The sequence below is a fragment of the Macaca fascicularis genome, chromosome 17 (genome assembly GCF_037993035.2).
Source record: "Macaca fascicularis isolate 582-1 chromosome 17, T2T-MFA8v1.1".
In the NCBI taxonomy this organism is placed as follows: domain Eukaryota; kingdom Metazoa; phylum Chordata; class Mammalia; order Primates; family Cercopithecidae; genus Macaca; species Macaca fascicularis.
The window spans coordinates 95,353,514-95,641,871 of record NC_088391.1 but is presented as its reverse complement, the minus strand read 5'-3'; the positions used below and the strand labels follow the sequence as shown (position 1 = coordinate 95,641,871).

At 36.8% G+C, this 288,358-nt stretch overlaps 2 long non-coding RNA genes across 2 annotated transcripts; both read right to left on the bottom strand.

The window, feature by feature from the left end:
* Positions 1–5,356: 5,356 nt before the first annotated feature.
* Positions 5,357–9,134, bottom strand: LOC102146744 (uncharacterized). The gene is made up of 3 exons (XR_010582661.2): positions 8,897–9,134; positions 8,137–8,262; positions 5,357–7,283 (listed from the first exon to the last, which is right to left on the bottom strand). It is a non-coding gene; the product is annotated as an uncharacterized lncRNA (long non-coding RNA).
* A 78,307-nt stretch (positions 9,135–87,441) lies between these two features.
* On the bottom strand, positions 87,442–222,915 carry LOC141408947 (uncharacterized). The gene is made up of 2 exons (XR_012426752.1): positions 222,863–222,915; positions 87,442–88,754 (listed from the first exon to the last, which is right to left on the bottom strand). It is a non-coding gene; the product is annotated as an uncharacterized lncRNA (long non-coding RNA).
* Between the last annotated feature and the right edge of the window lie 65,443 nt (positions 222,916–288,358).

Here is a 288,358-nt window from a genome sequence, read left to right as displayed (position 1 = left end):
CTGAAATTAAAAACACAAAACCACTTATAATTACTAAAAACAAGAAAATATTTATGTGTAAGTTAAACAAAACGTGTGGGATTTGTATGTTAAAAACAACACTACACAGATGAAACTAAACAAAAGCCTAAATAAATGGAAAAGCACAACATATTTATGGATTAAAAAACTCCACACAGTGACTATAATGTTAATTCTTCCCAAATTGATTTACAAGCTTAATTCAATTTCTGCCAGCAACTCCAGAAATATTTTTCATAGAAATTATCAAGGTTATCCTAAAACTTATCAGAAAAGGCAAAACACTTAAAATAATATTATTTTTAAAAAGAAGAAGAAAGTGGGAGGAAACAGTTTACTCAATTTCAAGACCTGATATAGCAGTAGCAATCAAGGGTGGTGGAGGGATAGACACAAAAATCAATAGGACAGAATAGAAAATACAGAATTAGACCCACAAAAACTTGCCCAACTAATTTTTGGCCAAAGCAATCTGAGAAGGAAAGGTAGTCTTTTTAATAAATAGTGCTTAAGCAATGAGAAATCCATGGAGAATGGGGAATGTTAGTCTAAGCCTTACACCTTTCACAAAAAGTAACTCAACATGGGTCATGGATTTAAAACTAGAACGTAAAACTATAAAACTTTAAGCAAAGAATACAGAAAAAAATTCTTTGGGATGTAGGGCTAGCTCAAAGCATATAGAATTAACACCACAAGCACGATCCAAAACAGCAAAAATTATTAAGTTTAACTTTACTGAAATTTTCAAAAAATTGTTCAAGAAAGACCCGATCAGGAGAATAAAAACAAGACAAGCTACATAAGAAAAAGATATGAGAGTACATTTCACTGAAGACGCTACACAGATGGCTAACAAACATATGAAATTATGCTAAGCATCATAAGCCATTTGAGAAATGCAAATTACAATCCACAATGAATTACCTCTAAACACCTATCAGAATGGTTAAAATACATTTTACTGACAACACCAGGTGCTGGCGAGTATGCAGAGAAATTTTACTATTCAATGCACATTGTTGGTAGGTAAGGCAGTGAAACAACTGTGGAAAAGGGTTTTACAGTAGAACACAAACAGAAGTAACTAAACATGCAAATCACATACAACCCAGAAATTGTACTACAGGGCATTTATCTCAGATAAAGGCATTTGTACTAGCCAGGGTTCCCTAGAGGTACAGAACTCTCTCTATCTCTCAATCTCTCTTTCTTTCTTTCTCTCTCTATAGATAGATAGATAGATAAATAGACAGACATATGTGTATATATATATACATATATCTATATACATAGATACATATATGTGTATATCTCTATATATACACATATATGTGTATATATCTACGTATAAATATAAATATAAATATAAATATATATATATATATATAACGAGACAAGGAAGACAAAGCTTAAAAATGCTTCATGCTAGAAAATTAACTTTTCTAGTTACAGCAACATGAAAATGTTTCAAAATATATATATATATGAATGGATTAAGTATTAACTTCCATGATCACAAGGCCCCACAGTAGGCTGTCTGCAAGTCTGAGGAACAAGGAGAACCAGTCCAAGTCTCAAAACTGAAGAACTTGGAGTCTGATGTTCCAGGGCAGGAAGCATCAGCACGGGAGAAAGATGTAGTCTGGGAGGCTAGGCCAGTCTCACCTTTTCACGTTTTCTTGCCTGCTTTAAATTCGCTGGCGGCGGATTAGATTATGCCCACCAGATTAAGGGTGGATCTGCCTTCCCCTGCTCACTGACTCAAATGTTAATCTCCCTTGGCAACACCCTCACAGACACACCCAGGAACAATACTTTGCATCCTTCAACCCAATCTCCTAGGATTGAATCAAACACTAATCTAGGTACTTCTGTGAAGGGGCTTTGCTAATCAGATGACCTTAAAATAAAGAGTTTATCCTGGATTATCCACGTGATCCCAATATATTTGCATGAAAATCCAGCAATATGTAGCCTTTGAAAATCAAAGACATTTCTCTAGCTGGAGTCAGAGAAATGTGGAAAACAGAAAGTCAGAGCATAGATGAAACAAAAGAACTCGCAGAAATCTGATGTGTGCTCAGGCTTCAGGAAATTGTTGCTGGCTTACACATAGAAAAATTATAAGGCTTTTGAAACATTTTCATGTTGCTGTAACTAGAAAAGTTAATTTTCTAGCATGAAGCATTTTTAAGCTTTGTCTTCCTTGTCTCGTTATCAATAAAGGTTAAGTTGTTAAGTCAAATAGCAATATCAACATCATTTGTATAAATTTAGACCGAGTATAAGGTAATATGGTGGTCAGTGTCTATTTCCTTTGCTGTATTTACCCTTTCAATTTTACCATGTGCTTTTCTAACTGTGAAGGGAAAAGTAAATTTCTTTCTTAGAGTCTAGAAATTAATTGAGATTTGGAAAGTTAAAGTTGCTGTGATTTTATATATATATATATATATATATATATATATATATATATATATATGCCTAAATATATATCAGCGTATATCTACATATTATAAAGAAATACATTTATAAGTGAATTATTTCCTTTACATTAAGATTTATGTTACAAGTTAGACAAAGGTGTCAAAAATGATGTGATAAATATAAATTAGTTTTTCTTATACTGAAAGATCTTTATAAATGAATCCGTGTTTAGTGTGATTATCACTGAAAAACAAAAAAGTCTAATGAAGCAGAAAGTCATATAAATGAATAATTTCACAAATACAATGATAGAGCATATTTAGATACTCTTTAATAAGATACATATTTCCTTTATGTTTGGCTTCTTTAAGCAGTAAATTTTGCTTTTACTCTAAAGAGTATCCAAGGACACTCTATGAAGAAATGCATGAAACATTTAAAAGTACAATTTTTCAAAAGTCAGCATGACGACTCTCATACGAACATGAGAGTCGTGTTAAAGATCTGAATGTGTGTTAAAGATCTGTTTAACTTATTGAAGAAAGTATCAGCAGCATCACAAAGCTGGTTGAAAAGACAAATGTGAATGGCTGAACAAACATCACATGAAAGAAGGAATACAAGAATAAGATTATGAGGTTAGATAGAAAATTTGTTGATATGTTACAACAAAACCATACTATTCATTGTTATTAATCTTCCCAGGTAGACTTACAGGTTAACAAACAAACAAACAAACAAAAAACATAAAACAAAACTACAAGTTAGTGTTCAACTTTACATGATATTGGACTTAATCTATAATAAATACTAAGACAAACAAAAAATCATTCTATAGGGGAAATAAATAAACCCAAGGTGTGCCTGTTAGGCATTGCTCTAGTGTTACACTGAAATGACATGTTATTTCATTTTCGCATAATTTTTTCTTAACATTAGGATACTAATTTTATTCTTTTTTGGTTGCTTTGATCTGGAACCAATTTTATTCTTTTTTGTTTCCTTTAACCAGGAAATGGTACTTCTGAGCTACAAGGATAATATAGTGTTAAGCTTAGTGTATTCCAACTGCAGGTTTGTTGATTATGAAGTTCATTTCACATGTCAAGAACAATATCTAGTTTAAAGAAGTTGACTAGAAATTAATAGAAAATATCACATGACTTCCTACATTGCTAGACTATTGCTGAATGATATGTTGTCTCAGTTTTCTGAATGCCTGTGTCTGTTTATATGGATATACCACATCACAGCCCAAAATGTATTTCTTGTGATTTCAGTCAAAGGTTTTGAAAACCAATACTCTAGATTTCTCAATCTGATTTTCTATTGGTATTAGATCATTTTTTTCTCTGACAATAAAAAAAGGTCTGAGAGGAATTTTAATACAAAAGAAGAAAGGACATTGAAACTTACATCGAGGAACCTTGATCTTCTTATCAAAGTGAAAAGCAATCTGAGATTTTTAAAAATATGTAGACTATAAATTTCCTTCTGAAGTCTATTTCCACTGCATCCCAAAGTTGTGGTAGGGTGTATTTTTGTTTTCTTTCACCTCTAAGTATTTGATAATTTCCCTTGTGATTTTTTTTCCTTAACAAAATGATTGTTTAAAAATGTGTTGTTTAATAGTCACATATTTGTGAACTTATTTGTGGTAGGCTGTATTTTTGTTTTCTTTCATCTCTAAGTATTTGATTATTTCCCTTGTGATTTTTTTTTTCTTAGCCAAATGATTGTTTAAGAATGTGTCGTTTAATAGTCACATACATGCAAACTTTATAGCTTTCTTTTTATGTCCCTTTTTAGTTTTATTCCATTGTAGTTGAATAACACACCTTGATTTAAAAATTTCCGTGTTTATCAAAACATGTTTTGTGGCCTAACATGTATTCTACCCTGAAGAATATTTCATGTGCACTTAAGAAGAATGTGCATTTTGCTGTTGGGTAGAGCAGGGGTGTCCAATCCTTTGGCTTCCTTATGCCACATTGGAAGAAGAATAAGAATTGTCTTGGGCCGTACATAACATACACTACCACCAACGATAACTGATAAGCTAAAGAAAAAAAAATTGCAAGAAATCTCAAAATGTTGCAAGAAAGTTTACAAGTTTGTGTTGGTTCACAGTCAAAGCCATACTGGGCCTCATGCAGCCTGTGGACTGTGAGTTGAACAAGCTTTGGGTAGATAGAGTGCTATGTACTCAACACTATTCACTGCCCTTCCCACATATTTCTATCTGACTCTTCACTGCCCTTCCCACGTATAAATACATATCATATAAATATGTGGTATATATATGGTATACATGTGGTATGTACGTGTGCGTATGTAACACATACCATACAAATACGTGGTTGGGGCAGTGAAGAGTCAGGTTTAGTTGGCTTATTATATTGTTCAAGTCCTCTATTTTCTTGGTGATATTTTTGTCTATATGTTCTATCCATTATTGAAATTGGGGTATTGATATCTTCAAATATTACTGTAGAATTTTTTTTATTCTGTCAATAAACATACTTTGCTTAACATACTTTGGGGCTCTGTTGCTTAGTGTATATATGCTTGCAATTGTTTTATCATCTTGAAAAATTGACTAATCAGCATATATCTCCTTTTGTCACATGTAAGCCTTTTGACTTAAGCTATATCTTCTCTGATATTAGTATAAAGCTCTTTTTATTGTCAGTATTCAGCTCTTTTTATTGTTACTATCTGCGTGAAATATCTTTTTCTGCTCTTATACTGTCAACTTATTTGTATCTAAAATGACCCTCCTTTAGACAGCATATTGTTAGATCATTTTATTTTTTAGTTCATTCTGCCAATCTCTGCCTTTTGATTGGAGGCATTAATCCATTAAAATTTAAAAGTACTAATAAGGAAACAGTTACTTTGGCCATTTTATTTGTTTTATGTATGTCTTGAAGACTTTTTGCCTTTTATTCTTTCTATTTCAGCCTTTTGTGTGTAATTGATTTTCCATAGTGATTGTTTTTTTGAATCCATTGCTATTTCCTTCTGCATATATTTTTACATTTTAAAGAATAAAAAATGATTGTAGTTTATGTCGCAATTACTAGCTTCACAATATTTGAGCAGTTACTTAAATTTACTGAGCTTCAGTTTATCAATTGGAAAACATTTTAATTGTTATGAGGAATGCATAAGAAAATATTTAAGTGCCTTTCATAGAGCCTAGGATAGAGTAGGAACTCAATTAATGTTTGTAATGGCTGATTTTGGTTGCCAACTAGACTGAATTAAGAGATACCCAGATACCGGGAGAAGCATTATTTATTCTCGGTCATGTGCATTAATTATCCTTAATGCTTCAGTAGGCATTGAATCCATTTTTCTTTTATAAAAAAGGGAAACCTTCATGGTTTGACATTTGATTGGAATGATTAAGCTTCCCCGGCTATTTATGTAAGGGTGGTTCCAATGAAGATTGACATTTGAGTCAGTAGAATGATGAGGAGATCCACCCTCAATGTAGGTGGGCACCAGCCAATTAGTTGGGGGCCCAGTTGAAACTAAAAAGCAGAGAAAGGGTCAATTTTTGCTCATCTCTTCTGGAGCCAAGCCACTTTTTCCGCCCTTGTACATCAATATTTCAGGTTCTCCTTGTTTTGGACTCTGGGACTTGCAGCAACATCTCCCACTCTCAGGCGTGCACCCTCAGAATTACACCATCATCTTCCTTGGTTCTGAGGCCTTTGGACTGAGCCATGCTACCAACTAGTTCTCCAACTTGCAAATGACCTGTTGTGGGCCTCCTCAGCCTCTATAATTGAGACAGCCAGTTCCCCTCATAAGTCTGTTCTCATGTATATCTCTCTTAATGTATATCCTCTTGGTTCTGTTTCTCTGGGGACCCCTGACTAATAAGATGTTCCCCTTTCCCTTGCCCAACTATATATATAAGTACAAGTTTATGATATTAACCTATGACATATATGAAAAACGATGTACATATTCTATAATTTTGAGGCTTCTCAAATTAGGTTGTTTTTCTAAAGATTTGACAACTTTCCTAATTTCTGAATGTAGTCACCATCAGCAAAATACATAAATAAGTGATGAAAAGAAGACAGAATGAGAGAAAGACAGAAAGAGAAAGATAAAAACAAAAGAAAAGTATTAAAAAGTTATTTGTACCATATATTTCCAGTGTCGTAAGCGTTGAGGTCACAGGCTATGACATAGTCTTCATATTTCCATTTCCATTTAACATGGCAATATGTACTCCACAAATATCTACTCAATGAATTTTTAAAAATCAACAATTAATCTAACAATAATACTTTAACTGACTTTTTAAATGATTCAAATTAAAGTAAGCATATTTAATATTTGATCACCTGGAACTTCCTAGCCTATATTTATTAACATGCTAATCCTGATGACCCTTAACAATAAAAAAATTCTTATGAAATTCATTTTTAAGTGTAATATTATAGAGACATATTCTCCATGTGGTTACAAGCCCTAGCAATACACATTGTAAATCCCAGAGAGAATGGTTAAAGAGATTCTCTTACCTAGCATGTTAATCACTGAGCACGGATGATCCACAGAGCTTAGTAAGTGTCTTTTAATTATTATTTGTTGGTAATGAATAATAAATAAAAGTGTCAGGTGGTATCATAAAGGAGATGTTGGCTTTTCTACTGCTTCTGGGCAACTCTGTCTCTTCTAAGGCTTACATAGGCCAGCAATACCTTTATTTATAAAATTACTCAGCCTACTTACCCATCAATTTAGTAGCTCTTAATAGTCAGTCATGTGGTCAGTCGTGTGTACCAAGACTGGGTTCCCCCAGGTAACTGGAAAATGGAACACAAAGTAAAATTATGCAAATTCATCTGCTGCTGTGTGTCTGCCTCTCAAGAAAGACACAAATTATTCCATCGTTGTAGGATTATTTGGAATTCATGTGAAGAAAATAAAAGAAATAGTAAATGTAAGTGTATTAGTCTGTTCTCATGCTGTCACGCTGCTAATAAAGACATACCCGAGACTGAGTAATTTATAAAGAAAAAGAGGTTTAATGGACTCATATTTCCACATGGTCATGGAGGCCTCACAATCATGGCAGAAGGCAAAGGAGGAGCAAAATGTCATGTCTCCAAGGCGATAGGTAAGAGAGTTTGTGCAGGGGAACTCCCATTCATAAAACCATCAGACGTCATGAGACTTATTCACTACCGTGAGAACAATATCGGGGAAACCACCCCCGTAATTCAATGATCTCCACCTAGTCCCAACCTAGATATATGGGGATTATTACAACTCAAGGTAAGATTTGGTTGGGGATGCAGCCAAACCATGTCAATAAGGAACAAAGGAAAATATACAGGTCAGATAATATGATAAACTTCTTGACTAAAAATAAAGAGTATTCTTAATGACAGGAATAAAAGCCATTATGTCAGGCACATTAGGTTTGAACTACAGCTCCAAGCGTTTTGGCCAGTTATTTAACCTCTTATGCCTCAATTTCACCATCTGCCAAATGGAGGAAATAAAAGTATATAATTATAAGTGTATAATTTATAAGGATATTTTGTACACTTAACTGATAACAGTAATTGGCAGGAATTATTTACTCAGTGGCACGGTGACTGCCACAGAGTCATATATGATATACATATACACAAAGTCCTAGCCCCTACTCACCAGTTTGTAACTCCCATCAGAGACGCTCTGTAGTGGCCCACTTTGATGCTTGCCCTCCATTTACAGCTTACCGAGGGGTGCCCCCAGCTTCTCTTCCTCTCTTATCACATCCCTGTGAGCAGCTCTCTTGGAAAATAATACATAAATATACATAAAATTCTTAAGTAAGAAACTTACATCTTTCTATATGTTTAGTCAGAGAGATTTGTCTTCCCATAAGAAAAGTCACACAGTTTGGAATTTTAAAAAATCACATTTTTAAAAAATCACATTTCTCTATGTATCAACATGCTAGACTTGGAAACACCACATGTACATAAATGCAGACTTCACTGAAAATCAAAAAATATGATATGTGTGACAGAGGGGAAAGATTAATGGGCTGTATGTAGGAGGAAAGGAGGCTAGCGGCTCCAAACTGGGAGGTTCAGGAGAATGAAAGTGTTGCCAGTCGTGGCTTCAATGAGACAATAGGCAGAAACCCGTTTTTCTTAAACAGGTTTATTAATAAACCAGGACTCTCCCAAACATCCAGAATACGTGATCATCCTGCATATAAAATAAAGAGACATGGGTTTTAGGCCAGGTTTGCATTTCCTGGCTGCATAACTTGATTGAGTCATGACAGATTTCTAGGACTCTTGCCTCATCAATAACAGAAAGAAGAAATGACTTGTATTAGTCAGGCTTCTCCAAAGGGACAGAGCTAATAGAATAGATGTATATATGAAGGGGGGTTTATTAAGGAGTATTGACTCACATGATCATAAGGTGAAGTCCCACAATAGGTTGTCTGTGAGCTGAGGAGCAAGTAAGCCAGTCTGAGTCCCAAAACCTCAAATGTAGGGAAACAGGCAGTGCCGCTTTCTGTCTGTGGCCAAAGACCCAAGACAAACCACTAGTGTAAGTCCAAAAGTCCAAAATCTGAAGAACTTGGAGTCCAGCGTTCGAGCACAGGAGGCATCCAGTATAGAAGACAGATGAAGACCAGAAAACTCAGCGAGTCTGCTCATTCCACCTTCGTCTTCCTGCAATTTTTTCTAGCCATGCTGGCAGCTGATTAGATTATGCCAACCCAGACTGAGGGTGGGTCTGTCTCTCCAAATCCACTGACTCAAATGTTAATCTCCTTTGGCAACACCCTCACAAACACACCCAGAAACAATGCTTTGCATCCTTCAATCCAATCAAGTTGACACTCAGTATTAACCATCACACTTGCTGATGCATAAGAATCTTTCTAGCTGTGCTTCTGAAATAGAAAAATGTATGTGCCTGTTGACTGAAGAAGACTCGCAACCCTAGATTGCTGGTAATAGGTGCCACACAGAAGATTCATCCTTCTTAACTTCCTAAAAGCATAAATAAGAAACAAGACAGAAATTTGAATGAAAAGTAAAGGAATGGCGCTGCGGGTGAGAATGAGAATGAGAGCAAGGAGCCGTAAGCAAGCTGCTGTTGGAACAGCGGGTAGGAAGGACACTCTTGTGAGGGCAGTTGGAAGAGTTCCCACTCCTGCAGGAGGTGGTATCAGGAATCAGGTGAGAGGACCACAGAGGGAAATGGCTGCCGAACAATACTCTTCTGTCTTTTCATTTCTTGCTCTCCAATTAATTACCAAGAACCCTCCTTCTGTCGCATTGGAGGAGGTATGTGTGAGCAGATGGAGAGGCCACTGGGTCCTTTGTATCTATATTCTTATCTACAGTCATAGTTTTCATTTTCCAGTTGAGAGTTACCAGTTGAAACCTGGTTTCTGAAGCAGAGGAAGTTAGATGGAGCTGTAAGTCTGTGTCAATTGTTTGGTGTGTCCCTATGTTGTATGCATGTTATTTAACTTTATTCTTCAGGTTTCAAATTAAACATTTTCTTAGAAATTTTGTGAAGAGTTGTTCTAATGATGGCTCCCTGATTTAAATTCTGCCCTTTATCTTCAAAGAATCTATCAAAATCATTTTTAAGTATGTGTTTAGTGCTTGCCTGCCCACAACTGACTGCAAGCTTCATGAAGCCAAGAACTCCATCTGCCGTATGCTCAAAGCACACGGTAGGAGCTCCATAAACATTGATTGAATAAATAAATAAAATTAATAACTATTAGTCAAATAAATAAACTCCTGGGGAGAAATGAGTGACGGTGTCATAAAATAAATGGAATTCTAATAACATTTGAATTATGGGCTGCAAACACTAGATGAAGGAGAGGCTTTGTATGCAAAAAAAAATTCTGGCTAAATTTTTGTATGCTGCTAATTAAGGAAAAGACATCGGTAGAAAAAAAGTGAGATGTGTAAAATTTGCTTTTGTTTGATTATGAAAAATTCCAAGAAGTAGTTTACCATTATTAGATGATAAATAGAGCCAGAGATGTCGGGAAATAGGCCCCATGACACCAGTGCAAACATCTTACCTTTAAAAGCTGTGAGTTTGGCTGGGCGCAGTGGATCAAGCCTGTCATCCCAGCACTTTGGGAGGCCGAGACGGGCGGATCATGAGGTCAGATCATCGAGACCATCCTGGCTAACACGGTGAAACCTCGTCTCTACTAAAAAATACAAAAAAAAATTAGCCAGGCGTGGTGGCAGGCGCCTGTGGTCCCAGCTACTCAGAAGGCTGAGGTAGGAGAATGGCACGAACCCGGGAGGCGGAGCTTGCAGTGAGCCGAGCCACTGCACTCCAGCCTGGGCAACACAGCGAGACTCCGTCTCAAACAAACAAACAAACAAACAAAAACTGTGAATTTGACTTTTTGGCAGGTTATCTTACTGTGATGGCCAGGACAGAGTTACAATTCTATTATTAAAACATGCAAAAATGAGGGAAAACTGAACGCAAAAATCAGTATTGGTAATGGGTTAAATAATTAAAGTACAAAAAGGACAGAAGGCAGAAGGTACGCACCATGGGAGATTCCTTTATTTGGAGATTAGGATGGAATCAGTGTTGCTTGTGAGAAATACAGAAAGGGCTGAATGTGGATGTATTGCATGAACTAATTATTAGTATTATTATTTTTATTGGAAGTCAACAGTTAACAATGTAAAATATTAGATATTGTTTCATGAAAAGTAAGGAAGTCAAACAAAAATATAGGAGTCATTAAGGACCTTTGAGAGTTTTAGTAATCAAGAATAGAAAGTCATATTACAGGAGATTGTTACGGAAAACAGGTAATTAAAAAAAGGCAATAGAATCTGATTTCTTTTTGGTGTTGATTGGAAAGGAGATGCCTCAGCAGTTTAAGTAGGGTCAATGGAAACACATTCTAAGTACCTATTTGAATTAAATTTGTGAAGACACAGAAGTGTGAGCTGGTAAGGGGGAAGATGAGATGGTGCTAGCCGCACTGTTGTACTGTGAGTCTTTGTTTCAAACATGTCTAATGAACAGCCACATGAGAACCACAATTTATAGCATCAAAGTGACTTGTGGGACTACTAAATGAATGTTTTATTTTTATTTTATTTTAATTTATTTATTTTCTTTTATTTTTAATTATACTTTACGTTCTAGGGTATATGTGCACAATGTGCAGGTTTGTTACATATGTATACATGTGCCATGTTGGTGTGCTGCACCCATTAACTCGTCATTTACATTAGGTATATCTCCTAATGCTATCCCTCCCTGCCTCCCTCTCCCCACAATAGGCCCCAATGAGTGATGTTCCCCTTCCTGTGTCTAAGTGATCTCATTGTTCAGTTCCCACCTATGAGTGAGAACATGCGGTGTTTGGTTTTCTGTTCTTGCGATGGTTGGTTGAGAATGATGGTTTCCAGCTGCATCCATGTCCCTACAAAGGACACAAACTCATCCTTTTTCATGGCTGCACAGTATTCCATGGTGTATATGTGCCACATTTTCTTAATCCAATCTGTCACTGATGGACATTTGGATTGATTCCAAGTCTTTGCTATTGTAAATAGTGCTGCAATAAACATACATGTGCATGTGTCTTTATGGCAGCATGATTTATAATCCTTTGGGTATATACCCAGTAATGGGATGGCTGGGTCAAATGGTATTTCTAGTTCTAGATCCTTGAGGAATCGCCACACTGTTTTCCACAATGGTTGAACTAGTTTACAGTCCCACCAACAGTGTAGAAGTGTTCCTGTTTCTCCACATCCTCTCCAGCACCTGTTGTTTCCTGATTTTTTAATGATTGCCATTCTAACTGGTGTGAGATGGTATCTCACTGTGGTTTTGATTTGCATTTATCCGATGGAAAGTGATGATGAGCATTTTTTCATGTGTCTGTTGGCTATAAAAATGTCTTCTTTGGAGAAGTATCTGTTCATATCCTTTGCCCACTTTTTGATGGGGTTGTTTCTTTTTTCTTGTAAATTTGTTTGAGTTCTTTGTAGGTTCTGGATATTAGCCCTTTGTTTGATGAGTAGATTGCAAAAATTTTCTCTCATTCTGTAGGTTGCCTGTTCACTCTGATGGTAGTTTCTTTTGCTGTGCAGAAGCTCTTCAGTTTATCAGATCCCATTTGTCAATTTTTGCTTTGGTTGCCGTTGCTTTTGGTGTTTTAGACATGAAGTCTTTGCCCATGCCTATGTCCTGAATGGTATTACCTAGGTTTTCTTCTAGGTTTTTTATGGTTTTAGGTCTAACATCTAAGTCTCTAATCCATCTTGAATTAATTTTCATATATGGAGTAAGGAAAGGATCCAGTTTCAGCTTTCTACTTAGGGCTAGCCAATTTTTCCAGCACCATTTATTAAATAGGGAATTCTTTCCTCATTTATTGTTTCTGTCAGGTTTGTCAAAGATCAGATGGCTGTAGATGTGTGGTATTATTTCTGAGGGCTCTGTTCTGTTCCATTGGTCTATATTTCTGTTTTGGTAGCAGTACCATGCTGTTTTGGTTACTGTAGCCTTGTAGTATAGTTTGAAGTCAGGTAGCATGATGCCTCCAGCTTTGTTCTTTTGGCTTAGGATTGTCTTGGCAATGTGGGCTCTTTTTTGGTTCCATATGAACTTTAAAGCAGTATTTTCCAATTCTGTGAAGAAAGTCACTGGTAGCTTAATGGGGATGGCATTGAATCTATATATTACCTTGGGCAGTATGGCCATTTTCACGATATTGATTCTTCCTATCTATAAGCGGTATGTTATTCCATTTGTTTGTGTCCTCTTTTGTTTCACTGAGCAGTGATTTGTAGTTCTCCTTGAAGAGGTCCTTCACATCCCTTGTAAGTTGGATTCCTAGGTATTTGATTCTCTTTGAAGCAATTGTGAATGGGAGTTCACTCATGATTTGGCTCTCTGTTTGTCTGTTACTGGTGTATAAGAATGCTTGTGATTTTTGCACATTGATTTTGTATCCTGAGACTTTGCTGAAGTTGCTTATCAGCTTAAGGAGATTTTGGGCTGAGACAATGGGGTTTTCTAAATATACAATCATGTCATCTGCAAAGAGGGACAATTTGACTTCTTCTTTTCCTAACTGAATACCCTTGATTTCTTTCTCTTGCCTGATTGCCCTAGCCAGAACTTCCAACACTCTGTTGAATAGGAGTGGTGAGAGAGGGCATCCCTGTCTTGTGCCAGTTTTCAAAGGGAATTTTTCCAGTTTTTGCCCATTCAGTATGATATTGGCTGTGGGTTTGTCACAAATAGCTCTTATTATTTTGAGATACATTCCATCAATACCGAGTTTATTGAGAGTTTTTAGCCTGAAAGGCTGTTGAATTTTGTCAAAGGCCTAAATGAATGTTTTCTCTGGACACATCCAAATTGCATTCTAATTGTCTGTATTTTGAGGTTGCCTTCTTTCATACTAGGTAGTTTACAGCTGGAAAACGCATCTATTTTATATATATATATATTTAGAGGCGGAGTCTCATTCTGTCACCCAGGCTGGAGTGCAGTGAGGCATGATCATGGCTCACTGCAGCCTCCAAGTGCTGGACTCAGGCGATCCTCACACTTCTGCTTCCCGAGTAGTTGGAACCACAGGCCACCATGCTCAGCGAATTTTTTAGTTTTTTGTAGAGATGGATTCTTGCTTTGTTGCCCAGGCAGTTCTTGAACTGCTGGCTTCAAGAGATCCTCCCACTTTGGCCTCCCAAAATGCTGGAATTACAGGTGTGAACTAGCACACCCTGCCAAAAGATATATCTATTTAGGATATCTGAAAATAAATACAAGGTGAGGGAAGCCCTGGTGATATGTTTGAGTCTTTCAGAAAATGGCTTTTATGATGGTTTTAAATATTCAATTCATTTATTTGAGGGGAGAAGATAATTTATGAAAGATAAATGAAAGAGAGAGAGAGAAAGAGAGAGAGAGAAGGTATAGGTGCAGAGGCCCCAGACTCTGCTGCAGCTCTAACACCTGCAAAGAGAGAAAGGGAAGGACTTAGGACTGGGCTGGCAGAGCCTCAGCCTGTGGTGCAACTAGGAGAGCAGTGAAAGACAAGAAAGATAAGAAAGGTTCTAGGAAAGATAGGAGGGGGCAGGAATGACAGGACACTCGTAGGCCTGCCAGGCCCGTCATGAGCCAAGAGAGACCTGGGCAAAGCCTGGCTTCAGCATAAAGGCTGTGGTCATTCCTGTCTTCGTTTGTTTTGGTGGCTATAACAAAAAGGTATAAACAAAGTGGCTTATAAACAACAGAAAAGTATTGCTCATAGTGCTGGAGGTTGGGATGTCCAAAATGAAGGCACCAGCAGATTCTGTTTTCTGGTGAGGGCCCACTTTCTAGGTCAAAGATAGTGGCTTCTAGCTGTGCCCCCACAGGATAGAAAGGGTCTCTTTCATAAGAGCACAACTTCCACCGAAAGCCAGCTTGACTCTATCGCTTCCCCAGGGTTCCCATCTCTTAATACGATCACAGTGTGGATTGGGTTTCCAGGTATGCATTTGCAGGGGACACTAAGATGAAGGCCAGAGCAATTCGATAAGGTACTGCAGTGAAAGGCCTTCAGCAAAACATGCTCCTCACATGACAGTCTCCGGGGTGGAGGGAGGAGCAACTTTCTCCCATGACTACCACCAGCTAGGTCAATAGGATCTGTGCTTCTTAAGGGATAACCTGGTCATCTTAGGGTCTTTTGTGAAATACCAAATTCTCCAATGCCAAGCAGGCTACGTGGTTCAGATGGCAAGCCTTGTGGATAAGTGAGAGTGGTGCTTATCTACACATTCAAAACTTCGTTTTCGAATTGAAAGGAATTTCACAGACCTGTTGGGATGTCCTCCATCTAAGTATCCCCATAGAATTTTATCTTCAGAGTTTATTTTAAATATTATAATTCCTGTGACATTTTCACCAATTGTTTCACTGCCCTGGTTTGAAATCCCTTGAGTAGATGTATGTGATATAAACATTTCATTTTGGAAAAAAGAACTACAATGGTAAAGCTTTACGGATACTTAAATTCAGGTTGTAGATTTCCCTGAAGATAGAAAAGAAAAAAGAAATGCGAAGTTCAATTGTTTTGAAATACGTGTGGAGTGGCTGCTGTAAGCCTTGGTGGTAGTAATTGTGGACTTTTGTGCTTCTTCAGTTTAACTGTTATGTTGCTTGAGTGAAAAATGATAGACGTTTTGAATTCCAAGCTCCATTTTTGCCCCTTATTCTATACTGTGTAAGAAAACTTCTTTTTCCCCATGATATGTTTTCTATTCAAAGTGAGTGATTCCATTCAAATGACCAACCAAATTTTCTTCTTAGGGAAATAAAATCAGGGGAGGGCACCTCATTTTGCATGACAGTTCCCAGGTGCTGCCTTTAGGGCTGGCACACACACGACGCGTGCAGGAAGCCGGTTCTGGTTAGCACCCACTTGCAGTGGGGATAATTGGCACGTTTGCTCGGCACACACCTCTGCTCCCCACTCTAAACAGAATCCTGCTCACCACTGCTGGGTTCCTGCACATTTTTGGATTGCTCTGACCCTGATGAAAGGAAAAGTTGCTAACAGATATGAGTGAACAGGTTTGTATGAAAGAATGCCTGTGAGCCAGCTGGCCCTGTGTTTGTTCACTGTAACAGGGTCAGCAACCTTGCATGGTCTTAATAAATAGCATCAACTGACTTCATATGTGTTTTGGCACTAATCTAGGGCCTATGGCATCATTTCCTGGGGTTTAGTACCATATTAATAAAAAGAACTATTCCAGATTAGGCACCCATCAATGCTGTATTATAAAACTGTTTTAATTTATTGCTAAAAAAGCAAATGAAATGGGGTTACTACTGTTTATCACATTGCCTTGAATATCTGTATAACAAGTTTGAGATTTGCTTTATATTTAAAGTCCTTACTGGTTTATGCTTATCACTTAAAAGAACTATTTTTTTTTCTAGGTGTATGAAGTAAAACATGTACATGCCCACAGGTTTAGCATTTGGCTTTGAAGCACACTGAATTTATTATATTTGTTTGTGCAGTTTCTCTTAATCTATTGTGACAACAAATTAGACTCTGATTTAAATTGAAGCAAATTGCAAAATAATTAGAAGCATTTTTCTTTATTTTTCATCTTCCCTTTCCAACCTAACTGCCATCAGACAATCTGGAAATAAGACACATTAGGGGATTTTCTTTTCATTAAGGATTATCTTTGGGAAAATAGAATAAAACTATTTTTCTTTAAGGTCTCTAAGTTTATTCTTCATAGTATAATAAAATACTTGCTAAAATAGATAAAAATAACATTTTCTCTCTACCAGCATTTTGCAATTTGTTTCTCCATTTGTGATCTTTACTCTGTTTTCCTGTGTTGTGAGATGGATTTGGAGTAAGATGCAGTGAGTGAAACAACTTTGTATTATATGGTAGGAGAACAGCAACAACAAAAACAGTGAGTTACGTGTTTTTCCCTTATTCAAAAATATCAATTTATCTTGTTTTTCTGGCTTCAACATTTAGACTGTCACCTTATTTAACATGCTTACGATTTATTATTAAATGTTCAATCCAATTTAGGCTTAAAAATGAAACAAGTGCTAGAGGCCAAACTTGAGAAGCAGGTGCCTGGTGCCTGGTCAGCCACATTGCTTCCCACCCCCCACTTCCCCATCGCTCCCTGGCCTCCAGCCCCAGCCTGCCTCCCCTGCCCTCCAGCTCCTACACAGGGATGTAGCCTTTTAGGCTGCTGTAGAAGAACACTTAATCAATGAGGAGTACAAATTTGGAGAAAGTATCTTTTGTTTATGATCCCTGCGCTAGAATAGCCCATTCTGAACACATAGTTCCACATAAGTGGGTAACAGTTCAGTAGCTGTTGTCCTGGGAACACACACACCAGATGTATACATCCACCTTATGGTAGTCGGTGTGCAACACCCAAAGGCCATCCTCATATTGCTTTAATCTATGGAAATAAGAAAAGATAAATTCAAGATGTGGGCTTAGATAGTGGGAAAATCATTTTGGAATCAAGATCAACCGTGAATGAGAACCAATCAGGACTCCTTGATTGCATTAAAGAGTAGGATTTAGTGTCAGACCCAATTCTCCTTTAATTTGCCCTGGGGTTTAAGTGATAGAAAACTTCTTAGCTCAGGACATGGACAATGAATATTAACAATCATTATTCCAAGCCGACTAAGGCTTTGGAGGAGTATACACACAGGTGTGCACATATGTACTGCATGCACACACGCACACACACACACAATTTCCAGATATAATAAGGAGTAGAACACAAATTTATTATTATATTTTTCACAACAAAATGTGAATGCACATTTATTGAACTTTCATGTTAAACAAAAATAATTCCCTCAGGATGAAATGCAATTGTGCTTCAAACACCTATAAATGACACATAATGGCTGGTGGTAATGAGTGATAGATGACAAATGAATCCATTTCCCTACATACGAGGGAGATTATGTGGCATAGCCTGACAAAGGAAAGAAAACAACTCTGCATCCCTCCTGGATATTCTACACTAGAGCTCAGTTCACCATAATCATCTAACAAAACAATGATCTAACAGAGGGAAATCGATGATATAACTGAATGGGTCACTATTACTAGAAACAGTGTGATCATGTAAAAAGCCACTCACTCCACACTAGGCATTCCGTATTAAGCTGTCAACAATTATTTAATTATTATACAGCATAAGTCTGCAAACTGAGAAAATAATAGCCTATAAATTATATGGAAAATGGACCGCCATTTTCATGGTGTTGATAGGTCTAACTCAAAATATATCATTTTCCCTAAAAGAGTGGCATAATCTTGAATACGTGAGCACAAGAAAAAGACAAGAGAACAATAAATAAGGGTTTGTGAACAAAATTAAGAAGGTTCAGATAGTGGCAGAGCAAAGCTTAGAACAACACACTGAAACACATTTTGGAAACTCCTTAAAAGCAAATTAGAGATGATGATAGCAGAACGCTATGTTCCTAGAGTTCCTCTGTTTAATTAACTTGTCTTAATTTAGAATGTATATGCACACCATCAGGTGAAATGCATTCCTGAAACATAAACACATTCAAAGTTCATTGGATTTCATTCTTGGCTTCCTGAACCAAAAGATAAATGTAATTTTGCCTGTGATAATAGGCTTAGTGGAAAAAAAAAAAAAAAAGAAAGAAAGAAAAACAGTTATCATGTCTTTATTCAAAGCCTGTCCCATCCTCAGCTATCTTTCATGACTTACACATTTAAGTACTCAAGAATAACAGGGATATGAATATTTACATAAAAATGAAGTCATTTTGAAAAGAAGTGGAGGAATACATTTCTACTTTAATTTTCACTATTCTCATTTTTATTTGTACTCTTCTAAAAAGATTATTTCTCTTTTAAAATAAATTATTTCAGAAATTTTGCCATCGTATTTTAGAGTTTTGGATAGTCTATTATCACTACTTTTTCTGTGATAGTTATTGTGACAAAAACACCATTCACAGAGAATAGTCAACATGTTAATATCAACTACAATATGTGGAATATTATTTTTCTTATGGGTAATTCAACATCACCAAGGATGATTAAGACAAAAATTAATCTTTTTGTCCCACGTAAACATAAATTGAAATATAGTAGAATATGAGGTTATGACATGATTTTTCCCATTTCTGTGTTTTTTAAATTATTATCTTCCTCCTTTCATAAATTGAAATTGTCAAGAAGGAATAGCTTAAATTATTACATCTGTATTTGGGAAACATTATCGTATGATGTTGCCTGAGTTGATTCAGTTTTATCATAAATGTAATAAAAGGTATTGTTCAGTGGTTTCTATGTTAAAATTATTTTAGGAATAGGCCATGCATGGTGGCTCACGCCTGTACTCTCAGCACTTTGGGAGGCCAAGGTGGGCGGATGACCTGAGGTCAGGAGTTCAGCCTGGCCAACATAATGAAACCCTGTTTGTACTAAAAATACAAAAATTAGCTGGGTGTGGTGGCACACACCTGTAATCCCAGCTACTCAGGAGGCTGAGACAAAAGAATCTCTTGAACTCGGGAGGCGGAGGTTGCAGTGAGCTGAAATCGTGCTATTGCACTCCAGCCTGGGCAACAGAGTGAGACTCCATCTCAAAACAAAATTATTTTAGAAATAAAACATATGAAAGTAATAAACTCCTGAGGATTTAAGATATAAAAGTATTCATATCTGGAGTTAAAGTTAAGCTTTGGACTCTAAATAAGCACATTCGTAATTAGGTACTGTTAGTCACTGTCTCTAACAGGGTAATACAGATTAAGAGGAGGAACCCATCTACACACAGAGGTCTTCCACAGCCGTCCACAGTAGCAGTGTCTTCATAGGAGAGTGGTATTTCTAGCAGCCTATTCCACCTCCCAGTCCCTGAACGCAATTGCATAATTAGTTTGCTTGGAACAGACCTCAGCCTCAATGTTCAGATTCCTTCAATGCTTGTCTATGGCCATATCAGCCTGAATGTGCCCAATCTCATCAGATTCCTTCAGTGCTGAGAATGTCCCTCTAGAGAGAAATCTCTGATTTAGTTTCCTAATCTGGCATTGGTCAAAAAGTGGCCATTCTTGGGGCAGATGGCTACAGTGGCCCAGTGGACTCCATCGGCTTTGAGTTTCACGGGTCCATCCATGAACCGAGCCATACATCAGCTGGAATATCTTTGAACTACGAACCCACTTAGCTAAAGGAAAGAAGGGGTCACCCTCTGTGGACCATTCAGTTACCTCCACAAGAGAGCTACGGGTTCATGGAGTCATCTGATACCTTGGGGCCCCAGTTCTACTCACTATAGAACATACCATTTCCATTTAATGATGGAGCTTTGCCCAACCAGTTCTATTATTAGTGAGGTTAGTGAGTATCCACTTGAGGGTCAACAGCTCATGAGGTAAGGGTAGATACTGCACTACAGTGGACAGGTGCTTCATTTCCACTAGGGCTCCATAACTGAGTAGGTGATGGTATTGGAAAGGAGTGCATCTCGCAGCTACCCCAGGTAACTGATGTATTCAAAACATGAGGGGCTTATGCACCCAGTAGTGTTCTCTTGTTGCCACAGGTTTCAATAATATAAGTAGGTGTCATCAAGACCTGTAGTGCCATTGGGCTGGTGGGATCCATTGGCCCAATGACAAGACCCATATCAGTGTATGTTGCACAGCCTCAAGACCCTACTCTTGTGGGGTTCCCATTCAAAAGTGGCCAACTTTCAAATAACCTTGATTAAAGGGTCCAAAAGAATACCCAAATGTGGTATTTGTTGTTTCAAATAGCTAAGCCAGTCTTTGAGCTGTTTAGCCTCTTTCTTGTAGGTGGGGGCTGTCAAGGACAGCAACTTCTGTTTAACTTCATGAAGAGAATTCATTTAAGTACCAGTCTATATGGGTTCCAAGACTGTAGTTTTTGACCAAGTTCCTGAACCTTATCTGGGTTAACAGCCCAGCCTGTGCATGCCATAGTATCTATGACTTTATATAGGGCCTGGTCAACATTTTCTCAAAACTGCAATGAGGATGCTATCAATATAGCGGAGGAAAAGTACTTCAGAAAATAGTTGGGCTTGTTGCAGATCTAGCCCTACCCACTGATGGCACATTGCAGGGAATCTGAGGTATTCCCATGGAGGCAGAGTGAAAGTGTACTGCAGGCCTTCCACGTGAACACAAATTATTACTCACCTTCATCCTGCAAAGGTACTAAGAAAAAAGTGTGAGCCAGAGAATAGCAGAGCACCAGGCTCCTGTGGGGCTGCCACCACCCAGTAATGGCAAGGACGACAGGTTCCACAGGGGCCAAGTATGGCACCGAGCATTCAGTCTGTTTTGGTTCACCTTCATCTCCTAAGCCCCTGAAGCCTTCATATGGCCCAGACTGGGCTAACAAATTGTGACAGAGAGGTGCATAGTACTCCTGCCTGAAGCATGTATTGTATTAAGAGAGGCAATGCCCTCTTATCCCTATTCTCTGCCTGGCCTGCAGTTCTGCTTTTGTAGAATAAGCTGTCAGGACTTGGGTAACTTAGTTGGGGGTAGGGGTGAACTTGACCCCTGGTTATGGCTGGAATCCTTGTTGTGTAGGGCATCACCCCAAGCCTGTGGTGATGTTTCATGCTGCAAGCAAAGTATCAGTGCCTCGAATACATTCAGCAATGGGAATCATGTTCAGTCTCACCCAGAGTGACCCAAAGGCCCCTACCACAAACACATGCGAACTTATCTGCCATAAATCACCACATTTTCTCCAAAACCCTTTGTATTAGTTCATTCTCACACTGCTATAAAGAACTGCCAGAGATTGGGTAATTTATAAAGAAAATAATTTTAATTGACTCACAGTTCAGAATGTCTGGGGAGGCCTCAAGAAACTTATTATAATGGCAGAAGGGGAAGGAAACACGTCCTTCTCCATATAATGGCAGGAAGGGGAAGTGCTGAGTAAAGGAAGAAAGAGCCCTTAAAACACCATCAGATCTCATGAGAACTCACTCGCTATCATGAGAACAGCATGGAGGTAACTGTCTACTTGATCAAATTACCTCTTCCCAGGTCCCTCCCATGACACAAGGAGATTATGGAAACACAAGGAGATTATGGAAACTACCATTCAAGACGAAATCTGGGTAGGGACAAAGCCAAATCATATTATTCCCCTGGCCTGTCCCAAATCTCATGGCATCACATATCAAAACGCAATCATGCCTTTCCATGGTACCCCAAAGTCTTAGCTTATTCCAGCATTAACCCAAAAGTCCAAGTCCAGAGTTTCATCTGAGACAGGCAAGTCACTTCTGCCTATGAGCCTGTAAAATTGAAAACAAGTTAGTCACTTCCTGGATACAATGGGGGCACAAACATTGGGTAAATATACCCATTCCAAGTGGGATCAATTGGCCAAAATAAGGGGGCTACAAGCCCTAAGTAAGTTGGAAATCCAAAAGGGCAGTCATTAAGTCTTAAAGTTCCAAAATGGTCTCCTTTGAACTCCATGTCTCACATCTGGGACATGCTGATGTAGGAGGTGGGCTCCCACAGCCTTGAGCAGCTCTGCCCCTGGGGCTTTGTAGGGTACCAATCCCTTCCCAGGTGCTTTCACAGGCTGGCTTTGAGTGTCTGCAGCTTTTCCAAGCATATGGTGCAAGTTGTTGGTGAATCTACAGTTCTTGTTTCTGGAGGATGGTGGCTGTCTTCTCACAGCTCCACTAGGAAGTGCCCCAGTAGGGACTCTGTGTGGGGGCCTCAACCCCACACTTCCCTTTCACACTGCCCTAGTAGAGTTTCTCCATAACAGTTGTTCTGCCCCTGCAGCAGACTTCTGCCTGGACATCCAGGCATTTCCATACATCCTCTGGAATCTAGGTGGAGGTTCTGAAACCTCATTCTTGGCTTCTGTGCCCCCACAGGCCCAACACCACAAGGAAACTGCCAAGGCTTGGGGCTTGCATCCTCTGAAGCAATGGCTCAAACTGTACCTTTGCCCCTTTTAGCCACAACTGGAGCTGGAGTAGTTGGGATGCAGGACACAATGTCTCAAGGCTGCATAGGGTAGGTGGACCCTGGGTCCAACACATAAAACCATTTTTCCCTCCTAGGCCTCTGAGCCTGTGATGGGAGGGAGTGCCATGAATGTCTCTGGCCTGCCCTGGAAAAATTTTCCCCATTGTCTTGGTGATTAACATTCGACTCCTTATTAGTTACAAAAATTTCTAGCAGTCTTAGCAGGCTTAATTTTTTCCCAGAAAGTGGGTTTTTCTTTTTTATTGAATCACCAGCCTGCAAATTTTTCAAACGTTTATGCTCTGCTTCCTCTTGAATGCTTTGCTGCTTCAAAATTTCTCCCACTAGATACTCTAAATCACCTCACTCAAGTTCATAGTTCCACACATCTCTAGGACAGGGACAAAACGCTGCCAGTCTCTTTGCTAAAGCATAGCAAGAGTGACCTTTACTCCAGTTCCCAACAAATTCCTCATCTTCATCTGAGACCACCTAGGCCAGGACTTCATTGTCCATATCACTATCAACATTTTGGTTAAAGCCATTCAACAACTCTCTAGGAAGTTCCAAACTTTCCCACATTTTTCTGGCTTCTTCTGAGCCCTCCAAACTGTTCCAACCTCTGACTGTTACCCATTTCCAAAGTCGCTTCTACATTTTCATGTATCTTTACAGCAGTGCCCTACTCTCTGTGGTATCAATTTACTGTATTAGTCCATTCTCACACTGCTGTGAAGAAATACCTGAGACTCAGTAATTTATAGAGAAGAGAGATTTAATTGACTCACAGTTCAGCATGGCTGGAGATGTCTCAGGAAACTGACAATCATGGTGGAAAGGGAAGCAAACATGTTTTTCTCCACATGGCGACAGGAAGAAGTGCCAAACAAAGGGGAAAAAGTCCCTTATAAAACCATCAGATCTCATGAGAACTCACTCATTATGATGAGAAGAACAGTAGGGAGGTAACCACCCACGTTGTCTCTCCCATGACACATGGTGATTATGGGAACTGCAATCCAAGATGAGATTTGGGTGGGGACACATTAAACCATATCAACCCCAACATCATCAGTTTATTCCTACCCTTGCAGGGGCCTGGGATTATTAACTTTCAGGCACTAGTATCCAAAAGTTCTGTAAAAGTCAGAATTCCCGAGTTCTACCCTGCTGTCTTCACAGGATTGCAGGGATGCTGTTCCTGGCAGAGACCTGAGGACATTGGCCCCACCCCTTTTATTGTTTTTGAAGGAGGTAAGGTCGGACTACTTTTGAGTTGGCCATCCTCCTTAGTTTACTTATCATTCTCACAGTCATAATGGTCCTCTTCACAGCACTGGTCTGGGTTAAGGGAAGACCTGCTTACTAGTACAGTCCCCCTTCCTCAGACTCTGCTTAGGGACTTGGAGGCCTGCTGTGCTGGACTCAATCAAGATCATTCCAGTCCTGCAAGTCCTTCTCCCCTTGTTCCACTTTAGCTTTGTTTTGTCTATTTCCTATTTCAACAGCAGGAGGCACATTCCTGTGTGGCTTGGACCTGGCCTTTCCTTCCTCTTTTCTCAATTGTCCTTTGAATTCCATTTTTGGTCCCCTGGGCATGGCTTCTCATTACTGGACTTCTCCATTCCTTTCCCCACAATCATTCTAGGGGAAAGGATTAGACAGATGGTATCTTCTTTGGGGGAGACTTCTGATGCTTGAAGTCCTCTGGTGCACTTGGGGACAAGAGTGTGTCACCTATGTCCCCAGGGACCGGATCATATAGTCAAATATCTATCACGTATACCTGAAGAGCCGTTATGGTCTCATGAATGGCTTCCCAGGGGTCTTTGTTTTAGGAAAATCCTTTTTGTTTGGAAATACCACTCTCATGCATCCCACAAATGTGGATCAAAAAAGGCATGGGTTTATCCTTGTCTCTGTCTTGTTGGCTGTCCTGTTCAACAAGGTCAAAAATGTGGAACAGTAGGAAGTCAATAGTTACCTTTCCCAGACTGTGTCACTTGGTCTGAGATATTTGGGTCTGCAAAAACCCCTCACTGAACAGGCCCATCAGTCTACTGGTGTGGGGCTCCCCTGGCTTCTGCCCATACCTTTCCTTCAGTTTTGGTACTTCACTGTGAAATAAAGACCTCATTTCAACTGTTTTGCTCCCAGCAATGCTATGAGTGGATCAGCAACACCATGGGTGGTTTTGTTTGGAATTAAAACAGGTCTTGAGGCCAAGGAGCAACCAGGATCTGGTGGAACTCCTTGCATAGGGCCCTTGACTTCTCTCAAGCATGGTCTGTAACCCCTGGGGCATCTTGGAGCTGGCAGGTGACATGGGAGTGCAAAGGCAGCCAAGATGCAGAAAATAGTTTCCCTAGTCTTTTCCAGACCCAACTATCACATCTTGGTAGTGTTTTTGAGCAAAGAGATCTTAATTTGTTGAAGTCCAGTTTCTCTCTTCTTTTGTTGTTGTGCTTTTGGTGTCTTACTAAATAAACTACTTCCTAATCCAATGTCACAAATATGTACATGTTTCATGCTATGAATTTCATTAATTTAGCTCCCAATTTAGGTTTTTCATCCATTTTGAGTTAATTTTTTCTGTGTATGGTGTGATATGGGGTTCCAAATTGATTATTTGCATGTGACAGACAGTTATCCGTGCATAATTTTATGTAAAGTTATTCTTACCTAATTGAATAGTCTTGGAATCCTTGCTGAAAATCAATTGACCATAAATGCGAGAGCTAATTTCTGTAGTCTCAATTCTAATCCATTGATCTCTATGCCTATTCTTATGCCAATACCACATAGCTTTATAGTTTCAGCTTTATAGTAGGTTTTGAAATTAGGAAGCATGATTCCTCCAACTTCACTCTCCTTTTGAGAGAGAGAGATATATATATATCACATATATGTACACATGTATACATATATATCACATCACATATATATATCACATGTATATATCATATATATACACACACACATATATATATATTTCAGTGAATTATATATAGTTCAGTGATTCATTGCCCCTTGTATTTTCCTATAGATTTTAGGAATGACTTGTCGATTTCTGCAAACAAGGCAATTGAAATTTTGATAAGGTTTACAGTGAATCTGTGGAAAACTTGGGGGATTATTTTCATCAAAACAGTAATAAGGCTTCTAACTCATGAACACAGAGTTTATTTAGGTATTTAATATTTTTTTAAAAAGTTTTTTTTTTCTTCTCAAACTCATTCCTAGTTATTTTGAATGATAATATTAGAGTCCTCAAGAGTTTCTATATCATCTTCCAATGGGGATACTTTTACTTTTTTCTTTCCAGTCTGAATTATTTATTTCTTTCTCTCAACTAATAGCTAAAACCTCAATACAATATTCAATAGACGTGTTGAGAAAAAACATCCTTGTCTTGTTTATAATCCTCATGTTATACCATTAAGTATGATGTTTGCTGTGGGGTTTTCATAGATGCCTTTCTTAACCATAGTTTGTTTTGTGTTTTCATCATAAAATGGTGTTAGATTTTTCAAATAATTTTTCTGCATCAATTGAGGTGATCAGGTGTCTTTTTTATTTATTCTGTTATATGACATGTTATATTAAGTGATTTTTATGTGCCCAAACTTTCATTCCTAGGATAAATTCCACTTGGTCCCTGTAGATAATCCTTTTTGTATGCTTCTGAACTTGTTTATGCGTCTAGATTTGTTTTACTAGTATTTTGTTGAAGATGTTTACATGTGTATTTATAATGGGTATTGGTTTTTAGTTTTCTTGTGATATATTTATATGGCTTTATTATCATGGTAGTGACTGCTCATGGAATAATTTAAAAAGTGCTTCCCCTTTGTTTTGGAAGACCTTGAGAAAGACAAGTGTTACTTACTTCTTTAGACATTTGATTGAATTCACCAGTGAAACTATCTGGCTCACCCTTTTGTTGTTACTGTTGGAAGTTTTTGATTACTGATATAATATCTTTATACATTGTAGATCAAATTCAAACCTTCTATTTCCTCTTGAATCAATTTTGGAAGTTTGTGTCTTTCTAGGAATGTGTTTATTTCATTTAAGTTATATAATGTCTTGACAACAAATCCTTGTAGTAGTCATGTTTATTTATAGAAATAAGGTATTAATGTTGGTATTAATGATAGGTATTAAAGATAGGTATTAATGTTGCTGCTTGCATTCCCGATTTCAGTAATTTGAATCTTCTCTCTTTTTTCCTGTCAGTCTAGCTAAAAGTTTGTCAATTTTGTTTGCCTTTTCAAAGAATCCACTTTTGGTTTATTGGATGTTCTCCTCTATTGTTTTTCTATTTCCTGTTTCACCTATCTCCACTCTAATATTGAGTATTACCTTCGATCTATGGCTTTCGGTTGGTTTGGTCTTCTTTTTCCAGTTTCTTAAGATAAAATATTAGATTGTTGATTTATGATCCTTATATTAGATTGTTGATTTGTGATCCTTCTTTTTTACAGGTATAAATTTCCCTCTGATCACTTCATTTGCTGTGTTCTATGAATATGTTGCTTTGCAGTTTTGGTTTTGTTCACTTTATTTTCTAATTTCCCTTACATTGTTTTTCTTTGATCCATTGCTGACTTAGATATGTGTTGTTTAACATAATTGTGAATTTTCCAAATTTTCTTTTACTATTGACTTTTTATTTCATTTAATTCCATTGTTGTGGAAAAATTATTTTCTATGTTTAAATCTTTTTGTATTTATTGAGTCTGTTTTGTGGAGAATATTTCATGTGCACCTAAACAGAATGTATATTTTTTTGTTATTTAGTTGAGTGTTCTGAAGCTCTCAGTCAGGGGAGGTTGTTTTATACTGTTGTTCAAGACTTTTAGGTTCTTTTTACACTTTTTTCTTTATTTTTGTTTATTTTATTCTGACTGGATAATCTCAATTGACCTCTGTTCGTGGTTGCTGCTTCTTTCTTCTGGGTGCTCAAATCTGCTCTTATATATCCCTAGTAAAAAATTGATTTCAGTTATTATACTTTTCATTCCAGAAATTCTATTTGGTTCTTTTATACATTTTTAAATCTCTTGATTGATATTCTCTATTCTCATGCTTTTTTTTTTTTTTTCAGTTTTTCAGACTAGGTTTTCTTTAGTTTTTTAATGCATTTAAATTATTTGCACACTGGGCCTCAGATAATATTCATTATCATTTGCTTTTTCCCCAATTGGATTTTAGTATCTTGTTTTTTATATGTCTGATATTTTTTGTTGAGAGCCAAGTATTTTATTTATTATAATGTGGCAACTCTGAAAATCAGATCCTGCTTTTCCCCTAGAGCTTACTAGACATATTCTTCCTTTTAATGCTTAATACCAAAAATGTTTCCCCATCATCGCTGCAGAGGGGCTCGGTATGGTGCACCTCTTCCACACTGAGCCAGGCAGTATACAGATCTGCCTTCGCCTCTCTACTTACTGGTACAGAGCTATGTTATCAAACAGAGATGTGCACAGAGGGTCTCCTCGAGTCTTTCCTGAGTATGTGTACAGCATGCATAACCCTAACCCTTTCTGGATTTCAAGGGACACGAAAGCCCTTATTCTCCAAAGCTTCTCCTTTCCAGGTTTTCCCCACAAGCTGCTTAAGGCTATTATTTGCTCTACTATTAACCATCGCTTCAAGTAGCCGTGAGTCAATCATTTCCTTGTATAAGTTTTAGAAAAATGCCTACAGGTAACAGCTTTAGCACTGGGTAAGTTCTGTATTAGGTGAGATAAAGACGTTTGTGCTAGTCTTCTAGATAACCACCTGCGGGTCCAAGCAAATAACTATAATTATTTGCAGATGAGGTCAGTTCTGCTCCCTCCAGTATCTGTACTGAAATCTGGGCTGTCATTTTCAAGGATAGGATGGGACTGGGACTGGGACATGGGGCTAGGAAGTGAAAATGCCACAAAGTTCTCTGCTCTTGCAGAGCTTCAGCCACTTTTATTGAATGAATACTCCGTGGTGGCTGCAAGCCTTTGGATAGTTTCCAGAGCTCTAAAAAAGCTGATTCTTACAGTTCTTGCCAGTTTTTTTCAGTGATTTTGTGACGAGAAGCCCTTTACAGTTCCTTATTTCCCCATTTTGGCTGCCTCATAGGAATTTCACCATCCCCTTCTTAATTAACCTTACTGCTAATCTCAATTGGAGACAGAGAAACCAACCAACATAATATGTGCAAACTTGAAAACATGGAACGCATATATGTACAGATGTTATGATTATGAATCCTTCTCTCATCAATTTCTTTTAATAAACCCACTGATATTATAAATGAAAGTAATTTGCTATATTGAGTCTTTTTCATTTGTTTTTCTTTGATTAGACTCTATAGGGTGTTCTCCAAATGATAACACAACAATACATTATGTTGGTGCAAAAATAATTGCATTACTTTTAATGGCAAAAACTGCAATTACTTTGGCACTAACCTAATAAATATTAGAGCTATATATTTTTTTAAAACTCTACTTTTTTTCACATTAATTCAGAGAAAATGAAGGAGTGTCTCTTTGTGATTTTAGGACTCATGCATCAAAGTGACAGAGTGGAAAGTTAGAAAATGATGCTCTACTCCCTAGAGCCTACCTCCAGGTCAGGGCCAGAAGGCCCTTGTTCTCTCCTCTGTAAGCAATTGGAGCACTTCTGACCACAGCTGTGCTATGGAGGGAAACGTTCAGTGAGTGGATGTGTGAAATGAAAACCTAAAGAAAGCTTCCTTCAGCAAGTTTAGACAGGTCCTATCTCTGATCTGTGAGCTAAGAAAAGAAAAGAAAAAGAACATGGTCTCTGAGTCCTCAGGTAATAGCATGTATGCAAGCTTGTTTACCATTGTTAATACCAAAACTCAGTGACATACACACAATCAAACCCATACTACAAACTCTTGAAATGACTGTACTGTCAAATAAAGAAAGAATCCATGTTGCTAAGTACTAACAATGAGTGTGTTAAACATTCTTATGGCATTTTTAAGGAAATAAAGTAAAATTTTATCTGTTGCCTTTCATATCATTGAATACACATTGAATAGCTGGTGTGCAACAGGCCTGTTTCAAGATGTTGAAGGTTAGAGCTGTCAAATAAAATATAGGATGTCTAATTATATTTGAATTTCAAATAAAAAATAAAGTTTCAGTTTAGCTTAGTTGCATGGGACATATATACTTATATTAATTGTTTAACTGAAATTCAAATTTAAATGCACGCCATTTATTTTCATTTGCTAACTTTTCCAAGTTTACTGGGGCTTACAACTGTGATTAAGACGTGAATACTGGCTGCTCTTTTGAATATTACCATGTAGGAAGAGGAGTAATTAGATACGGAGCTAGAATATAGAAATTTTCAATCAATGAATTGCTTCAGAGGCTATAAAACCCCTTTTTAGGGTGGTCAGAAAAGCTTTTTGAAAATAGAGATGCAATGCCTACATTAAACATTGAATTATCAATTAGAGGAAAAGTGTAAGGGAAAGAATGCTTCAGAAAGAATAACTTGCATAAGCTCTGAAAAGCATAAAAGAACCTCACTGGAAAATTATAATTCATTCATAGTTACAGAGCTTTGGGCAGCAGGTGGAAATTTGATATACAAGTTCTAAAATCTTATCTAGATGAGATAAGCAAAGTCAGAAAGACAGAGATGAATGCCAAATTCAATGAATTATATATAAAGAAGGATATTGGTGACCACATGTCCATAGTTCACTAGCTTCCTTCAGTAAGTTTTCTTTCAGCTTTCAGAAGAAAAGTGTATTTGATTTTGATTTTTTAAATTAATTTATCACCATGATTGTTTTTGTTTTGCCTAATTTCCCCTCATGAGGAGACTGTTTTCAACAAATACATCCTAACATTCTATACACAATGCATAAGTCATGGGGGCAACATCTCAGTCGACACTTTATCTGGCAAATTTTTGCAGTGTTTACCAATTTTTTTTATTATCCAGGAAATCACTTTTTACTGCTTTGGAAAAATAAAAGTTTATTTTGTAGGTAAAGCATCAATTCCTATTTTAAGATTAGAGAAAAAGTGCTTATTTTCTTCCTCAAATACTTTAGGCATCCTTTCTCTCTACCTGCTCAGATAGCCAATGTGCTCATGGGCAGCGCTACACCAAGCAGCTGAAGTGCTTCTACCAAATAAGAGTTGCTTCTGCCACAGGCTGGAGGAGGCAGTATTTCTGGTGTAACACATTTGCTGAGAGCACCAGTGAAACAAAAATCATGGAATCATTGAGCATTCGATCTGCAAGCACCCTTGAGACACCTCATGCCTTGTTTTCCACTGAGAAAATGGTGGCTTTGAGCAGTTTATTGATTTCTCCAAAGCCACACAGCTAGTTGCTGTCAAATTCAGAACTAGTACCTAGTTCTTCTGTCCTCTGCATAGTGCTTTGTGTGTTACCTTTCTTACCCCCAAACTGCCCAGATCTCAGTATTACCAGGGCTGGAATGGCAGATTTTGAAAGATAGTGTAATGACAGTAGCAACAGAGAAAGGGGGGGAAAGATAGTATCAGGGAAGAGCAGACAGAGAAGCTCAGTATTACAGAACTTAGGGTGCACTAGAACCACACATACAGAAGACACAGACAGCAGCTGGGGAAGAGTCCCTAGCAAGATCCAGCACGTAGTCAGTCTCTAAAGGCTCAGCATCTCATGCCAACTGGGCAGGGTACCAAGAAAAGCAACTGCTTGCAAGTCGCAGTCCAGAGACACACAGAAGAAATTTGGAAGCTTGAAATGAGTGGCCAGTGAGGGGCAATACCAACAAACCAGGACCATAGTGAATACATACGCTCATTCATGCTGTGACTGGCTGAAAACCTAAGGCTCTGGCTGGCTGAAAGTTTCCTCTGAAGCCTCCTGGATCTGCTCTTTCTGTCTTAAGAGAAACTTGTTTCATCTGAGCAGAGTGAGAAAGAGGCAACTATTATTAAATCTGTTTATATATGTCACCTTTATGGAGCATCTCTGAGCATGCTTTTCACTTTACATTATTTCTAACCAAAATTTATTATGCTTGCTATTATTATCTTCATTTTACAGAGGAGGAAATGGAGCCTTAAAGATTTTCAATATTTTATCCCAGGTCACATAATTGTAAGTAAGAGAGGCAACTCAAATCTAATTCTGCTTAAGGCCAAATCTCAGTTATTGTTCACTTTGCGTGGTGAATGGATCCTGACAGGAGAATGGAAGTGAGGTGAGCGTGGTGCCTGGTAGAGGCAGCCCATTGAATTATAGGGGAGGTGGAGCCACAGCTTGGTCTACATTAATAGGGGTGGAGCTGAGGAAGTGAGGATGAGGATGGAACTGGAGCACTGAATGAGTCCTACATATTAATGGAGGACCTCCACTTTTGAGGCTGGAATATATTTCAGGGCTTATCAAGAAATGTGCATCTTGGCTGGGCACGGTGGCTCACGCCTGTAATCCCAAGACTTTGGGAGGCCGAGGTGGGCGGATCACTTGAGGTTAGGAGTTCCAGAGAAGCCTGGCCAACATGGAGAAACCCCGTCTCTAGTAAAAGTACAACTATTAGTCGGGCGTGGTGGCGTGCGCCTATAATCCCAGCTACTCGGGAGGCTGAGGCAGGAGAATCTCTTGAACCCAGGAGGCGCTGGTTGCAGTGAATGGAGATCGTGCTACTGCACTCCAGCCTGGGTGACATAGCGAGACTCTGTCTCAAAAAAATAAATAAATAAAGTAAATATGCATCTTAGAGAATCATGAGGCCCTCTTGCGCTGCAGCCGACTAGTGAGCTTGTGAGAGGTGATGTTACATTTATAGGGGTTTTTCCAGCTGGTTCTTAAATTCGGCCATTATTAAAGATTAAATTATATAAACAAAGCTACAGTTAAATTGATTGTACCAAAACCAAGGTAAATGTTCAAAGCTCATTATTTTCTAGTGATTTTTACTCGTTTGCTCTTCCGGGTGTGCTAGAGTTATTTATGTCTCTTATCTCTGCAGTGAAAAGGGCGTGCTGCTTACTGCGCCCCTCTTCCCAGCTCTCTGCTCCATGGCCTCACATCAGTAGCAGAAACTTCGCCATGATGGGAGTATTTAAACAACAGAAATTAACAAATGCTATACACTGGGGCTTGACTGTTGTTTTGTGTGCTGCCCGGTTTCAGAGAATTGCTTTCGAAAGAAGTAAGGCAGATTAAGTAAAAGGGTATTATATCTTCCATTACCTTGTAAATAGCACAAAGTATTGTCAAATCATAGTTGATTTACAACTATTACATGGCTATGAATATAAGATACAAGAGTTTGGCAAAACTAAATAAAAATCTTTCTGTGAAAACCAGTGGGCTATATACAATTTACAGTAAAGACGATGTATATAGATTATATGGCATACATTTCTTACATCAATAAAATAGTTTAAAATTGATCTACATATACCTACATACACATTTTATTTTTTTCTGGAGGGCCAATTGTTAGATATTTAGCAGTCCACGACAGAATGAGGGTGGTGATCAAATTACTGAGGTAAGTGCTACAGGATGGCACCAGTCAACACACAAAAGTCAGAAGTGGAATGGAGTCAGTAGACAAACAGAAGCTGACCACAGTGTTTAAAAACCCTTGTATTATTTCTTGCAAAGGAGCTGCATCAAACTGATAGTCGTATCAATGTGGCCTTTTAGTTTAAATCTCTCTTGGTATCATAAATAGGTACTTTCAGAAAACAGAACAGAATATTTGAAGTTGGGGAGATTCAGTAATGCATATGGACGTTCACCAAAACCGTAGGATCAAGGCGAAGGGGAATTGGAGGACAGATTATGAAAATCCACGTCTCTATTACTGCGTTCACATGGAGTTGGACATATTTACATAGATAAAGTCACCTGCCTTCCAATTATTCAAATGCAGAACTCTGGTAAATATATGCATTCCCCTTATTTTTATCTTGATTTATTAATCTTAGCCAATATAAGTCATGAGGAAGTTGATTTTCTAGATATGATGCATCTCAGATAAATTATAATTCCACATGCATTTTTCATTAAACCCTTCCTGTTCATAGAAACACTTTTGTTTACGTATAGAATTTTTCATGCAGTTTTATTAAAAACTGAGCTTCTCTCTTCATTTATCTATGGAGTGATAGTGCAGAAAACTGTCATTTAAAAATAATTCTATTGCTGTGTAAACTCCAGCAACTTTTCATACTGCACTCTGCACACTTTCTTTCTCAGTAGTCCCGGAAACCTTTCCTCATTAGATTCCAAGTCACTCTATCTTCTGTGATGTGAGTTGCTTTACTGGAAGATTTATTTTTTTCCCCAAGACTTAAGAATTTTCTTGACCAAGTTAGGAGACTTTTTGATCATGCGTTTACCTTAACGATTAGCTGCTTTAAAGCAATTGGTTTTATTCAAAATCAGTTTTCTCAAGTAGAGAACTTTTCTGTTTCACATATAATAATTAAAAGAAAAACACTCATTTTTCTGAAAGCTTTGGGGGGAAAACAAAAGTAAGGAGAGATCTAAAGTGTTTTGTTGAATAAAGTCAATCATACATAGAGAATTATAGCCATGAGAATGAATGCATTTTCTCTGGCAAATAAGCAATGATAAAGCCATTCAATTAATATAATTTTATTCTTTCCCCAAATAATTGAGCTGTACTATCACAGGCATATGCCCTTACCTCCATCCACGACTAGCTATGTAGCAAACACCACAGATTGTGAGGAACTCATAAATTAGATACGGAGGGGTGATATATTCTCTGTCATGAAGATATTAAATACAATACAAAATTGGGTTATATGACAACAGACTTATTTATCAAAAGCATTGAATTAGGCTTCAGATTCCTGTTATAGGAAAGGCATTTTCATAAATTCAACTGCTTGAAAGTACATACTAGTGAAATATTTAGTGGATTTATGACTACTGGAGTGTTGATTCCAACAGTACCATGTGTCATTTATTACATATAGCTTTATTTTGGAAAGAGGGTTCATCTTTCCTTTTTAAAAATATTTTTTGTTCTTTTTTTTTTTTTTTTTTTTGAGACAGGGCTTTACTCTGTCCCCAAGGTTGGAGTACAGTGGCAGTGGCATGATCATGGCTCACTGCAACCTTTACCTCCTGGGCTCAAGATATCCTCACACCTCAGCCTCCTAAGTAGCTGGGACCACAGGTGCACACAACCATGCATGGCTAATTTTTGTATTTTTTTTTTTTTTTTTTTTTTGTAGAGATGGGGTTTAGCCGTATTTCCCAGGCTGGTCTCAAACTCCTGAGCTCACGCGATTCTCCCGTCTCAGTCTCCCAAAGTGCAGAAATTACAGGCATGAACCACTGGGCCCATGGCTCATCTTTTCAATAAGATTGCAAGGCTCACTAGGTCAGGGCTTTGTCATAAATGTCTCTATATCTTCTGCATATTGTACATTGCCCAGTTGATACATATTACCTGGAAAAGAAGGAAATTTACTAGGTAGGATTAGTGCCATACCAGTCTGTTAATAAGGTAGTGTGAAGAGATACAAGTAACATAAAATGTAAAATATCCCTTTTATCTTTCTTGGAAAAAAATCAAACTCTAATAGCAGAGTACTGAATTCATTTCTAGGCTAAGAAGGGGCCTGAGCCATTGCACAAATATCAGACAAGCGTCACAAAGTAATTTGAGGGCAACATACAGTTGAAATTATATATAAAAAAAACCAAAGCACTTATTGGTATGCAATTATACAGTATGAAGAGGGCTTCTTTTTTGTTCTGAAAAGCAGATTAAGCAGTTGGCCATTTTGAATTGTATAAGAAAGTAATATAATATCCTTTGTTTCTAACCTAATCAAATGATTTCATCGCTTGAGATCAGAGTGCTGTTTCTGCATGGACGGTGTCGGCATACACCTGTGGCAGATTTCAGAGCTGTAAGAAAAGGCTTGTTGAAAATCCAACCCTGTCTTCATTGAGGCTGGAAATTACACTCTTAATAATGTTTCCTCTGTAATAAATGTTAGCTGCTGCCTACCGCACTTCTTTACAATTCAAGGGATCTTATGTGATGTAATTTAGTTCTTGAAATCCATAGGTGCTAGTGTTGCTTGTTTATCAGATTGTCTCTACTCTGAGGGGAAAATCAAGTGTTGCAGGATACATGTAGTATTGATTAATCAGCAGAGAAAGTTACAAAGAAGAGAGAGTAAAAGACCCTCAAGGAATAGTGGAAGTATTCTAATAATTAAGAAACATCTAATATTAATATTTTTCCTTTACTTGTAGAAGTAATATGCAATGTATGCACTTTCTTTTATTATTCTAGAATTTGATAAAGTCTAGAGATAGAAATTAAAGATAGTATTTAGTTCTTTCAGAATGTGTTATTATATAAGGGAAAGTAAGCCTTCTTGTTATGCAAAAAATAATTTAATGAAAAATAGGCTGTTAAATCTTCTTAATTGTTTAGTATTGATTAATAAGCTGTAAATAATTATGGTGGTGATATTAACTGATGCAATCACAGGACAATAAATTTATGCAGGATTTTGCAAAAAAACAACTTCAAGTGTGCTTTAGAAATAAAACAATGGCCTCTACGTTATTTACTTTCATAGAAAACAAAATACACTCTAAACAAGTTTAATTATAAGATCAAAAAGATCACTTTAATGGATTTTTTTCCTCATTAAATTATTTTAAGGATTTGTCTTAGTTTATTGAATTACTTTATTTTGGATCTAAATTGTAACCTATCATTTAGAGGCATTAATATCATTTATCAGCCTAAAAGCAAAGGTATTCTCTAGCATAATGTTATACACCTCACATTTAAATCATTTCTATACTTTTAATAAATTGTTCTCATTTGAAAAGTAATACTCTATGGTGTAGTTCAAAATATTTTCCCAGAAAAAAATTATTTATTGAATCATTTCTCCATTTATTCCAATATTTATTTCATGCTTGTTGTACTACTCGTGTTAATAATATTAGGAAATCATAGTGAACGAAACAGTAGCCTAGGGAGGAAACAGACAAATGAAACAATAGAAAAGCACAATGATAATAATATGAGTCAGATATGGTGAGACAAAAATGGGAGCATAGCTTTTTAGGCTGAAAAAGGATTTGAAAAGTCTTACCAAAGACAGTGTTTGAACTGAATACTGAAAGATAAAAAATAGCCAAGAAGAGTCACAGGGAGGGTGGAGGGAAGAGTCTGGGCAAAGCCTCCTTCCCATTCACTATCCGCCGAATCCCCAGGGCCGGAGCATGTGACGTCATGACCCATCAGCTATGGGGTAAGGCAGAAGTGAGAATCAATGACTTCATTCCGGGGCAGCGGTGTCCTCTGTAAGAAATACCTCTTAGAGCGAGATGAAATGTTTTGGTTTGTAGATTTTAATTTCATATTATTTGTAAAGCATTTTTATGCAGATGTTTGTTGAATAAACAAATTGAAACTCAGGAAATCTGGCTGAACTGGATATCTAAACCTTGGGATTATCAACATATTCCTGGCTGTAAAACCTCAGGGAGAGTTGAAATCAGTGAGGCACGTACCCAGCCCCATGGAGACACCAAAAAAGGTTGTATGGAGGCAGAAATCACAGAAAAGGAAAGAGATGTGGTAATGGAGAAGGCATGAATCCATCCACAATGATTTTAGGAGGTTTGGTGATTAAAAGGAGTTGAGAATTTAAGGATAGTGTGAACTGTGAACTACCTACAATCTCTAATTTTATTGAATTTGGTTTATGATGGAAGAAATAAATCATAGGAAGGCTGAGGGGAATTATCCTGTAAAATAAAATGTTTTAATATGTAAGAGATTCCATCAAAGAAACAAGGGTGCACTTTCTCAATTTCATATTAAGGAATTACCTTTGATCACATAATGTTTGTAACTTTTTCTTTTTCCATGGAAATAGGAAGGAAGAAGGAGATGAAGGGTTGAGATCCAGGAAGAAAGGGCATAGGTCAATGAGGGCATTTCCATAGGAGATATTATATATATATTTTATATATATAAAAAATAAAGGCAAAGACATCAAACTTTTTAAGAGTAAGTAGTGGTAGTGCTGACAGATTTAACAAATGCAAATACAGGATGACTAGTTAGATCTGAATTTCAGAAAACAATAAATAATATTTTAGTATACTTAAGTCCCATGCAATATTTGGAAGAATAGGTATTACTGAATGAGGGAAGTATGGGGAGTGAGCAAACATCTGAAGTAGCATTGTAATGATTAGATGATTTAACTTCCTTAAAAATATATAGTAGGAGTGGCAGGTGGTGTGTGTGCCCAGAGCAGGTAACTGGCAATGAATTTATGTTGCTTCCTTTTGCATGGTTCTGTACTTTTCTTCAGGAACGTTCAACTGCATATATAAGGAGGATTCACAAACATAAGTGGTAGCTGGTAGGATTTGTGCAGAGGTGTGGCCTTGCTGGACCAAGTGTGATGGCAGAAGGTGGGTGCGAGGGAGTTGGGCATTTTCAAGAGGAGTTTTCATGATCAAGGTAGCTTAGAAAGGCAGCAGTCTCAGGAACACTACATTTCTGGTGATGAAAGTGTCCATGCTGTCACCTCAAGAATGGGTAGCCAAGTGAGATTCAGTAAAATGAAACTGAACACGAGGTGATCACAGAGGTGAGAAAACAAGTGGCTGGAAAACTTAGCTACATAGATTAGAAGTCAGTGACAGTAAAGAGAAATCTGTGAACTCATACTAAAACCATGAGTGAATGACATTATGGAGTTATTCAACATGTAGGTAGAAGTCCGCAAATCTATAGGGATGATTTTTTTAGTTTTTCTTTTGCATCAACCACAGATTCTTTATTTCTTCTTTGGGTGGTAACGGGAAGAGATAGAAGTTGTGCTGCTACAGGAGTTCAAGACTAGCCTGGCCAACATGGTGAAACCCCGTCTCTACTGAAAATATAAAAAATTAGCCAAGCGTGGTGGTGCGCGCCTGTAATCCCAGCTACTCGGGAAGTTGAAGGAGAATCGCTTGAACCCCCGGGAGGCAGAGGTTGCAGTGAGCTGATATCCTGCCACAGCACTCCAACCTGGCTGACAGAGCGAGACTCCATCTCAAAAACTAAACAAAACAAAACAAAATGAGAAGTTGTGCTGTTAATGAGAACAAGCTTCTCTTTTCAATTTCTTGATGAGCATGGGATCTTAAGAAGGCATATCGGTATTTCTATGTTAACTCAAAATTACATTCTATAAATTGATGGCTAACATCAACATTGTTTAATGTGTTTCATTAAGGATTTTTTTTTCCTGTAATGGTTAGGAATCTATTTTAGTGCTTATCATAATCACACATTTCATTTTTCCAAGTGTGTTTATTCGTTTTGAGTTCCATTCTATATTTTTACTACATATTAAAAAAACTGAAATGTAGTATCAGCACATACAAATGTGTTCTCAACGTAAATAGGATTTTAAGAACTCATGTCTACACCACCAACATTAGTTGTACATCAATCTTGTGTCTTTATTTTTGCTTTTCTATCACGCTATTTGGATTTTATTTGGAGCCCCATTTTGTCTGCTAGCAGAAAATTTTTCCTGAAAATTCTGTAAAACTCAGTCAAGGCATTGCCTTTCCATCTTTATTGTCCAAACTCTGCCGATTTAAAAGTCCTGCCGTTCCACTCCAGCTGTGATCTGCACTTATGTTCCTGGGAAATCAAGTTGTCATCTCTGTTTTGCAAGCCAAGATAGTGAAGAATACTCTTTGACACCTGTTTCCTCACAGGGCCAAAGGTAGGTAAGATACCTTCAATATGTGAGTCCTCCAAATAAACTGGGTTCTGATCCTTCAGTTTCAGAATTAACTCTCCAAGATAGCAGGATGCAAGGCCTCCTCTCGTCAATACTGCCTCTTACTTACCCTACCATTTTTTCTTAACTTGTTATCCCCTTGCGAGGAAGATCTTTATCCAATCTCATGAGGATAGTGGCTTTCTCTGAACACATATTCTGGCAAGTCTTCCTGTCTTTAATTTGAGCCCTGTTTTTTTTTTTTTTTTTAAGCTAATCAGTCCTTTCCTAATATGACCAAAATTGTATCAAAGATAAGAAAAACAGCAATATATAGAAATATTACAACGATTTAACATAACCACAAATGTATATGCATACAGATAAGGACACAAACACACACATTCTCTCTCTCTCTCTGTCTCTCTTATGTGTGTGTGTGTGTGTGTGTGTGTGTGTGTGTGTGTGTGTGTGTGTGTGTGATGTCAGGTGATACTGATAGCAATGGAGAAAACATAGGCAGGGTTAAAAGGGTCTCGAGTGAGGGAGTTGGAAAATTAGGGGAGGCCTCCTGATAAGTTGTACTTTTAGTGGTGACCTCGATAAAAAGGAAAAGCACTGACCAGGAAAAGCATTCAAGGAAATTCCAGGAAAGGCATTCAAGCAGAGAAAACAGCAAGCAAACCTCTGAGTGACCAAATCAGGATGAGGGAGAAGACAGAGAGTGACAGGAGAGAGGAGAGAGAGAATGAATGAGGAAAAAGATTGAAGTTGTTGGAGAGGTGGGCAAATAAGGATCAGATCTTTCAAGTTCTATAAGTCATTGTAAGACAGTAGTTTGATGTGAATGAAATTTCAAACCAATCATCAGAAGATTTTGAGTAGAGGACAGACATGATCTGAGTTCCATTTTTAAATAATCACTCTGGCAGTTTGGTGGAGAATTAATTGGCTCTTAATAGAGGAGCAAGCCTGGCAACGGGAGACCAATTAGCAGTTTACTGCAACAATTAAGCAGAGAAATGATTGTGGTTTCACCAAGGAGTAGCTGGTTTTAGAAATATTAGATTCACAACATACTTTGAAGGCAGAGCTAACAGTGTTTGTCGATTGATTAGTTGTAGTTTATAGAGAACTTGTGCCAAGTTTTTGACAATGATTTTAAATCATTGTCAAATGATTTAAATTTGACATTTACTTATTATATAACTGAAAGTTTGGACCCATTGTTGAATGTCCCCCATTCCACTTCCCACCATAATCCTCAGTCCCTGGCAAACACCATTTTACCCTCTGATTCTATTTATTGGACAGTATTAGATTCCACTTATAAGTACGATTGTACAATATTTGTCTTAAAAATTATGCTTCTTTTATAACTTGCATTTCTGTTGTAGCTTATATGAATTGATTTCATATGTTACCTTGATTTATTATCATAGCTACTGTAAAGAGGTAGATCATTATAATTATTAATATGTTATAATGGGGAAACTGAAATTTGAAGTGATTAATTGATTTACTCAGTCATTTAGGTAGTAAGAGTTTTATCCAAGATGTGAATCACAATATTATGACTTCAAGTTCTCCAAAGAAACACTGCCCAATAATTTTCAAGTGGAGAATATCCTGGGGACAAGGCGTCTTCATTAGAGCAATCTAAAAGTGGCAGGTCTCGTGACTGATGGGCTGAGGAGGTCAAGAACATATTTAGATGTGACCACAATGAGGGGGCTTTCTGGAGAGAAGAGGCATCTTGCATGGTGTAAATGTTTTGTCAGATGCTGAAACTGACACTAGAGTCATATAATAAATTTCAAATAAATAACAGGACCAGGATCCAAACTAATTTTCTCCGATTGCAAAGTCTACAGCATTTCTATCAGACTCTCTTCTACGAACATTAAATTAAATATGTATAGATTACATTTAAGTAGTTCATAGAGACTTCAAATTGAACATGCACACAAATACGCACAAATTTCTATGCACACGTGTAACAGAAGAGTACCAAATATTCCTGAAGAAGCACATGATAACTATGTAGAGTCATAAAAATGCTGTCCAGTGAAATATGAAGATCTGGAAAAGCTGGGAAATTACACTTTTACTTCATTGTCATTGTTGCTATTAGAGTGCTGTGTTCTATCCTATGTCTCACAATGTAAGAGGGTTGTGAAAGTACACAGCACAGCAGCAAAAATCATTAAAAGACAGGAAAACAGAATCTACGAGGTTACCCTAAGGAAAGTAGCCCTGACGAAGATGCAGAAGATGGAAGTTCAAATTTTAAAAGTACCCTCATTCATCTCAAGAAAAATGTGATGATATTGATACCGACAGGAGGCAGGGAAATTCTGGATAGAGAAGGGTGGGGACCCTGGTGAAGTCCCACGCTCAAGCCTGGACCCACTGCCCAAAGTGAGAACACGTATTCCTGTTTTCCCACCTGAATGTTGCCTTTTCCAAAACCACCCTGGCCCACCCCGCCTCCCATCCTGTACCCGTAAAAACCCCAGGCCCCACCGGCAGAGTGGCAGAGTGGCAGAGAAGGAGAGAAGTGAAGGGGCAGCTGGACATTAGAGAGAAGCAACTTGATTTCAGAGGAATGGCTTGTCGGTGGGACTTCGGGGAAGAGTTCTGTCAGGGACGGTCAGACTCCAGGGGGAAGATCACCTTCCCACTCCACCCCCTTTCCAGCTCTCCATCCCTCTGAGAGTCACTTTCATTGGCAATAAAATGTCCCTCATTTACTATCTTCAATTCATTCATGTGACCTGATTCTGCCTGGACACTGAACAAGAGCTCAGGATATAGAGGGCTGTCACACTGAGCCATTAAACACCTAACTGTCTGTGGACAGCAAAGCTGAAAGAGCACACTGGAATGTCAGGGGTTCTGGGCACCACCCTAGGTGCTGCTGCAGGACTGGTACAGAGTTCGTTCCTGCTGGTGCCCAAAGGCACTCTCTCGGCTCCTGTACCAGCTCACCCGCGTGCTCCCTCTCCTGTGAGGGGCGGAGAGCTGCAAGCTGAGTAGAGGAGACATCCCCTTCGTGAGTCCCATGAAGGGGCCAAGGGAATTATCCTGTTTCAGTATTTTCTCCCCTTATGTTAAAATGAGAAAAACATGTTTAAATTAGCAACATATATGTTTCCTGTAGGTAAAACATTTCACGTACTGAGGAAATCATAAAGCCTTTTTGTTTGTGGCATCATTTCATGGTGTAAATAACAACAACAAAAAAGATAACCAAATGGAGGTTGGATAAAATGTTCTGATAATGTTATTTTTGAATTTGATACCAATAAGGTGGTGAGACACAAGCAATCGGTTTTAGCTATCACACATTCTCACATATTATAAAATCTTATGTGTCATTCTTTACCGTGGTATCATTTTTTAGCACAGCTATTTTAAAATGACTTTTTAGGCGCTGTTTCTTTCATTTATTTTTCTTTTACTTAATGGACTATTTTTTAGAGCAGTTTTAGATTCACAGCAAAACTTTAGTGAAAAATAGCAAGATTTCCCATATAGCCCCTGCCCCCTCATACATTTGTGACAATTGATGAACCTACATTGACACATCATTATCACCTGAAGTCCACCGTTTAAATTAGGGTGCACTCTGGGTGTTTTAAATTCTGTGGGATTTGTAATCGTAAAACTCCTGCATGTGCAACAGGTGAAATAAAAGCGTATTTTCCTGAGACCAAGGGTCAAGGGTCAAGTCACCTCTACTATTCCTGATCCCAGAAGTAGTGACTCCCGGTGTTCTAGGAAACCTTCCAACTATGGTGCCAGTTTTAAAAAACACTCTTGTAGGGCAAAGTACTCTATCTGGAGCCAGGCACATCTGGATATGGCATTTTTCTAGCTCTGTGACTTTGAGTAATTTCAAATTTTCTTGTTTCATTTCTGTATTTCCAAAACAGAAATTATACTCAAACCTCACAGGCATCTGGGAAGGATGTAAATGAGGGACCATATATGCAATATTTACCATAACACCTGGCACAAGTAGTAATTCAGTAAGTCCTAGATTTCCCTACACTTTCCAAACCTTACATTAATTGAGACTAACTTCATTAATGCTAACTCCATTTTCTCTACAGAACAATGGTGAAAGTATAGGACAAAACTGCATTAACAAGTTTTATAAAACAGAAATTAGCAAGATTTATTATTACTATTACTATTATCAATAGAAGTCATGAAATACCCCACAAGGCCAACCTCAAAACAGGTTAATTTTGATATGAGGCAGATATGCTAATCAATCTCAGATAATTTTTTGAAAATGACTAGAAAGCTGAAATTTGCACTATTCTTTACAAAACTATCTGTGGGTCTTTAATTTTATCATCCTGTCTCCTGCCTAAGTTCTTTCCATGTGAGGTTATTTCTGCATGGGAAAAATAGAGAACACAAAAAAGTTTCTATTTGTCTCATCAGCATACGTGATAGCCCCAGTAAGTTAAGGAGATACATTTCGCCATTATCTTATGGCACATAGCACTTTGCTGAAACTGCATGCCTATAAACACGAGATCCATAAGTTTATGCCTGTATATGGCTTGTTATTCTGTTATTTGACTGAATAAATTTGAATGCTATCCCACATTTTATTTATCTTATTTCTCTAATTATTAAAATAATATATTTTCTTCTTTACTATCCAATTTGTGTGAACATAGCAAGAACAAAGATTTAGTGATTATAAAAAGCATTCAAATTCATGTTTGTGATGGAGTACGTATCTTCTCATTATCCTTTGTGTAGATTTGCAGGATTATACAATAAATTATGTTATTTTACTTGGTCTTCTGTTAATTCTATTAGAAGCCAAGATTATAGTTTACAATGCAGTGATTAATGTTGGAGTGTTTTGTTGTGATTTTTAGCTTACCATAAATAATAATCTCTATATTATCTTACGTTGACTTCTCATAAAAGATTAACGTAGAATTAGTGACAGCAGGATTCTCATCGAATGCAAATCCCATAAAAATTTATGCTTCTCAAGGTGTAAATTGCAACTCCAAAAGGCACTTCTGATTTACATCTGTTATCTCTCATTATAAAACTTCTAGTTCTGCTTCAAACACATACAAGAAGGGCACAGAAACATTTGGTGTAAAATGCAAGAAGTGTGAAAAAATGTCTTCAGTGTAATATACTGTTTAGGATAATGCGTTCATGCTTTTTTGTTAACATGTATCATGGGAATATTGAAGCTACCATGAATCCACGTACATTGATAATAGTGAAACACCCTTACATCTCAGTGTCTTCTAAAAGACACCCACTATGTAACTTTGCATGGCATGTACTGATTTGATAAATAAAATAAAAATAACATGCTATATTGTTAGATATTTTAGCTTAGAAATGATTAATCAATTGGTCTGCATTAATGCATTTTTGCCACAAAAGTTATCTTGCTTTTACCATCTATCGCTTGCTAAATAAAAAGCTGAAGGTTTTCTATCTGACAAATTTGACTTTGCTGCTGTTTTATATGCTAGCATAAATTTATTGTTAAAAACATTTCAATTGTATCAATTCTCATTTTTTTGTCAAGTAAGGAAATATCGACTTGTTCACATAATTTGCATATTTTACCATCAACAAAAGCCTTGTCTTGTACTCTATATTGTAACAAAGTTCTGTGCCAAAATATGTCTGTCCTCAAAGTATATTATGTAAATAGAGTGAAAAATGTCATTTGTTTTGCACTTACTCTTGGTTTTCTACATCTTTAACTCCATAAAGTAGAGTTCTACAAAACCATCTTTTCTACAGAATGCTGTAGGAAATGATTTACCACTTTACTAGAAGTTTGTCTGGCTGGAAGATAAAAGAAAGGAATTAATACCCTGCTTCCCATACCACACCATTATAATCTACTTGTTAAGAATGCTCCAGGGCGGGTGCCACCACCTTATGTTGTGGTGCTTTTAGACTGAGGACCATATGTGGTGCTATCCGAGGAAACAGCAGGGTTCAGTTACAGAGCTCTGTGCGTGTGTGTGTGAGTGTGTGTGTGTGCATGCACATATCTGTTTCTCTGCTCTAACAGCCCCTACATTTATACATCATTGCCATCAGTGCTATATATTTAGTATTATTAATGTGTTTTTTGTGCACTTGTTAAGTATGCTGCATACAGAATTATTTATACGCATCTCAGTATTCACAGCATTATAATGTAAAATGCAGCCTTTTGTATTATATATCAGTATCACCCACAAATACGTTTGAACATCAACCGAATTTATTTTGGAAAAGATGAAAAAGATTTGACTCCACAGATTGTTTTCCAGCTAAAGAGGTGCCCTTGAGGGTGCACACTTTATCTTCTCTGATAGACAGAAGAATATGAATTGAAGGCAGGAGTGTAGACCCCACTGGGTCTACTATGAAAATGTCCATGGTACAGTGGCCAGTAACCTATGAGGTTACACTAAACATCTCTGGTACGTTACTGGTATATGAATTTAAATTTATTTGAACTTACAGTATGCATTCTAAAGCTATTACTCTCTGATCTCTAGGCTAATACAAATATAAGGGGGAAGCTTACAGCAAAAGACTGAGAATTTCTGCTCCCTCAGAATCAAAATCTTGAAAACCTATGAAGAATATTTTGGAGATGTATTCACTTTGGATTTGGAAATATCAGTATGAAATCATGACTACTGTCATAGGCTGAAAATGGCTTAAAAATACATAGTCACTTCCTAAGGAATCTGTATTATGTTAAATGGCCTTCTAAAAATATATATAGAATATATATAACATATATCAATAATATATAATATATTAATTCATATATAATATATGATAGATTATATATTATATATATAAATACATATTATATATATAACATATAGTCATTTCCTAAGGAATGTGTAAGTATTACATTATGTGGCAAACCAGTGACTATTATCTTATACGGTAGAGAGGATTATGCTGAGGATCATGAAAGCAGGCATTTATCCCAGATCACCCACAGGGACCATCATGCTTGGATTCTTGTAAGCCCTTGCTGACCAGATGCAGAACAATTTGGGCATCAAAATAAAGGTGCAATGGATTGTAAAACTATTGAAATATACATACGTTTAAGTCCATACTGATTACAGATGAAAAGAAAGACAAAGACAGACATGAGAGATAACCAGGGGAAATTCTGACATTCAGCCACACAGGGAGGAACAGACCATGTGAACGTGGAGGCCCCAATTGGAGTGATGCTGCCACAAGCCGAGGAATGCTGGCAGCCATCAAGAGCAGAAAGAGGCAAGACGGGTAGCCACCTATCAGCTCTGGAAGAAGTGGGACCCTGCTGACACTTGGACTTGTGACTTCTGGCTTCTAGAACTATGAGAAAATACATTTTGTTTGTTTTAAGACAGTTTGTCATAATGTATTACAGTAGCATCCTTCAGTGTGGCATCCAGTTGGATGGAATATAGAATAATAGATATCTATGGAATACAGGTCATAGATATCTATATTTCTATGTAACGTGTGTGTATATATGTGTGTATGTATGTGTACATATGTGTGTGTTTGTGATTGTGTTAGTTTCCTGTGGCTACTGTATTTTCTTCTCGTACAGAGATGATATCTTTCACACAGGAGTTTGTATCTCTTGTTTTGGGGAGATGAGATTGCTCTTCTATCTATCTATCTATCTATCTATCTATCTATCTATCTATCTATCTTCTTATGCTGTGTGTGTGTGTATATATATATACCTATCTTATGTGTATATATATGTATGTATATCTATATATCATATTGTATCTATCTTCTTATGCTGTGTGTGTATATATAGATATATATTACTATCTTATGTGTGTATGTATATCTATATATCATCTCTATCTTCTTATGCTGTGTGTATATGCATATATATAGATAGATAGATATTCCTTCTTGTGTGTGTGTATACATGTATGTATACCTATGTATCCTATGTACTCTATCTATCTATCTCTCTATCTGGATGTATGTATATGAACTCCTTGCTCAGGTCAGGAAAAGGACCTGGAAGAAAAACTGTCCCTGTAGCAAGGCACATAACAACCAGTTATGCAAAGCTTAATTTCTTTATTATTATTTTTTTATTATTATACTTTAAGTTCTAGGGTACATGTGCACAAAGTGGAGGTTTATTACATATGTATACTTGTGCCATGTTGGTGTGCTGCACCCATCAACTCGTCAGCACCCATCAACTCATCATTTACATCAGGTATAACTCCCAATGCAATCCCTCCCCCACCTCCCCATAATAGGCCCTGGTGTGTGATGTTCCCCTTCCTGAATCCAAGTGATCTCATTGTTCAGTTCCCACCTATGAGTGAGAACATGCAGTGTTTAGTTTTCTGTTCTTGCAATAGTTTGCTGAGAATGATGGTTTCCAGCTGCATCCATGTCCCTACAAAGGACATGAACTCATCCTTTTTTATGGCTGCATAGTATTCCATGGTGTATATGTGCCACATTTTCTTAATCCAGTCTGTCACTGATGGACATTTGGGTTGATTCCAAGTCTTTGCTATTGTGAATAGTGCCACAATGAACATACATGTGCATGTGTCTTTATAGCAGCATGATTTATAATCCTTAGGGTATATACCCAGTAATGGGATGGCTGGGTCATATGGTACTTCTAGTTCTACATCCTTGAGGAATCGCCATACTGTTTTCCATAATGGTTGAACTAGTTTACAATCCCACCAACAGTATAAAAGTGTTCCTATTTCTCCACATCCTCTCCAGCACCTGTTGTTTCCTGACTTTTTAATGATTGCCATTCCAACTGGTGTGAGATGATATCTCATTGTGGTTTTGATTTGCATTTCTCTGATGGCCAGTGATGATGAGCATTTTTTCATGTGTCTGTTGGCTGTATGCATGTCTTCTTTCGAGAAATGTCTGTTCATATCCTTTGCCCACTTTTTGATGGGGTTGTTTGTTTTTTCCTTGTAAATTTTTTTGAGTATTTTTGTAGATTCTGGATATTAGCCCTTTGTCAGATGAGTAGATTGCAAAAATTTTCTCCCATTCTGTAGGTTGCCTGTTCACTGTGATGGTAGTTTCTTTTGCTGTGCAGAAGCTCTTTAGTTTAATGAGATCCCATTTGTCAATTTTGGCTTTTGTTGCCATTGCTTTTGGTGTTTTAGACATGAAGTCCTTACCCATGCCTATGTCCTGAATGGTATTGCCTAGGTTTTCTTCTAGGGCTTTTATGGTTTTAGGTCTAACGTTTAAGTCTCTAATTCATCTTGAATTAATTTTCGTATAAGGAGTAAGGAAAGGATCCGGTTTCAGCTTTCTACTTATCGCTAGCCAATTTTCCCAACACCATTTATTAAACAAGGAATCCTTTCCCCATTTCTTGTTTTTCTCAGGTTTGTCAAAGATCAGATGGCTGTAGATGTGTGGTATTATTTCTGAGAACTCTGTTCTGTTCCATTGGTCTATATCTCTGTTTTGGTACCAGTACCATGCTGTTTTGGTTACTGTAGCTTTGTAGTACAGTTTGAAGTCAGGTAGTGTGATGCCTCCAGCTTTGTTCTTTTGACATAGGATCGTCTTGGCAATGCGGGGTCTTTTTTAGTTCCATATGAACTTTAAAGCAGTTTTTTCCAATTCGGTGAAGAAACTCATTGGTAGCTTGATGGGGATGGCATTGAATCTATAAATTACCTTGGACAGTATGGCCATTTTCACGATATGGATTCTTCCTATCCATGAGTATGGTATGTTTTTCCATTTGTTTGTGTCCTCTTTTATTTCACTGAGCAGTGGTTTGTAGTTCTCCTTGAAGAGGTCCTTTACATCCCTTGTAAGTTGGATTCCTAGGTATTTGATTCTCTTTGAAGCAATTGTGAATGGAAATTCATTCATGATTTGGCTCTCTGTTTTTCTGTTACTGGTGTATAAGAATGCTTGTGATTTTTGCACATTGATTTTGTATCCTGAGACTTTGCTGAAGTTACTTATCAGCTTAAGGAGATTTTGGGCTAAGATGATGGGGTTTTCTAAATATACAATCATGTCATCTGTAAACAGGGACAGTTTGACTTCTTCTTTTCCTAACTGAATACCCTTTCTTTCTCTTGCCTGATTGCCCTAGCCAGAATTTCCAACACTATGTTGAATAGGAGTGGTGAGAGAGGGCATCCTTGTCTTGTGCCAGTTTTCAAAGGGAATGCTTCCAGTTTTTGCCCATTCAGTATGATATTGGCTGTGGGTTTGTCATAAATAGCTTTTATTATTTTGAGATACGTTCCATCAATACCTAGTTTATTGAGAGTTTTTAGCATGAAGGGCTGTTGAATTTTGTCAAAGGCCTTTTCTGCATCTATTGCAATAATCATGTGGTTCTTGTCTTTGGTTCTGTTTATATGCTGGATTACGTTTATTGATTTGCGTATGTTGAACCAGACTTGCATCCCAGGGATGAAGCCCACTTGATCATGGTGGATAAGTTTTTTCATGTGCTGCTGGATTCAGTTTGCCAGTATTTTATTGAGGATTTTTGCATCAATGTTCATCAGGGATATTGGTCTAAAATTCTCTTTTTTTGTTGTGTCTCTGCCAGACTTTGGCATCAGGATGATGTTGGTCTCATAAAATGAGTTAGGGAGGATTCCCTCTTATTCTATTGATTGGAATAGTTTCAGAAGGAATGGTACCAGCTCCTCCTTGTACCTCTGGTAGAATTCAGCTGTGAATCCATCTGGTCCTGGACTTTTTTTGATTGGTAGGCTATTAATTATTGCCTCAATTTCAGAGCATGCTATTGTTCTTTACAGGGATTCAACTTCTTCCTGGTTTAGTCTTGAAGAGTGTAGGTGTCCAGGAAATTATCCATTTCTTCTAGATTTTCTAGTTTATTTGCGTAGAGGTGTTTATAGTATTCTCTGATGGTAGTTTGTATTTCTGTGGGGTCGGTGGTGATATCCCCTTTATCATTTTTTATTGCGTCAATTTGATTCTTCTCTCTTTTCTTCTTTATTAGTCTTGCTAGCGGTCTATCAATTTTGTTGATCTTTTCAAAAAACCAACTCCTGGATTCATTGATTTTTTGGAGGGTTTTTTGTGTCTCTATCTCCTTCAGTTCTGCTCTGATCTTAGTTATTTCTTGCCTTCTGCTAGCTTTTGAATGTGTTTGCTCTTGCTTCTCTAGTTCTTTTAATTGTGATGTTAGAGTGTCAATTTTAGATCTTTCCAGCTTTCTCTTGTGGGCATTTAGTGCTATAAATTTCCCTCTACACACTGCTTTAAAATGTGTCCCAGAGGTTCTGGTATGTTGTATCTTTGTTCTCATTGGTTTCAAAGAACATCTTTATTTCTGCCTTCATTTCATTATGTACTCAGTAGTCATTCAGGAGCAGGTTGTTCAGTTTCCATGTGGTTGAGCGGTTTTGATTGAGTTTCTTAGTCCTGAGTTCTAGTTTGATTGCACTGTGGTCTGAGAGACAGTGTTATAATTTCTGTTCTTGTACATTTGCTGAGGAGTGCTTTACTTCCAATTATGTGGTCAATTTTGGAATAAGTGTGATGTGGTACTGAGAAGAATGTATATTCTGTTGATTTGGGGTGGAGAGTTCTATAGATGTCTATTAGGTCTGCTTGCTGCAGAGATGAGTTCAATTCCTGGATATCCTTGTTAACTTTCTGTCTCGTTGATCTGTCTAATGTTGACAGTGGAGTGTTGAAGTCTCCCATTATTATTGTATGGGAGTCTAAGTCTCTTTGTAAGTCTCTAAGGACTTGCTTTATGAATCTGGGTGCTCCTGTATTGGGTGCATATATATTTAGGATAGTTAGCTCTTCCTGTTGAATTGATCCCTTTACCATTATGTAATGGCCTTCTTTGTCTCTTTTGATCTTTGATGGCTTAAAGTCTGTTTTATCAGAGACTAGTATTGCAACCCCTGCTTTTTTTGTTCTCCATTTGCTTGGTAGATCTTCCTCCATCCCTTTATTTTGAGCCTATGTGTGTCTCTGCATGTGAGATGGGTCTCCTGCATACAGCAAACTGATGGGTCTTGACTCTTTATCCAATTTGGCAGTCTGTGTCTTTTAATTGGACCATTTAGCCCATTTACATTTAAGGTTAAGATTGTTATGTGTGAACTTGATCCTGTCATTATGATATTAGCTGGTTATTTTGCTCATTAGTTGATGCAGTTTCTTCCTAGCCTCGATGGTCTTTACATTTTGGCGTGTTTTTGCAATGGCTGGTACTGGTTGTTCCTTTCCATGTTTAGTGCTTCCTTCAGGATCTCTTGTAGGGCAGGCCTGGTGGTGACAAAATCTCTACGCATTTGCTTGTCTCTAAAGGATTTTATTTCTCCCTCACTTATGAAACTTAGTTTGGCTGGATATGAAATTCTGGGTTAAAAATTCTTCTCTTTAAGAATGTTGAATATTGGCCCCCACTGTCTTCTGGCTTGGAGAGTTGATGCCGAGAGATCTGCTGTTATTCTGATGGGCTTCCCTTTGTCAGTAACCTGACCTTTCTCTCTGGCTGCCCTTAACAGTTTTTCCTTCATTTCAACTTTGGTGAATCTGACAATTATGTGTCTTGGAGTTGCTCTTCTCGAGGAGTATCTTTGTGGCATTCTCTGTATTTCCTGAATTTGAATGTTGGCCTGCCTTATTAGGTTGGGGTAGTTCTCCTGGATGATATCCTGAAGAGTGTTTTCCAACTTGGCTCCATTTTCCCCCTCACTTTCAGGCACCCCAATCAGATGTAGATTTGGTCTTTTCACATAATCACATACTTCTTGAAGGCTTTGTTCATTTCTTTTTACTCTTTTTCCTTTCAACTTCTCTTCTCGCTTCATTTCATTCATTTGATCCTCAGTCGCTGATACTCTTTCTTCCAATTGATTGAGTCGGTTACTGAAGCTTGTGCATTTGTCACGTATTTCTCATGGTTTTTATCTCTGTCAGTTCGTTTACGGCCTTCTCTGCATTGATTATTCTAGTTATCTGTTCTTCCATTCTTTTTTCAAGATTTTTAGTTTCTTTGAGCTGGGTACGCAATTCCTCCTTTAGCGCTGAGAAGTTTGATGAACTGAAGCCTTCATCTCTCAACTTGTCAAAGTTATTCTCCGTCCAGCTTTGATCCATTGCTGGCGATGAGCTGCATTCCTTTGGAGGGGGAGATGCACTCTTATTTTTTGAATTTCCAGCTTTTCTGCCCTGCTTTTTCCCCATCTTTGTGGCTTTATCTCCCTTTGGTCTTTGATGATGGTGACGTACTAATGGGGTTTTGGTGTGGGTGTCCTTCCTGTTTGTTAGGTTTCCTTCTAACAGTCAGGACCCTCAGCTGTAGGTCTGTTGGAGATTGCTTGAGGTCCACTCCAGACCCTGTTTGCCTGGGTATCAGCAGCAGAGACTGCAGAAGATAGAATATTGCCGAACAGTGAGTGTACCTGTCTGATTCTTGCTTTGGAAGCTTCGTCTCAGGGGTGTACCCCACCGTGTGAGGTGTGGGGTGTCGGTCTGCACCTAGTGGGGGATGTCTCTCCATTAGGCTACTCAGGGGTCAGGGACCCACTTGAGCAGGCAGTCTGTCTGTTCTCAGATCTCAACCTCCATGCTGGGAGTTCCACTGCTCTCTTCAAAGCTGTCAGACAGGGTCGTTTGCATCTGCAGAGGTTTCTGCTGCTTTTTGTTTAGCTGTGTCCTGTCCCCAGAGCTGGAGTCTACAGAGACAGGCAGGCCTCCTTGAGCTGCTGTGGGCTACACCCAGTTCAAGCTTCCCAGTGGCTTTGTTTACCTACTTAAGCCTCAGCAATGGCAGGCGCCCCTTACCCAGCCTCGCTGCTGCCTTGCAGTTAGATCACAGACTGCTGTGCTAGCAATGAAGGAGGCTCCATGGGCGTGGGACCCTCCCGGCCAGGTGTGGGATATAATATCCTAGTGTGCCGTTTGCTAAGACCCTTGGTAAAGCGCAGTATTGGGGTGGGAGTTACCCGATTTTCCAGGTGTTGTGTGTCTCAGTTCCCCTGGCTAGAAAAAGGGATTCCCTTTCCCCTTGCACTTCCCAAGTGAGGTGATGCCTCACCCTGCTTCAGCTCTCGCTGGTCCAGCTGTAGCAGCTGACCAGCACCGATTATCTGGCACTCCCTAGTGAGATGAACCCGGAACCTCAGTTGAAAATGCAGAAATCACCCGTCTTCTGTGTCGCTCGTGCTGGGAGCTGGAGACTGGAGCTGTTCCTATGCAAAGCTTGATTTCTAACATGATTCCTACTGTGGAGAATCTGGTCTCTTTGAAGGAACATCCAATTCCAAGACTAAAACTGGGATGACACAGAAAAAACTTGCAATATCAGGATATCCTCCTGTGGAAGGAAATAAGGAAGTGCCAAAACAAACAAACAAACAAACAAAAATAGACAGGTAAAGGTCAAAAATAAAGCAAGAGCCAGTTTTAAGGAGCCCTTGCTGACCAGATGTAGAACAATTTGGGCATCAAAATAAAGGTTCAATGGATTGTAAAACTATACTGATAATAGATAGAAAGAAAGACAGAAAGACAGACATGAGACAGAGAGAAGGTTCCCCCTGAGTAGTGTGTGGAGGGCCACCTGTGCAGAGAGCTGCAGAGGTGGCAGGTCATGGGTTTGTGGTAAGAATAGTGAAGATGGACAGGAGTGTGAAACAGGCATCACTGGAGGCACAATACAGGAGAAAACATTGATTGGGGGCAGAATATTTACATATTCTCAATGTGTTTCTTTACAGATTGCTGTTTAATTGCAGCATTTCTCCATTTACTGAGAAACAATCAATTCCTTGACTGGCTGTCAAAATGAACATCACCAACATACCATATTTTTCCAGTATTTCCATTTGGAATGACAGGAGAGAAATAAAATCTCTCCACATGAAATTCATACAAGAAGTATATAGCCTGAATGTATACATAAGGCAGCATCTGACAAAACTAAATTGAGGAACACTCTGTGGACTAACTGGCCCAATTCCTTGAAAATGCCAGTGTCATGAAAGAAAAAAGGCTGAAAAATAGTTTTTAAGGAAAGCCTGCGTTCTAAGTAGACATGACAAAAATACAGTATGTGATCCACACCTGAATGCTGCATTGAAGGAGAAAAATGCTTCATGAAATAGTGTTAACTTTGATACAATCAGGATGTGAATGACTGAGGAGGTGGAAACACTACGCAGGGTGGCAGAATAGGACACCTGAAAATACGCTGGTTTGGCATAGGGGTTATTTTGCGCTAAAGGCGCCAAGAAAACACCAGATGCAAGAAAAGCAATTTAATCTCCCCTTTTCCTTCCACAACACAAGGGATACAAACTCCTGTGTGAAAGATGTCATCTCTGTAGCAGGAGAAAATAAATGTTCTTCAATGAGAAGTCATAGCTAAGAGAGAATTCTTTACAAACAGATCTTGTTAAAATAATTCTTTTTTTTATTTTAGCCTTCCCACATAGTTTATAGTTCCACAATTGCTTATCTTTGCTCAACTTAGTTTAAAACCATTTATGTTTTACTAATTCTTTGGGTCTTCATTTTCTTATGAAGAATCCCTTGTTAAATCCGGAGCTAACTTTATAACCCAGCTGTTATGAAACAGAATATCCCTGCTCTTATGAAATACACCCTGAAGTTTTGTGGGGCTTTTTTGTTTGTTTTTTATTATATTTTAAGTTCTAGGGTACATGTGCACAACGTGCAGGGTTGTTACATATGTATACATGTGCCATGTTGGTGTGCTGCCACCCATAAACTCGTCATTTACGTTAGGTATGTCTCCTAATGCTATCCCTCCCCTCTCCCCTCTCCCCTCACCCCACAATAGGCCCTGGTGTGTGATGTTCCCCTTCCTGTGTCCAAGCGTTCTCTTTGTTCAATTCCCACCTATGAGTGAGAACATGCGGTGTTTGGTGTTTTGTCCTTGCGATAGTTTGCTGAGAATGATGGTTTCCAGCTGCATCCATGTCCCTACAAAGGACATGAACTCATCCTTTTTTATGACTGCATAGTATTCCATGGTGTATATGTGCCACATTTTCTTAATCCAGTCTATCATTCATGGACATTTGGGTTGGTTCCAAGTCTTTGCTATTGTGAATAGTGCCGCAATAAACATATGTGTTCATGTGTCTTTATAGCAGCATGATTTATAATCCTTTGGATATATACCCAGTAATGGGATGGCTGGGTCAAATGGTATTTCTAGTTCTAGATCCTTGAGGAATTGCCACACTGTCTTCCACAATGGTTGAACTAGTTTACAATCCCACCAACAGTGTAAAAGTGTTCCTATTTCTCCATATCCTCTCCAGCACCTGTTGTTTCCTGACTTTTTAATGATCGCCATTCTAACTGGTGTGAGATGATATCTCATTGTGGTTTTGATTTGCATTTCTCTGATGGCCAGTGATGATGAGCATTTTTTTCATGTGTCTGTTGGCTGCATAAATATCTTCTTTCGAGAAATGTCTGTTCATATCCTTCACCCACTTTTTGAAGGGTTTTTTTTTTTTTTCCTTGTAAATTTGTTTGAGTTCTTTGTAGATTCTGGATATTAGCCCTTTGTCAGATGAGTAGATTGCAAAAATTTTCTCCCATTCTGTAGGTTGTCTGTTCACTCTGATGGTAGTTTCTTTTGCTGTGCAGAAGCTCTTTAGTTTAATTACATCCTGTTTGTCAATTTTGGCTTTTGTTGCCATTGCTTTTGGTGTTTTAGACATGAAATCCTTGCCCATGCCTATGTCCTGAATGGTATTGCCTAGGTTTTCTTCTAGGGTTTTTATGGTTTTAGGTCTAACATTTAAGTCTTTAATCCATCTTGAATTAGTTTTGCTTCAAAGAGAATATAATAACTAGGAATCCAACTTACAAGGGATGTGAAGGACCTCTTCAAGGAGAACTACAAACCACTGCTCAATGAAATAAAAGAGGACACAAGCAAATGGAAGAACATTCCATGCTCATGGATAGGAAGAATCAATATCATGAAAATGGCCATACTGCCCAAGGTAATTTACAGATTCAATGTCATCCCCATCAAGCTACCAATGACTTTCTTGACAGAATTGGAAAAAACTACTTTAAAGTTCATATGGAACCAAAAAAGAGCCTGCATTGCCAAGTCAATCCTAAGCCAAAAGAACAAAACTGGAGACATCATGCTACCTGACTTTAACTATACTACAAGGCTACAGTAACCAAAACAGCATGGTACTGGTATAAAAAAGAGAGACTCCTCCCACCCCCCATCTGCTTCCTGCATCTGTTACAAAGGCCTAGAAAAGAACAGACACATGGAAGGGAGAGCACAGCTGACCCTTAAACAACACGGGTTTGAAGTGCCCAGGTCCTCTTATAAGCAGATTTTTTTTTTTCCCAACGAAAAATTGACCAAAAATACAATAGTCTCAGATACTGACTTTTCCTCCATGAGCATTCTGCAGGTCCTGCTGTAGGACTTGAGTATTTGTGGATTTTGGTATAATTGTGTCCTGGAACCAATCTCCTGCTTCTACCGAGGGATGACTGAATTTGGGTGAAATTAAAAGGAAAAATAAACACTTCTATTAAAAGGCTCTAAAAAATAGGTAATAAATGTAATGTGTTGGAGAAAGCGGTTATATTTCTTTCATGCAAATATTTTTCAAACAACGTCTCTACACGACATAGCCTCTCACTCTACCACAGCCATCAACTCCCTTCAAACCTGTTTTCCAAGTGTTCCCATAGGGAATGCGGAAGACTGGACCCTGTTTTCTACTTGAAAGGAAAAGCGACAACCCCACAGTGGAAATCTGGCCGGGTCACCGTCACGTCACAGGGTCAGCATCAGTTTAGCTGCTATTACTCCTGTGGGAACCCAGGTACCCCCTCGTGGGAAATAGCAGGAGACCTCCGTTATGTACTGAAATGCACAAGCACATCAGGAGCAGTGAGAAATCCCCTTAACAGCGCTTTTCTGAATTGCCCCTGGTTCCTAAAAAGAAGAAATAATATATATTACCTTTATAATTAGAAAAAAAAAAAAAAGTTAGTTTAAATGTGTGCCAGTGAAATTTCTATTTGCCCATCAATGTTCAGATTTCCTGTTACCACTTCCAGAATGCCTTCATTATTTTCTTCAGCGCACAACTCTATGTGAAACTTCATGTCCCAAGAATGAGCCTTTTTATTTATATTATTATTTACATATGTCCCATGTCCCTCTTAAAACATCAAGTTCTTGAAGCTGCTCAATCATGTCTAAACATCTTCACGCTTCCCAGAGGATTGGGAAAAGTGCCACCCTTTATAAATGTTCATTCAACTGAAAGAAATAAGAGCATTACTTTGGATTGTTTATATATATATTTTATATTGAGGTCGTAGGGACCCTGGGTTAGGTCCTGGTCCGATTCATTTGCATTGAAAATACACAAATGAGGGGACCATTTGTATTTAGTCTCCTTTCCAAATCTCTGAGTGCTACTTCACACCATAACCTGACACTAAGAACCAGATGTTGTAAAGTAATGTCCCAGTGCTTTTTGAATTTATGGGAGATTTGAGAGAAGGTGGATTGCTGAAATAAAAATACAACACTCTGAGAATCTCATATGCAGGTGTGCTTGCAGACTCACCAGAGGGCTCCATATTATTTTGATGTCCATGTTTCTTAACTGAGGCACAGTGCCATGTTGAGTAATATCAATACAGAAACCTCTACTTCAAAACGTGCATGTCTTTGTAAAACTGAAAAGTAAAACACTATTCTGCAACAGTTTGAAAATTGTGAAGTGTTGACTCTTGAAATATTGCTGAGATCAGCAAAATCTATAATTGAAAAAGTATAGGTCCAGCTTTTGTGGCCTAACAAGAGGCTCAACCTAATACTGAAAAATTAAAAATATCTTCTAATTTTTTTTTAAGGTGTGCTCTAGGATTTCCCCCCAACATTTTTTTTTTTAATTTTAACATATCATTAAGGTAAAATATTTCAAAAATTAAAGAAAAAAGATTTTTAAAAATATACGAATACTCATATTCTCACTTCTTCTTCAACAATTATAATTTAGCCATATTTGCATGAGGATATTTTCGATGACATAAAAAATAGCAGAGGCTGGGTGCGGTGGCTCACGCCTGTAATCCCAGCACTTTGGGAGGCTGAGGCCGGAGGATCACGAGGTCAGGAGATTGAGATCATCCTGGCTAACAGGATGAAACCCTGTCTCTACTAAAAATACAAAACAATTAGCTAGGCGTGGGGGCAGGCGCCTCCCAGCTGCTCAGGAGGCTGAGGTAGGAGAATGGCGTGAACCTGGGAGGCGGAGCTTGCAGTGAGCCAAGATCACTCCACACCACTGCACTCCAGCCTGGGCGACAGAATGAGACTTTGTCTCAAAAAAAAAAAAAAAAAAAAAATCAGATATAGTTGAACCTTCCATTTTGTTTCCTCTCCCAATCTCTTTCCTATTTCTTTTCTCCCCAAACATGATCACTATTTTTAATTTTTTATCTTTTAACTGCGTTGTTAAAGTGGCATTTCTAAAAATTAAAGAGTTCACATTTGATGTAAATGTATACTACATATCATGGTGCATCTTGCTCTTTTCATGAGATATTTTTAAATGTGCACCCATTAAAACGGGTGCACCCATCCCTAAGCTCATCCTGTCACTGATGCATGTCTATTTGTCTTTGTCTTCCAATCCATTGGTTTACCTCTTTTAATTGTGATGGAAATTTATGTGGCTTGGAAAGTCCCTCCCCCAACATCCTCACCTAATCTGGGTGTTGCCAGAACGCTACCTTTTTCTCAATCTCATTTGTCTGGAATACTATCTTATTTTAATTTTAATTCTCATTTGACTTAATATGTTTCAGTTTTGTCATTTTTGAAATATTTGTTTTGCCATACCATTCCCTCATCTCTGAATTACCTGTGCATATATACCCTGACGATTTCTCTATGGGGTTGCTTGATTATTTGTATATTTGCCTTACTTTACTGACTTTCAATTAAAATTTTGAATACAAATTACTTGTTGGTTCAATGTAATGCAAATATCACTTTGGGGGTATTCTCTTTTGAACATATATATGACGTATTTTATTAAATAAAGTTTTAAGTTTTAATGTCACATGTATTGATCGTATGTTTAATCATTTCTGCTGTAGCATATTTTACTTTACTTTGAAGTCATTAGAATATTTTTGTATTGTTTTCTAGAAGTTTTATCAATTACCTACCTAGAATTAATATGTTTTTAATGGTCAGATAAGAAGAAACAATTTTTCTTCACTAGATCTTAAATAGTACTGCCTTTCCACACTAATTTGCAGTGCCATCGGGGTTATTTATCAGGTCTTTATATGTAAGAATCTGTTTGAGTTCTCTTTCCTGTTCCATTGGTCCATTTTATTCTCTCTGTTGGTACCACACTTTCTTGACGTACACATTATTATTCGTTTTCAAGTATATCCAGGTTATTTTCAGTTCATTAGCCTTTCATAAAATTGTAGGTCAATTTCCCAAATTTAATTTTAAAAAATTACATGGGGTTTCAAAACACTGAATATATGGGTTAGTTTCAGAAATAGTGACATTTTACAATAACCCTAAGCATATTATATTTCCAATTTTTATATCTTCTGTATTTGGTGATATTTTATATTAATTCCATAAATGGTCTCACATATTGGTAATATAATATCTTACAGGTTTGATTACTGAGAACATGGATACTTTACTTTCTTATTACATTTTCTATTAGTGTGTGTGTGTGCACATGCACATGTCTGTGTGTTGATGAAAAAGCGAAATCAATCTTGTTTTAGACAATCTTCAAATGCATTGTCTAATACCTAAGTTAATGTAATGATATTTTCTGTTAACAAGGCATGTTTTCTTTTCTCTAGTATTTTTAAGTTTTGTTGCTATCATTGGTTGTGTGCTTCTTTCCTGGCATTTTGCACTTTTGGTTAAAATTTCTAGGTAGATGTTGAATAAAAATGATGACAAAGAGAAAACTCATTTCAACAACACCAAAATACTTCAATTAAAAGGCTTCTAAACTTTAACCACTAAGTCTGCAATATGCTTAGTTTCAATACAGGTTCTTTTATCACATTAAAATTTTGACTATTCCCCCATATTTTTAAAAGAAATATACGTGATATGTTATATATTAATTTATTTGCAGTGTTAGTTTTGATTCAACCCAGTTTTTAACATTAATATGATTTTTTCCCTGTTTAAGTATATAGTTTCTTAAATAATCCATTTAATACAGATTTTTGGAGCTCAACTGCTATTGCTAGATGATTTTATTTTTTATTACTTTTGATTTATTTAGCTGAGTATAATATTACCAGTTCACAATTAGTTTCTCCGATTACTTTGAAGTTGTTAATCATTGCCTTTAAGTTTTTTAAAAATTTTGGTTAAAAAACACACATAATGAAATTTACAATGTAACCCTTTTAGGTTATATTAAACATATATTAAATATATATATTTAGTAGTGTTAAATATATCTATTTAAGTTATATTCACACCACTACAATTCAGTAGCATTAAATATATATTTATATATTAAATTAATTTGTTAAATTATTAGTATTTATTACATTAAATTTATTATAAAAACCATTTAATACAGATTTTTGGAGCTCAACTGCTAATGAAAAATAATTTAATTTATTAAATTAAATATATATACATATACACATTGATAAACAGATCTTCAGAACTTTTTCATCTCACAAATCTGAAATTCTATAGCCACTAAGACCCTCCCCTTTGCTTCCTCCCCACATCTCTTGGTAACCACCTATCTATGTTTTGTTTCTGTTCATTTGACTACTTTAGATATCTCATATATATGCAAGCAGTTTTTTGATTTTTTGTAACTGCTTTATTTTACTTAGCATAATGTCCTCAAGGTTCATCACATTGTAGCATATAACATAATTCTTTTCTGTGTATTTAGTTTACTTCCATCTCCTGGCTATTGCCAATAACGTTGCTATTGACTTTATGCTATTTATTGTTTCTGTTTATCTACTTTTCTTCATATATATATATGTTTCTTGTACAAATAATTTTTTAAAATTTATATTAGTACTAAATATTTAATAGTCCTACAACCTACCTAATTTTTTTTTCACCTTTTGTGGTATTCACTGTCACTTGTGGTGAAAAAAACTCTACTCTTTTTTATATTCTGTGAAATTATCATGTGTATCTTTTATAGTTTCTCTGCAACATATTTATTTTCATTTTTTACTTCTTTTGCAATTACTATTAGATATATTTTGAGAATTTAATTTTTATTCTACTAAATAACTGGGATGTAAAAGTAGGTTCCATGACTTCAGACCCAGTGCTCTTTTTATTATATCTCAGGGGCCAGGATAAAAATATAAACTTGTTTTTTCATCTTTGGTAACTTTCTACCAATCTTTGGAGTCTCTCTTTTACCCACGATTCTTTGTCACAATCTCCTCAGGGGTCTGCTAAATCTGCAGAAAGTTAATGAAGATGATTCCTGCTATAAGAAAACACAAAGATTGTAAACACAAAGATTCTAAAGGTGTTTCTTTCTTAGAAACCTGAAAAGAGTTACTACTAAGGTATTATCAAAGAGATTGCTAAAGTTGGATTTTTATTCTACTAAATAAAAATTAAATTCTCTTACTATTCTAATGTTTCTTAATATTTATATTTTTGACTCCGTATGCTACATTTTGTACAAGTCATTTATTTCTATTTTGTAATTCACTATTTTTTGACTGTGGTAATCACATTTAGTCTAAAATCTATCCCAATTATTTGCTATATTAAATTTAAAGGGCATACTTCCAATATATGTAATTGATCTTCTGAAAAATCTATCTCTTCTTATGTTAATACATCTGATTTTTATTCAAACTTTTACACTACAATGATTTCCCTAAGTTATTTTTTGAAGCCAAGTAGCTTGTTGTAAATTATAGAGATATCTCAATTTCTCAACCCCACACTATTTTATATAATTATTTCTAATAAAAATCCAGTGGTAACTGGAAGTAAATTGTTCTATAATGAATAAAAAGACTTCAGGAAAGAAAAATTATTATGTAGAGCCTAGTTATCAACATCTCAATTAGGTATGAAAATCTTATACAAGAAGCAGAATGAACTTCGTTTTCTTCCAATACTGAGATCCTGAAATTCAGTGACGTGATAACAAATGGCCGCTTCCTTAGGAAGTATTTTTTTGGGGAGGGTCTTCATTTCCAATGACCATATATGCCTGATGAACTTCTACTACTATTTGTTTTCCCAGAATACCCTTTAGTCTAAAGGACTTTGGAAAGGGAAGCATAATGAGTAGATAGAATGAATCCCAAGTTGGAGTTTGCATAAATTATAGAATATAATTTTTAGGTGCATATCAAAGACAGCATTAGATAAATTAAAAGTGAACTTAATCCTCAGAGAAATACTCAAGAATGTCTAAATTAATATATGCATTCACATGCAGTTAATTTTTATGAATGCTTCCTGAATGGTTAGCATTGGCTGGTTAAGTGTTTCTATGTGCCCTATTATTTATCATGTACATTCTGAGGAAAAGAGGTTATCTTCATTCTACTTTATTGTAGAAGAAAAACTGAGGCTCATAAAACCCAGTTCACTGCCCCAGGTCATATAATAACTGGCAAAGCTGGGATGTAAAAGTAGGCTCCATGACTTCAGAGCCAGTGCTCTTTTTATTGTATCTCAGGGGCCAGGATAAAAATATCAACCTGGTCATTCATCTTTGGTAATTTTCTACCTGTCCTTGGAGTCTCTCTTCTACCCATGATTCTTTGTCAAAATCCCCTGAGGGGTCTGCTAAATCCATAGAAAACTAATGAAGGTGATTCCTGCTATAAGAAAACACAAAGATTCTACAGGTGTTTCTTTCTTAGAAACCTGAAAAGAATTACTACTAAGGAATTACCAGAGATTGCTATAGTTGTATTTTTCTTAGAAGGTAAACAATTTTAAGTCTAAAGGCAATGGAAATATTAAAGGCAAACTGAGGTAACTTCATGTTTCATCTCCTTCCAAGATTTAGCTGCAAATGTCCAGGAAAAATAAAAATAGTCCAAGAGGCAATTTGGCTCCTGTCAAAGGATACAATTTTAACAAATTAAGTTGTAAAAATCAAATAGACTCGTCTTAGCAATTCATGAATCAGTCATCATTTCCTCTAAAAATGAATACGCTCACATGAGCTGAACAGAGGGGGTGGGCTTAGTACTCAGAAAAGGCTGAAGAAATTGGAAACCAGGAGCAAAAAGAGGACTGGTCTGTTATTGCTGAGTAGTATTCCATTATCTGAATGTGTGCTCCCATTCTTTTTATTTATTTTTGTTTTTATTTTTTTTAACTTTTATTTTAGGTTTATGGGCACATGAACAGGTTTGCTAGATAGGTAAATTGCATGTCAATGGTTGCTGTGAAAATTATTTTGTCAGCGAGGTCATAAGTATAGTACTGAACAGGTAGTTTTTCCAGGCTCACCCTCCTCCCACACTTCACCCTCAAGTAGGCACCGGTACCTGTTGTTCCCTTCTTTGTGTTCACATGTATTCAATGTTTAGCTTCCACTTATAAGTGAGAACATGTGGTATTTGGTTTCTTGTGTCTGCATTAGTTTTCTTAGGATAATGGCCTCCAGCTCCATCCATGTTGCTTCAAAGAACATGATATTCCTTTTAATAGCTGCATAGTATTCCATGGTATACATGTACCACATTTTCTTTATTCAGTCTACCATTGATGGACATTTAGATTGATTCCATGTATTTGCTATTGTGAATAGTGCTGTGATGAACATACACATTCCTGTGTCTTTATGGTAGAATTATTTATATTCCTTTGGGTATATATCCAATAATGGGAGTGCTGAATCAAATGGAAATTCTGCTTTAAGTTCTTTGAGAAATCACCAAACTGCTTCCACAATGGCTGAACTAGTCATAGTTTATATTCCCACCAGCAGTGCATAAGCATTCCCTTTTCTCCACAACCCTGCCAACATCTGTTATTTTTTGACTTTTTAATAATAGCCATTCTGGCTAGTGTGAGATGGTATCTCATTGCGGTTTTGATTTGCATTTCTCTAATGATTAGTGATGTTAAGCATTTTTCCACTGATACACTCAACAAAATGGACCAATCTCGAAGGCATGCTGAGTGACATAAGCCAGGAGAAGTAAAATTACAGGCACTAACACAGATCAGTGGTTGCTTGATGAAGGAACGGCCTGGCTGAAAGGAGCGGCACATGGGAGTTTGGGGGTTACATGGAGGTTCTATATTTTAGTTGCGGTGGTCATTCTGTGAATGTATACCATTGTCAAAACTCAAGAACTATAAACCAAAAAGGGTGGATGTTATGGTATATAAGTTATGCTTCAATTTTTAAAAAATTAACAGACAAATAATGTCTCGAAATTTTAAATAAATAGGCTCAAGCAGGAAAAAAAAAAAAAAAAAAAGGAGGACCGATCATTTCAAAGTTACTTTTCTTTTAGAGACTCTTGTTTGCTTGAAGGATCTGGGTTCCATCTCTCTCCTGATTTCTTGGAAAGGAAATGTCTTAGGTTTTGGTGGCATCTTTGTATGAGTGACCATTCAGGTGAGCTGTCTGTTAACGCCCCTATCCTAGTGCCCACTGATGCTGGCCACTGTGTTCCTCAGAAGAGCAGTGCCAAGTTACTTCGGAAGTTTAATGAAGTTGCATACTCCCCATTACTGCAGGCTCCCAACACTGAAGAGTACTCACAAAAGCATAAAGAATGTCTTCCCCTGAAACTTCCCCCCAGTGAACCCAATGTGTACTTTATTTCTTGTTTGATTTTGCTCCTGAGAGGTGCTTTTCCTGAGGTTTCTTAGCAAATTCTATCTTCCTGTTTCCATTGCTCACTTGGTTGTAAAAGCTCAGTTAGATATAAAATTTAAAATCAGCATAATGTAGAACTATATATATGACAAAACTACCATAGACATAACTGCCTTTTAGTTTATGGAAGCACAAGGTGAATATAATGAACTTAAAAGCAGTGTATACTCATGCTTCCACTAAAAAACAAATATAATTTTTATATTATATATAAAATATGAAAATTGAGACCAGTTCTCCTTATGAATTATATCCAATAACATTTATAGTTGAAATATTGTGAGTAATCGAATCATGCAAACATTTATACACTTCAGTTCCAGTTTCCCAATGGATCTGGAAATTAAGTTTTAAGTTAGTTTAACTAAAACTGCCAGGAGTTGCAAAGCCACGGGGGTAGTTAAGCACGGAGAAATCATGCGTTGAAATTGATGCCATCTGACCGAATAGGAGTGGGTGGCCAGATCCCAAATGTAAGATGTAAGTTTGTAGTTTCCTTTCAGCTGACCGGACTTCCCAAAATATTCCTCCTGATCTTTGTGCTCGAGCCCCCTATGATTTCGGGTTTGTGGTCAGAAATCTGGAGCCCACGTTGAACTTGTCTCTGCTGACAGATTTCTCTTTACTTCTTTCCAGAATAGCCTTTGAATAATTTATTTAAACTACATTTAAAAATTATTAAAACTAAAATACATTATTTTCTATCACAAAGGATGAAGTTTAGGGACTCTATTGATTCATTTGTTGACTAATGATTTCAATTTATGGTAATGAGAGTCCTGGTAAGTTAGGTGACTTCCTCAAGTTAAAAAAATAAAGTAAAAACAACAACAAACACAAACAAACAAAAAAGTCACACACATACACAGAGTAAAAAACAGAGCTTGTAGAGACTAAACTTATCATCTGTTATTATTACTATTTTATTATCAGTCTCTATTCAATCGAGTCAAGCATCTAGTCTTCACGAACACCAGGAGAGCATCAGAAATGTTTAATCTTAATTTAGATTTAGTCCTAAAAGATGCCAGTATTCATATAGCATAAAGATAATTGATTTTCCCACTCAATAAATACAAAGTTTAATTTGGTTGATAAAATTAATGGATGGGTGTGTAAAAAGTAATTATCTAAAAATGTTAATATACCAAACATTATGAAAATGGTCCTTATGAGAATGCACAATTTACCTTACAAAACTGCACGATAAAGTGTAGGAGAATATCACCTCATCTCTGCAAATCTTAGTTGTATCTGTAACATGAAACGAGTGAGATGGGTGACCTTGGAAGTATTTTCTAGCTCTCACAGTCTGCAAAAGGGTGACTTAAGTATGAGGAATACATTTCCCCAAACCTTCACATGATTCTCTGTTCTAGAATATCAAGGGTAAGAAAGAATAAGAAAAACATGCACAGCCAGAAATAGTAAAGGTGGAGGTAGCTTTTATGCCCTTGGTACATAACTTGCCTGCTTTGGTATATCTCTCATTCTTGGAATAATTTGCAAATTTGTGCTAGGAATAGAAGTAGAAACTTCTAGGATATCTTCTCCCTCCCTGTCATAGAATGATCTCAGGACTTGACTTTCTTTAACTTATATTCCTTTTAATTCCTTCTCTGAGTGAATCTTATCTCAGTTATCTTTGGTCAATCACTCAATGACACCAAGCTGTAATCTAGCTAGCAAATACGTTCCGAAGCATTTTATAAATAGCACAAATCAATCAATAAATGTGATATTAATCCATTTGCCATAAATCATTTCCGCACTCAATGAATGGCTATTTTCAACCTCATTTTGTACACAGACCTTTAGTGTTGGCAAATGAGAGCACAGATACCGTGGAACAAAGGGAAGAATCAATTCTCAGGCAGAGGCAGAGCAGTTGGGAGGAGCTGCCTTTTCTTCGCAAGGGTGGAGTGCCTTCCCTGTTCTCACTACATCTGGCAGCACAGATGGCAGGAAAATTAATAGGAGGGAGACAGTATTGACCTCATGTGGATATAAACAAGTCCTGAGACTACACAGGAGGGCCAATCTGATAATATCCTTAGAAGAGACCTTGAAAGTTCATTAAGTTCAGCTCCCTGCTGCTGAAAAAGCCATGCTTGACAAAATCCCATGTCCTGAGCTAACATCCTTTAGGTCGCATCCACAGAGACGCTAGGATAGGTCACTGAGAAAAACCATGCCATCCATCTCCCTAGGTAAATAAGAACGTCCGTTTTATATTAGCAAATTTTCTTGGCGATAGGGGTTTGGGAAAATGACTGCTTAAGTTCTTTCTATCACATGCATTAAACCTATTACTGGAATCATCGAAAGCAGAAAGCCTATAGAAAGATGTTCATTCTCAAACACTTTAGTAGAGTTAATTCAACTGGCTTGTTTCCAGGAGATGTTGGTAATTGACATGAATCACTAAATACATGTCATCTATTGATTATAAAAGCATTGATCCAAAAGTGATCTGGGTTTTGTAAACATTGTTTGTGGCAGCTCTAGACAGATGTTTTTAGTGGGCTGACCTCAAATTGATTCCCACTCCCATCTCTATCACCACCTCTCATTACAATTGCCTTTGTGTGACAGTAGACCCTAATTCAAGGCCTGTTGTAGGGTTTTAAAAATGGATTTGCCTTTCTGATTAAAGAGACACCTACATCTCATGTGGTATCTTTCCTTTTTTAGTTTTCCTGAACATGGAGTTGATGATACAATCACTATCCCTTATCCATGGTTTCACTATCCATGGTTTTAATGTTCCATAGTCACTCATGGTCTGAAAATATTAAATGAGAAATTCCAGAAATAAACTCTTGAGTTTTTAATTGTGAGCCATTCTATGTAGTGTGATGAACTCTTCCACACTTCCGCTCCAACCTCCCTGGAGGAAGAATTATGCATTAGCCCAGTGGTTCTATGCTGTCTAGGCTTCCCATAGGTGAGGCACTTAGCTGCCTCGGTTATCAGATCAACTGTTGTTGTATCACAGAACCTGTGTTCAAGTAACACTTATTTTATTTAAGAATGGCCCCAAAGCACAAGAGTAGTGATGCTGGCATATTGTAATAATTGTCCTATTTTAGCATGTTATTGTTGTTAATCTCTTATTGTGCCTAATTTTTAAGTTAAACTTTATAATAGCTATGCATATATAGAAAAAACATAGTCCTGTATATTGAGAGTTTGCTATTATGTGTGGTTTCAGGCATTCACTGGAGGCCTTAGAATGTATAACGGGGGACTACTTATATTGCAACCATGGAAGTAAAGCAAGAGAACTGCAAATTACTAACATTGCTAGTATTTATTTTCAGCAACTTTCCTGGCAATACATTTTTATTATGTGAAATTAATAAACTTTAATTCGAAGCCACAATTAATTCATTAACTTTATTTGAAAACACACCTAAGTGATGCACTTATTATTGTGTAAATAATTCTTTGGAATATCTTAATAACAAAAAGTCTATGCCATGGTAGTCAGAGTAATATTAATCTATCTCTTTAAGAATGACTTCCTCTGCTATATTTAGGTTTATAATCTGGAAAGCACTTTCAAACACTATATCCCCATGAAACCTTTTCCTTAGCCTCAAAAACTTTTTCACTCCAAGCAATTTTACTCTATCTCAACTAAAGTGGCTATTCCTCCTGCATATTATCACCTCCATTTAAAATCAAATTTGGAAAAGGTGCTAGATAGTCATGCATGTCTGAAAAAATGTACAAAATAAAACAGAAGAATAACTTTTTTATGAGGAAGGTTTAATGGTGCTCTCATTTAGTTTGTGTACAAATCTTCGAAAAAACTTGATAAAACACTGATATTTGGCCCCACTTCCAAAAATGGATCCACTAGGTCTAATTGCAGAGTCCAGGAATTTACATTCCTAACCAGTCCCCAGGCAATCTTGATGTTGCTGGTTTCAGGACCACATTTTTTGTAGCACAGATACAAATAATTTCAAACAGTGCTCATTAACAACACCTGTTATACTTGCACTTCCTTCAACATGGGGAGGCCCACTGTCTTTGGGAAAAGTGTTGCCACATGGTATCTTAAAGCTGTTTCTATCTAATATGACCAGTGCATTAATTTGGCAAAGTGCCAGTTGAAATTTAGTCCAATAGTCTGATTTTCAAGACATATAACTCTCAAACTTACTGAAAACATGTATGCAAATAACAAATAAATGTTGTCTTACTCCAGGTCTGACAGCTCTTGTTTTAATGGTTTCCCACAATTTCCATCTCTGAAAATCATTGTGATCCCTGCCTGCTCTTATGACGTATGAATAATCCTTACAAGCATGTTAATGTTGTAATAAAAGAAAATGCAGAGTTTAAAATTCACAGAAAAATACACGACCATGTTATGATACAAGGACATTTTCAATTTTTAGAAACATTTCCATTTAAATAAGGAAGAATGTGTGTTCACCACTAATCAGTATTCTTTTCTTCTATTTCCAGTTTTAATCACTCACACACACACTTGTGCTCACAATGACAATTTTGTGTGCTGGTGGAGGCAGGGAAGATATCACTTTATGCTTGATGGAGAGGCAGGCTGCTCTGATGAATTTCGTGCAGCAGGTGTCTGTTAGACTATTATTTAATCTCTGCTTTGGGAAAGAGCAATCAAATGATAGCTGTTGGTATTTGTTTAATAAAAACTCCAGATGTTGACAGTTTCCCCATGGCCATTGATATATAATAATTTGCACACAGCTGCAAAAAAAAAAAAAAAAAGAAAGAAAGAGAAAGAAAAGAAAAAGAAACCAACCATCAAGCCCAACAACTTCATGATTATCACTGGGAATAATTCTTTTTTCTTTGTGTGTTTTATGCACAGCCCTCATGGCATGACTCACATATTTTTCAAGTGTTAATTTGAGCCAGTTAAGTGAGATTTAGTTGCATTTATTCTCTCATACTTTTGTAAAGAGCTGTGACACACACGAATAGGGGGGTTTTAATATTTTCATGGGACAATAGAATGTCATCATTTCAGGTCTCTAGTTAACCTGAAAATACATGGTTATGTGGGGCAGAGTTTGGAAAACTTTCTGTTGTACAAGTATGTTTATTCAAATTTTGAACACAGACAAAGATAATAAAGCACATGCTGCTGATTGGTTAAACAGTAATTCAAATTTGGATTCTCCAAGATTTATATTTTTCCCAGGGTATTTAAAAAAAATCTTTCTTCATTTTTATTATGTACTATCAGCTAAATGCCAGAAACGTAAACATCCTAAATTTGTTCCACATCCATAGAGAGATTTTTGGATCTATTTCTGAATTGCTTCAGAATTGATAGATGGTTTACACTGGAGAGAAAAGATGAGTATGCTCTGGATTTTGTAAGACACATGAAGCTGGCATGCATGTTATAGGAATGAAAATATTGACAGAAACACATATCACGTACATCTCTTGATTAGTCCTTTCAGTTACTTCATGGGTATACTCTGTTAGGAGGGTGCAGGTGATTCTCATCAGTTGTTTAGGGAATGAGAGCCCAGCCTGAGACGCCAGTGGCCAGGCTGCTCTGCGGCAATGCACATCGTCCTCCAACTCAGTCAGAAGGTGAAATTTCTAAGGTATTCAGTCACCAGGGAGGCAGGGATTTAGTTCTGCCTGCTCTCCTGACCTTCGGAGTCCTTGCAAGTGATCTCACATTTATAGCAGGGTTGCCTGGCTTGTCTTTCTCTCCTACAGCCCCATGCTTGTCACTGAATATGAATGGCCACAGCCACATAAAGCCATACTGAAATCACTAACAAGGTATGGTTGAAAATTTGCATTATAAACACTAGGTAATCATAAAATACTGTATTAGATGCCTATTGCTGCTAAAACAAATCACCATATACATATTGGCTGAACACAAATTCATTATATTTTAGTTCTAGAGGTCAGAAGTATGAAATGGGTTTAATCGGGTTGAAACAAATCTGTCCTGAGGGCTGTGACCTTTCTGCAGCCTCTGGGAGAGATTCCGTTTCATTGTCTTTCCCAGCATCTGAAAAGGCATTTTTGGCTCCTGGCTCCTGCCCCTTCAAGACAAGCAGAGGACCATTTATACATTGCTCTCCAACTCTGACCTTCACTTCCTTTGCTGTGTTTATTTTCTCTCTCCTTGCCTCCTTCCCTCTTGTGAGAATCCTTGTGATTACATTTAGTTCACCTGTCTAAGCCAGCATAACCTTCTCATCACAAGAGCCTTATCTTAATCACACCTGTAAAGCTCTGTTGCTACGTAAGGTAATAAATGACCCACAGGTTAGGACGTAGACATCTTGAGGTGGCAAATATTACTGTGCCACAAGTACTGTAGAAATTACATACTCTCCTTGCAAAATTCAAATGAGAGAATTTACTTCAGACATGCTCTACAGAGTTAATTATAGGGCATGTCCATTAAAAAATAGTTCTGTGATTTATATAAAGTTTCAAACTATTCTTCCAAAAATAGTACATCATACATATATATCATATGTGCATATACGCATAAACACACAGCCTAACATTCTGTAAGTTGTCTGTTTACTCTGTTGATAGTTTCTCTCTCCATATATATACACATACATATATGTGTGTGTGTGTGTGTGTATACACCAAAAAATGATTAAATATAGCCAAGCCCTAAGTAAGATAACTTAAGAGGATGCAGGTAATTCTTATGAGTTTTTTATGAGTAACATCACTATGAGCATATAAAATTATTACAATATAAAATAAGAATATTAATGTATATAACTTAATATAAACTGATTTGCAAATAAAAATATGTAATAGAACACATGTAATTGACTCTTGTTCTTTAGGGTCTGTATTTTATTTACTAATGCCATTTTGATTTGATGGTAAAGGATAATTCGGAAAAGAAAGCAGGGAAGAACAGAATGTGGTGACTGTAAAATAGGGGACATAAAACTCTTGGTTATTCTATTGTGGGAGGGACAAGAGCACCATTAAGAGCTAAGGTAAACACATGTGCATGTGATGAGTTTCCTACTATTTACTGTATAAATTTAAGTTCTGTAATACGTATGGCACAGAGATTGGGTAAAGTGGTAACATAAATAGAGAAGAGGTGACCAAGGTCAAATATAGTGAAACATTTTAATGGAGATTAATTATGAAATTGAGTTACATCTTGGCTGCTGTGTAGAAACCTGCTGTCATTTACTTGGAAGCTGTTAGGTCCTCATAACACTGATAGGTGTGTGTCTGGGTGCTCAGTGAACCCATCCACTTGACATGCCCTTAATGTATTAGGTTGGTGAAAAAGTAATTGCAGTTTTGCCATGACTTTTAATGACAAAAATCACAATTACTTTCGTATCATCCTAAGAGTTTCTACAGTTCCCAGTGTGACATTCAGAACATTATTTCATATGTGGAATGCGAGGTATTTTTTTCTGTGGTTTTCCAAAATGCCAATGATTACGTATATGGAAAAATACGGATATTAAAATATGCAACTGCTTATTTAAAAAGAATGGCCACAAAGAAACAACATTTCAGTACTTTTCCTGTGGTCCCAAAATAACTGGAATATGCAAACTAGGTACCCATCTACAAAGAAATTATCTTGGGATTCCACATTCCTCTTCCAGATTCTACCTCTGTTTTTTTTTTTCCTTCTTATCTGACTTCACATTCATTCATCAACTCAAAGCTAATAGCATTGAAACCATCGTCAAAAGTCAGAAATGTCTTTGCTGCTTAAACATTAGTCATTAATTTTGCTGAGTTTCTCAGCAGCTGCCAACACGCTTGATGAGTCTTCTGACTTTCAAATATTTTATTTTGGCATTGGTGAAAATCCACACTTTCATGGATTTTCGACTATCATTTGGCTGGTGCTTATCAGTTCCCTTCACCGGTCGCTGCTCTTCCATTCATCCTGTGCCACCTGTTGCATAATCTTTGTTCCCAACTTTCATAGCTTCCAATACCAACAATACACTGTTGATAGCAACATTTATATCTCTATTTACAAACTCTTTTCTCATCTCATAGATACGCAATGGTATAATAAAAATCTGACATGTGTCACACATTTAATCATTTTTTTTTTCTTTCTAATATTTATTTTCAGTTCAGGGGTACATGTGCAGGTTTGTTATATGGGTAAATGGGTAAATTGTGTGTCATGGGGGTTTAGTGTACAGATTATTGTGTCTCCCAGGTAATAAGCCCTGTACCCAATAGGTAGTTTTTCAATCCTCACCCTCCTCCCACCCTCCATCATCAAATAGACCCTGGTGTCTATTGTTTTCTTCTTTGTGGCCATATATAGTCAATGTTTAGCTCCAGCTTCTAAATGAGAACATACGGTATTTGCTTTTCTGTGCCAGCATTAATTCACTTAGAATCGTGGCCTCCAACTCCTCCCATGTTTCTGCAAAGGACATGATCTCATTCTTTTTATGGTTATGTAGTATTCCAGGGTATATATGTACCACATTTTCTTTATCTAGCCTACCATTGATGTGCATTTATACTGATTCCATTTTTTGTGCTATTGTGAATAGTGCTGCAAAAAAACATATGTGTGCATCTGGCTTTTCTGTAGAATAATTTCTACTCCTTTGGGTTTATACCCAGTAATAGGATTATTGGGTCCAGTAGTAGTTCTAAGTTATTTGAGATGTCTCCAAAAACTCCTGCTTTCCACAGTAGCTGAGGAATTATACATTCCCACCAGCAGTGTATAAGTGTTCCTTTTCTCCACAACCTCACTACGTATAGAAATGCTGCTCATTTTTGTACATCATTGATTTTGTATCTTGAAACTTTGCTGAAGTTGTTTATCAGATCCAGGAGCTTTATGGGATTTTCTAGGCATAAAATCATATTTTCTGTGAAGAGAGGTAGTTGACTTATTTTCTTCCTATTTGGATGTCTTTTATTTCTTTCTCTTCCTTGAGTTCTCTGGCTAAGACTTCCAGTGCTATGTTGAATAGGAGTAGTGAGAATGCGCATACTCACCTTGTTGTTCCAGTTCTCAAGAGGAATACTTCCAGCTTTTCCCAGTTAAGTATGGTACTGTCTGTGGGTTTGTAATAAATGGCCCTCATTATTTTGAGGTATGTTCCTTCCATGCCCAGTTTTAACATGAAGGGACATTGAATTTTATCAAAACCCTTTCTGTATCTCTTGAGATGATCATGTGGCTTTTGTTTTTAGTTCTATTTATGAGGTGAATCATATTAATTGATTTGCATATGCTGAACCACCCTTGCATCCCAGGGATAAAGCCTACTTGATCATGGTGGATTCACTTTATAATGTGATATCTGATTGATTTTGTCGAGGATTTTTGCATCTATGTTCATCAGGGATATTGGTCTAAAGTTTTCATTTTTGTTGTGTCTCTGCCAGTTTTGATATCAGAAGAATTCTGGCTTCATAGAATGAGTTAGAATGGATTCCCTCCTCCTGAATTTTTTGGAATAGTTTCAGTAGGATTGGTAACAGTTATTCTTCATATGTCTTGTAGAATTTTACTGTGAATTCATCTGGTCCAGGGCTTTTTCTGGTTGGCAGGCTTTTTATTACTGATTCAGTTTTGGAGCTCGCTTTTGGTCTGTTCTGGGTTCATTTTCTTCTTGTTTCAATCTTAAGAGGTTGTATGTTTCCAGGAATTTATTCATTTCTTCTAAGCTTTCAAGTTTGTATGCACAGAGGTGTTCCTAATATTCTCTGAGAGTTTTTTGTATTTCTGTGGGGTTGGTGGTAATTTCAGCTTTGTCATTTCTGATTGTATTTATTTGGACCTTCTCTCCCTTTTCTTTCTTTATTAATCTAGTGATCTATCAATCTTATTTATTCTTCCAAGAACCAACTTTTGGTTTCTTGGTATTTTTAATTTTTTTCTCTCTCAATTTTATTCAGTTTAGCTCTGATTTGGGTTATTTATTTTCTTCTGCTAGATTTGGGGGTTGGATTGCTCTTGTTTTTCTAGTTCCTCTAGGTGTGATGTTAAGTTGTTAATTTGATCTCTTTCTTGCTTTTCTTTCTTTCTTCCTTTCCTTTCCTTTCCTTTCTTTCAGACAGGGTCTCACTCTGTCACTCAGACTGGCATGCAGTGGCATGATCACAGCTCACTTCAGCCTCAACTGAGACCAAGCATCTTTCCAACTTTTTTAGGTGGGTGGTCAGTGTCACACTTATTTTAAACTAAACATATTCCAAACTGATAGAAGACATTTTGCCTCAAGCTTGCTTCTCCTCCAATGTTCCCTATCTAACCAAGAAGCTAATCTCCACTCCCACCAGAAACCACTTGCTAAATCCTCCTGATTTTACTTCCTACACATTTTTCAAGTCCTCCTGCTTATTGCTACTACTACTGCGAGTCTCCTGGTGCAAGCCATGCTCATCTCTTCACCAGATAACTTTATAATTACTCGGTGCTCCACTCGGGAACAAGAATGGCTTTTTTAAAGAATTAAATATGATCTACAAGCAACTTCAACCTTTCAGCTCTGTTTAAAACTCCAGAGTTAGGATCAACTTTATCTCTACCCTCCATACACTACTCTTACCCTAGTTCTAGGCATTACCCTCTATTTGCACTGATCTTTCTACTTTTCCAATGCCACAAGACTTGTCCCTATCTCAGGACATTTGTATTTGCTATTCTGCTTACATATCACTTTTTCGTATACCCCTATCTGGTCTCGTAGACTACGTTAGGCATACCTTTACAATAATATGGCATGTTTTATGCGTGTGTATATCTCTATTTACATTGCATGATTATTTCATGGACCAAAATCCAGTCCATTGTTCCACTGCCATAGCTAAGACCTACACTTCCCTAACACACAGTGATTTCATAAAAAGTTTAACATATGAATATATCAATTCATAGATGATATGAATTACTTTTTTATTACAGAAGCTGGGAAGGGTCAGTTGTAGATACAGCTAAATAAAAAATGTAAAACTATGCTGTCAGTAATATGAGATTTTCTTGTATAAAACTGCAAAGTTATGCCTCCTGATGAAATTATAAAATAAATCACTGAAAAATAATACATGCAATTTAAAGAAATACATTCAACATCTTTGAAAGAGTGCATGGATTAGACCAAAATTAAAATGCTGAAGTGTAAATTCTGGTACAAAAAGTTAAAAGAAAATTAAAATACTCAAAAATAAAAATATTTAAAAAGAAAATATGATTGATAATTTAAATATTAAACTACAAAATTAATAAGCAAAACTATAAAGAGAAAATTTGAAACCATAAAAATATAGTCAAGGTAATAAAAGAATCAATCAAATTATGCAGAGAAAATATTAATACTAAAGTATATTAAAACATGTTTGAACTGGAAGCATTAAAAATAAATAGGCTGAAAGAATTACAATGATGTTTGTAAATTTACAGGAGCATAAAATGAATACAGATACAGGTAAATAAAATAAAAGTGTGGAAATGTTGTTATATAAATTAAAATTCAAAAGAAAGAGTTATAAATTGCTATAAAATATACTATAACAATAAACAGCCAGTACATTTTTTATAATAAAGAAAATAAATTCTTAATACTGAAGAAAAGGCATAGCCAAAAGCAAACAAAAACAAAAACAAAAAAAATACCAGAATCTTCTGAGATGAAACATTTTCCAGAGCACAGAGAGCAGGATGAGGCCCTTAGAGGTAGAGAGTGAAGGGTGAGGGAAGGAGAGCAGTTCATCAATGTCTGGGACAACTCACATCAGGCAGTTCAAACTCTCACCACCAGCTGTCCTTTCCAGGTTCACCCGGAAACACCGCTGTAGTAGTCTATTAAAATTTTAGTTACATTTTGCATAGAGTATGTTTTTAAAGAGTATTGAAGAAACTGAAGATTGAGTCTACACTTGGATCTAAGTATTTCAATAAGTCTTATCTGTTCACAGTTTTCACCCATCACTCATTGACTTTAAAATAAATGACATAGGACTATATACATATGAATATATAGAGTATGATACATATTTATATATAAATATAGGTCTATATATACACAATATATTTATATGAGTATATATAGTATATATTTATATAAGACTCTCTATCTTATATGTAAATACATATTTGTCCTAATCACAAAGCACATTTGCATATAACATAGATGAAATCAGAAAATAGTATCTGCAGTTCGGACTTCCTTGATATTCTCTCAGAAAAATAAAAACACCTTGAAAATAAGATGAGAAGTACTAGGGAGTACTAATTTCAACCTCTATAAGCAAAATATTATTTAAATCATGCATTAATTCATTTTATTCACTTAAAAATGTTTTCCAATTATATAACTTCTGGGCATATCACAAGCATTGAATATATATGGCCAAGAAGCAACTGAAATCCTCTACTTTCAGAAGCCTGCATTTCTTATAGAAGGTATATATTAAGAAGTATCTGATTTCATCCTACATGGTAACTACAATTATGAAGGAAGCACAACACACCTCAGGTGAATATCACAGGTAGACTCAACCTCATGTAAGGGACTATTTTGCCACGCCAAAAAGTGACTTTTGATCTGAAGCCCACAGCATGAAACAGATTGCCTAGGCAAGCATGCCAAGGGCACAGAAGTAGGAGTGTCTTAAACAGAAGAAACAGCATATGGAAGTCGTTTTCCAAATTTAATATGTATCAGAAACACCTGGAGGGCTTGTGAAAGTGTGGATTGCTCGGATCTGCCCACAGGGTGTCTGATTCAGAAGTCTAGGATGAGACTCCAAAGTTTGCTTTTCTAATAAATGCCCAGATGATGTTGATGCTGCTGTTCTAGGGCCCTACTTTGAAAAACATTACCATATAGTATAGTTTTGACATGAGAGAGCACCGATCAAGTGAGGGATGAAAACAAGCCAGCATTCTTAAAAGATGAAAGAAAATGCGAAGCAATCTCAAGATGCAGTTTCTAGGTAGATCAAGACCACGCCATCAAGCATCTCTTAAGCTTTCATTAAAGATCTTTATCTATAGGCATTGGAGAGACATCAAAGGTTTTAAGCAGGAAGGAACAATTTGATGTGTTAAAAAAATTTTCATTCTAGCTATGAATGTGGGTAGAGAAGGGTTGGATAAGCATACAGGGCTGAAAATACCAGAAAGAGCATGGTAGTTGTGATGGTCTATGGTGCTTAAGGGAATAAAAAAGGCACACACAAAAAATAGGAGTTTGACAGGTTACTTGGCATTAAAAACAGACAAAACAACTAACAAACAAGGTGGATCATTTATTTTAATGAGACCAAATATAGTGTACTGATTTAAAAAGAAATAATTCTGTATTTTAAGGGTCTCTTGGATAAGGAATAACAGAGGAAGGGGAGACTTCTGATTCCATAAAACAAAGAAGTAGGTTACCATGAAAATCTTCCTACAAATAGCTAAATGCTCTGGATTAAATCCAGCTTTTTAAAATAATCCTAGCACTAAAATTGGCAGCAAAATCTGCAGGGGCTATGAGTGAAGAGGAAGCTAACAATCAGGAAATGGAGAGGTTGGCAATTGCTCAACTGAGCCCTAAGGTGATGAGAGGCTTGGGAAATATCAGACATCTCTGCCCCATAGATTGGGAGGAAATGAAACTCATGAATGGGATGAAAGCCCTGATCTTTGGCAATGCTAAAATCTCAGTGACAAGATGACTTAGGCTGGCCAAAACATGAAGTTGAGAGGTAGTATGACTATGAGCCTACTTATGTCGATACTTGGGGGTTGACGGTAAGGGTATTTTTCCAAAAAAGTTGAGTTCTCACGCTGGCACCTTGCTTTCTATTAAGTTGATTTTATATTACTGAAGAGCTGTTTAATGATCAGGCCCATATGAATATGCATCAGCCCCTAGATAATGACAGTCTAGTATAAGCAACGATACAAACTCAAAGCCAATTTGGAGAATACTTCAAATACTGAATAGAAATAAGTAAAGGAAAAAGGAAATCATATCTACTAAAAAGAAATAATCCACCATACTGAAAAGGAGCAGGCATAACAATAAGCAGGTTAATCTCCACAAAACTTGAGACAAGAGAAAAACTAAAAAAGTCTAACGAAATCAGTATTCTTAAAAAGATGACATGATAGGAAGAGAAGTATTAGAAAAGAAAAAAATAGGCATTAAAGAGAGTGACACATACCCGAAAAGGGATCAAATATATCTTTTGAAATAACAAAGAGTTATTAAAATTGAATTCTTAATGAATTACTTAAACAGCAGATTAGATATTGTTAAAAAGAGGGACAGGGAATTAAATGATATATGCGATGATATTACCTAGTGTTACCATCAAAGATGTATTGCAAATAATAAAGAAAAAAATGTTGTCATAGCAATATTAATATCATAAAAATATACTTTAAGAAGTAAATAAATGCAACTTCTCTTTAGGAATAGGGAAAGTTAATGAATAATAATATTAAAAAGAAGTATAACAAGTATATGTAAGATGTAATATCCTAAACCTGTGGCACATACTGTTATAAGACCAAAGTATACGAAATAAAATTCACAAATGTATCCCCCAAAACCAACTAATGCACAACATAATTAGGAATTTTAACATCTTCTATTTATAATAACCCTTTTTCAAAATGTTTTAAAACAAGTGATCCATACGGATATGGAAAGAATTATAGAATATAAAAATATAATTAGCAAGGTGAAAGAGAGATTGTTACATCACATATAAAAACATGAATATAATTTTGAAGTGTAGATAGGTAATTTCAATCACGAACATAGGACAAAAAAAAGTCTCAACAAATCCAAAGACAGATGATAAATCATGCACACACCATAAAATTCTGAATTCATATTTTGAAAAATCACCAAAAGTATCATACTTTGGAAAATATAAAATATATATTTAAATAATTCATGTGTTATAAAACAAATAACAGAACATACAAAAGACATAATACCGATTAAGGAAAATACTAACAAATGGTATCTCAAAACGTGGAGGCTGCAACTGTGGCAGTACTTTGGAGGACATTTTCCATTTTAAAATTCATTTTCACAAAAAGGCTGAGAAATGCATGATAAATATTTAGTTCAGAGAGTTAGATAAATAACAAAAGAGTAAGCACAAAAAATATTTGAGGAGGAACATAATCAATATATGTCTACAGAAAATATTTTTTAAACCTGATTCTTTAACAAACAAGTACTGTTGATAAAACTCTGCCACGGTGAATCAAGAAAATATAAAGAATATAAACCTGCAAACACTAGAAATTAAAATAATGTAAAACAATAAATTCAATGGCTTAAAAATCAAAATTATCTAAATAGCTTTACAATCTACACAGAATAGACATTTTCAAAAAGTAAAAATTATTAAAACTGATTCAGAATGAAATGTCAGCCTTAATAAACTACTTGCAAAAATTAAAGCTGTAGCTTAATTTCTCTAGTTTAAAATCTGTTTTAAAAAGTTCTATAAAACCCTCAAAAGAGTTATCTCGAAATTATACAAATTTCCCCAAAAGACTTAACAGAGGCCAGAGGACAGAGAGAGAGCTTCCAAACTCATTTTATAAGGCTGCCATAGCTGTGATAGCAAAAACAGGCAAAGATAGCCTGAAAAAGGAAAATTATAGATAAATCAAAGTTAAGATTAGAAATGCAAAAATGTGAAGTATAATATTGGTATCACAGCACTCTCACCAAAATTATGAATGTGAATAAAACACCCATGAACAAACTAGGTTTAACCTATAATGGCCATAATGGTATCATTAGCATTAGATAAACTATATGTTAAATTCTTACCATACTAACAGATTAGAGAAGAAAAGGTGATGTGACCATTTCAATAGATGCAAAAAAAACCCCAAAAATTAACAACCAATAAATCTAACTGAACCAAAGCAACCAGAAATTAAGGAGAGAAGATAATTCCTTTCATTTGATAGAAAATAACTATCAAACAAATTATCCAAAATAATATATAATGGTACAATTTTAGAAGCAGTTCAATTAAATTATGAAACAGGCAAAAGTTATCACTCTTACTATGGGTGCACAGCATTTTATTGGAGGTCTTGCACCATGGAACAACATATAAGAAAAAAGAAATAAATAATTAGAAGGAAAAACTCAAACAGCAAAACTCATTTAAAAAACATGAAAAATGTGATTCTATAATAGAATATTTGAGAGAGCATGAGATGATACAAAAATTAATGGCATTATTATCACTGAGTAAACATGTCAATATATAATAAAAATGAAGATACTGTCAAATTCTGCTGCATACCAGGAAAGGGGAAAATAATCTAACGAGTATATTTTTGTTGTTATTGGTTTGTTTTTCATTTTGAGGCAGAGTCTCACTCTGTCACCCAGGCTGGAATGCAGTGATGTGATTGTGGCTCACTGCAACATCAGCCTCCTGGGTTCTGGTGATCCTCCCACCTCAATCTCCCAAGTCACTAGGTCTACCGGTGCCACCACCCAGCTATTATTTATTTATTTATTTATTGTATTTTTTGTAGAGATGAGGTTTCTCCATGTTGCCCAGGTTGGTCTCAGACTCCTGGGCTCCAGGGATCTGCCTGCCTTGGCCTCCCAAAGTGCTGGGATTTCAGGTATAAGCCACAGCACCTAGCCTATGCTAGTTTTAAATAAAGTCAATTACAATAATTTGTCAAAGAACTTAAAAGTAGGACATATACTTTTAAAAACATATGTTTCTCACAAATAGAAGTATATTATTCAACATATACGTTTCTCAAATCATAATAACTCCATGCAATTCCAATAACATTTCCACCAGTTTCTAATGAAACTGAAGAAAAAATGCTATAAGCTTCATATGGAGGAAGAAAAGCCCAAGAATGGTCAAAACAAATAGGAAGAACTAAATTTGTTATTTACTATTTAGGTAAATTCATTACGGAGCTACAGTAATGGGATGCAGAGGCTGCAGTGAGCCAAGAGTGCTCCACTACACTCCAGCCTGGCGACAGAGCGAGACTCCGTTTAAAAAAAAAAACAAAAAACTGTTATTGGTGTCATGATGGACAGTGTATGTGTCCTGAAGGAATTAACCATGAAGCATATGTACATGTAAAATTTTCTAAATGTATTGTAACTTTTTACGACAGATGAAATTGCAAAGCAGCATGAAAAAATATGTTCTTACTGTGCAGCCTACACAAATATCATCTAGAAGGCCTCAAAAGGAAAAACCAAACTAAAAGCTAGATAATTTTTTTATATTGAAATAAACATGTCCTAAATTGAAAGATATCCACGTCTGGGAGATGATATTTTCAAAATACATAACTGAAGAAATGATTAGCATACTGAGTATATAAATAATTAAAATCCTAATTATGTTCAAGTTGAAAAAATAAAAATTATCAAATCATATAAACAAGTTATTCATAGATTTCAAGACAAATGAATCAAAAAGAAGAAAATATGAAAGATAATTGCTTGTACAAATAAACAGAATATATCAGATTAGTGAAATATGCACAAATTGGATAACTCCAAGTATTAACAACAGGGAAGAAACATCATACTCTGTTATTACTTATATGCACAAGGATGTATGTCCTCAGATGCTTATAGCTGCATTATTTGCCATCAAAATAGAGTAGAAAGTTCTCTAATATTAGGAGGATAAATAAAGATGTTCTACTGAACAATGGAATGATAATCAGTAGTTTAAGTGCATTCGCTAGATATACATTTTACAGCCTTTATTTTGAATGAACAAGTCAAATGATCCATATAATAAGATATAGTTTACACAAAATCAAAAAAAGTAGCAAAGAAATGATACTATTATTTTTGTATATCTCTATCGTCTACCTATGTATCTACCTATTTGTGAACCATCTGTAGAAATTTCTATATCTAGACATAGCTATAGATATGTTAAAAAGTCTAAAGTAATCTTGGATTATGATATAAAATAAGAGATACCATTGGGCCAGGGAGAAAGATCCTGTTTTAGGCAGTATTAAGAGCTGTATTTAAGGGAAAGAAAGAGAAAGTAAAAATCACAAAATATTAACACGTACTTGCTATTTTTTTTTTTTTTTTTTTTTTTTTGAGACGGAGTCTCGCTCTGTCGCCCAGGCTGGAGTGCAGTGGCCGCATCTCAGCTCACTGCAAGCTCCGCCTCCCGGGTCTACGCCATTCTCCTGCCTCAACCTCCGGAGTAGCTGGGACTACAGGCGCCCGCCACCTCACCCGGCTAGTGTTTTGTATTTTTTAGTAGAGACGGGGTTTCACCGTATTTAGCCAGGCTGGTCTTGATCTCCTGACCTTGTGATCCACCCGTCTCGGCCTCCCAAAGTGCTGGGATTACAGGCTTGAGCCACCGCGCCCGGCCGGCTTGCTATTATTTTTACACTTTTTACTGTGTTTGAAATATTTTATAGTTAAAATGTTCTTCAATCTACCTTTAAAAAACAGGAAAATGTGTATTTTGGGAAATACTGAAGTACTGGCACCTTCTCAAAAAGCAGGGACACTTTTCTTACTCAGAATTCTACATAAATCCCCACTAAAAGTACATGTTTAATAAAAGCCGTATTTATGACACCACACAGAAGAAAGGAGAGCTTCTGGAAACAAAGTGATGTATTACTGCTACAAAGTCTTAGCCACATTGCCATAGTAGAATTTAGATGCCACTATAAAACGTCTTTTAGGGTGCGGGCAGTGGTTCTCACCTGTAATCCCAGAACTTTGGGAGGCCGAGGCAGGTGGATCACTTGTGGATCACTGGTGGTCTGGAGTTTGAGACCAGCCTGACCAACATGGTGAAACCACATATCTACTAAAAATACAAAAATTAGCCAGCCATGGTGGCGGGTGCCTATAATCTCAGCTACTCGGGAGGTTGAAGTCAGAGAATTGCTGGAACCCAGGAGGCAGAGGTTGCAGTGAGCTGAGATCGTGCCATTGCCTGGGTCAACAACAGCGAGACTCTGTCTCAGAGGAAAATACACATACACACACACACACACACACACACACACACACACACACACACACGTCTTGTAGTCCTTTGGGTATATATGGGATTGCTGGGTCAAATGGTGTTTCCGGTTCTAAATCTGTGAAGAATCACCACACTGTCTTCTGCAGTGGTTGGACTAATTTACATCTCCACCAACAGTGTAAAAGCATTCTTATGTATCCACAACCACGTCAGCATCTGTTGTTTCTTTACTTTTTAATCATCGCCATTCTGACTGGATAAAGAAAATGTGGTACACATACCCGATGGAATACTATGCAGGCATAAAAAGGAACGAGATCATGTCTTTGCAGGGACATGGATGAAGCTGGAAGCCATTATCCTCAGCAGACTAACGCAGGAACAGAAAACCAAACACCCCATGTTCTCACTTTTAAGTGGCAGCTGAACAATGAGGACACAGGGACACAGGGAGGAGGACAACACACACCGGGGCCTGTCAGCGCTACAAGGGGAGCATTAGGGAAAAGAGCTAATGCATGCTGGGCTTAATACCTAGGTTGATAGGTGCAGCAAACCACCATGGCGCACATTTTCCTATGTAACAAACCTGCACATCCTGCACATGTACCCTGGAACTTAAAATAGGAAACAAAAAAACATCTGAAAGTACTTAAATGTCCATGGTTAGGTAACATACAAACAGGGTTGAAACCCAATTATTTAATTACAAGTTAATTTCTGAAAATGTGCCCAATTGGTTAGGAGAAGTAAGGCACAAGGCTTGTCTTGTTGCATTAAGTCTATTCAGGAGAAAAATCCTTGTTATGAGTGTGGTCCATGGATAAAAAGCATCAGCACCAACTGGGAGCTTGTTAAAAATACAGAGTCGGAGTCACTTTCCTAAACCTATGCAATCAAAGTCTGCCTTTTAATAGACAGATGTATGTGCATTTGCGTCTCAAAGGCATTGCTATAAAAGTAGTTATTGAAATAAGTCTGAATGCTTCCTTGAGAAAACACTTAAGAAGCACTTACTCATTAAAACATATCAATTGTTTTGCCCATTTTCTAAGGAGACAAGTGAAAAAAACAACATACCTTCAATAAAAACCACTTTCAAAAAGGCAACTTGTATCTGATTTATCTGAACACAGAAAATTAAAGTGAGCTTGAATGATTTGTTTATTTTATATCCCATTTTCAATCAGGAAATAAAGTCAATCACCCAATGCCATACTCTAAGTCAAAAACCCCAAGGTTTTCTAACAAATCAATAGAAAGCAACAAATTTCTTTTTTTTTAAGAGATAGATAACAGGAATACTGGATTCTATTGTGGCCTGTGTCCAGATCCCAGTTTGATGCTGAGTCTAATACAAAGTATCTTTATGACCAGAGGAAAATACAACAAAACAGAATAAACAAACTATTAAATTTCACTGTGCCTTAGTTTGCTATGTAAAAAAGAAAATACTATAAAAACACCTTTGTGTTTTGTTATACAAATAAGTACATGCAAGAGATGTTTTTCTCAGTTAAATATTAATTTGCATACAGAATAGAATTTTTCAAATCTCACCCTCGTTCCAAAGGTAAATTTCCTCCCAGCAATGGTTGACAGTGACTGTGGTTTTTTTTTTTTTTTTTTTTTTTAACTTCAAATTTCTGCAGAAAAATGTGATGCTGGAGCCTGTTTTATACTTTGCTTTTCATTTTTGGTGAGGTTTCAATTCTACATATCTTTCCCTTGATCTCTACAATGAAAGTTTTGTTACAAACTAAAGAACACCAGAAATTTGTCTGCAAAACAAGACATTCTATTTGGAGAGCATAAAATGTTTCATCTTTACTTTTGATGAAAAGTTAGAAAACTAGAATTGATTCAGTGAAGCTGCACTTCACTGCTGAACTTCACTGTTTTAAAAGTTTCAATTTAAAGAGGAGAACATAAGTTGAATAAGGCATGTGAATTAAATGTTTTAAATGAATCAATGTTATGTTTAGACAATTTCAGAAAACTTAATGCATAATCATTGGTATTTCTATTTTTTAATAATAATAATCATCCTAAAGAGAACAAATATATTTAAAATTAGGAAATCACAATTACAATGTCTAGCTCAAAACACTACATTGGATCCCTTCTGTTATTTTAGCAATCTTTAGCTAAAGAAATTTACATTATGTGTTAAACTATTTCACATTCTCTGAATAACTCAAAGATGAAAATATCGTATCTAATTTATTTTGTTAAATTCTTCCACTTACATCTTTGTATTATACGATTGTTGCTCTTTCGGATGCAAGTACCAGGAAGACAGCTATTTAATTCTTATCTCCCTTAGAAAGGTATCTGTGAATTAGCACTGACTTTAGCAGGAAAATTAAAAAGAAAAAGAAAATACAACTGTGTTAAAACTATAGCTCTGATTTCTATCAATAAAAAATAAAATTCAAATATGATTGTTTTTTCATGAGCATTGTTGATAATGTCATGTGAATACATACAGGGGGCAAATGTTTAAAACTCCTACCTAACATCCAGGTTCAATTCCAACAGGTAAGGTGGTTGGAAATGGTCACTGTCACCCTTGCAACAAGAAAAACACTTGACAAAACTTAAAACCAATGACTTTACTTAGACTCATCAGAAACTGAAGTTGCAGGGCAAACTGCCGGCCCCAAATCTGGAGAGACAAGAGAATACAGAGAACTATAGCCAAGATCAATCAATCAGTTTACCTACAGCAGAACCCCCGGAGCCCCACACTGGTAGGAACGCCTAAGTGGTAACTGATGAATTGCTGGAGACACAGTGTGGACCAGCATGAGAGTGGTCAAATACTTAGGAGAGGACCCACACTTCATAGAATTTTCTTCTAAGAAGCCAACCAGGTTTTTCATTCTGAAGAGGCAAGCAAAAACGAACAAACAAACAAACCCCAAACCAATAAACAAAGAAACAAAACTTAAAAAAAAAAAAAAAAAAAAAAGAAACAAAACTTAGTGTTTCTAGTGGGGAGGGGCAGAAAAGGAAAAAAAAAAATTGGAAACAAGCCCAGAGAATTCTCCAAAACAAAGACCTACGTATTAGCAAGGCTGAGACTCTACAAGATATTTTTTCTACTTAGGAGAAGAGAATTATCCAATGAGGACATACTCCAACCTTCCTGTTGTGTCCGGAATTGGTGGGTTCTTGGTCTCGCTGACTTCAAGAATGAAGCTGTGGACCCTCACAGTGAGTGTTACAGTTCTTAAAGATGGTGTGTCGGAATTTGTCCCTTCAGATGTTCAGATGTGTCCGCAGTTTCTGCCTTCTGGTGGGTTTGTGGTCTTGCTGATTTCAGGAGTGAAGCTGCAGACCTTCGCAGTGAGTGTTACAGCTCTGTCGACCCTCGGTTCAGCCCAGAAGTGCAGAAAAAGTGGAAGCTGGTTCCAGACAAACCAATGCTTCCAACTCTGAAGAGTCAGGGGTTGTTAGAGAGCGCTTTCCCAGGAAGTCTGACACCTGTGTCTTTAGTCTGGTGGCCACGCTAATTGCTTTTAACTGGCCGACGGGTGCCTGGTATGTAGCCCCCAAATTCTAAGGAAAAATAGGACAGAGTGGCAAGCGAAAGGGATCTGTTGGTGCTCGCCGCTTGGCGATAGTCGATGTCCCACTGCTGGGTGATAGGTGAAAGTCTCACTGCATGTTGAAAGGTGAAGGTCCCATCTGGGTCGCTAAAATGTGTCCTGAATTGGTGGGTTCTTGGTCTCACTGACTTCAAGAATGAAGCCGCGGACCCTTGTGGTGAGCGTTACAGTTCTTAAAGATGGTGTGTCTGGAGTTTGTTCCTTCTGATGTTTGGATGTGTTCAGAGTTTCTTCCTTCTGGTGGGTTCATGGTCTCACTGACTTCAGGAGTGAAGCTGCAGACCTTTGCAGTGAGTGTTATACTGTATTAAGAAGAAAGAGGAAGAGGTGGTGAGAAGCAGTAGTGAAGTTCACATCCAAGGGTCAGAGAACCACCAAAACACTGAGTTTAATCCTAAAATTACATGTTCTCTTCTCTCCACAATTCATCACATCAGCCCAGCTCTAGAATAATAAGGGGTTATAGGTAAAACAACAAGGCAGAGATGCTAATTAAGAAAGAGATTTTAGGGTAACCTAAAGACAAAAGGGGATACAAGAATAAGTGTACAAGAGAAAACAGGCACTTCTAGCCCCAAGAAGGTGTAAATTCTTCATTACTAGTCACCTAACTGTAATGTGTCAACATATGCAAGGCAAAATTAATAAATTAAATACTGAAAAGAGAAATAGAGACAAATCCGCAATTACAGTTAGACTTCAACATCCATCTTTCAGTAGTGTTACAATAAAAATTTGATAGACAAATTAAATTTAACAGTGTTGAATTGAGGAAAGAATGATTTGCAAATTGGGGAGAATCGTGTCCAAATAGGTTCAGAATGACTCCCATGCTGCCATGAGGTCAGGAAGGATTTATGAACAGTGAAAGGACACTGCAGAAAACAGAAGTGAGATACAGAAATGACTGGATTGGTTATAGCTTGGTGTTTGTCTTACTTGAGCATGGCTTGGAGAGTTGGTCATGTGAAGGAAAAACATCTTGGGCCTCCAAAATCACTAAGCTATAGGGAAAAGTCAAGCTGGGAACTGCTTAGGGCAAAGCTGCCTTCCATTATGTTCAAAGTCATCCCTCTGCTCACTGAGATAAATGCATATCTGATTGCCTCCTTTGGAAAGGCTAATCAGAAACTCAAGAAATGCAACCATTAGTTTCTCACCTACATGTGACCTGGAAGCCCACCACCAGCACCCTCTCCCGCACTTAGAGTTGTCCTGCTTTTGCTTCAAGTTGTCTTGACTTTCAGGAACTGAACCAATGTTCATTTTGAGAGGAGACAATGTGCTAGCAGCTCTCACTCTCAGTGCCTCCTTGGCCTCAGTGTCCACTCCAGTGGCTCTTGAGGAGCCCTTCAGCCTGCCACTGCACTGTGGGAGCCCCTCTCTGGGATGGCCAAGGCCACAGCCGGCTCCCTCTGCTTGCGGGGAGGTATGAAGGGGGAGGTGCAGGTGGGAACTGGGGCTGTGCGTGGCGCTCACAGGCCAGCGCGAGTTCCGGGAGGGTGCAGGCTCGCGGGCCCCACACTCAGAGCAGCCGGCCAGTGCTGCCAGCCCCAGGCAGTGAGGGGCTTAGCACCTGGGCCAGCAGCTACGGGGGTTGGGCCAGGTCACCCAGCACTGCCGGCCTGCCCACACTACACTCCAATTCTCGCCGGGCCTCAGCCACCTCCCCATGGGGCAGAGCTCAGGACCTGCAGCCTGCCATGCCTGAGCCCCGCCTCCCACTGTAGGCTCCCATGCTGCCTGAGCCACCCTGATGGGCACTGCCCCCTGCTCTGGTGGTGCCTGGTCGTCCCATCGACTGGCCAAGGGCTGAGGAGTGCGGGCAGGCGGCAGGGGACTGAGGGGCAGCTCTGCCTGCGGCCCCTGGGCAGCATCCACTAGGCGAAGCCAACTGGGTTCCTGAGTCAGGTGGGGACTTGGAGAACTTTTATGTCTAGCTGGAGGATTGTATATGCACCAATCAGTACTCTGTGTCTAGCTCAGGGTTTGTGGATGCACCAATCAGCACTCTGTATCTAGCTAATCTGGTGGGGACTCAGAGAACTTTTATGTCTAGCTGGAGGATTGTAAATACAGCAATCCACACTCTGTGTCTAGCTCAAGGTTTGTAAACCAGACAGCACTCCGCATCTAGCTCAAGGTTTGTAAATGCACCAATCAGTACTCTGTATCTAGCTAATCTAGTGGGGACTTGGAGAACTTTTCTGTCTAGCACTCTGTGTCTAGCCACAGGATTGTAAATGCACCAATCAGCACTCTGTATCTAGCTAAAGGTTTGTGAACGCACCAATCAGCACCATTGAAACAGACCAATCAACTCTCTGTAAAATGGGCCAATCAGCTCTCTGTAAAATGGACCAATCAGCTCTCTGAAAAATGGACCAATCAGCAGGATGTGGGTGGGGTCAGATAAGGGAATAAAAGCAGGCTGCCCCAGTCAGCAGTGGCAACCCCCTCGGTTCTCCTTTCACACTATGGACGCTTTGTTCTTTCGGTCTTTGCAGTAAATCTTGCTGCTGCTCACTCTTTGGGTCCACGCTGCCTTTATGAACTGTAACACTCACTGCAATGGTCTGCAGCTTCACTCCTGAGGCCAGCGAGACCATGAACCCACTAGAAGGAAGAAACTCCGAACACGTCCAAACATCAGAAGGAACAAACTCCAGACACACCATCTTTAAGAACTGTAACACTCACTGCGAGGGTCCGCAGCTTCATCCTTGAAGTCAGCGAAACCAAGAACCCACCAATTCTGGACACAATTTTACATATGTTGATGGATGTCTCATATCTCCCTAAAATGTACAAAACCAGACTGTGCTCTGACCACCTTGGGCACCTGTGGTCAGGACTTCCTGAGGCTGTTTCATGGGTGTACATCCTCAACCTTGGAAAAATAAACTTTCTAAATTGAGACCTGTCTCAAATCGGGGGGGTAAAGTATAGCTACTGCGATTGGCTCAAACTTGACTACTTGTTTCAAGAATAAGTTACAGTCTGTTTGCACATCTAGTTAAGTTACAGATCACTACATACAGAGAAACCTTTAGACCGAACTAAAATACATAAGGAGGCAGCTTTAGGCTAACCTTAACTTCATAGTTCATAGATTAAACAGGTAGAAAATCAGTACAAATATAGGAGACCCAAATAGCACCATCTAATTGAACTTACACACATTCATTCCACCACCTATTCATGATAGAAACTCTCAGCAAACTAGGAATAGAGATAAACTTCCCAAGTCAATAAAGAACATTAACAAAAACCCTATAGTTAGTGTAACTGTCCAGTGGGTTCTTCCTGCCCACTACCCAAATAAAGACCACAACACTGAAGTAAAGAAAAGTTTAATTGATGTTAGGATGGCCACACCAAGGATCAGAAAGAGTTATTACTTAAATCAATCTTATTGAAAGCTCCTAGGTTAGGAGTTTTTCAAAGGCAGGTTAGGGGAAGTGGGGGGAGTAGCTATGCAATGGGTGCTTGTTGCTGATTGGTTAGGGTGGAGTCGAATCATCATAGGGAGTCAAAACTGTCCTGTTGAGCTGAATTGCTTTGGGGTGGGATCACAAGAGCGGGGTTGGTGGGTCCAGGTGGAGCCATGGGTATTAGACATATGAAAAACCTGAAAACATATCTCAAAAGGCTGATCTACAAAAGTTAAGTTGCATATCTTGTGGTCAGTCTACACCTTAGCAGAATTCAGGTTTGTCTTCTCTTGCTAGCCTGATGGCCTTTCATTAGCTTTACAAAGCTGACTGAGTTTTGTAGGAGGGCTATTATCACTTAAATTGTAAACTAAATATCTCCCAAAGTTGGCTTAGCCTATGCCCAGGAACAATTAAGGGAAAGGCAAGATGTGGCAGTGGGAGGCATCTGCCTGCATCAGCCATTTGTCCTGATACTCTTCCTCTCCTTGCCTCCCTCAGTCCCCAAAAGGCCCCTCCCTGTGTCCATGTGTTCTCATTATTCAGTCCCTACTTATGAATGAGAACATGCGGTGTTTGGCTTTCTGTTCCTATGCTAGTCTGCTGAGGATAATGGCTTCCAGTTTCATTTACATACCTGCAAAGGACATGATCTCATTCCTTTTTATGGTTGCATAGTATTCCACGGTGTATATATGCCACATTTTCTTTATCCAGTCTATCATTGATAGGCATTTGGGCTGGTTCCATGTCTTTGCTATTGTGAACAGTGCTGCTTCTATCTACTGTTTCTTTATGGCAACCGTGACTTTCTCTAGCATGAGCCTTAAAACACTTCCAACCTCTGCCCATCACTTAGTTCTGAAGCCACTTTCACATTTTTAAGTATAGCCACACCCCACCTTTCAGTACCAAAACTTATGTTAATCTGTTGGGCTGTCCTAATAAAATAGTGGTACTAAATCTCCTACAGTTCAAAGGAAAGGATCACAAAAGCAAAATTTATTGCTCAAAATTTTATGAGCTCACTAAAGAGAAAAACAACCATAGACAAGATATATCTTACATTGAAACAAAACACAGTGGTTCTACTATGTCTTCATAGAGAAACTAAGCACAGAACAAAATATCCCTTTTTTAGCTCCTAAAGAAAGCTAATGGCACCACTGTCCACATGTTGATCCTGTTGTACACTCACTAATTCTCACTCAGAAAATACCTTTTTAATTAGCAAGACATTTTCTGAATTCTTGGCTTCAGTTAACCACCTCACTCATGTGTCATTGACCTTAAGTAAGGTCAATGAGAGTTGAGAGCTGAGTGTTCTATTATAGCTTTTACCAGGAAACAATCACAAGACATGCTGTATTGCCTGAGGTCAATGGAATAGTCTTTGATAAAGAAGATTGACACGAATAATTCCATAAAATATCTCCTTTCCTAAGCACACGACTTCAACATTTTAAACATTTGATTAAAATAGTCCTAAAAAATCATTGTCTTAAATATTAGTGAAATAACTGAAGGCTTCTCTAAAACAGCATCTGAGTTCATCAAAGAGTGTTTATTAAACATGTTCTTAACATGAGCTTCTTTAGAAAGGGAGCTATCAAATCATCTCAAGCAGAGTGTCTGAATCTATCATCTATAGACTGGTAAGGTGCTCTCATCCCCCTATGACAATGTAAGAAGTACACACAAAAACTATAGGGACATACGTATGGAAATTATTCACAGTTGTTTTATAAATATATCTAATCTGGTGAAAATTCCCTAGCATCACTTTTTGAAAAAATTTTTTCCTTCTCTTTCAGATTATGAACCTTCCAATTTTCAAAGATATACGTATTTTAAAACTTTGTGTAATGAAATTACGGAGATCATTAAAATTTTAATTTGTTTTAATAACTTCACTTACCAAATGTTATTCTGCAATTATACATCTAATTTTTAAGTAAACATTACTTTGTAATCAAAGTCATGAGAATTACTTCCTAAAGATACAATACCAAAGATTTAAGTATAGATTTTATTGATAAGTTCACAAAGAATTAAGATGTGCTGTAAAATTCTGAAAGGGTAATGATCTGAAGGGCAAAAGTTATATAGCAGATACATTAGCATATAGCGAAATCTCTCCTGTGTTTATATTTTCAAACTTTATCCCTTCTCTCCAATGATACATTCATCTCATCTGGACCTTGTAGGCTATACTCAAATATCTCTATCACACTTGAGATGTTAGGATTCAATAAGCTCACAAAATTTTTCATTTATATTTTTAATTTTACAACCTGGGATCTCAAAGCTCACTGTATACACTCTTGGGTTTAGTTAGAGGCACCGATGATTTGAGCTCACTTTGCAAAACGCTCCACTTATCCGGTGTTGCTTCTCAGATGATAGCTTAAATTCTCAGATGATAGCTTAAATATGCTATGTGTTTAACTAGACACTTTCGCATTGTTTTTAGCATCACTAAAGTAGTATAAATATTATAATGCATTTCCCATTGTATTCTAACCTAATTTCAGACCTCATGTGCAAAGCTAGTCTATAACAGTGCTTATGTCAAAGTTGTTGGGTGTGTGCATTCATTTTTATAGCTATTTGCTTTGCACTTTCATCATTTGAAACACAACACAATATGTCTGTGAAACACAGGCAACTTTTGCATGCATAACCCTCTGCAATATGCAAAATCATTAAACTTTGAAGCTCATAGGGTTAGTGTTGGTAACTTAGAAGAAATGTGTTTGGAACTTTACCAAACCAATAATGTTCAAAATGTAGTTTAAAACATTTGTTAAAGTCATAATGTGGGCATATAAGCACATCCTTAAAACATAGTCATGTTTTGTATTTACTGGACATGCAGAGAGATCAAAGCTTTTGTCATAAATGCTTCCAGTAATGTTTGAAGCCCTTCTTTGAGGTAGAGGTCTGGCTTTTTTATTTTTTTCTTTTTAAGAGCATAAAATCACATGCAAAAAAAAAAGACCAATATATGAATAGCATATTTAGAATCTTAACCAGTGCTTCCTAACATTAAATTGTACATTTAAGGCTTTGATATAAACCATGTTTAAAATAATGAAATGATTGTCTTACTTTATGAATGCAGCCTGCCAACATTTATTGCACACCTACCCAGTACGGAATACTGCAGCAGGTATAAGCCTGCCAAAATATGAAATCTGCAACTTTAATATTCTTTAGCAAAATCTTCACTTTTTCATGCATGGAAATTAGTAAAACTCTTTACACTTTTATTATGCATCTCAAAACATATCAAACTTGACTGAGCTAAAAGTTAAAACTCAGTATCTATAGATTCTTGTCTGACTACTGAATGTTGCAAAGAACAAAATCTTAGGTCATTTTATAGGTTCAATTGTTGATTAAAAGCCCCACTGCCAAATGTTTAACACATAGGATATGAATAAACACATATGAGTCCCTTATACAACAGGGATGCTTTGAAATCCTTGATAAAATTCTTGATACTTTAAAGTCCTTGATACAGTCCTTGATTAAAATAGGATTCAGCATCCTATTTTATATATTATTATTTGGATATATTCCAAATTTTTCTTCCCAAAAAACTGTCAGGAAGGAAACAATGTTTCACATTTACAAATCCAAAGGGAACCCATTTGCAGAAACTCTTTACCTTTATGAATAATTATAAAGATAAAACGCTACTCATGATCTATGCTTCCAAACAATAGTTGGACAATCAGAAAGTTATGGTAAATATGAAGAGCTTGTATTACAGATCTGTGTAAATATTAAATGTACATAGTCATAAGACATTCTCTGGAAATGGGGTTATAAGAGTGTCTTATATTTTTCATCAATTCATTCTGATTCATCATCTTCTCTATGGACTAGGGAAAGACTGAAAATGAAAGTCCATAAATAAAGGAAGTTACATTCCTCCATCCCACTCTACTACTAAATCCCAGAAGGCGATTTAAGTGCAAAGTACAAGGAGAGGTTCTGTGCTTATCAAGAGCAGTACAGTCGGAAATTAGCAGGCAGCCAGCAAGTAGGATTTTTCCAATTTGGGGGCTTATACAAAATGATTTTGTTTTCCTTTGTTTAACTCACACTTAAGCAGAAATATCTCGTTTTCAAATTGCAAAGATGAGACAGAGGAGGTTAGGAGACTGAGATGAGATGTTTTGGCAAAGAGGTTTCAACCTTGAACATAGAAATTCAGACGATGCAAAAGCAATGGCGATTTTGCCCAAGAAGGAAAAACATCGCTCCACTGTGAATAGTTAGGAAGGGTTCATTTTGAATTGTCACAAATATTTATACAGAATATAGAACAGCCTTCTTGTATTTAATTGCATTTTAGGAGAAAAAGGAAAATCTAACAGAAGTCATAAGCAGTTGTTGAAATGTTCCACAGTAGAGTATATGCCTTTGCTGAGAAATGAAAGTTATATTATGTGCTACCTTTTCATCTGTTGCATGTCTCTGCCAGCTGCAGAGACGTGTCAGATGCCATTATTCTGCAAATTTTACTCTCTCCCTCCATCGCTAACCTCTTGTTGACAGTAATCAGAACTTGATGGAGAGGCCTACGCAGGTGTGATATGATAGTTGGTGCTAGTGTGATATAGTATGTGACAGTTTTAGTATTACATCCTGTAGGATGATACATCATCAAATAATGTTTTGGATAATCCTTAGTCTTTCAGCAGAAATGTAATTGTTACTCAACTAATAATATTTCCAGATGGCACAGTCGGTGAAGTATGGGCTAAAAATAAAGGATGATTGGGCTAAGAAGGGGAAGCCAGAGCAAAATGTGAAATAAAGAAAAGCAAATGACCAGGGATTAAGCAGAGGCACAAAAATCTTTCAAAACCAGGATTCCTAGTTTGGGCTGTAGTGGCGAAAAAAAAAAAGAAAAAAAAGTTCAGTGTTATAAAATAACATTTTTATAAAGTCAAAATATAACTTGAAATGCTTCCCTCATAGGTTTTGTTTCTAAAGGGCAAGAGTTGCAGAAAATGTAAATTGTTTTTCTTTATAAATTTCAAGTGGGGTATCCAATTCATAGAAATGACAGTCTTGGAGACAGCACCTGATGATTGATATCTAAATATTGCAATATACTATTCTATTGTTTTTCACAAATTTTAGTTTGGCAAAGAGCACAACTCAGGTTTCTTATCAAAAATCATCTGTTTGCCATTGTTAAATAACATCTACTTTCTAACTAGCATTTTATTTATATGTTAGAGGATGCAAAGACTTATTTATTGACAAACTTGTCAACTCTTTTCGAAGATTCAGTGCATTTACTTTATAATAGAGGGCATGGTCTTTTGAAGTATTGAGTCTCTTAGTAATTACAGTGCTTCCTGGAACAAGCAAGCATATGACACCTACAAGATGCATTTTCCAAACTTACAAGCAAATATTTAATGAGCAAACATTCTGTGACACTTGAACATACTGAATTTCTATTCAGTGAAAAAAGGTTTTCATGTTTTGAAAATGAAAAAGTGAAGAAAATTGCCCTAAATGTTTTATGATCTCCAGAAGCAAAGTTTATATAATGTTCTAATAAATTATCTCTTATTTTTATGCTAGAAAGTTGTACTTTCTTATGAAGTGGCAGAATTTGTATTGCTTTCTTGGTAGACAGATTTCACTTCCTGGTGTTTCTTACCCCAATTAAATGAGTTGGGACAATCAAAAGTCTCAGACATCAACTTTTGATAATTTTTCATAAAAAACAATGAACTCAAATCCTTATCTTTGACATAAGAAGTAAAGAATAATGAATAGTTTGGTGAAATTTTTTCATTCCCATGTATTATTTCTGTAGAGCAAATGCACAGCATAAGAATATGTGTATAAATATGTTGCTTTTTTCCTATCATTTAGAAATGATATTAGGAGGCCAAGGCTGGCAGATCACAAAGTCAGAAGATCCAGACCATCCTGGCTAACACGGTGAAACCCCATCTCTATTAAAAATACAAAAAATTAGCTGGGCATGGTGACGGGTTCCTGTAGTCCCGGCTACTTGGGAGGCTAAGGCAGGAGAATGGCGTGAACCCGGAAGGCAGAGCTTGCAGTGAGCCGAGTTCATGCTACTGCGCTCCAGCCTGGGCAACAGAGCGAGACTCAGTCTCAAAAAAAAAAAAAAAAAAAAAAAAAATTATAATGGGTTCAGGTAGGTCTTCTAATGCAAAGCCTGAGTGCTTTATATATTTCTTATGTACCTTCTAAGCACCTCTTGAAATTACAAATGGAGAAAAATTTCACTTTAGCATTTTTTAGAGGTAAAAAATTTCAACTTCTTGGAGAAGCAATAAAGTGATTAAATAAATTCATAAAAGTCTTAAAGCAAATAAATAAGACAGAGAAAGAGAAATTAGAATATTGCCTCAGATATTTCTAATGCCTCAGGATTTAATTTCTGTCAATATATTAGTGCTATAAATTAAAAGTAGCTTCAAGTTTTTAATTGACTTGATTATAAGCCAACACAATTTATTCATAATAAATACCTGTCCAAATATTGAATTTAAATTACTTGAAACATTTAAATTTATCTATCTGTCCATCCTAGCCATCTGTCTCTGTTTAAGCCTGTTTGTGTGTCTGTTTTCTTAAGGCCAAGGAGAAGGAAAGTAAGGGGTCTTGGTGGAGAGGGGTAGTGGAGACTTACCCCATTCTCCATGGAGCTGGTAAAGTGACTTCCACAGTCTTACTTCCAAATGAATTATCAAGGCAAGGAGGATGAACTTCACATACTAAGCCCAACTTAGAACTCCCTGTGTTGAAAAATAAGCTAAGATTGAGCCGTAAAAGTTTTTCTTAGAAAAGTGGTTATTCAGTTTGATTTAAACATTCTAACATGTATGCATAATGTAATTCGTTGACAGCCATGGGAGATTGGTTCCAACACCCTGTGAATACCAAAATTCTGGAATGTTCAAGTCCCTTATATAAAATGGTGTGATATTTGCATGTAACCTATGTCCTTCTGTACACATTAATCTCAATATTAAATAACTAATACAATGTAGATACTTAGATGTTATGTAAATATCTGTTATACTGTATTATTTTTATTTGTATTATTTTTACTGTTGTACTATTTTTTAAATTTTTCTTCGAATTTTTTTTATCTGTAATTGGTTCAGTCTGCCCAAGGCAGAACCCAAGAACATGGAGCGTAAAGTATATATAAAAACATCATGTTGTGTATCATAAAAATATATCATTAGCCATTTTCATTTAAAATAAATTTACGAAGAAAAAGCGTTAGGCTTTTTTCTTAATTTCTTTAATTAGAAAAACACTCAGGGCTCTTTGATACCTTAGCTGTAATTTCTATGGATGTTAGGGGAAATTCCAAAGGTATGAGATAAAATGAGGTAGTATTAAATATGCAAGTTGTAAGGAAGGATTGTACATTCTGTTTTTTTTTGTATACATGTGTACTAAGATTTTTTAAAAGCTATGTTTTTGTTATTAATTTGAACTCTGCATCCATTATCTTATAAAATCTTTACAAAATAATCTCAAAGGTGGCCTATCACTTTCACAAATTTAGATATTATAAGATCACAACCCAGAGAGGTGACTTAATTTGCCTGATGTCACACAGCTGCTAATTTGGTGAACCTGGATATATAAACCAAGCCAATTTTTCTCCAAAACTAACATATATGACCTTGCTTAATGAGGCCCTAGGCTGAAGATTTTAGTAAATTGCTCAAGAACAAACCAAATAGGGATATTCTTCAACACCCCTTTTAATCTTATTCTAACCTGCGCATCATTCAAGATCAATACACAGGTTGAGCATCCCTAATTTGAAAATCTAAAATTCATAAGTTTTTGAGTGACCACATAATGCCACAAGTGGAAAATTCCACACCTAACCTCATGTTAGGAGTCACATATTTTATTTATAATATTAGAGAAAATTACCTTCAGGCTATGTGTATAAGATATGTATCAAACATAAATGAATTTTGTATTTAGGGTTCCATCCCCAAGGTATCTCATTACATACATATAAATCCCAAATCTGAAACCCTTCTGGTCCCAAGCATGCCAGATAAGGGATACTCAACTTGTATAAAGAAAGGAGTGCAATGAAACTAGCATCCTGGATTTGGGTTATACATTTATCTACTAATGAATAATATTCAGAGACATGTTCCAGAATTTCAATTTTAGCACACATTTTACCCTCTTGAAATATCCTAGAGGAGAAATATTACTAGAAGGCTATTTTCTCTTGCAATTATTTTCTGCAACTACTTTTATGTAAGTTTAATTCTTCCAAGAGTAAATACGTATATATATGTATTTACATATATATAAAAAGAAATATATATATATATATAAATATATATATATATATAAAGAAACCAGCTCTTTGCCTAGTTTAGAATTTATTGATCAATAAAATTTCATGGAACAATGTACAAATATCCAGGGCAGTGCACTTAACCAAATCAAATATTTAGATGTTCAAATAAAAAAAGAAGAAAGGAAGGAAGGGAGGGAGGAAGGAAGGGCGAGAAGGCGAGAAAGCAAGAAAGAACTTTTGACTATCATTAGAAGTCAAATATCGAAGTCTGGGAGTTTTATGGCTGGATAAAGTTAGTCCCTCTCTTTGGATATTTCAGCGTTTCACTCCAGGTCTGAATAACCCCAGAACAGGGAGACTCTCTGCAAAGTACATTAGCTCTAAATTACTAATAAAAAAAAAACAGATTTTATTTAGGGGCAGAGTTGGTATGGGAATTGAAATTCCAAGACCGCACATTATTTTCACTTAGGGATATTGTGTGAGGCAACAGCAAAGAAAAAAGGAGCAGTGGAAAGGCCAGTAGTCGTAACATCTGACAGCAGAGCGTGTTCGAAGTGTGAACCATAATTCTCCCAGGGACTGGAGTCTGGATGTCCGCCTGCTTGATCCAATCCCGTAATGTAAGAAACGAAAGGCAGTTGACAGAAACAAGCGATTTTATGTCTCTGTGTGTGTTTTTTCTTCTCCTCTCCCCCTCCCAAATTGCCCACTGCTATTCAGGTATTCCACGTGAGGTAGACAAAGGCAGTTTTCATTAGTTGGGTCCACATGTCGTTGTTCCTGCCCTGCAACAAAACAAGCAAAACAAAAACAGCGGCTTTCCCTCGCCTCCCCTTTCTACTCCGTTGCTGTTATGACTAATTTCACTATTGGGAGCATATTGAAGCAGAGAAAAAGCAATGCGGTGCTTTGACTTAGTGTATATTAGGAAACTGTGATGAAAATGGAAAAACATTCTTAGTCTTAGAACTATCACCTGTTCCAGCACCTCCCTTCTGGCCTCATCTACCAAAAGACTCATATTTATAACTGTTTTTATGATACCATGTTTTCTGACGTCGTCCCCATAAAAAGGAAAATTCTGAGCTGTGTAAAATACTAGCATGTTCATGAAACATATTTTTAATGTGTTTCAAGCTTTTTGGTATACAGAATCTTTTATTAGTTTATAATTACACAGTACTTATGGAGCAGAAGAAATGCTGAGGTCTGCAGTGCTCTGAAGTAGAGCCAATCAGCCCCCAAGGCAGCCGATTAGGAAGCCACTGTGCATAAAGATGGGGTAGGATTCCGTGAGACCCACGAGGACATGTTGAGGGACTGGGTTTGTTCAGCAGAGTGAAGATGGAGACTGGACTTTCAAGTTTAGTTGCAGCCAACAAAGGGCACTTTTAGCATCCATGCATTGACTGAGAAGGAGGAGAGACGAACTTAGCGGAAGGAATGGAACTTGGAAGGAAAAAAGTCATTTCTAAAGGATGTGTGAGTCTGCTCTGGAATGTGAAAATAAACAAACCAACAAAATTACTTCTTTCTCAATCTTCAAGAAAGCATTATGGATAAAATCCACTTGGTGGATGCAACTCAGTTTTGAGTCTGGCTTTCTGACAGGGACAACACAAAGGCAAGACGACCCACAACAAGCCCTTCATTCCAGATTCCATGTCCAGCCTGGTAGCCTTACTTATCTCCTGGGTATAAGGGAGGCCGTGAGTGTGGTAGCAATGAATACTTGGATTTGTTTTGCAACTTCTCTACAATTCTTCATGATTCTTTAGAATCGTGGTTCTCAAAGTTTAGGACAAGATATCGTTGCATGTTGTTTCAAAATTCTTAAAACTTTTAAAAACACTTTGAATTCAAAAGTCTCCCTGTCTCAATTATATGTATTTAAGACTATAATTATGCTAGTCTACAGTATTATAAATACTTGCAAGCTAATCTAACAAATAATTTAATAAATAAATTCAAGTTCATTTCAGATGGTATTAAATATAAGTGTGTATCTTACACAGCAGCTCCTTGTGAGCATTAGCGTGGCAGAACTCTGGGTATGATCAAAGGAATACATTGCATTTGTAAACATCATCCATTAGAATTAGTTTGCTAATATTTCAGATCAATGAGTCTTCCAAAATTCCATATTAAAAACTGTAAATAGTAAGAATCTTTGAAAAAATAAATCACTCTGAATCAGAAGAGAGGGATATAGGTTTCAAGGATTGGATAGAATATTAAAAAAAAGAAAAAAATTTGGAATAAAACAGTTGTTACATTCTGAATGTGGTGATATTCTACACTTGCATATGACAAACAAAATCCACCTCAAAACACTAAGTCAACATTGCTTTGACGGTCCCTCTTCTTTTGTGAAGTTTTTATAGAGGAATATGCTTTCTTCTGTTCCTACATGGATGAGAAAAGAATAAGAATAAATTCCTAGAACAAATATGGGGTACACTATGGGATTCATAGCCACATGACAATAGTAAGACAAAAGCCAGGAAATAGAGAGAAAGCTATCAGTAGTAAACTCAAACTTCAGATAGAGTTTAGAATCAGCCTAGATATGCAGTTCAGAATTTTACTTTAATCAATTCAAAATGAGCAGAGAGATGGCTCAAGGGATGGTTGATACAGATAAGAAGAAAAAAGGAAGCTGTGAGACACTGTCTCTACAAAAAATAAATGAAGGGAAAGTCAGCCAAGCATGGTAGTGCAGGCTTGTAGACCCAGCTACGTGGGGTGGTGAGATGGGAGAATTACTTGACCTGGGATACTGAGGCTGCAGTGAGCCTTGATTATGCCACTGTACTCCAGCCTGGGTGAGACCTTGTCTCAAAAATAGTAATAATAGTAATGATAATTAAACCATATATATATTTGCATGTATATAAAACATATATATGTATTTGCATATATATATGCACACACATACACACACACACATATGTAAACAAGTAAGCACCAGAAGAAGCAACTTCAAATGTATACAGGCTGATCTAATGTCCTCTTTTTCTTTGTGGCTGAAAAAAATTAAACATATTTTAAAAACCCACGAGCCTGAGAATTAGAACAAAATTCTAATAGAGATTAGCATGAGTTAAGAGCACACTGTCTTGCCTACATTCAGAGGATAGACTGAATAATTTATAGACAAGACTGCAAATCCAATCAGGCTTACCATGTCTACCAAAATGTCTCTTTGAAGTTTCCCCAACAGAATAAGAGACCCAAGGCTCTTGTTCTTAATAAGCTGTCAAATAAGAAGATGGTGAGTTTTTTATGATGAGAACTTTGAGCTATATAAAATCTTGAGTTTTAGATCTAAACATATGATCCTTGAGTCAGGAAAGAACTTTAATATCAACTTACTTATGGTTATAGCTTTACATGGTGTTCCCGGGAATCTGAAGAACAAAGCACGAGGCAGTGGGCCAGTGTTTAGCATCTTCTCTAATTTGGTCCCAGTAATGACTTTTTTAATTGTCTTAGGTCCTCCATTTGACACTTTAAATTCTCGTATTTCTCATTCTGCTTCAGTCATTGCTTAAATTAGTTAATTTTTGTAAAGTGTTTAGAACACAGCCTGGAACCTCATGAGCTTTATTACATAAATGTTGTTAAATAAATAAAAACTATCTTCCCCAGGCGACTCGGAGTGCATGGTCCATGAACCTTGGCAACTCCCTTGCTGAATCTCTAAGCTTATTTCCTCAATTTTATTCTATCCCATTCCCTTGAAAAAGGTCTAGAGTTTAAAGTTAAAAAAAAAAAGAAAAATCACTGACACCTCTCTATCTGAAACAGGGCTAACAGGCATTCCTGGGAAAATTCACAGAACTAGGTGGACAGTGGTCAAGTCAGCCACATGGGAATCCTTTAACCTTCCACTTCACTCCAGATTCTCTGACAACATGTGGAGCGATTATTAAGGGTCTTCAATCCCCACACTTCCACTCTAACGCCCCTTTTTCAGCAGCATTAAAATAGGCTCTACTTTCTCCGAACAAAACAAATGCTTTATTCAACATTAAATTCTCTTTCAACAAACCCTCACTTTTCCTCCCTTTCAGAGACAAACTTGGAGAAAAAATGTTCTGGCTGGGAGCAGTGGCTCATGCCTGTAATCTCAACACTTTGTGAGCCCAAGGCAGGTGGATCTCTTGAGCTCAGGAGTTTGAGACCAGTCTGAGAAACACAGTGGGGCCCTGTCTCTACAAAACATTTTTATATATAGGATATACACACACACACGTGTGTGTGTGTGTGTGTGTGTGTATATATATATATATATGTATATATATAGCCTGGGGTGGTGGCCACACCCATAGTTCCAACTACTTTGGGAGCTGAGGTGGGAGAATTGCTTGAGCTTGGAGGTCAATGCTGCAGTGAGTCATGACCATGCCATTGCACTCCAACTTGGGTAACAGAGTGAGACCCTTTCTCAAAAAAATAATATTCTAAACTTTGTGTCTCTAGTTTCAGCTCTCCTTAGCTGGGTTGATAGTTTTTCTAGCATGAACTTGACCCTGTTGGCCTTCACCCTTCACTTTTTGCTCCCTGGACCTCCACGCTCAGGGCTGCCCTTAGGATTTTTCTTTGCCTTCAGACGCCTGCGCATAGGTGCTTTTGTCTCTGTCATTCTTAGGGACTGACCTGTGCCTCCTCTGAGGCCATAAGTATAGGTCCTTAATCCAATAGGACCTATGACCTTTTAAGAGGAGAAAGAGATACCAGAGATTCAAGTGCACAGAGAAAAGACCATGTGAGGACACAGTGAGAAAGCCAGCATCTGCAAGCGAAAGAGAGAGTCCTCAGGAGAAATAAAATCTGCCCATTCCTCAATCTCAGACTCCCAGCCTCCAGAATTGTGAGAAAATACATTTCTGTTTTGTAAACCATCCAGAATGTCATATTTTGTTATGGTAGCCCTTGCAGACAAATACTATCATCTTCCTGTTTCTATTCCTATAACCTTACATGTCCCAGTGTTCTGTTTACGGTCAGCTCTCCTCAGCATCTGCATTTTCTCCACTGGCAGCTGCATCCACTCTCAAGTCTTCAGCTGTCATCTCTGTGTGAGTCACTTGCAAACTGGTATCTTCGACCCAACAGTTTGTAGTCCTAATCTTCCAGCAGCACGCTGGAACACCTTCACTCATGGGCCTTGCAAGTCCTTCAAATTGAAAATGTCTACAATTGGATTGATCATCTCAGCTCCTGCCCCGCATCCCCAAATTACTGTTCCGTCCATTCCTGATCATCATCATTTGTTCCTGCGCAAGCCAAATCCTCATATCCTCACCATGCCCCCATGGCTGATAAATAATCAAGCATTGAGTCTTTTTCTTTTTTTCTTTTCTTTTCTTTTACTTTTCTTTTCAGTTCAGGGGTATGTGTGCACGTCTGTTACATGGGTATATGGCACATTGCTGAGGTTCGGGTACAACTGACCCTTGTCACCTAGGTAGTGAGCATAGTACCTGGTACGTAGTACTGGTAGGTAGTACTCTCAATTCCCCCCACCTTCTAGTAGTCCCCAGCATCCATTTTTTCCCATCTTTATATCAATATGTACTTGTCAGAGGTGTCTGAATCAGAGCAACTCCGTCTTGAATAGAGGCTGGGTAAAATAAGGCTGAGACCTACTGGGCTGCTACATTCCTAGGAAGTTAGGGATTCTTAGTCATGAGATGAAATAGGAAGTCAGCACAAGATATGGATCACAAAGACCTTGCTGATAAAACAGGATGCAGTAAAGAAGCTGGTCCAAACCCATCAAAACCAAGATGGTGATGAAAGTGACCTCTGCTTGTCCTCACTGCTCATTATAATGCATTAGCCTACTAAAAGACACTCCCATCAGTGCCATTACAGTTTACAAATGTCATGGCAATGTCAGCAAGTTACCCTATATGGTCTAAAAAGGAGACAAACTCTTAGTTTGAGGGATTGCCCACCTCTTTCCCATAAAACTCATGAATAATCTACCTCTTGTTTGCCACATAATTAAGAAACAACTATAAATATACTCAATCAAGCAGTCCAGGCCACTGCTCTGCCTCTGGAGTAGCCATTCTTTTATTTTGTTGCTTTCTTAATAAACTTACTTTCATTTTACTCTATGGACTGGCCCCTAATTTTTTCTTGCATGAGATCCCAGAACTCTGCCTTGGGTCATTGTTAACATACTCACTGTTTAGCTCCCAATGAGAGGTCCTTTAATGTCTACCTGAACATCTCTCTCAAATCCGATCACCCCTCACAGTTCACACTACCACCCACCCATCCATTTCAGCCACCCACATATCTCGTCTGGGTTACCAAAACATATTCCTACCCTGTCTCACATTGACCACTGCTCCCCTGATGGCTCTTTGCCACTGAGAAATATAAATCTGATTATGTTTAATTCCACCTTCAAGTATTTTGATTCCATTTTAATGTTTCTGTGCTTAAATGCCTTATATGATGACATTTGATGCACATCTCCTTTTTTTTTTTGACAACCTCTTATAATCTGTATCCTATCAACTCTGCATTCCCTTCCATTCTTCTTGTTTGAAGAAGATAGTCTCTTGAAGTTTAAAAGAAGTCGATTTTAAATAATTTAAAGATTTATCTAGGTAATATGTGTTGTCACCTGAGGTGTTATAGATTAACTTTTAAAAATGTGGAGATTCATAAGAACCTAAGCATTAGAGATAGGGATAGTGGCTCCCAATAATGGCAAGAGGTATAGTATATACTAATTTACATATTAGTAATGCTTTCTTGATTGCAAAGAAAAACAGAAAATAACTCTTACTAATACTTTGGCGGGAAGGGCACAGCGGTAGCTTATGGAATGAAAATAAGAACTCAGTGAAGCAGAAAGCTACTGAAGAAACCAGAAAAACCCTAGAAAATCAGCAGTAGGAATGTGCGGGTTTTGCCTGGGAAATTCTGCCTTTTCTGAGACTCTGCATAAGTGACACCAGGCTTTCTGTCTCTCCATTCCACATCTCTTAAATCTGGGGATGGGAACTTGATTGTTATAGCTGGAAGCAAGTGTGTGCCCCTGGGTCAAACAGCCAAGTCCATTTGATAGTGCCTTAGGGCAGAGACATGGACACTGGTACCTTCATACTCATTTGTAACTGAGCCATCTTCAGAGGACTAACTTCCATCGAGAAATACCCTGATTGGGTCTATTACGTTAGTTGTTATTTGCTATAAATTTTTGTTTAAAACAAGAACTGCACAGCATTGGTCTTGTGCACTTTGGGGTTGAACGAATAAATGATGCTTTTAGAGTGTACTTTAGCAAGTGATATTGGCAGAGGTATCATATTACAAGAGTTCAATTAATTATTCTCATTACCAGCTGTTGGAAAAGAAAAGTATAAAAGCTTTCTTTTGCTGTGCAAAAGGATTTTTTCTATGTGTTTTCAAGATGATTCATATTATAGCCTGAATGGATAAGAGGAACAGCATTTTTCTATATTGCATTAGAGTGAACATGTAATTTCTTTTATATTGTGAAGTGGTATGTGAACGGGGTCTGTAGATTGTTTTTGCCTTCCTAGACATGGATTTTGGCCTTTGGCATGCCCACCTGCTGGGGCCACAGTCATCAGCTTGACACAGGAAATGTGGGACTGCTGAGTGGTACTATTATAGCTTCTTGTCTGGAGCCCAGCCTGCCAGTCCCCCGCCACCCATCTCTCCAAAACCCCTTAACTGGAAGCTACTGGGGAGCTTTTTGTTACTGAAAGGGCTCTGAGAATATAAAACAGCTGGTCATTTATAATGTCTCAAAGATGCGCACATGCTCACTTTTTATTTAATGTCCTCCCAGTAATTCGAGCAGATGCTAACTGCAATGCAACATGAGTCATCTGAAAAGTATGTATCTCAATAAGATTAAAAAAAATAGGAAATTTACATAACTTTTTTATAAAACAGGCTAAAAATATATATACAAGTGATTGTAGAAACCAGGGAGATTTCACCTAAAAGCAAATGCTTCGTGAAAATTTAATTGCATATGCCTGATGTCCTTCATAGTAAAACCTGTTGTTGTTTTTTACTGAAATAGGAGAAAGTAGTTTTAACTATGCAAATGCAGTGTCCTCAAATCTAATCAATTTGCAGTGTGACAAAATAATCTGTTGCATTGCCAATTCACCAAGGTATTTCAACCATTTGGAGATAATGCAAATTATTTAAAATATAATCATTAAAAGTGTTTTAGAAGGGATGTAATTAAACGGCTTAAATATAAGAAAACGTATGTACTGAAACAGTACATTGAAGCAAAAGGAGCATATATTTACTTAATTTTTAAATGAGCTAAATATCAATCACACTACATTTTACAGCCTTACAAAGGTGACTAAAACAATCATTTTCTGACTTGCAACTTTATGTGCTCATTTTCAACATGTCTTCTGAGATGAGCATGTCACCTAGACTTTGACATTGCCTCACTCATTTTAACATTGCCTTTTCTCTCATTAAAACATTGACATTATTAAAAGTCTCTACTACATATGGCTTCTGGGATCACAGGTATAAATACCCATTGCTTTCAGAGAAAGAATCAAAAATAAAGTCGTGACTATAAACTTTTTTTTCCCAGTTGCTCTGTATCTAGGTCCTTATAAATAAAACATTTGAATAATGCAGAATCACAAAGAAATCATGCCTCTGAATTAAAGAATGTAAAATGTAGATTTTGATGTGGCTGTGAGTAGCATAAAAATAAAAATAATAATTTAAAAATAGCTACTATTTTGAACAAGATAGACGTTTCCTTTACCACATGAACCTAGTTCTGAAGTAGCCATACCAGAGGTATGGATGCAGTGTGTAGTGGCAGAGACCTCGGCTTCTCCAGTCACATCATTTTTAAATGCATAATTTCCACTCCCAAGATCATCCCATGATTGGAGACGGCACATGAAGCTTTGAGTAATCTGACTACAGAGTAGCAAATAGTGAGAAGTGTACACTCTCTGGATTTATCCCTATTGTTCAGACCAGTTATGCCACTCATAGCTACCAGAACATCTGGAAAATGTACTCAAGTAGTTGCCTGGGGATGTGTTCTTATACAGAAAGGCACCAAGAGATACTGAGCAGATCCATCTAATTCTCCTCATCTCAGTTTTACTCAACATGATACATGTTGAGCTTTGTGATGCTGCATTCACTGTACAGAATAAAGGAAATTTAAAATCTAAAAGTCATGGGCAGGTGTGATGGCTCACACCTGTAATCACAGTACTTTGGGAAGCCGAGACGGGTGGATCACTTGAGGTCAGGAGTTTGAGACCAGCCTGGCCAACATGGTGAAACCCCATTTCTACCAAACAATACAAAAATTAGCTGAGCATGGTGGCGGCACCTGTAGTCCCAGCTACTTGGGAGGCTGAGGTGGGAGAATCGTTTGAACCCGGGAGGTGGAGCTTGTAGTGAGCCCAGATCGCACCACTGCACTCCAGCCTTGGTGACAGAGTGAGACCCTGTCTCAAAAAATAAAAAAGTAAAATAAAATATAAAAGTCTCAGTAGGGTAGAGAAAGGAATGCTAGGAGGCAGCATTGGAGTTACTGTCTGTGGAGCCCAGTGCAAGGTTTCTGTTTGCAGAAGCTGGTTTAGGAAAAGCATGTTGTTGTATTTTAAAGCATCAACTCTAAGTTACTGAAAGAAGGCTTTTGTCTCTGGCTCCATAATGGAGCAATGAACAAAGATTTACATTCCTTGATTGGCACATTTAGCTGCTTTTTTCATAAGGGGTTTTCCAAATCGAGGCACGGGAGAGTGAAACCTAAGTGAAAGGCGCTGCCTTACTGGACCATGAGGCAAAAATAGAAGTTCAGGTCTGACAAAACGTCTTGATCCCCAAGAAGAGGAAATACAGGAGAAGTAGCCAAAAAATCTGTATGTGGATTTTCTCCAAATTGCTAGCTTACCCTTAAGCTATAAAGGTGCAGACGAAAGTCACCAGGACACCCAGGAGAATACAGTAGTCAAGAGAATAAGCGTCTGAAGGCAATTTCAGCACTCACTCTTGGAGGTTACAACCAGCCAAGGTGAAAAGGTCTCGGGTCAATACTCCAGGTTTTCTGTTGAAGCCCCAGAAAGGCTGGGACCTAGACAGAAAAGCTACAGGCAGGAATAAACTATGTCCTAAGAGTAAGAGTAAAACGTAAGTAGATCAGCCCTGAGACATTCTAAAATCCCACTCGTAAAGTTTCAGTGAATGTAAACATGTAATAAAAGGTCACTACATACTTGAAAAAACCATCCATCATGAGAAAAGCTAAAAAGATAATTTCAAAATAATTGTATATCACATGACTGAAAAACAAGTTGGAATCATTAGATGCAGAAAACAAAATAAGTTGGTATCATTCAGGATATGCTAGATTAATTTGTGGTAACAGATGACCCTAAAAGCCAAACCTTGAGAGGACCAAGGTAAACCACCAGTATTCAAACTTCCAGAAGGATATTTAAGTAATAACAGAAAAGCTCATAAACATTGAACTATGTAATTACTATTTCTGATGTTCTCTATTACTTTGTGTAAATCTATATTACCATCTAGAATTATTTCCATTCTGTGCGAAGGACTTCCTTCACATATTTAAAGACTTTTTTTTTTTTTTTTTTTTTTTTGTCCTGGTGCGGTGGCTCACACCTGTAATTACAGCACTTTGGGAGGCAGAGGAGGGCAGATCACTTGGGCCCGAGAGTTTGAGACCAGCCTAAGCAACATGGTGAAACCACGTCTCTACAAAAAATAACAATATTTGCCAGGTGTGGTGGTGCGTGCCTGTGGTCCTAGCTACTCCGGAGAGCAAGGGGGGAGGATCACCTGAGTCTGGGGGGTGTCAAGGTTGCAGTGAGCTGTGATTGTGCCACTGGACTCCAGCATGGGCAACAGAGGGAGACCCTGTCTCAAAAAAAAATAAAACAAAACAAAACAGAAACAAGAAAAAGAAACAAAAAACAAAGACGATATTTCTTATAGACCAGGTGTGATGACACTAATTTTTCAGGTTTGCGTGTCTGAAAATGTCTTTATTTCACCTTCATGTTTGAAATCTATTTTCGCTGTTCATGGGCTTCTGGGTTTTTAGGTATATATATATACTCATTGAAAACATTAAAAATGTTGGTCGACTGTGTGCTCACTTGCATTGTTTATGATCTACTGTAATCCCTATCTTTGTTTCTCTGTATATAACATGTCTTTTTTCTCTTCTGCTTTTGAAGATTCTCCATAACTTACTTTCAGTAATTTGATTGTGATGTACAGTTTTCTTCTTGCTTCTTGTACTTGGGGATTTTCAAGCCTCTTTCATCTCTGGGTTTGTAGTTTGCACCAAGTTCGAAACCTTTTTAACCATCATTTCTTCAAATATTTATTGAGCCTGACTTCCCCCCGCCTTGTGAAAATCCAATTGTGCACACGATATCAATAGATTGCTTGAAGCTCAACCACAGTTCATTGATACTCCTTTTTATGATCATTTTCCTCTGTTTTTTTTTTTTTTTTTTTTTTTAAGACGGAGTCTACTCTGTCACCCAGGCTGGAGTGCAGTGGCGTGATCTCGGCTCACTGCAACCTCTGCCTCTCTGATTCAAGCTATTCTCGTGCCTCAGCCTCCCCAGTAGCTGGGATTATAGGCGTGGCTACTTTTTTGTATATTTATTAGAGATGGGGTTTCACCATGTTGGCCAGGCTGGTCTCAAACTCCTGACCTCAGATGATCTGCCTGCCGCAGCTCCCAAAGTGCTGGGATTACAGGCGTGAGCCACTGCGCTCTGCCTGTTGCTTATTTTTTTATGGTAATTTTTGTTATGTCTCTAAATTCACTAATATTCTCTTCAGCAATATCCAATCTGCTGTTAGTTACAACTAGTACATTTTACTTTTCCGACATTATAGTTTTCACCTCTAGAAGTCTGACTTTTGCCTCTCTTGCATCTTCCAAGTATCTGCTTAACATTGTGAACATACAAAATGCAATTTTAAGAACTGCCCTCATGTCTTTACCATTTCTAACATCAACGTCAGTTTTGAGCGAATTCAATTGATTGAATTCCCCGTCCATTTTGTTTTCTTGCTTTGTTGCATGTGTGATCATCTTTGATTGGATGTCTGACACTTTACTGTACTGTGTTGAGTACTGAACATTTGTGTTTACTGGCATCTGAGGAGATCCTGCTCAACTTCTTGCACTTTGTTCTGCTGTGCAGTTAGTGGAGACAGTGTGACTTGTTTGGGTCTTGCTTTTATGCTTCGTTACATGGTTCTGAAGTAGAGTTACATCAAGGGTTAATTTTGCACATTAAAATGGGAAGAAATTCTTGGGTACTCTTCGTTACATGGATCTGAAGTAGAGTTACATCAAGGGTTAATTTTGCACATTAAAATGGGAAGAAATTCTTGGGTACTCTTCGTTACATGGATCTGAAGTAGAGTTACATCAAGGGTTAATTTTGCACATTAAAATGGGAAGAAATTCTTGGGTACTCTTCGTTACATGGATCTGAAGTAGAGTTACATCAAGGGTTAATTTTGCACATTAAAATGGGAAGAAATTCTTGGGTACTCTACTCAACATGCTTAGGATTGAGGTTTTACAGTGGAGTTTATGGAAGAGGCTCTACGCCTGCGCTTGTGTGCATACCGGGCAATGTTTGATTTCAGCTTTTGGCGTGGTTCTTTCTCAAACCTCCAAACTTTGCTCACATGGATGTGCTAATCAACACTTTGATGAACATTCAAAGTACTTCTGCATATCTCCAGATTTCTCCCTCCTCTTCCACTGTGTCCTGAGAACTCTACCTACTTTGGGGCCTCATGACTCTCAGTTCCAGTCTCTTCATTTTAGGGAATCTTCTGGGCTGTTCCTGAGTTTCCCCTCCATAAGTCACCACCTTGAAATTCTCTTGAGGAAAAAAGGTGGGGAAGTCAATAGAATCCTCCTGTTTTTCTTTCTTTTTTTCTGTCTCTCAGGAAATATAATTAGGTCTTTCATTGCTTAATTTTGAGTATTTTGAAACTAGTCTTCTGTATATTTTTATCTGATTTTTGTTTTCATTTTTATTGGTGGGGGCATGAATCTTATCCCATTTATTCCATCTTGGCAGGAAGTGGAAGTCCCACACAAGTAATTTGGACAAGGAAAATTTAATAGAAATAATGTTCACAAGTACTAATGTGGTTAAGTAACAAGAAGGTCAAAATAAAACACTAACAGGTAGAAAATCTGCAACAGGAGAAAGTAGCTACCACCTATTTTAAGGAGCATGAACAAAGGAAGAAGTTAAAACACTAGAAATGCCTAGTTCCCTACCTCCCCAACGCTTAGATTCAAATCCTTTGGAGAAGGTGTGTATGGCTGTCACAGAAACAAGCACTCAGCTGGTGGTTAAAAAGTTGGTACAGACTGCTGGCCAGGACTGATCCACAAGGCTGATTAGATGAGAACTGCTGAATTACTTATGCCTCATCTCCTTTTTTTTTTTTTTGCACAAACAGTACCCTGGAGGCAGGAAAGGAAGCACTTTCCTTTGCAATGGCAGTAGAAGCCTCTCTAGTGCCCTCTATTGACAAAGCCTAATAGATCAGTTATTTAAAGAAAAACTTCAACAGAGCCCAGCAGTCAAAAGTGTTACAAAGCAGAGAGAAGGGTCCATTTGGAGCTGAAAATTGATAGATTGGTAACAGGGTCAATGGAATATGCTGTATGGCAATAATTAAGAATGATGTGCTGCTGTATGAAGCGACTTGAATATCATAAACTTAAAATGGAATAAGAGAAAGCAGGCACAGGAGAGTATATGCTTAATAATTTCATTTATATAAATATCACAAAGAGGTAAAGATGATAATCTCTGTAGGTAGAATTGGAATAGTGTTACATTTCACAAAAAGTCATTGAGTGTGTATATGAAATAGCTTCTGGAGTGCTTGGTTTTTTTATTGCTTTGTTTTCATTTTTATTTTCTATTTATCGATAAATTAATATGACCCTAGAAGAGGAAGTACAGCATAATATTTTTGTGATACAAAGCAAGCAAAAGAAAACACTGTATTGCTTATACTTACACATATTAGTAATTAAGCCATGTTATATATTAGCATGTTAATAATACATATGAAATTCAACATAAGGGCTTTGGTTTGGGGGAAGGTGAGTGGAAACAGAGTTAGAGCAGAGGCAGTTATTGCTAATAGTTTAGCTTGTGTGAGAAGCTCCCAGGGATGATTATATTTTTATGCTTTATAACATAATGATATAAGAAAACTTTAACTGAATTGTGTAAAAAGTTCAAGAAACCCTGAAAATTGAGCAATTTTGAAATTGTTTCCAAAAGAAATCAGAAACCTTCTATGCCAATTCTATTTTAAATATACAGAGCTATTAGGGGCAATTTATACCCACATACTCTGTGTCTTCAAATGTAAGGTGATTACTCCATTTTTGCTATCGGAATATCCAAAAAGTGCTTTTTGGCTTATATGAACATACAATATTTGCAGAAAAAAAGTCTTACAAAGTGAAAATGTCAAAGTTATTTTACATGTGATTTATTCAGTTTCCTTATATTGCAAAAATCATGTATTAAGTAGTAGATTATATATATGTGTATATATATACATATATTTAAGTTAATGAATGGATTTATCTAAATCTACACGTAAATCTTTAGCATCATATCTTTGTCACACTAAAGTTGCTCTATTAGTTTAACTGCACATGGCGAACATACCTATTTGACTAGTCTGTGAACACCAGAAGTAGTGTAACCAATGACAACTGATGGAACTTTTCATTAAGGATTGTTGAAAGCAACACTTAGTAGACTTGAACAATAATGAAAACAAGTTCGAATAAGAACAAAATATTTGAAAGCGCTGTTTAGATTGTCTTCAAAATAAAATAATATAGAGAAATCACCATAAATGAATAACTTCAGTCGAATGTAAAGACTCCATTTTTATTAGGAATACCTCTGGCAAAGTGTTTAAAATTTAAACATATAGGGTAGGTTTTAATTGTTTATTTTGAGTGAATGGTCAGACTCCCTGCTACATTATATTATGCCGATATGCCTGATGTCTGCTTTCAATAATTGTTTGCCTTAATATTTTTCCAATAAAATAGGGATAGTTGTTTACTTAAACTTAACTTGCCAAGTTGTTTACTTAAATAACTATCACTATTTTGTAAATTGCTTGTTTAAAGAAAATGTATGGTGCTAAGATTAAGGTTGATAGGCCAATCTATTGTGGTTTGTGAATTTATCGTTCTGATTCAAATTTCAATCTAAAGATAGTTGTAAAAAATTTCACATTGTTTTCTGAAATATTTCAGATGAGACTTCCCTTTATTTATGTAACTTTCTACATTTTTATACTTCATTCTTATACAACATAACCAACTTTTCACGTAGTGTAAAGTGAAAACTTCACAAATACTCAATAAGTTTGATTAATGAGGACTTCGACTGGTCATTTAGATAGTAAAAGTAGTTTAATTGTAGATTGTAATGACTTCATTGTCAGTGCACATGAAAAGCAACTTTTTACTTCACATGGAATGTATCTTCTGACTTCAGCTATATGGAACTGAAAGCCCATTGTTTTCTGACAATAACAAGGCTGAACAAGTAAAAAGTTTTTATAGTATTCATCAATTCATATATAAATGCATTTAATAAAATCAGATAGAAAGGAAGAGTAATAATTTGTAAAATGTATATTATATGTTATAGGTCATAAACAAAGGTAATCTCTTAAAAATACATAAATGTATAACACTTGCTTCTTAGGTGCTCCCAGAGCAGTATATTTCAAGATGATTTTAAATGTAGTGAATGCAGAAATACCCCAACCTAACTGTTCAGAGTTGGACCAATTAACTTACCATAGGCATATTAGGTCTATATCTTCAATATCAAATAGAATGCCAAGGCAAGCGTTCACATCGATTAGGCTACTAACATTCTTCTTTACATAGCTTGCATATTTTCAGTTTTTCAATTTTATATTTAATTTTTTAAAAATTTAATTTGTGGGTATAAACAGCTGCAAAGACCTAATGTACTTGTATAACTGAGTTACAAGTTAAGTACCTACACCGAGATAAGAACAGTGCCTACATATATTTGGGATTTAGTAAATGCTTTCCATTCATCAATATAAGAGACAAGAATATTTATATTAATAAGATAAACATGACAAAATAATTCCATCTTTCTCTCTTTTTTTTTTTTTTTTTTCTGCGACAGAGTCTCACTCTGTCACCCAGGCTGGAGTGCAGTGACATAATCTCAGCTCACTGCAACTCCACCTCCTGTGTTCAAGTGATTCTCCTGCCTCACCCTCCAAAGGAGCTGGGACTATAGGTGCATGCCACCAGGCCCAGCTAATTTTTGTATTTTTAGTAGACACGGGATTTCACTATGTTGGCCAGGCCAGGCTGGTCTCGAACTCCTGACCTCAGGTGATCCACCTGCCTCAGCCTCCCAAAGTGCTGGGATTACAGGCGTGAGCCACCGCGCCTGGTCCCCATATCTCTTTAACATTCTCCCTATTTATTTATTCAGCAAAGCTCATTTGTGCTGCTATGTGCCAGGCGCAGTCTTCACCACTGATGGATACGAACAAGAATCATTGTTATTGGGAGAGAAATATAGTAAACTAACAAAGTTAAATATAATTCGCTTAAAATTAATAAAAGCATTGGGCAAAATTAAATTAGGGGAGAGGCACAGGGATGGCCAGGTTATTGATAAGGTTTCATCTTTCTAGCCAGGAGCTTGGGGAGGCCCCACTGAGAAGGCTTATTTGAGAAAAACTGCAAGGAGTTGAAGCAGTGAGCTAATGGGAGATCTGGAAAGATGGTGAAACTGGCAGAAAGAAGGCAAGTACAAAAACCCTGGGGTGGGAGCATTTCTGAAATTTCAGAAAACCTGCAGAGCTGAGTTTCACTGAAGCAGGATAAATGAGAGTTAAAGGAACAGGAGATGAAGTCAGAATACGGAGAGTCGGAAGGGAAGGACTTAGGAGCCAAAATAAGGTCCCTGATATTTACTCAGAGATGAGAAACCACAGGACTGTAGGCAGACAACTGGGCCCTTAGTGGTCTTGGGCAATTATCCTTTATTCTATAGCCTTTCATTCTTCTAATTTCACAGATGACTATTTTATTCCTTTTTTATCCTCAAAACTTTCCCATCCCTGCTGTAATCTCCAGTGTCCCACCTTCATTCTCAACTGATGACTTAAATCACAGAAAAAGCCAAAGGCTACAAGAGCAGATCTCACAATACACAAGCTCCCATTACTGCCCCATCTGCCTGCCTTCCTTCTCACTTGTCACTGTGGAGGGAATGACTGTGCATCTTCTTGTGGGCGAAGCCATTGAATATCTCCCTGCTCGTTTCTGGATCCTGCATCTTTCCTTCTTATCTGGCCAGTTCCCTCTGGGGGGTGGCAGGCAGAGGCTGTATAAGGCCACATGGCAATGTGAGGGTGATGAGTTGATCTGAGTGCTTTGGCTTCTTTTGGTGACTGACATAAATCGGGGTCAAGGGCAAAGGGGAGTTCATTCTGATTATCCTAAGGCAGCTAACTGTGGTGAGAAAGTGCGTGTTGAAGTTACAGAGGACGAATTGGGGTTCTCTGCTTTGTTTCTGCAAAGGTAGAGACAAAGACAAGCACAGGAGAGACTCCTGCCAAGAATACCACAACCATCAGCCACGGTCACCATAGGGTAGTTACCCTGAGCTTTCTTGTTCTGAATTCAACAATGCAGCCTCTTCGGCAGTGCTCACCTGTACATGGCAACAAACAAAATTTGCTGCTGTGTGACAGCTTGGACCAGGAATAGGTGGCTTGTTCCTATAGGCCAAATAAAGCACTGTGAACCATCATGATAGGCAAGATGGAAACATGTGTAACTCTCCCAGGAAAAGCACAGTGTGGGCCTCTAGAGTGCTCCTCTCATTCCCATCCATGAGGAGTATTTGGAGGTGCCAGGGACTCTCAGAAATTGCCTGGGAGCCTGTCTGATAGATGAGTTCATGATATGCAAATACATCCACATGCATGTGAATACGATAGGGCTGACGTACTGAGACACTACTGTAATATTGAAATACCAATAGTACACAGCATTCCTAATACCTATGCACATGCCCTTAGAGTGGGATCGCTCATGGATTCCCTCCAACGGGGGATAAGTGGAAATGGCTGCTAGGACACATAGGTGACGCAGAGACATTGAAAAATGAAGCTGCTGTTTTCTGCAAAAGTGAAGACTTTAGTACAAGACACTGATGCAGGAAGACCTCAAGATCCAAAGAATGAGTTCTCCTCTCCACTGCCCTGCAAAGGCACAGGTATTATGAGCCCTGGTATAGGAAACTTCACTAATTGCTATGAGAAAGAACTTCTGCTTTTGGGATCCAATATTTTTCGGGCTATGATGATCGGATGGGCCACACAGAATACCCTGCTCCCATAATGTAGGTCAGAGAACAAAATTAATCTTTTCTCACAGATGGCGGGAATCACGCAGAGACGGATCCCACTTCATGTCGGAGCAAATCGTGGGCCCCAAGGATTGACATCTAAGTATGGAGAAGATTAAAAAATAATCAAATCAACGATGCGAACAACACAGTATAACTATAAAAATAAGAATGTAAGTTAAATAATGTAGAATCACCTGAGAACTTACATTCAATGAAGGAAGAAGACATAAAAGGAGACAGTAAGGGATGCTGCAAAGTGAGGGCAGTAAACTGAGGACTGAACTATTAGAAACCAGCTATGTAGATTTAACTAACTACTGAATTAATAGCACACAGTATGGTTTCTCAAACTTCAGCATTCTTCAGAATTGCCTGGAGGTACTGTTAATAGAATACTGAGTTCCGCTCTCATTGTCTCAGATTTAGCGGGTTTGAGGCAGATTGAGAATGTATTTGCATTTTGAACAAGTTTCCAGGTGATGCTGATGCTGCTGGTATAGGGCCCACATTTTGAAAACTATTTATATAGGGGCTAGAGAAAAATCAGTAGTAACTTAAAGAGGGTAAGAAAAATAGAGGGGAGAAGTTATTAAAGATAATATTGTATTAGTCTCTTTTCACACTGCTGATAAAGACATACCCAAGACTGGGTAATTTATAAAGAAAAAGTTTTCCAAGTGGCTGGGAAGGCCTCACAATCATGGCAGAAGGTGAAAGGCACGTCGTACTTGGCAGCAGACAAGAGAGAATGAGAGCCAAGTAAAAGCGGTTTCCCCTTATAAAACCATCAGATCTCGTGAGACTTATTCACTACCATGAGAACAGCATGGGGAAATCTGCTCCCATGATTCAATTATCTCCCACCAGGTCCCTCCCACAACATGTGAGAATTACGGGAGCTACAATTCAAGATGAGATTTGGGTGGGGACACTGCCAAACCATATCAAACATGCAAATGAAGGAAGTTTACTTATTGAAAGAAAAGATTGAAACTGAAGTTTAAAAAGCACACCTTATAGGATTTTTAAAGTCGACTTTTGATCTATTGTCAGATTACAAATAAAAACTATACCACAAATAAGATTATTTTAACTAGCTAGATGTTATTTTAAAACTAAAGTGTAAACATTTATTGTTTTATTTTCCATAATTCTTTATTCATCAAGTGAGACTGGCAAGCCATCTAAAAGGCAGAGAAACTGAGCAGGCCTCAGACAGGGCTGGAAGACAATGGAATAATGCTGCCTACCAGAATCTTTGGGAAATAATTCTGGAGCAAAGACTTTATATTCTGCCAAGTCAATCATACATAGATGCACAGGCTGACATTCTCAAATATGAACCACCAAGAAAAAGAAATTATTTTCTGTCACTTAAGTCTGGTCAAAGAACAGTTAAATAAAAACAACTCAAGAATGGAGGAGCCATAATAAAATGAATTCTGTTAAGTACTGAATCAATTTAAATTTAAAACAGTATGAAATTATAGTGGGAACTATAGTTATAGAATTGAATAACAATGTTACAAACCTTGAAAATGTAAAAGCTAATATAATTGACAGACTTTGGTTATGAAGAAGAAGTGTGAATATATTCATGCCCTTGTTTTCATAGCATAGTCTAATATTGAAAAGTGATTATAAATAACACACAATGATCCCAACTTTGAACGTCTTTAAGGAATTTTTTTAACATCAGAAAATAATCTAATTGGATAAATATTTTATGTCAGACAATTCCATTTCCTTTCAATTTTTAAGTAAAATTAACATGATACTTTAATATAATGCAAAGTATTGTTTTAAAATGTCATATGTTGCATGATGATAATTAAAATAAACCTTTATCTATCTGTCTCCTTTACTATCTATATACATTCATTTATGCATATTTATACAAGGACTTTTGGAACAAAAGTTTAATCTACATATTTCTGCTGGAAAGACTGTATATTTTTTTCTCTATATTCTAGTGCTTTTCATATTGCTTGAATTTCTTCTGTTGAGTATATATCAGCTTTACTCAAAACGATTATTTTCCTAGGAAATGTAAATAAAATTAACAAGAAATTTCTTGTGGGAAAAAGCTAATTGAAGTTTTTTGATAAATGAATTGAACATATTATCTTTCTGGGAACAAATACCAATGTAAATTATTGAATTACACACACCATTAGAAATATCTCCAGAGCATGTCATATCTGCGATTAAACCATGTGGAACTCAACAGAATAATCATGCAAAGCTGAAAGCTTAAGTGTGCCTGTGTGTGGGTGTGGGGGGTGATTTTACATTAGATAGAGCAGTTGAGTCTCTTAGAAGAAAGCTACACATTTTTAAAAAGAATTTTTCATATTTAAATGATGGTTGGGGAAACTGGATGAAGTCTAGTGTTTTATTAAGTTACTTATAATTAACAGGAGAATAGCACTGTTTCCTATAATTCATAGTATACAAAAATATACACAGAAAAGATGAAAATAGAGCTGCTCAGTTGCCGGATGTAGCAGTAAAGAGCCTCACGGACTTTATCTGTCTTCTGCTCCTGGAGTGTCCCCTGAAAACCTGTTTGCCCCAGAAAGTTCTTTGGAACGCGAGAGGGCGGCAATCCTCTGAGTCACAGAACAACCAGAAAACCAGAAGAAAGGAGAGCTTCAAGAAAGAATCTCTTCCTGGCTAACACAGTGAAACCCCGTTGCTATTAAAAATACATAAGATTAACCAGGCGTGGCGGGCGCCTGTAGTCCCAGCTACTCGGGAGGCTGAGGCAGGAGAATGGCAGGAACCCGGGAGGCGGAGCTTGCAGTGAGCCGAGATCGCGCCACTGCACTCCAGCCTGGGCGACAGAGCGAGACTCCGTCTCAACAACAACAACAACAACAACAACAAAAGAAAAAGAAAAAGAAAAAAAAAAAAAAAAAAGAGAAAGAAAGAAAGATCTCTGCTCTGTTTGAAATAAACAGTCTGGCGGCCGGGCGCGGTGGCTCAAGCCTGTAATCCCAGCACTTTGGGAGGCCGAGGCGGGCGGATCACAAGGTCAGGAGATCGAGACCACAGTGAAACCCCGTCTCTACTAAAAATACAAAAAATTAGCCGGGCGCAGTGGCGGGCGCCTGTAGTCCCAGCTACTCGGGAGGCTGAGGCAGGAGAATGGCGGGAACCCGGGAGGCGGAGCTTGCAGTGAGCCGAGATCGCGCCACTGCACTCCAGCCTGGGCAACAGCGTGAGACTCCGTCTCAAAAAAAAAAAAAAAAAAAAAAAAAGAAAAGAAATAAACAGTCTGAGTATTCTCCATTGACATCCCAGGCCTATTTCGCTTAATACATTTTAACTTAGAGAGTTTTGTATCTCAAAAACTTCATTCCAGCATTAATATTCCATTAATATATATGAGCAACAGAGCAATTGGTATAGGAAAAAGGAAATGAAATATATAGATGTTGAATAATTTGAAATGTTTCAACATGAATCTTTATGGATATATGAATAAATGTATAGCTAACATTATATGCATTTCTTTTAATTAGTGAAGGTTTCAACCAATAATTGTATTTTTCTAATAAATATTAAATTGATGAATTCTGTGATTTTAATTCATTTTAATAACTTCCTTATATCATTTAGATGCAGAAATCATTCATGAAGTCACTTAACAGACACATCCTGGTTCTGTGTTGACTACCTGCTTTTATGGACACAGGAAAATTATGCAACTCACATTACAGAATACTTTGCAAAGTGGACAAGGTTGCCAGCCAGGAAACTAAACAACAAAAGACCAAACTCTGGGCAATTTAAGGAGTACTCAAATTATCAGAAATAACCTAAATTTTACCTGTATTTCCATAAAGAAATTTATACCATGTCAAGTACATAAAAATATAAATCCATCATGGGTAAAAAGCGTGGAATAGTGCAATTGTTAAACCTGTAAGTGTTTCATATTACTTAGGCAATAAGCAAAAATTTCCTAGGATTTCATAAATCTTCTCCAAGAAGATTTAATAACTATACCATTATTGTTTTTTTAAGTAGGTAAACATTTGTCAGTGAAGCCCAAATATTGTTCTTTCAGTTTTACTTTAAAATATATGCATTTTAAATTTTACTTTAGGCATATGTTAAGGAACAGTAGAAGGTCATTCATGGATAGGGTTCTTGGAGAATGCTAATAAAATAAGGAAAATGAAGAATATAAATTACAGTAAAATTCAAATTATTACATCTTTTTATGAGAAACCAGAGATAAGCTTGCTGTTTGGAAATTGCATAGCTGGGATTACACTATATGGAGACTGTATTCGTTTGCTAGGGCTGTTGTAAAAACGTACCCCACATTGGGAAACTAAAACAAGAGAAATTTACTGATTCCTGGAGAGTAGACGTCTGAGATCAAGGTCTCAGCAGAGTTGGTTCTTCCTGAAGGCTGTGAAGGAGAATTTGTCCCATGCTCCCTCCTGGCCTCTAGCGGTTTGTTGGCAACCTTTGGTGTTCCTTGGTTTATAGTCGCATTGCCTAATCTCTTCCCTCATTTTCACATGTTGTTCTCCTCATGTGCATGTCTGTGTCCACATTTCCCATTTTTATAAAGACAACAGTAACATTGGATCAGGGGCCTACCCCAATTTTAACTAATTACATCTGCAGGCACCCTGTTTCCAAATAAGCTTACATCCTAAAGTACTAAAGGTTCGGACTTGAACATTTAAATTTCGGGGGAGTACAACTTAACACGTAGCAGAAACCCTCTGTGTTAAGTTGAAGAGATCTACATTCTGATACACAAGTAGAAATCTGATTAATGGAGTTCAGATATTAATCCTACTTCATATGAAAATTACAGAATAGTTAGACTTATTCTTAAGGCAGAAATTGGGGCAAGAATGCCAATGATACATTGGTAACTGGTACTGATAAAAGACAAAAGCATGACGGCAAAAAGAAGAAGAGTCATTTGACCTGAAGAGTAGTAACCCCATCCTGGTTGTGTAAGCCCAGTGACCCTAAGTCCAAGTTCTGGAAGCATACAGGAGATGACAGACTGCTTTGTAAGTGATCTGGCAGGTATAACAGCAGAAAAGTAGGGGGAAAGGTGACTCTGACACAGAAAAGATCAAATGAGCATTGCAATAGACCTTATCCTTGGGGCCTTCAACCATCAGAGTCCAATAACTTCAAAAGGTGGGACTGATGAAACCTAGTCACTAGGATTTCACAGTAGTCCTCAAGGAGAGGAATGACACTTTGATGTTTGTACTAGACCATACTTGCATTGCTATAAAGAAATACCTGGCCAGGCGCGGTGGCTCACACCTGTAACCCCAGCACTTTGGGAGGCCGAGGCGGGTGGATCACAAGGTCAGGAGTTCGAAGCCAGTCTGGCCAACATAGCGAAACCCTGTCTCTACTAAATACACAAAAATTAGCTGAGCATGGTGGCAGGCGCCTGTAACACCAGCTACTCGGGAGGCTGAGGCAGGAGAATTGCTTGAACCCGGGAGGCAAAGGTTGCAGTGAGCCCAGATGGCACCACTGCATTCCAGCCCGGGCAACAGAGTGAGACTCTGTCTCAAAAAAGAAAGAAAGAAAGAAAGAAAGAAAGAAAGAAAGAAAGAAAGAAAGAAAGAAAGAAAGAAAGAAAACCTTGAGGCTGAGTAATTTATAAAGCAAAGAGTTACATTGGCTCATGGTTTTTCAGGCTTTACAGGAAAAGCAGGTACTGGCATCTGCTTTTGGTGAGGGCCCAGGAAGCTTCTGATCACGGGGGCAGCTGAAAGGGTAGCAACCATCTCCCATGGTGAGAGTGGGAGCAATGGCAGGGGAGGTGTCAAACACTCTTAAAGAGCCAGATCTCACGAGAACTCACTCACTATTGTGAGGAGAGTACCAAGCTATGAGGGATCCACTTCCACGACCAAAACACCTCCCACCAGTCTCCACCTCCAACACTGGGAATTACATTTCAACCTGAGGTTTGGAGGGGACGAATATCCAAACCATATCAATAGCAATTGGCTTTTAGAGTAGTGGTCTATTTGAAAAGCAGTTTACTGGGAGTTTAGGAGGTTTTTCCAATCCAACTGTGCTTCGAGTAACAACAGGTAACTTAATATAAATTGGGCTGAGTTCCGGAATCAGTGGTCAATAGTACAAGCAGAGTAGTCGCAATCCTAGCCCACTCAGGTTAAGAGCTGGAAATGTAAAAAATATGTGTCACTTGGCCTTTGGGGATTTATTGTCCTGAACTCCACTTAAGGCCTTGCAGTAAGAAGAAAAGCAGAAGTTCTAGTCCAAAATAGAACAGTCTACCTCTTTCACAGGTAGTAGCATTGACACACAGCAGCCATGCTCCTGTGGCAGGTCGGATGTTAACAGATACCCCGGAGAATGAGAGTACAATGGCTGGAATCTTGGCAGTCTTGTTACCTGATAAGATATCCCAAGATGGCAAGGATGGATCTTTATTTATACTGCTTCCTGGGAAATGAGGCTGAAACTTGCTGACTTGCCTGACTCTCAGAAGACATGAGCTAGGGTATTAAGAGGCATGTCTACGCTTATCTGATAAAATCTGATGTGGTGTATTTTAGAGATACAAAATAATACCCGAAAGTTCACAGAAATGGCTTGCCTTTAGCTTGCAATGTAATTTGCCAGCTAATACCTTGACACACCCCACAGAGGTAACAAGGTGTGTCTTTAAATAAGCAAGCTAGAAAGGCCGTGCTTCCCTACACAAAATGTACTGATTATCTTAAAAGGAGTAGGGCAAGGTGAACAATGGGGTAGCTGTCATCAGAATATGTCATTCTTTGACAGAAGTATGAGCAAGTTAACTAAGACATCTGAGCAGGCTCATTGTTAGGTATTTTCAATCAGGACTTAAAAAGCTATTTACTGTCTATTGGATGTTGGCAGTCAGGATTAAAGAATGTAGGCAGATAATTTAACAAAGCTTGTAGAACTCTAGCTACCATTGCTTCCTATCAGAAATCATGCTTCTCTGCCCAAGACTTTTAGATTTGGACAAAAGGTAGTCTCATTGTGTGGCATTTCCATCAGCCTTATTACCCTATGCAGCAGGAAGGATACAACAATGCTGTGGGTTTTTAAAGACTAGCCTTCTTAGAAGGAATGCACAGGCAATCAGCATGTACAACCAAGGAAACCTTCAAAAGGTAGAGTCAGGGAAAAGGAGTTGTAAGGATAGAATCAGCCTCTACTTTTTTTTTTTTTTTTTATAAGATAGAGTCTCACTCTGTTGCCCATGCTGGAGTGCAGTGGCATGATCTCGGCTCATTGCAACCTCCACCTCCCGGGTTCAAGCAACTTTCCCACCTCAGCCTCCCAAGTAACTGGGACTGCAGGAGACTGGCACTACGCCTGGCTAATTTTTGTATTTTTAATAGAGACGGAGTTTTGCCATGTTGGCCAGGCTGGTCTTGAATTCCTGACCTCAGGTGATCTGCCAGCTTTGGCTTCCTCAAATGCTGGCATCACAGGCATGAGCCACCATGCCCAACCATACTTGTTATTAAGTAGGTGCTGCTGGAATGGTGTGGTGAAGGAACTCTATGTTGGATTTATTTTACTTATTCTGAAACAGCTTTTCCACATAGGAGGTAGCTACGGTATTTCTAACTTGTCCACAGAAACGTAGAGAAATTGGTTTAAAGTAACATACTGTTTCCCTGTGAAGGTGTGAACATCTCCGTTTGTGTTCCAGATTTGTGATCTGTGAGACAAGAGGTGAGGATGGTGGTGACAGTGGACAGTGTTCTAGATTCAGAGTATCAGGCAATAGTGGATTTAATGAGATTTTAATGGAACTATATGAACCATTTAGCAAAGTTTTATTTGCCACCAAAGCCATGGAAAAAAGAACTGGTGTGATTAGCAACTCCTCTCTGCAATCAACCACAGGAGGAAGAATAAAAAGACATCTGATCTCCCCAGTTGAGGAGAGATTATGGGAGACAGCCCTTGGGACAATGAATTAGGATTGCATGTGTAGGGGTTACACAGGTGTATCTGTGCGCTGAGGTAAGTTAACATCTGGATACATATAACTCTAGCTGCCAATATGTTGCTCAGAAGTACCCACATGAAAGTGGGGCAAGAAGAGATCAGGCTGGCTCAGGGAAGCCACCTTCCTTCTGTTGCTAACCTTACTCTTCCACTAATTAACTTGTGGTAGCACCAGAAACAATGTGGCGGATGCTATTTGGTTTTGTCTTTCCAGAATTACCTCTTAGGAAAAACCATGGAGAGGAGAGTGACAGCATCCCCTCACTCAAGAGCATCGGTAGTGTTGACTAGGAAGTTTGACTGGTTCAAAGACTGACATTCAGCGCACCTTGCTCTTCAAGGCATTCGTAGTCCAGGCAGAAAGAGTAGTCAGAACTGTCTCTCCTGTGACTCTAAAGATTATGAGTCCTGACTAGTCATTGCTTAATATTTTAAGAACACAAACAAGGGCAGTGGACATTTGGAACTAATCTCATGTGGTAATTTGGAGAAAATATGAACTTTTTATTCTCTCTCTTCTCTTCACAGACTTATGGCTCCAGCACTAGACCCTTCTAAGTGGAGGAATCGAGAATCTAGTGGCACATGTGGTGAGTAAAGGGATCTATTATTCAATTGTAATATAGTTTAGTAAAAATTTTTATTCAATCAGTATATACCCTATGGTAGACACATGGTAATATAGAAAGCCGCCCTCCTTTAGAGCAGCAATTGCAACCATATTCTGGTTTTCCGGGAGTGGCACTCTCAGATAATTCGAGGACCAAAAGAGGGAGTCTATTTACACCAACAAAAATATTGACATTGCTTACTGGCCACCTGTGACTAATCAGTCTTAATGTTGTTTATGTGAAATAATATTGTTCTCTAACATGGGAGGCATACCTCTCATTCCAGAACCCTATGTTAGATTGCACAAAAGAAACACTGCACCTGGATGAACAGGTCCAGGAGTAACACTGCAGCTAAGTATCAAAACCAAGGCGTTCACACATCCCCTTTTGCAATGAAAGGAACAGCTCATATAGTGGTAAAATTCCATAAGGATAGCTAATACACTGTGGGAGTCTGAATAGCTCACCATTTCACCAGGATAGATTGATAGAAAGTGTATAATACATTCCCAAGCCCAGAGACCCTTACTGGCCTCTATCCCTCTGAAAGAACTATTCCACTCCTCTCACTTGCATATGCCTCTGGAAGCCTGGAACCAAGTGAATGGGCACCAATACTTCTAATAACTTGGTCATACCTAATAGATGGAAAGAATTTTCCTCTCATGGCAGGTACCACAAATTTGTCTCTAGATATATAACGAAAATTGGAATTGGAACCACTAAAAAGTATAATTACTCATTAAGCAAATAAATGTGTGTGGATATATATATTTATATGTTATATATAATATATTATATATAATGTATAGACACTATATATATAGTAACCCATCCCTCAGGTGTGTGTATATATATATACACACCTACACACCTATATATATACATATATACACATATATATGTGTATATATACACACACACACATATACACCTGAGGGATGAGTTACAAGTCGATCCTAAGATAATTTAGCAAGAGGCTATTTAAAATTTATTTTGGGATCAGGGAAGAAATTACTAAGAAATAAGAATATTTTTAATACGCAATTTCCATTGAAATGTTGATTAGAATCATGCACTGCATCACGAAACCTGGGCCAATCAGACAGCAGATGTCATAGGGTCCTAAAGAAAATCAGTCATGTGAAAATAGTGCCCTAAACCCAGAGACTTATTATAGCCTATTGTTGCTGAACGGTGTAAATATGTGCTGTTGTGTGGGGAGTGTTTGACCGGACTTCTTCAACTATTCTCACAACACATGGGATTTAGCAGAGACACATAAGAAAGTGGCTAAGGTTATAGATTAGTCCTTGGAAATGTTTCCCTGATTTTTCCTCTGCTTTAGAAACATAAGAGCTTACATAGTAAATATAGTTTGTTTCTTATCAGATGGTGTGGTATTTAGATTCTTACTTAGTAGATATTGCCACCATTTTGAAGATATGTTCATGTATTTCAGATAATCAAAAATGTCAGTGGTTTTGAAACAGAGAAGACTCCCCTCTGTCCCAGTCAAGAGGTAATGGTTCATATAAGCCATTAGCTGTTGCATAGCCTGTTTGCTCCATGGGAAGCTCTGATATAAGTTACAGGGCTGTGTCTCTGTAATTCAGCTAGTAATCTGATACCTAAAACTTTAGTTAATTTTCAATGACCCTTGGTGCCTGATGGTTCAACAGCATAATTTCTGCTAACTTGTGAAAGCATAAACATAGTGATATACTTGATGGTAAAGGTCTCTTGTAATGGAAAGATGATATGTAGAAAAGTAAAATGATTATTCAGTCTTTCTAGAATAACACCTTTCAGTCTGTGTTTCATGGAGTCCTGGTCAAGAGTATGCACACAGCAGAGATTTTATACTCATTTTCTATTACGATACTTCAATAAACAGTGAGTAGACACTCACTCACTCACTCCCAAGCTTGAAAACCATTAGTCTAGCTTCTCTGTGTTGTGCCATTTTATTAGGTCAGACCATCTGACAGCTACAGAACTAGATCATATGGTCTCAGCCTTTATAGAAACGCATCTAGTGAATGGCTGTTTCGATATTAGATTAAATCTATGGATGTTATACAAAATAGTGTTATACAACATGTTTTTTGTAATGCATGAAAACATATACAACAAAATATACCATTTTACTCGTTTTAAACATACAGTCCTATGACATTAAGTACATTCACACTATAACACCATGATCAATTTCCAGAACTTCTTCATCTTCCCTAACTGAAACTCTGTTGCCATTGAACACTCACTCCCAGTTGCCCCTCCCTCACGCCGGCAACCATCATTCTACTTTTTGTCTCTATGAATTTGACTACTCTAGGGACCTTATATAGCATTTGTTCTTTTGTAACTGGCTTATTTCACTTAGCATGATAACCTCAATTTTTATTGACTTTGTTAGCACGTGTCAGAATTGTATTTCTTGTTTAAGGCTGAATAATATTCCATTGTACGTTTGTACCAGATTTTGTTTATCAACTGTCCTCTACTAATAGACATTTGGGTTGCTTCTACCTTTTGGCTATTGTGAATAATGCTTCAGTGAATGTGGGTATATAAATATCTCTTTGATTCCCTGCTTTCACTGATTTTGGATGTATACCTAGAAGTCAAATTGCTGCCTTATATAATCATTTAATATTTTCAGGATTCACCATAGCATTTTTCAAAGCTGCTGTACCATTTTACATTGCCACTCATATTGTTTTTATGACAAACATATATCTCCACATCTGTATTTGCATATATGTTTTCTCTTTATGAGGAAAGGCCATGGGTGAAATGTTTTTCCATTGAAAACATTATCAGCAATAGTCTTTCCTCTCCAGAGCAACCTACTTCTTTGTTCCCCCCGCATTGGACACTGTGAATCATGTGTTTATGTTGTTCTTTTAGCTTTGATCTCTAAGAAACACAGAGCCAAGTTTTTGGCCCACACCTAGCAAGCCCACACCTAGCACTTTATGAATAATTTTTCCCTGGCTTCAACTTACTTTCATAATTTTGTTTTATTTGGCTGAATTTGCTCACCTTCTTTTTAATGATGAATCATATGAATTTGTGTTAGCAGCTGGAACAAAGCAGGCTACAAATAAATAAGCACAGAATATTTAAATTGCATCATATTTAATTTCTTTCCACTTGGAATATTTTGGCATTTGAAACAGATACCTGTATCTTGCTTTTTTCCAAGTTCAGCGAGAATTGTAATGAAGCTGGAATTTGTTTGAAATAATTGTACTCTATTTTGAGGAAGGGCAATATATGTAAAGGTCAAAAGCTAGTAGAAAAATACAGATACAGAGAGAAAAAAAGACCAACTTTTTAACTCCTTCCCAGTTGCTAAGGAGTACATGTATATAGTTTTAATTCTACACTGTTGATTAAACTATTAACATGGATAGGAAGAAAATCGTGTTTCTTTGTCAGTCCATAAGCTTGACGTTTTCAATGCAACTTATGTCAACAGTCAAGGAAATAGTTGTTTAAAGGCGTTTCATTTTCTGAAGTGCTAAATTAAGGTTATAGGGTGGATTTCTTTGAGACTTCTCAGGAAGCTTTTTCTTAGGAGCACCTGGGAACTATTGCATGTAATTAGGTGAGTGGAGTGTCAGTTGAGTACAACAGGTCTCCATGTGTTCCTGTCTTCTCATCCCTCCTGAGCAAGGATAATGTTGTGACCTCAATTCATTCAAGATTCTGGAAGATAAGGGGATATGTGTAAGGTTTTATGAGCTTATGGATTTGGGGTTCAGTAGGGCATGAGTAGAGAGTTCAGACATTGATTATTGCAGAGGACAGAGCAGTTTCTCCTCACCCAAATCAAGTTATTATGACCTTTATGAATCTTTCTAAAAATCAGCTCATACTGCATTTGTTTTCAGTGGGAAAAAATAAATATAAAGACAAATCTAATTTTGTTTCACAACAGTGGACCATCATTTTTTTAGTTTTTATTATTAATATTTTCCTACAATTTAGACTGATACTGAATTTTCCCCTTGCTACATGTCTCACAACAGTGAACCATCCTGCTTTTGGCAGTATGGCCGGCTACTTCAATTCTTAAAACAAAGAGAGAGAATTTTTTATTTTCTCTTTTCTCCTTTGCATAGCACATTATATCTCCTCACTTTATATTTGCTGAATAAATGACTATGGGCAGAAACATCCCATAATGCCTGACTGCTCCTAAATTAATGATGACTGCATTTAAGCATGATAAAACTCAGAGAGAATCCCTCAGCTTTAAGCATAAGATAAAACTCAGAGAGAATCCCTCAGCTTTAAGCGTATGATAAAACTCAGAGAGAACCCCTCAGCTTTAAGTGTATGATAAAACTCAGAGAGAATCCCTCAGCTTTAAGCGTATGATAAAACTCAGAGAGAACCCCTCAGCTTTAAGCATAAGATAAAACTCAGAGAGAACCCCTCAGCTTTAAGCGTATGATAAAACTCAGAGAACCCCTCAGCCTCAGCATGTGCTTACTAGGAAGCAGATGGATTGACATAGAAATAGTTCACATATTCCACAGCAATGACCGGAATTCTGAATCTTCCTTTGCACCAGGGGCAGTAGAGGTTTTATTATTTGTTTTCCATCTGTGAATGTGTACATGTTGTTCTTGTCATAAAATAAAGCTGCATTGACTACCAGGCAAAAATAGACAACGAAGGATCCTGATTTCAAAAACTCCCCCATTTCATTGCTGCAAAATAACTATACATCACTTCCTTTTCCTATCTGTTCCCCTTCTATCATCTCCTCAGTGACAAGAAAAGTCAACCACAGAAACACAAAATAACCAGTCAATACACAATCCTGAATAACTGCATAAAAATTAGCTAGCAGATATATAACAGTTGCAGATATAATAAATTATTATAACTTTTTAAAGAAAAAAATCTCAGAAGTTGGCCTGGACTGTGGATTTGTCAGTTTGCACATGGTTGGGCCAGGCCATAATTTCTTATGCATATTTCGCATTTCAGGTTCTATCACTATAAAAATGAATAGGTTAATTTATCCATCATGCTACAGTCAGTGTCAAAAATTCAGCAAGTTAATACAACTTTTATTCATCCAATATAAAGTAATTATTTTTATATAATTAATCCTCTCAAACTTTTTCCTCAAATTCTTGAAGGCTTAAATGACTTAGGTGCTTAAATGGCAAACACAGACTCAAGGGTTGCTAAAAAGAAAAGATCACCAGAGCCAGAAGAAGTAAGAGGGAGAAGAAGGTTCAGTATTTGGGTGGACTAAGCTGAAATAACAGTTGAGGGAATAGGTAAATCTAGTCAGAAAGGAAACTGGAACTCAAATATCCCCTCAGGAAACACCGCTGAGAGGTAAGGAGTTTCTAGAAACACCCTGTGAAAATACGTGCCATGCCATTACTGGAATCACTTTTTCAAATTAGATCGCTCAAATATTCAAAAGAATCATCTAAGAAAAAAAACTGCATTGTTGAAGAGCTAGACTAAGTGACCTCACAGGTCTTTTTCATCTCCACCTTAGAGAATTCTATTATCTGGTCTATCTATATGATAACCCCCTTTAAAAAAAAAAAAAAACTGCACTGCATTAAATTACCTATATACTTTCAGTGGAAAATAAAAAAGATGTGTACGGTGCACAAATAGCAGCCTGTGTAGATGTTAGCCAGGAAAAATGATTACAATTTAGAAAACAGAGATATGTTATCCTAAGAACCACAGGAGCACAGAAGATAGGCAAGATTCTACGAACTGATTTTGAAATGACATTTAATCGAATATTGAGTCAGGCTATCACTCTAGCATTGTTCTTTAGCTGTGTGAGCTCAGTTTTTAAATCTATAGCATGAGAAAGTGAATCATATATTACTATGGTCCTTACCTCTCATTATGAAAAGTTTACAATTTAAATTATAAATGACAGTGCTGTGATAGCAAAATCATACTTTGACATAAATATTAAAGTGACAATATTTTTATGTGTGAAGTTTGTTACTGGAAAATTTTACATGTAATGATGCAGCAAAACATCTGGAGAGAAGAACTCCATTGTATTTTCCCAAGCAAAATTGCCAGGACTTTATTTCTCAATGAATGAAATTCACTGGGACAGAAGGCATCTTTCCCTTGCAGTATTGTGGTGCCAAAACTCTTCAGTGAGTACACCAAATGCCTCATATGTTCCATGTTTGTTCATATTTCTCTATCTCAGATGACTTCTGCTCCCTCTTTCTCTTCTTTAGACCCCTGTCTTCTGGTCCGTCATGCACTTTTTTTTTCCTTTCAATATATTCATATAATCAATGTTTTTTTTTTTAGAAATTTCCCCTTTCCCTCACTATAAAACTTTGTTTACAACTCTCATCTTAAACTTAAAATATGGTTTCATTTAGCAAACCTTTTATTTTACTTGTTTCTCTCTTTAGCCAGAATCTAATCCATGCCTTTTTAAAAACTATATTCTTTATTAATTCTGCTTCCTAGTGCTACTTTCTATAACCTAACTTATATGTCCATCCTTGCAATGAAAAGATTCTTCATAAATCTACAAAGTGGCCACCAAATAGAAAATTACAACAATGACTTTACTAACCTCAACTTTCTTCAACATGTATTTACTCACTCATACATGTTGGGTTCCATTTTAGGTACTGTGATGTAAGATAATTTGCTTGAACACACGTGGTATGGAAGTAGAGCACATTATTTAAGTAATCACACAGGTAAATATAAACTTTCAACCCTGGTTAGCATTTTAAAGAAAAGCACATTATACTCTGATAGCACATAACAAAGGCACTTGAATGTGCCTTTTGAACTAGAGGAAACATTCCTGAAGAACTGACATCTGAATTGAAGGACAGTGCACCCAGAGGTAAGTCTCAGAAGCATTTTTAATAGTGAGTGAATTGTTCAGCTTGAAATTGTCAAGTGATGACTTTGAAAATAATTTGGAGAATAAAAAAATAGTATAAAACAAGTCAAAATAAAAAGCAGACAGATCATGACTGAATCCTGGGAAAAAAAGCTATTATTTTCTCCAGTTGAGAAACAATGGTAGATTGGCATGAAGTAGTTGTTTTTGAAGACAGAAAGAAATGAATGAGCTTGAAAGATATTTATGAGGTACAGTCAACAATGACGGGTTACTTATGGAAGACGAGGATGAAAAGGGACATAAAAACCTGACTTCTACCACTGGATTTGGTGATATATGGGTTACACAGAGAATGAATAGAGGTCAACATTAATAAGGAGCTTTGGCTTGAAATCTTTCAAGGGTGCAGTGCCAGTGGAAACCCAGATAGATGTCAGAGAGATACCTAGATGGATATTATGATCTAAGGTTCTGAGAGAAGAACATATCTGGCTATGAAAATTTTGAGGTTTATTCATATATGTTTAATTGTCTGGGATTAATGTGAAAAGTCAGGGAAGGAAAGCCCAGCACGAGCTTCTTGAATGCTATCATTATATGCTGAGATGAACAAACAGGTGCAAAGGAGTCTCAGAGGAGTGAAAAATGAGGAGGGTGTGTTGCAGTGGTCCAAAGAAGAAATACTTCAAGAAGCAAAAGAGTTACTCCATAAACATCTCAACTAAAATATTATCCTTGTCCTTTCATCAATTGCATTTCCTTTATTTTTTCTTACTTTTTAACAATATATTTTCCTACATGTTCATTTGTTTTCTGTTTATTTTCTGTCTTCCCTAATAGAAAGTAAGCTTCGTAACAGCAGGGACATTGTTCTGTTTATTACCATATCCCCAGTGCCTGAAAAGGGTCTGGAATTAATGTTGACTGAATATGACAATACTTCACAATTTCCAAAGCTGTTGAGGAGTCTAACAAGGCCTCTCCTACCGCATTTAGGGAATGAGAGGTCTTTACTTGCCTCACAAAGTTCTTCTTGGTAGGGTCTTGGAGTTGTGGAGTTGGGGGGCAGGGCGGTGAGAAGTGAACAGGGGCTGAGGGAGTGGAGAAACTAGGAATATAAACTTATTTCAAGGCCGGGCGCGATGGCTCACGCCTGTAATCCCAGCACTTTGGGAGGCCGAGGCGGGCGGATCACAAGGTCAGGAGATCGAGACCACGGTGAAACCCTGTCTCTACTAAAAATACAAAAAATTAGCCGGGCGCGGTTGTGGGCGCCTGTAGTCCCAGCTACTCAGGAGGCTGAGGCAGGAGAATGGCGGGAACCCGGGAGGCGGAGCTTGCAGTGAGCCGAGATCGCGCCACTCACTCCAGCCTGGGCGACAGAGCGAGACTCCGTCTCAAAAAAAAAAAATAAATAAACTTATTTCAAGATATTTGACTGTAAAGAGGAATCAAAAGGCAAGGTTATTCTTGGAATACAACGTAAGGACAAAGAAGCATAACCAAAATTGAAGGTTTGTGGGAAAGATACAGTTGGAAGAAAAATTCTGAAAGGGAAACAGTAGTGGAGATATCCTGAGAAAAGGGGGATAGGATGGATTATACAATGGGATAGTAAGTCTCTTCTACCTGCCCATAAAGTTGTATGAGGGGGAAGATGTAGGTAGGTGGAGCACTACACAAAAGTGGGAAGTTTTTATAATGTCAGATAGTGGTGATAAGTCCACATTTGAGTTAGCTTGGAATCAAATTACTACCAGCGTTTGCACTGAGCTTTCTTTGAGTATGGGACTGCCAACCCACTTTCTATGAAGAACCAGTTTTAAGTCCTAGAAATACTGTACCTATCAACTATCCTAAATTGAGAACAGGGCATAGGATACTGTTGAGAACAGAGGCATGAAGAGAAAAATACGTCCTATCACCAATATATAATGGAAGAAAATCAGTTGGTAATTTCTCCATGAGCAGGAGCAGGGGCTAACATGCATGACCTGGACAGTGCCATGATTAATGTGAGGATGGTTATTGGTGATAATGGTTATTGGTTGACTCATATGATGCGTTATAAATGATGCCAGTAAATATTTATATTGTAACATTGGAAGACAGGACATAATGAGATTTTGGGTCACTGTAATTTGCCTTTTCAAAAATAGGTAAAGTTTTTGAATTATGCTTTTTTTTTTTTTAGAGGGATCTTGCTCTGTTGCCCAGGCTGGAGTGCAATGGCGTGATCTCTGCTCACTGCAACCTCCACCTCCCAGGTTCAAGTGATTCTCCTGCCTCAGCCTCCAGAGTAGCTGGAACTACAGGTGTCCGCCACCACGCCCAGCTAAATTTTTTTGTATTTTTAATAGAGAGGGGGTTTCACTGTGTTAGCCAGGATGGTCTCGAGCTCCTGACCTTGTTATCCACCCAGCACTCCCAAAGTGCTGTGATTACAGGCGTGAGCCACTGTGCCCAGCTGAATTATGCATTTTTTAAGTAAAACGTTCTCTTCATAAATTGTGCTAAGCAGACATAAACAGACATTTTATTTTCTCTGTTGTGAACAAAAAAATTACCAGATCACATCTTTTAGAGGAAGTAGAGAGAACTCCAGAAATAGCATTGACTCTTAGGCATCTCCAGTGCAAGCTTTACACAAATATCCTTTTCCAGTCTCGCAGTTAATTTTTCAAGTGTACACATACCAGTTACTCTTTTGCCATTTTTTTCTCTGGTGATGAGTACGGTCACCGTTTTTTCCTGCTTATGTTACATGTCTATCTCATGTGTATATAGTTTGGCTTTCTTTTTAAACATACCTGTCTATATTACTATTTTCTTTAGAACATTAGGAAATAACTAGGTATCCATAACACTACAAATAATGTTTGACAAATATTTTTAAAAATGAGAAATAAATTACCTGCACATTTGTTCTCTTTTGTCTCTCTGTTAACAGTATTTTGACTCAAAACCTTGCTACTGTCTTGTCAATTATCATAATTCAGAGAACATCTTTTCCCTGATAAATTGTATAAAATGCTGCACATTCACAGATATTGAAGAATTTATCATAATGTGAAGAAGATTGATCATTGAGTAAAAAAAGTACACTCTCAAGATGTCTTATTGAACTTGATGCATCTCATCATTGAAAACACCAATAATCAAAACATTCAACGTCCTATGATAAAAAGTTTCATCTAACTAAAATAAAACTATTGTAAATAAATTACTTTGAAATGAAAATAAACATGTAAAAATAAGACTATAGAGTATATATATATTAAGCAACATTTTCAAAATATTTAGCAAACTCAAAAAAAAAACTATAATACATTATTTCTAAATGAGTCCTCCTATGAGAAACATTTTATGTAAGAAAACTAACTTATTCTTTTCTTTAATCTCAGAGATCCGAGTTTCCCTCATTAACTAGTTTCCACAATAGGATCAGAGTCCAAGGCAAACCATAATTTTTCTTACTACTTTTTTTTCATAATATATACTCCTCTGAACTCTTGATTTTCTTTTTAATTGAAAGGGCAAAATCTTCACTGTGTTGTCTGTTGGAAAAGAATCAAGTCAGCCAACTCTACACGTAATGTTATCTAATAAGATAACTAGCTAGAGAAATAGCAATGCCTAAACATTCAATTTTTAAATGACTTGTACAGACATTCAGTTATTCCCCATTCTTGTTAAACAGCTATTTATATTGAAAGTGCATTTTAAACCAGGAAAAAAATAAATAAATGTGTATTAAGAATACTGTACCCTGTATGCAGTGATGGAAAAATAGAATTTCATGATAATGTTATGGATTGAGAATACTGTGTTGAGAATACTGTGTGGTTGGCTGGCAGCATTATTTAACTATTTTGTTTCACAGGTAGGATTCAGACTCCTTATAGGTTACTCTTTGCACTTCCTGCACATGACCTCCCTGATCAGCCACGCTGGCAGTGCTCACACATCTTAGCTCTGCCAGTGCCTGCCATGGTGACGAAGAAACGCAGAACACCCACATTAGGGATTGATCAGTGGACACCAAGCTGCCCTAAGCTAAACTGAAGAGGATTAGACTCCCACATTTTACTTAAATGGAAAACTATTACCACCATGTTAAGAAAAGTTATTTTGGCCAGGCACAGTGGCTCATGCTTGTAATCCCAGCACTTTGAGAGGCCGAGGTGGGCAGATCACTAGGTCAGGAGATCGAGACCAGTCTGGCCAACATAGTGAAACCCATTTCTACTGAAAATACAAAAAATTAGCCAGATGTGGTGGTGTGTGCCTGTAATCCCAACTACTCGGGAGGCTGAGGCAGGAGAATCACGTGAATCCGGGAGGCGGAGGTTGCAAGGAGCCGAGAACACGCCATTGCACTGCAGCCCATGTAACACTACGAGACTCTGTCTCAAAATAAATACATAAATAAATACATACATACAGAAATACATAAATACATAAAGAAAGTTATTTTATTTTGTTTCATTTTTGTTACTTTCTATTTTTTCTTTTTTTCTTTTTTTTTATTTTTTACAAAGCACTGTGTACTCAAAGAGAATTAGTAAATACTAAGCTCCCAAAGTACAAAAAAGTCAACTTACTGGGACAGTCATAAGTGTAATTCATACTTTAAATATTTTAAATGATATTATGGTGCTTTGAAGAGAGGACGCTGGTATTTTGAAATCAAGTCCAAACATTTTAGCGATACTATCATTAATAAGGAATACAAATTCATATTAAAATACTGTTTTACTTTTAATCCTTATATTCACTGTAATAAACAGCAGATTTGTAAGCAGTTTTCTATGTTCATAGAGACTATGCCAGTAAGGATTGATGAGAATTCAGGGGGTACATCATTAAAAAGGAGACAATGAAAGATAAGACGAAAGGTCAAAGAATCCAATGCCATTAGCTCTTGTCACCTTGTACTATGTATTCTCATTTAGAATTAAACTAAAATTAATGATCAAGTGTACATTAAACCAGTGGAAGTTAAGCATGTTAGTGTGGGTGAGGATCTGAGTGAAGAAGCAGATAGAGTCAAATGGAATGAGCCAAGAAAAATTAATTAGATGACATCAACTCTATGGTGATTGTGAAGAAGGTTATGAAAAAAGGTTGAGAAAGACCAGAGGGATTTCCAGGTAAAAGGAATGGCATAGGGCATATTCTCGCTTTTTTCACTCAATCTGTCTCCATAATTTTACTCTTTAAAGAAAGGCTTCTTGGATAAAATTAAAAATTGGGGTAAAATAAGAGGTTTAATTTTTTAAAACAAATAGACACCAGGATTCATGACAAATAGTACATCAAGTAAGATGAAAGACATTTAAATATTGATCAAAATCATGTCACACATATGTTGAAATAACCAAAACCATTTTCCTGACAATATTTGGATAATTCAGTCAAAATGTATTAAACATATCTCTATTTATTATAGTGATATAATATAAATCTTCTCAGATGGTTACCTTTTTATATTTGATGTCACTCATAAAAAAATATCTCTGGGAAGCAAACTTTGGCATCACAAGGCTACGTTAAGATAAATAAGGTAATTTATACAATTTCATTGACATTATGCAGAGCCCTTTTGTTCCAGTGTGTTTTTGTCAAAGTATAAATTAAAATTGTATTGATATTTGAAACACCTTCAGTTGCCTAACACTAAGTTACTATTAATTATTTTATTGTATTTAACATTCAGCTAGAAGTAAAATCTATATATGTCTATTTCTGTGCTGATTTTTTTAATAAATGTATAGAAATAAAATAGGTCATGTTAAGGCTCTTTCTTATTAGTATGATATGAAGGTCTTATTTCCTTTGCAAATCACTAAAATCAAGGCAACTAATTGTATAACAAGATTGGAAAGAATTTGCCATCATTGGAACCTTTGAAAATGAATATAAAAATGTGTAAGTTTTAGAAACCGGGCAGTTTTAATTCTCACTTCAGCTACCTAGTGTGCTTCCTCAAAGCTGAGCCTAGCACTTAAACAGCGATGTAGATGGCATACTTTTCCCATTCTTAGTGGAGGTTTTGAAATAAATGCTCAGTAGTAGATCAATCATAGATGAATATAAAGCAATGGCGACCTTTTTACTTTGTTCTGCTTTATAGGAGAAATCTGAAACTGTAAGAAATTAGTAAAATATATATACAATGTCACTGTTTATTGGATATCATGATTTCTTTTAAAAATACTGAAATATTTGCATTTTATATTTCTTTGAACAAGTGAAACAACCTACTACATGAATCGATTGAACTGGATATTAATTCAGCTCTGATTTTTTGAAAAAAATTATAAAATGCTTTTGAATATAACTAGTGCTTAGTTTACTTAGCTATGCATTTAATTATCTTTTTTGTGGGCTTTAAGAAGCCGATCTATGCCTTACCTAAAACTAATTGTGATTTTGATAATCTAAAACACTACTTTTTAATTCACTGGTTTAATTCATTCACTCATGTAATTAATTAATGACTGAAAGTTTAAAGTGTAACCCTCCAAGAAAGGTGCAACATGAAGCACTAAGTGCCTGATACTACAAAGACAGCACTTGAAAAAACACACAAAATTTACATCAGTTTTCTGTTCACACCCAGGGACACAGAAATCTCTCCAGCCCTCCAAGCAATGATGGTGGTTGATTCTTTGCAGCAGACACAACATCTACAGGGGGCTCAAAACACTTTGACCCAGAGGAGAGACTATCCACGTCTCTCATCATGATCTTCCACCCGTTTTCTGACCCCAGAAGTCCTAAACTTAATAATCTTTGTTTTTCTTTTTTAATTCATAGAGAAGGGGATCAAAATTACAGTTACCTATATCCATTAGGTTGAACATCAGTAATTAGACATTATGATAAGTTAGAAATTTTCACCTTGGTGATATTTATACATAAAACTTACGTAGTATTCTGTTCTCACACTGCTAATAAAGGCATCCCTGAGACTGGGTAGTTTATAAAATAAAGAGGTTTAATTGTCACACAGATCTGCAGGGCTGGGGAGGCTTCAGAAAACTTATGATCATGGCGGAAGAGGAAGCAAACATGTCTTTCTTCACATGGCAGCAGGAAGGACAAGTGCAGAGCAAAAAGGGGAAAAAACCCTTATAAAACCATCAGATCTTGTGAGAACTCACTATCATGAGAACAGCATGGAGGTATCCACCCCCAGGATTTAATTACCTCCCACCGGCATCCTCCCAGAACACGTGGGGATTATGGGAACTACATTCAATTTGGGTGGAGACACAGTCAAATCATATCACTTGCTGAGCAAATTAATAATATGAGAAAAACTGTTGCACTGAGATTGTTTAAACTGTTCAATAGGTCCACGTGGTTTTGAATATGTTCCAGTAATTTCAGAATTTCTGGTTCCTCCAGACATAATTCATTGCTAGATGATTGCACATATACCTTCATTATGCATGCAAAATCACTAAGCCAAGAGAGGTTAACCAAAACATTGAACACTAATGTTCAACACATTGATACACTGAACACTAACTATTGTAACAGAGACAATTGAATCTACAGTGCTATGCTTTCCACTGAAGTCATTTGCTTAAAATTACATGTGAATTGCCAATATTTCTAACATTATCATTAAATTGGTAAAACAATTGTGTATGCCACAATTGAATATATTAAAATACATTTCACAATCACTTTTAATTTTGTATATTTACAATTGTATACATATTCTCCATGTCTTAGATTTACGACCTTATAAAAAGAAAAATGAATTATTTTATCAATAGTAATATTAACATTTTAAGTAAAAATTTATCTGTGAAATTATTTTATCATTGTCATATTAAATAATAACAAATAAATCTCCTTGAGAAATTAACTTGTACTTTTACCTGAGGTAAAAATAGTGGCCCTTATTATAATGAGTTTTTTATAAGATATCTAGATATCGCCCACTGTTTTCACTTTAGATGGGCATTTATTTCTTCATTAAAAATGTCTCATGCTTTGTGAATTAAACATTTACAAAGTTTCTAACATTGTTATTACAATAGCAAAAGAGTCAGGCACAGTGGCTCACACCTGTAATCCCAGCACTGTGGGAGGCCAAGACGGGCAGATCACCCGAGGCCAGGAGTTCGAGACCAGCTTGGCCAACATGGTGAAACCGTGTCTCTAGTAAAATACAAAAAAATTAGCCAGGCATGGTGGCACGCACCTATAATCCCAGCTACTCAGGAGGTTCGCTTGAACCTGGGAAGTGGACGTTGCAATGAACCAAGATCATTGTGCCACCATTGCGCTCCAGCCTGGGTGACAGGGCAAGACTGTGTCTCAAAAAATACATGAACACATAAATAATACATTTTTAAAAAGACAGTATCAAAATAAAATCACGTGTTTTTATTCTGGAATTTCCATCTAGAATACATTACTTTCAGCCAAACAGTAACCAATTCTAGAAAAGTGACCTTTCAAATAGAAGTTTTGGCTCCTAATACTTTATTATGTACATTACTTGTTTAGTATGTACATGAATGATGTGTGTCTATTCAAAATACTTTGCTTTTATAAATGGCATTTCATTCAGATTTATGAGAACTTTTTGAGAACGTGCTATAAAAATATTTACATGTATTTCAATTAGATCTCACCATAAGCTGTACAGGCATTTCTTCCTCATAAGGCACAAAGCAACTTTGGCCCTGCACTGAATATCCCCTGAGAGCTGACTTCCCAACAGGCATTAGTTCAAAAGGCATTTGATGCTAACTACATAGTTTTCTATTATTTTTTTTTCAAATAACACGACTAGAATAGACATAAAATAGTACTTTCTTATCATTATATTGTTACCTAATCATAGTAAATTTTCCTATTCTTTTTCTTATTAAAAAATACCAAGTAGTTTTTCCTACATTATCTTGACATATTCATTTAACAATCTTTTGGGAGGCTCGTGGTGTATGTCTTTAAGTTTTCTTTTTTTCTTTTTAGAAAATATCAAGAAAAAATTATTAAATATTTTAACATCTATTTAAGGAAGCAGATATATTCCTTACACTTCACAATTTCTTGGAGATTCTTTTTAAAATAGCTTAGAATACTACACTTTCCACTCCAGGGAAATCATTCCTTTTTCCCACTCAATCCATGAGTAATCAAAAATATGTGTTTATCATTTATTAAGCCAACCATCATTTGCAATATCCCATGGAATTCATGTTTTAGATCTTAATATATTGTTCCATAATTTTCCCCTCAGTTTTAATTTTTTTATATATGCAGCCTAAGTGCAGGTGAAAAATAGGATTTTTTTCTTCACCTTTTTAGGGAAAATGGTATTAGTTGAAGGCTTTGGGTATAAAAAAAATTCACATTAAATAGGCTTTGCATAGGATTTTGGTTTAAACTACCAATTTAGATAGAACTTCAATTTTAAACCATAATTCTTCCCAGACTTCCTTAAAACTCAGCCCAGGTGAAGAAAAAAGAAAGACATTTTGGCTAAGTTGCCTCATGACTGTTTTTAATGAACATTTTGCCAAGCTCTGCTCATGAATACCAAAAACACATGTGATCTAGCAAAAGATGGAACATAAAACCTTAAATATCCTGTCCATATCAAGAAGATTGGGAAATACTGATCCTTTAAAAATAATTTCTGATTTTATGTGGTATTTTTTGTCACAATGTGAGCACAATTTAAATGTCTCAATGGCCAAAGCTCCCGTATTAAAGGTCTCTGAAAGCAGAGACTCATGTCTGAGGTGTGACTCAGGGGGAATCACTTCCAGGAGAAAGACACAAATGCCAGTGCCACGCACATAATGAAGCTAAGTGGCAGCTGAAAAAATTCATCAAAAACGTGAACTCCCCAGGAGACGCTGACTCAATATGTCAGTTAATTGGATAAATTATGCGATCATCCAGTGAGTGACCTCTCAGCAGAGCAGGATTTAATGATGACAATTATTTGAGAAAAGAGGAAGACAGGGGAGGGTCTATGTTATAAAATAAGTTATTTAAAACATAAGATAAAACCTTAAACCTGAGTCCTTTTCAAACACTTTCTTTTTCATGGTGTTAAAGAAATAAATATTAAAATCTTACCTGTTGGAATGTCCTCTGGCATTTAAAAGAGAGAATAATGAAAAGTAAAGGACAGGCTTCAAAGTAACTGGCACTTTATATGTGCATTTAATCTAAAAAATCCTAAGGCATCGCCTAGTAACATAGAAACAAAAGAGCTAATATCCCATATATCTCGAGGAGGGAAACAATGTTGTATAAACAAAACTTGAACAGATAATTCCTACAGTTAGGTTTCCAATTATATGTTGATGTGGCCCAGTTCTTGTGACACACATTATTAAAAAACCTTTTAGGATGCTTGTTGTACATACCGTTCTTTATATATACATATATATAATTCAGAAATAAGAACTTTTAAAAGTCAATGTATAATTAAATATTTAGTGCATTTGTAAAATAAGGTCTACATGTTTTGAATAACAGAGTATGTAATATAATGATAAAATAATATTTTACTGACTTTTTAAATTATATGTAATTGTGAATTATACGCATCTAAAACTGAGGTTATCCCAGGTTAATATGAGCCCTCTCCCAGTAGAATAATCATGCATATCATCTTTTGAAAGACTAGAAAATAAAAGCCATTGACATTGCTTCAGCTATATATGGTAATTGGAACCATGGTACAATAAACATCAGCACTTGTCTTATATAAACACAGAGGAGAAACACAATTCCAGGGGAAGTCACAGCTTTTAAAGTTATTACTTAACTTTCTTGTCCAGTTATAAAGATGTACTTTCACATTTTCTTTATTCATTTTGTTTGTTTCAGTTTTTTTTTTTTTAATTTTTGTTACTGAGTAAGCAAAATTTATGTAGTTTTTCTTTTAACTACATAATTCTGTCTAGTGGGCAAATCACGAAACAATAACTAAATTAATTCATTTTAGGTAGGATAATCATGTATCTGTCCTGGTAATTACCATGATAGTTTTTTATCCAATCAAAAAATTTAAATTTATTTGCAACTTTTTCATCAAAGACTTTTAAAAAAATTATTTATTTTTTAGAAAGGGTCGTGTTCTGTGCAGTGGCATGCTTCTGCCTCACTTCAACCTCTACCTCCCAGGTTCAAGGGATTCTTGTGTCTTAACCTCCAAAGTGGCTGGGATTACAGGTATGTGCCACCATGCCCAGCTAATTTTTATATTTTTAGTAGAGACAGGTTTTTGCCATGTTGCCCAGGCTGGTCTCAAACTCCCAACTTAGAGTGATCTGCCCGCCTAGGCCTCCCATAGTGCTGGGATTACAGGCTTCAGCCACCATGCACAGCTGGATCTGTTACTAGAATTTTTAGGAAAAGATGTAGGCAGAGTATTTAAATGAATATACTATCACTATTATAATTTAGAATATCAAGTAATCTTTAAAATTAGCCTTTTAGAAAGCATGCTTACTTTGCAAAATGTTTGGTAAAACTATTTTAATAAATACATGAGCCCCATATTTTAATAAATACATGAGCTCCACATTTAATAAATACATGACACTAAACTTTGGTGCCAAGCTTGTGGAACGAGCCCTGATGCACGCCTTTCCTACCTGTGCAATCTTCAATTGAATGGGCCTTCCTCATACTGGTAACAAACATGGGACTAAGTGGAAGTTGGGAGGACTGGCCTTCAATTTCCAGTTTCTTAGCAATATGAATGATCAACCTCAGATCCCTCAATTCTTAAAGAATGGTGACATCTATATTAAGATGCTGAATTATCGACAAGAATTTTAAATAACCAAACATAACCTAAAAAGTTTGTATATAAATTCATGGGCACAAATGAATATAGTGTATATTTATATACTATTTATATATGTGTATAAATAGTATGCTGTCTTCAAATTAAGGCAGATTTATCTGGTGTTGATAATTAAAAATAAAAATATTATACTTTTTGTCAAAAATGTATCATTTTTACTTACTTTACCTTTCTTGAAAGTGATAAAATATAAAGAAGAAAATTTTTCCCTCCTTATAAATATTGATACTTTTACAAAATTAATTAAAATAACTCCATAAGTGTTATTACTGCTACTATAAAAATGCTATAAAGTATGCTTTTAAAATAATAAAACATGTGTTCATCTATATTTTACAAGTAATGGTTTTACATAATATATTAATGATTCTGGAACCTACTGGATAGCATAAAAAAAGCATAACCATATTTTCTTGCTAGCAATCAGCATTGAGTCTCAAGAGTTAAACTAATAGGATTGTTGATGCTTTCATTTCTTCATGAATCTTATATAATCATTTGTTATTATGAACTTTTTGCTACTATCAAAATGTCTAATATAAAAATATCAGTAATAGTCTCTGTTATGTGAGATATTTCATTTTTTAATATACATATATATACACACACACCAATGAAGGAATTCTTTGGAAATATGTATACACACACACACATAGGCACACGAATAAAGGAAATCTTTAAATTGGAAAATAAAAAGGTCAAGGGATGAATGGTAAAAGGGGAAGAGAAAGAGAAATCCAACTCAGAGAGGTTGTGGCTTGTCAGAGGTTTCTTCTCCACAATTTTGTCAGCTGATAATTTCTCCCAATTTCCTGTGCCCTGTAAAATATCCCTACCATCGCTACCATTGCCCATGCCAAAAATTATCACATATTTTATCATTTATTTGTTGTTTTCCTGCATTTTCTGTGACATGTAGTCATCATTGTGACGTCAATTATTAAGTTTCTCTGAAGAAAGGCTGTAAAAACTTGCCACATTTTTTTCAAAATTAGATTTTCTTAACTCCATTTGATATGAGAACAAACTAAAAGAGAAACAATTGAAGCACTTCTCCCCCTACTTAATCAATATACACTTCACATTTCAAAAAGACTCAACCTTTGTTCCTATCTATTCCTACAAATTCCTAAAATGTATTTTTATGCAAAAAAGGACTTATTTTTTAAAATGTCTCCTGGCTACACTAACCCTGCTATGACTGCAACATTTCAGGTGTCTTTAGCATTGATGCATTTTCCTAAGTCTAATATTAATCTAGAATATGTTTGTTAAACTCTACCTTTTCTACTTGATCAAGTTTCTCTAAAGCGGGGCTTTTTTCTATTCTATTTACTATTCAAAACACTTGAAGCCGTAGTAGGATAATACTGGATGACAATAATTCATAGTGGAAAAGGAATGAGTAATATTCAAAGGTTGATTTGCAATGGGTTGGTAGAGAACATATACTATTACATATATAATACTGTATATTTTTCAGATTAAAATAATAGTGTATATCTTTCATCTCCATGAGATAGAAAACAAATAATGCTATATAAGTGAATTGTGTTATATTATCACACATATATTACATTATGCTCCTTGAGTATTATATACAATTCCTCTATTATTAGTATACTTCATGAAGACTCGTTAATTAAATGAAAAGAGATCAATTAATATTGCATGTCTCAGCAAAAATATGTTCTAGGAGTTTGAACATACTCCCCATCTCCTTCGCATCATTAACCTTTCCTTTTTCACTTGTGTGACATTTTTCCTAGCGACTGTGTAGCATGAAGCCCTGTCCCAGCAAGCACAGCATCTGTTTGAAGGACATCCAGGGAGGAACAGCCAGTTGTGCCGCGGCCAGATTTGTACTCCACTCCCTCCCAAGGGAATTGAGGAGGGAGACAGGCATGTGTGCGACTGCCCACGTGCCAGCCTCGCTGACTGGCTAGCTAGGTGTCTGCCCGTGGTGTCATGCTGAAGGTTCCTTGAACCAGTGCTCAGAAGGTAAATGCTGTTTCTTTTGTTTTTTTTTTTCTCCTCTTCAAAAAGACAAATGCCTTAATAACTTTAACGCAGCTGATATTAACCAGCGTGGCTCTACTGCAATATGTTTTATTATGAAGCAAATAGATAGGTACTATCAACCTCCAGAAGAGCTCAATTCTAATAAAAAGAGAAAACTTTCCAAAGATGAATGATGATCAAAATAGCCAAGAATCCCTGGAGGTGTGAAACCACTCAATTCCATGCCACTAACTTGTTTACTAGTTCAAGCAAACGGACATTCTTATTAGCTGATGATATTTACCAAAATCAGCTTTCAGCTAGTTGAAAAATCATGGGTGAAAATAAATGAATACAAGTAAACAAAGATAAGAAAAGGAGTAGACAGAGGCTTCAGAGATTAAAAGCTTGAACATTTCTAACATCAGTGAGCACTTCTAGTCTTTGTGGGAATTAAAATGTCACAATGGAGGTAAACACAAGGAAAAGCACCGCAAATCTGTCATACTTATTGTAAGGGCAAATATCCTTGCTCTCATTAGAATTTCCTCAAGTTGCAGTGTTCGAGAGCAGCTGCAAAGTAGCTGCAAAGAAACTATATATTACTTTCTTTATGAATAGCACTTGTATAAAAGAGGGGTGATGTGCAATATATTTTGGAGATATATATATATACACACACACACACATAAACGTATTATAAAAGTGCACCCCTAGTGCACTTGTATAAAAAAGGGGTGATGTGCCATATACTTTGAATACATATATATACACACACACACAACACAAAATAAGTATATATATATATAGTGTGTATATATAGTGTGTGTGTATATATATACACTCTATATATAGTGTGTATATATATACTCTATGTATACTATGTATACATGTATACTATATATAGTGTATATATACTCTATATATACTCTAGATATACTATGTACTATATATAGTGTATATATACACTCTATATATACTCTCTATATACTACATACTATATATAGTGTATATATACACACTATGTATATTTTATATATACTATATATACTACATATAATATGCTATATATTTTATATATACACAACAAAATAAGTATTATAAAAGAATAGGTAGCTCACCCAACTGGGAGAGAGAGCTCATGCCTGTAGTTCCAGCACTTTGGGAAGCCAAGGCAAACGGATTGCTTGAGCCCAGGAGTTTGAGGCTACAGTGAGCTGTGGTGGCACCACTGCACTCCAGTCTGGGCAACAGAAGGAGACCCTGTCTCCAAAAAGAAAATTTAAAAAGAAAAAAAAAGAAAAAGAAAATTAAAGAAAGAAAGAACAGGTATCTCAAAGTTCCAGGTTCAGCTGTATGGAGAGATGATGAATCTAGAACTACATTTTTTTGGCAGCTCTAGATGGGTAATAATAGCGTCACCATGTTTATTTAAATGATATTATTTAAATCTAGTTTCTCTTCTGTTTACTATCTACTATATTTTTCTCAAAATATATCATATCAGTTTTTAAAGCTGTTATTAGAAATTAGGAAACTAGATACCAGTGGTCGATACAATGCCAATTTTTAAAAATCACTGGATTATCATATTCACTATTATATCTACTCCTAACTATATAAACTTACTATTTTTTTGATGGCGACCAATATTTTATTATGTTTGGACATAACCAGATAACACCTGGTTTCTGGATAACTTCACCCTGGTCATCCTAGCCCCAAAAATCAGTACAACATTGGCCAGTTAGAATACAATTACTAATCTAGCCTTGCGCAGGGATCCCCAACCCTCAGGCCCGTGAAAAAGTATTGGTCCGTGGCCTGTTAGGAACAGGGTCACACAGCAGGAGGGAAGTGATGGGCCAGTGAGTGAAGCTTCATTTGTATTTACAGGCGTTCCCCATTGCTTACTCTGAGCTCTGCCTCCTGTCAGATCAGCACCGGCATTAGATTCTCATAGGAGCACAAACCTTACTGTGAACTGTGCATGTGAGTGATCTAGGTTGTGTGTTCCTTATGAGACTCTAACTAATGCCTGATGATCTGAAGTGGAACAGTTTCATCCCGAAACCATTCCCCAACTTGAGGTCGAGGTCCGTGGAAAAATCAGCTTCCATGAAACTGGTGGTCCCTAATGCCAAAAAAGAATTTAAAAAATCGAATAAAAACAGAAAATTCTCCAAATATGAATGATGATCAAAACAGCCAAGAGTCCTTGTAAGTGTGAAACCACTCAATTCCATGTCACTAACTTGTTTACTGTTCAAACAAATAGACATTCTTATTAGCTAACAGTGTCTATCAAAATCAACTTTCAGCTGATTTTGATTTTTCAGGTCAGTGGGAACCACTGCCTTACAACATTTGTTTTTAAATTCTAGGGGAAAGGTCTCAGTGTGTGTGTGTCTCTAGGGGTGTGTGTGTGTGTGTGTGTGTTTCGTTGTAACATAATTATGAGAGCACTTTATTGGAAGGATTTTTAATACACAGCTTGACCCATTTCTTCCCTTTGACTGAATGCCTTGAAAGAATGGTATAGTCGAAGAGAGCAATACTGCATAGCCATGGCCTGCCACAGCAAAGAATTAATTAGATGTGATCACTAATTGAGCTTATTTTCTTAGAACTGTTAGAAACTGACCAGCAGAAGCACTTGCCTTAGAGCTTCTGATAGATTCCATTGAGATCAATGAAACGACAGCTAGAAAGTTAAATGGAAGCCTTAGGTCAGTGGATGGCTTTTCTTCTGCTATTAAAGATGCATTACCGCAATCTCTGCTTGTGGATGACTTTAACACCTCGTCACACCCAACAAGTGTGGATTATGTCCTATAAGGATGATATTTACAACATTGAGAAAGGATGTAGTTTGGAATGTTCATAAGTGACTCATAGAGAATAAAACAGGTCTGGACAACATCTTCTCAACACAGAACGGCTACAGCCTTGCTGTAGAGTGAGTCCAGCTGCTACGTGGGAAGGGAGTTGGATTCTTAATAACAAGGTCAGCATAACACAAGTATTTGGTGAGCAAGAAGGAGGTAGTAATGAGGAAGGAGAAAATGCTTCACAATTTAAACAAAAGACACCATCAAAAGGCACTTCTTTTTATTGAGTACCTTAATATTTTAATAATAATTTTAACTGTTACATGAAAGGTTCTCTAATTTTTTTTTTTTTTTTCGTATTTGGCATTAGTTTATGGCTTTCTACCATGCATGTAATGGAAAGCCAACTTTAAACCCGGAGTAATTGAGAGGATGGGCTTGCCAGAATAGAATATCCTAAAATGCTTTCATAATATCTAGTAAAAAGGGATTGCAGATAAGAAGAATGATATGCAAACAAGGGAAATGAGCAGGATAAGGAGAGGCTGGGAACTGCAAGCCAGCTCTGCAGTGTTCAGTTTTTTCTGGTAGGAGCTGCGCATTTACCAGCTCCATGACATTGCGATGGCTGCTTGGTCCACCAGTGGGAAGTGGGGATTACAGCAGAACCATCTTTTGTGTAGTTTGCAAGCACTATGCTCAGTTTTCTGACATTTCTGTTGACTTCGTTCTAGGATATTATTTAGAAAGTGGTTTCAGAAAACATATTAGGCAACAAAATATTCATAAGTACTTGAAGTTCAGGCATTTGTCTTTGGGTGCACAGTACTCGTTTTTCTGGAGTTCAGTATAAACCACTAGTTTTGATCTGAGGCACCAGCTTCTGAAGAAGCAGATACAACCAATCAAGCCCTATGTGTTGAGATGGCAGTAGCATATTATTAACCAAAAAGAGTCATTGGTTATTATTCTATGGAGACCTTAATGGAATATAATTCTAAAGATTAAGTCTTAAATATTTGTTTATAAAACATAATTTATTGGGGGAACTGCCCTAAAGATGCTCTTCTTTCACTTCCATTTTACCAAATGTATTTCAACAAAATGCAAATAAATGTAAGCAACCACAATTGGGCATAGAAAATTTGCTACCCTTCTTCTGATTTATTTTTTCAGATTACATAATAATAATATAAATTGGAAGCATTTTGAAATGTCATTACCTCCATGTTATCTGCAAGTAATTTAGATAATCGTATCTGTTTTATAATTCTTTGTTTTCTTCTATTTCTCATTAGCTTTTACACTCATAATTTTTATCTTTTTATTTGATTTTAAGCATATTGAGAAGATTCTGGCATTTTCTATAAATTTTCATAAATTGACACTACTTTTATAACCATGTTAATACTGTGTTTTGCTGGAGATGCTTGAAAGACATGTTTTGTTACATAAAATACAATGTACTGTTTAGAGGCACATTTGCTTTGATTTAATAGCACTGGTTTAAAAATAGATAAAATTATATTAAGTCATAATATTAGTTGAAAATTGATAATTATTAAATCTATGGAAGAAACTTTCAACATTGTAAAATTTGTTTTCACATTTTTAAAAAGCTAATATTTTATTAAAAGTCCTTGTAATATTGGTTATTTTTAATTTGTCTTAATAATAAGATTTTTTTGTCATTACTCCATCAGTGACTAAATGTCATGTACCAATCAAATAGCAAGCCAAATTTAGTGTTTAGGAAACACTACATATCTCCACACATATAACTCTTTTTGGTGAATGAAAATAAAACTTCACTGAAAAAATGAATATCAGTTTGACAAATCTCTTTAAAATATTTTATCCAGTTGCAAACCATATTATGTTAAATAATTTCCTAGCTTTGTCTTCTCCATATAAATAATCACCATCCTTTGACCCTTTCATCATCATCTATTGCCATTATCTGAACTAATACAAATTCTTTCTTTCCATTCATTGCTGATTGGGTCACTATAAGTTTGTTTCCTGTCTAACATTAAACGATGGGGCCCAAGCTTAATGAATATGACTTTTACAATATGGTGCAAGCCCTGACTGATGTCCTTGAATTGTATCATTGAAATAACAGTTATTCCTTCTTAAATGCACATATTAAAATTGCACAGTGACATTTTGGACCCCACACTAGTGTTGTTTGCTTAACTTTCCTGCTTCAATTCACACATGACAGACACATTAATCAGCTCTACCACTAAGCTGTTGTCCTGAAGTTCAGTGATGTTAAGAAAAAAAAAAAAGCATAGCATATTTGCTATTTAAATAAAGTATAATTTATGTTTACTTTCATGCAATCAAAAATGGCCAATATACAGATTCTATTAAACAACATAAACTTCAAAATATCATTTTATTTGATGTTGGTATGACTTCATTTAAAGTTAGTATAAAGTGTCATTAGATACAGCAAAGTATTATATAAATGTTGTTTCATTTTAAGTATTTTGAAGACCACTTTCTCTTCAAGAATTCTGAAAATATTTTATATTATATGGCTTTAAGAAAAATATATCAAAATATCAGCCCATAATAGATAAAAATTAATGGCTAATGACTGATTCTTTGTATTTATAAATGAAGGTTTTTTGATGCTAATTCTTCTGAAAATGTCTCAATTCTACTTGAAAAGCATTGGCAAATCATTTAAGATGACATTATGAATACGGATTTAATAAAGAAAATCCTCTAAATTCAGAATAAGAAGCCTCCTAGTTTGAAGTTCCAAGACTGAGACTTTAAGGGTTCATATTATATCCAATGTGACATCTGCGGCAGCCGCAGTCTTTATTTTCCTTGCACAAACAGCAAGGGGAGAAAACTCCACCTAAGGGTCCTGAGTATATTCCTCCAACAGACAATGCTGCATGACTGACAGAAAGCTAATAGGTACGATTCACAGCTTACTTACCACTTGAACTGACTAATCCAAGATCTATAACAACTTTACTATAATTAAATAAACTAATGAGAAACTAAATAGATAATATATTAGATTGTAAGTCTGAAGTTTAAATGATGCACTACAGAGATAGATTACATAGCAACTTTGTATTTAATATAGAAAAGTGATGGTAATAACACTCATTTAAGCCATAGGAAATTACTGTTTTATAGGTGAAAATCATTGAATATTGGCAATTTCCTATGACTTAATCTACAAAAGACATTTAGTGTTTCAATCAATAAACCAAATGTCAATTTGTCTAGTTGAAATCTTGCTCTCCTTCTTTACTGGCTGTGAGATCACAGGCAAATTACCAAGCTCTCTTTTCCTCAATTGCCTTGACTATTAAAGGTAGATAATAATACCACTTATTTCAGATAATTGTGAAGACTCATAAATGTACTAAATATGAAAAAATGTAGAATAGTGTCTATTATTATTATTTAAGCTTGTCACCCAGGCTATCATTATTTTTACAATAAATCAACAATAGTGCATGAATATATTTAGCAATAAGAACTGTGAGAATGTCAGGAAGATTTTCAAGAAAATTTCCAAAAATTCCTTCACTAATTAATTTGCAATCGGATCTTTTCCACATCGATCTAGGCTCTTTAATGCATATTTCCTGATATATCTGTAAGTGTAAACGTTTTTCCAGTTTATTTTCTATTAATTAGTATTGCAATACTTTGAAAATGACTAATTACTTGGCTCAAATACATTCCTTACTCCTGACTTCACAGATAAAATCATGAGCAGTACTGTCTTTACATTTTAACTGAGATGAAACTAATAATTTAATTTTATATTTATCTTTCCATACTTTCTATATGATGGCTAGTCATTTCACTATGCTGAGTTTTAGTTTTCTAATATGTACAGTTACAATCTGTAAAGTTTTCTAATCTGTAAAGCTATAACCGTATGCGAAAGGAATACACAAATATGACATGGCATTCAGCACGCTCTCTGGAAATAAAAGAACAGCAAGCAACAAAAAACTGTGTAAGAATGTTGTACGAGAAAAGGGAAAAAGTTGTATAAGAATGTGTCCATGGAAAGAAAACTTAAATTTACATTTAAAAAATCACAATTCATAGGAATAAATACAGCTCTATTGGTTAAAGCAGACAGTCTACAGTATGACAACTGCTTTTTCAATGTTTTCTAAACACAGAACACAATATAGGATTTGGGCTACAATCCTCGCCTGAGGTCCTTATTTAAACAATTTATTTGTTATCTTCATACAAGTGCTAAGGTATCTGAAAATAATCTTATCAAGACTCTAAACTTGTTTCCAAAAGGCTTGGGATGTGGAGGTTTACTTTTGAAGCTTCTCAACTGGGAAAACGCTTTCCCCGGAGAGAATTAAACAGCTCAGAATGTCAAACTTTGATCTAAGCTGCTCAAAACATTCAGAAGTAATGTCAAGACAGCAATTTACTTCTGTTTTCATCCACAGGTGTGAGCCTCAATAGCAAAACACAGAAAACCCAAAACATAAAATTGTTGCAGAAAATATTCTCTGGGGTGCTTTTCAGTAATTATCTCATTTAGTCATGAAATATATTGGAAGGATAGCGAAGGGTAAGTCAAGAATTCACAATTCAGTTGGAATATTTTATGTTTATTGGATAACACAGATAGCAATTCAAATATGTGGCTTTGTTTATTTTTAATAGCTACGTATAAGATATGCCTAATTACAAAGTAAGGAATGGGACCACAGTTTCTAAAATCCATTTCAAGCTCAACTAGCTCCAAATAGTTCAGTGCTCCCTGGTTGCATATTTCTTCTGTGTAATTTTATCTCTGTGATGCAGATGTCACTCTGAGGTTTCTAATATTGACACAATAGCCTTAGAAAACGTCCACCCTTCAAGGTAGTAGAAATAAAAATAATTTAGTCAATACATCTGAAACTTTCAAATTCATGTTTCACGTTTTTCACTTGTTTGGTTCTTTTTGTCTTTTCTCTTCTTTTCCTCTATTCCAGGCTCTCCTGACACAGGGTCCACCTCCTGTGGCTGCCACTCGCCAATGGCAATTCCTTTTTATGGGGATTTGGTGGCACTGTGACACTCACACATCCAAGATGTCTTCCCGTCCCTTCTCTCGTAGCTCGAGTCCCTTCAACTTTTGAATATGAATGCAAATACAAGGACAAATCAAGGATTTAAGTAGACCTGCAATGTATTTTCCAATCCAAACATTAGTATCAATATGTAAAAATCAAAAGCTTCCTTGACTTGCACAAAAAGATGTCCATGCTGAGTGACATTTACTTGATAAAAGGTAGGTAAGCATTGCATTAGTCTGTTTGCACACTTCTATGAAGAAATACCTGAGACTGGGTAACTTACAAAGAAAAGAGGTTTAATTCATGGTTCCACATGCTGTGCAGGAAGCATGGCTAGGGAGGACTAAAGAAACTTACAATTACGGCAGAAGGTGAAGGGGAAGAAGGCACACCTTCCATGACTGGAGCCGGAGAAAGAGAGGAAAAGGGGAGGTGCTGCAGACTTTTAAACAACCAGATCTTCTAAGAACTCACTCAGTATCACAATAATAGCAAAGGGAAATCTTCCCTCATGATCCACTCACCTCCCACCAGACTTCTCTTCCAACACTGGGAATTACAATTTGACGTGAGATTTGGGCTTAGTCACAAATCCAAATCATGTCAAGAATCTAAAGCGTCTCCCTATGCCTGTCAATTTTCTAGACACTATATGTACTTTTTAGAGGAAGAAAGAAAAGAAGAAAAAGAGGAAGGGAGGAAGTGAGACAGGGGATGAACATCGCTAGACTCATTTGCTATTGCTGAATGACAAATTCTTTAATATAGAAGCTCTAAACAAGAAGAAATTAGTATGCACATTCTTGAATGAGGAATATGGGCAGGGGTCAATGAAAAGTTCTGCTCTGTATTTCAACAAATGGACATCCTAAAATCAAGATGCTGATGGAGCTCGGACCCCTTTGGTGGCTTAAGACCCTCTTCCAAGCTTTTGTCACAGAACTCAATTCCTACGGTTGCAGAGTGGAGGTTCCACTTGTCTCTTAAGTGTTATGTCACTGTCACCTTTTGAAAGACACTCTTGGGTCCTATCCCTGTGGCTCTTCCAAAATGGGGCATCATAAGCCTTCAAAGCCAACAGGACAACCTCACTCCAGCCTTCTACGAAGGAATATTGTATAACGTAAAACATCACAGGAATGACTATTCCTTATCTTTGTCAAAAATGAAGTAGCCAGGAGGATGGCTGTTCTATTATTTTCACAGGTCCATCCCAGATTCAACGGGGAGAACATGCAGGGAATACACAGCAGGGACTGGAATCTTGAGGACTGTCTTCAATTGAAGGGGCAAATTATTTAGATATATAGAAATAGGGAGTAATACACATCTAAATAATCAAGCCAAGGGATCAGCAACTAAGCCTGATGAACAGAGATTAGAGAATGACTATGGGAACTAAAGAGACAAACACACTTGGGTTCAAGCCTAACAGTGAGTTGGACAAATTATTTTAAGTTCTGTAAATAATGACATTCACATTGCTAAGCTGCAATGACTACTTTGCAGATTTATAGAGGATATTTAATAAATAATATAATGCTACATTTTCCCAGGGGGGATACTACTAGATATTAGTGTGTAATATCTATTATTTACCAAATTTTCCTATATGTGATAGACGTGTCATGACAAGAATAAAATAAATCTGAAGCAAATAAGTAATATATGAACAGTTGCTGATAATTTACCCATATCTATCAGTATAATGTTTATTTTTGTCTTCCAGATTGATATAATACATAAGTTAGAGTTTCTTTGTCTTTTTGTTTCTTCTTGAAGGTCATAAGATAGTTAAATCATTAGAAATAGGATCAACAAAGTTATATAAAATAAAGTCCTTAACTTTTCTATGAAATTGTTTCAGGTAACCTTGGCCATCAGAATGCTGTACAGGGAATAATGTTCCTCCTAGGAAAAGGGTCCCTGGCACTCATGTAACCAACTGGAGAGTGACTGAGATGATGAGGTTCCCAATTTTGGAACAAAATGTAGATGTAGGCAATTTCACATACATCCCAAAGATGCAGGAGGTCAGAACGGAATATATATCGTCAATCTCAAAGGAGAAAAGTGGACATAATTGTTACCATTTGTCACCAACAGTGTTTCTACCTATTTCTTTGCCTGCTATAAATAAAAAGCAACTCTAGAAGTTGCTGAAGGGAACCTTAGTTTACTATCAATACTGCTTCAGAGGAAAGGGAAATGAAATGTCTTCACATTCTATGAGAAAGAAATATGGTACAAAAAAACTATGCAGCTCAAAGACTGGAGGCATCAGTTTTCTGGAGTCTAGTATAGCCAATCTCATCTGGAATCTACTTCAAAATGAGCAGGAGAATATACCTGGAGTTCTCTCACAGGAAAGTCAGGCATTTAAAAAAATACTATGTCTGCTTCTCTACGGGTGAGACTATGTTGAACACATTAATATCAGAAAAGCTAGTGAATATAAATATAATTGAGTGTAATTTTATAAAAATCACAGAATAAGAAACATCTTTATAAAATTGCATGGGCTGGGTGCGGCGGCTCACGCCTGTAATCTCAACACTTTGGGAGGACGAGGTGGGTGGATCACGAGGTGAAGCATTTGAGACCAGCCTGGCCAACATGGTGAAATCCTGTCTCTGCTAAAAATACAAAATTAGCCAGGCGTGGTAGCATACGTCTGTAATCCCAGATACTCGGGAGGCTGAGGCACAAGAATTGCTTGAACCCGGGAGGCAGAGATTGCAGTGAACTGAGATTGCACCATTGCACTCTAGCCTGGGCAACAGAGCGAGACTCTGTCTCAAAACAACAAACAAATAAACATGCAAAACCAAAAAACAACAACAAAAAATAAATACTTCTATCCTTGCTCATTTTCTTCCTCTGTGATGAATGCTATGTGGAACAATTTTCATTCTTCTCTAATCTTTTCTGCTATGAAAATGATTCTTGAAACATGAGAACCATAATGGTACTTTTGTTACTTAACATGAAAAGACATTAAACCAAGGTTGTGCATATACTCTTTTGCTTGCATTTATAATAACCATTGCCTTAAGTTGGAACATATACTACAAGTTCTGCAGTATTTTCTTTGTTTTGGGTTATGTTCTTTTCATACAATATGCTACTTGTCTTAGGAAATACATTTTCATGTGATTTGTGTGCTATGTTATTGTTTGTTAATATTGATACCTTATTTTTTTACTATTATGTTGCATTCTACATCTGAGTTACAAAGATCGTGTGAGTGGCTCACAAAGGAATCATTGCTGCATAGAAATAATGATGAAAATTTTAGCATAAATACTACAACTTTGTAAAACATGAACATAAAAAGGACAAATTCCAGGCAAGATGATATATGAATCTATATGTGCATTGACAAGTGATAAACGTAAGGATTTCTCATAAGCAGCAGAACAGAAAAATTATTCACAAAAAAAAACATTAACATGAGAAGAAAATGATTTTATTGAATTCATGATCCATTTACTCCTATTCCCCAATATGTGCTCTGTTATTAAGCTTTACCAAATTGTATACTGATGTCATTGATACATTGATCTCTTTTTTTTTAATACACTGTCCTTTTTGCTAAACCAATTGTTTTTATATTCTTTCATAACAAGTGCAAAACATGATTTAGAGGACAAAGTTGTTTATTTTTCCATGAAGTGTAGGGAAGGGAGAACAGGATCATTCAGGCATCATTCAAATTAACACTTCCCCCAACAGTAAGTACCAGACACTGCATTATCTGGAAGCTTGTAAAGTCAGCCATTAAGTTAACACAAACATTATGCTCAGAGGGAAATCAAAAGGAGCTATTGACAAAAATTGCTCTATTAAATGACGCTGCTGGAAGTGGCATAATATCAATGCAACACAACACCAAAAAGCAGGTCCTGTCACATATGTGGAAACAAGGATTTTAATTTAAAGGTGAACAAAATCAATTTGCATCATAATATGCATTAAGAATCAGCATTTAATATATGTGAATAATATGTCTGAGGGAGAATATCTTGACAATTTTTTTCTACATAACACTAAAAAAATGTGGTAGGAAAGTATACATTATTTTTTAATGATTATTTATGAGTTGTGACGTTAGCAAGAAAGGACCTGAGTTATATACTGATAGGGCATCAGCTATATGCAAAGGCAATATTTAAATATTTATTAAAATATTTAATACCTGGTATGGTATGGGTAGCACCCTATCAGAACAAAACAACAAGCCCATGAATCACCTAATGGAGGCAACAGTGCATAGCAGCTGAATTTAGCCAGGCAATACGTAAAACATAAATTACAAATGAAGCCACTCTACTTTTTCTCTTTTGGTCAACACTCTGCCTTTTGATTCTCAATCTTAACTTGATCAAGAAGGGTTTCAGCAGTCTCATCTATAAACTTGAGTTTCCACAGCATCTAGAGCATAAAACCCATGGGCTGAAACATAATTCTTTAACTTTCAGGATATGTATTTCTTCTGATGTTTCCGAAATCTTCTGCTGGTAAACCCTTCCTTAGGGATTTCCTTGCCTTCTCTTCATATGCTCCTTTCTAGTTATTCTTAAAACCAACCCTCCTCAAAATGGTCAGAGCAAACTACCTTGAGGGATACACCTCATGCTGGGCCTCTAATCTTCAAAGAACATATTTGTTCTGGATTTTTCTAGAAATTTCTACTCAGCATCCCATTCTTAATTTTTCTTCTATGAAATAATAAAGAATGTGTACTTTCCTCCAATCACCTGAATGCAAAACATTCTTTAACAATACAACTTGATGTCTTAATTGATAAAGTTTTCCTCCATTACTCCATTACTTCAGTCCTCACTGAGTTCTTACTTCCTTGGATTCTAATGTCTGATTAAGTAGAACCAACCAATATAGTACTGTGTGTGTGAGTGTGTGTGTGTGTGTGTGTGTGTGTGTGTGAGTGTGTGTATGTGTGTGTGTGTATTCTTTTTCTTTAGAGTGGCTATAGATTTCTCTCAAACAAAATTAAATATACCTTGAAGCAATTTTTATATGCATTAAACTCTGTTGAGTATTGCTTAGATTACCATGTTCTGAAACAGTTGCCTACTATCACATCATTTTAAATATAGTGGATGATTCTTTTCTTGACTTCTTTTTCAATTAGTTTGTTGTTTATGTATAAAAATGTTCCTAATTGTTGTCCCAATTTGGTATCCTGAAATGTTAATGAACTTGTTTATTACTTCTGACGTTTGTTGGTGGAGTCTTTAGGGTTTTATATACATAGATCTATGATGTTGTTATCTGCAAATAGAGATAATTTTACATCTTTTTTTCCTGTTTTGATACTGTTTATTTTGTCTCCTTGCCTAATTAATAGGACTTTCAGGACTATATTTAATTATTATATATTTGAGATATTAATCCCTACCATATCTATGGTTTGCATGTTGAGTTCTTATGTTTAAGTCTTTAATTCACTTTGAGTTGGCAAGTGGCAACAGGAGGACAGCCTTGTCTTGGTTCCCATCTTAGAGGAAAAGCTTTCAGTTTCTCACCATCTTGTATGCTGTTAATGGTAGGCTTGTCATATGTGGTCTTTATTCAGTTGGGGTATATCCCTTATATACCTTCTTATCATAAAATGATGTTAAATTTTGTCAAGTGCTTTTCCTGCATCTACTAAGATAAGCATATATTTTTAAATTCTTTATTTTAATATCATTTATATATGTTGAACCAGCTAGAAAGTCTTACTTACAATAGCATAGAAAATAAAATACTTAAAATGCTTAAAAATAATTTTAACTAAGGAGGCAAAATATTGATAAACTGAAAACAATAGAACATTAATTAAAGAAGTTGAAGACACAAATAAACTGAAGGATATCCCATGTTCATGGGCTGAAATAAATGTCCATACTACATAAGTGAACTATAAATTCAATGCGATTGCTATCAAAATCCCAATGGCATGTTTCACAGAAGTAAAAAAAAAAATCTAAAATTAATAAGGAACCAGAAAATACCCTAAATAGCTAAAGCAATCTTAAGCAAAAAAGAATCAAGCTGGAGTTATCATACTACTGGATTTCAAAATATACTACAAAGTTATAGTAATCAAAACAACATGGTATTGACACAAAAGCAGACCCGTAGACAACTGAAACAGAATTAAAAGCCTAGAAAAAAATCTAGACCTTTATTGCCAATTAATCTTCAGCTAGGATAACAAAACCCACAATTAGAAAAGAAGAGTCTCCACCATAAATGGTGTTGGGAAAACTGGATATCCACATGCAGAGGAATATAATTAGAGCCTTATCTCACATTATATACAAAAATGAACTCACAGTGGATTAAAGACTTAAATGTAAGAACTAAAAATGTAAAAGTACTAGAAGTTAACATAGGAAAAAGCTTCTTCATATTGGTCTGGACAATGATTGTTTGGCTATGGCCCCAAAAGCACAGGCAACAAAGGCGAAAAATTGGTAAGTTGAATTGCATCAAACTAAAAGGCTTCTGCAAAGCAAGGAAAACAATCAACAGAGTGAAGAGATAACCTATAGAATTCTTCTCTTAGAAATTCCCAAGAGACTAGATCATAAATATTCTTACCACACAAAAAAATAATACCTATCTTGGATGATGAATATATTAATTAGCTTGATTTGAAAATTATTTCACAACATATACATATATCAAAACATAATTGTGCACCAGAAATACATACAACATTCATTTTTAAATTCTACTTCCATAAAGGAAAAGAGAAATGAACAGACAACTTACAGAAAATAAAATACAATTAGCTAATAAGCACATTTTTAGGATTCAACTTTAGTAAGAATCAGCTTCAGTGTTTTACTACAAAATAAAACAATGCAACTAAAAAATATCTAGTTAGGAACTTACCACAGAAACAAAAAGAATATATTACTATAGAGTTCTATTTTAGTGAGACACAGTTGGCCAAGAAGGTAAGTGAAGACTGGGATAGCCAGTAGGGTATCCCACAAGGCTAATCTCAGATTTTGTCCCAGTCTTAAGGATTTGTGAAATTTGCACAGGGACAAGGAAGACTGCTAGGATATAAGGGAAGACGAACATCAGGAATAAAAAAGCAGTGGTAGAAATGAGCATGGAGGGTGTTGAAACAACAAGGAGCCTGGAGAATTTAGTAATAGAATGCCACTTCCTAAGATGGATCTTCAAACAAAGAATGGTGTGAATATGTAAATTTATGATTATTAGCACTGAGAGATCTAAGTTAATGAGAAAATATTTGGCTATAGGAAAAGGGTAAAGTGGTCTCCTCTTATGGCTGGAGTTTCCAAGGACAATTATAATTTTGGCTGCATAGTGTTGTAATTGCTTGTGAATAATGTAATCAATGTGCTGATTTTTGTGGGTGTGTTGTGATACATGATTGGACTGTTAAGTGACTTTAGTGTAATAGTTCTTCTGAATCATTTTCCATTATAAAATTATGGATTAATTATTACTAAGAAAATTGTAAATATTCTATTTTTCTGATATTTTAAAAGTTGAAGTTCCTAATAGTAATGTAACTTTTAGGAATACTCCTTGATGTACTTCGAAGCAGTATTTACTAAAGTGTCTAGGAGGTGGTCATGTCTGTTTTTTTAAATATGTATTTCAAATGTGCTTAGTCATGAAGCCTGCAAATGGCTAGGAACCCAAGACATTTATTCTGAATATGTCAAGTTCTTGGGAGTGTTTGTCATAAGAAGCCCCGTTGAAAAGGAGTTTTTGTCATCTCAACTGTTGTTGACTGATTAATGCTTTAACAATGAAAGTCTTTTGCTATGTTAACCTACTTCTAAGAGTGCGGAGGCATCTTTGGGATTGCTTCTTCTGAAAGAAGCAATTGAATTGGGTCACTATAGAAATTAAGTACATCATTAGAAATTCTAATTGTCAATGGCCAGGAAATGGACCTTTTTAAACAAATCTAAAAAAAATTAGAGATCTCTTCATCTAAACTATTGGTGGGAAGATTAAATTTTAAAATAGATTCATAATAGGGTGATGGCTAGCTTCAGTAACTCTCTTGACAAAATTAAAATGAAAAAGTCTAACCTAAATCAAAGTTAAAATTTGTGTGCTCGAATTGCCTAATTTTGATTCCATGAGGCATTTATAATGAAGTCCGCCTGTAATTATGTGCGTTCACCACTGCAAGCTTGGGTTCAATACTTAATCAGGAAGCCAGTCTTTTTGGTTTGATGTTTGTGTGACTTTGGTTTGATATTTGTGTGACTTTTGATTTTTGAGGGACACCCGTATACTGATTCTTTTCCTTTCCATGGCCAGATTTTTATTTCTTTTCTTCTTCTATCTGTGGAGAAATATGGAACTTTTTATCCTCTGTATGTAGCTGGTCAGCTGAGAAGCTGAGACCCTAGAGAAGATGGCTGGACAGAATGTGAGTTGTACTCCCTTTGCAGCTAGCAAAATTTACCATTATTTAAACTGTCTTTGTGATGGTTCTGCACCTCGTGTGGACTGCCTTGTACCTCTTTGGAGAGGATTTGTGTATCTTTGGTTAAGTCCAAAACTTAAGCCTTGGTTAAGGCTTTTGTATTTCACTTGGGAGAGTATCTTTGTTAAAAAAAAAAAAAAAAAAAAAATCAACAACAAAAAAAACAAGATATTTGAAAGATTTTTTCTTTTAAGAAGCTATATGGCCAGAAGTCAGCTGAATTAAAGGCTGATATCCAATCTGTATTGTCAAAAAGAAAAAGACAAGGTTCAGATTTTTTTTGTAAGTTTAATGACTGGCAAATTGTTGGAGGAAGGCAGTTGTTTACAGTAAATAGTCCTTACCACAGAGGCTTACTCTTTGCATATTTACATAGAAAATGGCATAGTTCAAACACCTACTGAAATACCTTTCTAACAACGTGCACCATGAAAGCATTATATGGCCTGATTCCGTCTCATTTTAGGAATCTGGGATTCAGTGTAGGCTCGTCCTGAGCCCAGTAATCAAATTAAAAAGCCAGCTATACAGCTAGATTGGTCTTCATAATATAATTCTGATATTTAGCTAGCTGTTTTTTAAAAAAGAGTTCTGAATTCCCTCTAGGCTTATCTGTATATCTCCATTTTTAATGTTCCTCTAACACACCCAAACTCTTTCTTAAAAAACGTTAAACCCTCTCTCTGTGATCTGAGATAAAAATTTGCTACATTGTTTTCTCCAAAAATCAGTGAGGGCATCAGCTATGTAAGAAAGAGAAATGTTTACCATTCCCATTAGCAAAGGCATAAATCAATCCAACTACATTTTTAAACTAGTGAGTTTTATGTGTCTCATGGCTCAAATTTTAAAATAAAATTATCAAGTCTTTGTGTCTGTCTGTATTTTTACATGCATGTTTGTGTGTGTCTGTGTATTATCTACATGGGTATCAAATTGACGTAAATAAATGAGGTCTCATAATTTAGGTTACAAACCCTAAATGCTTTCTAAGTTTATGTGATTTTAGTAATCTTTGATAAATAATGCTAGTTTGAAAATTATTGGTAAAATAAAATAGAAACATTCAAAATTTAATGTAGACTTTTTTTTTCCCCTGGGTCTACTAGTCAGACTGGTTTACACTGTCTGCAACATCCTGTAAGGTCATAAAACTGTTGTTTTGTGATATTTTTGATACTTGCTTAATTTGTCTGTTATGAAGAAATGAAAATGTGTGTTTTTTTTTTAAAGGGAAAGTAGTTTTGTCTAGTTTAGAGTTTTGAAAGTTATAAATTCATAGAAAAGAATTATAGATAAAACTGAATAGATATAAAAAACGGGGCAAGAAAATGGGAAAATTATTAAAGGTTATAAAACATTTGTAGAAATCATATTTTGTGTGGTCAAAGATAATTGAGATTGAATAGCTCTACCTGAGATTTTATTAAAATTAGCTTTAGTATTGATAATACAGTCATAAAAGTAAAATTTGGTTTTCTCTTTTAAACAAGATTTTTAGGTTGTTATAGTAAGAGATAGCAAACAATGTTGTACACCTTTTGAATAAGCTACAAAAATAAAAAGGACGTGAGAAAGGGAGAGGTGAATTCAGTCTGCCTCATGCTATCTTTTTTTTTTTTTTTTTTTTTGAGATGGAGTCTCGCTCTGTCTCCCAGGCTGGAGCGCAGTGGCGTGATCTTGGCTCACTGCAAGTTCTGCCTCCCGGGTTCACGCCATTCTCCTGCCTCAGCCTCCTGAGTAGCTGGGACTACAGGCACCCACCACCACGCCCGGCTAATTTTTTGTATTTTTAGTAGAGACGGGGTTTCACCGTGTTAGCCAAGATGGTCTCGAGCTCCTGACCTCATGAACCACCTGCCTCAGCCTCCCAAAGTGCTGGGATTACAGGCTTGAGCCACGGGGCCCGGCCCTCATGCTATCTTTATTAGATATTTTAATTGTTTGGAAAACTGAGTCTCCTCTCTATTAAAGAGTAAGGTTTCTGTTTTTTAAAGTCTTTGAGTTATCACTTGGTATAAATGAACAACTTATTTTACATTAAACTGTGATCCTATTTTGTGTTATCAAGTGTTTTAAAACCTCTGATATTTGATAAACATTTCAAAATCATAATTTTGAATTCTAAATTCCATTTTTTTTTACCTCAAATTAACATTTGTATATGAGGGCACCCTGAAGTCCAAGAGAGACACATCAGTTATATTTAGTATGGGAAAATAATATAGAAAGCATTGTCAAATATGAAATAATGTTTAGCTTTTTGGGTTATATTTGTATAAATGTGTTACGAATATATCTTTCAAAATTGTATGAGATTTCTGAAACTGTAATGTGCCTTTGTGGTGTTATCGTTAATAACTGATATTATTAGGTTAAATTGTCATAAACGACAGAAATAACCATGTTTCCCTGTAAATTTCACCTCTCTATGATTATTCTAAGACTTTTATCTCACCCAGATAATTGTTATTTTGGTTCTTCTTATAAAGGAACTTATAATTGGCTACATCCCAAAATTTGCCTTTTAAAGATTCTGACAGTGCTCTTGCATATAGGTTTCTGATAATTTTGGAAATCATACTGTAGGAGCAGATAGAATATTTCTGAACTATAATAAAAACCACATACATTCATAAATATGTGTAAATCATAGTGAAGCTGAACAAGAGTTAATTACATGAGAATTTTTTTTGACTTTTTTGTTTGAAATATTGCTGATTCTTTTTATGTTCCGTTTTTGGAAGTCAAGAAAATGTTATTTTGTATTTTGTTTTTTCCTTTTGAGCTATGTATAGCTTACAACAAATTGGGTAAAGTATATATTTGTTCATGAAAACTTGAATTATTTATATTTGTTCTACCTGATTTCTTCAGAAAATAGAAACTATTTGTGAATATTCTTAATTTATGGCCATATAGTTATTTGCATAAGTTCAATAAGACAATGTTTTCTTTGGTAATAGGACACAATTGGTGACACTGTATGTATTTTCTGATACGACCACACTGCTTTGAGGAATTAAAGTTGCCTTACAGAGCCAATAAAAAGCCAGTTGGAAATATTGGCTTAGTACCTTCTCTGTGTAGTTTCTTTATGAGGTTTCTGACCTGTGGTAAGAAAAGAGTGTTATTTTCTGGTGAGTCCAGGAACCATAGTTATTTTTGGACCAAGAGAAGAGAGAAAATCACCCAATTGATACAGAGACTACAGACAGTCTAATGGCAAAACTTTGGTTTTAGCCTTGAGACTTTTAAAAGTCTAATGAGATTCCTTATTAAAAAGTTCCAACAAAGCCAATTTTAAGACAGCCTGTATGTCCAATAACATTTCTTGCTGTATTTTATGCAAATAATCAGGCCAAGTATAATAAAGCTAATTTTTTAAAATAAATTGTTCTTACCATGATTTATTCATGCATAAAATGGAAAACTGGGGAGAGAAAAAATATGTTTTAGAAGAAAACTATAATATACCTGTTATTAGATTCTAACCTTATTCATCATTTTTGAGGTTTTATCATTAATATTTTCCTACACTTTGGACTGAATAGTCAATTCTATCCTTGCTACATGTCTCCAAACTAATCTTAACAAATTCTTCTTCCATGTTTTCTGACTTGAACTCAATGAAATTCCTACAACCATTTCCTGAGGCTATGCAAGCATACCTTGTGATACACAAACTACAGTCAAGAAAAATCTGTCAGATTGCCACCTCCTACTTTCATTTTAACTGAAGAAGTCTAACATCCAGACACCTCAAAGACTTCCCTGCCCACTCTAAGGAAACTGGTTTATAAGTTGCTCCAAACATTGACATTTGTTTTATTTCTGTTTGAAAGCTTGTCCGCAATGCCATCTCCTTAAATGAGATGTAGCTGTTTAATGGAACTGACTTATGCCCAGGAATGGGAGACTGGTTTACTGGGATTCTTCACCACTCAGCTATTACCTTAATTTATCCACCATTGGAGACTTCAGTGTATAAAACTTCAAAAAATATTTCAGACAGGGAGAAATTGGGGCTCATGAAGCTATACCCCAAAATATGGAACATTAAACTGCTGAACTGAAGAAATCTGCTAGCAGAATGATTTAAACTCTCTGGTCCTGGTAGTTCTGAATAATCCTATTGCATTATATTTCCTCCTACCAAAACAAACAGTCATCTTTGCAATTGCTAATACTGCTGATTGTGAACAGGATAAATTTCCAAACAAGCTAAATGGTTAAAAGACATGCAAGCCACTGATCCCCTTAATGATCCTTTTACTTGGTTTCCAGGGGAATGGGAAACTGGTTTTGGTTCCCCTTATAAACTATCGCAATTCTCAATGTTCTAATTTTGCACATTTTTCTATTGCCAACAGATAACAGGGACTAGTAACACAAGCACTGACATTTTTGTCGTGCTGAGTTGGCACCCTAGACACCTGACACACAGAAGCATTTATAGACCGATGCAAAGTAATTTTATTCTTCAAATGCTGATCGTGGTGCAAAGTAATTTTATTCTTCAAATGCTGATCGTGGTCTTCCTATCTGCATCCCTTGTGAACACGAAGCAACCAGATCAGTCATTATCTGATTCCTTCCTTATTGATTACACCTCAGATTTGAGGATGAACAAGACAAGGGGGAACTGAAGCAGTCCTCACCCCAAGAACTGTGGACAGAAATGTAGTTATATTTAAGTATTAATCAAGCTTTACTTTGGTCTAATTCCTTATAACCAAAAGTGATGTGGACAAAGTCATTGCATATGAATTTAGAAAATACTGAGAAGCAAAAGGAAGAAAAGGATCCAACTCACCTGAAATCCCCCTAAACAGGGACAGCTATTGTTGATATTTGATAGTGTATTCTTTGAGGATTTTTTCAATGTGAAGATACATACTCATTATATATTACAATATATCACATATATTGTATGTTATAAACACACACACACGTACACATGACCGCTGTACTTATCTGCCTGATCATTTGTTTCCCCATTATTTGTATAGAAAAGATTTTTGACATTAGAACAATCAAGTTCTTATTTAAGACTTGCTTAAACAAACCCTGAATTCCTGTGGAAGAGCTGATGCCAACCAGTTTGAAGACACCCAAAGAGGAACCAAATTGGTATGAGAATACAGTTTCTTTATTTCTTTGTCCCAGGACTTCACCCCGCATCCTTCAACCAGTTGACAGTCTTCACATTTCAGCCTGCTTGAAAACCCTTAAAAACCTTAGTCTCAAACTATTCTAGGAGACAGATTTTAAGTTTCCTCCTAGCTACTCTTTTCATGGCCCTACGATTCAGCCCCCTTCTCTGCGACAACCTGGCATCTCAGTGTATTGACTTGCCACATGCCGAGGCAACAAACCTACTATAATTACATTTTTCTCGATTTTGGGTTTTAGAACAATGACTATTTTTTATTATCATTTGTTAGGGCTCAAAAAATGATATGCCAATATGTAACCACCCAACAGGTTCTCCTTGCCTGCTGCCCAGGCAGAGCTGATTTATCAAGATAGAGGAATTGAAAGAGAGAAATATTTTAATTCAAACAGAGCCAACTGTATGGAAGACTGGAGTTTTATTATTACTCAAACCAGTCTCCCCTGAAGCTAATAGGGGTTAGGGGATTTTCAAAAGCAGTTTGGGGGAGGCAGGAGGGGTAGCCAGGTAACAAGTGCTTGCTGCTAATTGGTTGGGCCGGAGATGAAACCATACTAGGTTAAAGCTGCCCTCCTGCAGGTTGAATCCCTCTGGGTGAGGCCACAGAAGCAGGGTTGGCAGGTCCATGGGAAGCCATCGAGTGCTGGTGGAGCCATGGGTGACAGACACCTAAAAACATCAGAAGGGATCTCAAAGGGCCAACCTGAGTTTCTATAATAGTGATGTTATTTACAGGAGCAATTACAGAAGTTTCATATCCCATTACCTCCAGAATAATGACTGACAATCGTTTGTCTGCATCTTAGCGGGATTCAGGTTCTTCTGCTCCTTCTAGCCTGGCAACCTCTTGTTAGCTCTACAAAGGTGGTTGAGTTTGGGGGAGAGGCTGTTATCCTTTAAACTGTGAACAAAATGTCTCCCAAAGCTAGCCCAGGAATAATCAAAGACAGCTCGGGGGCTAAAGCCAGGAGGGGGTTGGGGCTAGATCAGATCTCTCTCACTGCCATAAACTTCTTGCTGATAATAATTTTGCAAAGGCAGTTTCAAAAAGATGGCACTTAGAAAGGCTAATCTAAGGAAGCAGCCTTAAAATCTCTCTAAATTCTCCCTCTCTACTCCACCTACTGCTGCCCTCAAGCCTGCCTCTCCAAAAGCATAGAGACTTTTCTCTGAGATTTCCTATCTCAACAAGAACTAGAACTTCTTTCTCCTCATTATGCATCTCACAAAAGAAGACTGAGGAAGGCAACCAAACCCAGACAAACTTTTCTACAAGATAGTATCTGCCTTTTAAGCTCATTCAGATTCCCAGGAGGATCATTTACAAGTTAATTTCTGTCTCCCATTGTTCATTCATTCTCCCTGATAATCATTTACTCTTCAAAAGAATGTCCCACATTTTCCTTCTCTTCCCTCTCCCCTATGAATAGGGTATATAAGCATCTCTACTTCATTGGGTTATTGGGTAGTCAGTTGCCTGTAGTTCTCCTGTGCTATGCACGCTAAATAAATCTGTATGCCTTTTCTTCTATCAATCTGCATATTGTCAGTTCATTTTCAGTAAACCTACAGAGGGTGGAGGAAAAGTTTTCACTGGGCCACTACACGTGTTTATAAATTTCTCTGAGACTTCCATAAAAAACGTATCTGAAAAATATGTAAAGAAAACTGAAGTAGTTCTCAAATACTCTAGGGGACATCTGGCAATATCTGAAGACATTTCTCATTGTCATAAATAGAGTGAAGAAGATGCTGCTGGCATCTAGAAGTAGAGGCCGGGGAAGCTGCTAAACATTCTAGAGTGCACGGGATCACCCCCTTATTAAAGATAAGTATGCACTCCCAAATGCCCATAGTGCCAAAGCTGAGATTCCTGCCCTCCCCAAACTAAAGAGAGAATTGTGCATTATCACATAATGAGTTTGCACATCTTAGGGAGTAAAGATTAGACAAATGGAAGATTTTCACCAAGAAATCATTAAATATATTAGATCAATGTATCATGGAAATACAAAGTATAATACAAAATAAAGAGGGAAAGTTTACAGACATGAATAGTTCAGCAATAATTGTCTTTTTTGCATACTAAAATCATTATAAAAGAGAGATCTAAAACTGTGCTCCAAATGTTAATGTATTCTAATGACTGCTCTGATAAGTAGCAAGCTTTTGTGTTTCAATTCACGAATGAAAGGACACACACAGTAAGGTTAGAGGGTCATTGAATAAATGTATAACAGAGCCCAAACCAGACTTTGAGCATTTAATTTTCTATTATAGTGAAATAATATTGCCTCTCAGATATTTTTTTAATGTAGTCGGTCATGATTAAATTTATCTCTTAACATAAAATTTTGCTCTTTTAGTGATATAAATATGCAACAAGGCAGTAGGTGGTTTGGGATGTGTCACGTTTGTTTATCATTTATGGGTTTGATTTTTTGCTTAAAAGGAAAGTGAGCTTATTACAATCCACAGATTCCAATTACAAAGAATTTCTAAATTGGTGGCCTTTAGGGAATATAAAGTTAATTAATCCTTAATACACCCGAAATAATGAATATCTTTCTATATGTATAATTGCAGAAACAGAATACTGGCTATTTGGTTTGGTTGTACAATAACAATAAGTAATCCCTTTACATAATGCAAAAAAATCTCATTGAAAATATATAATCAAAGAATTATAAACAATCTCTATAGACTGTGAGAGGATATAATGTAAGACAAAATATAGCTATGTACTGCTAAATTAGTTTGTATACAGGAACACATTTATACAGTTTTTTTTAATCCTTGGAGTAATTTTAAAATCACTTATAACAGTAAATAAATATTGGATACCTATTAAGTATCAAAGGCTGTGAAATACGGACTTCACATATAAAATCTGTGACTTACTTTATATGTAAGGAGTTTATAATCTTATGGGCCCCTTCACATGTTTATTTAGATAACTTTTCACATGAATTGATACAAAATTGTTTGAAATGCTTGTTCCCTGGTGTCCTAAAGAAATAGTATTTGAACATAAATTTAATTCCTCAGCAAGGTCATTTTTATACCTTTTGCAGAAAGGGTACACTCGCCAGCAGTTTTGCCAGGAGAGTACACCGAACAAAGCAGACAGGGTCATTTATAACCTGATGCGTCCACGCTACTGCTGTGTCCAGTTTCCATTGGCTGGAACGGGACCTCATATTTTGTATTTGTCTTGATTGGCTAGCAATTTAGAACTTTTTAAAAGAGGCAAAGGTAGAGGAGAACAAAGGAAGGAGGAAGTAACTTGTGGAATGCTGAAAAAGGTAAAAACACCTTTACATAAGGTAGAGGAACAGGCTATGGCCTAATGCTTGCTTGGACCAGTATAAGCCTCCAGGGCAAATATTTAGGCTACATTGTAGGAGCTAAGAACATAAAGAACATTGATTTCTTTATTACGGCTGGCAGATATTTAAGAATGTTAGCACAGGTCTTTGAATACATTTTGCTCCTAAGATACATTACTATTTATTCCTAATTAGATGGGGAGGAAAGCCTTTGAAAAGGAACTTCTACTTTACATTTACAGAACTACAAAGTTAAGTACAAGTATGTTTCCAGATGAATCAGCCTTTTGTGGAATTAACAGAAAGAATACAAGAAGGAGAAAAAGTAATATGTGGAAAAGAATGAACGGCCTGTAATATGGTTTGGATGTTTGTCTCCCCTCCAAATCTCATGTTGAAATGTGACTCCCAATGTTGGAGGTGGGGCCTGGTGGGAGGTGTTTGGGTCTTGGGAGTGGATCCCTCATGAATGGCTTGGGGCTCTTCTCAGGATAATGAGTGAGTTCTTGCTCTGAGTTTACAGGAGACCTGGTTGTTTGAAAGCGTGTGGCACCTCCCTCTCTGTCTTTCTCCCTCTCTCTTCCTTCCACTCTCATCATGTGACACCCCTGCTGCCCCTTTACATTCCCCCATGATTGGAAGCTTCCTGAGACCCTCACCAGAAGCTGAACAGATGCTGGGGCCATGCTTCTTGTGCAGCCTGCAGATCTGTAAGCCAATTTAACATTGATTCTTTATCAATTACCCAGCTTCAGGTATTTCCTTACAGCAATACAAAAACAGACTAATATGAAAAATTGGTACTAAGGAGCAGGGTGTTGCTATAAAAATTGGTACTGAGGAGCGGGGTGTTGCTATAAAAATTGGTACTGAGGAGCAGGGTGTTGCGATAAAAATTGGTAATGAGGAGCAGGGTGTTGCTATAAAAATTGGTACTGAGGAGCGGGGTGTTGCTATAAAAGTTGGTACTGAGGAGCGGGGTGTTGCTATAAAAGTTGGTACTGAGGAGCGGGGTGTTGCTATAAAACTTGGTACTGAGGAGCGGGGTGTTGCTATAAAAGTTGGTACTGAGGAGCGGGGTGTTGCTATAAAAGTTGGTACTGAGGAGCGGGGTGTTGCTATAAAACTTGGTACTGAGGAGCGGGGTGTTGCTATAAAAGTTGGTACTGAGGAGCGGGGTGTTGCTATAAAAGTTGGTACTGAGGAGCAGGGTGTTGCTATAAAACTTGGTACTGAGGAGCGGGGTGTTGCTTTAAAACTTGGTACTGAGGAGCGGGGTGTTGCTATAAAACTTGGTACTGAGGAGCGGGGTGTTGCTATAAAACTTGGTACTGAGGAGCGGGGTGTTGCTATAAAACTTGGTACTGAGGAGCGGGGTGTTGCTATAAAACTTGGTACTGAGGAGCGGGGTGTTGCTATAAAAATTTGTACTGAGGAGCGGGGTGTTGCTATAAAAATTTGTACTGAGGAGCGGGGTGTTGCTATAAAAGTTGGTACTGAGGAGCGGGGTGTTGCTATAAAAGTTGGTACTGAGGAGCGGGGTGTTGCTATAAAAATTGGTACTGAGGAGCGGGGTGTTGCTATAAAACTTGGTACTGAGGAGCGGGGTGTTGCTATAAAAATTGGTACTGAGGAGCGGGGTGTTGCTATAAAAATTGGTACTGAGGAGCGGGGTGTTGCTATAAAGATACCTGAAGATGTGGAAGTGGTTTTGCAGCTGAGTAAAAGGCAGAGATTGGAAGAGTCTGAAGGGCTCAGAAGAAGACGGGAAGATGAGGGAAAGTTGGAACTTCTTATAGGCTGTTTAAATGGCTGTGACCAAAACGCTGACAGAAATATGGACAGTGAAGGCCAGGTCGAGCAGGTCTCACCTAGAAATTAGGATGTTATGGAAACTGGAGCAAAAGATACTTGTGTCATGCCTTAGCAAAATTTTGGCTGTGTTGTGTCAATGTTCTAGGGATCTATGAAAGCTTGAACTTAAAATTGATTACCTAGGGTACCTAGCAGAAGAAATTTCTAAGCAACAAAGCACTCAAGAGGAAGCCTGGCTGATTCTGAACACCTATGGCAAGACAGGAACAAAGGAATTACTTAAATTTGGAATGTATCATTAACATGAATACAAACAGAAGTTTGGAAAATAAAAGTTTTGTAAAATTTGCAGCCCAACCATGTGGTAGAGAAGAAAAAATATATATATTTTTCAGGAGAGGAGTTCAAGCAGGCTATAGAGCGATCACTTGCTAGAGAGATTTGTGTAACTAAATGGAGCCAAGTGCAAATATCCAAGACCATCGAAAAAGTCCTCAAAGGTATTTCAGAAACCTCCTAGAAAACTCCTCCTGTTGAAAGAGAGTGTTCTCTTGTCCCCCTCGCAGGGGTGTGGCTGGCTTTTTCAGTGCTCCCGGCTCAAACCCCTAGGGGGAGCATGCAGACAGGCAGGTCATGGGGAGTGTTTGGGGGGTCTGACCCCACTGCAGTATCTAGGGTTGTTTACAGCTCCCAAAGTCCCAGTGGGCATGTGTTACAGTGTGCTCTTTCAGTTTAGCTGTCTGCAGGCGACCTGTGTTAATCAGCTCAACTAGACCCTCTACCCTATCACAAGGGCAGAGGGCTTTCCGTATCCCGGGTTCTTGCACTAGTGTATCAGAAAAATTGGATCACATATGGGCTTGGAGGATGGGTGCAAGGTTTTATAGAGTGGTGGAGGTAGCTCTCAATGAGGTGGATGGGGAGCCAGAAGGAGGATGGAATGGGAAGGTGGTCTTCCCCTGGAGTCAGGCTGCCCAGAGGAGTCAGCAGCTGAACTCTCTTCTGACCACCCTCGGCTGAATTCCACATCTCCCCGCCATTGATGCCATGCTGGTATCTGTCCGTGTGTTCTGCTCCTCTTGATGTCCAGTCACTTGTGTGTGTGCCCGCTACAGGATGGGGGTGTGGCGGGCCAGAGTGGTCTTGGAAAATGCAACATTCGTGAATGAAAACAGGAGTGCCTGTTCTCACTTAGGTCCATGGGCACAGGCCCGAGGGTGGAGCCCTCGCCAGGAACCCCGACCTTCTCTACCCAGCACTTCCTTGCCCTGCTCCCACATCACCATCACAGGCCCACAGGCCTCGGGGGACAGAATAATGTTGGGGCCACGCCCAGGGCACTCCTGCCTGCTGAGCATCAGGACACTGCTCCCTGCATCTCAGCTGCGCCAGCTCCAGCTGTGGCTCAAAAGGTCGCAGGTGAAGCTCAGGATGCCACTTTGGAGAATACAACCTATAAGCCTTGGCAGTTTCCACATGGTGTTAAGCCTGTAGGCACACAGAATGTAAAAGCAAAGGAGTCTTGGCAGCTTTCTCCTAGGTTTCAGAGGATGTATTGGCATGCCTGGGTTCCCAGGCAGGAGCCTGATGCAGCAGCAGAACCCCCACAGAGCACCTCTACTAGGACAATAATGAGGGGAAATGTAGGGTTGGAGTTCCCACACAGAGTCCCCACCAGGGCACTGTCTGGCACAGTTATAGGAACGGAGCTGCCACCCTCCAGACCTGAGAATGGTAGAGTCACTGAAAGCTTGAACACTGACCCTGGAAAAGCCACAGACACCCAACTCCAACCCGTGAAAGCTGCCATGGGCACTTCACTATGCAAAGCTACAGAGGCAGAGCTACCCAAGGTCTAGGGAGCCCACTCTTCACACCAGTATGTCCAGCATGCAAGGCATGGGGCCAAGCATTATTTTGGAGCTTTAAGGTTTAATGTCTACCCTGCTGGGTTTTGGACTTCTGTGGGGTCTATTGTCCTTTTATTTTGGCCTGTGTCTCCATTTTGGAATGGGAATATCTACCCAATGTCTGTAGCACCATTGTATCTTGGGAGCAAATAACTTAGTTTGATTTTACAGACTCATAGGTGGAAGGAACAAGGCCTTGAGTCTTAGATGAGACTTTGGACTTTAGGCTTTGAGTTACTGCTAGAATAAGGTAAGACTTTGGAGGACTATTAAGAAGGGAATATTATATTTTGCAACGTGAGAAGGACATAAGATCTGAGGGACCAGGTGTGGAATGATATGGTTTAGATGTTTGTTCTCTCCAAATGTCATGTTGAAATGTGATTCCCAATGTTGGAGGTGGGGTCTGGCCTAGTCATGAATGGCTTGGTGCTCTGCTAATGGTAATGAGTGAGTTCTTGCTCTGAGTTCATGTAAGACGTGGTTGTTTCAAAGAGTGTGGCACCTCCCCCCTCCCTCTCTCTTTCTTGCTCCCTGTCTCTTCCTCCCATTTCCCCCACGTGGTGCTCCCATCCCACCTTCACCTTCCACCATAACTGAAGCTTCCTGAGGCCCTCACCAGAAGCCAAGCAGATGCTGGCATTTGCTTCGTGTACAGCCTGCAGAACTGGGAGCCAATGAAAAATCTTTTCTTCATAAATTACCCAGCCTCAGGTATTTCTTTATAGCAATGGAAGAATGGACCAATAAAATATACAAACATAATTTTATGTTATCTCTTATTACAGGTCTCAGGGCCGTTCTAGTACAAATTGCATATGTGTTATCATTACTCCTATAGTGGCAGAGAGAAAGCTTCCTTTCTGCCCACTAAAGATTCATTAAAAATGAACTGATAAAAGGCAGATTAATAGGAGAAAAAGGCATACAAAAATTATCTAAGGTGCATAAGAAGAGGGGAATCACAGGAGAATAATTAACCAGTAATCCAGGTAACACCTCCCAGGTAATCTCTCAGATTTGTCCTCTCAGGAGTCAACAGTCTGTCTGGGTGTGGTGAGAACTCCACTTTTGTCCTATCCTTGGTGGTTAATCTATGCTGGTATTTGATGAGGTTCCTAGGGATGGAATCTTAAAATAATTGCATTTGTTTTGGAAAGAAGCTTCCTTAGTTCAGCAAATTCCAGAGAGACTCCCTCCTGATGCTGCAGGAAATAATCGGAGAGACAGAGATGGGAGTTGGTAAAGGGGAAGGTCAGAGAAGGAGCTTAGCTCTGAGGCTCATTTCTGAAGCCTTTCTATTTTCTTCAATTCAAGCACACAGAGCACCAAAGCATCATATTTTGAGTATCGTTTTCAGTGCCCCAGCACTGCAGTAAGCATCCTTTTCAGTGGCAGCTCAGTGTGCTTCTTCTACAGTCAATGTAACCTGGAGCATCCCAGAAATAAATGCCTGCTCAGAAACCACTCGGTGTGATGCCGCTTTTCTAATTCAACCTCTCCAACAAAATAATGTAATTTACATCCTCATGTCTTCTCAATCTCAATTAACTATTTATGAGCTCCTGAAGATAATATATTTATTAAATTTATGCAAGAATGTTGAGACCCTGATATGTGCCAAGTGCTTTGCTGGGTGCTGAGAATGCAAAAGAATATATATATATACACACACACACACACACATATATATGAGACTTATAGGTTAGGCATAATAAACATATATGTATCATAAAAAGAAAGTGTTTCGAAATATGTTTTGCTGTAACATTACTTATAAAGGAAGAAGTAAAAAAAACTTTAGATAAACAGAAGATACTTCATAGAGAAAAGCATGATATTCATAGCTTAGCCTTGAGGGACAGCTGTGCACAGGAAAGGAGGCCATTTCAAGCAGAGGGAAATGCTTCACCAAAAGCCACACCATGGATAGTCACTGATCCAAGCATGTTGATGGGAATGAATGGGGATGCATGTACTTCAGTATTATACAACCACAAGTTGGGATAAGAGAAGTAAGAAAATGGAGACGGAAAGCTCTGCAGAAGCCACTTTACAAGTAGTTTTAATTTGCTTTAGGTGATAATATTTCGTCTTTTAAAAAATTTTCAGTAGCTTTAGGGGTACCATGGTTTTGGTTAGATGGATGAATTGTTAGTGGTGAAGTCTGAAGTTTTAGTGTGCCCCCATCACCCAAGTAGTGTACATTGTACCCAATATGTAGTTTTTAACCCTCACCCTCCTCCCACCTGCCTCACATTTTGGTCTCCAGTATTCACTATACCACTCCGTAATGCATTTGTGTACCCATAGCTTAGCTCCTACTTGTAAATCAGAACATACAGTCTTTGATTTTCCATTCCTGAATTACTTCACTTAGAATAATGATCTCTAGTTCCATCTACATTGCTGCAAAAGATGTTGTTTTGTTCTTTGTCATGGCTGAGCAGTATTCCATGTTGTACATATACCATATTCACTTTACCAACTTATCAGTTGATGGGCACTTAGGTAGATTCCATGGCTTTGCAATTGTGAACACACATAAACATATGTGTTCAGGTGTCTTTTTGATATAATGACTTATTCTCCTTTGGGTAGATACCTAGTAGTGGGATTGCTAAATATTTTTCTAATGTTTTAATGTTTTATTCTGGAAAATGAAATGCAACAGTATGGAGGACAGTTAGGAATGAGAAAAATATGAATAGAATAAAATAGACGTTGTGGTTTGAACAAGAAGTGCTAAAGGACTAAATTCTGGAGTAGCAGGAAGTGGAGAGGAGATATTGGGCATAATAAATGTGCAAGTCTAATGAAGAATACAATGATTAAGAATAACTAAAACCAAACTATAAATTGAGAATTGTATGCATTCTATGACATAAATAACAATAGGTATATGTGCAAGGTATAACAATTTACTGTGTGTTTCTGATATCAACTTCTGATTTCTTCTCTTTAGGGGAAGTATATGTCTAAGAGAATAATTGTTGTAGTCACATCTCAGTTTCCTTGTTTGTATTGTTCAGGTCCTGTTCATCTTCTGAATGGCTGACTCTAGTCTACTCTGGGAGGTGGCACTATTGTATGTGTCAAAGAGTCTCAGTCTTTAGCTGCTCCGTTCATTTTAAGTATGCTTATAAAAAGATCTTCTTCCTCGGTTGAGTTTGACAAAATGTCTTCTGGAAATCACGTTTTAATGCAAGAACTCTAATTAAGAGGACATTGAATCAAACCTATATCTGGTAGAAAGAGAAGACTGATAAAGAAAACAATCAGAGTTCAGATACAGTCACTTATATATCAAATTGGAGAATCTGGAACAAAGTTTTACAGTTTGGAGTTTGATGTGCTGTGAGCAATTATCTAATCCAAAATTCTCATTTTACAGAGAAGGAAACTAAAAGTAAATTAAAGGGATTCAATTAGTTCATTAAGGAGATTTTAATGAACTTACGGACATTCAACTAATTAAGAGTAGGTCTAGAAATAGGATTGAAGCTTTCTGATCTGAAGTGTGGTGCTATTACCTTTTATTGAACTAGCGAATTCAAGAATAGTTCAGGTAAAATTTTTGAAAAGTAATACTAAGAAAGATTTGGATTAGAATCAGAAAGAACTCCCAAGTCACATATGAGGTACCAAAAAAATTAATATGGCTTATGTCCTACATTGAATGAATTTGGGTTCCTCATTTACAAACCTCTAATCCCCTACAGGTATATGGTTTTTATATGACTTTTATATGCCTGTGGTAAAGAGGCTTTAATTTTGTTTTATGTAACTGACCTGATAGGAAGCTCATAGGTGTTACTATATAATTTCTTACAGCTGTGTCCATAGCCTTCATTAACAGAAGTTAGTATTTCACCATATTCATTAAAAAGGATTATTAGACTGACCTATTACAGCATATAGAGACTTGTAATAGAAGCACTTTCGGAGTGAGGGGAGAGTAACTTACAGTTATATTAAAAACAAATATTCATTGAGTCCTTAAGCCAGTAACAAATATATTAGTAGTAAGATGTTATTAAGTAATGGGACAAAAACATTGTTCTATATTAATCTAAAATCATGAAAACCAAGGATTCACTTTGTGTATGTGAGTGTGTGTGTGGGGGGGTGTGTGTGTGTGTGTAGTGAAAGATAAATTATATGTTGATTCTCTGTATTACAGCAATATTCTAAGTTTAAACAATATGCTATAGCTGAAAATATAAATATATGCTTTATTATTTATAGAGTTTTACACTTACAAATTCTAAAACATTTAAGTTGCTTGAAATGTGCATGTTGCCTTCCCAGTGTCAATGACTTTATGCTGAGTAGAGAGAAAATAATTCAACTACAACCCAAGATTCCGACTTCAAAAGGCACAGGGCTGATGGCTGGGGTGCAGGTATGTTTTCAGTTATGTTTACATATGTTAACTTCCTGAGTCTCTGAATTCTTGCATTACTTTGCACAATTTATTTTCCTTAAAATTCAGTAAAAACTCTGTGAAAGCTTAGTTTATATATTTGTCCCCAAACTCATACTGCTACACATGTATGCTTTTCAAATGAGCAATGGCAATGTAAATGAATGTGGTCTTTTAAAGCATAACGCACAGATTGTAGCTTTCATCTGTGCTGAAGCAACTTTTAACACTGCTTCCTTATGATGAGAACTATTTTTTTTGTTGTTGTAACAAATGATACATTTGTGAAACGTATCATTCAGATTAGGCTAGGTTTGGCTCTGTTTAACAATTCAATCTGTCAGGTGATAGTTCAGTCAAGAGAGTTGCTTAGGATGCCAAAAGAAACTACAAACTTCATTAGTTCCCTGTTTCTTGAGCAAACTGGCAGGAGGACCTATTTGTTGCAGTCATTCAGGATACCAGGCAAATTAAGAAGTTGCTTAGCAGACTGCAGAAAAAAAATGATATTTTATTGACAATTAAATGTTAAAATCCAGTGCCTTCCCAGTAGCTCATTGGCCAGAATTGATCATGTTTTCCTCCTGTCCCTGCAAAGCTGGTCAGAAAGTGGAGTCCCAGAATGTACCTAAAAGGCTGAGAGTCACAGATGTGTGGCCAAAACACTGAAGCTTACCTCAGGTTCTTATTAAATTCATATTGTTATTGGACTTATTTTCTTCTACTTATCATAAAAGAGAAGTAGGAATGAATACGTAAGTAAAAGAATGCAAAAACAGCACTATAGGTAATTAGTGATGGATGTTGATTGCATTATACACACTAGGCTGTTCTAAGTGGTTCTTGATACACATATTAACTCATCTAATTCCCGCAGCAGCTCTGTTAATTTGGTACCCGTTCTTATACTGCTTTGTAGATGAGGAAACTATGCCTGGAGACAGCGAGCAAGGTGCAGAGCTGGGAGGCACACCCACCTGTCTCTCTTCAGAATCCCTTCTCAATGATTCATCTATACTACCTCAGACCACAAACAATTCTGAGCACTTATTATGTGTTTATGAAATTAAGAGCACCAGCTCTGGAATCCAAGTGCAATGAATGAAATCTGAAGGCGTTTTATTTGTTGGTTTTCCTGAATGTCCTGTTGTCAAACCTCAGGCAAGTTATAAAGTTCTCTGACCTTCACTATCCTCCTTTGGTATATGTGGGTACCAAGGATAGCATCTATCACTGAGGGTTGTGGTGAAAATTAAATACCGAAATATATGTAAAGTGCTGACCACCCTGGCACCTAGTGAGCACTCCACAAATGCTGTCAAGAGTACGCAAGAAAATAAGAGCTCTTACAGTATCTCATTTAATGCTGACAATCAAGCCCCTTTCAGAATAGTCTTACTACTTAAGGCTTAAGACAGCTAAAAGCCAAGGCTCTTATAGATGGTGTAATTTGCCTGATATTTGGAGATTTCGAGTGACATTGCCTAGGACCAATCCAGGTCCCTCCAGTTCTTAACACATTTTCCTGCCTGTCTCTTAGAAAACAGCTAGCTACCATGGATTAAGTGTCAGAACTTTAAAATTTAGGAGCATGTAAATGATCCCATTTTCAGAGGAATAGGTAATATCTGCTAAGTTTCTCCACTGTAAGTTTTCCTTTTCCTCTCTCTTTTTTTCTTAATGTAATACACATTTGGGGGAAGATATTTTGGAAAAACAAAGTGATTTGCGAGTGGAAGCCACCCCTTAAAGGTGGCTTATGTATGGTGACTTCCGAGTATAGTGTAAAGAAAGGAAAAAAGGAGTGATTTGAGAGTGGAGAAACCTGATCAAAACTATCTCAGACAGATGATCAAGGTCAACATCAATAATGATGTCATTAAAAAGTCAGGAAACAACAGCTGCTGGAGAGGACGTGGAGAAATAGGAACACTTTTACACTGTTGTTAGGACTGTAAACTAGTTCAACCATTGTGGAAGACAGTGTGGCGATTCCTCAAGGATCTAGAACTAGAAATACCATTTCACCCAGCCATCCCATTACTGGGTATATACCCAAAGGATTATAAACCATGCTGCTATAAAGACATATGCACACGTATGTTTATTGCGGAACTATTCACAATAGCAAAAACTTGGAACCAACCCAAATATCCATCAATCACAGACTGGGTTAAGAAAATGTGGCACATATACACCATGGAATACTATGCAGCCATCAAAAAGGATGAGTTCATGTCCTTTGTAGGGACATGGATGCAGCTGCAAACCATCATTCTCAGCAACCTATCACAAGAACAGAAAACCAAACACCGCATGTTCCCACTCATAGGTGGGAACTGAACAATGAGAACACTTGGACACAGGAAGGGGAACATCACACACCAGGGCCTGTAGTGGGGTGGGGAAAGGGGGAAGGGATAGCATTAGGAGATATACCTAATGTAAACGACGAGTTAATGGGTGCAGCATACCAACATGGAACATGTATACATATGTAACAAACCTGCATGTTGCACACATGTACCCTAGAACTTAATAATTTAAAAAAAAAAAAAAGAAAGAAAGAAAAAACAAACCGAGAGCAGGTCTTTCTGCAGAAAGCACAGCTTGTGCAAAGGGGGAAAAAAGCATGTTGATCACAATGTAAATAAATATAAAATACGGGGGAGAAAGAAGCTCAGAAAAAGCATAAGAAAGACATTTTGGGGAGAGACAGATATCCCTTTCATAGAAACCAGAGAAAGCGAAATTGCAGAAAAGAGAGAGGATATGAAGTAGAAATGTCTCCAAATAGAAAGAAAAATGAATGGAAAATCAAGTTCAGGTGAAGAGAATATCAGATTATAAGAATTGGCCATCTGGACAAAAAGTTTCCTGGGAAATGACAATACAGAAGTACAAGCTGCAGGGGTCTGGGAAATCCTGTCACAGAGCCAAAAAAGTGAAGAAGGGAAAGGGTGGAGACCTCCATCTTCCCTAGGAGCTCCCAACGTGAGCTCATGCCCTCAAACTCTTTACTACTTGTATCTTGTCACAATTATCCAAGTCTCTGGCTTGCTTTCCTCCATCCCTTCAATGTTTTATTACCTGGATCATTGTCTCTTTTTTTAAAAAATTGTTCTTACTATAAATTTGGATGAGTTTAAAATCTGCATAGACAATCTTTCCAATATTTGCTCCCATAGTTCTTTAATGGCTTCTCTGTTTCACTAAACCTTGCTTTAGTCCAGGAAACCATCATTCCTTCCAGGTGTTATTGAAATAACATCCTACTTCTTTTCCCTGATTTTCCCTTTAGTTCCCAATATTCAATTCTCAACAATACACCCAGAGTTATTATTTCAAGATAAGAAGACTGTGTCACTCCTCGCTCATAACCTTCTAGTAGCTTCCCAGCTTATTCAGCATAAAAGTCATCACAATGACCTTTCATAGCTTTATGATTGCATCTCCTCCACTCTTGAAATTGAGCACAGTTTTCCACCCATTGTCTCTTTATGCTGTTCTGCAAACACACATCCTGCACTCAATCAAAGGTGGCTCCTTTCTCACCTCTTTGCATGAACAAAGGTTCATTGTCTTATCAACTCAATAACAGGTGTTATTGAATAGCATACTTTTTCTTTTCTTTAACTTACACACACACGCCAATGCTTAGAACCCATCCCCCCTTCTTTATTTATTTTGTCCTAGCACTTTCACAATCTAATGTATTATGTCTTTACTTATGTGTTTTATTTGTCTCCCATTAGGAAAATTTAAATTATATGAACGTAGATATATGCTTATTTTCTAACTGTATATTACCTAAAACATGTTTGGCATATAGTCAGAACATATTTGATGTATTTTTAGGCCGGGTGCGGTGGCTCACATCTGTAATCCCAGTGCTTTGGGAGGCTGAGGCCGGCAGATCACAAAGTCAGGAGTTCGAGACCAGCCTGGCCAACATGGTGAAGCCCCATCTCTACTAAAAATACAAAAAATTAGCCAGACGTTGTGGCTGGCATCTGTAATGCTGGCTACTTGGGAGGCTGAAGCAGGAGAATTGCTTGAACCCAGGAGGTGGAGGCTGCAGTGAGCTGAGACAGCACCACTACACTCCAGCCTGGGCAACAGAACAAGACTCCATCTCAAAAAAAGAAGTATTTTTTAGTCGATCATTATTACTTTTGAATTAACAATTTGTCAATAATTTATAATTAACCTTTCTTTAAAAAATTATTATTTGTAAAAAGTAAAATGAGACAAAACAAAGACATATTTGTTTCTGCCAAACTAAATCTGTATATTTGCTCTAATATTTACAGACTTTGGAAGATTTCTTGTATTCTCTGGTTCCTCATCTAGAAAATGGGTCTACGTATATGTTATACATTGGAGTATTATGAAAAACTAAATAATGTTTGAAAATTTTTTATCCAACCACCCATCTATACCTAGTGATATGAAAGTCACTTATGATTTATCACCTAATAGATAGAGACTGCCTAGTACAGAGCAATCATGTTTCATGTGCAAATATATGAATGGTGGCATTATATTACATAAACATTTAAATTGATTCAATGCTCTTACATAAAGAAAGCAGGCTAGAATGCGAATAAAATGAAAGGCAAGCAAAAGAACAAGGGAGGAAGAAAGGAAAACAACAATTTAAACAGTCTGGCTAATATCATGAAACATTTCCCTTGGTGCAAGAATGTCCCCGGGTTACCCATCACGACAGCAGGCGTGACTCTGTGAGTCCCCTGTCACGCTCAGTTACTGCCTTACTCTCACAGGTGACTAGATAACAGGGCCAAATGGGATTCTACTTTTAAAGATGGATATTTCTTGGTAATGGGGGCCATAAATGCAAGCCACTATTAAATAAGGTGCTTATGTAATACACACAAAAAAAGATCTGCCCATTCCTGAAGAAAAAAAAAAAGACAAAACGTTAACAAAGCAAAACAACCACCACAAAAACACTGCTTTGAGAGGCAGCATGTAGGGTTCCAACATCGCTACTTCTGAGGAATTATGAAGTTTCATAATGAATATGTTTGTTGTATAAATCATGCATGACACATCAACAATGTGTGTTTATGTGACTACTGTAGGAAAAGTACCTCAATACACCCCATATGAAAAGGGTCCTCAAGTGTTGAATCACATAGGAGAAATTAAAACGTGATCCTGATATTGCTTCACCAAGAGCTTTGTGTTTATTGTTTCCATGTTTTAGTATCTCTATGAGTGAAATTTAGAGTTTGGGAGCCCATGCATGAAATTACGTAAAAGCAATATGAGTCTAATATCTGGGGAGTAGTTTTATCTTGCTCTTAGTGAAAATAAAGAAGAAGGAGAACCATGTCTCTTTTGTGAATGTCCTGAGAGCTCTTTGAACACAGTAAATCATTGAGACATGAAGTAGGGAAGCAGAGTTGCTTCCTCTTGCTTCATCAACAGTGAGGTAAGGGGTCTGTCCAGGAAGCAGATGGGGATGCCCTGGGCTCCTGCGCCCACACACTACCCTCTGTCCCTTGCTCCAGGTGCTCTAGTGTTTCTGCAACAATTGGAGGCAACAGAGGCATAAGCAGAAGGACGCCTCACCTTTGCACAGTGTCTGAGCAGGACTGGTCATGGCCCAGGCCATTGTCATTTGGGTAAGAAACAGTGGGCACCACAAGGGAAGATGTGGCAATGTAGACACCAATTCTAAGACAGTGCCTTTCCTAGTTAAAACAGAGGGTTATAATAATGTTGTGAGGACTTCAATATATGTGATTTCTTGTATCCACTTATCCCTTGATCTACAGCATTTATTTGAAATCAAATATAATCAACGCAAGAGTGAAATGCCACAAAAAGGCCAAACTGCTAAGTGCTCTTAGATACTACAAAGAAATTGTTTAGAAAACCACGCAGTGACAAAGTATAGATGCAGTACACACACACACACACACACACACACACACACACACACACACAGAGACACACACAGGCAGGAGGTCAAAGGTAAAGAGGTGTGAGAAATTGGATACGTTGACTTGCTTGCAAAGTTACAATCTTCTGTTTGAAGTAATGAAAAACATCCTCTGTCTTAATAATTTTTTTCCTGGATGATGTTCATTACTGTGTGATGTGACATAATATTTTTCTGGGTTGGGATTAGCCATGGAATCCACAGCTCTCCTTTAGGGACGTGGGGATATCCTAAGATCATATCCAGGCTACAATACAGTGTTCCTCACAGAGAAGGTCTAACACAGCCTTATGGTGATTACAGGAATAGCTTAATGACACGGTCATCACTCAGCCTCTCATAAAACTAATTAATCTTCCAGCAATGTTAGAATCAAAGAGAAATATTTTTAAAATATTAAAATACATTTTATTAAACCCTAGTCATATTATCTTTCATATTTGATATACAAAACAGATATGGACTTATAGTTTTCATTTATCCTTTGATTTAATAAAGTATTCACATTAGAAATCTTCATTGTAATAAGAAAGGTCACTTTTGCTAATTGGAGTAAGTCAGTATAATAGCCGGAAAAAAAAAAAAAAAAAAACTTTTCTGTGCCAATATGATTAATGAAATTGCTCTTGAAAAGGTGCATTTTACATCTGATTTCATATTTCAGTGAAATCTCCCTCTGAAATTGGCCTCAGGGTCCAGACCACAGGACAATGCTATAATTATGTCTTTCTAGTGCTTTCAATAATACCATTTTTGAATTGACTTTGAGGTGAATCTGCTTTATACTAAATTCAGTCCCAGAAGAACTTTGTTCCATTGAAACTTGAACACACTTTTATTTCATCTGTGTGGAAATCTTCCTCCCTTTTTTTTTCCCTTAAGTATATGTGTTAAAGAATAAGAGACAATGAAGCACAGAAATGATACAACTAAGAGCTTTGGGGAGAAAAAATCTAAAGTCATGACCGTATTTTTCTGCTAATCAAAAGACTTCCCAGTATGGATAATTCAACTTGCATTACTGCTTAATATCTTCACAAATCCCAAATCAATATTACTTATGTTTTAGAAAATGGCATCACAGTGAATTAAATGTGTTTCTTTATTATTGACTTCTAATCATTTCACAGAACATACTATTTAGAAACCTAAGAAACAGCAAGTTTAGAGACAGCTTGATTGCAAATCATTGCTCATGTGAGTGGGTAAACATGGTCTCAGCTGCTTGTCATCTATTTGTAATATGAACAAGAAGTATAAAAGAGTTTTGATAAAAAAAAAATCTATGGCATGAAATTTCTACTGCTGAAAAGTTTTCAGTCATGCACAAATTCTGACTATTTTCACATGGAAACCAGCAAAGCACACACATTGAAACAACTATAACGAGATGATCAGGAAACCAAATATTCCTTTTCTTTTTCTTTTGTTACCTGTAAACTAAATATTGGACGTGTTTTAGAAGATTAAGATAAATTTACATCATGATGCAAATGTGCTTTATTACACAATGATATATTTTCAAATTAGAACTAGTTTTTTTTGTAACCAGAATCTTTTATTCTAACACACTATCATGTCTTCAATTAATAACAGCTTCTTTAGGCTTTGGGAGTAGATGTACATAGCTATTGATAAGTTTCCTCTTGTTAACATAAAAGTTTCAGAGCTCTTTAAGTACTTATATGAAAACTCATTTATCTCAACCCCAGCAGTGGCTTTCAAAAGAAAGTACTGCATTTTGCATCACGGAAATTCCCAGAGATTATATAGGCCATGGGAGATCACAACCAGACACAAACCAATGTGTTTCCTACATTTCAAAGACATTTCACTAGTATTCTTAGCATGGATGAAGAATGTATCTTCAGTTAACAATGCGAGATGGTCTATTCTCACTACCTACATTTCAAAGACATTTCACTAGTATTCTTAGCATGGATAAAGAATGTATCTTCAGTTAACAGTGCGAGATGGTCTATTCTCACTATGCCATGTTTGTGTAGTGCTCATTTTGCCAATATAAGATTTTCTTCAAGAAAAGTAATAATATTAGATACAAGCAATTATATGACAGCATTGCCTTAATTTTTAAACCAATAAAATAAATTTAATTCATTAATGCTTATTAATTATATAATTAAGTTTAGTAATGAATAAATAAATCACAAGATCTGGAGTTTAAAAGTAGTTATAATAGGCCGGGTGCAGTGGCTCATGCCTATAATCTCAGCACTTTGGGAGGCCAAGGTGGGCGGTTCACCTGAGAGGTCAGGAGTTCAAGAGCAGCCTGGCCAACGTGGTGAAACCTCATCTCTATTAAAAAAAAAAAAAAAAAAAAATTAGCTGAGTGAGGTGGTGAGTGCCTGTAATCCCAGCTACTTGGGAGGCTGAGGCAGGAGAATTGCTTGATTCCAGGAGGCAGAAGTTGCAGTGAGTCAAGATCGTGCCACTGGACTCCAGCCTGGACGACAGAGACTCAGTCTCAAAATAATAATAATAATAATAATCACACTTTTATTTCTAAAAGTGTTAAATTGTACAATCCTCAATTCAGGTTGCTTCCACTACCACGGACACCACTGTCTCGTTTCTCTGAATTCTCCTTGTTGTGATTGTCATCCTCATCATCAGTGATTAATCACAAACTGTATTCTGGTAAATCTAATCTGTTCACAGTTTTAAATTTTAAGTTATTTTATTTTGCTTCCTTTTCTTGAAAAAAAAAAAAGAAGTGTTATTGTTAGCATTTGAATATAATGATGCTGCAAAGCATTTCCCAGAAACACTTTCCTTAGTTAAAATCCCGTCTTTGTATTGGTTCCCCTTTCCTTTTTCTATTCAAAATAATCATTGAATTTAAAATGGTGATTGTATTTTGGAACTGGTTTGACATGAAAATCTGTCAAAATACCATAGTGATGATTCATATTATGTTGCCATTATAAATATCTACAATGTATTAGCATTCTTTAATATCCTCATCACTTCACTCTTTAGCCCTCTTTATAATTCATAGTTTAAATGCTTAGTTTTTCAAATTAAATTTTCTTTTCTGTTTTCACTATTTCATGCGGAAAAGTTATATTGTCATTATTTTTAAAAATATGTTCTAGCTTTAAAGACGATGTCCATACTTCAAACCCAGCTTCTAAAATGTATACCTATTAGTTATTCAATCTGTTCGAATATAGCTGAATATAACACAGTTGTTTTTCACCCATAACACTCAGGAAGCTGGAAACTATGGGTACCCAAATAGATCAATAGATTTTCAAGGATTAGTTCACACGTGGTCTCTATTCCCAGAACTCTGTTCTTAAACTGCTGTGAAAATATGTTTGCTCTACCTTAATCTCCATTTAGCACCTCACACCATGTAGTGGCTTCTGATGATATTGGGATGGTAAAGTCCAAGGGGAATATCACATTCAGGCAGATCTCACCACTCACTTCCCTTTGTCATTTTAAATTACAGTGTCAGACCCTTCGTGCTGTATAACACTCAAATTTGTGTCAGAAATAGTAAAAGTAAACCTTCCATTACACTAAAGTTCTTTTAGTTCTAAGTGTCAGACAGAGAATTTTAGGGCAAATGATTATCACCTTTGTTTCTACCACTGCACGCAAGATGTGTACCTATTGCGTTATGTTCTTAGCCATTAGCGCGTTCCAGTTGCCAAAGTTCAGTTACAGTTCTGCACATTCATCTCACGGTGCTGTCTGCTAATCTGAAGATCCACAGTCGGAGAAACAGTCTTGGTAAGCGATGTTGTTATAAGAAGTGAGGCCTAATGATCATCTACACCCAAATTGATTTGAGGAATGGTTGCTTTTTCACTTTTTGGAAAAACGTTAAGACCTCTGTTTTCATCACTGAGTGACTTAACTTTACATAGTTCAAGTTGCTTCTGCCCATAGAGTCTCCACTAGACCCACTTGGCCACAGTTATTCTTGGCTTTGCCATACGCCCTCTGATCTGCAAGCCTTCCAAATCCTGTTGGAAGCCTTTGCCTCTCTCTCTCTCTCTCTCTCTTTTTTTTTTTTTACAGTGTCTGCCAACCTTTATTCTTACTTCCAGATATCTCACACCTGGATCTCTGTAGAAATTTCCCATTAACTACATCTTCAAATACAATCAAATGTCTGGGAATTTCTTCAGAAAAATATATGGGTGGGAGGTGGGTAGGGATTGGCCATGATTTGATAGATATTGAAGTTGGCTGAACACTAGATAGGTTTTTTCAGACTTTTGTCACTTCTTTTAAATATCTGCACTTTTAATTAAAAAGTTAAAAAAGATGATCAGAGCTTAATATAACTTTTAGTTATAGCATACATATGAGCATTCATAAAAAGTCAATGTCTACTATTGTCCATTTTATGGATTTTATTTTATTTTTCATCATCAGTTAAAAATATTTAGAAGTGGGAAAATAAGGTAAAATAAGTAACTGTGTGGAGCTAGTTTGGTATGTTTAAATGCCCAGCTTAGTGACTTACTGGCTATTGGGTTATGTACAAGTTACTTTAGCTATTCTTGTCTCATTTTCTTCATACGAAAACTTGGGGAGAGTAATAGTGTATATCTTACAGAGGATTCGAAGGCTTACCACATGTAACAAATGTAGTCATGTCCTGTTATACTGCAAACAATCCTTGCAGGTTGACCACCACCATGGTTAATTCCTCTGCATAAATTTTGTGGCAACAGATAAATCACTCCCAGTTAAAGTCAATGCCTGTAGACTTTTCCTTGTGTTTTATTAATAGAGATACAAATATGTCACAACAAATTCTAATGTATTAATGGGATATTTTAAAGTTTTCATTATTCTGTGTTATTTAGAAATGGAATACTGACAATCTGTAGAAAAAGTAAATCTATGTTAATTAGTATGGAATCTGAATATCATTTTACAATATTTTCATAGCATTCCCAGACGGAATTCTCTAAGAGCTAGTTCTGTTCAACTGGACTTTTTACTAGAAAGCCGAGTTCTACCCTTCAGTTGTAACCAAGAAGTTTCTTCTTTATGATCCCAAATGCCTGGCTCAGCCACAGCCACTCCCTCCACTCTCTGCTCTTCCTCTCATGTTCTGCTCCACATTTCAGTCTTTTCAGGTCAAAGAGCAACTGATGAGGCCCACAGCGGTTGGGGCTCTTGGAGCCCTTTCTAAGCTTGACAAGATTCTAACTGAGGGAGCTGTTTTCCCAAAAACATTTTTTGTCTTGGAGGGTCCCAGTGGTGCTGTGCTCTGCGTGGAAATGAGAAGAACGGTCTTCTCCAGAATTCTGTGAATCCCTGTGTTATCTACTCCTTTAAATAACACCATTTGTCTCAGAGTTCCGTAAATAATCTCAAGTAAACATTTTCATCAGATATTGAGGGTGATCCTCTATCCATCAGGGCTCGATATCAATCTGAACTGGATTTAGCTGATAAGCCAGACCACTCAGCTCCTATTCGCACAGGTTTATTTCCTCTCATCTTGAGAATTCATCACAAACATTATCTTCCAGGCAGTAATCAAAATTTCAAATTCATATTACATCATGCACATGGCTGCCTTACGAAGCCACTGTCTGTCAATTCTGATTTTATCTACCTGTCTATCTATCCAGTGTGTAGGAAAATTTCCAGTAAACTCCTAAGGGTAACATACTGAAATTGGGCTACAGAGAGCCTATTCCTGGTACAATTAGATGTTTTAAGCTTCCATTTTTCCATTGTGACTTTTTTTTTTTTTTTTTTTTTTTTTTTTAGCACTTTTAGCTCTGTAACGATTGTGGAATTTCCTCTCCACATGCCTCTCTCTCATTCTTGGAAATGAATGGATTTCTCTAAGACTAGGTATTCCCAAACGTAAGAAAGTTCTAAAAACTTTACTCCCCTCTTCCTTTTCTTTCAATACTAATAATACCTATTATATCTCTTTACTAGTTAGAACTAACACAAACGTTTTCAATTTAATAGTAGTGATTTCTCAATGTTTGTGTTTCTGAAGAATAATCCACTGACTGACAATACTGAGAAGGTTGAGTAGAAGAATGTTATTGGTAGGAAAATAGCGGTAGGAGAGATAATTATCCCACCTCTGTGTTCTTTTTAAAATACAAATAATATTATATTATTATAGTTGCCTGCCTCCTTTCAAAATGCAGGTGGGAGTGAGAATGGAAAAATAATTGCTAGAGAAAACAGACAAGACGTTCTGATGCATCTGTAATACATTATGCCCAAAGGAAGGACACAGAATTGCATATTCCCAAAATATTTTAGCAGCTGCACTAAAATGTTTCACAGCTAGGAGAATAAACTTGGGCAACCATTAAATGAGTCTGCCTGGCTTTAAAATAATTCGGAGTCCAGGATTGCTTCATGATGGAGAAATGAGGAATTCGTGCCAATGGTGTCTCTTTCAACCGTTTTCCATCAAGATGATGTAAAACAGATCTGCACTCTGTTTCCCTATGTAGTTCTGCCAACATGAGGCAGCTGTGCCATAGATATCAAGTCAGGTTTTCAGAGATGGGTCCTGCACGCTGGCAATAGAAATGGTGGGAAAGCTATGGTGTTTGGATGCTGAACAACCAGCTGTGTGTTCTCAAGCAGGTCAGTAAACTTATCTCAGCCCCAGTCATTGTAATCATTGCCTAAGAGAATGTAAATTAAAAACCTGGAATAACACAACAGGAAATTGTGCTATATGTGGCATCAGACCAACTTAGATGGGTACCCATTCTCCCCATCACTGGCTTTATCACCTAACTTTCTTAATGTTGACAAATGACCAAAGCTTTCTAAGCAATAGTATTCTTATCTTTAAAGTGGTAACAATATCTACTTGGTTGGGTTGCAAAGATGAAATGAGGGACAAGTGAAAGCATCTAGAAAAGTAACAGGCATGTACTATCATTTCTGTATGCATATTTTTCTCACCTTAGAGGGACAGATGTTAATTTTACAGGGTAATAGTCCCTTATTATTTTTATAAGGAATTGCCACAAACGTAGTGTCTTAAAAAACACATACAAATTTATCTTACATTTCTGAAGGTCAGAAATGTGTATCACTGGACTAAATCCAGACAAAACAAAAAGGTGTCAGCACCTTCTGGAGCCTTTGGGGGCTTGAATTGATTTCTGCCCTTTCCAGCTTCAAAGGTTCTTCCGTATGGTTCCCTTCATGGCCTCCTTGCTCCATCTTCAAAGCCAGCAATGTCTGGCCAAGACCCCTTCACGCTGTGCTCTCTTTGACTCCCCTTCTGCCTTCCTTTTCCACCTATAAGGACACTTGTCATTAGGTTGGCTGCCCTGGGATAATGAAGGAGAACCTTCCTATCTCAAGGTCAACTAATTAGCCACCTTCATTTTATCTGCAATCTTAATTCTCCTTTGTCGTAACTTGGCATTTTTATGTGTTTAGGGGTAAGTACTTGGATACTATGATGAGTCCACTATTCTGTGGACTGCATACTAGAAAAAAAAATGAAAAGTTTAAATGGAGGATGACTTTTGAGTTTCCTTGTGTAGGATCATTTTACAAGGTCGAAGAGGAAGGAGTGTGTAAGCCAACTACAAGAAAATGTGTGTTGAAGGCACGGCGACGTGAGAAGCATCACAATATGCTCAGGGAGTGGCCGAGATGTGATATAATTAGACAGAGCTCACAATCCCTGTATCCACTGGAAAGGATACTGTTGACAGATGGAGAATGGACCTTTAGGTCTCAAAGTTTTCATGCAGGGAAAAGAGATAATTAAATGTGAGTTAAAGGAGGGAAAAGAGGATTCTTAGCAACAATGTCAGGAATGAAAGGCAGCTGGAGGTGATTGGAACAGGTTTACACATTTGGACTTGATTACAATAGACCAAGAAGAACAGAATGATACTATAAGAATAGGAAATCCATATGGATTGAAGAGATGGAATGGATAAGGTCTCTGAATTTTATTGGAAGCAAGACATGGAGGAGAGGGAGAAACTAGGACACAATTGATTTTTTTTTTTTAGTTGCGACATCCCACAAAACATATGAGATCAATAGGAATAGAGAAGGAGGAATACCTTCAGAAAGTAGGAATAAAGAAAGTTTTAAAATGCAACATATAGAATTTGAAAATGTCTGAATCCAGGGTGATATATTATTAATACTATAATATGTAGGTATAATTTTGGAATTTTCTTTTTAATCATTTTATTCAGGGTATCCTGCTGTATTCTTTTACCCAAGTTAAACCCATCCTTTATGATGCCACCAGAAGGATTTGACACCCAAATCTGACCAGTGATTCCTCCACTTAAATCTTTTTAGTGGTTTTTCAGGATTCATATGATTAACTCCAAGCTTTTTAACCTGACATGAAAGCTACTTCTTGATTTTTTATTTTCAGCAACATACTGTACCCCAGCCCCACCACAATAAACCAAAAAAGTTGATTCCTGTCAATTAAGAAATGGTTGGGTTTAGAAACATGGATTTGTATACTTAAAATCCATATCTCTAGACTTCTCTGTGATACAGGATTCTATTGATAAAATAAAAAATTTAAACTAAAAGATTGTGCCATTGTGTTTCTTCAGCAAACACTTTGATGTGACTCTGATTTCAAGTCTTCTCACACTTCTAAAGGATCTGGAATGAATGAGTTACTTAAAATAAATTGCCAGATTTACTTTCATAATGTGAAGGTGTGAGATGGTGGTATCACCTGATTCTGCTCAGTCCACAATGAGATGTAATATGCTTATGCTGAAAGCTGAGCTTTCCACTGGGTATCCTTGGTATCTAGCAACCCTGAAAAACCACAAAACTATCCTCTCAAAGTATTTATGCATGCATTGTTCGGGCTACTTTGGTTTGGTTTTAAAGAAAAGATATGATGTTTGATGATCCTGAAAAAAAGAATCCCTAGAAACGATTTTTCTCCTTTTTTATATTTTAATTTTTGATAAAACATTGCTTATGGCCTAAAGACCCTGTAATGTATTTCCCTCTTAGAGTAAGAAGAGAGGAAAAGAGAGAGAGAAATTGAAGAACTTCACCCTGATAAGATCTCACCATCGGGCAGGGCAGAAGTACAGCAATATCTGATATGTAATCTTTTCCTTCTTGACAGCTATATACAGTTAAGAAATGGTAGTACATAGAAATATTGAGCCAGTTTGATCAAATATTTTTAAAATATTGGAAAAGGATATTTAAACCCTTTTCTTCTCTACTGTTACTTTAGTAACCTAGTTTAGTTTTAGACTTAGCACATGTATTTGGAAGACTAAAATAGTACAGGCTAAAAGCACTGACACAAAGTGGTTTGTTAATAGTCAAACTCATGTTAATGCAAGTGGTTAGGGAATAGCTAATTAGCTAATTTCTATGTATTTCAAAATGCATATGTGCACTATTCATTGATAAATTAATTCTTCAGAATATGTTTCCTGGCTTATATCTTGATTTGTATTTAACATATTCTTTGATCATTTAATATTTAATGACAATATACAGTAATGCAAAGTTATAATAAAATTGTAATTTGCAGTTATCAGGAGAATGTGTTTGCATCTTGTGTTTGAATTCCTTTAAAATACTGTATCTACAATAAACTTCTAAAGCATAATTATATAAAATATATTATAAGAAATATACCTAGGGGCATATGGAAATAAAATATTTTCTTTATTATTCTACCATAGCTTAACACCTTGGCTACTAATACTAATTTTGAAACTCCAATATCTAATAGATTTTAAGAGTATAAATAACATGCTTGTTATTTTCCTTTCATTACATTAATTTATCTTCAGCCTTCATCCACTTGAAAAGTGGTGAAATCTTTGAAAAGTAAGAGGTATCTATGCACAATATTTATTAATTAAAGAAAAGAGGATGCAGACATCTTGTACAGAAAGCAACTATATTGTGAAGTGCCCAGGTTTGATCAAAGATTTAGTTACCAAGAGGCAGCAGCAGATAGTGAAGGAACTTTCATAATTCAAATGTAAAGAACAAATATGTTATTATTGTATTAGTTTATAGGGCTGCCATGACAGGGTGCAACAAATTGGTGGCTTAAATAACAGAAATTTATTGTCTCATAGTTCTGGAGACCATGAAAGGTCCAGGCGTCTGCAGGGCTGGTTCCTTCTGAGGCCCTGAAGGAAACTCTCTTCCATGTCTCCCTCCTGATTTCTGGGGGTCACTGGGCGTCTTTGGTGTTCATTGCTCAAAGATGCATCACTGAAATCTCTGCCCTGATCTCCACATGGCATTCTCTCTGGGTGTCTAAATTTCTCCTTTTATAAGGACATAGGTTCTGTTGGATTAGGGCCACTCTAGTGACCTCATATTATCTGATTATCAGCAAAAAACCTAGTTCCAAATAAGATTCCATTGGAGGTACTAGGGTTTACGATACTAACATCTTTTGTGGAACCACAGTTTAACCCATAATAATGATCCTAAATTTTTTAGATAATTACATACAAACAAAGTCCATACTTTGTGTGTGTGTGAAAGTGTTGCTATTCCTGGGGCATAAAGTATTGGTTTTATTATGCAGTTCTTGTTTTCTTTGGAAAATGTTCTCCATTCCTTTGAGTAAAACTGAAGTTGTTCCTGTTTTATAAACCCCACCCGCATACTCCACACCAAGCTCTAGTTAGAGTTTGGATATTAAAGTAATTAACTTGACCTCTAGGACATCATAATTTCTTGAGGGATTTTTTTTTTAACTAAAGCTTAACAAATCTGTCATAAACACAAAGTAAAATATTACAGTTCTCAGAAAATAAATTTTCATCAAAATTATAATTTGCCAACTACATTAGAAAATATACATTACAAAACATCAAAAATAAGAATGGGAAGTTGTTATAAGATGTTCTTATAAATAAATTGGAGGTGATATTATATGTTAGACAATAGCACTAGGAAAATTCAATAACTGTCTCAAAACAAATGTCTCTGCTTATTTAGAAATTCCTGGGGTAGGCTGGGTGCGGTGGTGCATGGCTATAATCCCAGCACCTTGGGAGGCTGAGGTGGGTGGATCACGAGGTCAAGAGATCAAGACCATCCTGACCAACATGGTGAAAACCCATCTCTACTAAAATTACAAAAATGAGCTGGGTGTGGTGGCATGCACCTATAGTCCCAGCTACTTGGGAGACTGAGGCAGAAGAATTTCTTGAACCTGGGAGGCGAAAGTTGCAGTGAGCTGAGGTTGCACCACTTCACTCCAGCCTGGTGACAGAGTAAGACTCCATCAAAACAAAAGAAAAGAAAAGAGAGAGAGAAAGAGAGAAAGAAAGAAAAAAAGAAAGAGAGACAGAAAGGAAGGAAGGAAAGAAGGGAGGGAGGGAGGGAGGGAGGGAGGGAGGGAAGGAAGGAAGGAAGGAAGGAAGGAAGGAAGGAAGGAAGGAAGGAAGGAAGGAAGGAAGGAAGGAAGGAAGGAAGGAAAGAAATTAGTTAACTCCTGGGGAAAGTCCAATTAGGTGGAAAAGGTGAATGGAGGCAAAGCAGCATCACTATCAGCTGGGATTCTACTCAAGGTCCCAATAATACTACAGAACCCAAGGATAACATAAAATACTGTGAAAAATCATGGCAATAAGGTCAAAACTCCTGTTTCTTATAACAAAGGTAAACAACACAATAAGCAAACACACAAATCAACACACAAAATCTCTCCTTCATTCCTCCACATACTTATTCAAGATAACAAGTTTTCTGTAAAACTCTGAGTCTTTAAAAGGATTGGTATGTGAAAGTAAAATAAATATATATCTTACTATATATTTTAAAATATATCAGTATAAAGTAGTTATATTATTTTATGCTTGTATTGTAAATATGTAACATTAATATTTTATATTTACATTGTGCTTTCCCTAGCAACGTCTGAAGAAGCTGAGACATTTGTTTTGAGGCAGCTTATTGGGTTTTCCTGGTACCATTGTCTAATATACAATATTAGTTAATATATAATACTTTATACTTATATATAAAATATAAATAGAAAATAAATATGCTATTTTTATATTTATAGTTTATATTAGAATTAATATATTATGTTTACATTTGTTTATACATATATTTATTTTATATTTATATTTGTTTGTAGAGATTATTATTTATCTCTATAAATACCATATTTATTTTTACATATCCATATTATTGATTCTGTTTCCCTGGAAAACCCTGCCTAATACAACCACCATGGAAAGTCTGAGAATAGCTCAATAACTCCTGCTCTTCCACTACACCCACACATTTGGGCACTTTGGAAGCACCTAATAAATTGCTCTTAGAAGGTAAGTCACTGTTGAATTTCTCCCTCAGAAATGTAGGCTCCACAGAGCTTCTAAGAATATCCTCTCACAGGGTGGTGAGCAAGCTAGAGGGATTTTTAGAGGAAGAGGGTAATAAGCTCTTAGTGGTTTGAGGCTTCAAAGGAGATGTTACCTTCTAGACGCCTGGTGTTATTCAAAGAGGAGGGAAGAGGATTACGCTTCTAGGTATGCAAGAGACAAATCCCTGGAACCAGCAGTGACTCAGTCAACCTCAGTGGCTTGGTCCCCTGAAAGATTGGGGAGGGTCATTGAACCAGGGCAACGAAGGACCAAGAGGTCTGATTTTCAAATCCACTTCAGAAGAGGTTGTCCTAAAGGACTTCCCTGAGGAATCAGAATTTTACCTGTCCAGGAATCACAGCAAAAGTTGCAAGGCAAGAGCCACCAGAACAGCAGGGGCCTGGTTCAACCCCAGCTGCATGTGCACCTGGGTGGGGAAACCCATAATCTACTTTACCATTCTCTTCTATTTGATGTCATGAGGACTCAGTGTTCTTAGAAAGCTAGAGGAAGGAGAGGGATTGCTCAAGATCATTCTTATTTCTTTGCTAATAAGGCAGGCAGTGTCTCAGCCATCTCAGATAAATAATAAATTCTTAGTCCTATATAAATTAATATTTTGTTACATGAACTGAGAAGATGTGCATGCATACAATAGAATCTCATGCTTAAGATTCGTTTAAGAAATGTCCAAAAAGTGAATTCATATTAATAATATAAAACCAAATTTCCAAAGAAGGGAAAGGGAGAATAAAAGACTTAAAATACAAGGACAGCACCTCCCCTCCCTGACTCCCACTTTAGAACACATCTGAAAGTGGGTACACCATTTACATTTTCATGCCATTGGCCAGAACATTCTCAAGGCCTGTCCACTTATAAAGGAGCCAAAACCCACAAATATAATTGCAAGTTTCCACGTACACAGGTTGTATCTAGACCTATCATATGAAGAAGGAGAGGCCTGAAACTGGGGGACAGATAACAATCTATCCCGAGCCCATAAATCAACATGCGTGTGTGAATGCACCTTCAAAATAAAGCCTTGAATATGGCTTGCAAGTGTTGGAACACTCATTAAGAGTGATGGCTTCCAGGCATAACCGTACTTCACCAGGGGCTCTATCTTCAGACGCTGCCATTTGTGCATTGTACTAGATACATCAATGTTAAATATATACTGTATTCAATTTAACACAAAATGCAGTTCTAAAAAAATTGTTCTGGGAGGGGAACTGAGCATATTCTGAAAGGGAAAGGTTGAACATATTGCAAAGGAAAAGAATTCCCTTTAGCAGAGGGTTTTGATAGTGGGAGCTTCATTTACACATCCTTAGAGGGACCGTAATGGACAGCTTTCCAAGTGAAACAGATACTGTCAAGAATGAGACTGCAATTGCAAAACATAAATTGCAAAGACAGAGAGGAGAGATAGAGAAGCCTTTTTCATTTTTCATATTAAAGCATTAGAGACAAAGTTATCATTGGTAAATCTCTAGGGAGTAATTTGATCAATGCTCAGCTGTGACCTTTTCTATCTGAAATAGATGGTATGTTTGCTTTATGATTTCTTATACTCTGTTAGTGATGAAGTCACATGCACACTACAGTCATAACATGATGAGACCTCTTTAAGGTTGTTTCCTCAACATCAAATATAATGCATCTTTCATTATTTATCCATTCTTATCCATTAAAATGCTATTTTACATGATGTATCAGCAAATGTAATCAGAATGATTTTATTCTAGTAGAAGGTGATTTATCGCACTAAGTAGTATAGGCCTAAATAGCTAGCACTAAAAAAGGGGACTCATGGGAAATACGTCAAAACTTCTACACAGTATTATTACTCAAATAGGAAAGTACATTATTCAATTAGTGACTTTAACATAATTTTGGCAACATCAGTAAAATTTGCTTCCTAGTAAGTCTAGGAATATGAAAACTGCATTTAATATAGATAAATCTGTGAATAAAATATAATATTTATTTTGGGAATTTTGTTTTCCCAAATATTTAAATGGTTTTTTTAAAAATTTTGTCTGTGGTTATTAGAGCAACAAGATAAAAGACAAATAACATTTTAGAACTTTACATCTTTTCCTTCATATCCTGACATTTCAGTCATATGATATGATTGGCAATGGTTGAAACCTCATTATCAGTCAAACCAGTGAGAAATGAATAAGCCATTTGCTTTGCATGCAAAATAGCAAACAAGTCTTTTTTTGCTTGATGTGTAATTGTCTATCTTAGCTATACTGGAACATAATCAAAATCTATACTACAATATGACATATTGTACAAGTTTTTCTCCACATAAATTTTCTTGAATATTGTTTCTGGTAAATCTTATTTCCTAAATCAGTGTATATCAAATTAAACTTAATTTACAAATGTGTAGCCTGATGTTTGTTGACATACTCTACAAAAATGTGAGTTATATTGGAAATGAACATAAAAAAGTTAAAAGCAATAAACAAATTAATTATAGAGACTGTTATCTATATAGTATAAATTAATCTGAAGTGCAAGAAATTCCAAAAGCAAAATGTGAAATAATGTAAATTTTGTCTACTATTGGAATTATTAATAATCAGCAAAAAGGAGAGGGAATGCAACTAATGAAGCAGAAAAACTTCCAAGTCTTTGCTAGAAAAATAGAGTCAATTGTAGATGTTTGTCTATGCCATATTAATTTAGGACAAGGCTCATATTTTGCTGAAAACTCATATATTGTGCACAGCAAAAGTGCTGGATGATGTTTTTATTTGTTTTGTTTTTCTTTTCACATAAAAACTGTCATTTTACTTTATGCAAGGGCCTTTCAGATCTTGAAAGGACAACATGGATGATGACAAATCTACAAAGTTGTAATATCATTGGGAAAATAAACAGAGTTTGTGTCATCAAAAGATTTTCAACATAGAACAATCTGGTCAAAATTCTATACCGAATGAAGATGCTTAATGGAAGCAAAGAAAGAATAATCTTGGTTTACATATTTTGAAGGACTGACTGGCAAGCTTAAAGAAAAGCACATGCAACAATGTGCCTAAACTCCTCATAGTTATAAGTGATTTAGCAACCAGTGAAATAGATGAACTGCCTTTGGGAACCTCATTTACTTCTAAATGGAAGAGGTGTCCTTATATTCAACAGTTTTTTTTACACATATTGTACAGATTCCATATTTTATTGTGATCATCTTTGGAAAGTAATAAGTGTATTTTTTTCTGGGTAAATTGCATCACTACAATGAGGAGACATTATTTCCTAGTTGCTTTTTTGAATATAGTCACTGATTCTGAACCCAAGTAGTGGGTCTTAAGGCCAATAATGACAAAGGAAACTACATTATTGAATTAAAACCAGAGATTGCTAATAGTAAGACACCATGGCCTATATTAATTTGAGAAGTACGTTCCTTAATGGCTATTTAATAAGTATTTCCATATATATGCAGTTTTATTGAAAAATAAACAATAATCTCTTCCCCTGCCCCAACCTGCTTTCAGTTGTCATTTAATTAAACTGAGTGAGTATACATTAATTAACTAAAAGAAGTATTGTACTGTCTGAAAAAATAATATGTAAAAATCATTTTATGAAAACATATGTCACAGCAACCTAGTTACATTTACCATATTTCTGTATATTCAGTGTATCAGTATTTTGGCAATATTACAAACACTTACACTTTTTAAAATGCATAAAGGAAAGCTAGCCTGTATCTCTTTCTGAAGCACAAAATTAGTTTAATTAATAATTTATTTAATAGTATTTGCTATTTAACAATAAGAAAAATGTTAAGTTATTTAATATAGCATTGAAGAAGTAAAACTCCATAACAAAAAAAAACTAAAAACAAATTACTTTTTAGAAACCTCTCATTGATAGAGGTAGGACAGGTATATTTTAGTTTTGAATATCAATGCCAAGAAAGAAGCACATTTATGAGACAGCTGGCTAGTTCCATTTCTTCAACTTGTCATGTAATTAATTGGATGAGTTTATAAATGGAAATTGTAACAAGGCAACACCCATATCATAGCAGATGGTACATACTTCCTTAGATCTGAGAATATCTGTATTTAATTTATTTTATTTAGTTTGATATATCTACTAAAAGTAGTGTACAAAAATGGTTATGAACAGGAGCACTGCAGTGAAATTGACCTGGGTTTGAATATCCAGTTCTTCTAATTTGTTCATTCAATAAATGTTTATCCAGTACCTACGATGAGGGAGGCGCTCTCCAAGGTACTGGAAAACCAGCCAAGATTAAATTGTTCCTTGTTCCTGGGTATTTACAATCTAGTGGGAGGAAGAAAGAACTAGCAATGACATACATTAGATTAGAATGCATCGTCGGATAGCAAAAACCACTATTAAGGGGAAAAAGAGTAAAAGAATAAAAATGTAGACAGCAGAAGTATATGTTTTGTCCTCAATGGGATGCTCAGGTTTAATTAAAAGACTATTTTTAGAACAGTCTAGAATGCCATGTCCACAGTACAAGGAAACCAGTGAGGCTGAAGTGGTGGGAATCAGGGACAGGAGAGTTAGTGAGGAGACTTGCTTTCAATTCTTTAGTACAAAATTAAGATTGACGTTTTTTGCTCAGTGTAAGATGAAGTCATTGGAAATTTCAAGTAGGGTTGCAAGGCTGTCAGTTTTATTTTAAAAAATCCCTTTGGCTGCTGCAGGGAATAAGGTTTGGGCATAAGGCAGATGGGGGTGATGTGAGGGAGTTAATGTGGGATATATTTTGAGGATACAGCTTATAAGATTTGGATTAAATTTTGTTTATATATATATATAACTAAATATATTCATATATGTATATATGAGTCAAGGTTGAGTGCTTGTCTTTTGATTGCAGCAGCCAAATGAATGAAGGTGCCTTTTACTGATATTTGCATGTTTTCTAATGAAATGCATAACCTTTAACCTCTCTAAAACCTGTTTTCCTCATTTGAACAAAACAGTAACAAAGATATCTACTCCACAGATATAACGATTTCCTTTCTCAAACTCCAGCTTCACTTTCTACTTACTGCTATGAATAATAACTAACTTTCATTTTGTGCTTTAAACTGCTTTAGAATATATTTCTCCCAGGATTGCTATGAGGTGCATTTGATTATAATAACAATAAACTCACAAACAAAAGACAAAAAAATCAAACTGAGGCTGAGAAAAGAACAGTACCCACAGGCTTACAGGCTTTAGAGAGACTAAAGTGCAGTTAATTCCACAGCTCACAAGTGGAAATGCTGGCTTGAAATCTGTCTTTCACTTCAAGCCATGTGCTCCCTCCACTATCTGCTTTCTCCTCCAGGAATGACATCACTGCTATTTATGTGGGTGAATAGAAAACAAAAAGAGCCTAAAAAATTAGGAGCCTATTTGACTTTCCTAGATTTCTATTGATTGATTGATTAGGCTTAAAAATAGGGATGGGGTCTTGCTATGTTGCCCAGGTCTTGAGCTCCTAGGCTCAAGTGATCCTCCTCCCTCAGCCTCCCAAAGTGCTGAGATTATATGTATGAGCCACTGTGCCAGGCCAGTTCCCTAGATTTGAAATTATTTTGGGGTACAATTAACTTGAGTTACATCAGTAACTTGAGTCACATCAACTGTAAAGAGTAAAGCAGGCAAAATTTCCCTTCATTACTTTCATTATTTTTGTTTTAGCCTGAACACTTTTCTTTCTGTCCGATGCAAATCCTCTCTTTTTCTCAGGTACTCAGGTATCTCTTATTTGTTTCCTTTTACTTGGGTAAACAAATAGATGGCTATATGGGACTAGCCTTAGCATCGAAACATACCTGAAATTATAAATAGTTGATTGGAATGAAATTATAGTATATTTTCGCTGTGCCAGGCAGTAAGTTGGTCATTCCAAATAAGCTAAATATAATAGGATAAATTATCACAATATATTATTATACGTGTTGACTCCAGTGCTAATGAAAAACTATAAAATAAGATCCATTTCTGCCCTCAAGGAGCCCCTGGTTTATAATAGACAATATTGTTCACGTCAACAGGGGAGCCCATCTTTGTTTAAATTCTAGCCAATGTTGGAGTTTAATATGGAAGTCTTGACTTGATCAGAAATCCTTAGTATTCAAGAATTTTACATCTTTCCCTTAATCTTGTCTGGATTCATATGGCAAAGCCAGATGTCCTGGAAATGCCCAAAGGGCAGAGGCTGCCTTTCCACCATCTGGAGATGGCCCTTTGTAATATTGCAATAACACTGTCTCCCCTTTCCCTATACCCATATCAAACGCCTAACTCAACAGCTGGATGTTCAATTATTCAGGCCTCATAAGTACTCTTTAATTACCACTCTACACTCTCTTTTAAACTAATAAACACAGAATTAGGCTGTGCAGTTATAGTTACAACTGAACCAAATATGGGAAATATTTGCATTAAATATTTATTATTGTCTTCAGGACTTTTCAATGTATATTTTAAAATAATTTAAAGACCATTTTTTAAATATTTAACTTGAAATTTGTTCTTACTTATTAATTTATAATTTGAATTTAAATGTTTAATTATCTTTATGGTTCGAATCAAATATCTTTCATTTTACTGTCTTTTGCACTAAGTTCATGGTACAATATCGACTGTAGGATGTAGAAAATAAATAAATATGTAATATGTAGAAAATAAAGGGAGTATAATGCTTGGAAAAATCTGTAAGAACCTGAACACTGACAATTTAAGACAAGTGCAACTTAAGTGCTAACAATTTATGTGGATTTTTGCACACTTACTCACTGAAAAAGTAACCCTGTCATCACAATCACAGTGATACCTAATATTATCTACGTGCAGATAAAAAGTACCTTCATAAAGAAACACATTGGCAAAATATATCACATGCAGTTTAAGTAGAACAGAGAAATAGGAATTTGAAAATAATATTCTTCTGATTACAAATAACTTTTTTCAGCAGAATTTTTTCTTTCCTTAAAAGTGGTTTTCAAAGAAGAATAAGAAGTATTAAATTACTATCAGTATTAGTTCATTTTGAATATCTCTGTCATTAAATACTAGGAAACATTCCTTCATCGTTTATTTTTTATTTTTTGAGTATAACTTTGCATTCAGGTTTATGCAATAATTTTACTGTATGAATATGTAACTACTCATGGTGAACCATCTAATAGAATTTTACCAAGTTAAAAAGTCTACCATAGGCTATAATCATAGAGTATTTTTTATTGTAGTTGGTTCAATATATATAGTGTAGTTGGTTCTATATATATCGTGTAGTTGGTTCAATATATATAGTGTAGTTGGTTCAATACATATAGTGTATTCTTAGAATTTCTTTATTCCCCTAATTGGTCATTTGTAATTGAATGGGGGAATGAAATTTCTGTCTCATGACAACTTTATTCACCTAACATCATCTCATGCTAAGAATAATACTTACATCCTCTTAGTTGGTTTTATAAAGGGCAAGTATAAATTCTAGAAATAGGAACATTTTGATATATTTCCTTTTAAAACCTTGTGAATAACAAATACCAAAATAAATTAAATTTAATTTCTATAATGGAATGAGCATTTGGAGTAGAATATATCTACATTTTACTCAAATCTCAAATTAGGCCCTGGCAATTGCTTCTGAATAGACAATGTAGTAGGTTACAGAAATGACTCTCAAAATATCAGGTTCTAATCCTTGGAAACATTACTTTATATGAGAAAAGTGTGATTGTGGTTATAATTAAGCTAATGATCTTGAAATGGGGAGATTTTCCTGAGTTCACCTGGTGGGCCCTAAACGTAATCACATTTACCCTTGGAAGAGGGAAGTGGAAGGATATTTGTTCTCTCTAGCTCATGCACACACACACACACACACAACACACACAGACACACACACACAGTATCAATGGGAAGGTAAAGCTCAGGCTTGAAGATGCTGGCCTTGAAGACTGGACTGATTTGGCCAGGAACCCGGGAATGCTGGCAGTCACTCCAGGAAGAAGGATGGAGGAACGGAATCTCCCTGGAGCTCCAGAGGGAGTTCAGGCCTCTCACCTTGATTTTGCCCCAGTGAGACTGATTGGCCTTCTGGATGAGAGAAGGATTCTTACTGATATAAGCCACAGACTTCATGGTCGTATGTTACAGCAGCCGCAGGACCCCAGTACAGGTGAGAAAATGAGACAGCATTGGTGTAGCACTGGGTTCATTTAAAGACAGCAGTATTCTGAAATAATTTTTCTGTTTTTGTGAGCCTAAAAATACTTTATCTCTTATCAGAGATTTTTCTCCTTCAACTGCATTCTGTTTAGTTAACCCTGTTCCTGACATTGCTGGAGCCCCTGGGGTCACAAGCATAAGTCTGTTCTGATGGAATCAGGGGCTGCTGCTGCAGCCTGGGAAGGCCCCACCTCAACGACATCTGCTGTCTTCTGCAGATCCTCCACCTGCAGGAGGGTCTCAGTTATTTTGACCCTTGTTCAAACCTAGAAGTCAGAAGGTTTGTGGACCCTGGCTGGGACACTCCTTCACCAAGAACCGGTATATAAATTCTCTGCTTTTCCACTTTTAGGGTGAAAAATTCTGGGTATACATTGTTCCTTGGAGGATCCCTGTGGGTCTGAGATCTAGATGCCTAGAGCAGAAATCAGCTCAACAGCAGTTCTTTCCTTTGGCTACTTCTCTTTCCTCATTTTACTTTTTCAGTCTACTCTCCTGTTCCTTGAGATTATTTTCTAAAATCTTCACATAATCCCAGCCTTAGCTCTGGACCCGAATGGAAGCAAACATAAGACAGCTGGTACCTTCTAGAAGGCAGACTGGAAGAAGGTTTCTGGAAATAGATCACTCACTGATCTGACAGCATTTCAAGACCACTGCTGGTGGTAACAATAATGGGGGCAACTCCCAGATTGCAGTAACATCACAATTGCAAGATTCGTGTCCAATATGGCTTGAGGTGAGCTAACACGGTGGTTGAAGGATAAAGCTACTGAGGGAAGCAATGGTAAGTGTAAAGACAGTAGAGTGAACTGGCTTTTTAGAATGGCTTTTGACACCTTGACAATAGAAAATGACATGCTCAATGTAGCTATCAATTCAAAGTACATCATAAAGGTCAGGAATCCTTTATGCAACAACCAAAGGAACCCTTATGTCCGCCTTATCTCCTACACCTCCATGGCACATTGTGCTGAAAGTCAGGCCTAACACACAGCCCAGTTAGTTGGCAGAGCTATAATTAGTCTAAATGCAGCACTTGTTAAGTACCTTCACGAAATTCAGACCAATGATAAGGCAGACCCAGGGCCGTGAGACCTGCAATGGGGACATTACTTGGGTGGACAAGCTGAGAATCCTCAGCAATTGCTTCCAAGTATCACCTAGGGTACACAGTTCCCACTGGCTTGGTAGAAGAGAACATCCTCCCCTCTGATGGTGCCCATAAAAAGACATTTTCTGAGACAGATTTCTCACAAGATGATGTTTGTTCTTCCCTTCAAAAGTCTGTTCTAATTTCCCTCATTAGCACTAGGCCAAGGGTTGGCAAACTTTCTGAAAACAGAAAAATCATAAGTATTTTAGGCTTTGTGGATCTGGATCAAGGGCATGATGTGGGCATTTATATAATTGTTGAACAGATCACCATTTAAAAATAACAAAGCCATTTGTAGTTTGAAGGCCACACAAAAACAGGCAAGAGGTGGGAATTTGACCTTGGGTCATAGTTTGATGACCAGTGATCTCCACTTCACAGTTACCTAACTTTAAATTTCATCAGACTCACTTAGAGGATTTGATAGGATCATTTCTGGAGCCTAACTCCACTGCTTCTGATTCACTAGATCTTGGGTGGGCTGAGAATTTGCATTTCTATTAAGTTTCCAGGTGGTGCTGACACTGCTGAGTAGAAAAATCACGCCTCCAGACTGAGAGTATTACATTTTAGCCTGTGCAAGGAAATACAGTCTCAGTACTGAGAGGAAAAAGTGCAGTCAACTTCTGGCAAGAGCTGGTATGAACCAGGAGGACACAGGGGACACAGTTAGGAGTCACCCTTCCGGGTGCTGAAGCACAAAGGGCGGAACTTAAAGTTGGAAGGAGAATGTATTTGCACGGAGGCAAGAGTTGAGGACCAGGACACCTGGAGTAGCTCCTGATAAGAAGCTACTTTTTACTACTGTTTACGTTTCTTTTCTTGAAGCTCGAACATGACTGCAACCTACAGAAAATGAGGTAGGGATGTTGGACACATTTTAGCACATTTAGCATGGCTCAGGAGGCAAGAGAGGAGATAATAGTTTCGATATTTTATGTGAGACCAGAGAACCCATCGCTTGACTACATTACCTGAAGGTCCAGCAGTCACTCACTTTACTATGACAAGACAGAACGTACTAGTGAGGAGGCCAGTCAGATCATTGAACCCTGGCCAAAGTTCGTTTACAGCAAGCCCAATGGGAAGACAGACATTTCCTATTGTCATTTCTCTGACCCTGAAGTACACAATTGTGACAGACACTCTTAGCAACTGACTGGGGAGGCTCACTTTAAAATCCAGTGTGTTCCTATTGGCTCCCTGACCTGTGGAGTAACTTAATATGGAAGGCAGGCCAAGTGCTAATCCCTGAAGCTGTCTGCCCCTAGTCAAGATTGTAGAGTCTACTACATCTCGGGAAAAACTGCAGAGATGAGCACAACATTAAAGACTTAGAGTATAACAGGTGTGGTGGTTCCCATTGTAAATGGTTCAACTAACAAAACCCAACTGCATCATATGGATGATAAAGGAGTGCAGTAATGCAAATGCCCCCCGACCCCAACCGGCCTATGCTGGCTGTGGTATTAGCAAACCTTGACACTTGCTTATTTCCTACTGAACTGGAAAAAGCATTATTTTAATCTGCATTGTTAAGGAAAAATAATTTATTTTAGTCATGTCTTACACCTAAGCACAGTTTAAGTATTAGTGTGAAATTTTTCCTATCTCGCCATGAAACATACGTAGCCATCTTCTGAGATGGGTTACACAGGTGAGACAGAATTCCTAGTGAAGTACTTGACATTGTAGATCACAGAAAAATAAATCTGGGAAAGAGGAATCTATGAGGGGGGAGGGCAGATTTGATGAGATGGAGAACAGGGGAATTTCTGTCAACATTTTTCTCACCTAGCAGAGCAAGCCTCCCTTGGGTAAAATTTTCCTAAGTACTCTTAGTAATATAAAAGAAAAATACAAGACAGAGTGCTTAACATCTACCTGGGAGACCTGATAAATATTCATAAAACCGTGAGAGAACAACACATATCATTAACTCTCCTGATTGTGTGATGAAACTCTTTAGTATCATGGGCCTTAGAAGAAGAGAGAAGTCTGGGTTGGAGTAATTGAAGAGTTTTATGGAGGAACTGGGATTTGAGAAAAGATGGATGAATAGTATTCCAAAAAAGAAAGTAACTAATACACTTCCAGTAAAGAGGACAATGCCAAAGGTACATGATGCAAGAAAAGATACTCTTAAGTTATAGGACAGGGAAAAAGCCAATAAAATTATTAAGAAAGCAGAGCAAAAAATGTCCATTGTCCTCAGATAGTGAAGAGCTTTTTGTTTTGTTTTGCTTTGAGACGCAGTCTCACTCTGTTGCCCAGGCTGGAGTGCAGTGGTGCGATCTTGGCTCACTGCAACCTCCTCCTCCCAGGTTCAAGCGATTCTCTTGCCTCAGCCTCCTGAGTAGCTGGGATTACAGGCGTGTGCCACCACACCTGGCTAATTTTTGCAATTTTAGTAGACATGGGATTTCACCGTGTTGGTCAGGCTGGTCTTGAACTCCTGACCTCGTGATCGGCCCTCCCTGGCCTCCCAATGAAGAGGCCTTTAAACCAGTCAGCTTCATTAAATTATGATACAATATAAAATTATGAGGGATCATAGACATTTACGTAGATGCATTGCATGGCATAAGAAACGCTTGACAGACCAATCAGGGAGAGGACTGTAGAAAGAGAACTACTGACTTTTTTAATTGTTTGGCTGTTAGTCTACTGTCATCTTTAAAATTATTTCTCCTCTAGCTGTCCAATAAATTTTGCAAACCAATAAATCATCCTTCATAGCCATTTCTCACTGTGCACTTCTGTCTCCTTCTGCAGTCTCATCTATATTTGGGGATTTACTTACCACCTATTCATAGGTCTCAATTTTGTTGTTATTGTTGTTGTTGTTCTAGTCTGTAAGCCAGATCTGTCTTTTAAGATCCCAGAACCAAATATTTATCTTCTTCCTAAATACTTTTATTTGGAAGAGGCAAACTTAACAGGGCAACGGGAGTTAGGATGGCTGTCAGTCTCACGTAACAAAAATTAACAAAGTGTCTGCTAAACCAGTAAGTAAATTTTTTTCAGGCAATAATGAGCCCCAGGCTGATGTGTTCAGTGCTAAGCCGTTGCTCAAGGCTCCAGTCTCTTCTTTTAGTCATGCTGCACTGTCCTTAATGTGTGGCTTTCCCCCACTCCATGATTATAAGAAGCTACCACTCTTTAAGGAATGTCTCATTTCAAGCAAGAACAAGTGAAAAAGAAAAAGGCAAAAGGCATGTGTAAATCAAGGTCATTATTTAGAATAATAGGTTTCCTGGAAGCCCAAGCCAGAAAGTTTCCATTTCAGTTTCCTTGTCTGGAAACGACTAAGTCACTCCTGGATGCAGGAGAATATGGAAAATTCAGTTCTTACCTACCTACAGCGTCACGACTTTACAAAAACAAAGTGGTATTAGTAAAACAAAGGACATACAACAACCAATCAAAAGTCTATGCTGCAGCATCCAAAATTCAATTCATGATGGCCCACACTTAATGAGGTGGTCCTGCAGTGCTGCCTGTATCAGTGAACAGTTCCGTAATTCTCTAGTGATTCAAGTCAGAGCAATAATATTCACTTTGCTACTCCTCCACACCCACTGTGTAGCCTTGCACAACAATTTTTCTCCCCCAGCCTATCACTCGATTTCAAGGTAACATTTATCTCCAAAGCATTATTAAAGCATCATTCAAACTACTATGCCTGAATCTAAACTTGCCTTGAAGCTTCTTCCAGTCAGTTTACTACTGTGCCCTCAGTTATCTTCTTAAAAGGCAAATTGGAGAGGATCACCTGATAGTTCCTATTCAACAGCTTCCCGTTGCCCTTACATAAAGGTCACATTCACACATAAACTACAACATCCTGCAAGTCTAAATGCTGACAAGTTGTATTTCAGCCTCCCCTGTACATTCCAGGCACATGGGCCTTGCTTTTGTCTTGTTCTTTCCTGGTTCTCTCTCTCAGGATTTTAAACGTGTTTTTTTCTCTGTCAGGAACACTCTTGTTTCCCAACTTCATTTAACTATCTTCAGCCTATCTTTAAATTTTAACTCTACTGTTACTTCCTCGGAGAAGATCTCCCTTGTCTTCCTGGCCAGGTGAACACTTCATGTTTATTTCTGTGATGACTGTGTTTGACGCCTGAATCAGGTTCCATGTATTTTCCTCCTCATTTCTGTGCCACCTGTTCCAATAAGGTGTCCAGTTATCCATGTTTATAAAACAAATTGAAAACAGGTGGCGGGGGAAGGAGGAACAATTCTCCTCTCCATAACTCCACTCTTTAACTCTGTTTACATTAGGTAGATAAGAGAATCACCTTCATAATTTGGAGAAAAAGAGTATCCTAGGAAAATATTCAACTATGATAAATTCATAAGAAGAAAAATAAATCAGAAAGCCATAGGCTGGTTTTACTTAACAATATGAATGCAAGATCTTAAACACAATATTGGCACATAGAATAAATCCAGAATTCATTTAATAATGAAAACTATTGGCCCGGCACAGTGGCTCACATCTGTAATCCCAGCACTTTGGGGGGCCGAGGTGGATCACTTGAGGTCAGGAGTTAGAGATCAGCCTGGCCAACGTGGTGAAACCTTGTCTCTACTAAAAATACAAAAATTAGCCAGGCTTGGCTAGTTAGCAAGATAAATCTTGCTCTTTGGGAATAAATTTGATTTTAGAAATTAGATACATGTCATTCAAAGTTAAGTGTGGTGCTTAAGTATCTGATGAAGTTGTACAGCAATGTTGTCAGTCAAACATCAGGAGATATATAACATAAAGGCAATAATTTTACTTGGGAGCTTGGAACTTAGTTACAATGCCTCTGCTAAGCATTGCAAGTTTTGGAGAAACCTCTTAAGAATATTTAACCTCTGTTTTATCACCTTAAACTAGTAATATTATTTAATTCCCTTTTCTCACAGAGTTTGTGGTCAATCACTGTTATATCAAGTTAGCGTTCCTGTTTCTGTGGTAAATAGATTCTATAATAGTAACTTGGGCAGTGGGGGCATTTTTGGCATTCATAGTTTCTCATATGATTAAAGCAACATCATATTAAATACCTGTTTGCTAAAAATGTATAATGAAAGTATCAACATAAGGTTAATTTATAACCCTATATTTTCTAAAATTCAAATATTTAACTGTAATACTTACAATACCAATGTGTGTTTAAGCAAAGAGTATTCTTCCAATCTTGATTTTATATGTGGTAGGACTCTGATTTTTCTCATTTAATACATTTTAGATCTAAGTAGCTATGAGATATTGATAACCTACTTTCTATATTATGTATGAAATTTATAACTATTTTTTCTATCAAAAAACGCTTTCTAAACATATTCGTATGGATATAAAACAATCATGATGTATTTTTGGAAGGGAGTTGTCAGAAGTCTATAGCAATAACGATAAATAAGCATTGACTGCATTTCTGAATGAACTTTTACTTCTGTGGAAATAACGCCACAGAGAACATTAGCCTCCTTCTTTTTGACTTTTGATTGCGATAGTTGTCAAATGTTATTTTAGTTTCAGGATCTGCCTCAGTACAATTTATCCTTCAGTCTATATGTAATATTTTTGCTAGTTCTGTTTGACATATCATTTTGTGGAAAATTGTGTCTTCATATTTTCATATATCATGTCTCTATATTTATTCTACATCTTACTTGACAAATCTTAGTAGGTTGTGTACTATCAACAGCAGAATGCTGGAACTCATTGTTTTATAAAGAAAATGGATGTATATACACACACATATATGTATATACATTCCTGCCAAAAAGAATCTGTTATTTGCTACCAATTCATATCAGGAAAGTTTAAAATATTTTGTCCTAATTTTTGTTATTCTTATTTTACTTTTAAAAAACAAAGCATGTATCTTGTAAAAAATGTAAAAATATCAGGGTCACATAGAGAAAAAATTCACATGGACCAGTTCTCAACTTACATCTCCTAAAGTAATTTTATAGAAGGTCTTAATTCTTTCACATTTCATGCAAGGAATTTTAAGATTGATACTTGTAAACACCACTTAAATGAGATACAATTCGTTTTGCAGGAAAGCTGCTTTAAGTTGTCTGGAAGACTTTTTACATGTGAGCTTGCTTTGTGTGTTTATAGGACAGTCTTCCTCAATCTCCCATGCTTTTTCCTCCTTATTTGCTGAACTCCAGATATCTAGGTGCCGCAGAGATTAACTCTGGCCTCCCATTGCTCTTTATACATTCATTTGTTTGGTGCAAACAAAATGATTTCATTTGAAATCATGCAATCACGTAACTGTATTCTTAGCAGCCCCAAATTGCTATAATTTGTATGTCCAGCCTCCCTTCCACCTGAGCAAAACCTGTGGCCTCCTTGACAACTCCACATGCGTGTCTAATAGAGATCTCAGATTTCACACGTCTGAATTGAGCTCCTGATTGCTCTCTCTGCCTTCATGCAGGAACAGCAATCAAATCACAATGCCTGTATGTAATTGTGAATTAGAAAAATGGATTTCTTAGGATAGATGCAGAACAAACTGCACGCTGCATTACTGGATTTTTTTTAAGGCATTCTGACAAACTCAATTACCTTCACGATGTATGGTCTGGAGAGAAAGGATCTAGATGGTGTTCCAAACATACTGCTCTAGCTGGATACATGTTGTTCAGAGCACAGTCTGCACAATGGGATGGAATATACCTACCTTGCTGGCTCCGCAGATTTCTCTGTCTCTGAAAATGGGAATTCCAGTGTCCCTGCCTCTCAGGCAAGGTACTAAATGGTACTACTTCATTTAATATCAATCCTCCGGTCCTTGAGGACATTTTCTTGGCTCTGCCTCCAACAGACATTGGAAATTTGACCACTTCCCCGATACTTAACGGCCTACATCCATCCTGGTCTCATTCATCTCTTACCTTGATTATTACGGAGAAGCCTTTCTTCCCTGTTCCCACCTGAAAGTTATTTTCAACGTGGGAATGAAAGTTGATGTTTTAAAATGATACAACTCATTGCTCTGTTTAAAAGTGTCCGTGGCTTCTCCTCTTCCTCAGAGGACGTTCTTTCAATTGCCTGCGAGACCAAATGATCTTCCTAATTCCCATCCCTTTAACTGTCTCAACGCGTATCTTCGTGCCTCTCCCCTTGGTCTCCTCGCTGCCACCACAACGGCCTCATCGTCCCTCCCTGAACGTTTGGTGACAGGAAGTGCTCAGTGCCCCCGATATCCACCTGGCTGGCTCATCAAGCGTGTATGATTTTTGCTCCAATGTCTCCTATATGTAAGGTCTTCTACTGCCACCCTATGTAAATTTCAACTCTCCCTATACAAATCCTCAATGCCTCTTTCCTCCTTCATTTATCCTCACAGCCTTTATAACCACGTGACATCAGCAGTTTTAAAGCAGCACTTCCCATTCTTCTTGTCTCTAGTGTTTTCCTCTTTAAAAATCATCACTCTACAAAATTGCCCTACCGTTTGCTATTTTTTAAAAAAATATATATGAATTGATGTATCTTTGACCTTATTAAGGGGAAATACTCCTCAAAATTCTTAGTGTTCCTCTGTGTGTTTATATATACATTATTTCATTATAATTATTCTGTTCTCATTATTATTTTGGGTACTATGCAAAAGATTCTCATACAAATAACTCTACATCCTTATAGAAATGCAAATTTTTGAAAGCAGAAATACTAGGACACAGTCTATACACATTTTTAAAATAGCAAAAATTACTCATGGTTTTTCCAAGAACTACTACTATATCACTTTCCTTGCAGTTGTGTGTGAGAATGCCAGATTCCCTATATTCTCAACAATATTGGACAGGATAACTCCATAAATTTATGCCAGTCTGGATGAAAAATATGGTATGTTGTTTTAATATATTTTTTAGATCTGTGCTGGCTGTTAACTATTTTCGGGACTTCGTGATTTGTGCCTATTTCTATCTGGTTGTTTGCATTTTCTCAATAATTCATAGGTTTTCATATATTTTATGTAGACACTGTTTGTTATTTGTGTCATAAGTTCTTTCCCTGGACTGATACTTCTGTTGAGCTAAGCATATGCTGTATTTTGCAACCAGTTGCTTTTAATTTTAAATAATTATCTGTGTTTCAATCTCATTAATGGCATGTTGGTCTTATTTTATGCTTACAAATTTTATCACTACATTTGAAAATAAAAATATCTGATAGGCAGACAGATTAAGAGAATATTGATAGAATATACAGAGAGTTAAATTTCAGTTAAAATTACCATAGTGTAAAGTTAGTGAAGTTTCCTACACTACTGTTTCCATAAGGATAGATAGTATTCTCAGTGCCATTAATTCACCCATTAGTTCCTTTGTGCTATGAAATATTACATTTATAATTTAATAAAATTCCATATATACATTAATTTTTATTTGGATCTTGTCTTTCTCTTATAATATGCTTTACCAATTATATATATATATATATATATATATATTTAAATTACTATTGTTTATACTACATTCCTATAAGAGCTAGGGCACTCCTCCTCTTGTTATGCTTGATCAAAATTCCTTTGCTTCTCTCTTCCTTCACTCTTTCACATACGCTTCCCAAATTCATGAGTCAGTAATCACTATCATTCTTTGTATGAAGAGTGGTTTAGCTTTACTCATAATGAAATTTGTAGTAGAGCAAAGCACATTGAATTTACTGCCTTTTAAATGACTTCCATCATTACTCCTTCTAAACAAAGTACTCATAAAATGTAGAATAATTGTTATTTAACTGTATTTGTGTTTCTTACTGTGTAAAACAATGAACACTGCATGAAAGAAAATCAGTTCCTTTCTTTATGAAAAACAACTATTAAATATAGAAGAGATTTTCAGCTTCCCTACAGTCGAATTTCTGCTAATTCAGAAAAGCAACAATTTACTGCCTCTAACTTTTACAGTTAAATCACAAGAGAAAAAAAAAATGTGTGGAAAATCACTTCTACTCAACACACTTTTCCTTCAGTTCTTCATTTAGAGGAAAATTAATAAAACCATAACTATTAAACTGAAAGTTTTTCTGAGTCTCATTTCTCCTTGACATTGAGTTTACACAATGGTGACCACTTGCTCTTGATAACCTCTGTGGCCCTTAACATCACCATTTGGAGTATTCGCTTATAGCTCCCTAATTGGCAGCCTGTCCTTGGACTTAAATTTTCACTATATCCTCCAAATGAGAGCACTCTAATTTTTTTCAACACCTTTCTATTTTTCTATCTTATCATGGCTTCCACTCTTCTTTTTTCTAGATGGTTCATATCCATACCATTCCTCCACGTCCAGTTATCTTCTATCGATTTACACTCAGGATGCCTCAAACCAATTTTATTGTAATTAATTCACCAATAACCAGCTTCTTCCTCTCAAAGATTTTCTGTTGATATTTTCATAGTCACCTTGGTCACTTCTAGTCAATATTTTTGGTTTCATCTCCGATTTTCTCATCTTAATCATAAGCATGCAACCAAACAACAACTATAATTGAAGCTCCCTCCTAATGCCTTCTCCGTCTCTCCCTTAATTTCCATTGTGATCATCATCATCATCTACTGGGCCTTTATTACTTGGCCAGAACTTTTCAACAGTTTTATGCCACTCCTTCCTGATTCATAAATATGATCACCAAATTAACTTCCAAAAATTACCTCACCACTGCTTTTCTAAGAGAAAACACTAGGCACTAAACAAAGGTGTGTTGACAGACTGGTTGTACTTTATGAACTCCTCATTATCAACAGCATGCAGATAAAATGTTCCAAATTTTGGTAATTAAGATTTCTGTATCCCTGCAACTCTGTTCTTAGACATAGATAGGAGCTCTGCTTTTCTCATCACCCTATGGCTAGTTGCATTCATGACTTATGTGTAGAAGGCTACTTCTGTTATTTTCATTGAAATGCTAACATTTTTAAGTAGAAACACAAAACATGCTCCATGAAAAGTTCCCTTATTTTTCCAACTCTCCATGATTCATTTCTTGTTTTCAATGCCTGTGTTATATATCCCATTATCACTTATCTACTACTTTGTATTATGGTTTTCTGTCTATAGGTTATCTTTCCAATTAGATTCTAAACATAAATTGTCTGAGTCATAACCTTGTTTTTTGGTGTCTTTCAGCTTACGGCAAAATAACTTTTCATATTTTAGTGCAGCATCGTATAACAAAAAGAACATTGGAGGCTGAGTGTGGTGGCTCACGCCTATAATCCCAGCACTTTGGGAGGCTGAAGCGGGCAGATCATGAGGGAAGGAGATCGAGACCATCCTAACATGGTGAAACCCTGTCTCTACTAAAAATACAAAAAAATAGCCAGGAGTGGTGGCGGGCACCTGTAGTCCCAGCTACTCGGGAGGCTAAGGCAGGAGAATTGCTTGAATCCGGGATAGGTAGGTTGCAGTGAGCCAAGATCGCACCACAGCACTCCAGCCTGAGTGACAGAGCAAGACTCCATCTTCAAAATAATAATAATAATAATATTGGAGCATAAGGCTTGCATTGGATTCCTAAGTCTGTAATAGATACAAATAATATCTTTGGATCATTCTCACCGTACAGCTTTCCAACCTCATCTGGCAACACTCCTACATCTACACTCTCTACTCTTCATCTTAACTGTTGCTGCTTGGTTCACCTGGACTTGTCTGATATCCTGGGATACACTTGCTCATCTTTCTTCCTTGTGAAATTTTTCAAGATTTCACATGTGACTTTCCATATTGATTTTCACCTCAAAATTATTTCTATGCTGAATGGTCCATTTCACCAAGTAGTGGAAAGCATAATCTTACTGATTCAAATCAAGTGTCAGTAATTCCAGATTTTCTACATCAGTTCATGTTTCTTATTTTTTTCTCCTTGTGGTTGCATCTAGATTTCAGGGCAAGCATGATGGTGAGGCACCTAATGCAGTGGCAGTCATTTGGCCACATTACAGATACCAATTATGTGGTTGGATTCTGTCCCCAACATTGCTATCCATAGAGATGTCTGCATTTCTACCTGAACATGTGATCCAAACTGCATCTAACATAGCAAACTTTTGTTCAGACCTCAACATCCTCTGGATTCATGAGCTTTTAGTGTCTCATGTATGTGACTCTCAGTTATGCTTTCTATTTCTTTGGGCATTTTTTTGCTAAGTCTCTCTCTCCTCTTCCAGGCACCTCATGAATTCACCCGTAATATAATCTTCCATGCCTACATCTTCCCAGCACAGTAAAGAGAAGACACCTAGCGCTGTTTTGCTTTTATCTCATGTTCCATTTCCACATCAACGCTGGGCACTTTTCATAATAATCCGGCCACTTCTCTTTGGCATTATCCTTATCATGCTGCTCTCGGGTACACCAAAAATGTCACCATTTTTTTTAATCCCGAAAACATGTTTTTCCTACTTTGTTTTACATATAAAATTATGGTCACTAAGTATCTCGCATCCTTTGCCAACCCTAACATGGAAGTCAGAGCAGCCTAAGTGGAAGCCTGAGAAAAAGGAAGAGGCTTGTAGCAGAATTCCGGTATGCACGAATTAAAGTCATATGTTAGCAATGACAGTTTTTGGATCCCTCATCTCTATTGTTCATAAGAGAATATCCCTAAAATATTTTAAGTAAAATTTTTATTGAAGTATAACATAAATATAGTGGAGTTTACAAACCAAAGTGTAAAAGTCAGTAACATTTCTCTTTACAATTATCACCTAAATCAGTCAAGGAAGAGATGATTATCATTATCCCCTGTCTTATGCTGTACAAATTACAACTCTGGCTCCCCTAATCACCATTATATCAATGTCTCTTTCTCTCTCTCTCCCTCTCTCTCTCTATATATATATATAAACTTTTTTTACAGTTTATATTCTTTTGGTTTCTCTCACTGAGAGTCAGCCTTTGAGTTTCTTTTTTATACTTGTTCATTCATTCTAATTGCTACTGTTGTGTGAGTATACCACATAATTTATTTTTTGTGGATTTGGAAACATTGGGTACATTCTCAAATTTGAGCCATTATGAATGTTGATGCCATAAATATTGTTAAATATTATCTATCTATCCATGCACGTACATACACCCTGCTGCTGAGCATATAGTTATGAGAGAAATGCCAGATCAAGGTATGTCTATCCATTTTACTTGACATTGGCCATCCGTTTAACAAGGTAGTTGGGCCATTTTAATTTCTGTCTTGCTTGATTTCTTAGCTTCTTCCCTAACAAAGCTTTAAAATTTGGCATGTACTTTAGGGGAGAAACTTCTGAATCTAGAGTTTACTTCTGCATACCACCTTATTTACTAAGATATTAGCTTCTTAATTTCTGGCTGCCTTGATTTATCCATACTGTAACTTTTGTCTGTCTTCCATTTCAAATTATTAAAGGTTATGCGTACTTCAAGAAATGTTTACATCAACCCTTTTCCTGAATTCTTAGCTTGCCATAACAAAAATGGCAAGCAACCCTAGGAAGATGCAGCTTGAAGAATGTTGGCCCACTTCTCTGGAAATCCCTTTAAGCTTTAAGATCTTGGTGACTGCATTCCTGGTTGAATTAACAGTTTTTCAAAAGGTACTTTCAAAACGTCGCTTTCTCCAGTTTCCCTCAGCACCTCTTAATGTGAATATTGGTCTTCGGAGATCTATCTCCTTATTGTATTTTGTAAAAATGTAGAAACATCTCCAATTGAGAGTCTTCGAGGGTAGATTGGTAATTATTTCTAAATTCTGCTCTTGGGAGAGATGATGTACTTTCTACAACAGGAGGTACAACACTGCACCTGATATGAGTGAATTATAGAAGAGAATTCATGTACTGAAAAGCTCTTCTGTCAAAGAATTTGTACATTGTGAGCCACTGATCCCAGATGAGCTAAAATAATGAGTACTGATACTGTATTTGTCTCTGTATTCATATACTTTATATTCAAATATATATTCATGTATTTGAATGAAGCAGCATTGGCAAACTCTTTCCACTCTCTGTTCAATTCCAGATGGGTGAATTGCTTCCAGTTCCATGACTTACAATTCCCATGGCTTTGGTATTAGAACTCAACATATACCTTCTATAATACCATTGACAAAAATTCTATCTTATCTCTCAAACTATATTTTTCAAGTGATTTTCAGTGTCAAGATATAGCCACAAGATATAGCCACGACTCAGTTCTTAAATAGTTATTGAATGCTAGAAAGATGGAAAGAGACTATTAAGCAAAATGAAAGGAATGTTCAGAAAGGTCGGATCTTAAGTATACATTTAATTTTACAAGTACAAGCATGCTTTTGCTTGGATAAAAGGAAGACCTTCTCTATTTGCTGGGCACGTTATGTTAAACCTTTATGTATTCATTCAACAAACATATAATACGTGGTTACTCCATGCTAGGCAGAAGTTTTACATAAATACCAAAAATTATTAAGCACATTTAATGACAGAGTTTGTTAAATCCATATTCTATCTCTCTATACATTGAAGCTATGATTTTTTTTATTGTTAAAAATCCTTTGAAAAACACTATTGTTTTAAATTTTGTTGCGACCAAAAGGAATATTAAAGACATGGTACAGTTACAAAACAAGTAATACCCAAGGTGGGGTGGAGTAGAAATCAGTGTCGTACTTCCAACCGAGTTTACCACTTGACTAGCAATTACTGTAAGTGCTTCCCCACCACTGAGAGTGAGAAAGGAAGCTGGTGTTGCTGCCACTTCGTGTTGTATGTTGCTTTTTTATCCAATCTATTCCTGTAAATAACTTCTCAAAAACATTAAATACCCATTTCCAAAGCACTCCTTAAAGCAAAATGCCCACTTGTCCTACCTTCTCAGAGGTATTCCAACTGCCAAAATTTCACAAAGGATGGAACAGCCCTGCTGAAAAAATAGAAAAAAAATAAAGTTAGCACCCAGAGTTATAGTTGAGTATTATATTTACTTTCTCTATTTGTATTGGCAGTGTATTGTTTTAGTTAATTCGTGGACACTTGAGTAAGAAAAAAAAAACTGAGTTAGGAACAAAATGCCTTTGGCATAAGAAAATAAAAATGTTGTTTGGGCGCAGTGGCTCATTCCTGTAATCTCAACACTTTGGGAGGCCGAGGTGGGTGGATCACCTGAGGTCAGGAGTTCGAGACCGGCCTGGCCAACATGGTGAAACCTCATCTCTATTAAAAACACAAAATTAGCCAGGCATGGTGGTGCACGTCAGTAATCCCAGCTACTAGGGAGGCTGAAGGAGGAGAATCACTTGAACCCTGGAGGTGGAGGTTGCAGTGAGCTGAGATCGCGCCATTGCACTCCAGCCTGGGCAACAGTATAAGACTCTGTCTCGAAAAAGAAAAAAAAAAAGAAAAGGAAAGAAAAAAGAAAACAAAAATATTCATCCTTTGTTACTATACTTTATCATATGTGTTGGATTCATAATATCATAAGCGTATCCTCACGGACACTTTTGCATGGCATCTGGGGGAATGCATTTTATGTCAGGATTCATAATAAGCAATTTTAAACAGATATAATTCCATTAAAACCATGAGCAAATAATCCATGTCTGGAAACCTACATGACTGGTCTGGCCCCAGCTCTGACACTAGCTACTCAGACCCATGTCATAACTTCACAACCATAACATGGGGAGTTAGAGTCCATCATTCACTCAACTGCCTTTCTGCTCCAGCACTATAGCACCTGCTACCAGCCAGCTGAACACTGGCTTTCCCTAAGCACTCATAGCTGGAGCTTTGCAACAGAACTCCAGCTACTGTGTTGTCCTTCAGATATTTTTCTCATTCCTTAAACTCTTCCCCCATAGCCCTGCTGTTTTATATAGAGCTGCCCAACTTAGCACCAATCAATCATTTGCTTCTGTAACTGTCATCACTCAACACATCAAATTGATATGTTTTACTTTCTAGAGTAATCTAGTCATCTCCAACTTTATCTTCCACTGGTCCCCACAATGTAGCCTCCATCTTCCTGTTCTCTTTACCCTTTCCTCCCAACCTCACCGTTATCTTGCCTACCCATTTAACTTCCTGCTTCAAGATACATTTCCTCTCACTCTCCTCTCCATTATTTTAAAAGTGTCATCTTTTCAATGGTCACCAATCATTCTAGACCATGTTTTTGATTTTTCTTGGCTCCGTTTAAGGGATAACAAAATGTTTGTAATTTTTATGTCCTCCAAATGAATTGTAAATTCCTTGAAAACTAAGCCTGCTCCATGAATCCTGTAGCAAATGTATGGTAGGCTGTACCCGAACTTCTGAATAGATGCTTCCTGAATTCCCTGTCACATATTCATGTAAAGAAGATTTTATATTTAAAGACAAGAAAGTGCAAGCTTTGTTCAAGAAACTTCAGTGATACCAAAGGAAGTTATATGGTCAAATTGAAATTGTCCTAAGGAGTCAAGAATCTGTTAATGAACTCTCCTGAACCAGCAAAGTAAAAAAAAGCTAGGGGAAAGTGCAGGGGGATGTTTTGAAAGGATTCATTTGTTATGTGTTCAGACCTACTTAGGGTGGGTTTCAAGCCTTTCACTGCAAGCCAAGTTAGAGAGGCTTCAGTTGGATCATTTGTAAAGCTTAGAACCTGTCACCTATAGTTACTGGGGACAACGTAGCATGTTTTATCAGTCAGCGTTTTTCTATAGGATTTACATTCATATAAGAATATATATACACACATATATACATATATACACACATATATATACACACACATATATGGAGAGAGATATAGAGATTTTATATAAATATATATTTAGAGAGAGAGAGATGGAGATAATAGACCGTCACTGAAAGATCGGTAAGAAATTTGCTCACACAATTGTGGGGATTGGACATTTGGAAATTTACAGGGAAATCTGGCAGACTGGAAACCCAGGAGGAGTTGCTGCAGTGCGGAGGGAGAGTATTTTCTTCTCCAACACAGCTCCGTTTTGCTCATAAAGTCTTCATCTGCCTGGATGAGGCCCACATTATTGAGGATAATCTTCTTCCCTTAAAGTACACTGATTCTGGATGTTAATCACATTTACAAAACACCTAGATTCATGTTTGATTAAGTAACTGGGTACATGTGCTAGAGACTAGGCAAGTTGACATATAAAATTAACCATCACAGGAAAATCTGCACTTCTACCTGCTAAATCTCAGATCTGAGTGACACTGGCCAACACAATGGTGGGCGTGAACACAAGGTTGCTGCTCTGGGGAACTGGTTTATTCCAGCGGAGGTTGACAGGACACAGGATGCATGGTCCTCATCCAACGGAGGAATACAGAATGAAGTCATCTTAAATCCTGTTGAAGAAGGCTGTCTAAAAGAGGGTACCACCCTCAACCCAGAGTTGCCAAGGGCATCACAGAATCCCTAGAGACTGAGAACGGCGTGGATGGTGAGGCAGAGAATCAGGCATTAACAATCAAGGACTGCAGGTACAATGGCCCTGGCAATAGAGGTGAGGTCTCCCTGGGACCCCCAAGGGCCCCACCTAAAAAAGAGGCAACTATAAACATCAAGTGCTACTGGAAAACTAAAGACCAGCATTCCACAGCTCTATTGTGAAGTGAAACTTTATTCTTCTTAATGTATGTCATTGTATACGAAGTTAAAAATAGTGCTCAATTAATGACGAAGGAGGGCATGAGAAAGAGAGACGAGGCCAAGCCCAGCTCCTTCCAAGGCTACAGCCCATCATTGGGTCAGTAGAACAGCCTCAACTTTAAAAAGTGTTTCACTGCTTCATAAGAATAGGCAATCCAAGAATCAACTTGAGTTTGGTGAATGCTTCATGAAGTAATCAAAGGTTTTGTTTTTGTTTTTGTTTTTGTTTTTGTTTTGCCAAGTAATAGTACACAGAAAAGCCACGAGACTGTTGGAATTTTTATCCAGGGACATAGGAAGAACTTTTTGCACTGTATACATTTTAAAAGTACAATGAGAAAAAAAAATATGCTCCTGTGTCTTTGCTTCTCCTGATTCAACCTCATTCAAAATGCTGATTTCAGTCCTTCAGGAAAGGGACGCCAGATCATGTGATTCCAGAAACATGTAACACAAAATAGCACAACTGAGCATTCCTCAGAAGTCACGGATTGTCCTTGGACAGGCAGACTTAGAGGGATAGGAAATGGGACACAATGAATTAGTGTGGCTTGTCTGGGAGACAGTGGGAGGCTGGTCTAACTGGAGAGAGAGGTTTGTTTTACAGGGTTCCAGCATATCAGTTCCTACCTGCTGTGATGAGAGATTGAATTTCACAAGCAAACAAAAATCTTCAGATGCTGTTGAAAAGTAGATCATTGAGATTTAATCTGCATTACATTTACAGATCTCTAGAGACTTTATATATATATATGTATATAGATATATGTACACATTTGTGAGATATATATATATATATATATATATATATATATCTCGCCATGCCATTATGTAATCTCTGGCACTATCTTAGTATTTCATGTAAATCAGTCATCTTTCATATTTTAAGCTTTTCTTTTTCTTTCGTTAAAGGAGAAGCATTCTAAAAAGAATCAAATCCTTGAAAATTAGAATCAATTTTCCCCGATGACTTCCATCTGATGATACATATATCAAGTTCTCAAAATAAGAATGACATTAGGAGAAGGTACAACTTGTAAGAAATATGTAAGACAAGGGTGGGGGCCTAGGACAAACAACTTGTGAGTGGATTGCTTTCCCTCTCAGATTTCATTCTGGGACTAGAATGTTGTATATGGAGGCAATCAATATATATTTCTCTAGAACTGTGTACTTCATCACAGATGTTCCCTTTGTGAACAGGTTTTAATTTATTCTTGCACTCTTATAAAGAAACAACTGAGACTGGGTAATTTGTGAAGAAAAGAGGTTTTAATTGGCTCATGGTTCTGCAGGCTAGCTTCTGTTTTGCTTCTGGGGTGGCCTCAGAAAACTTACAATCATAGTGGAAGGCTAAGGAGAAGAAGCCATGTCTTACATGGCCAGAGCAGAAGGAAGAGGGAGGAGGGAGGTGCTATGCACTTTTAAACAGCTAGATCTCATAACTCACTATTATAAGAATAGCATCAAAGGAGACATCTGCCCCTATGATCCTATCACCTCCTACCTGGTCCCACCTCCAACACTGGGGATTTTGACATGACATTTGGGCAGGGACACAGATGCAAAAAATATCAGGGCACTCCATGTTTCTCACTATAACAACAGAAGTTCTCATAAAATGTGAGCATCTCCTCTCTTTCATCTTCCACTTAGTATGAGTCACCAATTTCTCTCCATTTCTCCATGATAAAGGCCAACTATTTTGAAATAGCACTCAAGGATCTTTAAGAATGAGCCTTTAATTTTCTTTCTAACCTCATCTCTGACCACTTTTTTCCATGTACCATAGATTGCAGTCAAGTAGAACTATAGTAAAATCACAATAGTCTAGGGTAAAGCTAACTTTGAGAACACCAACTCATGGTTTAAAGGAACGTTGGATATTAATATCTGGTGGTAATCCACTGTGGCTATGCAAATATGAAATCTTATTTTCTTATCAATACTTGATTGGCAGGCAGTTAATGGATAAACAGCTCACTACCTGTTCTGGAGGGTACAGACTTTTCAGCTCTTGGTGCCAAATCATGGTGAGGATTTTTTCCACGCTCCATGTTAGTGGAAGCAGCCTTTCCCACGAATCTCCAGGCCATCCCAGAGAAGTGTGGTAACACTTCCCTATACATGCCACACCTGAGCCAATCTTTCTTTCCGTTGCTTGTGAATTTTGAGTAAGACCAATATCCTTAAGAGTAAGAACACTGGAGCATAGTAATCAAAAGCCAGTACTTTGAATCAATTAACAAACAACTAGAATTAACTTTTAGCTTTACACATACTGTGTTTCCTTTGAAAACACTGCAAACTTCATCTGTTAAGACCTCTAAGTTTTCAGGTGGAAAACTAAATTTCTATTTGTGATTTAGAAGAAAACATGCCTAAAAGAAAAAAAAAATTTAGAAATTAAACATCTAGGAGGATGCAGCTCTAAATTTTGAGAATCTTAGTTTTACAGCATGACTTGCCTTTCACTTAAACTCAGTTGTGCCAGACAGGCTGTGTGTTAATGAATGTGATGATTGCAAGTTTACCTTCCTTCAACACATAGAGAATGCAACTTCCTCTTGGGTTTAGGCTTTTCTTCTAGAAAAGCCAGTTAACATTACACTCTCCATTCGTCTAGAGCTATCATTGATTCTATTCCAATAATTATTAAAATATATTTGTTCTCTTCATTTCAGACTTGAAAAACTTTATAAACATACAAGTATAAACTATAAAAAGATACAAAATTCCATACTCTCTTAAAAACAACACAAAAAACTTATCTACATTTTGTTTAATGTTACTTTTGTCTGCATATAAATTTCAGTGCATAGTTGTAATCATTCAGTCAATAAAATTCTATGTTCTGTTTTATTCAAATAAAGGAAAAGCAAGGACCCCTCTACACTATTTGAATGCTTTTTAAATGTATTATCAATGGCTGCAAAAGTACTTGCCTTTAATGTTGATCTCTTCATGTACTTAATAATTTCCATTTCATACTCATAGATTATTTCTAAAAATGTTAACACTATAATATTTGGAAAAATTCATTTCTTTAGGCTTATACATTTTTATGATACCGTGCAATTATTTTTTGAATTGTTTGCACAAAATAGAGTTACCTGGTAAAATGATGTAAGAATTTTGTGTTTTTTATATGTATTAATGTATCTAGCATTAATCTTTGTGATTTAATTTTAGCCATGGCATTATACCTATAAAGATTATAAGCTTTTCCTCAATTATTTATTCAAATAACATTTAAACATTATTATTCTATACTAGGTGCTGTTATATGTGCCGAAGATACACTTGTGAAATAGTGAAAAAAATATTGCCTTTTCTAGGATTTTAAATTTTAGTGTCACGAGACAGGAAGTAAATTATCAGGGAAGTAGAAAGAATAAAAAAGAAAGACTGAGAGGAAGGAAGGAGGAAGAAAAGGAAGGGAGAGACAGAGGGATAAAGGGAAACGGAGGGAAAGAGAGTAGAGAGGAAGCTAGGAAGGAGGGAAGGAAGGAAAAAAGAAGAAAGGGAAAGAGGGAAGGAAAGAAGAAAGGAAGGAAGGAGGTAGGAAGGAGAGTGGGAGGGAGAGAAGAAGGGAAGAGGGTCAGGGAGGGAGGAGAGAGGGAGGGCGAGTCAGGGGAATACCGAAATAAAACAAATTGAATAAATGAGCAAGGAAGACCTAAAGTCAAAGTCTCTGCAGACATTTGTAATGGATAATACATTCAGTCTGCCTAATTAGCGGCCAGTGAACAAAACATTGTTAAGGCATGTAATGTAAGTAATGAATTCAACACCAAGTTTAAGCATAAGTGCAGGGATTTATGCTTGTCCAAAGGATTAGTAAATAATAGTTTAAAACTCAGAATTTGTAAATGAAATAAGAGAATAAAATATTAATTAAATGATAGGAAATTCAAGACTCGTACTTGACTAAAATTGGGTTTCTAAAATGAAAGCAGTGGATCCTCATGCACCAGACCTGAAGCTACCCTGGTGGCACACTCTCTATCAAATCAGAATCTGTTCATATGTTGAGGATTATCTGATTAAAGTCATAAGCCAAGGACGGGGCACTGCTGTGAAACCCATCTCAACTTACAGCATCCTTAGGAAGACGAGGCACAGAAATCTTTCATCGTGCCAGTGCATATGGGAAGGGTAGCATGGATATTAACTTGGAGCATTAGTCAGGAAAAAAAAAATAATTATTTTGACTTTTTATTGATATTGGAAAGGAAAAAGTCTGATTAGATCATTAAATTTATTTCCCACAAGCCAGAGCAAGAAAAACAGTTAGAGAACAACACCTGGGCCTCATAATTTTTCTGAGAGAGGGTCTTGGCTTCTCCTAATTAGGATGACTGAACACGTTCCAAATAGCTTTGTTTGTTATCTTCTTCGCAAATGATCACTGAACATAAGATGATTCAAAGGGACTTCCAAATGCAAATATCTCAATTAAGAAAGACAGGATTCCAAGAAACATAAGAAGCCTGCAACTGGTAAGTTGGTTACTAAAAAATTTCATTTTTCAGTACCAGTGTTTTGAAAGTGCTAAAAAGTAATATCATTTCCTTCATTTATGTGGCAACAGATCCAGATTGTGTTCAAGATATTCCTCCTTAAGCTGAACACTTTATCTTTGATTTTTCACTTTATTGCAATTGCTAATTTTTCAATCGCCATGAACTTTCCCAATTTGAGGCTGAGCATAGCATTACATTTGAACAGTTGTCTGCATAACAATATTTTTGAAAATTAATTAGGCATCGAGATAATGATCCTTTTTCCTCCTTGGAATTCTCACTTGCTTAGAAATAGTGTGAACAATTTTTTTTTTTTTTTTTTTCCAAATTGAGCGGTGGCTTTTACAGAACAATGAAAGAGCTGATTCAGTGTGGGCGTCTTTTGTTTTTAAAGTACAGAGTTCTATTGTGAAATTTAATTAAGAAAGCTGTGTTCAATATTAATACTATTTTCCATTTTTTAATATGTTCATATTTACAGCAGGAGAAGAAATATTTACTTTAGATTGGTCAGTGAGTTGTCCTTAAAGAAATGTATGTTTACAAATCTGTTTTCCAGGCTGAAACAGAAGGGGACTAAAGTGGATATGTTTTATGATATTTTTCCCCTTGTCAGTGAGTGGGTGGTTGCAAGGAGTGGCTTTGGCATCATTATAAACCAGTCTTTCTTAAACCAGCCTGCCTAGTAATGTCACTCCAACCCCCAAAAGCTTAGCGACTGCCTAAGTCAACTGATGCTTGGCCTTGTGCTTTATGAAGTCCCCCAGATTAGGTCTACCACTGACATTTGACAGCTCGGGCAACAGAACCAATGAAAGCCCCACATGCACTGATGAAACATTTGAAAGTTCTGTATTACGTTATCAACTCTTAAGGAGAGATGTTCTATCGTCCTATCTTGGCAAATTAAGTTATCATTAACACTGAAAGGCCAGGTTCACATTTTGAATCTGAGAATTCCCGGGAGTTTATTCTAGGAACATGGCATTATCAAGTGAGTCAGATTCCACCTCCCCATCCAGAGATCTGCCCCGTCTTCTCAACTCACTGTCAGCTCCATCCTGCCCTGCGACACAACTTTGTAGACTCTGCAGCCCACCAGTGTGCACACTCCCCCGTCCCTGCCCAACTGCTCTCTGAGCAGTCCTTGGCACCTGGGACGGGCAGCACACCAGAGAAATGTGGTCTGTGGTCTGTGCCCTGGTGAGGATGGACATAGCACAGGGCTGTGCAGGTGCTGGACGTGGGCTTGTGTTTTATCAGGGAATTCTGGAGTCCTGAGTAGCAAAGTCTAGTGTAGAAAGGGAAGTTTGAATGCCTTTCATGGATGTGACTCTCAAGAGAAGAAGCACAGACCAGATCTGCAGTTCGAATCTTGATGATTCCAGTGAGTAGCCAGGCTACTCACTTGGCTCCAAACTTCTATGATGAGATTATATAGGGCTTTAGTTCTTCATAAATTCATGCATTTTATGGGACTCATGCATTTCATGGAACACCCCTAGGCTTAAAGAATTATCATTTCTAACATTTCATGACATAATACAGTGTTATGAAATCATACTTTGGGCATATCATTACATACATATAATTTTAATCTAAAACTTAATCCTCATCTCTGTGTGTGTGAGCAGGCACAAACACGTTTCTGTCTGCCCCTCTTTGTCTGTTTCTCTCTGTCAATTTGTGCCCATGTCTGCTGTCTCACATTATCTCCCTCTTTCCCTTTTTGTTTTTTGTTCTTTCTTTGATGAGTGCGTTTTCCTGCCTTACTCTGTTGCTGTTGCATTTTGTCTCTCTCTGTCATGCTCATGAACACACACACACTCAAATGCACACACCTAAGCATCAAGTAGAGTGATATAGGTGAATGGAAGCAATGACTTGATCAAGGCTATTCAGAGATTGACAAGTCAGGACACTCCTCCTATCAAAACACAATTCTTTCTTACAAGGAATTTTTTCTTCCACTTTCTGCATATTTCTCCAGACCAGAAAAAATAAGTCTACCTGAAATGCCATCATTTTAGCCACAAAAACATGCTACATCCAATTAAACACACAGCTGTTATTCCTTTAGGTAAACAGATGGCACATGTCATTTACTTAACTTAGTAAAGAAGAGGAGAGGACATTATTGAGTGCAGTTTAGGGGCAATTACTTGACACAATGATGCCAATGGCCAATTTGAAAGGACAAAAGACTATGGCATTTCATTAAAGGACTGAATAATTATTGTACCCCCTTTCTTAAATAGATTAAATTATTTCATTCAGAAAACCTCCCTTTAATTTCCGTAGAGATTACTGCAGGGAGAGTCAGCATTAAACTAAATACTGTAGGCCTTGGATTTATCATCAAGCAAGTACTTCCCATTTTAATCTAGAAGTCATTTCTAGGTATTTAAAATGTTATTTCCTTCTTCTTAAATATTTCTAAATTTTGTCATATAATTTCATGACTACATTTTAATTTCTATCCAGGCACACATCAATGGCCATTTATACTTAACTAATATGTCAAAGTAATTATCTGTGGCATTTACTGTCACTGTAAAGTAACTTAAAGTTGAGGTTTTTTCTAAATTATCACAATATATTAATATATTATCTATATTCATGTAAATATATATGCATAGATATGTACAATTTAGAAGAACATATATTCTTGTATTTATTACCTGACACCTTTAAGAGTTGAAAGCTATCATCTATCATTTGTGCACTGGCAAATTATTATTATGAAATAATTTGTAAATGCTAACTGGTAAATTTTAACACCACTTAACAAAGAAATAAACAGCTCACGTCTGTAATATTGTAACTTCATTTTGTTTTGATCAGCAAGCTTCTGAAAAAATGGAAGAATATGGATCTTTAAGACATATATGTGACTAAAATTACAAAGTTTCCACATCTTAGAACCCCAAATACTTTACACAAACAGAATGAGAATTTTGTGGATGCATGGAAATATATAATTTTTTATAATTACTCAGTCTTTTAATCTCATATTAGAGCAACAGTCTTCACCAGAATTTAATGATGCCATTACTTTTCTTTATTTAAATTCTAAGAGCATTGAGGCTCTTCTGGAAAGGGGAAGGAAAATATCTAACATGAGAGGATGGCATAGCTCCCCATTCACAAAAGGAAGTTAATTATAAGGTCAATTCCAGAAATTTCTTTTCAATTTAAGCAAAACTGCAGATTCTGGTTTTTTTGTTTGTTTGAATCTTGTAAACAACTAAGTATTATTTCCCACCTTTCATTCATGAAATGAATTATGTAAAATCAAATCATTTTCATGATTAATGTCTCTGTACCTTGATTTACCACAGAAAATATAAACATCTGCAGATCTCTCCTACAACTTATACTGTGAGCCAAAAAAAAAAAAAAAAACTTTGAATAAATGCTTTCAAAGCTAAAGCAGCTGCTTGTCAATTAAGTGAGGCTTTTTATTGGCTCTCTGGTCTTTTCTCAGCACAGATTTTCTTCATTAATGTCTCCCCCCTTCTTTTGCCTGCTTCTGAACCTGCTTTTGTTCAAAGAGAAGCAATAAGAGCAACTATTCCACAAGTCTGATTCCTATTTCTTTAAACATTTAATCTTTTGAGCAATGAGAAATGAGCCAACAAAAAACTGAGGTGCAATTCGGTTATCATTCAATTCTTAAGTGAGATGTTCCCAGTGTTGGCTCTTTCTGTACACGATATAATTTATGGTGTGCATTATAAAGAAAATAAAAATATTTAAAATGTTTCTGTGTTCACATAAGATAACATCACATACATATTATTTAAAATATTTCCAAACACTTATCAGGAAAATAACTCAATTATTTAAGGAAACAAGTTTTTTTCTCCCCGCCACCTTTTGTTCCCCTCTTATGATTTCCAGACGGCAATGAATGTGATAAATGCAATTCCAAATATCATGCATTTTGCCAATGTATACTGGTGAAAACTACTCTACTGAATCTGTAACTTCCATTCTTTGGCAAGTTAATTTATATTCACAATATTGAAGTGTCCACCAGGAGGGCTATGGGAATCGAGTCACTAGAATCTACATAGGAACACACAGCAGTGTAGTTCCCTTTTTATGTGCCCATTAATTCCACCTAGTTGGTTCTATAGACTATGATGGGGTGGGGGAGAGGAAGAATGACTGTTGTCAATATCACTGTGTAAGATGAAAGGAAGTGGACACGTTCAAAAGTACCACATGGAAATGCCACTGACCAGCACCAAATGGCATAAACCCTGAGAAGCAGGTTCATTTTCTGATATCTTTATAATTTTTTCTCTCATTCTCTGTATTTTTAATGAGATTTTGTACTGTTTAGAAAGACTAGTTGTACAAGTGCAGCTGAACAACCTGTAATGAAAGTTATTGTTTTAATTTTTTTTTTTTTTAATCCTGGGAAAACAGTCCATTCAAAGTTCCCTGTGCCTCCATCTTTAAACTTCCTCCCGATGAAGAATGAACCTTAAAACCTTAATTGCATGAAGTTATTCTAGCGTAAAATTATTCTTGCTGAGGGAAAAATAAGATAAGAGAAGGGGCTCCGATAAATCAGCATGGATCACTCCATAAGGTTATTAGGGAAGAGTGCCCTGCCTCTAAACCAGCCCACTGACGCCAACGGCTCTGCACAGAAACCACCACGTGTTGCGAAAGAGATACAGGGGATGCGCAGCCGTGCAGGGAGAGATTCCAACGGAGACCTTTCAAAACACCGCGCGTGAAACACTGTGGCTTCATTGAGACATTTGAATTTGGAAGAGGTTCAGAGAAGCGACCATTTCTTAAAGCAATCTTCATATTGCGTGTGCACATTCCAAACCACTTGTTAATGAGAGGGCGAATTCAGGGACTTGCATTAGAAATGAAACATTTACAGAAGCCTCCTCTTCCACTCCACCAAAGAATGTAATGGTAGACCGGGCGCGGTGGCTCACGCCTGTAATCCCAGCACCTTGGGAGGCTGAGGCGGGAGGATCACAAGGCCAAGACATCGAGAACATCCTGGCCAACACAGTGAAAACCCATCTCTTCTAAAAATACAAAACTTAGCTGCGTGTGATGGCGCACTTGTAATCCCAGCTACTTGGGAGGCTGAGGCAGGAGAATCGCTTGAACCCACGAGGCGGAGGTTGCAGTGGCCACTGCACTCCAGCCTGGGCAACACAGGGAGACTCTGTCTCAAAAAAAAAAAAAAAAAAAGGTACATCTCCATGCATAATAAAAAGCTCTGCAAAATGTATACAGTGATTCATCAAATCAAATTACAGAATTAAAGAAGGAGAGAAAATAACTTTTCTCCCCCTGGTCTTACTGTCTCAGTGCTTTGTAAAGTCAAATGTTGCCCACGTTAACAGAATGAACAACATTGCTTAGTATAAGCGTGTATTAAGTGGAAAGATCTGTATTGATTATTACATAATAAATATTACAAAGCTGATTTGCAACTCACTCATTTATTATTTTAGTAGTACCCAGGTAAAAGCTAATAAATGTTTTATTACTCTGTATCATCTTATAGATTTAGATTTGTTAGACTTGCCAGCAAGCCAATTGTTACATGTTACCAGCATGATAGGCAGTTAGGAAAATATCTTAGGCATTTTATACTTGCAAATAAATTTGAACTTTTTAGTTAATCAACATTGATGAGTGTAGTGTCGAGACGCATCGTAGCCAAACAGGCAATTGCCATCTTCTACGATCCCCTTTAGTATTAAAATCTTAATTATCTTAAATAATATATTCTTTTGGAAAGTATGTAAAGTTAGTTAAAGAGATAGCTTTCCTTTTTCTTATTTTGCTTTTTAAGTTTCAAATTGTATTATTTTTATTTAATACTAGAGGGAAATCATTATACACACATACACACATATGACTATATAAACGAACAGATAAATCTGAATGTGCTTTTAAAAAGTGTGTCTTACTTAATTTTAAAAAGTATTTCTTACAACAAAACAAGAAATCATCTCAGGGGGTCTTGTTTTAGGAAGATTTTCCTGAAAATTGATAAACCTTTAGGTGACTTTTCAGAAACCTCAATAAGATATGAACATCTGAACTTATTAAGAGATCTCTCTTCATTTGCTTAATCCTCAAATCTTACAATTTTATTTTCTGCTAAAAGGATATCTAAGTGTCAGAGTACTGTGAGAAAATCAGGTCTTCAAATATTCTAACCATTGTGCTCTCCAGGCTGTCATTCAACATGTCAAAGCCATAGCACTTATTCAGCACAGTGTAGAAGCGTTTCAAGAGTGATGCTGCAATCATCTTGGTGTGGCTCTGTTCTCTACATGTCCCTGGCTGCTTTGGACTACGGCTACACAGACTGAGCTGGAAAAAAAGCTGTTCCCTGTGCCCTGCTCCTTTCCTTCCCAGTCTTCTATCCACAAGCAAGCTCTAGGATGGGAACTCTCTTATTGTCCCCGGTAACGTGCATGACAACCCTCCACAGATTATTCATCGATGTATTGTTGTTGGAGGATCTGCTGAGGCGTGAGGCCTGGCTGTGCCACATTACAGCAGCCGTGGGTGTAGGAACTGCACAGGCAGCAGCAGGGAGCCTGTTCCCTGTTTGGCAGCACAATGCCTCCTTTGGGATATGCTGCAATACCCAGCTTAGAAGCCCAGCTCCCAACTTGAGTAGGCTCTAAATGGAATATTCCATTTGGGAGTTTTTTCTTTTCTCTTATGCTTTTAGAAATATATTATCTTTCAGTTGACATTCAAAGGCCTGCATACCTAGAAAACTTTCAGATGCTCTCTCTATGCACGCACACACAAACGTACACATATATATACATATATATACATTTATACACATGTGTACATACAAATACACTATACACACATTTATATTTGGTGGAAACAGTTCTATTTGATGGAAACAGATGTTTAGAAAGGAACTATTTTTTCTAAATTATTCTACAAGTGCTTATTTTTAAAATGCCCGTCTCAAAGTTGTTGAATCACAGTATCAGGAGGTAAACATAAGGAATTATTCTGCAGGTGGAGAATTTCCTCACAAGGCAGAAACATCTGCTACTTCAATTCTTCAGCTTTAAACCCATACCTAAAACTGATAAAAAAATTCAAGAAGTCTTTCCTTTTCCTCCCCACATACATAAAGTCCTCCTAAATGGATATCATTCCAATAAATTATCTGTAATAACTTTAATTCGAAGTCATGCCAAAAATATAGCACGGAAGATTAAGATGCATAAAAGTTATTAAGTAAAATAATCTTTACTCTACCTTAGAGGTTTATATGCTCACCAGGTCCACTTTTCTTTCATCAACCTTATACCATAGCTATTTCTGACTTCATGTACATTCTATCATGTAGAAAGACTGATATTTTACCTAGGATACCAGGCTGTAAATATTTTAATTACCCCCATGTCCTCAACAGAGTTTTCGTTAGACATTTTCTGGAAATTGTTCCATTACCTCATTCAGCACCACCTGGGTAGCTCATGCTCTGCTGGCTTAGTGAGGGAACTGGGGAGTGATACCAAATAGGACTGTGGAAAAACAATGCCACATCTTGTGCTGACTGGGTTACATGTATCAAAAGAGCATATTTTGGTGAATTTTCTGAATCTAGCACGTATTCTATGTATTTTCAAATCATCAATGAATTGAAATTTATGCCTCAAAAATTGATGGTATCTTCATTTATTATCTCACAGAGAAACAGAATTAAATATGCAATTATACCTTTTATTTAATAAAAAAAAAATCTGGGAAATAGTCCAGTGAGTCAGCATTAGAAGTTTAACACAAAGCAATGGAACTTCAGACATTGTATTCCTGTTGTTAGCTATTTAGAGTTTGCCAAGTCTGGCTAATAAGTCAATTAGATGCTCAATCTCTATTAAATATGTTTTATTCAGATCATTTTAAAATACACTAATTTGAGCATGCTGGGTGGGCAAAAAGTAGGTACCAGTGAATGGTAGATTTTATCATCATTGTTATTTTTCATTTCTAAAAAATTTAAGCACATATTCTATGCCAAACACCATGCTAGGATCTTTGTTCCAATTTGTTTTACAAACTTGCCCAATAGGCTATAGTGTCCCTATTTTGTTGGAAAAATAAATTGAGCCTTTGGAAGGTTAATTAAGTAGCTTGTCCAAGACCACTCAGCTGATATACTGCGTGGAAGACTACATGTACCTGAATATTCTAAACTCTCCCTTATGCAATGCTAAGTTTCTTTTAATATGGGCAGTTGGAAAAACTATTAAATTGAGTGGTCAGTAGATGTCAAAAATAACAAAAATTGATGGAGTCAATGAAAGGCTGAGAAGAAAGTTTTGGTTTCAGAATATCGATTTATGACTTTAGTTTGATGTAGTGTTGTGGAAATAAGGATTAAAGTAAAAGAAGAAAAAAGAGGAACTAAGATCTATTTCTTGCCTGACACTTTCTATGCAGCCCTTTACATGTAATATCTCATCTAAATATCTCAAAAATTCTTTAAGGTTGGAGTCTACTGTCTAGGTTAACAAATGAGGGAATTACAGGGCACAGCAGGATGAAGTTAAGTGGAAGTGCACATAGGAAGCATTTGTCTTTTTTTCTAAATAAAGGTTATTGGATTCCCAGAGAACACATACACTTTCCACTGTAGGTGCACATAAACATTCTTTCTTATTTACAAAATAAATTATCTAATTAATTTCCTTGCATATTCTCAGTAAATACTCCAAATCATGCAGTCAATCAAATATGTCAGTGTCTAGACAGGTTTGGGTTGGAATGAGGGAAAAATGACAAAAGCAAAATATAACCTACAGAAAATGAAAATGATGCATTTAAGGTTATAATATTTCTCCCTTTTTTTCTATTTTCTATTTTATTTATTCCATTCTATTCTATTCTATTCTATTCTATTTTTTAGACAAGGTCTGCCTTTATCGCCTGGGCTGGAATGCAGTGAAACCTGCATTCTATTTGGCTCACTGTAACCTTCACCTCCCAGGCTCAAGTCATACTCCCTCAGCCTCCCAAATAGCTGGAATAACAGGCATGTGCCACCGTACCTGACAAGTTTTTTGTGTTTTTTGTAAAGATGGGGTGTCTGCATGTTGCCTAGGCTGGTCTGAAACTCATGAGCTCAAGTGGTCCTCCACCCTTGGCTTTCTAAATTGTTGTGATTACAAGCATGGGCCACCACACCTGGCCAATTTCTTAATATGATTTCAGCTATATCAAACTAAGCCAACCAATCAATCACTCTCCACATTATGATATTTTTGATATTAAAATGTATCAAACAGGAATAGAATATTTCCTTTATTTCAGGCACACTTTAGCCATTATTTAACTTAATTATGTGAGTTAAGGTTCATCAATATAATATTACAGAAGGTGAAACTGTGGCTTAGAAATTGAGTTGAAGCTTCTGCTAAGTAGTAGAAATTAAACTTTTAACCCAAATCTTGTGTTTTTAATCCTTTTTCATGTTCTCTACATAATAAAAATTAAAATATTATACCAACTCTGTCTCCATCATGAGCCTTCTGAACTGGCCATTTTTCCTGAACTGCTTCTATTGATGTGTTGCTTCGCGACTGCAGGCAGATTCAAGGCTTCAAACTTTCATATTTTTGTCTCTGTATTTGTCAGAAGTAGAACTGACTTGAAAATCAATAATTTTCACTTACATAAACTGGAAAAACGGGCAATGTATTTTAATAAGTTTAAAAGTAATGCTTAGGCCTTCTGCCACTCACAGGCTTCCTCACTCTCAGGGCCAGAATCCTTAAGAAGGACACGGACGCCTGCAGTGTGGCTGTGACAAAGATTTAAAACAACAACCATCACCAACTCTGAGTGTTCAGTGGGCTTAAATATTCTTAATTACCTATAAAAGTGACTGTTTTATGTATTTTTTGTTTGTGAAATATGCCTGTAAGACTAGGCTTTTTAGACTATTATTATTGTAAAGATCATGTCTGAATGAGTTCTTTACCACTGCTCAGTTTTTTTTATTATCCCTTTCTGGAGCAAATAGACACCTCATGTAATTTTTTAAATAAAAAATATCAAATATGCTGATATATAACAGGTGCAGTAAGCAGGATTGTATATAATTTGGAAGAGTTGCAATGAATTAAATTCAGGAGTTAATTTGCATGGAAAGGTCTATATAATGAGACAAATTCTGACTCAAATTGTAGTTGTGGTAGCAGTAAGCATTTCCATAATTCCTTGTGTTATTTCAGATATGTGATTCTTATAAAAGACAACGATAAAACATAGAATCATTGAACGATCAGTGAAAATATATTTCATTTTAAAAATATTTACGATGATTAAGATGTAGATTATACACACACACACACACACACACACACGCACACGCATGTTTAGTGATGAGAACATTCAGATTGAAAAAAGTGACTTTTCCAAGCAGCATGGTAAAACTTAGACCCGATGTATCCTCTTCTCTATTCCAGAATGCTTCTCCCAGCCACAAGTTTCTGAATTAAGATTACAACATTCAGGAATTTTCCTGTGGGCCATAGAAAATTAATCCATGTCCGAAAGATATTTTAACTATAAATGCCAGAAAGAAAGCTAAATTAGTCACCATAATCTATTTAAGTTACTTGAAATACTAGAACATTGTCTTTAAAATGACTTAAGCAGAATAAAGGAAATAATTCCACTACATATTTACATATCTCCATGTCAAAGTTCTTAAAGCTTGAATTTTTACAAGTCCTTCCTAATGAGTTCGTTATTTTGTTTATTCTGCTCATAAAAAGCCTGATATGACCATTATATTTGCATTGCTAATACCTGTCAGGAGTTGGTTCCTTTGCTGTTTCTGCTCCTTGACAAAACTAATTAAGATCAAAGTCCATTTGGGGAAGAAAATCAGTCCAAACTGGCCAATAAAAGGAGTAATGGGGATCATTGGGCCAGCTTCCTTAGCAAGGAGTTCAAGACCTGGGTGAAGCCAATAAAACAAATAAGACATATGCTCAGAAAAATATATCAGAATTAAATTACCAAAGCAAATAAAGAAGCCTAGGAGAAACGAGTTAGTAGGGATGTAAGAAGCACCAGCTTCCTACTCTGAAACTACAGGAAGGGGCAAGTGAATTAGCATTGCCCACACAGAAGAAAATGCCCATGGCTTTATCATACATAAGTTCCCAAATTTAGCGGATAAAGAATCCCCTAGATGAACAAATACTTATTTTTTCAATTTTCATTTGTCATGTCCCAGGGATGGGAACTACAAAAAGCTGGTATGGGGAGGAATAATTCAGTTAGTGATGTGGCCAGGCACAGCTGCAGCCCTAGGGGAAGATTGTCTATTTACATTTCCACACCAAGGGCCAGGAAAGCCTTCTGGGCGAGGTAATGTTTAGTTCCATCTTGAAAGATCACAGTTCTATTCCAGATAAGAAAAGGTAGAAGTGGCATTACAAAGAGATTGGTGCTTGAAGGCATTCATGCACTCTACAGAAGTACAAATAGTTCATTAAGGCTGTAACCAATAATCAACGGATGTTTCTGACTGTCAAGAAAGCCATGTAGTGAACCGCATGTCAGATGTAGAATAAATCATTTAATCCTGCCTCCTTCCCTTAGTAGCTCTGTGACTTTGGCCCTATAAACTCTGTTCCTCTCTGTAAAATGGAAATAATAGTAGAACCTGCCCTGTAGAGTTGCTATGAAGGTTACATGAGTTAATGCTTGCAAAGTATGAGAAACTCTTAGCTCAAAGTCAATACCATCTAAATGTTCCGACCTAAATATGATGGACAAAATTCTCAGGATAAACGTGTTCCTAGCAATGTTTTCCTTTAATGCCCATTAAATACATCTGGGTCTTAGAGAAATGCATCTTGAAATTTCTTTTGCTCATTCAATGGCTAGATCAGTTTATCATCTGTTCTATGGTTAATTTTTATTTCAATAGGACCTTGACTTTTTTAAGTATGATTTTTTTTTAGAATGTGCCTTCTCACTTCTGAATATCTGCCATTTTATTAGAATTATAGTAACACGTACACTATTATTGAATGCCAGCTTCCTAAAACTACTGAAACACCCTGTTGATAAGTTGCAGTTGAGTTTATTGCTTACTGTCCCAAGGTAAAGGACCAACTCAGCAGAGCTTTGACGGAGTGTCTGGGGCAGGAAGGAGAGATCAAAATTTATATAAATTTGAGGTTTAGTTTTAAGTTGGGGTTTAAAGGCAGGCCTGATTAGGAGTGGGTGAGGAGTAAGATACAACCATTTGAGGATTAATGGAAACAGCAAGGCAACAATTTTGGAGGCAAGAGATTCAAATGACCTTAGGACCCACACTGTCTACCGATCTTTCCACTGGGGAGTAGATGGAAAGGTTTTGTTATGAACCATTTATTGGGATGTCTTCTGAAGTAGTAAAGCCATGTTAAAATTATGAGTGAATTATGTGGGAGTAGTGTCAGACCTCCTTGTACGTGACCCAGATGTGTATGAAGGTAGACTGTTTGGCTTATTATCTATCAATCAAAACATTTCCCTCAGTCAGAGTTTTGAGAAGCCGTTTGTTGCTATGGTTGAGAGAAGGAATTCTGAAGCCAGAGTGCTGGTTTTGAATCTAGGCTCCTTCATTTACCTGCTGCATCTACACAAAGTACCTCTTTGTGCCACTGCTTCCCCACTTGCAAGAGGGAAAAGTTATAATAGTGTTTAGACATGAATTGTTATGACCATTGAGGAAATCCGTATGTGTAGTGTCCTTAAAATAATGCCTGGTACATAATGAGTATTCAATAAAAAATTTATTATTGATCTAAAATTAAAGGCTAGGGTAATATTTTTTATGTTATAAATTTTTAGTTACTGATGCAAAATTAAAGCATATACTACTATCTTATTATTTTATCCAATGTATATTAAAAACCATTACCTAATGAACCAGCCAGAGCAAGAAGTACAAATGTAAAATGTCAATAGAAATTATTCACTCACTTAAAAAAATTGCAATTTCCTAAATCCTTTAAATGTGAGAATTTTGAAAATTTCTGTCTGCAGCTACCTATTCTTTTTATTCTAAATTATCTCCACTCCAGGTAAGATTTTTGATCTCCTCTGTTCACAAGTCTGAAAACTGGATATCACTAAATGTCTTAGGTATCTACTCAATCCAATACCCTCCATACTTCTCATATAACCTTGTTCAAGCTTGTTATACCTTCTCTTATTATCCTTATCTCAATTTCTCCCTTATTCTCCCACTTCATGCACTTGAAACTATATTTAAGTCCTCTTAGCTCTCACTTGGCCTTTGCCCACCAGACTCCCCTGAAGCTGTCTACGGACTTGCTAACTCATATTGGCTCTCATGGTCTTTCCCTGACTCTGTCCCTATGGCCATCATCCGGGGTCAGATGCTTATCATCTCTCACATGAACGATTTCAATTGCTTTGCAATGGTTTCCCTGGATACAATCAATTGCTTTTTGTATCCTTCACATTGCTGCCACATTTTTCTTAATAACATACAGATTATATCGAGTCACCGATCTGTTCAAAGAACTCTAATGACTCAGTGTGGCTGATGGGCTGAAGGTCACAGTGATATTCTGTGTTCTGTAACACTTGGCTCTAACGCCAGGTCCCAGGCCCAGACACAGCCTCCTTCTGTCCTTTACTTATTTCCTTGGACTATGCAATGACTTCCCACAGGTGTGCCCTTGCTCAGCTGCCCTCAATAGAAGTGATGCATTTACCTGCCTTTTCTACATTTCAATGTCCTGCTTGTTTCTCCTAGTGAAGACTCCCTTCTTTCACTAGTTCATGTAAAGTAATTTCCTCCTCTCCTTCCTCAAAATTACAGGCAGATCTAGCTTTGTAAAAGTTCTTAGAATTTTTGAAGTCCTGGAAAAGAAAAAAAATAAAATAAAAAGTACAAGGAAAATTTTGGGTTTGCAAGCGATATGGTTTGGATCTGTGTCCCCACCCAAATCTCATCTCAAGTTGTAATCCCCACATGTTCAGGGAAGGACCGGGTGGGAGGTAATTGGATCATAAGGGCAGCTTACCCCATGCTGTTCTCATGATAATGAGGGAATTTTCATGAGATCTGATGGTTTAAAAGTGGCAATTTCTCCTTCTCTCTCTCTCTCTATCTCCTGTTGCCCTGTGAAGAAGGTGTCAGCTTCCTCTTCATCTTCTGCCATGATTGTAGGTTTCCTGAGGCCTCCCAGCCCTGCAGAACTGTGAGTCTTTCCTTTATAAACTACCCAGTCTCAGGTAGTATCTTTACAGCAATGTGAAAATGGACTAATACAGTAAGTATTTATTTAAATGGTGTATTAGTCTGTTTTCATGCTGCTGATAAAGACATACCCCAGACTGGGCAATTTACAAAAGAAAGATGTTTAACTGGACTTACAGTTCCACGTGGCTGGGGAAAGCCTCACAGTCATGGTAGAAGACAAGGAGGAGCAAGGCCTGTCTTATGTGGATGGCAGTGGGCAAAGAGAATGAGGAAGACACAAAAGCAGAAATCCTGATAAAACCATCAGATCTCATGAGACTTATTCATTACCATGAGGAAAGTATGGAGGAAACCACCTCCATGATTCAGTTACTTCCCACCAGGTCCCAGGGAACTATCAGAGTACAAATCAAGATAGGATTTGGGTGGGGCCACAGAGCTAAATCATATCAAATGAGGAAAGAAATAACTTAAAAAAAAAAAAAGTTGTCAAATCAACAAAAATTACAAATTATATTAGGTAATATTTTATTAATGAATTTCCTGTTGGATTTCTATAATACTGATGATTTTATAATTTTATTTGATATAGAGAGTAGAAATGTAATTTAACAATATCCTCAGCATGATTTGTCAAAATGTTTTAGATTATTGATAGCTTACAATTTCCTTTAGCTTATAAATTTAATGGTTAAAAGTGTAAATGATTACATAATTATTGTCAAAATTGGAGAATTTCTACCACTTTTCTGTTATATATGGGCTATACAATCAGGGAGAATTTTCCACACTAGCTTCCGTCTCTCTATATGATAAGGAGTTATCCCACTACTGCACACATGCTTTTTGGGGGGGCTCCATGCTTTAGGAAACACAGGATACTATATAATCCCTCTACCACACCTGTGTGTCACTACCCTGTGTAAGTGCCATGTAGCAGTGGAATACATTTCTATACAAGAATGACTAGCAGTAAGTTAACACTACATAGAAGAAAATGCAAACAACATAACCATATCCAAATAACTGCAATTAAATGTACATCTGACCCAACTTCCTTTTAGCTGACTCCTACTACTTTCCCTGGCCACTGCAAAATCACCCAAATGAAAGGTCATTATGTGAAGGGGCAAACTGTAAGATGGTGAATTACAATTGCTGTTGTAGTTGCTTACCTTCTTACCAGGATTCCTGCTCAGGTAAGGGGCCCAAAGACAAGTTCAGCCTATTTTCATTCACATCATTAATGGGCTGATGGCAGATTAATTTAATTCTAATAGAACTCTTTTTTATGCTACTTTACATTGCTTTTTTTTTTTTTTTTTTTTTTTTTCCTGAAATAGGGTCTCACTCTGTCACCCAAGCTGGAGTGCAATGGCGTGATCTCGGTTCACTGCAACCTCCACCTCCCAGGTTCAAGGGGATTCTTGTGCCTCAGCCTCCCAAATAGATGGGATTACAGGTGCACGCCACCATGCCTGAATAATTTTTTGTATTTTTGGTAGAAACGGGGTTTCTCCATGTTGGCCAGGCTGGTCTCAAACTCCTGTCCTCAAGGGATTCCCCAGCCTGCGTTGTATTTTATACATGTATTGTCCACGTGCACTTTATGGACTCTGTTGTGTATGTCTCATTCTCTGCTGTATTAACAAGAACAGGTAAAAAGTCTTCATTGTGTTTGTATCCTTTATGGTAGTTATATGCAGGTGATGTACAACAATTATTTAAGTGAAACCAGTTTGAAAATAGCCAAGAGTCATATTGAAAATTGTATCTTTTCCTTCCTTGCACATTGGAATAGAGGTCATAGCTAGAGTAGTAGAAGGTAAAATTAATTTTAGGTATTTCCATATTAAAAAAACTAATTAACTTTTGTAGGATTAATTCATGCAACAGTAAGAATATATCAAAATTATTGTGATATTTTATACATAAAAGTAACTATCAAAGAAAGGTAAAGAGGAAAAATGTCTATGACAGTGGGTGAATAATTAAAAGAACACTGTTTCATATAATAATGGTAATAAAATGACAGGATCTAAAACTACAATATTTTTCTTTCAGGAAAATTACACATTAATGATATTTACATATAGCTGAACCATATGAAATTTCAAATATTTTTCTGGTTTTAACAGATAAAAATGTCAGTTTCATACAGTTCAACCCAGTGCATTCATGTTTGTTTTTCAGGTTTTAGTCATAAGAATCAGGAAAAAAAAAAAGTAACTATTTTTAAACAGTCCTCGAATTGCTTTCTGAAATGTCATAGAATGTGTAATATAAGTACTCACATAGTGGTTATGGTTCATTTAGCCATATTTACTGTGAAGAGACAAAGCAAATCCACCAAGGTACATATTTACTATATATAATTCTCTATACTTTCACATAATGGGCAATTTCTGTGTATGATATTAAATCAGTGCTAGAATACAAGATCTAGATGGGGGCATTTTGTAGATACAATGGAAAAACACATAACCTGCCACAGGTTATATCTCTAGATTATGTATTTTTTTCTCCAGAAATGCCACCCCACATAGAGCATATGCTGTACTCAGCCTCAGCAGCATAACCTTCATTTTTCTCCACCATGTGCTCCCAAAGGCAAAAGTCCTCTCTTTCCAAACAGTACTAAGCTGTATTTTATGCACAATATTGATTAACAATTTACATGAGACGTCATTACTAAAATTCTTTAAAAATGAGAGTAAAAAATTTCTTTGTTCTGATTAAGAAGGTAAGACATGTACGTTGCAGAAAAGCTGGAAAATAAAAGAAGCACAAAAAAGGTATGGGGTAGAAATCAATAGTTACCTTGTTGTTCTGAGATAGCTCATGGTTAGATCCCCCATTTTGATCTCAAACCTGTCAATAATTTTTCTATATCTATATAAATAAGTTATTAATTGAATTTTTAATAACTGTATTGCTATACAATTCGTTTAAAATATAATTTATTCATTTTAAGTGTATAATTCAATGACTTTGCATATTCACAGATTTGCACAGTCATCATCACAGTCAGTTTTAGAACATCATTATCATCTCAAGAAGAAACACTTTACACTTTGCCTATCACCCTTTTACCTCTTATCCCTCTTCCAGCCCTAAGAGACCAAGGCTCTGCTGTCTGTCTCTTTGAACTTTCATATGAATGAAATCATAGCATATGTGTTTTGTGACTGGCTTCTTTGACTTAGCCTGATGTTTTCAAGGCTCATCCATGTTGTAGCGTCTACCAGAACTTCATTCCTTTTTATGGTCAAATAACATTCGGCTATCTGTACATGCCAAGAGTGTTTATTCATTAATCTATTGAAGGTCATTGGAGTTATTTTCATGTTTTGGCCACAATGCTGCAATAAACATTCCTTTGCTAGCTTCTTTATGGCGTCTGTCTCTATTTCTCTTGGTATATACCCATGAGTGGAGTCACTGAGACATATGGAAACTTCATGTTTAATTATTTCAGAAACCATCAGACTGTTTTCTTTGTGTTACACAAAGTCTAGACCACTAATACAACAGGTGCCATTTGAGGTACTCTCTTGAGACCACTCCTCAGCGCTACCTGTTAAGGGAGATAGCAACACAAAAGAGCTTCCCCCTACTCCTCAATAAATGCCAGCTGAGCTGGAAAGAAATCACTTCTTTCTTCCCAACACCTGCATCATGTTGTCACCCTATATTTTCTATAGGCTTTTCCCTTGCCTCCATGGTGTTATATATTTTTTGCCTATATTTGTGTTTTTCTGTTTCCCATCTGTCCCTACTCCATAACTCTAGCACCTGAAGCTCAATATTCTTGAGTGGATAGATACAGTTACAGTGTTAATGAGATAGGTAAAAGGAGAAAAAAAAAAAACACAGTTAATTTCAGAAAAAAAGAAACCTTTAAGGAAGACTTTGTGAGTGAGAGATTAATTCATTGAACTATAGTAATATATAAAAGCTAAACTGACAGTAAATAGGAAAGAATATCCCATGGATTTTAAAATAGATTAGGAAAATATATGCAAGTAATTGATGGACTCACAGCAGAGACTCTGTTCAGGGATTACTCTTAGAAAAACGAAAATGACTATTTACCTATCCCTGGGCAATGTGCCTTCAAAGACTAGCCCTTGCAGGGAGGAGTGGGTTAGGCTGGGGGAGGCCTGGGCCCCTTACCTCCATTGGGTCAACTCTGAAGGGTCTCTCAGGTCCAAAGCTCTTCTTATAATTCACTGAGTCCTTGGTTCCAACTACATTGTAGTTTGACATCACCTTCACGCCAATCCTGCTTCCCTCACCCTCCGTAGAGATTATTCTCTCTTATGCTCCCCAGTAAAACTCCTGAGCTCAAGGCTGAGAATCGGAGAATATCTTTCCTGGCCACCTCATTGATGCCTGGAAAGGACAGGGTGCCACTGCAGAGGCCCTAGCTCACCCACTGTGGTAGGCAGGAGAATCCCAATCCCTTGGAAGTGGGAATAAACTGCACTCCGTGGCAAAGAGGAATTCAGGGTGCAGATGAAACTGATTTCTAATCAGGTGCCTTAATATAGGAAGGTTAGCTTGAATTATCCAGGTGAGCTCAATGTAACCTGAAACATCCTTTAATGAGGGAGAGAGAGGCAGGAGAGGGAGAAAAGCAAGAGAGCCAGTAGCTTGAGAAGGATTTAACCTGATATATCTGGCTTTGAAATGGAAAACAAAGGGGCTAGCAGGTAAGGAACCTTAGCAGCCTCTAAAAGTTGGGAAAGGCAAGGAAACAGATTCTCCCCTAGAGCGTCCGAAAGAAGCACAGCCTTGCCAACACCTTGATTTTCACCAGTTGTGACCAGTTTCAGACTTCTGACCTCTAGAAATGTAAGGGAATAATGTTATTACAGTAGCAGTAGGAAACTAGTACACTTTCTCCCCTTCCTTCAATAACACACTGTGTTTTAAACCAGTCATTGTTTACATAACTTCCATCAAGGGCCTGCATCTTTCTCAAAAAAGAAAATCATGCCTTTCTTATATTTGATCCTAGTGCTACAACACAGCTCAGTTATTCGAAGTAGACAGCAACATCTGATTATGTTTTTATAAAGAAGATATTGATAAAATGGTCTCTGCTTTTCACACCAAAATAGTAAGTAGCCCACAGTAATTTATGAAATACTATAACCCTCTTTTCCTTAGCATCAGATGCCTAGAAAATAATTTCTACTTTTCCTATGCAAGGAAGTTTTGGCCTACGTTTCATATGTACAAGACAGGATATCCCCAGGTAATGTTTTGATGTTAACCCCCAAAAGATGATTCTGACAAATTGTTCTTAAATTAATCATTACATGAGCCTATTTGCTGCTCTCTTTGAAAATCCATTTTAGTTAACATTATTGGAATTGAAAACATAAAACTGTACCCTTGATAAAGCAGAATTGTATTAAATACATTTTTGTTTGAAATTTTCAGTGGATGTGTTATTCCTAGGCATCTCGTATTTATACTATGCTAACTTTCACAACCTAATTTTCTCACTCTCCCAACCCTGCTCTGATCAGTAGGGTGAAACAATTATAAAAGTAAAACTATATGACATCGGGTTTAAAATAAATGCAAAGAAAACCTAAAATTACATGTTTAAAAAGGCAATATCTCCCCTTGAACAATCGGAAATTCTTACCATCATTAGAAAAAATAAAAGTTATAGTGTAAGCAACTTGTCATAAATTCAAATAATTTTTGTCACTTACAAAACATATTTCTTGCTGTCTTATGGAACAGATGAAGCAGGAAATAATTAATCTCAGCATCATGCCATTGGCAGTTTCAGAAGTAGACACAACAGAAAATGTCTGAGTTGCTAATACTTTGGGGATGATTCAAAACAGTCATTAATATCTGCTTCACATGATGGTGTGAAAACAGTAGGCATGTTACCTCGTGCAAAAAAAATAAAATAAAAAGGTGGGGGGCAATGAGGGCAGATTAATCTTCTGTTGTAAAAACTGGCACCTTCTGTATGGACTCAGTTCATTCACCAAGACATTCTGAAATTGCTTCTGTGCCATGCCGTGTCTCCTTCTATTTGGTTATATTAAGCAAAATATATACAGACTTACAGACTGTAAACCATCAATTAATAGGATGGCTTTGTAAATATCATCTACTCCCAAGCAGCATTGAGTTGGAAATAATTGACATGCAAGAACAAAGACTGAAAGGCTCAGATTGTTACATCACATTAAGTCTAACAGTTTATCTCAAACAAGTCGTAAAGGTCACGTAGTGATATGAGTAGGTCCCATGACACACAGTGGTAGGTACGAGGTATGTTTTGTGCCAGTCACCATAGAGCTTATATGAAAAAATCTAAATTAATATCTCGTGCCCTAATCCAACATTCCAATGGGGAGGGAAGGAAAGAAAGGGCAGCAGTGGCCCAGGTAAGAGAGACACATTCGTGGCCACCATAGCTCCACCGTCTCTCATTGTGGGTAATGGCTATGACTCAGTTTTGCCTTCTGTCATTCGTAAGCTGCCTGCTTTCTGTGTCTGCCTATCCATCTGTGCAAATGGATTCAGTGTGACTTTAAATCTGTCTGAAAATGAAATTCAGTTGCAAGGTAAGAACTGTTAGTAGAAGCGAACAAATGGAATAAAAAGGTGTTGATATGCTAAACTTTAAGCCTAGTTTACACAACCATCTTGTATTAATAGGAAATTAACCTACAGCTGCTATAATTCTCATAGGTGCCTTCCTGGAACTAGTTTATCTGTGAATCAGGAAACTGCTATGGCCTTATGCAAAACCAGAGGAAACTGAAGTTATGGTCAGGGTGACAGAATTGCTCGTAGGTGCTAGGCCATACATCTTTTGCCTTTTTCAACTTAAACAGCATACTGTCCAGTAACATTTCCTCTCTCATAGAAACTTACGTTGATTGCAAGCACAAAGGGAAGCTCGCCTTTATTTTGCAGAAATGTCTTAGAAAGTATCTTTGCAGGATAAGCTGCAGTTATGCAGGATTTCCACTACCACCTTTGCTGAATTATAATAGAATTTCTTTCCAAAATGATGATGAGTAGCTGCAATATGATTCGAGCACAGAAATTGATAAGGTTAAAGACCCATCACTTTTATGATAAGGAAGAAACAAACAGAATAAAATGTTTTTCTGTAAGACTGGATGCCTAAAACAAACTTTTATTAGCTTAAAAAAATTAAACAATTTAGCAGCTACTTGCTTACACAGGCATGATTCTTTTACCTGTGCTTCTTATAAAACAGCAGGACATATGTTTTCTGTTGACAAATTTACTTGAATTTATGACAGATTGTTTCCACTATAACTTTCATTTTTTTAATAATAAAATTAAGATTCAGTGGTTCAAAGAAAGATAATGCTTTTTAGAAGAGTATTTCTAGTTTTATAATGCCTTACATTTTAAACCTGGTTTTACTTTGTTAAGTTACCCCACAAACTTTATGGAAGCTAACATACCTACTTTGCTGGCATAACAAACAACTCAATGAACCTTACATACTTTTAAAGTGCACATTTTTTAGATCTTATAAATAAAATGAATATTAACGTTTAAAAGAGCAGCAGGAGCTATGTTTGATTGTGCAGAGGAGCACCAAAATGAATATTTAATGTGGTGTCCACTTAGGATACTCTAAATATAATTACTGGCATTTGTCCAGCTAAAGAAAAAAGAGTGGGGGAGGAAACAACATACTGCTTATTTTAATTAGGTGAAATGATGTGGTTCAATAAAGCATGACAGCCTGCGTAATGAAAGGAGAGGCCCATGTTTATGGGAGAATTATGGGTGACAAAAATGTTGGCAGTGTGCATGGTTTACTGAGGCAGTTGAAAGCCACTGTTTTATCTTTTCATTCATAATTTCCTGCAATGCCTTTTAAAGTGTAAATTGATATCATGCAAGAGAAAGAAAACAAGACAATGTTTATTATTTTTAATGTTTAATGAAGATGAAGGTAATCATGTTTGGAATGTTTCTGAAGATGATCTAAGAAGTGGCCATTGACTCTTATGTGTCATCTCACTCTTCTGTCTCTGAGCCCCTGTCTTTATCTCATATGTGAATTAGATTCACACAGGCATATATATATATATGTGTATATATATATATATTTTTATATATATATGTGTATATATATATTTTTTTATATATATATATATAAAAAATACATGGGCATGATTCATATACCTGTGTTTCTTAAAATAGCAGGACACATGTTTTCTATTGACAAAATTACTTGAATTTATGACAGACTGCTTACATTATAACTTTCATTTTTTAAATAATAAAATTAAGATTCAGTGGTTCAAAGAAAGATAATGCTTTTTTTTTGGACTTCTTAATTTACCTTTTTATTGTGGTAAAATATACATAACATAAAATTTACCATTTTAACCACTTTTAACGGCAAATTTAGTGGCATTAATTGCATTCACAGTGTTGTGCAATTATCCCCATTATTTCCAAAAATATTCATTACCCCAAACAGAAACTGCACCCATTATGTGAAAACTTCTCATTTCTCCCTTTCCCTAGTCTCTGATAACCTCTACTATATATTCTATCTCTATGAGTTTGCCTATTCTAGATATTTCATTCAAGTAGAATCATACAATAATTGTCCTTTTATGTGTAGTATTTCTAGTTTTATAGTGCCTTATATTTTAAACCTGATTTTACATAGCTTTCATTACTTTTATAACATTATATTTTGTAATATATGTGTGTGTGTGCTTATTTTCCTTATTTTAGAAGAAATTTGTAATGAAGCATTTGAAACAGACAAAACAGAAAAAAATGAAGAGGTATTGTAGAACACAGGACTGATAATGGTTTCATTGTTTTTCTTCTTTTTTTGTCTTTATTTGGGGAAATACAAAGAGTATTTAGATCATAGCACTCTTTAATTTTGATTAAAACAATATTTAATTATAACCAACATTTTATAGATAGCTTTTGTTGCTATAAAAATTTTGAGAAGAAAGCTTTTTTTCTGTTAGTTCATAACTTGTATTGCGTTAAGAAACTTAGTATATATGTAAACCCAATACAATAAAGACTTGAACTTGATAAATTTTACTATTTAAAAACTATCAGGCAAAAATAATCATGATCAACAGTTTAAAAAGTATTAAGCAAACGGAAGAAAATATATGTATGAGAAATATCAAAAAATTATCAATATGTAAACATTTCAAAACATCAAGAAAAGCATATCAGCAGAAATTGAATAATGAGAACATTTGTCACACATGTATGCATGCGTGCGCACGCACGCACACACACACACACACACCCCACAAGACTAAATAACTATATGAATTCAATGGTCATAGCCAATTAGCCAAGAAATACAATTACACAATACACAAAATATGTGCCTATTAAATCTATAAAATTAAAAATACATAATAAATAGTGCCAACAAAATTTCAGAAAAAATAAATGGTCATTTTCCCCTAACACTTACTGAAGCATAAATTATATCAACCTGTCAGAAGACAATTTGACAGTGTGTAATAAGTACTATTAACATGTAATGATGAATCATATGATTTGCCATTAGGTTGTTCTTTATACAGTGTTGTTTATGAGAATGAAAAACAAAACCAACCAGAAGTAGAAATTAGTTAAAAAATTAGAACTTACTAATATGGGCCTTGCGCAGTGGCTCACCCCTCTAATCCCAGCACTTTGGGAGGTCTAGGTGGGCAGATCACTTGAGATCAGCAGTTCTAGACCAGCCTGGCCAACATAGTGAAACCCTGTCTCTACTAAAAATACAAAAATTAGCCAGGTGTGGTGGCGTGCAACTGTAGTCTCAGCTACTCAGGAGGCTGAGCAGGAGACTCGCTCAAACCCAGGAGGCAGAGGTTGCAGCGAGCCAAGATGGTGCCACTGCACTCCAGCCTAAGCAACAGAGTAAGACTCTGTCTCAAAAAAAAAAAAAAAAAAGTTATTACTAATACGTTGCTATAGAAATTATTTTATTTATGTTTGAGAAGAAATGCTTCAAAATACGTTAAATGTTAAAAATCTGTCATAAAGACTGAGTGCACAGTCTTATTTTATTCTTTTCTGTGATATAGAAAGTTTGAACTGATTTTCTTCAATATTATTTTATTCTGTCTGAATGGTTGAATTAGAGGTAATTACAGTTTTCATTTAGCAAATATAAATATTTTATGTGTAAGTAAAAATAAAGAAAACCTAAACATTTAAAAAATTATGACTAGATAGATACATATGAAGAAAATAGCAGTTGACCCCCCAACCCCCACCCAAACACACAAATAAAAAATAGGAAAAAGAAAAAATTAAAAAAACACAAATCTATCCCCCTCAATGGAACTTGAGGACAGGCGAGCAATCTCTCCTTCCCTGGTCCACTGTGCAAGCTCCGGTAGGCCTAGAAAAATGGTGGGGAATGGCCGGGCGCGGTGGCTCACGCCTGTAATCCCAGCACTTTGGGAGGCCGAGGCGGGCGGATCACGAGGTCAGGAGATTGAGACCATCCTGGCTAACACGGTGAAGCGTGAAGCCCCGTCTCTACTAAAAATGCAAAAAAACTAGCCGGGCGAGGTGGCGGGCACCTGTAGTCCCAGCTACTCGGGAGGCTGAGGCAGGAGAATGGTGTGAACCCGGGAGGCGGAGCTTGCAAGTGAGCCCAGATCGCGCCATTGCACTCCAGCTTGGGCGACTGATCGAGGCTCTGTCTCAAAAAAAAAAAAAAAGGAAAAAAAGAAAAGGAAAATAGTGGGGAAGAAAGAAGAGGAGGCCAGCAATGGATGTGAAATAGATCCAAAAGCATAAACCTACACCATTATGAAAATCCTAGAAGAGTGTTCTGAGAGATCATACAACAGTTTACAAGTAGTGGAGTTAAGACAACGCAATTTAAAGTGGTGATCTTCATAATCCATATCTTAGGAGAGAAAAAACAAACAAAAAGGAGCGTGAGCTACCCTTTCACAAAAGATTAAAGGTAAAAGAAGCAAAAGGTAGAACTGTGTGGCCCTGAGAGACAAAAGAGAACCAAAAATTGGAAATTTTATACCCTTATCTACCCACCCTTCCCCCAAAAACACTGAGAATCAGAATTTTGCTACACTGACAAGAGTATATCGAATGACAAATTTTATGAACCACACCAATAATGCAAATATGAACAGAAAAATATATCAGTGAATCTATACAGGTTTATTATAACTAATCAGAAAATTATATCAACAAAATAAACACTTAAGAAGCAGCAGAAAACTGTAAGGCCACAATCCATACTACACTAAATACACTCAGCCGAGCATTTAGGAATATAAAAACTACCTCGAATTAGACATTCAATATTAAAAGAAAGTAGGACTGACAAAAAAATGAAGAAATTAAAAAGTTTATTGATCTCAGAAATTGACGAAAAAAATCTCAGAAATTATTAAATTGCAGGGTGCTCAGGAGATAACATATTCAAAAGAGAATTTACAAATGATCATTGAAAAATGTGGGCAAACCACCTAGAGGATAAGAATACGATAAAGAAAAAAAAATTAAAAGGTTTAGGGACAAAGAAATACAAACAGAAGACATCCAAAGAAAGAAGCCCATTCTTTTGATCATTATCCCTGAGAAATAAGAACAAAACTATGAAACAGAACTAATATTTAAAATCATACTCTGAGAAAACCTTTTAGAAGTCAAAAAACAAAAACAAACTCTCAACATATTGAATGGACCAACAAGATACATTGGGTGCTCCACTTTACTCAAATAACCTGGGTACAAGTCCTTATAAAACCAATAGAAGAATCTGTAGAAAACAAAAAATCCTCAAGGATCTTTAAGATAAAGGTTTTAGGATAAAATTACATGGCAAATAAAAAAGTCTTGAGGAAAGAATAGCCACAAACACAAACTCATTTTTCTTCCAATTGTAAACCCATGTTCCTTCTCTAGGCGTCAATACCTGTTCACTTTGTCAAACTTCAGTGGAGAGAGAACAAAGACATCTTCAAAATGCTATTCAACCAAGGTTTCTATATTAATAAACTTTAAATTTTCTATTCAATTCTTACACATTGCCTCTTATTTCATGGAAGAAACAACCACAACTGATTTATGATTATATGAATGAATATTGAAAGGGTAAAAATAATAATTCTACATAAACATCAAGTTACCATTTTCAACTCCTCTATCTCAATTTGTAGCATGTGTAAAGCACAAAATTCCTAAGAGTTTAAGATCCAAAGTATTGAAGAAGAACCTCTATACAGAATTTATGACATTAATGCTACCTATTTTTAAGTAAGATAAGTAAGGTAATATCCCTGGTTATCACTGCCTGCAAAGTGGGTGGGGATCGAGATCATCCTGGCTAACACAGTGAAACCCCATCTCTACTAAAAATACAAAAAAAAAAAAAAAAATTAGCCGGGTGTGGTGGTGGGCGCCTGTAGTCCCAGCTACTCGGGAGGCTGAGGCAGGAGAATGGTGTGAACCCAGGAGGCAGAGCTTGCAGTGAGCTGAGATCGCGCCACTGCACCCCAGCCTGGGGGACAGAGCAAGACTCCATCTCAAAAAAAAAAAAAAGTGGGTGGGGCGGAGACAGTTATATAAGAAATCATAATGATCCCAGGAGACTAAAAGGGTAAGGAGACCTCTAGCATGATTTTACAATATACCTTTTTCCTAATAGTGTACATTCATCTTTTTCTCAAAAAGCAAATCATCTTCCAATATCTTTTATAGATCTAATATTGAAAATAAAATCACTTGTATTAAACGATTTGTTTTTAATATTAATTGTGATTAAATAACAATGTGGAGAAAATATTTTAGAATACATAAATAACAGCCAATTTTTAATGTATCAACTAGATTAGTTAGCCTTCACAAAGCAAGAAGTAGAGAAAGTGTAAATGAAACAATGCTAATTTAGACTTTAAACATTTAGAATCTCATTGCAGTTTCTGTACAATATTTAATTTCCTCATTACATTATAAAGTAAATAATTTGAATTAACTTAGAAAAACAAGTCAGTGTTTTCTATGGATTGCTTAAATTTACCATATATGATGTTATTTTAAAGTCACAAGACAGGTAGTTTACATTATCCAAGAGGTTACCAACCTTTCTGGCACCAGACACCAGTTTCATGGAAGACAATTTTTCCACTACAAATTGACAGGAGGGATGGTTTCAGGATGAAACTGTTCCACTTCAGATCATCAGGCATGAGAGTCTTGTAAGGAACACCCTAGATCCCTCCCATGTGCAGTTCACGGCAGGGTTCACCCTCCTATGGGAATCTAAGGCCCCCTGGTCTGACAGGAGGTGGGGCTCAGGTGGTCATGCTTGCTCGCCAGCTGCTCAGCTTCTGCTGTGTGGCCCAGTTCCTAACATGCCACAGGCTGCTACCAGTCTACAGCCTGGGGGTTGGGGACCCCCGCATCATCCTACATTTTTTCTGGCCAATATTTCTACAAAATCTGTATTACTTTTCTACCTGCCTACTTACCTGTCTACCATGCTATATATGTTTATACCATGATATGCACACAGAGGTATATTTAATTCCAATATATTAGCATTATCTGGGATTTTAATTTGCATTGTAATGAAAAATTCACATAGAGGGAAAATGTATCACAGGAAAATGTGATTCTTCACAATTTTGCAATTAACTCAGCTAACCTGGTCCTTAGACTAATATTGTTTCATACTAACTGCTTCTTAATTGTTAGATTCACCAATTATTTTAATATATTAAATATAAATGCCTTAAAAATTTTAAGCAATAATTTCATTTTCTTTCTCTCTTTCCTTTTTTCTTTCTTTCTTTCCTTTCTTTTTTTTGTTGTTTTTGACATGGTCTTGCTCTGTCACCCAGGCTCTGGTGTGCATGCAGTGATGTGATCATGGCTTACTGCAGCCTCTACCTCCTGAACCCAAACAATCCTCCTGTCTCATTCTCCCAAGTTTCTGAGACCACAGGCATGTGCCGCTGTGACCTGCTATTTTTTTTTTAACTTTTGTAGAGTCAGGATCTCCCTATGTTGCCCAGGCTGGTCTCAAATTCCTGGACTCAAGAGATCCTCCCCGCTTCGTCTTCCAATGTGCTGGGATTATAGGTGTGAGCCACTATGCCAGGGCTTAAGTCATATTTTCAGCCTGGCTTTAACTTAGACTCACATGAAATTCTCTGAGTTCTTATCCAAAATCATATACATAACTAGATTTTATTAAGCTTCTCTAGTCAGCACATGAATATATTATCAAGGTTATTAAGTGAAGGCATTTGCTCTGTGACCTCTCAGATAGCACCAAGAGAGATGAGAAGCTAGAAATAAACATAGCGACTATAACTTCCACTCTATCAAAGTCCACCTGTTAGACTGCCCAAACCAAATTCCAATCTACATTAAAAATGATTTAAAAACAATAAAATTTTAATGGGATTCTACCTGTGATAAATATTCTAAATAAAAAGGTAAATTTAAAGAAATAAATTTTAAAATGCAAAAAATAGAAGTATGACTTTGCTGATTTGGCTATTAATCAAAGGGTCTAAAAAATGCTTCCAAGCTGAACTGGCAAATAGTTCTTTATCCTTACCTCTCTTGCAATAAAATTATTTATTATGGGTAGGTATCAACTTCTCAGATCTTAAAAACTATAATATGATCCTTTATAATTCACTATATTAAATTTCCACTAGAAAAAGTATTCTCCCTGACTCTACCCGCTGTAATGGCATTGACTATTTATGGTCTTCCCTAATTATTGTGTCTATGGCTCTTAATATGCTGCTTAAAATAGAGAATATAGTAGAAGCACCATACATATTACTTAAATGAATGAAGGAAAAGTTTCTTTTCTGTTCTTTTTGTCTTTTTTTGTTTCGAGACAAGAGTCTCACTCTGTCACCTAGGCTGGAGTGCAGTCGCGTGATCTCGGCTCACTGCAACCTCTGCCTTCTGGGTTCAAGCGATTCTTCTGCCTCTGCCTCCTGAGTTGCTGGGACTACAGGCACCCACCACCATGCCCGGCTACTTTTTGTATTTTTAGTAGAGATGGGGTTTCACCATACTGGCCAGGATGGCCTAGAACTCCTGACCACGTGATTCGCCCCTCTCCCCACAGCCTCCCAATGTGCTGGGATTACAGGCACACCGTGCCTGGACTCCTTCCTTTTTATCATGGACATACATATTAACATTCGTATTTACAATTACCTAACCAGACAAGAACTGCAAAATGTTAAATCTTCATTTTGTTATAAGATAAAATACTACTATCTATACTAAAGCTATATACTTTTTATCTCATGCTTTAAGCCAAGCATATTTATTTGACCTTGACCTTTAAAACACACTGTGCTATTAATAATTTTCATTCATGGTAATTGTTGTTATTAACTTTAAAACAATTTTATAGTATCAATCATGGGTAATAGCATACCTAATTGATGGGAGATGCTTTTCTAAAAAATGCTGTCGTGAAATTCATTTGATTGGACTAATTATCCTTATTTTCCTCCACCACTTTCATGTTAATTCTCACTTGACTGTAATGGCTATTACTGGTGAGAGAGGAACAGTTTAGCCGTGGAATCTTGCGCCAGGCTCAGCCAGTAGACTGCTAGAGAGTTCAGCAGATGGTTCAGTTTGCTTCACCAGTGAAATCTGTACTAGCAACCCCTCCCTTGCTTTTAATAATGGGGGAGACACACATCAGGAGAAGATTTCCACATGATACCTACGGGAAAGTGCTAACAGATTTCAGTTCCCCTGCTTCACTTCGTGCAGAATGGATGAGGAAGAGCAGTCAGCAGGACAAGGCAAAGAATCAATGACTTCAGCTCAATGTGTGACGATCTGGCATTCCTCACGTCCCATCTTTAACATTTGCTTCTTGACCTGACCTCCGCACAGCCCAAAGTTGAGGTTCTGGGCAGTTCAGTAGTTCAGTGGGTCAGCTCTCTTCAAGGGTCCTGCAGGGTCCCGCTGGGAGAGGCGTTCATTCAAGAGTTCTGAGAACAAGAGCCTTTTCATAACCTCAATTACTACAAGGTCAATATGCAACTGTGCATTTTCTGGTGGTACTTGGACGGCCTGGCAAGCAGCTGTGGCCCGAGAGCCGCTCTGAAACCAAGTTAAACTGTCATCAGTGTCTGCCTCTTAATGACAGCAGCAACACAGGATATTTTCTGATAATTGACTTTTTGAGCAACCAGACCCGGGATTTGACACTTGAACAAATAAAGCCTTGTCAGGATTAAACCCCCATTAGTAATTCATAAGAAATTTCTGTCAGGTTTGCACGTGTGGTTTTGATAGAACAAAAGAAAATTAATTTCCTGGCTAAAAGACCTCATCTGCTTTAACTTTATTCATATGTTTTACTTTTTTAAAAAAGGGTATATTTTCAATAAATAAATGTATTGTCTGCCACAAGATGTATATGTAGGAATAGAAAATTATCATGAAGTTGATGCCTTTCTATCAATTGACTGAGTATGTCTCAGTGTCTTCAGTGCTCATATATTCAGTGAGATTTGCTGTAGGTCAAAATATGGTATACAAAGAGCATTACTATGAAATGAATCAAGTGGTCTGGTGAGATTTAAAACAATGTTCATCTTGGCAAAACCCAAGTTAGAGTGTTTCGAATCACAAGTAGAAACTACAACAAATGGTTTAACTTAAAGTCTACTATATAGCAGATTAGGAAACTAAATGTATTGTAGTTACATCCATTTGAATGGCTATGACATATTATAAACATACACGCTTCATGAATTATGATAACCCCCTTTGATCTCTTCTACGAACCACAAGACCGTACTGACAGTTGCTTTAGTTTGATAGTTTTTTTTTTTTTTTTTGAGGAAATCCATGAAGGCGCACAGAGGTTCATATGCAATCTTTTTAAGATAATTTATTCTGATAAAAAAAGAGTTTTACCTAAGATAGTTTAAGAATTTAGAGACTTTTTCTAATGCTATTGTGGTTAATAAATGAGTGTCTCAAACTACTCAAAATATTTAGCAATACCTAATTGCTAAATATTTAAACTTTAGTAGTACACAAATACAATAATTTCTTCTAGATTTCAGTATGCTGGCTTTTACACATTGTAATATTTAAGTATTTCTTCATTTATAAAAATTCTTGGGGTTTTTCATCCTTCTTTGCAATCTCCTTTGTAAATTGTATCTTGTTATCTCAATTATTTCTTGAAAATGAAGAATTCTACATAGACTAGGCTTATATACATATGCTCTAGCCCTAGTCCCACCTTTATGCTGGGCTATGACCCTAGTGACTAGAATAGTACCTGGCACATAGAAACATTTAAACAACATTTGTTAAGTGATTGAATATCTAACCTTTGGGATAAAAATAATAAAAAACAAAAACAATGACAGTGTTGCTGGCTAGCACAGATGGCAATTAAAACTCTGAGGTGTTATTGGGGATATTTGGAAAATTTCTAATAATAACATTATCTTAATAACTCCATGGGATTCACAGTGTAGGAGTCAATGGTCTGTCCTTCCAGGCTTATGTTGATCTGGTCATATTTATGAAAAATAGTTCTGACAATAAGAATATTTGTGTAGGCACAGAGCATTTCATAATTTTACTCAAATGTTTAGGTTTTTCAGATGTATAAATGTAATTTGGAAAAAAAATCGGTGAATGAGTTTGAATATCAGTTCATTTCATATCAATGAACTTTGGTCTTAATGGTAGATTATAGAATATATATCCGAATCCAACATAGGTCCCAAAATAGGACCTCGCTGTGATAGAACCTCAATGGCTATCTTTTAATCCATTGATTCTGCCAGTTAGCATGTATCACTTAGATATTTAAGGAAAAAATTGTTAGTTTTCTGTGTACTAGTTTCGTCATATGAATTACTTAGCTTAATCTCCACAACTACAGATGATAGATGAAATGAGAAAAGAAACTCACTTGTATTGATCACATTATAAGGGCTAATCACAGGGCTCTAGAAATTAGACAGATACAGAGAGAGAGAGGATGATAGAAAGATAATAGAGATATCGATTATTAGCAGATAGGAGATGGGAGATGAGCGATCGATGAGAACTAAGAGATTAGAGATGATGAATGATGGATGATTGGTAGACGATGGATGATTGATCAATAGATGATAGACATGTGACAGATGATAGATGGATGATAAATAGTAGATGGTAGATGGAGGATAAATAATAGATGGATAGAGTATAGATGGATAATACATAATAAATAGATAAATGGAACATAAGGTAGATTACAGATGAAAGGTAAATAGATTATAGATGAATAATAGATAATAGATGGATAATAGATTGATACATGAATGAGCGATAGGTGATTGATGGGTGATAGATAATAGTAGATAGAAACGAAAATATAGATAGATTGTGCAGTAAAGTAGGGAAGAGGGATAAAAAACTTGAAGAATGTTTCCTCACTGACTTCATGTCTGTTTGGAGATTAGAATTAAAGGAACAAAAGGTGACCTTGACCTCTTCTGGAGGAGTGACGTAAGCTAGGAGAGTGAGGGTAAAGTGATTAATTCAGGTCATATATCACAGCAGGTAAAGCAGCTCAGAATGACAAAGAGTCGCTTCTGTTGGCCAATGGTGGTGTAAAAGGTAGGACAGGGACTGTCTCATCCTGAGCAGGTAGAGCTCTGGGGGTCCCTCATTAACTGACTTACAATAATGTAAGATAAATCTCATAGTCTTTGTTTTGTAGATAAGACAACTAAAGCTGCACAAGATTAAAACCATGGCTAGTCCATGACTCAACTTAAAAACAAACCCTAAATAAATCTGATTGTAAAGTCTGAGGCCTTGAGGACCATTGACTAATGGAGGCTTATATCACTTGTAACAGGTGTGTGTGTGTGTGTGTGTGTGTGTGTGTGTGTGTGTGTGTGTGTGTAGTTTCTGCAGCAAGTATATGATTCTAAGAAGCAACTTAAATGAGCAGATGTTTTGGTCGGTTTTCTATTGCTGAATAACAACAAATCACCACACACTGAGTGACTGAACACAGCACACCTTTATTATCTCACAGGGTTCTAGGTCACCGTCTGTTGTGTGGTTCAGCTAGATTCTGTGTTGAGGGTCTCACTAGGCTGCAATCAAGGCAAAACCTGCATCTATGATCTCATGTGAGCCTCCCTGTCCTCTTTGCAGGCTCACTGGTGATTAATAGAAATTAGTATCCTGCCATCGCAGGACTGAGGCCCTCAGCCCCTGGAGCAAGCTTGCCCAATTCGCGGCCCACAGGCCACATGTGGCTCAACATGAATTCACAAACTTTCTAAGAACATTACAAAATTTATGCACGGACCTTTTTGTTTGTTTGTTTGAGTTCATCAGCTATTGTTAGTATATTTTATGTGTGGCCCAAGACAATTCCTCTTCTTCTATTGTGGCCCAGGGAAGCCAAAAGAGGACACCTCTGCCCTAGAGACTATCCACACACCAACGCAGTCTGTCTTCACAACCAGCAGAAGAATTTCTCTCACTTCTTTGGTCTCTGGATCCTTAACTCTCTTTTGAAGGACTTGCCTGATTAAGTCAGACCCAACAGGATAATATCTCTTTTACTTAACGTAAAGTCAACTGATTAGGGTCCTTAGTTAGAGCTACAAAATGTCTTCACCTTTGCCATATATTATATCTCCTAATATAATCAGGAGAGTCACATCTCTTTCCACCTTTGCCATATTCTCTTGATTGGAAGTGAGTTAAAACTCCTGCCCACACTCTAAGAGAGGGGATTATAGATGGGCATGACACATTGGGAGTTTGCTTAGAATTGTATGTAGGGGCCAGACACAGTGGCTCATGCTTGTAGTCCCAGCACTTTGGGAGGTCAAGACGCGTGGATCACCTAAGGTCAGGAGTTCGAGACCAGGCTGGCCAACATGGCGAAACCCTGTCTCTACTAAAAATACAAAAATTAGCCAGGCATGGTGCCGGGCGCCTGTAATCCCAGCTACTTGGAAGGCTGAGGCAGGAGAGTCGCTTGAACTTGGGAGGCAGAGGTTGCAGTCAGCTGAGATCACACCATTGCACTCTAGCCTAGGCGACAGAACGAGACTCCATCTCAAAAATTATAATAATAATTCTATGTAGGACAAGGTACACCATAACAAATAGGTTCTACCACCTTCTATCAGACTCCGTCAAACTTCCATCACACTCTGTCAAACTTCTATGGCATCTGCCTGGTTCTCAAATAATTTGAGTTTATAGGACCATAGTTACTACTTTAATATGATAAAAGTATAACTAGATACCTGAATTTCTAAAATTAACAGCTCTTGAAGAAATATTGGTGATGTTTAGATATATCTATAGGAAGCTATTTATTCTTATCATCCATGATCTGGCAGTCGAAACAAAGTAGTGATCTGGCGAGTAGAAGGAAGAGATACTCACATTGTTTAAATAAACACGGGAATCATTTCTCCTTGTTACACTTTGGCTCTCAAAATGTAGCAACAATCCAGAAATACCCTTTCAACCCTTTCTACTCAAGGAAAGGACCTGAATGAGACAGAGACTGCGTCTATTGGAAGTTTAATTAAATGCAGCATCTCAGGCTCCATGGCAGTCCTACTGATTCAGAATTTTTTGTAACAAGACCCAGGTGATTGGTATGCACATTAATTGTTAAGAAGTACTATCTGGAAAATATCACATGAAGTTTACACATTGTCTGATAAATCTGTGTCATTTAACAGGCTTTCCTTTATTGTCTGATTTAAAATCAAATGTATGGCAAAGCTTTTCATGTTCCTTTTAAATATTTACCGGTATCTACATAAACATGCTTGACTAAGTTTGGAATCGTAGAGGTGGGAAATCAGGAGAACAAAGTGATGAACATGTGTTTTGCTTCTTTTTTTTTTTTCTGCATCTTTCCATTTTGAACAAGGCACTCAGAGAAGCCATAGACAACTCTTCTTCCTTCTTACTCCAAGCAGAGATAGATAAAATTTGGAGTTAGCAATAAAGTCAAACTGGAAATGCTATACTACCCGGAGGATAACAAGATGAATTAAGAAATATTTTCAGCCTGCGAAACTGGTCTTTCTAACTTCATTAGTAATTAGAAGAAAAAGAAGAAACGTAAGACAGCATAATAGCACACTTCCTCCTTAGCATGGCAAGGGATTCTACACTTCATAGAGATCAGAAAAGCTGTGAGTCACCTCTGATGTCACACACTGCAATTATTTGAGATTATAATTCAAATGATTTTTTGCATTAATAAATTCCCCTAAAATTACAGAAAAAAATTTATAATAAATACATTACAGATTCAGAGCCTCTGTCCCTATAACCCACAAGTTTAATCTTAAATATTGAACAATAAAAGAAGATAGAGATATAACTTTCTTTAAAATTGTTCTTCCCACGTTTGATATTTCTCAAAGAAATTTTTGCTTTAATATCAATAAATAATAGTAAAAAATAATTCAACATAATGATTATATGTTCATTTTTATATTCTGAAAGGTGAATATACTCAAAATCAACTAAGCTCAACACAGTGCCACTGGGTATAATCAGTTATCTTTAATTGTTTGCTTTGCTTTAAGTTAATAGGGGTTATGAAGTCAGAGTGCCTTGAATGACAGCTCCGCCACTGATTGGCTGTGTCCTTGGGCAAATTACTCAAACTACTTCAGCCTCAATTTCATGGGGGCTCAATATTAGTAAACCCTTAGCTAGTTATGATAATAAAATGTATAATTTACGTAAAGTGATTAGTGCAATGCCTGACGAATAGTAATTGCTCAATAAAAATAGCTGTTGTTCTTCTCATTATAGACTGTGAATATATGCCTTAAAACCTTATCTTCAATGACATTCACGATATTTTAAGACAAGAGCAATTAGGGCCCTTTGTTCATCATCTTCAGCTGTGCCCGGAATGCCATTTAAGTCTATGATGCCTATTAACAAATGTCCTGATGTTCATCCATCAGATGGAGCTCACTCAATTCCTACTTTCACAGTCTTGTGTTAATCAAAATTTAAATTGTAATCAAGGTAATTATATCATTGCTGCATACTATCATTAATTTATTTCAATTTATTAATGAGATTTAAAAAGAAAATCACAAAATCAAAAAAGGATATTATTGAGCTGTAGTATTTTTGTCAATAGTGAGCAATGATTGCTATGAGTAACTTAGAAAAAATTAAATATAATTTCACAAGGATCTTCATATTACTATTCCTATATGAAATGTAAAAACAAACCAAGTTTTTCTAAATTTGCTCGGTCTTGTTTTGAAGAAATGTTGGCCTAGCCCAATAAGTGTTTATTATATTTAAACCACAATCTTAGTGCTATGATAGGTTTTAAGGACATAAGATAGAAGTGTAGGCATGCCCTAAAATATGTAAAGCCTACAGAAGATCAAATTAAATACATCAAACAACAGGGAAGACATGACAGAATCACTTTAAGAAACTCATTTTTGTTAACCACACCATTATGTGCTAAGTTTTATGGAGCAGACAGAAATTTATGAAACTGCAGAATAGAAAATCAATGAAAAGAGGACTGATCCTGGAAGGGGTCATATATTCACTCATTTTCTCACTTATTCAAGTATACATATATGCCACGTTAACCATTTAGAAGACCCTTGTCAGCTTGTAGAAGTAAAGGAGAAGCCAAAAATGTGATTTGTTTGTTAAGATTTAGCATCAGGAGCAAATACAATGAGGAAGGGTTGAGCATGTTTTGTTTCTGATTACAAGGGAGACACACCTGAATAGAGAGTGTGTCCTGGAAAATTATATTGGATGCCCTATTTAGAATATATTGGATACTCATTTGTAGAAGTTCTATCAGCAACCGTTCCATGACAATTACCCTCACCAACTCACCTGCCATCTCCCAACTCTGCTACTTCTCTAAGAGACTAGTGCAGAAATGTCAAGTCCAAATCTGGTTAACCTCTCGGAAGATGCAGAACCTGTAGCCTGATGTGGGGAATCACAATCACTGGCTCTACAGAATAACAATTACTTGAAGCTGGTGGCCATGTATTGCCTTTGTCAAGCAGAAAGATTTCTAAAGAAGCGGGCATGTCACTCCTGAATCATAAGAAGAGGTTTGTTCTCCAGCTGTGTACCAGCTCCATTCTTATTGAGTGTGGTTGTTTAGATCTTCTATTCACCACAAGTGGTATTTCAGTAGGAAACAGTTGTTTCTCTTGCATTTTACTTGAATCTTTTAAAGTTGTTTTATGGTTTTTGTAACCCAGGAATCTTGACTAGCACCAATACGCAGGGTGAAACCAAGTTATGAAAGCCAAGCAGATCAACTGTGTTTAGTTATGATAGGAAATGACACCATCAAAGGTTTTGAATCGGAACCTGAAGTGATCAAAGTGGTTTCAAGAAAAAGGAATCTAACAGCAGTACTCAGGATCAATTAGATGATCCTGGAATTGTGTAAGCCAGCTCAGAAGTTTACTGAGTATGTGGAGAATCGGATTTGAAAAATTTCCATATATCTAAATAAAATTAATACTATTATAGAAAAGACTTAATCAGATATATTGAAATTTTATTAAGTTCCAAGCACTGTCCTTACTAAATACTTTCCATTTATTACTGCATTTTATTTTTCAATATTTCAAGACAGGCAGTATTACCCTTTTGTGTTAGAAAAATTAAATAAGTTTTGCAAGAGCAAACATCTGGTTTAACTTTTCAGCTGGGATTTACACCTAACTCTATATGACATCAAGCACGGTGCTTCTTTACTTTCCAGCAGTTTAAGAGAATAGGCATTATTTGAACATACATCTTATATCACATCTCACTGAGTTAAAAGCTATGCATGTAACAGTGAATGATCCTGGTAGTCTGAGAAGTTCATATCAAGTGCAACATTTTTGTAAATAACATTAGTTAAAAGATCTTGTATAATGTTTTTTATTCCTTTAAGGTAAAACAATAGAGTGGTTCTTTCTTGACTCAAATAACTTCATGTGTAACTGTCACAGGTAATTATCAGATTTCTAAAGTAGAATAGCATTGACCAATAGAAACACTTAAGTATTCTTATTTTAGAAGTGTTTCTTAAAATATCAGAAGACCACAACGTGGGGCCAGCAGTGTAGGAAAGCAGATACTCAGACCGATAACCTGAGGATTCCAGTTCTGGAGAAGATAGCAAACCAACAATGGCTGCTTGAATTGTCTCTGGAAAGGTCACAAAAAAGAGAAGGTATGTGGGTGCGTCCCAGAACCTCTCATGACTTCCTATGGAAAAGCCATTAGAAACCAAAAGTGAAAGGAGTCCAAAGTGTGCGACGGGCATGTGTGGAGAGGAGTGGGCAGGAGAGTTAATACTTAGGAGAAGTGGGTATGAGCAATTGAGTACAAGAGGGTTCACAGACACGAACAGCCCTGTGTTCGCTCTCCACATTGACCGGAGAGGAAGTCACCTTCACAAGGTAGCAATATAATAGCCGAGAGACAGTAGCACAAGTGACAGCATAATAAATCAGTCTGGAAACCCCATTTGGATAGAGAATGAATAGAAAAGAAAGACAACATCCACCATCCTTCTTTCCTAAATTGCGGGAGGCTTTTCTTTAGAAAGCCCAGGATGGAGATTAGATAGTAGGATATTGAGGGACACAGGAAACACATAGGTATCTTTGTGAGAAGAGAGGAAGCAGAATAGCCAAGCCCTTAAATGTCACACCAGAAGCTTTCTTTCACAATGGACATTTCTACACTTCCATTCTGGCCAGTCCGTAACTGGATCCTGGATTTTGATCACTCCTGTGTGTACCCAACAGCATAAATAGCAGTAGAAACTTCACAACAATATGAGCTTAAAAGAAAAATTTATAAGGCTTCTATGGCATATATGCAACATAAAAGTGAAACCCAAAATAGACAACCTATAGGAGAGAAAGCATAACTAATGGACATGATAAATTACAAATTAAATAGTAAAACCCAATAATATATTTGAATAAATAGAAATTGAGATTGACAATGTGAAACAAAAAGTATTCATGAAGAACCAACAAAACAGTATGATACGTATGTAACTTCAAATAAAAAACTCAATAGATGGGATAAATAACAAAATAGGCCAAGGGTTTGAATTAATAAGGCAAAAAACTGGGGGTAGACTAAAGAGCCTAGCAGATATATGGACAATGAGTTTAAAATCTAAAGAAGATGTCCTGACATCTGCAAAATAGAAATCTCAAAATTAAGAACATAAAAGCCTTAGAGGAACACAGATTTGAAAAATTGAGTGAAGATTTTCTAGTATGTAAGTTACCAATTAAAAAGTCACCCACAGCACTATATACAAATGAATGGACCCACAGCACTACATATAAATGAATGGACCCATAGCACTACATATAAAACGCCAAGCAAAAACACACCTCACACATTTAAATAAATTTTTTAAATATCAGAAGCAAAGAAATGAATCTTCCAGAGTGAAACAGCAGATTGTGGACCAAGATCTAGGAATCAAATGGACACGGGTCCTATCAACAGCACCACCATATGCAAGATGAAGATAGCCCCAAATACTGAAGACAAGGAATGTGGAGCTCAACGTTTTATAACCAGCTAAATTTATATTTAAAGGAAAAGGTAAAATATATATTTCAGCATAAAATAATCAGACTTTTAAACATAAAGACTACATTTAGAATAAATAATGAGGAACTAATACTCCATCAAGAAGGGAAATAAATCCAAGAGTAAGCCCCAAGAGGGCTGTCTCCACCTAATAGTCATCCAATATTTTGAAAACCAAACGCATCCTCTCTTAAACTGTAACCCAGGTGATCCTTCTTGCACTAATTTGTATCACTATTATGGTGAACAACTGAAAGCATGGGCCCCATCTTAATCTACTGCCTTCTCTGTTTCCCTCATATTCAGTCAGCAAATCCTGCTATTACTGGTGAAAGGTCTTGACCATGCATCATCCAGGTTCTTGGCGTTTTGAACAAAGACACACAACAAAGCATGAAAGAATGAAGCAATGAAAGCATAGATTTATTGAAATAAAAGTACACTCACAGAATGGGAGCAGACTGGAGCAAGCAGTTCAAGAGCACGGGTTACAGAATTTTCTGGGGTTTAAATACCTTCTAGAGGTTTCCCATTAGTTACTTGGTTACACCCTAAGTAAATGAACACTAGGCCTGTGACTACTCTGACTGGTTGTGAGGGGACCAATCAGAGGCTGAAGTGAAGTTAGAAATTTTCACCCTGATGGGTGCTGACGAGTTGATGGGTGCAGCACACCAACATGGCACAAGTATACATATGTAACAAACCTGCACGTTATGCACATGTACCCTAGAACTTAAAGTATAATAATAATAATAATAATTAATAAATAAATAAATAAAAAGAAAAAAAAAAGAAATTTTCACCCTATGCAGACGAAGACTAGGCCTGCAACCAATCTGATTGGTTGCTGGAGAAGACCAATCAGAAGCTAAAGTGAAGTTACGAAGTTACACATGAAGACTTGGCCCACGACCGGTCTGATTGGTTTCAGGAGGGGACTAATCAAAGGTACTGTCCATTTTTCATCTGCTAGGCAGTGCAAAAGGAGTAGCCTCTGATCTTTTTGTTACTTTGATGTGGAGAGGTGAGTTTTCCCTTTTGATTCAGTTCTAGAAAGTCAGCATGAATCAGCCTCAGGTTCCCTGCCTCCAAACCCTGTTCTCCTGCGTCACTGCCACTTGTTAAATTTTAATAACCAGTATCTCTTACATGAATTTGGGGTTACTTTATTCCACCCTTTTTTAAACTGCCTGATTTATTTTTGCCTACATGACATTTGATGCTTAAAAGGATTACCCCAAATGAACAAATACAATCTTTTAAAAGTGATCACTTTGCACCAGCCATGCCGTGACCTCCTTTTGTGTCCCTGTTGGCTGGCTCTCTTCTTATGCTGAATCTCAGAGCAGACAACAGCTTCTTCTCCAGCTTGGCTTTTGTTAACCCTCCCCTGCTGCTTGGTGTGGGGTTCATTTCAATTTCTATAAGGACCCCTTACACCCTGTGATGGCATTATTGTTCCACAATACACTGAAAAGGGCTTATTTTTCTATCTTTTCAATGAGATCCCCAAGCAACTTGAAGGCAGTAATTGTCTTTGTTACTATAACACGAGCATTTGGTCTACGTCCCACTGCTCACTATGCAGAATCACTACGACAATGAGTATTACTAGAGATGAAGATTTTAATTGGGTGCTACAGCTAAAGAGATGGGAGATCAGACTCACATACATCTCACTGACTGACTAAAATTAGGGGTTTATAAAGCAGGAAGACATGTAACCATGTGTAGGAAAAGGAATTAGGGAGTGATAAGGAAGAGGACTTGGTCAACAGAAAGCAGGAGGTCCAATAGGCAATCATGATGGATGAGAGGCCTGGTGTCTCACTGTTCAGATGCAGTGATCTGGTACCTTCTAGCTCCTTGATACTACCTGGGAGGGCTGATGGTTGGTTTCCCCACAAAGGAACTCAGATAAAACAAATGTAACTTTTTCAAGTTTCAAGACTGAGAGGGTCAGTTTCTATGTTCATTTTAAATAAATTATAAACATTAGTTTTATGGAACAGTCAGGTTGATTTTATCTTCTTGTTAACTATTTATATTTATTGAATCACTGAAAAAAATGAATGAATAAATAAATGGAGGAAAACTGGGAATTCTATGAGATCTAATTTAAATGCCTACTCTATGGTAAACATGATTAGTTTATATAATTATTTGTCACTTCATGTTTTTCTCATTTAAAAAACAGGAATGGTAAATTCTATAGCAGAATTTTGTTGTGAGTTTAGTCAAATTCAACAAATATAGTGCTGATGTAAAAGCACTCAGCACAATGTCTGCCATATAATAGTTATGCAACATAGCTTCCTCCTTCAAGAAACCAATACCATTTAAGAGCTCCTAGATGCAAACTGTTATTCTAGGAGATACAGATCAGTTATTGACAAAAAATAACCAGATAACAAATTTACAGTTTAGTAAAGTTTTTTTTGTTTTTGTTTTTTGATTAAGTCTTGCTCTGTAGCCCAGGCTGAAGTGCGGCAGTGCCATCTCGGCTCACCACATCCTCCGCCTCCTGGGTTCAAGCGATTTTCCTGCTTCTGCCTCCCAAGTAGCTGGGATTACAGGTATGTGCCACTGCACCTGGCTAATTTTTTGTATTTTTAGTAGAGATGGGGTTTCACCATATTGGCCAGGCTGGTCTTGAATTCCCAACCTCAGGTAATCCGCCTGCCTCGGCCTCCCAAAGTACAAGGATTCCAGGCGTGATCCACCGCGCCCAGGCTAGTAAAGTCTTAATACCTTATATTTATTATTCTAGATTGAAAAACACTCATGTTTCCTACACTAAGAAGCGCTATCTAGAATGCAAATCCTAGATATTTCAGTATCACTCAAAGCACTGAAAGCAATACAGATTCCCCAGTTTCACCTGTACTCACTATCATGTGTGAGTTTCTATGGTAGGTACTGGAGACACACCAATTGAGGGTGTCTTAACAATGGCACTGTTGACATTTGGGACTGGATACTTCGTTGTGAAGGATTGTCCTATGTCCTGTAGGGTACTTAGCAGCATCTATGGTCTCCGTACACTAGATACCAGCACTGCATCTCTGTCTCCCACCCGGGGTTGTGACAGCCAAACACGTCCTCAGGTATTGCCAAATGTTTCCTGGGACAAAATTACCCTCAGGTAAGAACCACTGGATTAAAAGGGATCGCCTCTCTACTGGGCATTTTTCATGATCATCCTATGAAATTTCACGTAAGGCCGGGCGCGGTGGCTCACGCCTGTAATCCCAGCACTCTGGGAGGCCAAGGCGGGCAGATCATGAGGTCAGGAGATCGAAACCATCTGGCTAACACAATGAAACCCTGTCTCTACTAAAAAATACAAAACATTAGCCAGGCCTAGTGGCAGGCGCCTGTAGTCCCAGCTACTCGGGAGGCTGAGGCAGGAGAATGGCGTGAACCCGGGAGGCGGAGCTTGCGGTGAGCCGAAATCGCGCAGCTGCACTCCAGCCTGGGGGACAGAGCGAGACTCCGTCTCAAAAAAAAAAAAAAAAAAAAAAAAAGAAAGAAAGAAATTTCACATCATCACAGCTCAGCTCAGCATTCCCTACTTTATGGCTCTTTTCCCCTTAATGTAGAAGCCGTAAACTTGATTTTCTGGCTTCTCTTGAAACATGGCCATGCGCATGTGACCTGGGCTGCGCTAGTAAGAGGACCAAGCACAGGACTGGGGTTCTGAGCAGGAGAAGTCTGGAAAGCAGCCTTTTGGTGGAATCCACTTTCCATCAAGGGTGATGCGGAGGGTTCGCACTTAGGGAGCAGTGATGGTGCCTGGTACTTGGGGCAGCTTTGATGCAAGCTGCAGTGTCTGTAGCAGCCACGTAGTTATTGTGGAAGCATCTTGCCTCACGTTTAGGATATTTCTTCTGGCTCTGGACACTTTAAGCACTATCTTAACGGAGTCCCTCAACTGAACCACACAGCGTAAAAATGATATGAAGGATTATTTTCTCAATTCTCCCAAGGATAATAGATAATAGTACCATTCTACATGCATAGGAAGGAAGTTCACTCATTATATTCAACGGGTGCTTTATAGGATTAGGCCATAATTGTCACATTGAAAATGGGTTGAGAAAAAGAAATACCTTTTCTGCTAAAGCTATCTATTGTGATTGCTTTTTGCAACTAAAAGTGCTTACTGCTAATAGCCCTCAATTGAAGGAGCAGAACAACTTTGAAATGGATGTGATTTTCTTTAACATGAAGACATATGGCTCAGTGATGAATAATTTGCCTATTCCTTATGTTTAGGTATTTCACTAAGTGCTTTTATGAGGATAATATAAGAAAAGATCTTCTAGGGCTTTGTCCTCCTACATTTTATTATTCTTCAATCTTTAAGATGAACTCATCCAGTACTGGCTACATAATTTGCAGGGACCAATGCAAAGTAAAATGCAAGGCACTCTATTGGAAAACTAAGAATTTAAGAAGGCAACAACAGAACCTTGTAATAAACGTAGGATCCTTCTGGGCACAAGGCTGCAGAACTGCTCAGATTACACTCCTAGGAAGCCAGTCCTGTCCTCATGAGTTAAACAAGTAACAGATAACAGACCCCCATTTACACAGGAGAAACAAACAAGACTCCAAAACTTCACTGGTTGTCTTACGGCCTTTTATGAAAGAAATCCTGATGGTTTATTACTCAGCACATCAATGCTAAGTAAAACGTACCCCCAGAAATGCCAATGGTCCACCATCTTTGATTCCAAAAGAAGACAAATAGATTGTAGTGGTTATTTAGTGTTGGAATGGCACATTGAGATTATTAAATATGTACAAATGCCCTAAAAATGGAAGAGGTGAAAAATATAAAAAGCCTAAACTTGAATTATACAGGTGAAAAGATACTGACTGCATAATATAATTTATTGATGTCACTACAACTAGCAATCAATATATTATTTATTATAAAAATAATAAATGTACCTTGTATACTGAATAGATTCCATGAGCTGAATAGACTCAATGAGGCAGTAGTTTACTCAATCAGCCTGCATCATGTTTTGAATATTGTTCCTGTATGAAGACCCTTCAAGAATGATTCTCCTTTTTTAAATGAATTCTCCAACTGAAACACACAATATTTATCACAATACTTACCATTCAGTTTCCATTCACCATGTTCCAGTTCTAATGCAGGAGGAAATCATTATTAAGATAATTCTAATGAGCCCAGCCCTATAGTTTATCATATGCCAATGTAATATTAATATTATCATGTGTAGCTACTAAAATATTTAAGTGAACTTTCCCAAGGAATTGGGAGATTTTTTAACATTAAAGAACATAGTGTGGGCTGGGCACAGTGGCTCACGCCTGTAAGTCAAGCACTTTGGGAGGCTAAGTCAGGCACATCATCTGAGGTCAGGAGTTTGAAACCATCCTGGCCAAAATGGTGAAATCCCGTCTCCACTAAAAATTCAAAAACTTAGCTGGGCGTGGTGGCAGCTGTAATCCCAGCTACTCAGGAGGCTGAGGCAACAGAATCACTTGAACCCAGGGGCAGAGGTTACAGTGAGCTGAGATTGCGCCATTGCACTCCAGCCTGGGCTACAAGAGCAAGAGTCCGCCTCAAAAAAAAAAAAAAAAAAAAAAAAAAGCATTGAGTGATTTGTAACTTTTGGGCGATACAATAATTATATCATAATTTTATCAGTTTTTTTAATTAGAAGAGGAAATTGACTTAAGTTGCAAATAAAAACATATTTTAGACATTTCTTTGAATACAGGACTCTAAGAAGAAATGATTTATGTTGTTTTACAATGACATATTCACTTTACAAATCATCCAGCATTGGTGAATACCTTGCAAAATAAAGTAACTTTAAGTATGTTCACTTATTCATGTATTACCTATTCTATAACGCAGTACTTGTGTTTTACTTGCATTTTATTGTTGACTAAAATACTATAATACATATTTAATAATATGTATAAACATTGTATGACTATCACACTTGTGATATTAAAATGTCTTACACTGTTTATAGAGCAACATGTAATGATGGGATTATATCAATTTATCCTACAATTATATTGTGGTAAGTGATTATTCTGCCACTGCAACTCATATCATGCAACACTAAATACTTTTTTTGGTAACAGTAATTTGCAGGCACTTCTATGGTTTTTCTGTGGGTGTAGGGAAGAATTCATTAGATAATGGAATCTATTAGATAATGGAGATATATATATATATGTAACTTTATATATATATATATACACACACACACACACACACTTAAAGCCAGTACAATTTTTTGGTATGTATATTATATATTCATATATATGTATATTAAATATATATTATATATAGATACACACACACACACATACAATGAATCAGGAATGAGTGTGAAAAAGACAATAAAGCCAAAAACCTGGTCCTTCTCAGTTAATTTATCTCAAGTTTATCATTAAAAACATTTATTTAGGTGCTTCCTTAAGGTCCTACTTCCGGCTATCCTGATTCAGTAGTTTGGATGGATGCAAAGAAGTTTTCATTTCTATTAAGACCTCCAAGAGACTCTAATGCTGAGAGTCTGCTCCTTATGCTAGGAAAATGAATTCGTTCTGGAATAGATGAAGAGTCATAGAAAGAACAAAGGAACAAACAAAGGCCGTGGGGAGCACATCTGCCCTGGGAATCCTGCTTGTCCGTGTGTGCCTCGTGGCCCCTGTAACCACACTTGGTCATTGATGGGCTGCATAATCAATAGTGACCCTGTTATACTATATTGTCATTGTTCTGTGTTTCAATATACTTAGATACACAAATATGTCTTAATGTTTATGTTTTCTACGTTTATGCTTAAATATAAACCTTTTCTGTTTAAACATACTTGGATACACAAATACTATTGTGTTACAATTGCCTATAGCATTCAGTGTGGTAACATGCTGTATAGGTCTATAGCCCAGGAGCAATAGACTATACCATATATCCTGGATGTGCAGTAGGATATACAATCCAGGTTTCTGTAAGTCCACGCTGTGTTGTTCATGCAGTGAAAAAATCACCTAATGAGGTTATATCTCAGAATGTGTTCCCGTCATTAAGTGGCATATGACTATGTGTGTGCATATGGCTTGAACATTTTTAAATCAGATAATTAGGAAACCTTGTTATCTTTCATTACAATTTCTCTAAACTGAGGCAAACTTCATAAAATATTTGAGGATTTTTTTCGCAAGCACAAGTACTGATGAGACCACAATATAAAGGTATTATGAATCAATCAGTCCTCTTGTTTTACAATGAAATATATATATATAAAATATACATATAAAATATATATAATATATATAAATGTATATAAATAAACACACACACACTTGTGTTATATGTGTGTGTATGTATACATACACACATGGGGAGAGAGAGAAAGTAGAAAGATGTCTACATTTATTTTGTAGCAAGAAAACTACTAGAGATTTTTTGTATTTGGAAAGCCTCGTATTGGATGGCACATGGAATAGAAAATAAGATAAGAGAATGAGCTAGACTACTTGCATAGCAGGAGTTATTTTGTTGCTGTTGATAATATTACTCTCTATTAATAAGAGTAAGGCAGGACGACTACTCATGCTCCTACTACAGAAAATTTCCCAGAAATTTTCCTTTCCTTAGTAGAGACTTAGAATGCAGTGATCAATGCTGTTTGTGGGTGATGGGGGAAGCAGGAGAGAGAGCAAACACACAGGAGGCAACTTCTTCAGATCAAAAACAGAAAGCAAATCAGGCTGAGGTTAACTCGCCATGAAGACGGTAGATGTGAAAAATCATGTGATCAAGTATTGGAGTGAGAGCGATGTGGGGGAGCAGGATGAAGCTGTTGAGGCAGCTAGGATCAGGAGATCAGGTGCAGATTAGGGGTGGAGACCTTATTCTCACTCAAGGTCTCATTCTAGCCCGAATCTACATTCCAGTCTAAAGCACTATTGATTCATGTTACCTCTAGGTTGTGGTGTCACCAGTACATATGCCTGGGGGGGGGGGGGAACCTCAAATATTTTATAAGGTTTCCTTTAGTTTAGAAAATTGATAATGAAAGGTAACATATAGCTTCTTGTCCTTTTCAAGAGGATTATCTGATACAAAAAATACAAGGTATAAGAACTGATTACAGAAAACAGCATAAGTTTTTCTTTTCTTAGCTACTTGATTTTCTTTCCTTAGCTACTTGATTGTTTGCACAATGAATTTATGTAGCTTTAATTTTAGCTTAAAAGTACACAATACAACAGTTTTGTGCAAAGGATAAGAACCCTGCAAAGAATAATGATTCCAAAGAATAATCTGGTTTGGGGTTTTTGCTTTTTCTGTTAGCTGGTAATATTTTTTTCTCTTTGGTTGACAATTTTCAAGATAAATACAGAAAAGACAATACACCTGAGTGAGAAAGCTGTGAGAGTTGACTCTTCAAATTCTGCTAAATATAAATAACTCAGGCTTTACTCCACATTTCTGACATCAGCAGGTCCTCTTGAGTGAATTATTACTTGAGATTTTACTCTCAGTCATTTTTCTTTGTATCTATTTGATTTACTTTGCACTTCATCATTACAATTTTGAGATTTTTAAACAGCAACACTGGAAAATCAGGGCATCCAGAGTGCTTCTTTATATTTGAGTAAAAATTTGGGCTGTGTATTAAAGCAATTCTAAACAAAGCAGTGGAGAAAATTCTGAAATAAATTACCTCATTCTTTTTGTTCTGTTTAAAGCTATTCGACTCCGCTATTAGATTGTTCAAGAAAATACATTTGGTAAACAAGTGTTGCCCCAGAAGGCAGGCTATGCAGATACTGATTATTTCTCCAGCACCTTAACTACAAATTCAATAAACGCTTAGCATAGCTCACCTCACTGCTGAGTATACTGAAATGCAAACGGAACTCCAGGGTATTGCCGAGGATATTGAAGGACACCTGATGCCATTTACTCATCATTTATCTTCTTTAGTGTCTAAAATCTGTGATTTTTGGAGAATCACTTTTTTGAAAAGTTCAGTAGTTGTGTTAAGGTCATAGGATTCCCTTTTCATATTGCTTGTCAGTAGAAGCCAATTTTCAAGTTCAGGTAGAGCTATTTTTCTCTATTTCAGTTTTTTATGTTGATTACTTGTCCTCCTTCTCTTTTTAGAGTTAGCCATATCTGGAATCTCCAAAAAAAGAAATCATCATTTCTTTTTTTTTTTTTTTTTTTTGAGATGGAGTCTCGCTGTGCCGCCCAGGCTGGAGTGCAGTGACCGGATCTCGGCTCACTGCAAGCTCCGACTCCCGGGTTCCCGCCATTCTCCTGCCTCAGCCTCCCGAGTAGCCGGGACTACAGGCGCCCGCCACCTCGCCTGGGTAGTTTTTTGTATTGTTTAGTAGAGACGGGGTTTCACCGTGTTAGGCAGGATGGTCTCAATCTCCTGACCTCGTGATCCGCCCGTCTCGGCCTCCCAAAGTGCTGGGATTACAGGCTTGAGCCACCAAGCCCGGCCAGAAATCATCATTTCTATGTCTCAGGCAAGAATGGCTCAGGAGGCAAATCAACTGCAGGTGGTTAGAATGCCTAAGTGTTTGAGATCTTGATAGAAAATAGGTCACAAACACGATCCTGTCATATCTTCCACCCCAACCTCTGATGAAGTGGAAAAAGTCACATCAACATCAGTCAATAACATTGTGTGAACCATGGAAAGAAACACTCTCCTGTCTATATTTGCTTATCCATGACTACTGTCTGCTTAGATAACTGGGTATTTTCCAAATGCCAGTGGAAATACAGTCAATAACACACACCTCAGTCTGTGAATTCTGTGACATAAAATGTCTTCAGCAACTTTTTACATACAATTACAAATGACTGCTGATGTAGTTAAGAGGTAATAATTAGACCTCATTGGGAAGGAGGTTGCTCAGAATCATTAAATAGCTAAATCCCCAGAACGCAAAAGGTCCGTGGACAATCGTCATGACATTCATATTCTCGCTCAAAGATTCTCACATGTGCACACACGTGTGCGCGCGCGCACACACACACACAGAGGAACTGACAAATGTTTCCTAAAATGAGAACTATAATTACAAGCTAGGAGCATAAGAGACTCTAAAACTAAGCTTCATGGAAGTAAGTTTTCATGATGTTTCTAATTACCTAAGATGACAATTTTTCAGGTACCATGCATCTGAATTCACTGTGCTTTTGAAGCAGAATGGTAAGCGTTTGTTCATAATTACAGCGCTCTGTGGTTGTCTACTGACTGTTAAGATGACCCTTGATAATCTTGAAATTTGCATTGTGTTTGCTTAATATACTAGACATTTAATTGCAATTTTCCCTAAGGGAGCTGTTTTCTACCCCGTAGGAGAATACCATTTTTGCAGAAATCGGAGAAGTTGAAGAAAGGAAAAGGCAAGGGAAGGACTTGGTTTGTCAATAGTGAGAATTTAAAAAGATGTTATCGTCTTTGCTTTGGATCTCCCTGTCTCCTCCTCCCCCGCCTAACTCTACTCTCTTCCCCATCCACTCTCCTCTTCCATTTCTTTCCTCCTTTTCTTTTCTCCTCCTCTTTCTCATTCTCTTCCCTTCCTTTTCTTTCTCCTTCTTTTCCTTCTTCATGCTCAACAAAACATCTAACCACCAGTTTCCAGGTTGGATGCAACCTTCAGATAAAAATACGTTGAAATTTAGGACCCCCCCCCCAAATTTTTAATTCAGTATTTTTGAAAGATCAAATTTTTAAACTATTACTGACATTGTTGAGTTTGAAAAACAATTTTTTTCCCTTAATAAGAGTCACCAAACTCTTGGTTAAAATCTTTAATTAATACTAAAATTATTTTTTCAAGACATACATATTTCTTACGAAATAATTTATAAAATACCTTGAGACTGAACGATTCTTTTCCTAATAGGTGCTTAATAAATATTTGCTAGCCAAGAGGAATTCTATTTATTTATTTTGAAATGAACTTTCGCTGTTGTTCCCCAGGTTGGAGTGTGATGGCATGATCTCGGCTCACTGCAACATTTGCCTCCCAGGTTCAAGCAATTCTCTTGCCTCAGCCTTCTGAGTAGCTGGGGTTACAGGCACCTGTCATCATGCCCGGCTAATTTTTGTACTTTTAGTAGAGATGGGGTTTCACCATGTTGGCCAGGCTGGTCTCGAACTCCTGACCTCAGGTGATCTGCCCGCCTCGGCCTCCTAAAGTGCTGGGATTATAGGCATGAGCCACCACGCCCAGTCTGAGGAATTCTTCTTAAATGTTATTCATTCTGTTACTCTGTTGCTGAGTGCATCAAATGCTCTGATAATCCCAGAGGTAATCTGGCAGTGTGGACGGTAAGAATTTATAGGGGGTGACGTTCAGCCCTTCTTGGGTAGGAGGTAGCTCAGAATTTTTTGACTGCTGAATCACCTGAATTTAATTAATTGGCTAAAATCTATAAAGTGGAATGTGCTTAACTTTTTTTTTTTTTTTTTTTTTTGAGAAGGATTATTGCTCTGTCTCTCAGGCTGGAGTGCAGTGGCACAATCTGTGCTCACCACAACCTCCACCTCCTGGGTTCAAATGATTCTCCTGCCTCAGCCTCCCAAGTAGCTGGGATTACAGGTGTGCACCACCATGCCTGGCTCAGTTTTGGGGTTTTTTTTTTTTTTTTTTTTTTTTTTTTGTATTTTTTAGTAGAGATGGGGGTGTCACCATGTTGGCAGGCTGGTCTTGAACTCCAGACCTCTGGTAATCCACCCACCTTGGCCTCCCAAAGTGCTGGGATTACAGGCATGAGCCACCGCGCCCAGCCGCTTTACTTTTGATGACACAATTTTACTTGTGGGATTGAATCATGGAAAAATACACAGAGGCATTCAAACACAGACACATGCATGTATATCCATATGTGGGAATGTTTAATGAAGTATTCTTTGTAATTAATTATTGAGGAAAAAGTTCATTTTCAAACCATAAATTATCTGTGGAATTGAAATGGGAGAGTTCCCTGATCCCCTTTGCAAGACATGCGACAGAGCTGTGGCTCACCTGTTCGGTCACCTTGCTGCTCAAACCCCTATTGGGAGAAGGAGCATGCAGAGGGGGAGGTGCAGAGTCCAGGGCCAGTGTTTTGGGGTTCAGCCCCATGCTAGTGTCTAGGGGTGTGTGCCTGTAACCCCAATGTTATAAAGCTCCTTCAGCTTTTCCATTCACAGACAGCTTGAGTGTTAAGCAGCTCCATGGACCCTCTGTCTTTTTGCAAGGGCAGAGGGCCAATGTGACAGCCTTCTGTATCCTGAGCTCTTGCCCATCGTCATGGAAGAACTGGGTTGCACGTGGGCTTCCAGGATGAATTTGAGGTTTTGTTGAGTGGTGGAGGTGGCTTTCAGCATGAGGGATGGGGAGCTGGAAGGTGGGGAGGGAGCGGGAAGGTGGTCTTCCCCTGGAGTCAGGTTCGCCCAGGCAAACAGCTCTTGGCCTTCAGATGTTCCTCCTCTTCTCTGTTTCTCTGACATGTCATTCTGCCTTCCTTCTGCCGATCTGCCAGCTTGCTGGTCTGCTTCTGGAGCCTGGGGTTCGGGGATTATGTGGGTGCAGTATAGGGGGTGTGGCAGGCCAAAAGGCAACTTTTGGGGCACAAAAATAGGAATGCCTGTTCCCATTTAGGGCTATGGGTCTTCAACCTTGAGGGTGAGGCCTTTGCTAGAGAACCACCTCTTCTACCCAGTATTTCCCTGTCTTCTGTCCATATCAGAATCACCTATACAATACAGTCTATGCAACTGATAAAAGTTACATTTCATCCATATTTCATCTATTTAGGGTTTTGTTTTTTTTTTTTTAAGAAAACAATGTTCCTAATTATTAACATTAAGAGCAGGCTAAAGAATGTAAAATACGTGTATGTGTATGTGTATAAAAAACCCCTGTAGGACATAAATCACAATGACGGTGGTAATTGTATCCAAAGAGTAAAATTCCTGGTGATTTTAATATTCTCTTAGCACTTTCCTATTCTCCAGACTTTTGTGCATGCACTATTAATATTTTTCTAATGAGAAAAATATATAAAAATATCTGAGAACTGAATTATAATACATTAGATATGCTGTTATATATTCTTGTAAAAATGGTCATGGTAAATAATATAAAACTACTAAATCTTTTTCACTGAAAATTCTAACTTTAATTTTAGCTTCTCATTGTTGTAACAAAAGTCTCTACATTGATTTTAACTTTCGTTAACTTGTAAGTACAAATATAAAAAATTAGTCAAATTTCTCAATGTGTTCCAATCTTTCACCTGTGATGGATACAAATGGTTCTGAGTTGTTGGTCCAGTATCTGATTTGTTGGACCACCATCCAATATGGTCCAAGGGGATCATCAAATTAGGATAGTTTCTTTCATGAAGTAACAATTGTATAATCTTTTTAAAGAACATATTCACAAGGAAGATAATTACATGTAAAACCGTGGTTCCTTAAGGATAAAGTGAAGATGTTTTAGGTGCTACAAGAAGGAGAAGGACTCATTTGAAAAATTTGGCAATGGAAATGTTTTTCAAGAAAACTAAATCATAATAACTCATAATGGGTAGAGCTGTCAAAACATAATGCAGTCTCTAAACAGAATGTTGGACAGCTCAAATTTAATTATTTTAACCTAGATTTTAAAGTCCTATAATAGAAGCCAATGTTGCAGCAAGCCAAGGATGGTCATGGTTGAGTAATAAATCGTTTTGATCTCTAATGTCAGCAAACACTTAAACTAGGGGATGGTCCAGCAAAGTGGTATGTTGCGTGAGGAGATAATTTAAAAGTCTTGATGACAAATAGTTTTTCTTCAATGAATAAGATAAGGGTAGGAATTGCCCAGGTGCTAGTTATGTAAAGGCTGGAAAGTTAAAAAATGTTTTCTTGATTCAATTTACCATCTAGCATTATATCTTCTCTACCACTGCCCCTGATGAGGAATATACTAAGTGGGGCAATCAGGGTAGTAATTCTTTATATTTTTAAATTTAATTGTTTCCTCCTTCCTTCCCTCTGTGTCTCTCTCCACCTCCCTCCCTCTCTGCCCCTCCACCTCTACCTCTCAATACTTTCTGCATATAGTTTTTATTTTTATTTTCAGTCAGAAATTTGTCAACTAAAATACATGACAATTGAATTATTTTGAAATATTTGCAATAAAACACCTCTTGGAGATCTAATTTTGGTTCACTAAAAATTGTTGTCTTTATGTAGCCAAAAAACATGAAAAAAAGCTCATCATCACTGGTCATTAGAGAAATGCAAGTCAAAACCACAGTGAGATACCCTCTCACGCCAGTGAGAATAGCAATCATTAAAAAGTCAGGAAACAACAGATGCTGGAGAGGATGTGGAGAACTAGGAACACTTTTACACTGTTGGTGGGAGTGTAAATTAGTTCAACCACTGTGGAAAACAGTGTAGTGATTCCTCAAAGATCTAGAACTAGAAATACCATTTGATCCAGCAATCCCATTACTGGGTATATACCCAAAGGATTATAAATCATTCTACTATAAACATACATGCACACTTATGTTTATTGCAGCACTATTCACAATAGCAAAGACTTGGAACCAACCCAAATACTCATCAATGATAGACTGGATAAAGAAAATGTGGCATATATATACCATGGAATACTATGCAGTCATAAGAAAGAATGAGTTCATGTCCTTTGCAGGGACATGGATGAAGCTGGAAACCATCATTCTCAGCAAACTAACACAGGAACAGAAAACCAAACACCGCATATTCTCACTCATAAGCGGGAGTTGAGCAATGAGAACATATGGGCACAGGGAGGGGAACATCATACACTAGGGCTTGTCGGAAGGTGGGGGGCTAAGGGAGGGATAGCATTAGGAGAAATACCTAATGTAGATGATGGGTCGATGGGTGCAGCAAACCACCATGGCACGTATATACCTATGTAACAAACCTGCACGTTCTGCACATGTATCCCAGAACTTAAAGCATAATTAAAAATAAAAAAAAGAAAAATGAGAAAGTGAGGAAGGAAATCCTTACTCACAATTTGATACCGATGAACATTCATGAATTATTTTGAAGTGTGAGGTGCTTGACTGATGTCTTGCAATTTAACAACTAACTTTTGTGAGGATTATTTAGATTGCTATCAGTCTTCTATAACTGCAAAGTTTCAAGAAACTCAAAGACAAGGAAAGTTGGATTTAACTTAGGAAGTGTGTCCTAGACAGGAACACAGTGATCTCTTCTGCCCGTCACTCTTAAAATTTTCATACACCCTCTATATCCAACAGGAGTGAATTACACGTTAGACACATCAGACTAAAATATTTCAGAAGTGTTACTTCTATTCATTACTCACGATACAATAAAAATGAACAAGTAGTCACAGAACTATGGAACTTAGTTCCAAAGGAAATCCAGGAAATACCTGGACCTGGTAAACTTCTCATACATAGAGAAGAGAACATGGCTATCATAGCTCAGATAAAAAGGATGGGGCTTGGTGATTTTGTGTGATGGACCAAATGGATGAAAAAATGGGTCGATGAGAACTTTTCATTCAGCTGGGATGTCTATATATTTTCATGGCTATTTCTCCATAGCTGTACCTTAGAGCAGGGGTGTTTGCAATCTACAGTGATATGGATATAAACACTTAGACCCATAAGCCTCCCAAATTCTCCCAGAACAGTTGTGATACTGACTACCTGAGCCAACCTTTACTTTACTCTAGCAGCTACCACCTATATTTTCTACATATCTAGAGATGAAGGGGGTAAATGAGGCATTGAAACTGAATGGGAAGAAAAGATTTTTTAAAAAGTTATTGAGAATCCCGCACCACCACCTCCCAACCCTCCTCTAAATCTTGCCTGATATTACTTCTGTTTATCCTACTGCCATTTTCTCCAATTCTATACATAATCCACTCACCGTAGTCTCATATTGGGACTTGCACTTTAATCCCATATTTACAATTACGTTATTCCTTTAATGTGTTTTCTTTCCCTTGTCTGCCTGTCACTTACTTAGGCATGCCGCAAAAGTCAGGGAAAATTCCAGCTGCTACATGATACTACGTTCTGAGCTCTGATAACTTCCCCTTGCTACTATGTAACTGTAAGTCCTTTGCATTAAGAACTTATTCTAATTCGCCTTACTCTACATACACCCAACAGAGAAGTTGAGGCAAGAAGACCATTAACCATTAAGAGTAATAAAATAATCAGCAGTATATTAATGAATAACAGAATATATGTACAGATAGCTGTGTAAATCAAGGAATGAGCAGAATGATTAACAATGTATATAATACTCCTTTTTTTTTCCTTGGATATGTAAGTCGTGGGGGTTTGTTAGTAGATCACCTTCAGAGTACAGATAAAGAGGAAAGCTTTTAAATTCATCCTTATCCCCAATTCAAGCTTTATGAATTTTGGTATATTTAGTCTTTTAAAATAGTTTAGAGATGAAGTTAGTCATGCTTATCAAAAAGTAGAATTCTTGGAAAGTTCAGTCCTTATTAAAGAATAACTACCAGAAACTCCCGTATACTCAAAAATATAGCCAAGAATAAAAAAAAAAAAACACTCTTCTAGAAGATTAATATCTTAGTGTCTACAACTGTCACCACTTCATTAAGTATGAAAGAAGAGACTTTTTTTTTATGTCTTTTATCACTTTATCATCAAAGCAAATTCTGGCAGGTGCATGGCCTAAGAAGTTTCATATTTGTCTGATATAGGATGGGCAGATGTTTTATAACACAGTCTTGAAATTTAGATTAATTCTTGTAATTAAAGGTAAAAAGTCTCAGGTTTCATAAGGTAAGTCCAAAGCCCCACAGCTCTACCAGTGTGTTCTGAATTGATCTGAAGTGTGTATGTAGGAATGACAGTGGGAATTACGTGGGCTGACGCCTCCCGGCTCTTTTCCGACATGAGGGTTCTCATACTGAAAACACTGATAAGTTAATTTCCAAATATTCAGTTGCTTATTCCAAAGTTTCCCAACCACCTTCTCAACTTGCTGATGCATGCACGAATTCTCGGCAGCATGTTTTCAACAGTATGCCTTTTGTTCCTCTTCTATACCCAACCGTTCTCCTCAAGTGATAGTATTGGCTGCTCCTGGGAACTGTCATATGTGTCTTATTTTGGGTCTTAGTATTTTGTATAACAGGTTACAAATTCAGAAACTGTGAACATAATTCCAAATTTGCATTAAGACACATGTAGCTTTTACATATTTTAACATCTCTGTGTGGAGATTTGAATGTAAATTACATATTATAATATTAACTTGGATATAGAAGTGCTATGAAAATAAATCAAACAAAGAAGAACACTGTTTGAAAATATGCTATGTTACAAAAGCAAATAGTTTGGATAGTGCATCTAGGAGGTTTTTCTTTTTTATAGATAAAACTTCGCAAACTATGCAATCTGTAAAATAGTCTTAAATGTAAAAAATAGAGGTAAGAACTGAGTGGGAGGGTCATTTATAGAAGTGAGATCCCAGGCATGGCTGAAGGCTAAATGTATTAGAAATTATAGAGGAAAAATGTTGTGAAAGGTGATTGATTTGAACTAAGTTGAAATATGGAAGTGTCCAGACACTTATAAAAAGGGATTGAATTTTGATTTACTGTGGTTCAAACTTCACATAGTTTACATAAAGTGGCAATCAGGGAAGTTTGACTTAGGATCACTAAGCATGTAGAATACCTTTCAAACTCATAAAAAAAGTTCTAACCATAAAGAAGCCCGTACTAGATAAAAGTTTGTTGGAAGCTATAGACTTTAGAGGTGAAACAAGGCATTTAAAATTCAAACTAACGTCAATTTTGTTTTCCTCCTAATTAAACAAGTAGACTCTACACAGTTATTAAAGTCACTAATTTATTTTGAAATTATCTTTTGGTATAAAAATCTATACACACATGTTTTTTAACTGGGCTATGATTCTTGTTGCCTTTTTCCTCCTTAGCCCATAAAGTTAATTCCTTTGGGAAAGAAATATTCTGGGACTCAATGTCAGTCAAGATTGAAAAGGTGAAGGCTTTAATTAACTGCCTTAAAGCTTATCATTGAGAGATGGGGTGTTTAGCTCAAGTGGTGTGAAGAGCTCTTAAATCA